Here is a 253,614-nt window from a genome sequence, read left to right on the forward strand (position 1 = left end):
AAATCGGTGTGTAACTTTGCAAAAACAATGTCGGACTCTGTAGTTTTCTCTGGGCCCCTCCCCAATCAGACCGGGAGTGACATGTTTAGCAGCATGTTCTCCTTGAATTGTTGGCTGTCTGAGTGGTGTCCAAAAAATGAGGTGGGCTTCATAGATAATTGGCAAAGCTTCTGGGGAAAACCTGGTCTTGTTAGGAGAGACGGCATCCATCCCACTTTGGATGGAGCAGCTCTCATTTCTAGAAATCTGGCCAATTTTCTTAAATCCTCCAAACCGTGACTATCGAGGGTTGGGACCAGGAAGCAGAGTTGTAGTCTTACACACCTCTCTGCAGCTTCTCTCCCCTTGCCATCCCCTCATTACCCCATCCCCGTAGAGACGGTGCCTGCTCCCAGACTACCAATAACCAGCAAAAATCTATTTAAGCATAAAAATTCAAAAGAAAAAATAATATAGCACCTTCAACTGCACCACAGACTAAAACAGTTAAATGTGGTCTATTAAACATTAGGTCTCTCTCTTCTAAGTCCCTGTTGGTAAATGATATAATAATTGATCAACATATTGATTTATTCTGCCTTACAGAAACCTGGTTACAGCAGGATGAATATGTTAGTTTAAATGAGTCAACACCCCCGAGTCACACTAACTGTCAGAATGCTCGTAGCACGGGCCGGGGCGGAGGATTAGCAGCAATCTTCCATTCCAGCTTATTAATTAATCAAAAACCCAGACAGAGCTTTAATTCATTTGAAAGCTTGACTCTTAGTCTTGTCCATCCAAATTGGAAGTCCCAAAACCAGTTTTATTTGTTATTATCTATCGTCCACCTGGTCGTTACTGTGAGTTTCTCTGTGAATTTTCAGACCTTTTGTCTGACTTAGTGCTTAGCTCAGATAAGATAATTATAGTGGGCGATTTTAACATCCACACAGATGCTGAGAATGACAGCCTCAACACTGCATTTAATCTATTATTAGACTCTATTGGCTTTGCTCAAAAAGTAAATGAGTCCACCCACCACTTTAATCATATCTTAGATCTTGTTCTGACTTATGGTATGGAAATAGAAGACTTAACAGTATTCCCTGAAAACTCCCTTCTGTCTGATCATTTCTTAATAACATTTACATTTACTCTGATGGACTACCCAGCAGTGGGGAATAAGTTTCATTACACTAGAAGTCTTACAGAAAGCGCTGTAACTAGGTTTAAGGATATGATTCCTTCTTTATGTTCTCTAATGCCATATACCAACACAGTGCAGAGTAGCTACCTAAACTCTGTAAGTGAGATAGAGTATCTCGTCAATAGTTTTACATCCTCATTGAAGACAACTTTGGATGCTGTAGCTCCTCTGAAAAAGAGAGCTTTAAATCAGAAGTGCCTGACACCGTGGTATAACTCACAAACTCGTAGCTTAAAGCAGATAACCCGTAAGTTGGAGAGGAAATGGCGTCTCACTAATTTAGAAGATCTTCACTTAGCCTGGAAAAAGAGTCTGTTGCTCAATAAAAAAGCCCTCCGTAAAGCTAGGACATCTTTCTACTCATCACTAATTGAAGAAAATAAGAACAACCCCAGGTTTCTTTTCAGCACTGTAGCCAGGCTGACAAAGAGTCAGAGCTCTATTGAGCTGAGTATTCCATTAACTTTAACTAGTAATGACTTCATGACTTTCTTTGCTAACAAAATTTTAACTATTAGAGAAAAAATTACTCATAACCATCCCAAAGACGTATCGTTATCTTTGGCTGCTTTCAGTGATGCCGGTATTTGGTTAGACTCTTTCTCTCCGATTGTTCTGAGTTATTTTCATTAGTTACTTCATCCTAACAATCAACATGTTTATTAGACCCCATTCCTACCAGGCTGCTCAAGGAAGCCCTACCATTATTTAATGCTTCGATCTTAAATATGATCAATCTATCTTTGTTAGCTGGCTATGTACCACAGGCTTTTAAGGTGGCAGTAATTAAACCATTACTTAAAAAGCCATCACTTGACCCAGCTATCTTAGCTAATTATAGGCCAATCTCCAACCTTCCTTTTCTCTCAAAAATTCTTGAAAGGGTAGTTGTAAAACAGCTAACTGATCATCTGCAGAGGAATGGTCTTTTTGAAGAGTTTCAGTCAGGTTTTAGAATTCATCATAGTACAGAAACAGCATTAGTGAAGGTTACAAATGATCTTCTTATGGCCTCGGACAGTGGACTCATCTCTGTGCTTGTTCTGTTAGACCTCAGTGCTGCTTTTGATACTGTTGACCATAAAATTTTATTACAGAGATTAGAGCATGCCATAGGTATTAAAGGCACTGCGCTGCAGTGGTTTGAATCATATTTGTCTAATAGATTACAATTTGTTCATGTAAATGGGGAATCTTCTTCACAGACTAAGGTTAATTATGGAGTTCCACAAGGTTCTGTGCTAGGACCAATTTTATTCACTTTATACATGCTTCCCTTAGGCAGTATTATTAGACGGTATTGCTTAAATTTTCATTGTTACGCAGATGATACCCAGCTTTATCTATCCATGAAGCCAGAGGACACACACCAATTAGCTAAACTGCAGGATTGTCTTACAGACATAAAGACATGGATGACCTCTAATTTCCTGCTTTTAAACTCAGATAAAACTGAAGTTATTGTACTTGGCCCCACAAATCTTAGAAACATGGTGTCTAACCAGATCCTTACTCTGGATGGCATTACCCTGACCTCTAGTAATACTGTGAGAAATCTTGGAGTCATTTTTGATCAGGATATGTCATTCAAAGCGCATATTAAACAAATATGTAGGACTGCTTTTTTGCATTTACGCAATATCTCTAAAATCAGAGAGGTCTTGTCTCAGAGTGATGCTGAAAAACTAATTCATGCATTTATTTCCTCTAGGCTGGACTATTGTAATTCATTATTATCAGGTTGTCCTAAAAGTTCCCTAAAAAGCCTTCAGTTAATTCAAAATGCTGCAGCTAGAGTACTGACGGGGACTAGAAGGAGAGAGCATATCTCACCCATATTGGCCCCTCTTCATTGGCTTCCTGTTAATTCTAGAATAGAATTTAAAATTCTTCTTCTTACTTATAAGGTTTTGAATAATCAGGTCCCATCTTATCTTAGGGACCTCGTAGTACCATATCACCCCAATAGAGCGCTTCGCTCTCAGACTGCAGGCTTACTTGTAGTTCCTAGGGTTTGTAAGAGTAGAATGGGAGGCAGAGCCTTCAGCTTTCAGGCTCCTCTCCTGTGGAACCAGCTCCCAATTCAGATCAGGGAGACAGACACCCTCTCTACTTTTAAGATTAGGCTTAAAACTTTCCTTTTTGCTAAAGCTTATAGTTAGGGCTGGATCAGGTGACCCTGAACCATCCCTTAGTTATGCTGCTATAGACGTAGACTGCTGGGGGGTTCCCATGATGCATTGTTTCTTTCTCTTTTCGCTCTGTATGCACCACTCTGCATTTAATCATTAGTGATTGATCTCTGCTCTCTTCCACAGCATGTCTTTTTCCTGGTTCTCTCCCTCAGCCCCAACCAGTCCCAGCAGAAGACTGCCCCTCCCTGAGCCTGGTTCTGCTGGAGGTTTCTTCCTGTTAAAAGGGAGTTTTTCCTTCCCACTGTAGCCAAGTGCTTGCTCACAGGGGGTCGTTTTGACCATTGGGGTTTTACATAATTATTGTATGGCCTTGCCTTACAATATAAAGTGCCTTGGGGCAACTGTTTGTTGTGATTTGGCGCTATATAAAAAAACTGATTGATTGATTGATAATAATAATAAAAAATGTGGAAAAAAACAGCTGGGGCACAACTTAATGCATGCTCAAACTGGTGGTCTTACAGCTGTTTCTTTATTTGATGTCATCTTTTCTTGCCACATTCTCTTAAAAATGAATAAAAATTAGTTCAGTCTTTCACTCTGCATGCGCACACATGCACACTCCCTGATGTATTCAGTGTCCATCGTAAATTTGTATGTTCTCTCTCTCTCAGTCTCTCTCTTTACAACCGCTGGACGACTAACACACATTACAACAAACAGTAGGACAGTCCAGAGACGTGACAGATACGTGACACAACACAAACGAAGTATATGGAAAAGAAGCTTAAGTAAGTAAGCAGAAATGTTCTTGGTGGAATGAATGGCTGTTAACAATCATTACAGCATACCAAAGCAGAGACTAACCTGGAACCAGATGGCGTTGACTATCTTGCTGAGGACGAACAGAGGGAGGACCCAGAGAGCACTGAAGACAGACGTCAGGATGAACTCTAACCAGGACCACACAGTGCCATGGAGGGAGGGGTCACCTGTAACGAAAAAACAAAAAACAAAAAAGACTTTCTCACCAAAACCAAATCAGTCTATTTCAAGAGACATGACAGACACTAGCAGGTGTGTACATACCGATGATTTTTGCTGTAAGACTCTGCAGCAGTGGGATAAACCCCCGATAGAAGAGAAACAGACTGAGCTGAGGAAAAAAACAAAACATTTAAACTTACACCGTAAGACGTATAATATAAAGCCTTTAAAACAAGTTTAATTGGAAAATAAGCATGACAAGATGTTTGAAATATCAATGACATTTTGACATAAAAAAAAATTATTTAAGTATTACATGATAATACAGAATCTACAGTTGTCCTGGTACATAAGTATTAAGAGAGTGACAGAATTTTTGAGAATCTTTTCTCTTCACTTTTCAGTGACAATTTTTGAATCTTGCTGTCACAATGGAGGTTTAAAATGTGACTGAAATGCAAACATTATGCTTTGATTCAAAGGCTTTGACAAAAATATCAGGTTAACCTTTAAGGCAGGGGTCACCAACCCTGCTCCTGGAGGGCACCTGACCTGCATGTTTTCTAACTCTCCCTGTTCAACTCCCAGGAAATTAACTAGCAGGTGTGCTCAGCCAATCAAGAGCTGGAAAACATCACTTTTAAAAAATCAGGTGTGACTTGAGTAAGTACACATGGAAAACATGCAGGGCAGGGATTCTCCAGGAACAGGGTTGATGAATTACAGCAATTTACATACAGTGCTTCAATTTACAGAGACCAAATGTAACTGGACAAACTAATGTACTGTATTTTAGAGGGTATACAGTAAGTCACTTTTTTCCTTTTTCCTTTTTTTTTTTTTTTTACTAGTTTGAGAGGTCCGGTGTCTCAGACTGAATGGTCCGCCCTACTTACACTGCACATGCGTCATTTCAGACCTCAGCAGTTCGCCTGAGACAGTCTCTTCACCCAAAGCGATCAAATGGAATAATGTGATTATTAACCATCAAATGACAAGGTAAAGCCTCTTAAATCATTCTAAAGTCAGTTTTAAGCAGAAACAAAGCAATACTCTGTGATGTTTGTAATGACCAACATGCAGTGAATGCATTAGCTAGCATCTTGTGCTGCTGTGGGGCTCTGATCACTTCCTCTGTCTTTTATGATGAAATAATGCTGAATTTATGTGGAAATGATTGTTGTAGAAAAGCTTTGGCACCATCTTTTAGAGCATTATCCCTCAGTACTGTAAAGATCCATCAGGTTAGCAGCATCTGGTTAGATAAATAGAGACTAACTGTAGCTGAGGCTCGACGTGCCCTTCAAAGACACTGAACTCTTAAACTGCTCAACCTTGGAGCACATTCCACCCTTTGATCCCACACAAAAGTGGATGGGATTAAAAATGCAGAAGAAGCGTTATGAATGCCACACATGTAGCTCACATGTTGGTACTTAGACGTTGCTATGCAATAATGGTTGGTGACAATGCATGAATAATAATAACAATAAATAAGAATTTAGCATTTGAACAGTGTTGTAAATATGTTACCCAGAACACTCCTCCATTCCAGGCACAGCACTGACAAATCCTGGTGGCTACTTTGGGTTCACTGAAAGAGACCCAAAGAAAAAGAAAAATCTCAAAAGGGGCATTTTTGCCTCAGCATCAGTTCAACATTTCTCTAATGAAGCCAGATTCAGACAGATTAATAAATGCTTTTAACATGTCTGTACTTGATTTAGAGGATGAGTTTAGTGTAGCCATTTCTACAGTGTAGCTGAGGGTGAAAAACTTTCACATTTGTTACTGCAGAACATGAACTAGATCACCAGGAAGCATTTAGCCATGTACATTAATAATAAAAAAAAAACAAATCAGAAGATTAAGGAATACTTATGAAGTTAAATCATCAGAGGAACAGACAGACTAATATACACTGTGCTGAATGACTGAAATTGATATGATGATCCAAACATTCTAAAAACACCCCCAAAAGAACAAACAAAAACTGTTATTTTTCCAGGCATACTTGTCAGGTTTGCGCTCCTCACTCTGTGCCCTCCTCTGTGCCAGAGCTCCTCCTGCACGTCTCCTCCGCTGATCTTCCCTTTTCTGCCGGATTCGAGCATCCAGCTTGGAGATTGTGCCAATCCCCAAAATTGAGTCCTTGATTCCCTAAAGAGCCAGAGAACAAAACCCAAAAACACAGCACAGACTTTACACTGGTTTCTAACTTACATAAGGATTTGAAACTCCAACAATATTTTATGTTTTTTTTTTTTTGTATTTCACATTAGTACAATCTTTACATTTGAACACCATCTTCAATAAAACTCATAAATCAAATGATATACACGAGTGCCATCAAGTGTAAATTTGCTCAGTTCATCTCAATTAAAGATTTATATATATATATATATATATATATATATATATATATATATATATATATATATATATATATATATATATATATATATATATATATATATATAAGTTTTCTCTGGGCCCCTCCCCAATCGGACCGGGAGTGACATGTTTAGCCGCATGTTCTCCTTGAATTGCTGGCTGTCTGAGTGGTGTCCAAAAAATGAGGTGGGCTTCATAGATAATTGGCAAAGCTTCTGGGGAAAACCTGGTCTTGTTAGGAGAGACGGCATCCATCCCACTTTGGATGGAGCAGCTCTCATTTCTAGAAATCTGGCCAATTTTCTTAAATCCTCCAAACCGTGACTATCCAGGGTTGGGACCAGGAAGCAGAGTTGTAGTCTTACACACCTCTCTGCAGCTTCTCTCCCCCTGCCATCCCCTCATTACCCCATCCCCGTAGAGACGGTGCCTGCTCCCAGACCACCAATAACCAGCAAAAATCTATTTAAGCATAAAAATTCAAAAAGAAAACATAATATAGCACCTTCAACTGCACCACAGACTAAAACAGTTAAATGTGGTCTATTAAACATTAGGTCTCTCTCTTCTAAGTCCCTGTTGGTAAATGATATAATAATTGATCAACATATTGATTTATTCTGCCTTACAGAAACCTGGTTACAGCAGGATGAATATGTTAGTTTAAATGAGTCAACACCCCCGAGTCACACTAACTGTCAGAATGCTCGTAGCACGGGCCGGGGCGGAGGATTAGCAGCATTCTTCCATTCCAGCTTATTAATTAATCAAAAACCCAGACAGAGCTTTAATTCATTTGAAAGCTTGACTCTTAGTCTTGTCCATCCAAATTGGAAGTCCCAAAAACCAGTTTTATTTGTTATTGTCTATCGTCCACCTGGTCGTTACTGTGAGTTTCTCTGTGAATTTTCAGACCTTTTGTCTGACTTAGTGCTTAGCTCAGATAAGATAATTATAGTGGGCGATTTTAACATCCACACAGATGCTGAGAATGACAGCCTCAACACTGCATTTAATCTATTATTAGACTCTATTGGCTTTGCTCAAAAAGTAAATGAGTCCACCCACCACTTTAATCATATCTTAGATCTTGTTCTGACTTATGGTATGGAAATAGAAGACTTAACAGTATTCCCTTCTGTCTGATCATTTCTTAATAACATTTACATTTACGCTGATGGACTACCCAGCAGTGGGGAATAAGTTTCATTACACTAGAAGTCTTTCAGAAAGCGCTGTAACTAGGTTTAAGGATATGATTCCTTCTTTATGTTCTCTAATGCCATATACCAACACAGTGCAGAGTAGCTACCTAAACTCTGTAAGTGAGATAGAGTATCTCGTCAATAGTTTTACATCCTCATTGAAGACAACTTTGGATGCTGTAGCTCCTCTGAAAAAGAGAGCTTTAAATCAGAAGTGCCTGACTCCGTGGTATAACTCACAAACTCGTAGCTTAAAGCAGATAACCCGTAAGTTGGAGAGGAAATGGCGTCTCACTAATTTAGAAGATCTTCACTTAGCCTGGAAAAAGAGTCTGTTGCTCTATAAAAAAGCCCTCCGTAAAGCTAGGACATCTTACTACTCATCACTAATTGAAGAAAATAAGAACAACCCCAGGTTTCTTTTCAGCACTGTAGCCAGGCTGACAAAGAGTCAGAGCTCTATTGAGCTGAGTATTCCATTAACTTTAACTAGTAATGACTTCATGACTTTCTTTGCTAACAAAATTTTAACTATTAGAGAAAAATTACTCATAACCATCCCAAAGACGTATCGTTGTCTTTGGCTGCTTTCAGTGATGCCGGTGTTTGGTTGGACTCTTTCTCTCCGATTGTTCTGTCTGAGTTGTTTTCATTAGTTACTTCATCCAAACCATCAACATGTTTATTAGACCCCATTCCTACCAGGCTGCTCAAGGAAGCCCTACCATTATTTAATGCTTCGATCTTAAATATGATTAATCTATCTTTGTTAGTTGGCTATGTACCACAGGCTTTTAAGGTGGCAGTAATTAAACCATTACTTAAAAAGCCATCACTTGACCCAGCTATCTTAGCTAATTATAGGCCAATCTCCAACCTTCCTTTTCTCTCAAAAATTCTTGAAAGGGTAGTTGTAAAACAGCTAACTGATCATTTGCAGAGGAATGGTCTATTTGAAGAGTTTCAGTCAGGTTTTAGAATTCATCATAGTACAGAAACAGCATTAGTGAAGGTTACAAATGATCTTCTTATGGCCTCGGGCAGTGGACTCATCTCTGTGCTTGTTCTGTTAGACCTCAGTGCTGCTTTTGATACTGTTGACCATAAAATTTTATTAGAGATTAGAGCATGCCATAGGTATTAAAGGCACTGCGCTGCGGTGGTTTGAATCATATTTGTCTAATAGATTACAATATGTTCATGTAAATGGGGAATCTTCTTCACAGACTAAAGTTAATTATGGAGTTCCACAAGGTTCTGTGCTAGGACCAATTTTATTCACTTTATACATGCTTCCCTTAGGCAGTATTATTAGACGGTATTGCTTAAATTTTCATTGTTACGCAGATGATACCCAGCTTTATTTATCCATGAAGCCAGAGGACACACACCAATTAGCTAAACTGCAGGATTGTCTTACAGACATAAAGACATGGATGACGTCTAATTTCCTGCTTTTAAACTCAGATAAAACTGAAGTTATTGTACTTGGCCCCACAAATCTTAGAAACATGGTGTCTAACCAGATCCTTACTCTGGATGGCATTACCATGACCTCTAGTAATACTGTGAGAAATCTTGGAGTCATTTTCGATCAGGATATGTCATTCAAAGCGCATATTAAACAAATATGTAGGACTGCTTTTTTGCATTTACGCAATATCTCTAAAATCAGAAAGGTCTTGTCTCAGAGTGATGCTGAAAAACTAATTCATGCATTTATTTCCTCTAGGCTGGACTACTGTAATTCATTATTATCAGGTTGTCCTAAAAGTTCCCTAAAAAGCCTTCAGTTAATTCAAAATGCTGCAGCTAGAGTACTAACGGGGACTAGAAGGAGAGAGCATATCTCACCCATATTGGCCTCTCTTCATTGGCTTCCTGTTAATTCTAGAATAGAATTTAAAATTCTTCTTCTTACTTATAAGGTTTTGAATAATCAGGTCCCATCTTATCTTAGGGACCTCGTAGTACCATATCACCCCAATAGAGCGCTTCGCTCTCAGACTGCAGGCTTACTTGTAGTTCCTAGGGTTTGTAAGAGTAGAATGGGAGGCAGAGCCTTCAGCTTTCAGGCTCCTCTCCTGTGGAACCAGCTCCCAATTCAGATCAGGGAGACAGACACCCTCTCTACTTTTAAGATTAGGCTTAAAACTTTCCTTTTTGCTAAAGCTTATAGTTAGGGCTGGATCAGGTGACCCTGCACCACTCTGCATTTAATCATTAGTGATCGATCTCTGCTCCCCTCCACAGCATGTCTTTTTCCTGGTTCTCTCCCTCAGCCCCAACCAGTCCTAGCAGAAGACTGCCCCTCCCTGAGCCTGGTTCTGCTGGAGGTTTCTTCCTGTTAAAAGGGAGTTTTTCCTTCCCACTGTAGCCAAGTGCTTGCTCACAGGGGGTCGTTTTGACCGTTGGGGTTTTACATAATTATTGTATGGCCTTGCCTTGCAGTGTGGCGCGCCTTGGGGCAGCTGTTTGTTGTGATTTGGCGCTATATAAAGAATTGATTGATTGATTGATTTATTTATTTATTAAAGACGAGCATCATTTGTGAAAATGTTTTTGAGTGCAGTGGCCACTTGTTTTTAAAAAGTACTGAGCAACTGCTTTTGGTTCTTTACAATGTAAACTGGTATCCATTTTCTAATTCCAAACATACAACATCCTCTTTCCTCTCACCATAAACTGATTTTATTTTGATTTGTATTGCAGCCAACTATGAGGGGATTTTGCATAATTTTCTGCCATTTCATAGATTATGTTTGAGGCTATTTGGAGATGAAATTGCAACCGTCCACAACAATGATATAAAATAAACACAGGAAATTTACTCAAAGCACAAAAACTATTTGAGTTCCAGCTTAAAGTTTTTAAACTTTATCAAGATGAGTTTCATGTGTCCAGCCATCAAATCTCACAAGGACATCTGCTGCTATTTATTAGTTATAATCAAGTCTTTGAACCAGTTCATGGTACAAAACGAAAGCCAGAAACGTTTTGTATTTTGCTAGGAACAAAAATTAAACCAGAAACTTTGTTTTTTACATTCCAGAACAGAACAGCTTATTGTTTTGTTTCTTTTATAATGGTAACCGGTTAATACCACAATTTTTTTTCATCGTTGAAAAGATTTCCGTTTACAATGATACACTGTGGACGTGAGACTCCATTAATGCTTCACTCCCCAACAGCTGTGGTAAAGCACCATGTCAGCTTGCAAACTCCCAATAAACTCAACAGAAGAAGACGACCAGGTGAGATTAACTTCTGCCTGCCATTTATTTTGGCCAGACAAAGCAGTGCCATCTAGTGTTTCACTCTGAGAAATGCACCTGGAGCAGACAAATGCTGAGGGACTTCTTTAAAAATGTAGTATTTCTTCAGTAATTTCCACAATAAGAAATTAAAATATTTCCCAGACATCGTCTTCCAAAACAAGAATGTCTTATTGTCAGGCTGTGATGATGAATCCAACTAAAATGACGTTTTAGTTGGACTGGATGGTTTTTAGGTAGTAGCTATTCATGCATAGCCGTATTAATAACATTCATACGTAGCACAGCCTTGTTATGGTTAAGGTTCTGGGTTATGGTTAGGGGTTATAGTTGTCTAAGGACTATAGCTTTTGCTGCTGAGCCAATCAATGAGCAGCAGTGGGTTTGCGCAGGCTTCTCTGTGAGGCTAAATGCAACACAGCGCAGTGTTTTTTAGAAATACAAGAAAGACACTGCTTCACATTAAATACACAATTAGGATATTTCAGGTGATCAGCACGGACCCTCTTTGTCCTAAAAGGCTTTATTTTACTCAATTCTGTTTTGAAAAGTTCAAGCTTCTGCTGCCTGCTACAGTATGCTCTATTGTCTTCTCCATTTTCTGTGGGAGCGTTAGAGCGCCACATACAGGTCTAGCATATACAATGTTTTCAGTGTCCCACAGTTGACATGGAATGTTATTAACTGCTTCAGGAGCAATATTTTTTTGCTCTAACAGGTTCAGGAATATCAAGTTTTGGGTGGAACCCAAAACCGGAAACGTTACAATACAGTTTCTGTTCAGAATGAACCAGTTGGGAAAAAAGTATGGTTCAAAACCCTGGTTATAATAAGGCAAGTGAAAGTATTACCCACTTGTTGTGTGTAGGCGGTAATAATTAATTACATAAAAAAATAAATAAATTAAAGTTTAATAATATTAGAATTATGAAAGTAATTTTAAAAACAATTTATACTACAAAGCAGAATCATAAAAAGTCAAGTTACACAATTATCTGTTCTAATTTTAAAAAATACACAAAATGTTAAGGTGTCTGCTTGAGCACATGTTTTCTGACCGTCGCAACATTGCGGAGGAAGGTCCTGACGCTGTCTGTCATCTCTGGACCTGCTGCAGATCCATCAACTGCAGAAGGAGAGGGGGTTGGTGACCTTGTGGTCAGCTGTCATGGCAGGGAGGGACTCACCCAAAAAACTGCATCAAGTCAAAAACAGTAAATGCATGTTCCATTATTACTATTATCTTGGGCATCTCAATTTTAAGGGGCATATGTTAAGGACAAACGGAATAAAATCTAATACATTTTGATGCACTAGAGCAAGTGAAAAGGGCATTTAATATGTAATATCGCATAGATCTACCTGCCCTGCTGCATGGTTAGTAGATTCTGGATGGATGATGGGAAATGGGAGCAGATGTGGTTGCCATTGAAAACTGAAATAACAGCCAAACCTCAATACATTTTTACAAAAAAGACGTAGATCACCAGGAAGCATTTAGCCACGTACATTAATAATAATAATAATAATAATAACTAATCAGAAGATTAAAGAATACTTATGAAATTAAACCATCTCTGTAATCAGAGGAACACACAGACAATTAAACACTGTGCTGAATGACTGAAATTGATATGATGCTCCAAACATTTTAAACACCCCCTAAAGAACAAACAAAAACTGTTATTTTTCCAGGCATATTTAGTCATGAGAGAGAAAAAAAGAAAAGAAAAGAAAAAAAAGTACAAAATCATAGAAATCAACCTCGCCTAAACTGTCATAGCATAAACCGGATATTCACACTCATCGCACAAAAGCAAAAGTCCCAATGCCTTTGTATGCAGTGGTACAATATTTCCGTGATAGAAAGACCAGCCGATTATTTTGTTCAAACTGGCCAGTAATTATCAACAAAATGCTGCCTGTTGCCTGCGCTGTAATATGCCGTTAACTTTCACACATACCCTGGGTGTGACAAACCAAACCGCTTTAGATCAGAGCCCTCTGCTTGGCTGTGAACCTTCCCAGTCATGTGCACCTGCTAAATTACTAAGATCGCAAAAGGCTGTGATTTGTCTTTTACATTTACACTGCTTCCTCTCCTGTCATAATTTATTTTGCAGTGCACCCTTTGCTTATATTTCGATCATGAATCAAATAGGTTTGGCAGAAATGTCCGCAAATATGACCAACTTCACAACATGGAAACGCCACTGCATGGCCATGGAGTTACGGAGCTGGAGAAGCATAAATAAATAATAAATAAAGGCTTTAGGATTTTTAGGTACCATTCCACAGCTGACTTACAAAAGAGTGACTCAACTAAATGTAATCCTTTTTAATGCACGACGTCCAACACTTATTTAAGGCAGGCATTTATTTTTCAGACAAAATATTGACCCAGTCATTCAATGAGACAGGTTCCGATTCAAGGTCAGGTTTTAATCAACGATATACGTAACCCTAAATTGTTGCTGGTTATTCCCCGTAGATCGTTCAGCGCCTCCTGGCTGTAACTAATATGTTACATACATATAGGCTTACAGATTTTGCATGTAAGATTTGTCCATTTTATACATACAACAGATTCAGATTATAACAGACAAAATTTGCTGGTCCACCTGAATCCATTATATGCAAGTTTTACTGTATTCCAAAAAGGCATAGTTTAGACCATCTATGAATGAATGTTATGGAGTTACGGGGTAAAAACAGCAAAAATGGTGACAAAGGTAAATTTCAGTTTGGACAGGTAACATAAGTTGAAGTTGCTCCACTTTTTTCTTAAAAAGTGGCACAAATTATTGGTTATCTGGATTTAAAAAGGAATAGTTTGGACCATCATGCTTAGCTATCCTGTTACAGGGTAACGTATCTTAGAATCCAATGGATAGTGATTTTGTCTGACCTTGTGGCAGACATTCAACGCATAATGGACATAATTCACCATATCGAGTGTGTTTCCTGTTTGGTATGTAGTAACACACCCAAATGTGTGAAGCACATACCAAGGTGTCACCACTATTGGTTAGAGTGGGTTCTTTGTTCTGCAGGTGTTAACATGCCGAGGTATCCATACTGATGTTTCCTGTTTCACCCGCTGAGTGGGTAATTGCCAATGTGTATTCCTACTATGCAGATAACAAGCTGTCCTGATATTGATGCATCCCCTCTCGGCCCCTGCATGGGTGATTAGCAATGTTTACTACTGCTATGCATATGACAAGCTGTCTTGGCCCCCTGTGGTGCTTTTCCTGTCAGAACTCCTGTAAAGCCCCTTTCACACCGGGGGTGCTCCTGGTTGCTCCAAGTTGCGCTGTGCGTCATTATGACGACGCTGCATGGAAGCAACTCAGTGCCGAGACGATGCAGCTCGGCGCCACAACAGCACGAGGGGCACAAAGGAGGAAGCAAGTCGGGTGCCGAAAAATCAAACCTATTTAATTTTTTGCTCGATGCAGAAAGGAAGTGGTTCCAGCACAAGTCGGGGCAAAGAGGCGTAACTCGGAGCAAAGAGGCGTTACCCGGCGTAACTCAAAGCCAATTTATGATTCCTGTTGTGTTCCTCTGTTCCCTCAGTATAAATCACGCAGGATTGTTTTTATACCGTGTACTTAATGCAGTAAAAACTACACGCTGAAAAAAAAAAAAAAAGACCACTGAAAAAAATGCAGACTGACTGCCAGAAATATCCCGTAAAAAGTCCGGACATCTCTAGTCCACTCATGGACGATGTGCGCACATGTGAACAATTAAAAGAAAAAAAAAAAAAAAGGTCTGACTGCAGGCATTAGTTCCTTGTTCTCTGCTCACATCACAATTAAAAAAAGGATAAAAAAGGACATAAGTCCTGAGACAGGACATGTCAACATCAAGTACAACTCCAGACATCTCCACATTTGCTTGACGGTTCATTCGCGCACGCATCTCGCGGTCAAAGGAGGAAAGAAAAGAAAAAAAAAATTGTCTACATGCAGTTAGTTCCTTTCTCTCCTCAGACTCTCTCATCTAGTGCAACCAATAATTTGCATCACTTTTCACCAAAACTGGAGCAACTTTAACTCTTGACTCCTGTACAAACTGAAATTTGCCAGCATTTTAGTCATGATCTTAACTCCATAACATTCACTCATAAAACAGTCCAAAATATACAGTCACTTGCCCAGTTCTGGATCACTTTTTTAAAGTCCCGCTATACGGAGCCATAATGCAACTGAATGTCCTTTATTGTGTATTGTTGTATTGGGTATTTGGATGTTATCTAGCTGAAAAAGTCAGGATGGGGTAGCCATTCTACTTAAAGTGTGAAGCCACATTATGTGCTGTGCAAATATTTGCCAGAAATGGATCACTTTGTCTGGTTCTGGATCACACCACTCTGTGTCACTTTGGGGGCATTCCTGGCATCCGGCTGGAGCCCTTCTAATGCAGAATGATACACACTGTGGCCGAGAATGTGTTTTGAACAGAAAATGATATAAATGATACTTATTAAAAAATAAGAATTTACTTAGTTTCGAAAGGCACTGTTATACATTTTTACGAGCAAAAAAATGACGTGTTTTTAAATAATAAATAAATGAAGATAAAATAAAATCTGTGGTAATAAACATTCTTGGATTTTGACATCTCCCCCTAATCTTTTAACTCAATGAAGTGGGCCAGGATGGCACAAGATGCCCCAACTTGCACCTTATATTGTTAGAGATGGAGAGCAAAGGAGGGTTTTAAATGTGTGGAAGTGATATTTCTCCAGAATTAAAAAGTAAAAGCCCCCACATTCATGCACATTTGTGATGCTGAGATGAGCCCCAAAGTACACATGACACACAACTACAGACACGAGGCTGCTGCTTCAGTGATCAACAACCGGCAAATTTTCGCGTCGGAGATAAATGCGTGCACAAGGATGGTTGGATCCGGTCGAGCTTGTGGTCATTTGTAGACAAAACAGTCTTTCCATTGGTACCAAGTATTAGCTTATTCGCGCTGATTACGAGAAACGGCGGCACAAATACTACAGCAGTGATCCGGAACTGGGCAAGTGACTGTACCTTTTCAGAATCTTTATTATCAGACAAATAATCTAGTATACATTTCAACATTATTGTCACATTTTAAAGGTCATAGTATACTGAGGCTGGAATGGAATTTCCAGTACTTTCCGCAATGGAAATGTGTTTTTCACTTTCTTGTTATCAGTGTTTTTAATGTACATTATATCTATCTTGTGCATTATTTTCCTCAATAAACTCAATCAATCAATGTCATTTAGTTCCCTGAACTGGTAGTGATTAGGTCAAATTTGTCTACTGGCTCACAGACTGTAAGAATGTAGCTCAAGTACATGATTTTTTTTTTTTTATCCTCTCCGTCTCAACGTACGTGTGGTTTTGAAGTTACATGAGTTGAAATGTGCTCGATTGCTAGTTTATTCCATTTTTAAAGCCTAGATCTTGTGTAGCTACTTGTAGTCTGATTAATCTTGACATCATTAGTCATTTTTCATCCAAGACACATTCTTCCAGTATTATTTTTCTGTTAAATAAGTGTTTATATTTTATATACAAGACGTAAATTATTTTCAGTCAAGAACAATGCCTGTAGGAGCTCTGAGATTGTCCTTACGAAAAATTCCTACCGCTAAACAGATTTCACCTCGTCTTTCATCTCCGACTTTACAGCTGACAGTTTGCCAGCGGCCTTAATTTGGCCTCTTTTCCCCAACATAACTGTCCTCACAGCTTGATAAGTGAACATTATGTCTTCAATAATACGCCGTCATAAAAATCTGACTGGTTTAGTCTGACGCTAGCTTCTGCTGTCTGTGTTGCTAGCAAACTCAACTTAACTTCACTGTTGTTCTTCTCGAATACAGCTAAAGTCAAAAGAAGTAGAGAGAGCGAGTCTCCGTGTCCGACTTACCTCATGTGCTAGGCCCGGGGTTTTATTACTTTCTTCAAGGCTTTCTTTTCCACTGTTTTGGCGACAGCAGACGACACCAACACAACAAGGCCTCTGAAAAGACAAGCTGCAACTGCTAGGAATCATGGGAAGTGTAGTCCACCACTTGGAAAGTCTTTTTGGAGTAGGACTTTTTTGGGTTGATTTGCACCTAATTTTGGATTTTGATATTTACTGTTGCTCAGATAATCCTCCATAACCTAAATTAAGGACATGCCCAAGTGCTTGAGGAAAAACACTGGCATTGTAACTGTCAGAGAGACATTTTACTGAGATTTATCACAACTTTTTAATTTAATCTTTTTTTTTAACCCCATTGAGATCAAGATCTCTTTTACAAGGGAGACCTGAACAATTACAGTTTCCAATTCACCTAACCTGCATGTCTTTAGATGTGGGAGGAAGCCGGAGCACCCAAAAGGAACCCGCACAAACACAGAACATGCAAACTCCACAGGCAGGAATCGATCCCATGACCTTCTTGGTGTGAGGCAACAGTTCTAACCACTAAGCAACCGTGCTGCCCAGTTACTACAACTTAATGTGCACTATTTTATTCCTTGAAATAATCATTGGTGCATTATCTGTTTGATCCACATGTACAATATACACTATCTGTGCAAAATGCAGTGCTGGAATACAAGTGTGCAATAACTGCTGTTCACAATCCCCATTAACCTGGCACAATGTAATATATTACTTTTTCCCCCAGGTGCACCGGGTAGCCTTTTTCAATCAATCAATCAACTTTTTTCTTATATAGCGCCAAATCACAACAAACAGTTGCCCCAAGGCGCTCCATATTGCAAGGCAAGGCCATACAATAACCATGAAAAACCCCAACGGTCAAAACGACCCCCTATGAGCAAGCACTTGGCCACAGTGGGAAGGAAAAACTCCCTTTTAACAGGAAGAAACCTCCAGCAGAACCAGGCTCAGGGAGGGGCAGTCTTCTGCTGAGACTGGTTGGGGCTGAGGGAAAGAACCAGGAAAAAGACATGCCGAGAAGGGGGGCAGAGATCGATCACTAATGATTAAATGCAGAGTGATGCATACGGAGCAAAAAAAGAAAGAAACAGTGCATCATGGGAACCCCCCCACAGTCTACGTCTAAAGCAACATAACCAAGGGATGGTCCAGGGTCACCCGATCCAGCCCTAACTATAAGCCTTAGCGAAAAGGAAAGTTTTAAGCCTAATCTTAAAAGTAGAGAGGGTATCTGTCTCCCTGATCTGAATTGGGAGCTGGTTCCACAGGAGAGGAGCCTGAAAGCTGAAGGCTCTGCCTCCCATTCTACTCTTACAAACCCTAGGAACTACAAGTAAGCCTGCAGTCTGAGAGCGAAGCGCTCTAATGGGGTAATATGGTACTACGAGGTCCCTAAGATAAGATGGGACCTGATTATTCAAAACCTTATAAGTAAGAAGAAGAATTTTAAATTCTATTCTAGAATTAACAGGAAGCCAATGAAGAGAGGCCAATATGGGTGAGATATGCTCTCTCCTGCTAGTCCCCGTCAGTACTCTAGCTGCAGCATTCTGAACCAACTGAAGGCTTTTTAGGGAACTTTTAGGACAACCTGATAATAATGAATTACAATAGTCCAGCCTAGAGGAAATAAATGCATGAATTAGTTTTTCAGCATCACTCTGAGACAAGACCTTTCTGATTTTAGAGATATTGCGTAAATGCAAAAAGGCAGTCCTACATATTTGTTTAATATGCGCTTTGAATGACATATCCTGATCAAAAATAACTCCAAGACTGTTTTTATAAAACTGACTCCTTGGATTGGATTTCCATCTAATATATGTAGTCCCAACTAAATTAAATTACATTATCTTGCATGGAAGTGTTTATTTGATTAATTGGAAATCAGGCAGATAATTGAATCAAGTTCATCCAATGAACCATTTTTTGAGTGCTCATACACAGAAGAAAATACTCATTGCATGAACTCAATTCAAATATGAGCAGGATTTCCATCTAATAAATAAATGTATTACCCAACTAAATTAAATGATCTTGCATGGATGTGCCTTGAGTTGGGGCTACATATTATTAGATGGAAACCCTGCTCATAACTGAATGGAGTTGTTTTTTTAGTGTACTTTTATACCTTTATTTTCTTGAGAGCTCTGTACATGAATTCCAATGTACCCAAACCTTGCATGCAAGTACAAATGGCAAATAAAGTCTATTTATTTAATCTCAGTGTTTATTTTATGTTTTGGCAATGATTTCATCAATGTTTGAATTCAGTCAATAAAATGTGTTAAAATATGTGTTAATAGTTTAAAAAGATAAATGATATAAAATAGGATTAAAGTACAATATGTTTTAAAAAAATATGCTTTGGTTAAAAAAAAAAATCTAGTGTCAACTGCTAGTTAATTTTATTTTATGCAGAAAGAGTTACATTGTGTGTTTGTGGACTTAGAAAAAGCTTATGATCGGGTGCCAAGAGAAGAGCTGTGATATTGTATGAGGAAGTCTGGAGTGGCACAGAAGTATGTTAGGGTAGTGAGGACATGTACAAGAATAGTGTGACAGCGGTGAGATACGCAGTCGGAATGACAGACTCATTCAAGGTGGAGGTGGGATTACACCAAGGATCAGCTCTGAGTCCTTTCTTGTTTGCAGTGGTGATGGACAGGTTGATGGATGAGATCAGACAGGAGTCCCCATGGACTATAATGTTTGCAGATGACATTGTGATCTGTAGTGAGAGTAGAGAGCAAGTTGAGTCTAGTTTGGAGAGGTGGAGATATGCTTTTGAGAGAAGGGGAATAAAAGTCTTTAGAAGACTGAGTCCATGTGTGTGAATGAGAGGGAGCCCAGTGGAATAGTGCAGTTACAAGGAGTAGAAGTGGTGAAAGTAGAGTTTAAATATTTGAGGTCAGCTGTTCAAAGTAATGGAGAGTGTGGTAGAGAGGTGAAGAAGAGAGTGCAGTCATGGTGGAGTGGGTGGAGAAAGGTGGCAGGAGTGATTTGTGACCGAAGAATATCAGCAAGAGTGAAGGGGAAAGTTTACAAGACAGTAGTGAGACCAGCTATGTTGTACGGTTTAGAGACAGTGGCACTAACAAAAAGACAGGAGTGGAGCTGGAGGTGGCAGAGCTGAAGATGTTGAGATCGTCTTTAGTAGTGATGAGAATGGACAAGATTAGGAATAAACATATCAGAGGGACAGCTCAGGTGGGACGGTTTGGAGACAAAGTCAGAGAGGCGAGATTGAGATGGTTTGGACATGTGCAGAGGAGGGAACCAGGGTATATAGGGAGAAGGATGCTGAGGATGGAGCCACCAGGCAGGAGGAGAAGAGGAAGACCAAAGAGGAGGTTCATGGATGTGCTGAGAGAGGACATGCAGGTGGTTGGTGTGACAGAGGAAGATACAGAGGACAGGGTGAGATGGAAACGATTGATCTGCTGTGGCGACCCCTAACGGGAACAGCCGAAAGACAAAGAAGGAAGGACAAATTACCAGTTTTGGTGAAGGGCACATGTTTCATCATGGGTCAGGAGAGCTGGCTGCAGAGTGAAGGCATACAGCACAAATCTAAAATTTCTGTATGGCCCAAGAGGTGCACACGCCAATTTGTTTTGCTATATAACTGTGTTGTGAATCACATTTGACCAAATGCTTATTATGGAATTTTTACATGTTTGTTGTTGTGTGAACATCCATAGACCTGATAACCAGATGCATGATATAATTTAATTTGAATTTAAGTCTTTAAAATGACTATTTGAAGTTTTATTTTGTAGTTTTCAGTGTCTGTCGAACAGAAGTTGCAAATATACAGCGAAAAGACATCTGTATGATGTAGTATTATTTCATCAGACCAGTGTAGCTATAGACATGATTTACAAGAAAATGGCTGATAAAAATTCATATATATATATATATAGAGAGAGAGAGAGAGAGAGAGAGAGAGAGAGAGAGAGAGAGAGAGAGAGAGAGAGAGAGAGAAACTCAGTGAAAATAAAGAATGCTATTTTCCAAATTTTGTTGACACTGAATTGACTGTAAAAATATGATTATCCACATGCATCATGAAATATCTGTGATAAAAAAAAAAAAAACACTTGTTAAATACTTTTTTTTTTTCAAAAATGTAATGCTTTGGAAGGTTGCAATTTTTAAATATAGTCCTTGCAGTTGATATTGTAAGCACTTCTACTAGCAATGTGCAGTCACAGTAATGTTAATTGCTTAAAAAAGTGTATATTTAACTTGTGCAGCACAGGGTGTCTGCCGATTACATATCTTCCCTTCAGGCAGATGCTCTGGCTCACTTCAATAGCAAACTCGACCTGTGTGGTTTGAAGGATTGCCTTCTAATGTTTGGAGGAACAATCCAAAAGACTGGCGTAATTAATTTGGAACCACCTACAGTATGTATACTTGACAAACTCCAGGTAATAATCTTTGCCAAAGAATACAATTTACATGCATTTTTTAACATTTCTAAATTTAATTACAAAGTCAGACCTAAATATCACAAGATGAGCAGAAGCTAATATGTTTGTTTTAACCCTGCTTTTGAAATATTTAACTCAAAACTTCATAATGAATTTATAGAATTTCACATTACATTATCTGTGACCCAGTGTTTTTGTTTTACTGGAGATGTCATGTGACACTACAAAGGTTTAGCTAACTACAAGCTTTTTCCTATCAGGATGGATTTCAACTGTGCTACACATGAAACCAGTGTCTTCAGTGCAGATGTGGTCCCATCCTTCTGGATCACAGAGTGCCCACATCATCCTTGGGCGGCTATGAGATACTGGCAACAGAATTGCTGCTCACCATGATGGCAAAGCTGGGTGTTTTTGAATGGCCCACGCATCCCATAAGTACATCTATTATCTGAATGGAATATTAGGTAAACATATGTTGATTCTCACAATGTGCATTTTCCCTGTGACATCAGATGGACTTTAAACACTAAGTGAACATAAAAGCATTTCAATTGAACCCACAAGCCTTAATCTCATGAAACCTAAAATACAGTAATTAATCTGTGTGTCATGTAAATACAGCTGGTAGTATTTTGGAACACTAGATTATTTTAATTTAGCCTCGTCATTCATCACCTGGCTATATAATGTGGTAAAATTAGCATACAGTGATGTCAAGTCTTTCAGAGATTCCTGCTTGGACATCGGAGGCCTCTTGTACAAGACAGATGGTTGTACATGTTGGTGGTACACGAAAGCCAGCTTGCAGGTGTTCTGGCAGTAGAGCCAGGTACAACTGATAATGATGGGAAAGCAAAGGCAAAGCTACAGAAATGCATTTTGCACAGAAATGCACTCTCCTTCCTTCTGGGAGAAGGTACAGAGTTCCTCGGAGTAGACTGAATAGATTTAAAAATTCATTCGTCCCCATGTCTATTAAATTGTTAAACAATAATGTTTAAAATTGGAATTATGCAATATTTATGGTGTTTCTCCTGACTCCTGTCATGTTAATTTGTTATGGATGTGGTTGTGTTTTTATCTGTATTGTTTGTTTTCTCTTTTCTTGTAAGGCACCTAGCATGAGTCCAAGACAAATTTCCCTGAGGGGACAATAAAGTGTATCGTATCGTATTTCCTGGAGGTCGTCTGCGAACAATGAAACCCACAGGGCAGGATGAATTTCTAGCATCCTTAGCCGGGGATGGTACTAGTGGGTCCAGTTTGCCAAGAGCAGTGTCTTTAGGTGAGCCCTGTTTAAAAAAACAAAAAAAAAACAAAGGCTTGGCTGGATGATGAATGTGTTAACTCTTAAGGACATGGTAGATTATTAGCAATACCTTTATATAAATTTCCCCAATATTTTGCCAGTTACACTTTCATATTTTCTCATTTTTTTTTGGCATGTTTCTTGGTATCAAAGAGCATTTATCAGTTTACAAAATTTTTGTTACGGTACTACAGCTGTGAAGTTTGTTGTAAAGAATCCAGCTCCTCAAAGCTCCTTTATTTTCTCCATGAAATATTAAACTGATTAAAATAAATAAATAATCACAGATCAGTTTTGTGCAGGAATGCAGCAGGCTGCAGTCAGACTCACCCGTCTGGGTTGAATGAATTACCTCGTCAGTTGTGTTTCTGTCAATTATGAATCCTGCACCCTCAGATTGTTAAAATCGGCAATGACAGAAGAAATGGAATGTTGCTGCACTGAAATGGGGAGCAGATAAAGAAACAACAACCAGGAAGGAGTATGCAGAAGGAATTATTTCCAGTAGACACCAATTTGAGGGTGAAGTCAGCTTGACCATCTGTCGGGGTGGGGACAAATTTCCTAGCTGTGACACCTTATGGCATCATCACTTACGAGTGCCACAATGTTTTCCTTCCTCCAAAGTGCAGTGAGATACAGATTAAAATACCCCCCCCCCCCCCCCCCAAAATATATTGAAATATTTATGGTAGTCCACAGAACTGGTTGCATTTGTATCCATTACATTTGGCCCAAGATTTGCTCAGTGTTTGATGCAAAAATACTAGACTACAAATTCCCCAAAAGATTGCTTACAGTGTTTATTGCAAATCTGCTGCAAAAAGCAAATTGTTAGTCTAATCTAACAAAAGGCATTCAAAGGTAAGATTTTATAATACAAATGTTACTTTTAAACTTGGATTTTATTAATAAAAGATTGCACATTCAAGAAACAGATACATTTCTGACTCTTAGAATTAGTTACTTTTAAAATAAAATGTTGAGTAGTTCCAGTCCTTGCCTTTTCAGACATGCCTTCACACTGGGTTCTTGCCTGACAGGTCTTGCACCAGTGCTCGGTTTTTCCTGTAAACATAAGCGTTGGCATCCTCATCTAGTTTCACCAGCTCGCTCAGCGAAGATACACACGGATCGTGATCAAGCAGCATTTTAGGCAGGTGAAAGGATTTGCCCTCGATGCGGCAGGAACGGCGCACCGGAGTCAGAAACTTCACATCTTTGATGTTGCTCTTTCGTCGAGACGTACTTGTACTGGCTTCTTCTTCAATGGCCTTTTTGACACTAAAAATAGATAATTAAAATCTTCATGCAGGTTTTTAGAGCCCCTTTTACATAAGCACTCAACATGCATAAAGCTGAACATTAATGTGGCCGTTATCCTCACAAGACCATCATAACCACCCCCTAAGGACAGCAGGGGGCGCTCTGAGCCATAACATTGCTGCTAAATATAATTCCTATCCGTTTGGTTTTTCTAAATGTCTCTGAAACATTTTATGGAGAACTCATGAGCAGAAAATCCTGACTGAATAGGTTTTCTATGACATCTGAACAGAGTACTTTGAATATTCCAGATAGTCCTGATTTGTTCAAGTATTTGAAAGTGGCAAATGAGGCAGAACCCCAAGAACTAGGCAAAAATTAAATAAAATTAAGAAGCTTGCAAAAGAAGCTAAAATGTCTCGCCTTTGCAGGTACGGAGTCGTCTTTACGCTGTATTTTACCACTGAAGCCCCTTCCATCTCTAGCATGTTGGCAACATCTTCATGATCCTTTTCCACATTCTGTTCTTTTTCTTCTTCAGTCACGTCCTCCACATCTGATTGCTTTGTACAATTCTCAGGTGTTTCAGTCCTCACTTCTTTGTCACCATTTGATTTGCCATCTTTATGAAAGAAAGAAAAGTTGGCTCATTTATTTTGAAGAATGTTTAAGAAACAGTGATCAAAAATAGGATTGTAAAGTTACATTTACGTGGAAAGTCACGCTGCTTAACAAAGACATCTCTTTATGACACCTGTCATTTGACTTTACTGTGAAAGGGAAGGTGTGCGGAGTAGTTAAAGCAGGAAACAGAATGCTGCATTACTCAGTACATGAGCACTAGTGCCTTGCCCGTGCGGATCCACGGACTCTAGATTGGGTAGAGAGTTTATAAAATAAGTAGATATCTTTCAAGGGTGATAAGAAATTCTGCAAAGTTTCTATAATGAGTTGGAATGTGCGAGTCCAGAATGTTTTTAGAACCTTAGATCTCAATTTTTAGAAGAATCAACCCTTTTACTTCCTGTTAATTACAAAATTTTTAATGTTCATTTACTGTCTTAATTTATAAATTGTTTAGGTTCTTGTTATCACACACACACACACACTATTATTTTTGGGAAGATGGTCAGATTTGTGAGTGTCCATAACAAAATACACAGTGGTAACACGCAGGGCTGTCATGATTAGGAATTTCTGGAGACAACTGTCAGACACACAATTGTGATTGACGAATACATTGTCTATTTTTTTTCCCCCTTCTTCATATTCTGCTATCATAGTACAAGGCTACACAACTCTGGAAGAATGTTTGGCTTCTGTGAGTGGAGAAACGGAATAGTGCAACATTTTTATTTTTATCTTCATTTTACATACAGTCCCAACTTTTTCTGATTTGTGGTTTGTTGCATTTCTGAAATTGTTTCTCCTCATCAGTCATGCTTTGTGCTTAAACACTACATTAAGCTCAAGATTGAACAAATAAATACCTTTGGAAAATAACAGCTGTTAAAGTTCAGACTTCTCACCTACTTTTTGTGATCTGTGCATCTGAACATCACCACAGCTTCTCCACATTAATTCATATATTCTAATTTTTTAAAATATGTTTTTAAAAGATATTTGACCATTTATTTTATCTCATGATCTCATAAATTCAGTATACGACGCACACATGGTATGAACAGGACGGTAACGGCAGAATCACACCGGGAGAGAAAGTGCAGAGAGAAGTAAAGGCAGCTCCACGTTTTGTTGTTTTTTTTTTTTTGTTTGTTTTTTTACATGTTCACTCAGGTTAAAATCCTCTCTGCTCCACATTCACTGTGCACTGATGGTTCAGCAGCGTGTCGTGCCTCCATTCAGGAATCTCCCTCCCCCACCCCTCCCTCGCAGCCTACTGACTCCGCGCGCACACATACAGGCACACACACCAACAGCTCAAGTAAACTCTGCATTTAGAAGACGGCCACTGTTTTAATCGGCCGTCTTATCCAACCGGCAGGACAGATCGCTTCTCAGCCTCCATGTTATTGTCTTAAGACGAGAGTGAAAGAGAGCGAGCGAGATTGCAGCACAATGACGTCAGATTCTGAGTCGTTTTATGCTTTGTGGATAAAATAATCAATTCACGGTAATCGCGAATATGAAAAATAGTCACGATTGCCGAATATTGTGTGACAGCCCTAGTAACACATGCAGAATGTGGTTTGGCATTGTCTTGCTGAAATAAGCAGGGACGTCCCTGAAAAAGACGTTGCTTGGATGGCAGCATGTGTTGCTCCAAAACCTGGATGTACCTTTCAGCATTGGTGCCATCACAGATGTGCAAGTTGCCCATGCCATGTGCACTAACACACCCCATACCATTGGTAACAATCTGGATGGTCTTTTCCCTCTTTTGTCCGGAGGATGATTTCCAAAAACAATTTGAAACGTCTGTTTCAAATGAGCTCGGGGCCAGAGAAGGCGGCGGCGTTTCTGGATGTTGTTAATGTATGGCTTTTGCTTTGCATGGTAAAGTTTTAACTTGCACTTGTAGATGTAGTGACAAACTGTGCTAACTGACAATGGCTTTCTGAAGTGTTCCTGAGCCCACGCGGCAAGATCCTTTACACAATGCCGCCTGAGGGATCAAAGGTCACAGGCATTCACTGTTGGTTTTCAGCCTTGCCCTTTACGTGTAGAAAGTTCGAGATTCTCTGAATTTTCTGATTATATTATGGACTGCAAGGTGATGGAATCCCTAAATTACTTGCAACTGAACACTGAGAAACATTGTTCTTAAAGCATTGGACTTTGCTCCTTTTATACCCAATCATGACACTCACCTGTTTCCAATTAACCTGTTCACCTGTGGAATGTTCCAAACAGGTGTTCTTTGAGAATTCATCAACTTTCCTAGTCTTATTGCCCCCGTCCCAGCTTTTTTTTTTTTTGAAACGTGTTGCAGGCATCCATTTCAAAATGAGCAAATATTTACTCATAAGTTTATCAGTTTGAACATTAAATATCTTGTCTTTGTGGTGTATTCAACTGAATATAGGTTGCAGAGGATTTGTGAATCATTGTATTGTTTTTATTTACATTTCACACAATGTCCCAACTTCACTGGAAATGGGCTTGCACTTCTATTTTGTCATTTGATTTTTAAGAGGACCACAATGGAAATAAGAGTTTTCACTTTGTCATCCATGTATTATTAACACATTTACAATTAGATTATGCACATACTAAATAAAAGCACTCACGCTTTTAATGTAAAGATGATTTACTGCCCCCATGCTAGAATGGCATGTTAGTCCAGAATGTAGTTAGCAATGTTGGTGAATGTAGCAGGAGGAGTATTCTGTCTTTCCCCTGATAGCCATTTGGTTCATCCAATCCTCGCTAGGGGCGCACTTTAAAAGGAGTAGTACCTTAGTGGGTGGGCCCCTTCCTGGTTTGGTATGGCATTGGGCAGGCATTCTTAGCCACTCCACTTTCACCACCTGGGTGTTTGCCTCACTCCCGGTGCAGGTATGTAGCAGTGCTGTGCTGCGTATCAACCTTATTGTTTTGGTGCTTGTTGTTAATGATTTAATTCTGCAGCACGTCGTCGTGCAGCGAGTGGCCAGCCTCCTCCTGTGTGCTATCTGGGTACGCGCCTCATTTTCTGCAGTTCAGGTACGTTGCTGTAGTCGCACTGCCTGCAAGACAGCTAAAAGAGGCTATAGCTCATTATTATATTTGTAAATTTGCAGCAGACAGGAAATCTGTGCTATCGTGTTGTGGGGAAATGTAATCTGCAGGTCGTTACGGCGGCGTCAGCAACTGTGGCGCTCCTCCCCCCTCTCCCTTCCTGTGACCAAGTGGTTTTCTTATTGGTATGTAGCGTAATGTGTTAGCAATGCACATGTTTTTTTTTTGTAATTTAATAATTTGTAATGTCATGGCAGATTCCTGGGGTGGACGGCGGCTCGGGATTGGCCGCATAGGACCGCTGCTGCTTTGCCGTATTTGGTTTTAGTGTGTGTTCTCTAACCGTGCTAACGTTAGCATACCTTCGGGTGGCTAACTCAGACACCCGCAATATATAACCAGGTCTCTTTGTGCAGTAGCCCTGGCGGGTGATCGGGCCAGAGTTTATTAATTTTATCTTTTCTCTTTTAACTGTGCGTTTTCTTTTAATATTAGCTGATGTTTTTCTTGTGCCTAGTTGTTTGTGGTTAATTTTAAATATTTTTTTGTAAGCCATGTTTCATTTGAGGGATAGTCTTGATTTTATTATTTGTTTTTCAGTTGTTGGGCGACGGTGGTGGTGGTGTAGGGGCCCAGGGTGTTGGATCCCTTGATTTTGGTGTGTTGTGCTTCACCCACCCTGCCGGATTGGACTTTCACAGCGCGATTGTGGTGTGTGTGTCACGTGTGACTGGGGTGCTTATCTTTTTCTTTAGGGACCATCACTGCTGGTGCTTCCTTCTCACCGGTAAGCCCTCGTGGTTGGTCAATTCCTCAATGTTTTGCGAGCATGTGTTATGTTTAACCACAATATAATTTATCCATTTTTAGATATTTGGAAATAAAACTGTAAATTATTGTAATTGGGGTCACGTCTTTGTCTTTCTTATCCTAGTTTGAGAATCTCTTTTTTTGTTGGGGACCTGTAGGGGTCACCACAATCATATCCATAGTTTTTCCAAAAATATCAGTCCTATCAGCGTTCCGTTTTGGCGGTGTTCATCCTTGACCTAAAATACATAAGCATACCAAACAATAAATGTCAGCTATCCCCAGTTTCTCTGTGATTTAAGTTACACACATGCATGCACAGCTTTTTGTCTTTCTGCATTATGCCACAAGCAGGTGCTTCTAATTTTAGACAGACTGAAAGAAGACAAATGCAATACACTTCTCACTTGCGGTACCAGCAACAAAACTAAACCAATAACACGAACAATACCGTTAAACTAGCATGAACCACAATAACATTTGAAACCCCAAACTCCCATGACGCATTTCTGCACATCAATTGTTTACTGGTTAGCCAAAACGGCTAATTTCTCCAAAAATATTTGTCCTATCAACTTTCTGTTTTCACAGCATTCATCCTTGACCAAAAATACATAGGCATACCAAACAACAGAAGTGAGCTCTCCCCGGTTTCCGCATGATCAAAGCCACACACACACACCACTTCTGCATGTTGAATTGGCACAGGTTTTACGCCGGATGCCCTTCCTGACGCAACTCCACATTACATGGAGAAATGCGGCAGGGGTGGGATTTGAACCCGGAGCCTTCTGAACTGAAACCAAGCACATTAACCACTTGGCCACCACCCCTGCAGCTATAGGATATAGCTAGTGCACATTATTTCAACAGTAGATGTCAGTATTCTGTTAACACTTCAAGGAATGAAGCAATTGACTGGGAGCCTTGCTAAAGCCTTTACACTTCAATAAGACTTCATCTCACATCACCATTTGGTTTATTGTTAAATTTACAAGAAAAATGTTCTTGCCAAATTCCATCTTCAGAGCCAAGATATAACTACATGCCAACATTAGCAGTTTCATAAGGAGGCAACTGTATGCATGTTTTGCTTTTAGGAGTGTCCCAAAGAAAAGCCAAACATGAAGTTGTGAGATGTAAAAAAATAAGTACATCTGGATAGACAAGCTACATATTAATGCAAGAAATTTTATTTATTTTTTTGCAGTGACAATGTCACTTTATAAGGACCCTGCATATTACATCACATCTTTAAAAGCTGCTCTAATTCCACTAAATACTTGCCTTCCTCACATCTGGAGGGCGGTACCATGGCTTCCAAGGCATCACACAGGTTCACAACAATCTGTCAATAACAAGCTGGAGATCATTAGGGGGTGCATTTTCAAATGCTTCCTGGAGACGCACAAAATAAAATGTTAACTTACATCATCCACTGTGTCAGACAGATCCTCATCTGAGTTTTCCAGCAGTTCTAGGGTAGTGTTCATAATCATTGGAGTTGTACCATGTACCATCACATTTGCTGGTTTAATATCTGAACAGTGATCAGAGGAGTTTGGTTTGGGTGCTTCCACTCTGGGTTCTGCTTCAGATGCATTTGCAGCAGGCTTGGGCTGGGATTTAAGGCACACTACAGCTTTCTCAGCAACTTTGGCTTTTGGGGGACCTGCCACCACCGTTGCTGGCCTTTTTAGAGTCTTCCCCTTGGAAGCAAGCCACTCAGCCAGTTTTGCTCTAGGGAAGGGACATAAAAACCATTTCAAAATAAATAAAATTTCTATTCAAAATGTTTCATTCATGTCCATTTGTAGAATAAAACAAAGTTACCTTCTCTCCCCGGCAGTCTCCATTGTGACCCTGTACTGGCTGATGGTGCTTGAGACAGGAGGCTTGATGACCTCCTTGTTTGTACCTTTAACCTTTGCCTTGGTGTTATTAATCCCACTTTGCTTGGTGGGAACAACAATTGTGTTTCTGGAGGCAGTTCCAGAAAGCGTTGAAGGTACAGTTCTTGTAGGAGCCCGAGCAGAGTAGGATCCAGTATTTTGGTGTCTGGTAACCGGTACTTTTGACAGCCGAGCTGCTCCTTCAACAGCAGTCTTTGACACCACTGGTACAGATTTCAAAATGCCACATTTTGGCATGTCAGCAACTGATTTGGATCTTGTTTTTGTCAATTTTTCAACTCTCTGGACTTGGGTTTTGGGCATTGAAGGTGCTGTGGTTGGTTTTGGAGCCACACCTTCCAGTGTGGCACTTGACTTCCAAATGGATCCAATCTTTGACTGGACAATTTTGCCTTTGTACAAACCTAGAGCAGATTTTGTTGCCAACATAGCAACTGGTGGCCTTGGTGCTTCTGCAACTAGTCTTCTGTTTTTCACAGCCTGTTCTGTGAGCAAGGTCTGACCATGTCTTTTTTGTACATCAGCTGTGACATCTTTTCCATTTTTCTCCATGGTCTTTACCTTTTTGTGAGCCTCCATAGATGTTCCTTTTACATCAACTTGGCTGGCCTTCACTTTAGAACTAATGGCAGGTTCAACATTCTCTTTGTTTACCTAAGAGATTAAATAGAGTCAAACCTTCAAAAGCAGAAATCTACACAAGAAATGTCCACCACCCCCAAGAAGTTCATTAACAGACTTACCTTCTTTCTGCCAGACTTGTGTTTTGCAACTACAACACCATCCATTTCGTAGCGTCAATCAGCAGATATTGATGGAAACTTCTGCTAAGCAACCAAGACAAATGTAATATTTTAGTTTGTTCATTGTGATCTAACAGGAAGCCAATGAAGAGAGGCCAATATGGGAGAGATATGCTCTCTCCTTCTAACGGGGACTAGAAGGAGAGAGCATATCTCTCCCATATTGGCCTCTCTTCATTGGCTTCCTGTTAATTCTAGAATAGAAAAAATTCTTCTTCTTACTTATAAGGTTTTGAATAATCAGGTCCCATCTTATCTTAGGGACCTCATAGTACCATATCACCCCAATAGAGCGCTTTGCTCTCAGACTGCAGGCTTACTTGTAGTTCCTAGGGTTTGTAAGAGTAGAATGGGAGGCAGAGCCTTCAGCTTTCAGGCTCCTCTCCTGTGGAACCAGCTCCCAATTTGGATCAGGGAGACAGACACCCTCTCTACTTTTAAGATTAGGCTTAAAACTTTCCTTTTTGCTAAAGCTTATAGTTAGGGCTGGATCAGGTGACCCTGAACCATCCCTTAGTTATGCTGCTATAGACTTAGACTGCTGGAGGGTTCCCATGATGCACTGAGTGTTTCTTTCTCTTTTTGCTCTGTATGCACCACTCTGCATTTAATCATTAGTGATTGATCTCTGCTCCCCTCCACAGCATGTCTTTTTCCTGGTTCTCTCCCTCAGCCCCAACCAGTCCCAGCAGAAGACTGCCCCTCCCTGAGCCTGGTTCTGCTGGAGGTTTCTTCCTGTTAAAAGGGAGTTTTTCCTTCCCACTGTCACTGTCGCCAAGTGCTTGCTCACAGGGGGTCGTTTTGACCGTTGGGGTTTTTACGTAATTATTGTATGGCCTTGCCTTACAATATAAAGCGCCTTGGGGCAACTGTTTGTTGGGAGTTGGCGCTATATAAATAAAATTGATTGATTGATCTTACACGGAGCTGAAATATTGCATTCATTTGCATGTCAAAGTTGAAGACCAAGTCCATTTCAGAGCAGAACTGAAGCGCATGCACACCCACACACACACTTAGGGTGTGCTTCTTCCTCTGCCTCTGATTAAGACAGTGTCCTGGGCTCCACAATAGCACTGGTCCGATGGCCCGGCGGCCTTTTTTTTTTACATGTTCCGGGCCTCCACGGGCCAGTGAAGTTCATATTTCACTGGTCCGTATGGGCCAGTAAGAATTAAAATCGCTTTGGGCAGACTTATTAGTCTAATGTCGCGTTCACACCGGGCGCGATCAGATGCTACAAATTCGCGGGGGTCGCTTGGTAACGGACGCGCCTCCTTCACCCGGTGTGTCGCTCTGCTTTTGCTGCGAAAATTCGCCCCGGTGCGTCATCAAATAGGAGGAGCTTCCATTCAGCTCGCCGGCTCCGGTTGTCAGTCAAGTTAACATGACGGACCTTGATCACACGGAGCGAGTTGTTGTGGAAAGCTGACAAACGTCATGAGACGTTCCCAATTCAGGCAGTATCATTATTTGCTGCAGGAGCTGCGTCTGGATGATGGCTGCTTTCAGCGGTCCTTCTGTCTCTGCAGGACCCAACTTGAGGACCAACTGTCCCGTTCACGCGCGCACATGTAAACAATTAAAAAAAAAAGAAACTCCGCTCCCGCTGCTGTGGGGCTGCTGCTCCTCCAAAAACTCTTGTCATAGTTGTGAAATAAAGGACAAAAGAGACATACGTCCTGCTCACAGGCTGCTACCAGAGACAGGACATGTTGCACCACTTCGCAATGTTGGGAACATTGCCGAAGTGCAGACAAACTTCGTCTGCAGGCGCATCTTCTGATGTGGCGCAAATTTCGCTTCAACATCGACGCGTCATTTTCACTTAAGCAAGATCGAGCGCAGTGAATATTATGAATTTCTTGAAACCTCCTGCCCCTGGGCAGAAACCAGGAAAGCAAAGGAAAGAACAGCTATCACCCTCAAAACAAGCACAGAAGAGGAAGGCTGCTGATGCTGAATATGAGAAGAAAAGGGTGAGGAAAACTTGGCAAACTTCCTGGAAGAGGCCATAGCTGGAGCGTGATGAGGAGAGTGAGGTTGTCTTCTGTGGAACTTGTAGGGCCATGCCAGAATATGCTAACAAGTAAGTATAAATATACCAAGTCCTGGTAGACAATGTGGTATGATTTCATACGCCAGTTTAAAAGTCTAATCAGTATGCCCTTGTGGAAACCCCACGGTGACAACATTAGCAAGGGAACATGGTTTATGAAATTTAACATATTAATTTTGTAAATGATCAAGAAATAAATTTTTGTATTAATGGCTGAGTGTTGAAAAAATTCCTATCAGTTACCTACCGACATTTTTTTCAAAGTTTACTCTAAGGTTTTTATCATGTAGTATAAGAATTTTGTGTTTGTTTTCAAGTGTTTTTACATTAAGGAAACCCAATTCTAATGTCTGAGTGTTGATTTAAAAAATTCTTATCAGTTACCCCCGGTTCGGCACAGGCGTGAAAGTATGGGCCAGTGATATTTTCATCCGGGCCAGTAACTTTCAGATTCTACTGGCCCTGTGGGCCAGTGCATAAATTGCCTTATTGTCAAGCCCTGGTGTCTCTACATATGGACCTTCATCTCTGAAGGAGGTTGGTGAAACAAAGGCTTTCATATTCCTCAGCAAGACCTCTCGAGAGCCCCTGCAGTTAATGAAGCTGTCATAGTGACACCTCCTCTTATGTCTAAATTGACATGTTTGCTCACAACAGTGTATGGTGCACCCAGAAAGTATTGACAGCACTTAACTTTTTAAAACTAGAAATCACATGTGCGTAAGTGTTATTTTCCCCGGCTCTATCTGTAACACTGCCCCGAACAATGGACAAATAGTTTTTATGAAGCATTTGGCCCAGTCACACAGAACTTAACGAAGGGCAACGACGCCCTAACAAAACTAGAAATCTGGACTTTCGCTGACTTTGTTTAACGAGAGGTGTGGAAAAAGTGAAGTGCTGTGAATATTTTCCAGGTGCACCGTAAGTGCACTTGATTCCAGAGCAGAAGGTTTCCAGTTCAAGGCCACCCTGCCCATTCTTCACAGAGTTGCATCAAGAAGGGCATCCAACCTAAAACCTGGGCCAAATCAATGCAACCCAGAGTGGAGAAAAAAGGAAGAAGCCTGAGGAACTTGTACTGTATGGATCTTGCACCCCATCTCAAATGTTATTAGCCTGGCCATCTAAATGTCAAGCAGATTTAGAAGGGGGCAGATTTGCAGATGCATTTCTGGGAGTTTTAACATAATCACAGTGCAAATGAACAGTTTCTTTTGCTCTCCAGAAGAAAAACTAAAATACAAATCATTACCCAATGTACAGTTTATTACTGTGGATAAATAAAGTGAATTTGTCATTCATATTGACATTGTAATTTTTGTGCTATGAGCTGGATTTTTTTTTTTTTATTAATTTAGTTTTGAGGATCACAGCAGAGGTGTTTTTGCTTTATTGTGTAACACTGAGAAACTTGCATTGCACATTTTTGTACACTTACTGGTAAAGAAATCAAACGCAGCACTCCCTACACAGTTTACACAAGCAGAATTCCCTGTAAAATAAAATTAAATCCTTTTTCATCAACTTTCATAACAAGCAACACCACAACCCTGCAATTAGCAACAAAGCTTCATAAGTCGCCTAAACACAAATGGCCTCTTCACATGTTCCTGCCTGAACAAGTCCAGACATGTGACACTGTCCCAACATTGTTATTTAAATTAATTAATTTAAATGCCACTTATCCTCTTCCGGGACAGAAGACCACGCAACTATATAGAAATGAATTTAAGTCGTGTCATTGTATATTTCATGTCATTTTAGTTAAGGTGTAGTAAATTGCATTGCATGCTGGCATCATTCATTTTTATAGAGCAATTTGTGACATTCATGAGTCCAGAGTTCTCAAGTTGAGATATGCTCAAGAAGTTTTTTCTGCCGAATCGTCTCTTACAGGTCATAGCGGTGAAATGTTTCAGAATATCATGCATTAACATGAGAGTGGGACAACACCAAATGCACAAGACCTGACAGGACCGCTTTTTAGCGCGAGTCTCACTCCAAATGAGTGAGACTTGAGAGCTCTGAGTCTCAAGTGAATGATGATTAAAAGGGTGATAGCTCTGGTCCGTTTGGATTATAATCAAAATGCACCCTAGCTAGCCGCTACTACGTAGCAAGTGTCATGTTTGCGAACCTGATCTGAGTAGCACATGAACTGTGAAATGAAGGGCACCAGTGATTGTTAATTAAAGCGCATGTTGTCCATTCAGCTGCTCCTGTTTTGCTCGGGGTTGCCACAGTGGATACAGCCAGAACTTCACTGCGTTAGTATTTGGCACAAGTTTGACCCTTCCTGACAACTCCAGTTTTACCTGGAATAAAACACACAGCCGCTAGTGTTCCAAAGAGGTCTCCCATCCAAGTACTAACCAGATCCCACACTGCTGCTTAGCTTCTGAGATCTGGCAGGATCAGGCTGACACAGAGCAGACCAGCTGCTAATTAAAGCACACATATGCACGCTTTAACTTTTATGTATGCTGATCCGTACGGATTGTAATTAAAGTGCACCCTAGCCAGCTGCTACTACGTAATAAGTAAAGTGTGATGTTTGCCATCTGACCCGAGTACCACGTGAACTGCAAAAATAAGGGCTCCAGTGAGTGGGTCGGGTTCCCAGTGACCTCCCCCTTGGTGCCCCCAGTCACCACAATTTCTAGACGGCCCGCTCCACTTTCTAGGACGACCCGCTCCACTTCTCAGTTGAAAGAATCACTTATTTAATGATACAAATGTAGAAGGAACAACACTTACTAACCGACATGACTGAGTGAACATGACATTGTGCGCTGCAGATGACGTTTTTATATAATTCATTAACAACATTTGTGTATATATAAGAAAACGGTGAATTTTGCTAAGGGAATGACAATAAGTTATCTGATGAATAAGAATGAAAAACAAGTGAAACGCTTGATTACAGTCCAAAATAAGCGTAACGGTCAAAAACTATATCGTAACGGGCCGTAACGCAAGTTTGCGCTACCTAGAACCATGACAATGACAAAAACTTTATTTCTCTTATAGTATAATGTGTCTCTAGTATTTGAAACTCGCTCCCCTTCCCAGGATGACTCGCTCCAATATCTAGGATGACCCACTCCACTTTGCGAGTGGAGCGGGTCATCCAGAAAACCGGAGTGAGTCGGCCAGCGCGGGTCGACCAGACACCTTCACCACAGTAAGTTTGGTGTTGATTAATTACTGTGGCTGGCATAGAAGGAAAACACAGACACACACACACACGGTCAACTTCATATATATTAGATATACAAAAAAATAACTAAAGCCTGGTTCATACGGCAGGATATTAAAATTGTCTGTAGGTTTCCAAAACCTGAGAGACCACACACACGTGGAGATCTTGACAGGTTTGGTTGTACAGTGTGTGGTGTTCAGCCACACGGTGAAGTCAACACACCACACACGAACAGTCCCAGGTCAAACAGGAAATCTCGCAAAATCTCTCGAGATTAAACGCGACTTCAGAGAAAAACGGAGATAGTTTGACTATTTACGGAGGGGGGGAAAAAAAGACAATTTTCAGCCATTGATTTCGTTTAAGATTTGAACATTTCCAATGTCAAAAGTTTACTGACGTTATTTTTTTTTTTTGGGGGGGGGGGGGGGGCAAAAACTATTACTGATGTTAATTTTGCGGACCTATAAGGGGCAGGAGACGGAATGCCTGATTGGCTGAGCATAGCCACGTGACAACCTCCGTGCAGTCTTCGTTACAAATGGTTAGAAAGCAGAAAAAAACATCTTAGCTTGACTTATTTATTCTTTTAAAATAAACATGCGTTTAAAAGTAACATAGCATAGCAGCCACAATGACGAGATGTTAATTTGTCGAACGTTTCAGTCTGATCCCGTGCAGCCTCCTTATAGTAATTCTGCTGTAATGATCTTGTATCATATATATAAAATTTATAAATGTTTACTTACTCTGTTGCAATGGTTTATTTGAGCTGAAAAAGACCGAAACGAGCCGTCCTCCTCACCGCAGCGAAGAGTACTGAGGAACAACGGTTCGGTAAATTCAACTTGGCGCTTCCACAGCTGCGTGCTGCGTTTTCATAGGTCGCGGAAGTACCGCGAGAATTCAATTTCACCAATGGCATTTCTGCAAACTGGGAACGTGATTTTACAACAAGCTCGTGTTTTTTTCCTCCCAGTTTTCCTGTTTGAATCTTTGAACTCAAATAAAATTCCAGTTATACCGGCCGCACTCAAAGCTACACGCCCAAAGCAATGCTTCAACGTCTGCAGGAAATTCATCAGTCTAAACATGTTTGTAACAGTTTAACCGTTTAAGTTATTGACAGTTCAGTTTTCTTTTTTATGAAGGTCAAATTAATCTCATGGATCACCTCTCCATTCTTGTAACTTATTTCCAGGATATGCATTTTAAAAAATACATTATTATTATCAATCTGATCCCCATCTATAGTCAAACACGTACAAGGTCATATAGTTATTTTTAAAAATAATTTAACCAGGTTAGTCCCAGGTTGAGATTGAGATCTCTTTTGCAAGGGAGACTTGGACAATTATAAAGTTTCCTATTCACATAAACCTGCATGTCATTAAATGTGGGAGGAAATCAGAGGACACCAACAGGGAGAACATGCAAACGTCACAGGTGGGAATCAAACCCATGACCTTCTTACTGTGAGGCAACAGTGCTAACCACAAAGCCACCATTCTATTCGTTTTTACAGGCCATCAGGTGTTTTAAAAACTGCCATTTGGCCTTGCACAGCAAAAATATAGATATGTTAGTCCATCCCACTCAGCTTGTCATCATCAATAACCCATCAATTTGTACTCCTCAAATTTGTAAGGGCATATAAGGATGAAAAATGACTGAAATCTGGTGAACATTGATACACCGCATAAACAAATAAACAAAAAAATGTCTGCTACATGATAGAGGTTCTGCATTCATAAACACAAGACAGCAACCACAAGGAGAAATATGACATCCACTATGCATGTTGCCAAATACAGGAGGACTTTAAAAAATATATATTTTTAAGATACCTATGATCTAATTAGCCCCCAAAATTTAAACACCTTGGCATTTGGGTAACACATGACTTTAAGGAGCTTTATAAGGCTAACTATTTTCCTCTGTTGGCAAATCTCAAACATACCAGTTGGGAAACTCCTCTCTTTCTCTTGGGGGTAGAATTAATTCAATTAAAATGACAATATTACCTAAATGTTTGTATTTGTTTCAGAGTTTGACAATATTTTGGACAACATCATTCTTTTCTAATTTGATTAGCCAGCTGTCCACTTTCATTTGGAACGAAAACACCCCTGAATTGGCAAAAAGATGTTACAGCTGCCCCATAGCCTGGGTGGCACGTCACTGGCTAACTTCATGTTTTATTACTGGGCAGACAATATTAGAGCCTTACCATATTGGTTAAAAACAGACAAGGGTGAGGGGGAGGTGATGGTCTAGTGGGTAAGCATTGGGCTTGAGACCAGAGACTCCTCGGTTCAAATCCCAGCCTGAGTGGAAAATCACTAAGAGCCCTTGGGCAAGGTCCTTAATCCCCTAGTTGCTCCTGGTGTGTAGTGAGTACTTTGTATGGCAGCACCCTCACATCGGGGTGAATGTGAGGCATTATTTGTAAAGCTCTTTGTTGAGCGTCTGATGCAGATGGAAAAGCGCCATATAAATGCAGTCCATTGTGTTTGTCTTTATTTAGATGCCTGTTCAACTGAAAAAAAAACAAAAACAATAATCATTTCAGTATTTGTGATCCAGTTTAGAAGGGGTGGGGTGGGAGGGTTATTTTAAGTTTGTGTTATCTGGTTTTTTTGTGTGTGTGTGTGTGAGAGAGAGAGAGAGAGAGAGAGAAAAAAGAAAAAACAAGTGTAGCGGGATAAAAGTCCCGGGTCCCAATTGAAAAGACGTTCGCGCTAGCTTGGCTAACGGGGAGTTCCCCTTTGGCTGACCTGGTAGAGGAATGGTCTTTTGGTGCGAGCCGCGTGGGTTCGATCCCCCACCGTCGACCCGGCCACGTAGGTCCTGCTGCTTCAATCTGGCGTCATGAACAGGATGTTGATCACAGAGTATGCTAACATGCACCTGTGACTTCGGGACGAAGTCAAAAATGGTGGGGAGATGTGTAGCGGGATGAAAGTCCCGGGTCCCAATTGATAAGACGTTCCCACTAGCTTGGCTAACGGGGAGTTCCCCTTTGGCTGACCTGGTAGAGGAACAGTCTTTTGTGCGAGCCGCGTGGGTTCGATCCCCACTGTCGTCCCGGCCACAAAGGTCCTGCTGCTTCACAAGAAAAAGAGTTTGATAAAAGAAAAAAGAGATACCAATTGTGACCGCAGGACCTTCGTGGCCGGGACGGCAGTGGGATTGAACCCGGACAGCTCGCACTAAAGACCATTCCTCTACCAGGTCAGCCAAAGGGGAATTCCCTGTTAGCCAAGCTAGCAGGAATGTCTTTTGAATCAGGACCCGGGACCTTCATCCCACTACATATCCCCCCACCATTTTTGACTTCGTCCCGAAGTCACAGGTGCATTTAAGTATGTTCTGTGACTACCCACATCCTGTTTGTGACGCCAGATTGTGACCGCAGGACCTTCATGGCCGGGACGGCGGTAGGATCGAACCAGGACGGCTTGCACTAAAGACCATTCCTTTACCAGGTCCGCCAAAGGGGAATTTCCCGTTAGCCAAGCTAGCAGGAACGTCTTTTGAATCAGGACCCGGACCTTCATCCCGCTACACTATGATCTGTGCTTTTATGTACAAATATTCACACTAATAAATGAGTTATTATTTTGAAACATTGTTCTGGAGTTTGTTAGATTCTTTTTATCGCGGTGAGACCTCCAAAAAGAATTGGACAGGAAACGGACTTCAAAGTTTAGATGTTGTATTGAAAAGAGTTGTTGCACCGGTACAGAGTTATCTCAGCGATGGGGTCTTGACCTGGCTGCATGCAAACACCAGGAACAAAGAACACAGACTTTCTTTGTTCTCTAACTTTTATAACCAGCCTAAGCCGCCCCCATATGGGTGGTCCTGAAGCTGGCTTGAATCAGTGTCTATGTGAGCTGGCTGCAGGATGGTGAAAGTGGGCGGTGTCTTCGCGGTGTGTTCATGGTTGTTATGTAAAAATCTTATAAGAGGTCTGTTAGAAAAGTATCCGACCTTTTTATTTTTTCAAAAACCATATGGATTTGAATCACGTGTGATTGCATCAGCCAAGCTTGAACCTTCGTGTGCATGCGTGAGTTTTTTCACGCCTGTCGGTTGCGTCATTCGCCTGTGAGCAGGCTTTGTGTGAGCAGTGGTCCACCCCTCTTGTCGGATTTTTATTGCGAATAAATGTCTGAACGATTTGGAGCTTTGCTGCATCAATTTTTTTTCCAGAAACTGTGAGAGACCTCCAGGTGGACACCATTCGGAAAATTCTGTTGGCTTTCAGGGATGATTTTATGGGGATTACACAGATTAAGGAGTGCTCCAGCCGGTTTAAAGACCGCCCACATCTGCTGAAAGCGCGCCGCTGATGGCTGATGCTGATGCAATCACACGTGATTCAAATCCATATGGTTTTTGCAAAAAATAAAAAGGTCGGATACTTTTCTAACAGACCTTGTAGTGTGTTTATGTATGTAGTGTAGTTTCACGCAATAAAACAGTGTTCCATCATGCTGATTCTTTTTCCAAATAGACATGAATGCTTTGGTTTTATCAATTAAACATATATAAAAAGATCAGATGGTTTTATCAATTAGACAGCTGTAAAAGGATCTGATAGTTTTGCCAAATAGAAGGACATGTTGTGTGTCAGCCATTTTGTGTTATGCATCATGGAACACTCTTACAACTCCCCCCGCTGACGTGACCTTAGTCACATGACTAAAGAAGAAGAAAAAAAATAAATGAATAAAAATGAGGTGCAAAAACAAAAAACTAAAACAAAGCAAATAAAAAAAGAAGAAAAAGAAAAAAGTTACAATCAAAATACGAAAATAACAAAAACTCCCAAAGGTACATGAGACCGTAGCTAGTACAATTTTATAATTAGTTTGATTTCATTTTATTCTTCATTTATGTAGCATCAAATCACAACTAAAAAAAGGTAAGGTCTAACCTTACCTACCCCAAGAGCAAGCCAGGAGAGGTGGCGACAATGGCAAGGAAAACTCCCTCTGACGATTTGAATGAAAGAACGACAAACTTCAAGTTTTGGTGATTTGAGGAAGAAACCTTGAGCAGACCAGACTCAAGGGTGACCCTCTGCTTGGGCCATGCTACAGCTAACAATGTGTGGCTATACGGTGGAAATAAACATTAAATAGAGTCAGAAAGATAGGATAGAATATAATTAAACATTTCTGAGGAGTCCATGAGCACAGTGGAACCATGTGATAGCTTTAGCAACAATGTGAGATCAGTTAATGTAGACCCTAATTGTAGACCCTATTCTGTCTATATCAGGTGGGAGGCGATGTCTCCACAGTATACAGTCCAATAGCACCAGGGTCCAATTCTTCAGGAGAATCTGTTTCAGCTTCACCTGGAGACTCAAAACAGAGCTTTAATTTCGTACATTTGACATGGGGGTGGTTTAAGGGAATCTTGTTCGCTATAGCGGCATCAATAAAATTGAGACCCAGGACATTATTTCAGTATTTGTATAAAAATAAGATGGATTTATTATTGAGTCCAATTCCGAAATAATAAAATATAAGAGTATGACCTCCATTTCAAATAATTATGGTGCCATCACCGTGAGCAGTATTATTGCAAAAATGATCATTATTCTAGTCAAAGAGAAACAAGTCTTGATAATTTGTGACCTGCAGTTTGGTTTTAAAGCATGTGTCTCCATTATTCAGTGTACCTTCATCATAAATTAGGTCATAAGCTATTATGGCTACAAGAAAACTCATGTTTTTGTGAACATGCTTGATGCAACTAAAACTTTTGATAAATTGAATTACGGCAAACTATTTTTAAAATTATTAGCCAGAAATATTTTTGTCATCCACTGAGAATGGTTCGAATTAAACTTCAACATTTTCACTTTTTTTTTTTTTTTTTTACCAAATTGCATTATTTGTATCTATATCCCACAGCTTTAAGGACATATTTGATGATCACAAAACTATTGCCCTATCTCAGGCATTAGTTTTATTATATTTTTGGTCATCATTTCAAAATGTGGTCTCTGTTATTCTTCAACCCCATTATGTGCACTATGGAGGCTATTTAAATATGGTCATTAAATGTAAATCAGATGTCCCCCACACTGATTCAATAATTTTAAATATAAAAATAACATAAAATCTCCCTTTTTTTATCCTAAATCCTGAAATGTGCTTATGTGTGAAAGCACTCTTGGGATTCTTCATCAAATATAGTGTAGTTGAAGTATTGTAATCAAAATCAATGATCTTATTTATGATAGCTCTCAACATTTTAGATAGTAGTCAACAAACATTACTCTCAAATTCAGTGTACAGGATTCTTTTAGCATTATATTTAGAATTATATTTCATTATGCAGCCATCACTGTAAAAAAAATTCCCTTGTTTTTCAGAAAATTCTGGAGAATTCTGTAAAAATTACGGTAAATGTGTAAATTATTTTACATAAAATATGTAAATTTTACAGAGTAAACCTGTTGTAATTTTATTGTCTATTTAGAAGATAAATCTCTGCAAAACGGCCACCTCATGTTTTATTTTCCTCTAAATGTAGTTTAAACAGACACATCACCTCTTGTTTCAAACCCTTAATTATCAGTATTTTACTCTATTCGTGAAAATTCTCATCTGTAAAATCAAACCGATTTGTACAGTTTTTGGTATTACCGTTTTTCTGTTTTTAAACTACAGTCATTTGTAAATTCTACAATGGTATGTGATTATTTTGACATATTTGTACTGTTAATTTCACAGTACAGTTTAGTTCCGCATTTTACACATTATTGCTGTAAAGTAAACACCACTCCATTGTTTTACATTTAACAATTTCTTTATGTTGTGGATTCACCATTAATTTCACAGACTTTTTAACAGTGTAGGAAGGACAATATAAATTGTAAAGTGAACTGAGTTTTATTAACCTAAAGTAAAAACAACTTCAACAGCATATCGACAACACTGTTACTATCCTACTAACTTACTAACCTCGAAGATCTCGAAGCTGGACTGCTCTTTCACTCAGGTCTTTGATTGCTTTCTTTTGCCTTACCTCTGCATTCTTTTTCCATTTCTCATGTTCACTTTGCAGGTATCTCTCCCTTCTTTCAGGATCAGGTAACAATTAATTAAAACAAAAACATCACCAGCAGAAGAGTACAAATAGATGTTCTGGTTGATATCAAAATGTATTGACTTTTATATTTTTATTTGGTATTTTCAAAGTATACTTTCACTGAGGTCATGAAGGACATGACAAAATGGGTGGTGTCAAGTGAAAAAATGTTTTTATTTCTCATAAAAAATAAAAATTTTGTTAATGTTTTTACAATGTTTTAAAGAGGACATATTTCAACGTTTATATCAAGCTGTTTAAATATAAATTTCGGTGACCCAATAGATGAAATACACCTCAAGAGATGAGAGGGATTCAAATTGTGCCATTTTCGTGGAATGACTCATTTCTCCTATTGTTACTTAGCTTATTTTTTTATGTCCACCAATCAGGTACAAGTAAAATTCACTATGTTCTTTCTCCCATTCCATTCTCTGTACACATTGATGACCTTTTAATTAACTTTAAAGAAAGTGGTATCAGATATTGATAAAATTATGTCGACTGTTTATGCTGATGATTTCACCCTGCTAGCTCCTACCAAAATGGGGTCTCATTTAATCTCATTTAAATATCTGGAAATTATGTCTCAAAATTTGACCTTACATTTAAAAGCCAAAAGAGTATATTTATTTAAGTGATGTTTCTGATGGCTAACACCTTGGACTCGTCTGGCTTCACACCCTTCGAGGTGACAACATGTCCCATGTATCTGACTGAGTCCACCTTGTATTGAATTTTCTCTTTGTTGAATTTGATGTTGTTTCTCTGTGCAGTGTCCATGACTTTCTGCAGAATGGCATCATGCTCTTCCTCAGACGCAGTGGCAATGATCATGTCGTCTGCAATTATATGCACTCCTTCAATGTTGCCGAATGTCTCAGTTTTTTTGTTGGAAAACCTCGCTGGCGGACTTAATGCCAAAAGGAAGTCTCTTAAAGTGAAACCTGCCCCACGGTGTGCTGAATGTGCAGAGCATTGAGGAGGGCTTGTCCAGTCTCACTTGCCAGTATCCATCCTTTTCATCTAAGATGGAGAAGATGGTTTTCCCTGACAGCCTGTGGAGTACTTCTTCTGGGGTAGGTATTGAGAAGTGCTGTCTCTTGATCGCCTCATTCAGGTCACGAGGGTCCAAGCACACCCTGAGCGACCCGTTTTCCTTCTCTGTTATGACAAGGCTAGTTACCCATTCTGTGGGCTCTGTCACAGGTGCGATGACATCTCTTTCAACGAGTTCTTCCAGGTTTTCAGCCTGTCCATGACAGCGATGGGGATTTTCCTGCAGCTGTGCACAACCGGGGGTCACATGTGGGTCTGTGTGAATGTGATGCACCCCAGGAAACTGTCCCAGACCACTGAAGACAGAGGGGTAGGCGTCCACTAACTCCTCTTTTGTGGCTGGTGCCTTGACTGCGATGGTCTCCATTCTTTTCACCAGCTTCAGCTGTTCACATGCGTCTCTGCCTAATATTGGAGTGGAGGAGTGCTTGGTGATGACGAACTGAAGATCTGACTTCGTCCTGGCCACATCACAGGTAAGACTCATGGTGCCTTCTGGCTTCAGACGTGTTCCTCCATAAGCCACAAGACCTATGCGGGTGGGCTGCAGCTGATGAGGACCCGGAATCTTCTGCAGAATGCTCAGAGGGAGCACATTCGTGTCTGCCCCAGTGTCCAATTTAAACTTGACCTCTGTGTTTTGTATTTTGGCTGCTGTGTACCACGCATTATCCTGCTGACTGTTTTTGGGTCCAGCACAGGACATAGTCCCTATGAACAGAGATTCGACGTCAAGATCATGCACGTCTCGGGCAGTGGCTCCTCTACCTTGTGTTGATGCGCACATCTTCGCGAAGTGGTTCCTCTTGTTGCAGTTGTGGCATATGACGCCAAACGCTGGACATTGACAAGGTTTATGCGCCCCGCCGCACTTTCTGCATGTGTTTACGTTTGCTGCTTGTGCCTTTGTTTTTTCTTGTGATCTCGGCTTTCTTTTCATGCCTGCTCTCCCCTTCTCCAAGCTAGCTGACACCTTGTGAAGAGCCTCCACTGATGCCTCTGGCTGAGCTGATCGCATGGCACACTTCTGTGATTTAGCGACTTCTGCTGCTCTGCAGATATTGACTGTTTTATCTAAAGTCAAGTCCGTTTCTCTCAATAGTCGCTCTTTCACCCGAACATCAGGCACAGTAAACACAAGCTTATCTCTTATCATGTCATTCTCAGTCATTCCAAACTCACAGTTTTTTTCTGGTGAAGTTCCGTCACAAACTGGTCAACGTTGACTCCTTCTGGCATGGGTAGTGAATTTTTAATCATCTTATAAGATTCCAGTTACCCCAAAGGAATACGCTGTTGTTATGGATGCAATCCCCCAAGGTGTGTTGATGCTGTTTAAGGGAGGGGTGTTATCTTCTGCGACGCCCCCTGATTTGCCTATTTTTGAATTATCTCTGGGCAAAATATGTTTTTCTTCCAGCCTGTCAATGAGAAACAAAAAAATTAGATCTTTATTCCAGAAAAAACATTGCTACTATTCCTTATGTTATTCATTATTGGAAGTGGTTTGTGCCTGATATTAACTGGACTACTGTATGGACTTTATCTCATAAATACTTGATTACAAACAAAGTTGGAGATGTGTGCTTCAAACTTTTCCACAGATGCTACCCTGCAAAAAAGTCTCTTCACAAGGACATGGACTGCAGCTGCTCTTTTTGTTCTCAGGCCAATGAAACTGTCATCCATCTCTTTTGGACATGCCCTCTAAGTGCTGCATTTTGGAAAGATGTCATTCACTTTATACAGTCTAATATTCTTGGTAGCTTCTGTCTAATGTACTCTGATGTGCTCTTTGGTTTCTATAATGTATGTAATTCTAGCAAATATAATTAAGAAATTTATGAGATAAAATTCTTTCTTTTTAAATTTCATATTCATAAATGTAAATTTTCAGGAAAAAAGCCCATGTTCAAACTGTACTTGCTTGAATTACAACATTACAAAGTCTCAATTCAGTCTTCGTCAAACCCCAAAGCTATGAAGACTCTTGATACTCTGAAATATTTTAAGTGCTGACAGGTTATCTTTTTGATATTTATTTATGTTTTTCTTTATTCGTTGACCCCTGGCATACCTTTGTACTTTGTGTGTTTATCGTTAATCTTTAAAAAAAATGCAGTGTTGCACAACTTCTCAATCGTAAAAAAGTTACAAATGTAAAGAAAGTGTGAAGTGAAAACGAACTATTTGGTTGAACACAGAAAAACGTTGCCACCTCCATAAGGAACTTGAACTTTTTATTTTTCTTGTATATCTCTTTGCCCTTGTGTTTTGTTCGTTTGTTATTGCATTTGTTGAAATAAAGTTTTGTTAAAAAAAAAAATAACACTGGACAGATCATTGGGCAGCATTTCTGAAGCAAATCGGCCGCCATATTACCACTCACATGTACCGCTCCTGAAGGAGATCCTGTCAGAGCAGGAGGAGCTCAGCTCCATCATGCAGGTCCACCAGCTTTTAGAGTCACTGATGAAGAACCAGTGTGAGGAGATCTGATCTAAACATGGACATGTGGTTGTGTCTTCTCAGTCCACTCTGGAGGCCACCACAGAGGACTGGGGGATCCAGGTCCATCAGATGGACATCAGGACCTCAAGCTGCCTCCAACAGATGCACAAAACTGTGACAGACAAGGTGAAGAGTTCAAGACCTGTCAAATGTCACAACATTCCTGCATCTTTGTGTTCCATAAAGAAACAGGAATCTCTGAGTTCATTCTTCAGTTCTTAATCCGAGTCCTTTCATCCACGTCCATGTTGTCTGAGCAGTGATCCCTCACCCTCTGTCCTCATCACTCATCTTTCTGTCCTTCAGGTGGCGGCCACAGAGGGACACCTGAATGCATCACTGATAATGAAGGACGTGGCTGTGATTTGAGAGAGTCCATCAGTGCCTGTAGATCAGGGGTGGCCAAGTTCGGTCCTCGAGAGCCACATTCCTAACACTCTTAGTTGTCTTCCTGCTCCAACACACCTGAATCCAATGAAAGAGTTGTTAGCAGATTTTAATGAGCCTTTCATTGGATTCAGGTGTGTTGGAGCAGGAAGACAACTAAGAGTGTTAGGAATGTGGCTCTCGAGGACCGAACTTGGTCACCCCTCCTGTAGATCCTCCACAATGTCACCACAGCAACAACACACCACACCACAAACGACGGACCATCACATGAAACAATAGAGATCATATCATAGCGGTGTTTTGCTGTATCTGTTAATTTTGGCTCTCTGTTGGGACTGTTTACACAGAGACTGCTACCTGCTGCTTTGGACTTTGAACTAATAGTCTTTTTCAAGACTTTTTTACTTTTTTACCTTTTTATTTTTTTTTTTTTTTTACTTTTTTACTTGACTCTACTGGTGGTCGGCTCTCACTGCGGTATTGTATCACTTCTTGTTCCGGAGCACAGCGGTGTTTTTCTGTATCTGTTAGCTGTTTGATCTGCGCAGTTAGATTGATCTAGTTATCTAGATTACGATTTGTTTCCCAGTGTAATCTTTACGTGCCTTAACTAAAGCACTCCTTCTGCTGAATCACCTCTAAATTATTTACACATTATTCGCTTTGCGTGTTTTTAGGAATCCGCTAGCTTAGCGTAGCTACTAGCTCTTAGCCGATTTAGCATGGCGGCTTCTCCTGTCTCTCCCGCACTTTTCTGCTCTGGGTGTGAAATGTTTAGTTATTCCTCGGCCTCCTTTAGCAGTAATGGTACTTGTAATAAGTGTAGCTTATTCGTAGCTTTGGAGGCCAGGCTGGGCGAATTGGAGACTCGGCTCCGCACCGTGGAAAATTCTACAGCTAGCAAGGCCCCTGTAGTCGGTGCGGACCAAGGTAGCTTAGCCGCCGTTAGTTCCCCCCTGGCAGATCCCGAGCAGCCGGGAAAGCAGGCCGACTGGGTGACTGTGAGGAGGAAGCGTAGCCCTAAACAGAAGCCCCGTGTACACCGCCAACCCGTTCACATCTTTAACCGTTTTTCCCCACTCGACGATACACCCGCCGAGGATCAAACTCTGGTTATTGGCGACTCTGTTTTGAGAAATGTGAAGTTAGCGACACCAGCAACCATAGTCAATTGTCTTCCGGGGGCCAGAGCAGGCGACATTGAAGGAAATTTGAAACTGCTGGCTAAGGCTAAGCGTAAATTTGGTAAGATTGTAATTCACGTCGGCAGTAATGACACCCGGTTACGCCAATCGGAGGTCACTAAAATTAACATTGAATCGGTGTGTAACTTTGCAAAAACAATGTCGGACTCTGTAGTTTTCTCTGGGCCCCTCCCCAATCAGACCGGGAGTGACATGTTTAGCCGCATGTTCTCCTTGAATTGCTGGCTGTCTGAGTGGTGTCCAAAAAATGAGGTGGGCTTCATAGATAATTGGCAAAGCTTCTGGGGAAAACCTGGTCTTGTTAGGAGAGACGGCAGCCATCCCACTTTGGATGGAGCAGCTCTCATTTCTAGAAATCTGGCCAATTTTCTTAAATCCTCCAAACCGTGACTATCCAGGGTTGGGACCAGGAAGCAGAGTTGTAGTCTTACACACCTCTCTGCAGCTTCTCTCCCCCTGCCATCCCCTCATTACCCCATCCCCGTAGAGACGGTGCCTGCTCCCAGACTACCAATAACCAGCAAAAATCTATTTAAGCATAAAAATTCAAAAAGAAAAAATAATATAGCACCTTCAACTGCACCACAGACTAAAACAGTTAAATGTGGTCTATTAAACATTAGGTCTCTCTCTTCTAAGTCCCTGTTGGTAAATGATATAATAATTGATCAACATATTGATTTATTCTGCCTAACAGAAACCTGGTTACAGCAGGATGAATATGTTAGTTTAAATGAGTCAACACCCCCGAATCACACTAACTGTCAGAATGCTCGTAGCACGGGCCGGGGTGGAGGATTAGCAGCAATCTTCCATTCCAGCTTATTAATTAATCCAAAACCCAGACAGAGCTTTAATTCATTTGAAAGCTTGTCTCTTAGTCTTGTCCATCCAAATTGGAAGTCCCAAAAACCAGTTTTATTTGTTATTATCTATCGTCCACCTGGTCGTTACTGTGAGTTTCTCTGTGAATTTTCAGACCTTTTGTCTGACTTAGTGCTTAGCTCAGATAAGATAATTATAGTGGGCGATTTTAACATCCACACAGATGCTGAGAATGACAGCCTCAACACTGCATTTAATCTATTATTAGACTCTATTGGCTTTGCTCAAAAGTAAATGAGTCCACCCACCACTTTAATCATATCTTAGATCTTGTTCTGACTTATGGTATGGAAATAGAAGACTTAACAGTATTCCCTGATAACTCCCTTCTGTCTGATCATTTCTTAATAACATTTACATTTACTCTGATGGACTACCCAGCAGTGGGGAATAAGTTTCATTACACTAGAAGTCTTTCAGAAAGCGCTGTAACTAGGTTTAAGGATATGATTCCTTCTTTATGTTCTCTAATGCCATATACCAACACAGTGCAGAGTAGCTACCTAAACTCTGTAAGGGAGATAGAGTATCTCGTCAATAGTTTTACATCCTCATTGAAGACAACTTTGGATGCTGTAGCTCCTCTGAAAAAGAGAGCTTTAAATCAGAAGTGTCTGACTCCGTGGTATAACTCACAAACTCGTAGCTTAAAGCAGATAACCCGTAAGTTGGAGAGGAAATGGCGTCTCACTAATTTAGAAGATCTTCACTTAGCCTGGAAAAAGAGTCTGTTGCTCTATAAAAAAGCCCTTCGTAAAGCTAGGACATCTTTCTACTCATCACTAATTGAAGAAAATAAGAACAACCCCAGGTTTCTTTTCAGCACTGTAGCCAGGCTGACAAAGAGTCAGAGCTCTATTGAGCTGAGTATTCCATTAACTTTAACTAGTAATGACTTCATGACTTTCTTTGCTAACAAAATTTTAACTATTAGAGAAAAAATTACTCATAACCATCCCAAAGACGTATCGTTATCTTTGGCTGCTTTCAGTGATGCCGGTATTTGGTTAGACTCCTTCTCTCCGATTGTTCTGTCTGAGTTATTCTCATTAGTTACTTCATCCAAACCATCAACATGTTTATTAGACCCCATTCCTACCAGGCTGCTCAAGGAAGCCCTACCATTATTTAATGCTTCGATCTTAAATATGATCAATCTATCTTTGTTAGTTGGCTATGTACCACAGGCTTTTAAGGTGGCAGTAATTAAACCATTACTTAAAAAGCCATCACTTGACCCAGCTATCTTAGCTAATTATAGGCCAATCTCCAACCTTCCTTTTCTCTCAAAAATTCTTGAAAGGGTAGTTGTAAAACAGCTAACTGATCATCTGCAGAGGAATGGTCTATTTGAAGAGTTTCAGTCAGGTTTTAGAATTCATCATAGTACAGAAACAGCATTAGTGAAGGTTACAAATGATCTTCTTATGGCCTCGGACAGTGGACTCATCTCTGTGCTTGTTCTGTTGGATCTCAGTGCTGCTTTTGATACTGTTGACCATAAAATTTTATTACAGAGATTAGAGCATGCCATAGGTATTAAAGGCACTGCGCTGCGGTGGTTTGAATCATATTTGTCTAATAGATTACAATTTGTTCATGTAAATGGGGAATCTTCTTCACAGACTAAAGTTAATTATGGAGTTCCACAAGGTTCTGTGCTAGGACCAATTTTATTCACTTTATACATGCTTCCCTTAGGCAGTATTATTAGACGGTATTGCTTAAATTTTCATTGTTACGCAGATGATACCCAGCTTTATCTATCCATGAAGCCAGAGGACACACACCAATTAGCTAAACTGCAGGATTGTCTTACAGACATAAAGACATGGATGACCTCTAATTTCCTGCTTTTAAACTCAGATAAAACTGAAGTTATTGTACTTGGCCCCACAAATCTTAGAAACATGGTGTCTAACCAGATCCTTACTCTGGATGGCATTACCCTGACCTCTAGTAATACTGTGAGAAATCTTGGAGTCATTTTTGATCAGGATATGTCATTCAAAGTGCATATTAAACAAATATGTAGGACTGCTTTTTTGCATTTACGCAATATCTCTAAAATCAGAAGGGTCTTGTCTCAGAGTGATGCTGAAAAACTAATTCATGCATTTATTTCCTCTAGGCTGGACTATTGTAATTCATTATTATCAGGTTGTCCTAAAAGTTCCCTAAAAAGCCTTCAGTTAATTCAAAATGCTGCAGCTAGAGTACTGACGGGGACTAGAAGGAGAGAGCATATCTCACCCATATTGGCCTCTCTTCATTGGCTTCCTGTTAATTCTAGAATAGAATTTAAAATTCTTCTTCTTACTTATAAGGTTTTGAATAATCAGGTCCCATCTTATCTTAGGGACCTCGTAGTACCATATTACCCCAATAGAGCGCTTCGCTCTCAGACTGCAGGCTTACTTGTAGTTCCTAGGGTTTGTAAGAGTAGAATGGGAGGCAGAGCCTTCAGCTTTCAGGCTCCTCTCCTGTGGAACCAGCTCCCAATTCAGATCAGGGAGACAGACACCCTCTCTACTTTTAAGATTAGGCTTAAAACTTTCCTTTTTGCTAAAGCTTATAGTTAGGGCTGGATCAGGTGACCCTGAACCATCCCTTAGTTATGCTGCTATAGACGTAGACTGCTGGGGGGTTCCCATGATGCACTGTTTCTTTTTCTTTTTGCTCTGTATGCACCACTCTGCATTTAATCATTAGTGATCGATCTCTGCTCCCCTCCACAGCATGTCTTTTTCCTGGTTCTCTCCCTCAGCCCCAACCAGTCCCAGCAGAAGACTGCCCCTCCCTGAGCCTGGTTCTGCTGGAGGTTTCTTCCTGTTAAAAGGGAGTTTTTCCTTCCCACTGTAGCCAAGTGCTTGCTCACAGGGGGTCGTTTTGACCGTTGGGGTTTTACATAATTATTGTATGGCCTTGCCTTACAATATAAAGCGCCTTGGGGCAACTGTTTGTTGTGATTTGGCGCTATATAAAAAAAATTTGATTGATTGATTGATTGATATCAGCAGTCATTTTACTTTGCTGCTGCACCAGTCACAGCTTCATGGCAGAGATACACTCTGAAAAAGAAACTGAAGAAGCTTTTAACTCCTTCAGAGTTTTTATGATTTGTTGGGGAGGACAGAGCACGGAGTGACGGGAAGTGTGCAGGACGGCCAGATGAAGCCTTGAAGCTTTCCATCCACTTGGTCCAAAAAAAAAAAAAAAAGAAAAAAAAAAAGTTTATTTCTTGAGGCTTCATATGCACATACACCCCCCCCCCGTGGTCAAAACCTTCACTGTCATTCCAGCTGTTGGTGATGACCTCTTGTCTGTCTCACAGCAGCGTCAGCATGAGAAAAATCACTGCCAAGAACAGAAATAAAAAGACCTTCATTTGATTTTGTGTGGTTCATTCATTCATCTAATCTGTTTTTGATTCATGTGTGGTTCATGGTTATAAAGGTCTGTCCTTGTCAAAGAAACTCATCAGTATGATGTCAGTCAATGTTTAAATAAATCCAATAGGACATGAGATGTTTCTGTTTAAACTGCTGCAGTGTTTTGTCCTCATGTCTCTGCAGACGATGGACAATTACAATGAAACAATCAAGATTAAATAATATCAGAGGCTGAGAGGTTGTTTGATGTTTGACAGATTTCCTGGAAACCAGGATTTTTATTTATCCCGACTGAATTAAGTCATGACACTGGACAAGTTACCATGGAGACACATTCTGTGCAGCCAGTCTGATCCAGACCAGGAGGAGAGCTCACAGGTCACATTCTGTCCAGAAAGCATCTCAAAAAATTAGAATTTCATGAAAAACTTCAATATTTCTTGTCTGTTATTTCAGAAAGTCAAACTTTTTTATATTATGGACTCATTACATATAAACTAAGATGTTCAAGCATTTTGTAAATGTAATTTGGATGTAGACACTGGGAGTGGAGGTGACCGGAGCGCCAGAGGCTGGAGTTCAGGGGTGACCGAAGCGCTAGAGAGTGAAGCGCTAGAGACCGGAGTTCAGAGGTGACTGAAGCACTGGAGGCCGGAGTTCAGAGGTGACCGAAGCACTGGAGGCCGGAGTTCACAGGTGGCCGAAGCGCTGGAGGCCGGAGTTCAGAGGTGACCGAAGCGCTGGAGGCCGGAGTTCAGAGGTGACCGAAGCGCTGGAGGCCGGAGTTCAGAGGTGGCCGAAGCACTGGAGGCCGGAGTTCAGAGGTGACCGAAGCACTGGAGGCCGGAGTTCACAGGTGGCCGAAGCGCTGGAGGCCGGAGTTCAGAGGTGACCGAAGTGCTGGAGGCCGGAGTTCAGAGGTGACCGAAGCGCTGGAGGCCGGAGTTCAGAGGTGGCCGAAGCGCTGGAGGCCGGAGTTCGGAGGTGACCGAAGCACTGGAGGTCAGAGTTCAGAGGTAACCGAAGCACTGGAGGTTCACAGGTGGCCGAAGCGCTGGAGGCCGGAGTTCAGAGGTGACCAAAGCACTGGAGGTCAGAGTTCGAAGTGACCGAAGCGCTGGAGGTCAGAGTTCAGAGGTGACCGAAGCACTGGAGGCCGGAGTTCACAGGTGGCCGAAGCGCTGGAGGCCGGAGTTCAGAGGTGACCGAAGCGCTGGAGGCCGGAGTTCAGAGGTGACCGAAGCGCTGGAGGCCGGAGTTCAGAGGTGGCCGAAGCGCTGGAGGCCGGAGTTCGGAGGTGACCGAAGCACTGGAGGTCAGAGTTCAGAGGTGACCGAAGCACTGGAGGTTCACAGGTGGCCGAAGCGCTGGAGGCCGGAGTTCAGAGGTGACCAAAGCACTGGAGGTCAGAGTTCGAAGTGACCGAAGCGCTGGAGGTCAGAGTTCAGAGGTGACCGAAGCACTGGAGGCCGGAGTTCACAGGTGGCCGAAGCGCTGGAGGCCGGAGTTCAGAGGTGACCGAAGCGCTGGAGGCCGGAGTTCAGAGGTGACCAAAGCGCTGGAGGCCGGAGTTCAGAGGTGGCCGAAGCGCTGGAGGCCGGAGTTCGGAGGTGACCGAAGCACTGGAGGTCAGAGTTCGGAGGTGACCGAAGCACTGGAGGTCAGAGTTCAGAGGTGACCGAAGCACTGGAGGTTCACAGGTGGCCGAAGCGCTGGAGGCCGGAGTTCAGAGGTGACCAAAGCACTGGAGGTCAGAGTTCGAAGTGACCGAAGCGCTGGAGGTCAGAGTTCAGAGGTGACCGAAGCACTGGAGGCCGGAGTTCAGAGGTGACCGAAGCACTGGAGGCCGGAGTTCACAGGTGGCCGAAGGGCTGGAGGCCGGAGTTCAGAGGTGACCAAAGCACTGGAGGTCAGAGTTCGGAGGTGACCGAAGCGATGGAGGTCAGAGTTCAGAGGTGACCGAAGCACTGGAGGCCGGAGTTCAGAGGTGACCGAAGCACTGGAGGCTGGAGTTCACAGGTGGCCGAAGCGCTGGAGGCCGGAGTTCAGAGGTGGCCGAAGCGCTGGAGGCCGGAGTTCAGAGGTGACCGAAGCACTGGAGGCTGGAGTTCAGAGGTGCCGAAGCACTGGAGGCCGGAGTTCAGAGGTGACTGAAGCGATGGTGGTCGGAGTTCAGAGGTGACCGAAGGGCTTGAGGCCGGAGTTCAGAGGTGACCGAAGCGCTTGAGGCTGGAGTTCAGAGGTGCCGAAGCACTGGAGGCCGGAGTTCAGAGGTGACCGAAGCGCTTGAGGCTGGAGTTCAGAGGTGCCGAAGCACTGGAGGCCGGAGTTCAGAGGTGACTGAAGCGATGGTGGTCGAAGTTCAGAGGTGACCGAAGCGCTATAGACTGAAGCCTTAGAGACCGGAATTCAGAGGTGGCCGAAGTGCTGGAGGCTGGAGTTCAGAGGTGGCCGAAGCGCTGGAGGCTGGAGTTCAGAGGTGGCCGAAGCGCTGGAGGCTGGAGTTCAGAGGTGGCCGAAGCGCTGGAGGCCAGAGTTCAGAGGTGACCGAAGCGCTTGAGGCTGGAGTTCAGAGGTGCCGAAGCACTGGAGGCCGGAGTTCAGAGGTGACCGAAGCGCTTGAGGCTGGAGTTCAGAGGTGCCGAAGCACTGGAGGCCGGAGTTCAGAGGTGACTGAAGCGATGGTGGTCGGAGTTCAGAGGTGACCGAAGCGCTGGATGCTGGAGTTCAGAGGTGACCGAAGCACTGGAGGGGGGAGTTCAGAGGTGACTGAAGCGCTAGAGACCGGAGTTCAGAGGTGACTGAAGCACTAGAGACCGGAGTTCAGAGGTGCCTGAAGCGCTAGAGAGTGAAGCACTAGAGACCGGAGTTCAGAGGTGACCGAAGTGCTGCAGGCCGGAGTTCAGAGGTGACCGAAGCGCTGGAGGCTGGAGTTCAGAGGTGACCGAAGCACTGGAGGCTGGAGTTCAGAGGTGACCGAAACACTGGAGAGTGAAGCGCTAGAGACCGGAGTTCAGAGGTTACCGAAGCGCTGCAGGCCGGAGTTCAGAGGTGACTGAAGCACTGGAGGCTGAAGTTCAGAGGTGAACGAAGCACTGGAGGCTGGAGTTCAGAGGTGACCAAAGCGCTGCAGGCCAGAGTTCAGAGGTGACCAAAGCGCTGCAGGCCGGAGTTCAGAGGTGACCAAAGCACTGGAGGTCGGAGTTCGGAGGTGACCGAAGTGCTGGAGGTCAGAGTTCAGAGGTGACCGAAGCACTGGAGGCCGGAGTTCAGAGGTGACCGAAGCACTGGAGACCGGAGTTCAGAGGTGACCGAAGCACTGGAGGCCGGAGTTCAGAGGTGACCGAAGCACTGGAGGCCGGAGTTCAGAGGTGACCGAAGCGCTGGAGGCTGGAGTTCAGAGGTGCCGAAGCACTGGAGGCCGGAGTTCAGAGGTGACTGAAGCGATGGTGGTCGGAGTTCAGAGGTGACCGAAGCGCTTGAGGCTCGAGTTCAGAGGTGACCGAAGCACTGGAGGCCGGAGTTCAGAGGTGCCGAAGCACTGGAGGCCGGAGTTCAGAGGTGACTGAAGCGATGGTGGTCGGAGTTCAGAAGTGACCGAAGCGCTACAGACTGAAGCCTTAGAGACCGGAATTCAGAGGTGGCCGAAGCGCTGGAGGCTGGAGTTCAGAGGTGACTGAAGCGCTAGAGACCGGAGTTCAGAGGTGACTGAGGCGCTAGAGACCGGAGTTCAGAGGTGGCCGAAGCGCTGGAGGCTGGAGTTCAGAGGTGCCGAAGCACTGGAGACCGGAGTTCAGAGGTGACCGAAGCGCTTGAGGTTGGAGTTCAGAGGTGCCGAAGCACTGGAGGCCGGAGTTCAGAGGTGACTGAAGCGATGGTGGTCGGAGTTCAGAAGTGACCGAAGCGCTACAGACTGAAGCCTTAGAGACCGGAATTCAGAGGTGGCCGAAGCGCTGGAGGCTGGAGTTCAGAGGTGACTGAAGCGCTAGAGACCGGAGTTCAGAGGTGACTGAGGCGCTAGAGACCGGAGTTCAGAGGTGGCCGAAGCGCTGGAGGCTGGAGTTCAGAGGTGACCGAAGCGCTAGAGACCAAAGCATTGGAGGCCGGAGTTCAGAGGTGACCGAAGCGCTGGAGGCTGGAGTTCAGAGGTGACCGAAGCACTGGAGGCTGGAGTTCAGAGGTGACCGAAACACTGGAGAGTGAAGCGCTAGAGACCGGAGTTCAGAGGTTACCGAAGCGCTGCAGGCCGGAGTTCACAGGTGACTGAAGCACTGGAGGCCGGAGTTCAGAGGTGAACGAAGCACTGGAGACCGGAGTTCAGAGGTTACCGAAGCGCTGCAGGCCGGAGTTCACAGGTGACTGAAGCACTGGAGGCTGGAGTTCAGAGGTGACCGAAGCGCTAGAGAGTGAAGCGCTAGAGACCGGAGTTCAGAGGTGACTGAAGCACTGGAGGCCGGAGTTCAGAGGTGACCGAAGCACTGGAGGCCGGAGTTCACAGGTGGCCGAAGCGCTGGAGGCCGGAGTTCAGAGGTGACCGAAGCGCTGGAGGCCGGAGTTCAGAGGTGACCGAAGCGCTGGAGGCCGGAGTTCAGAGGTGGCCGAAGCACTGGAGGCCGGAGTTCAGAGGTGACCGAAGCACTGGAGGCCGGAGTTCACAGGTGGCCGAAGCGCTGGAGGCCGGAGTTCAGAGGTGACCGAAGCACTGGAGGCCGGAGTTCAGAGGTGACCGAAGCACTGGAGGCCGGAGTTCACAGGTGGCCGAAGCGCTGGAGGCCGGAGTTCAGAGGTGACCGAAGCGCTGGAGGCCGGAGTTCAGAGGTGACCGAAGCGATGGAGGCCGGAGTTCAGAGGTGGCCGAAGCGCTGGAGGCCGGAGTTCGGAGGTGACCGAAGCACTGGAGGTCAGAGTTCAGAGGTGACCGAAGCACTGGAGGTTCACAGGTGGCCGAAGCGCTGGAGGCCGGAGTTCAGAGGTGACCAAAGCACTGGAGGTCAGAGTTCGAAGTGACCGAAGCGCTGGAGGTCAGAGTTCAGAGGTGACCGAAGCACTGGAGGCCGGAGTTCACAGGTGGCCGAAGCGCTGGAGGCCGGAGTTCAGAGGTGACCGAAGCGCTGGAGGCCGGAGTTCAGAGGTGACCGAAGCGCTGGAGGCCGGAGTTCAGAGGTGGCCGAAGCGCTGGAGGCCGGAGTTCGGAGGTGACCGAAGCACTGGAGGTCAGAGTTCAGAGGTGACCGAAGCACTGGAGGTTCACAGGTGGCCGAAGCGCTGGAGGCCGGAGTTCAGAGGTGACCAAAGCACTGGAGGTCAGAGTTCGAAGTGACCGAAGCGCTGGAGGTCAGAGTTCAGAGGTGACCGAAGCACTGGAGGCCGGAGTTCACAGGTGGCCGAAGCGCTGGAGGCCGGAGTTCAGAGGTGACCGAAGCGCTGGAGGCCGGAGTTCAGAGGTGACCAAAGCGCTGGAGGCCGGAGTTCAGAGGTGGCCGAAGCGCTGGAGGCCGGAGTTCGGAGGTGACCGTAGCACTGGAGGTCAGAGTTCAGAGGTGACCGAAGCACTGGAGGTTCACAGGTGGCCGAAGCGCTGGAGGCCGGAGTTCAGAGGTGACCAAAGCACTGGAGGTCAGAGTTCGAAGTGACCGAAGCGCTGGAGGTCAGAGTTCAGAGGTGACCGAAGCACTGGAGGCCGGAGTTCAGAGGTGACCGAAGCACTGGAGGCCGGAGTTCACAGGTGGCCGAAGGGCTGGAGGCCGGAGTTCAGAGGTGACCAAAGCACTGGAGGTCAGAGTTCGGAGGTGACCGAAGCGATGGAGGTCAGAGTTCAGAGGTGACCGAAGCACTGGAGGCCGGAGTTCAGAGGTGACCGAAGCACTGGAGGCCGGAGTTCACAGGTGACCGAAGCGCTGGAGGCCGGAGTTCAGAGGTGGCCGAAGCGCTGGAGGCCGGAGTTCAGAGGTGACCGAAGCACTGGAGGCTGGAGTTCAGAGGTGCCGAAGCACTGGAGGCCGGAGTTCAGAGGTGACTGAAGCGATGGTGGTCGGAGTTCAGAGGTGACCGAAGGGCTTGAGGCCGGAGTTCAGAGGTGACCGAAGCGCTTGAGGCTGGAGTTCAGAGGTGCCGAAGCACTGGAGGCCGGAGTTCAGAGGTGACCGAAGCGCTTGAGGCTGGAGTTCAGAGGTGCCGAAGCACTGGAGGCCGGAGTTCAGAGGTGACTGAAGCGATGGTGGTCGAAGTTCAGAGGTGACCGAAGCGCTATAGACTGAAGCCTTAGAGACCGGAATTCAGAGGTGGCCGAAGTGCTGGAGGCTGGAGTTCAGAGGTGGCCGAAGCGCTGGAGGCTGGAGTTCAGAGGTGGCCGAAGGGCTGGAGGCTGGAGTTCAGAGGTGGCCGAAGCGCTGGAGGCCAGAGTTCAGAGGTGACCGAAGCGCTTGAGGCTGGAGTTCAGAGGTGCCGAAGCACTGGAGGCCGGAGTTCAGAGGTGACCGAAGCGCTTGAGGCTGGAGTTCAGAGGTGCCGAAGCACTGGAGGCCGGAGTTCAGAGGTGACTGAAGCGATGGTGGTCGGAGTTCAGAGGTGACCGAAGCGCTGGATGCTGGAGTTCAGAGGTGACCGAAGCACTGGAGGGGGGAGTTCAGAGGTGACTGAAGCGCTAGAGACCGGAGTTCAGAGGTGACTGAAGCACTAGAGACCGGAGTTCAGAGGTGCCTGAAGCGCTAGAGAGTGAAGCACTAGAGACCGGAGTTCAGAGGTGACCGAAGTGCTGCAGGCCAGAGTTCAGAGGTGACCGAAGCGCTGGAGGCTGGAGTTCAGAGGTGACCGAAGCACTGGAGGCTGGAGTTCAGAGGTGACCGAAACACTGGAGAGTGAAGCGCTAGAGACCGGAGTTCAGAGGTTACCGAAGCGCTGCAGGCCGGAGTTCAGAGGTGACTGAAGCACTGGAGGCCGGAGTTCAGAGGTGAACGAAGCACTGGAGGCTGGAGTTCAGAGGTGACCAAAGCGCTGCAGGCCAGAGTTCAGAGGTGACCAAAGCGCTGCAGGCCGGAGTTCAGAGGTGACCAAAGCACTGGAGGTCGGAGTTCGGAGGTGACCGAAGTGCTGGAGGTCAGAGTTCAGAGGTGACCGAAGCACTGGAGGCCGGAGTTCAGAGGTGACCGAAGCACTGGAGACCGGAGTTCAGAGGTGACCGAAGCACTGGAGGCCGGAGTTCAGAGGTGACCGAAGCACTGGAGGCCGGAGTTCAGAGGTGACCGAAGCGCTGGAGGCTGGAGTTCAGAGGTGCCGAAGCACTGGAGGCCGGAGTTCAGAGGTGACTGAAGCGATGGTGGTCGGAGTTCAGAGGTGACCGAAGCGCTTGAGGCTCGAGTTCAGAGGTGACCGAAGCACTGGAGGCCGGAGTTCAGAGGTGACCGAAGCGCTTGAGGCTGGAGTTCAGAGGTGCCGAAGCACTGGAGGCCGGAGTTCAGAGGTGACTGAAGCGATGGTGGTCGGAGTTCAGAAGTGACCGAAGCGCTACAGACTGAAGCCTTAGAGACCGGAATTCAGAGGTGGCCGAAGCGCTGGAGGCTGGAGTTCAGAGGTGACTGAAGCGCTAGAGACCGGAGTTCAGAGGTGACTGAGGCGCTAGAGACCGGAGTTCAGAGGTGGCCGAAGCGCTGGAGGCTGGAGTTCAGAGGTGACCGAAGCGCTAGAGACCAAAGCATTGGAGGCCGGAGTTCAGAGGTGACCGAAGCGCTGGAGGCTGGAGTTCAGAGGTGACCGAAGCACTGGAGGCTGGAGTTCAGAGGTGACCGAAACACTGGAGAGTGAAGCGCTAGAGACCGGAGTTCAGAGGTTACCGAAGCGCTGCAGGCCGGAGTTCACAGGTGACTGAAGCACTGGAGGCCGGAGTTCAGAGGTGAACGAAGCACTGGAGGCTGGAGTTCAGAGGTGACCAAAGCACTGCAGGCCGGAGTTCAGAGGTGACCAAAGCACTGGAGGTCAGAGTTCGGAGGTGACCAAAGTGCTGGAGTCAGAGTTCAGAGGTGACCGAAGCACTGAGGCCGGAGTTCAGAGGTGGACCGAAGCACTGGGACCGGAGTTCAGAGGTGACCGAAGCGCTGGAGGACGGAGTTCAGAGGTGGCCGAAGCGCTGGAGGCCGGAGTCAGAGGTGACCGAAGCACTGGAGGCCGGAGTTCAGAGGTGACCGAAGCGCTGGGGTTGGAGTTCAGAGGTGCCGAAGCACTGGAGGCCGGAGTTCCGAGGGTGACTGAAGCGATGGTGGTCGGAGTTCAGAGGTGACCGAAGCGCTACAGACTGAAGCCTTAGAGACCGGAATTCAGAGGTGGCCGAAGCGCTGGAGGCTGGAGTTCAGAGGTGGCCGACAGCGATGGAGGCCGTGAAGTTCAGAGGTGACCGAAGTGCTGGATGCTGGAGTTCAGAGGTGACCGAAGCACTGGAGGGTGGGAGTTCAGAGGTGACTGAAGCGCTAGAGAACCGGGATTCAGAGGTGACTGAGGCGCTAGAGACCGGAGTTCAGAGGTGGCTGAAGCGCTGGAGGCTGGAGTTCAGAGGTGACTGAAGCGCTAGAGACCAAAGCACTGGAGGCCGGAGTTCAGAGGTGACCGAAGCGCTGGAGGCCTGAGTTCAGAGGTGACTGAAGCGCTAGAGACCAAAGCACTGGAGGCCGGAGTTCAGAGGTGACCGAAGCGCAGGAGGCTGGAGTTCAGAGGTGACCTAAGCACTGGAGGCTGGAGTTCAGAGGTGACTGAAGCACTAGAGACTGAAGCGCTACAGACTGAAGCGCGAGAGGCCGGAGTTCAGAGGTGACCGAAGCGCTGGAGGCTGGAGTTCAGAGGTGACCGAAGCACTAGAGGCCGGAGTTCAGAGGTGACCGAAGCGCTGGAGGCTGGAGTGATGGAGTCTCTGTGACTTCAGATTGAGTGCTGTGTTGGTGAATGGAGTGAGTGTGGAATCAGAGGACGTGTCCATCTTTGGTGAAGGTTGGTTTGAATTGTGGCCTCAAACTCAGAGTGAACAGATGATATATATATACAGTCGTATTCAGAATAATAGTAGTGCTATGTGAACTAAAAGATTAATCCAGGTTTTGAGTATATTTCTTATTGTTACATGGGAAACAAGGTACCAGTAGATTCTCACAAATCCAACAAGACCAAGCATTCATGATATGCACACTCTCTAAAGATGTGCAGGTTTGGTGAATTGGAAACTTTAAAATTGACTTCAGGTGTGAGTGTGTTTGTTTGTCTATGTGGCCCTGTGATCGGTGTCCCGTCCAGGGTGCACCCTTCATCACACCCTGTGACTGCCGGGATAGACTCCAGCCCCCTGTGGCCCTTAACTGGACTAAGCAGGAATAATGAATGAATGAATATTTGGAACATTAGGTTTGTTTCTCCATTTGTCATTGAAATGTTTTTTTTTTTCTTTAGCTGGTGTGAAGCTGTGTCAGTGATCAGAGCTCAGTGGGCCTCCATTCACTGCAGGGTGACTTCCAGGGGAGCCAGGATCTCTTTGATTCCACATGGGCTCCTCTGGTTCACAAACATCATTTTGTGGGTCTCTAAAAATACTGACAAAATGATATTTTGACATCCATTTATAGTTTTCTGTTTTGAGGTGAACAAACCCCAAACTGCATGAAGGCAAACATTATGAACACTATTTTACACATCCGAAAGACATAATCCTCAGTGTGCACGGTCAGAAAATCAGCATGATATTTTTGTTGCAAATAAATTTCCTCTGATCAGTTTTGTTACTTGTTACAAACTAAATTGTGAAGATTTAATTTTATTTGCTACACAGTCTCACACAGACTGTGTTCATGAGAGACTTTTAGCTCCTATTTCAGTCCCAGACAGAGACAAATCACATGGTAAGTGTGTGTTGGACCAGAGCTTCGACAGGGGGCGCCACACTACCTGTGATGGATAACTGATGAAGTGCTGGTAAAATGCTGCCCTCTTGAGGCGATTTATTATCATGAGCAATACCCTTTTCAAGAACTGTTTTGTTTGTGATTCTTCCCAAATGAGGATCTTTTGGCCAAAAGTCCATCAACTGAAACTACAATGTTAAATACAGTATGTTGAATATACAGGTGTGTTCTTTTTGGCTGGACCAGTATTTGTACAGATACAGAGAACCATTGATGAACTCTGAAGCTGAGATATTGTGAATGCTGGCATTATCCCTAAAATCAGCACTGGACATAAAGTGTCACATTTGAAGGGTAATAACCTCCAGAAAGTGGGCGTGTCAGGAATTCTGGACAAAAACGGAATTTCTAGATATCAAGGTCTGAATCCTTCATGCCAGATGGGATCAAGCTCATTAAGGGGAGAGGCAACACTAGATTTACCTCCAGGCCAGCTCTGAGAATGACCAGAAACCCTTTCTAGACTCAACGGGTCCAAGGACCCCACGGCCACAAATGAGGGAGTGAGTTCATTGCAAAGCTCAAAGGCCAAAGGAGTGATTTTGTCCGCAGACGTCCAGATGTGGGATTAATTTCCAAAAGGATCCAGCACACGGCAGCAGAGCAACCCAGTAAGCCACCTTTAGTTACACTATAACAACCCATTTTCAGAGCTTCAAACTCCCTTTATGAAAAAGAGAAAAGGGAAGATGCAAGGAAGAAGGTGCAACAATTCCCACATTGTTTCCAGAAGATGCCCCGGATCTTGTTTACAAGAGAGTTGGAACAGCTTCGGGCCTTGTTGAAGAGCTTTGCAATAGCGACTACAGAAACCCAAATAGAAGTGATTAAAGTGTGAGAGGAATTCCATCATAAATAACAGCTAAGATTTATTTAAATAACAGTCACTATACAACGGCTGAGTGGAGCCTTGTCATTTGATTGGTGGTTTGCATGTCACGTGAGATGAATTATTGTACCATTGCCGTTGTGTTTCATTGACCGTGCAATAGTACAGATTGTTATGGAAACAGTCTGATAGCAGACTAGCGTCGCATCTATCAAGTTTAGTTGACAGACGTCTGGACGCAAGTACTGGACTCAACAACACAGCTGTGGTTTTTAAGATCTCTTACTGAATGAATCAGTGGGGTCTGGTACACAGCAAGGCAGTCCAAAATCAGCAAACAAATCAGAATCATCAGGCGGTAAGGTGTGGTCAAACAAACAGGCAGGTGGTTAAAACACAACATGGAAGCAGGACTAGAAACCACAGGTACAGAGCTGGAAACGAAGGCACAAGGTGCAACAAACTATTGCAACCAGAGAACCATATATACACACTGGCGATGAGTGACAAATTAGGAACAGGTGTGTGGAAAACTCCAGAACAGGATGTGGCCCAGACAGTGTGCACCGCCCACCACCAGGCACTAAGAGAGACGGACAAGAGAGATAGGGAAAGACAAAGCCCAAGCAAGAAAAACCCAGCAAGAGAAATAGCACACAGACAAAACCAATACAATCTAACCAAAAACAGAATCAGACAGAAAACCTAACACAAAAGTCCAGATCATGACAGCAGCCATATAATATATATATATACAAGCATACACACACATATCCACACACACTGTTCTGAGCATAAAAATGTGTTTGCTGCAAACACACTGTTTCTCTCTCTGTGAGGTCTTATGTGTCCTCTGATGACTTACTGGCACCACTTGTAGGTTTCCTGCTTTGAGTCTCACTGTGTCACACTGTCAGATGAAGTTGGACCATCCGGTGTCCTCTAACGTCACTCTTTGCTTTGCACCGTTTGGGAAGTCCACGCTGGTTTCCAGTGTTTTACTGTCTTTGAAAAAACTACGAGTATTATCAACTTACTGTTATCTGTTCTGACTGGGGTACCAGGATTTCAATTAGTGTTGATGTGAAACTGTTCTTCCTAACCCTCCTGCACTCCCCTCACCCCTACACCAGCCTCCCCCTCAACACACACACACAGCACACAAACGCTTATTGAGTGTTGTTCAAAGGAAAGGTGATGTAACACAGTGGTAAACATACCACTGTCCCAGCTTTTTTGAAGCATGTTGCAGGCATCCATTTCAAAATGAACAAATATTTGCACAAAAACAACAAAGTTTATCAGTTTGAACATTAAATATCTTCTTTGTGGTGTATTCAGTTCAATAAAGGTTGAAGAGGATTTTCAAATCATTGTATTATTTACATTTTACACAACGTCCCAACTTCATTGGAATTGGGGTTGTAGTAACATTTTAGTATAGAGCATCATATTAGCAGTAAATCTCAATTAAACAAGAATAAATAAATAAATAAATAAAATTATATTAACGCATAAACGGGTGATTCTTTAACTACGGGCACTATTGGCCTTGTAAATGTAATTTCCACCACACCATTGCCTTACAATATAAAGCACCTTGGGGCAACTGTTTGTTGTGATTTGGTGCTATATACATGTGCTCTGATGTCACTGTTTATCTCCATAGAAACTACCCAAACAATCTTTCATACAAACTGTTTAAAGGGACATTACAGTGTTGTGGTGGAAATTACAGCAATAGTGTGGGACAACTACATTTTGTTTTAAAAAAATCACAACAGTTGTATGACATTGAATACCCCAATTATGTTTTGATTATTTTACTGATATTTTATTCAGAGATATTTTAAAACATTAGAAAAAAAAACATTTCTTTACCATTCATTTTTATCATTGAAGATCAAAAGTCTGGGTGTGGGACAAGCACAAAACGGCAATATTTGCATATAATGATGCTGAAAAAAGGTGAAAAAGTCATCATAGACTACTAGAACAAATTTCTTAACACACTTTCATTGTAAAGATAACTATAAAAGTGTGAAATTTCCCCTTTTTTCTGTTTTTCATACAACATGATCAAAGGACATAATAAGTGCCCGTAGTCTAAGAATGACCCAATAGTAAAAAAAATTATATGATTTTCTTACCGCATCTCTTACAGGATTTTGACAGATATAAGTTACTGGAAATGTAGAAACAGCTCAATTCAACTTATAAACAAAGTGCAGCAACATGCAATTAAAAATAGAGGAAATTAATAGAGGAAATCACAAATTATGTTCACAACAGAAAACTTGCTCTGGGTGTACTCATTGATTTAAGCAAAGCTTTGACACTATTGATCATAATATATTATTAGGTAAAATGGAAAGGTATGGTATTAGAGGATTGGGCTGAGCTAGCTGAGGAGCTACAGGAAACAGGACGTATAAATGGGTGAGCACAATCAATCAATCAATCAATCAATTTTATTTATATAGCGCCAAATCACAACAAACAGTTGCCCCAAGGCGCTTTATATTGTAAGGCAAGGCCATACAATAATTACGGAAAAACCCCAATGGTCAAAACGACCCCCTGTGAGCAAGCACTTGGCGACAGTGGGAAGGAAAAACTCCCTTTTAACAGGAAGAAACCTCCAGCAGAACCAGGCTCAGGGAGGGGCAGTCTTCTGCTGGGACTGGTTGGGGCTGAGGGAGAGAACCAGGAAAAAGACATGCTGTGGAAGAGAGCAGAGATCAATCACTAATGATTAAATGCAGAGTGGTGCATACACAGCAAAAAGAGAAAGAAACACTCAGTGCATCATGGGAACCCCCCAGCAGTCTAAGTCTATAGCAGCATAACTAAGGGATGGTTCAGGGTCACCTGATCCAGCCCTAACTATAAGCTTTAGCAAAAAGGAAAGTTTTAAGCCTAATCTTAAAAGTAGAGAGGGTGTCTGTCTCCCTGATCTGAATTGGGAGCTGGTTCCACAGGAGAGGAGCCTGAAAGCTGAAGGCTCTGCCTCCCATTCTACTCTTAAAAACCCTAGGAACTACAAGTAAGCCTGCAGTCTGAGAGCGAAGCGCTCTATTGGGGTGATATGGTACTATGAGGTCCCTAAGATAAGATGGGACCTGATTATTCAAAACCTTATAAGTAAGAAGAAGAATTTTAAATTCTATTCTAGAATTAACAGGAAGCCAATGAAGAGAGGCCAATATGGTGAGATATACTCTCTCCTTCTAGTCCCTGTCAGTACTCTAGCTGCAGCATTTTGAATTAACTGAAGGCTTTTCAGGGAACTTTTAGGACAACCTGATAATAATGAATTACAATAGTCCAGCCTAGAGGAAATAAATGCATGAATTAGTTTTCAGCATCACTCTGAGACAAGACCTTTCTAATTTTAGAGATATTGCGTAAATGCAAAAAAGCAGTCCTACATATTTAATATGCGCATTGAATGACATATCCTGATCAAAAATGACTCCAAGATTTCTCACAGTATTACTAGAGGTCAGGGTAATGCCATCCAGAGTAAGGATCTGGTTAGACACCATGTTTCTAAGATTTGTGGGGCCAAGTACAATAACTTCAGTTTTATCTGAGTTTAAAAGCAGGAAATTAGAGGTCATCCATGTCTTTATGTCTGTAAGACAATCCCGCAGTTTAGCTAATTGGTGTGTGTCCTCTGGCTTCATGGATAGATAAAGCTGGGTATCATCTGCGTAACAATGAAAATTTAAGCAATGCCGTCTAATAATACTGCCTAAGGGAAGCATGTATAAAGTGAATAAAATTGGTCCTAGCACAGAACCTTGTGGAACTCCATAATTAACCTTAGTCTGTGAAGAAGATTCCCCATTTACATGAACAAATTGTAATCTATTAGATAAATATGATTCAAACCACCGCAGCGCAGTGCCTTTAATACCTATGGCATGCTCTAATCTCTGTAATAACATTTTATGGTCAACAGTATCAAAAGCAGCACTGAGGTCTAACAGAACAAGCACAGAGATGAGTCCACTGTCTGAGGCCATAAGAAGATCATTTGTAACCTTCACTAATGCTGTTTCTGTACTATGATGAATTCTAACCCTGACTGAAACTCTTCAAATAGACCATTCCTCTGCAGATGATCAGTTAGCTGTTTTACAACTACCCTTTCAAGAATTTTTGAGAGAAAAGGAAGGTTGGAGATTGGCCTATAATTAGCTAAGATAGCTGGGTCAAGTAATGGTTTAATTACTGCCACCTTAAAAGCCTGTGGTACATAGCCAACTAATAAAGATAGATTGATCATATTTAAGATCGAAGCATTAAATAATGGTAGGGCTTCCTTGAGCAGCCTGGTAGGAATGGGGTCTAATAGACATGTTGATGGTTTGGATGAAGTTGAAGTAACTAATGAAAATAACTCAGACAGAACAATCTGAGAGAAAGAGTCTAACCAAATACCGGCATCACTGAAAGCAGCCGAAGATAACGATACGTCTTTGGGATGGTTATGAGTAATTTTTTCTCTAATAGTTAAAATTTTATTAGCAAAGAAAGTCATGAAGTCATTACTAGTTAAAGTTAAAGGAATACTCGGCTCAATAGAGCTCTGACTCTTTGTCAGCCTGGCTACAGTGCTGAAAAGAAACCTGGGGTTGTTCTTATTTTCTTCAATTAGTGATGAGTAGTAAGATGTCCTAGCTTTACGGAGGGCTTTTTATAGAGCAACAGACTCTTTTTCCAGGCTAAGTGAAGATCTTCTAAATTAGTGAGACGCCATTTCCTCTCCAGCTTACGGGTTATCTGCTTTAAGCTGCGAGTTTGTGAGTTATACCACAGAGTCAGGCACTTCTGATTTAAAGCTCTCTTTTTCAGAGGAGCACAAATCACACTATATGGATATCATTTGTGGCGTCAATACTAAGACCTAAGTTGTTTTGTTTATTTTATACATAAATCATATATGTAATGTTTCAAAGTTATTGAGATTTGTATTGTTTGCAGATGATACAAATATTTTTTTTGTTGTTGTTCTTGGGGGAGTTTGCAGCAGATTTTGGAGCTGATTGTGACAGAAATGAATGAAATAAAATTATGATTCAACAAAAATAAATTATCATTGACTGTAGAGAAAACAAAGATGTTGTTTAGAAGAAATTCCACAAATGTTCAAGTAGGCCTGATTATAAACAATACACACGCAGAAAGAGTAGACCAAAATAAATTTCTTGGAGTGATCATAGACAGCAAAATCAGTTGGAAACCTCATGCTTATTTATTTTATTTAACCAGGTTAGTCCCATTGAGATCAAGATCTCTTTTGCAAAGGAGACCTGAACAATTATAAAGTTTCCATTTCACCTAACCCGCATGTCTTTAAATGTGGGAGGAAGCCGGAGCACCTGGAGGAAACCCATGTAAACACAGGGAGAACATGCATACTCCCAACCTGGGTGAGACTGGGCTGCAACTCCACACAGAAAGGCCACAGATGGGAATCAAACCCATGACCTTTTTGCTGTGAGGCAACAGTGCTAACCACTAAGCCAGTGTGCTGCCCGACACAAATTTTTGCAAATTTATTAAAAATAAGTAATCACATGTAAGCATCTTGTTGATGCACCTTTTGGCAGCAATTACAGCCTCAAGTCTTCTTGAATATGATGCCACAAGCTTGGTGCACCTATCTTTGGGCAGTTTTGTCCATTCCTCTCTGCAGCACCCCTCAAGCTCCATCAGGTTGGATGGGGAGTGTCGGTGCACAGGCATTTTCAGATCTCTTGAGAGATGTTCAATCAGATTCAGGTCTGGGTTCTGGCTGTGCCACTCAAGGACATTCACAGAGTTGTCCTGAAGCTTTGATATCTTGGCTGTGTGCTTAGGGTCATTGTCCTACTGAAAGATGAACCGTCACCCCAGTTTGAGGTCTAGAGCACTCTGGACCAGGTTTTCATCCAGGATGTCACCATGCTTCACTGTAGGGATGGTGCCTGGTTTCCTCCAAACATGATGCCTGTAATTCACGCCAAAGAGTTCAATCTTTCTTTCATCAGAGAATTTTTTTTCTCATGATCTGAGAGTCCTTCAGGTGCCTTTTGGCAAACTCCAGGTGGGCTGTCATGTGGCTTTTACTAAGAAGTGGCTTCTGTCTGGCCACTCTATCACACAGGTCTGATTGGTGGATTGTTGCAGAGACGGTTGTCCTTCTGGAAGGTTCTTCTCTCTCCACAGAGGAATGCTGGAGCTCTGATAAGAGTGGCCATCGGGTTCTTGGTCACCTCGTCGACACCTGATCGCTCAGTTTAGATGGGCAGCCAGCTCTAGGACGAGTCCTGGTGGATCCGAACTTCTTTCATTTACAGATGATGGAGGCCACTGTGCTCACTGGGATCTTCTAGACATAAACCTTACATGTAGACAGGTGTGTGTCTTTCCAAATCATAACCATTCAACTGAATTTACCCCAGGTGGACTCCAATTAAGATGTAGAAACATCTCAAGGATGATCAGTGGAAACAGGATGCACCTCAGCTGTTTTGGACTCCATGGCAAAGGCTGTGAAATTTAATATCCTGCCTCCTTGCGATGGACTGGCAGCCTGTACCCTGCCTCTTACCCAATGACCACAAGTGCGTTGCTCTCAGTCGTGGCAATGCTTAAGTGGTGAGGAAGATGGTCTCTTCTAGAAATGCCCGTGCGTGAGTTTGTTTAAAGTAGGAATGTCTTAGAACACTGACAAACACACGGTTCTTGACGGATCCTTAGCCTGGTCTGATGGCTGGGAAATCTCAGACAATCGGGGTTTGAGGACCTGCTGCAGCGTTCATAGCATTGCGTTACAAACCATCACTTCCTCTGCCTGATCTGCTGTTCAGGACTTCCTTGTTTCACCAGAGCCCCATTAACTGTCTTATGTTCAGCGTACCTGTAGGGCCTTCATGGTTTCTGTTGCGCAGAAGTGTCCAAAGACATTCCAGAAAGAGCCAAGAGGGTGGCAGGTTTTCTTTACAACCACTGACTCCAGCAGGTGATTTTCACTGATTCATTTTGAGCAGATGGGATGAGTACATCAGTAGGATGAGTAGTCAGAATAATAACGCTAACAGCCAATTTAACCCTGCATTCTACTCCCCTACGTTACCAGGTATGACTCCAGAATAATTATTTTAGGGGTGCTCAAGCATCCCTCAAGTTTATTTAAACTCACGCACATGGACACAAATGTGGCAACTGAATTAGACCATTAGACCATTGCCCTCATCGATGGCGTGAAGTTAACATGTCCCAGTTTGGCTGAGTAGTTTCAAAGACAGGTCACATTCCCGCGCAGACAAGCTTAAAAAACTGATTTTCATCAACATTACTTCATATTCAAAGCAAACAGTACAACAGGGTGACCAGATGTCCCACTTTGTGCCCCAAACTGAGATGGTTTCCAGCGTTGTCTCAGTTTGGAGCACAAAGTGGGACATCTGGTCACCCTACAGTACAACATGATACAGAGAAGACGTTGTTCCATAACAAAAAAACAACTGTTTCAGTGACAGAATTGGTTTAAAGCCACTTGAAACAGAAATAAAGGTGATTGATGACACAGACTCCAGAAGAAGGCGGTGAAATGCAGCTCGTTGACAACAACGCGTCTATAAGGGTGGTTAGGACGAGCGATCACTGAGCACAAACTAAAAGACATTTATATACTCCTGTGTCTCGTGTCTCTTGTGCACACTGGGCCTCTCGTGTGCACAGCGTTCAAAGGTTCCTGTAAACATAGCTTACCTCCACTTCACGGCATCATTCCAGCCTGTTCTCCTCACGCAATCGGAACAACAAATTCAAACCAATCACAATTCTCCAATTAGCTCTTAGATGGAGGCCGATGAAGCAGTTAAGAGGAAATAACACAATGGCTGACGTCAGTATGGAGGAGCTGCTGTGAAGACGACTCCATGAAGCAAAGAAGCCCAAAGACACACACACACACACACACACACACACACACACACACACACACACACACACACACACACACACACACACACACACACACACACACACACACACAGCCAAGATTTCAAACCTCGAGTTTCTCAAGTGGAGCGTAAAGTTTTTACGAGATGTTTTGGTACAGTATTGAGAGCACAGTGATTCAAACGTCAGGATGTAAAGATGAAGCGGTTTAAGACGAAGCTTTGAGGACATGAGCATCCTTCAAATTCAAGAGGCAGCTTCATCTTCACGCAGGTCTTCTAGCTCCCCTTCTCTGGGTCCATCTCCTGTGCTGCTCTTTCTGAAAGAAAAAAAAAAAAACATCAGAGAGGACAATGTCAGAAGCTTCAGGTCTTTGTCAATAGCACAGTCAGAGCCACGGAGGGAGCCAGAGGGGGGATTTCGGGTTTGAAGCCCTCCTGAAAAGTTCTACATGCAAACAAATTCACTGCTTGCATCAGAGAAGTAGTCACTGTTTGGAGAAGCTCAAAACATAAAGGGGTTCCAAAATGAGTCAGTGTTTTGAAATCAATCAATTTTATTTATATAGCGCCAAATCACAACAAACAGTTGCCCCAAGGCGCTTTATATTGTAAGGCAAGGCCATACAATAATTACGTAAAAACCCCAACAGTCAAAACGACCCCCTGTGAGCAAGCACTTGGCAACAGTGGGAAGGAAAAACTCCCTTTTAACAGGAAGAAACCTCCAGCAGAACCAGGCTCAGGGAGGGGCAGTCTTCTGCTGGGACTGGTTGGGGCTGAGGGAGAGAACCAGGAAAAAGACATGCTGTGGAGGGGAACAGAGATCGATCACTAATGATTAAATGCAGAGTGGTGCATACAGAGCAAAAAGAGAAAGAAACACTCAGTGCATCATGGGAACCCCCCAGCAGTCTACGTCTATAGCAGCATAACTAAGGGATGGTTCAGGGTCACCTGATCCAGCCCTAACTATAAGCTTTAGCAAAAAGGAAAGTTTTAAGCCTAATCTTAAAAGTAGAGAGGGTGTCTGTCTCCCTGATCTGAATTAGGAGCTGGTTCCACAGGAGAGGAGCCTGAAAGCTGAAGGCTCTGCCTCCCATTCTACTCTTACAAACCCTAGGAACTACAAGTAAGCCTGCAGTCTGAGAGCGAAGCGCTCTATTGGGGTGATATGGTACTATGAGGTCCCTAAGATAAGATGGGACCTGATTATTCAAAACCTTATAAGTAAGAAGAAGAATTTTAAATTCTATTCTAGAATTAACAGGAAGCCAATGAAGAGAGGCCAATATGGGTGAGATATGCCAAATGAAACAATTACATCAGACAATGATCCACTGTTTCAAAATGCTGAAACACTAAAAGAAAAATCATTTGCTATTTTGAAAGCATCAAAAATGCAAAGTGGGCCAATTAGGTGATAAAAATAATTGTTTCAAAAATGATTGATGTGCCCCGCCTCTCGCCCTATGACTGCTGGGATAGGCTCCACCCCCTGACCCCACCCCTGTGACCCTTAACTGGAATAAGTGGGTACAGAACATGGATGACTGATATGCCGCAAATTCTATATACTCCTTTAGAAAAAGATTGAGTTTGTCGACAACCTCAAAATACTAAATGATTCCTTTTGACTGAAATAGCAAATCAAACAACTGTTTCATAAAGTGATCACATTTTTTAAATGATCGAAACACTCAAAATAATTTACCATTTCAAAATGCTCAAAACACTAACATTTTGACAGAGGGGGAAATTATTCAGTTTTAAATGCCTCAAAATGCAAAAAGAAGCAATCACAGCAGTCAGTGTTTGACAGACTGATTCACTGTTTTAAAATGATGAAAAAATTAAATGAAACAATTTCTTCAGTAACTCCATACATCAAAACACTATGACAATTGTTTCAGGAAACTGAAAGTGTTTCACACACTGTGATGGCAAACCTTGAGTGAAATTAACCAACTGTTTCAGAAAATATTTCACTGTTTCGAACAGTTCAGAATCCTCAATTTAACTTTTACTTCAGGAAACAGACAATTTTGAAATGAGAAAAAAACAACTGTAAATAATAGAACTGTTTCAGGAACGTCTTCATTCACTGACAAATGCTTCAAAACTAAATGAAACAATTTCTTCAGAAACTGAATTTGCCCTCAAAGGGAGGAAGAATAAAAACAAGAGCAACTGAATGAATCAAATACTTCAGAAAAGCCAAAAATGCTCCAAACACTATGATGGTGACACATGGAGGACAGGAGGACCTCCCCACCCCAAAATGATGCTACAGCTCTTCTTCACTTTATGGTTTATGTTCTTTCAATTTTGCCACTTAATGAATGTTAATGACACACGTGTTAAATTACAGCAGCCAGAAAAAGGCAAAGGAGGCACAGGTGAGAGCTGGAGGGTAAAAAGCTGCCTCATTATTTCTCAGGAGGAGGTGGAGCAAAAGATGAAGGCGGACACAGAGGCTGGGAGGTGTCAGACAGACAGCGTGGCCAAAACATGCACAAAACTTTACCTTAGTGATGGGTGAAGCTTTAAAGACGGCCGAACGGGCCACGAGTCCCTGCAGCAAAGTGAAAGAGAAGATGGGGAAAAAAACAAAACAAATGACAGGTGAGAGGACAGCAGGCATCTGCAAGAGGTCAAAGGTCGCTCTGTGCCATCCTACACACGTTGGCGCTGCAGCACATGTAACAGGTTGAAGTCACTGCCCAATAGGAAAATAATGACAATTTGTAATGACAAAATGAGCAGATGTAGATTAAAATAATAATAATAATAATAATGATAATGCAGAGGAATGTCCTGGGAATAATTATTTAGCTGTTTAATTTAAATTTTTAATAGCACCCCCCCCCACACACACACACACACACACACTTTCACTCAATTACAAATGTAAAAACACCTCAACTACTTGAAAATATGCTCCCTCTAGTGGTCGTTTCACTCAGTTAATCTTCCATTACATTTGGAATACAGGATTTTTGATGAATTAAATTAAAAGTTAACTGGCCAAAAGTTTAATAGATTAAAAAAAAGAGATAATATGTAGTTCTGATATACAATTTTTCCCCCACAATGTGACCTTAAAAAGGCAAACAGTCTACCTACAGATGAACACCTAAAACTGAATTTATACTTATGGCCAAGAAGGTAACAGTTTTGAAAATAAAACGTTTTAAATGTCAGAGAGAGAGAGAGAGAGAGAAAGAGCAAGAGAGAAAGAGAGAGAGAGAGAGAGAGAGCAAGAGAGAAAGAGAGAGAGAGAGAGAGAGAGAGAGAGAGAGAGAGAGAGAGAGAGAGAGAGAGAGAGAGCTTGTTCTGAACCACATGCTGGAAAATGGTGACATCATAAAGGGTGTGAGCGTTGCACCACAGTTACTCTGCCCTCTGAATTTATTTGCACAGCATCAATTTCATATGTACAATAAATTTATTAAAACATTCAAACTTCCAAGTTGCTCTTTATTCACCAGAACAGAACTTGCAGAATGCACGTGAAACTCGAACCTTATTATGATGGTGTGAAGGTCAATTATCACATATTTGTGTTATACCCAGCAGGGGGCAGTATTGTTTCAAACTCGCTGTGAGCCCTCTGACACTAGGAAAGCCTGGTGTGGAGTGTCGGAGGGGAAACTTAGGCCCACGTCCACAACAAACTGTTTACTAAAACCCGGATTGTGAGTGTGCGTCACATCCAGCACTGCAGCTGGACGCCATCACAAAGCCCGCTGGGATGATAACACATGTTCCCCTCCCGGGGACGTCCAGTGTAACACTAAAGAAGGAAAAAAAGTGTCACTGGCTGCAAATTTTTAAATTACATAACAGGATCAAATGGCCAATTTCCCCGGTGAAGCTTTCAGAATATCCAAGGACAGTTTGAGGCTTTTTGGCAGATCTGTTTCACACAGTCTGTGTGAATCCTTAACCCTTGAAGGCTGAAGGCACCGCACAAAGAACACTTTATAAAAGCTGTAAAGCTCCACTGCAAAGAATGAAAGAATGAATTATGGTGCTATGGCAACACAAAGCAGCAGCTGCTGCTGCCGGTTAACCTGATATCACAGACAGACAACACAGGTGTGAAGCAGCGCCAGAATCTCAATCAAAGGCCGGCTGTGTGTGAGGCTTTAATTTAGCTCCTTTTCTTCTTGGGTGAGACTTTAAAACGTGTCAGTGGATCAACTGCATGCTCACATGAGGAGGCTGCCAGGTGCAGACATGGAGCGCTCCTCTCTCCTGCTCGAGCACTCAAACGGGTTACTGAAGGAGCGCTTCCTCAGCATCGCCTTCACCAAGATCTGAAAATTCACAAACAAACAAGAAGGGACGTGACAGTTTTACTCACTCAAATAAATGTGGCGCTGCATATAAAAAAAAATGCACTAAAAGTGTAACTATACAGTCGATTATGACTATGGTCATATTACTAATTGACTAAATGACCCGAATCCATTTGTTTCAACACAAACCACAATGATGCATTTACTTTTTTAAACTTGCACTTTATGCCATTATTTTCAGTGCGTTATTAAAAGACAAGAAATAAAGTAATGTAAATGTGTGTTTTCAGTTTTTTTTTTTTTTTTTTTACAGTTTTTACTTTCAATTTCACATTGCACTAGTTGCTTTAACCACCCTCGTTCTGGTGGTTTTGTCTTCCTTGTGAAGATGGAAGAGTGGCTGGAGTCAAATCTTATCAGAAAGAGGTTGGTGAAAAAGAACTGGAGCAGTCGGGGAGATGTTGAAAGATGTAGCGTAAGGTGAAAAGTGTCATGATTTGGTCTGTGGGGTAGTCTTGTGTTGTATATTTTCTCTCTGTTGTTATTTTTGTGCTTGGGCTTTGGTGGAGGGCCCTCTCTGTTGTGATTTGGTGCTATATAAATGGAAATAAATTGAAATAGTCAAAATAGTTGTTTATTATAGTTTGCTGTGTGTTTTGAATAAATGTGTGTGAAGATTATTTTCCACTTTTTTTCTTTTCTTATTTCTGATTGTAAACCTTTATTACACTTTTAAAACACCACTATAGCATACATATTCTGAAAGGACAGGTTGTCCTGAAAAAGAGACATACTACTTAATTGTGGGATGCAGGGTGAGCTTTTAACAGCAATAATAAAACATTTATGCCAGACGAGTGAACTGTCCAAAAATGGCCTCGGACCCCAGAGGGTTAATGAACATACCCAAAGAAGACTGTTTTTGTGAGGTAAGACACCAGGTTGGAACAAAATGAGGATCTCTACTGTGAGCATAAATAAAGGAAAACTTTACTTAGGTGCCTTCATATGTATCAGTTATTGTTTTTTATAGTAAATGTGTGAATATAAAACCTTAACTGGTCTGCATGAGGTTCTGCTGTGTTGGTAATGTTTTCATGTTGAAATTCACTTTCATAATCCTAAAAAATTAAGCAATATTCCATACAAATAGTGCTTATTTAAAATCATAACTACAAGATGAGTGGGTGCGTGCCCATCTGTATTGTGAAGTAAATATTTCAGTTAGACAAAATCAGACTATTTCGTACCACCGCAGACAGGCTGGGAACAAACTTGACTGAGTTCTGGATGTCCTCCTCAGTCACCTCCACCACAGAGCAGTGCTCCTCCTCCAGAGGTAAGGGGTTGGTGCCTCCTCGGGTCACCCACTGGTCCATCTAAAATAAATCAATAAAATAAGAAGGAAAAAAAAGGTGAGAATCTAATGATCTTTCAAAACCAACATTGGTGTCAAAGTTGATTCAACAGCAAACTGTTGTGAAAGTGTAGGAACACGGACCCACAACAGGGGGCGCAAATGAACGGACAATGGCGAAGGTAAATAAGTTTTACTGTTGTGAAACGAGCACAACCAATACAACAATCAACAATTTGGGATTAAGCCGAATTCTGCTGGTGTCGTGTGGGCAGGCTCGAAGGTAGGAGACGTCCGTCCGAGTCGAACCGGAACCACCCAGATCTCCTCTGCCACCGAACCCTGGAAATACTGGAACCGCCAAGTCCCGAAGTCCCAGGTGGCCACTGCCTCCGCTCGTCGGATCCGGTACTGCTGGCAAGAGAGAGCAACAAACACACAGGTGTGGATGCGGCTGCACCCAGTAACACGGAGAGGGAAGAAGCCGCCTCCACCTCTCGTCACGTTAAAACAGGAAGGTGAGTACTTATCCAAGCAATTGGCTTTCGGTAGTCAGCTGTCCTGAAAGGTTTAACACGTATTATCAAATATACAGAATATGCTGCAGAGTAGTTTACCTCTATCTCAAGGCGATATCTCGGCACTGAGGTGGAGACGCCGTCACCTCGGTGCTGAGTAGAACAGCTGTGTCTGGTGATGGGTGACAGCTGTCACCCAGGCTACTCCCATGATGCGGCAGCGCCCTCTGGTGCCTGGAGCCCGCACTCCAGGCAGGGCGCCCTCTGTTGGTGGTGGGCCAGCAGTACCTCCTCTTCAGCGGCCCACACAACAGCAAACAAAAGCTGCCGAAATTTACACACTTCAAAATCCAACCAAACTGAGCACCATCAGCATGCAGATAAAAAAAACTGTGTTCTTAAAGGGGTGCTGTGTGCACATTTCAATTCAGTCTGTCTTTTGTAGTTCCACATAATGGAAGTTGCTTGACAAACATCCCAAACTCCCACAATTCTTTGACTAAGTAAAAATCCTCCTGCTAGAACAGCTTGCTTAAGTCCACATCCGGATTCTGGCTTGCTTTGGGAACCGCACCCATGTGATCCCTTGGAGGAAGGCTCTTACTGAGGCCAGAGCAGGAGTGTCAAGCACCAACTCTTTTGTGTTTAGATCAAAGATGAATCATTTAAAATCAATTAAGGTTGTGCTTGTTTTGTTTATTTAAATGCAAAGTCATATTTGCTTGTTGGAAAAGTAGATAAATGATCCCTTTAACCAGGGACAACCTGCTAGTGCTTTTTTATGTGTGCTCTCTCACCAGTCCACTTTGTACAGGACTCGGCATCTGCACCTGTTAGAGTATGCAGAGCTGCTGGTTCATAACCTGCGAGGCGTTTAGTTTTTCTGATGTTTGACATGCTGCATCAGTGATGAAGTGAAACTTCTGGTAGCTCTGAAAAAAAGGTTCTTTATGTTTTTCGTGCATGTGGCTTTATGCATGTTCACTGTTTAGATTTGATTAAATATCACTTGTTCATTGACTCTGCAAACCCTAATGTTGCTGAGGGAACTGAAATGGTTTGAGCTGTCCCAGCCTTTAACAATCTGGCTAAAGAGCCTTTCACACCGCGCACACGGCTCGTGGTCAGTTTGTACCTCCAAGCGTTTTTTTTCCCCCAAGAGTGTCTGCATGCACAGAAAGCCCAGAGGCGGCGGAGTTTCCTACGGCACTGTGTTTGTTTTCTGGAGGTTGAACAAATCTGAAAATCGCCATGTTTATGAAAACTCCTGTGTTCTCAAATGAACTAAATAAAAAGCGACACACTCACTCTGCAAGTCATAACCACAAGATTGCCAAAAAAAAAGCAGAACAATGAGTGACGGACATCACCCTGCTGGGAGGAGCTTTTTCAACCACTGTTTGACAGAGCAGAGCCAAGGCCGCCGGCCAGAGAGCCAAAACAGCCGGCAGCGGGCCAGAGGGCTGAGGCAGCCGGCCAGAGAACCGAGGCAGCCGGCCAGAGAACCGAGGCAGCCGGCCAGAGAACCGAGGCAGCCGGCCAGAGAACCGAGGCAGCCGGCCAGAGAACCGAGGCAGCCGGCCAGAGAACCGAGGCAGTCGGCCAGAGAACCGAGGCAGCCGGCCAGAGAACCGAGGCAGTCGGCCAGAGAACCGAGGCAGCCGGCCAGAGAGTCTAGGCAGCCGGCCAGAGAACCGAGGCAGCCGGCCAGAGAGTCTAGGCAGCCGGCCAGAGAACCGAGGCAGCCGGCCAGAGAACCGAGGCAGTCGGCCAGAGAACCGAGGCAGCCGGCCAGAGAGTCTAGGCAGCCGGCCAGAGAACCGAGGCAGCCGGCCAGAGAGTCTAGGCAGCCGGCCAGAGAACCGAGGCAGCCGGCCAGAGAGTCTAGACAGCCGGCCAGAGAACCGAGGCAGCCGGACAGAGAACCGAGGCAGCCGGCCAGAAAGTCTAGGCAGCTGGCCAGAGAACCGAGGCAGCTGGCCAGAGAGTCTAGGCAGCCGGCCAGAGAACCGAGGCAGCTGGCCAGAGAGCCGAGGCAGCCGGACGTAGAGCCGAAACAGCCGGCAGCTGGCCAGAGAGCCAAGGCAGCTGGCCAGAGAGCCGAGGCAGCCGGACGTAGAGCCGAAACAGCCGGCAGCTGGCCAGAGAGCCAAGGCAGGCGGCCAGAGGGCTGAGGCAGCCAGCCAGAGGGCCAAGGCAGCCAGCCAGAGAATTGAGGCAGCCAGCCAGAGAGCCGCGGCAGCCAGCCAGAGAGCCGCGGCAGCCATCCAGAGGGGCGAGGCAGCCAGCCAGAGAGCCGAGGCAGCCGGCAGCTGGCCAGAGAGATAAGGCAGCCGGCTAGAGGGATGAGGCAGCCAGCCAGAGAGCCGAGGCAGCCGGCAGCTGGCCAGAGAGACAAGGCAGCCGGCCAGAGGGATGAGGCAGCCAGCCAGAGAGCCGAGGCAGCCAGCCAGAGAATCGAGGCAGCTGGCCAGAGAGCCAAAACAGCAAACAGCTGGCCAGCGAGCCAAGGCAGTTGGCCAGAGGGCTAACGCAGCCAGCCAGAGAACCAAGGCAGCCAGCCAGAGGGGCAAGGCAGCCGGACAGAGGGCCGAGGCAGCCAGCAAGAGAGCCGAGGCAGCTGGCAGCTGGCCAGAGAGCCAAGGCAGCCAGCCAGAGGAGCGAGGCAGCCGAACAGAGGGCCGAGGCAGCCAGCCAGAGAGCCGAGGCAGCCGGCAGCTGGCCAGAGAGCCATGGCAGCCGGCTAGAGGGATGAGGCAGCCAGCCAGAGGGATGAGGCAGCCAGCCAGAGAATCGAGGCAGCTGGCCAGAGAGCCAAAACAGCCGACAGCAGGCCAGCGAGCCAAGGCAGTTGGCCAGAGGGCTAACGCAGCCAGCCAGAGAACCGAGGCGGCTGAACAGAGAACCGAGGCGGTCGGCCAGAGAGCCGGCCCTTAACAAGTATAAATTCAGCACAAAATGCTCATAATTTAGGTTGTCAATTTGCGTAATTTTTAATGCCATTGGCTTTAACAAGCATCAATGACAACAAACCAACCAAAATAAATAAGTAAATAAAAAATTAAGACTATACAAATTTAAAATCATACAGGTATAATATTATTCATCAAAAATGCTAAAATCACATGTACATAAGTATTCACACCCTTTGCTCAATATTTTGTTGATGCACCTTTGGCAGCAATTACAGCCACAAGTCTTCTTGAATATGATGTCACAGGCTTGGTGCACCTATCTTTGGGCAGTTTTGTCCATTCCAAATTGCAGCACCTTTGAAGCTCCATCAGGTTGGATGGGGAGCGTTGGTGCACAGCCATTTTCAGATCTCTCCAGAGATGTTCAATCGGATTCAGTTCTGGGCTCTGGCTGGACCACTCAAGGACATTCACAGAGTTGTCCTGAAGCAACTCCTTTGATATCTTGGCTGTGTTCCTAGGGTCACTGTCCTGCTGAAAGATGAACCTTCGCTCAGTCTGAGGTCAAGAGCGCTCTGGAGCAGGTTTTCATCCAGGATGTCTTTGAACATTGCTGCATTCATCTTTCCCTCAATCCTGACTAGTCTCCCAGTTCCTGCTGCTGACAAACATCCGCACAGCATGACTTCCCCACCACCATGCTTCACTGTAGGGATGGTGCCTGATTTTCTCCAAACACAACACCTGGAATTCATACCAGAGAGTTCAATCTTTGTCTCATCAGGCCAGAGAATTTTGATTCTCATGGTCTGAGAGTCCTTCAGGTGCCCTTTGGGAAACTCTAGGCAGGCTGCCATGTGCCTTTTACTAAGGAGTGGCTTCTGTCTGGACACTCTACCATACAGGCCTGATTGGTGGATTGCTGCAGAGATGGTTGTCCTTCTGGAAGGTTCTCCTCTCTCCACAGAGGAATGCTGGAGCGCTGACAGAGTGATCATGGGGTTCTTGGTCATCTCCCTGACTAAGGCCCTTCTCCCCCGATCACTCAGTTCAGTCGGGCAGCCAGCTCTAGGAAGAATCCTGGTGGATCTGAACTTCTTCCATTTACGGATGATGAAGGCTACTGTGCTCATTGGGACCTTCAAAGCAGCAGAAATATTTCTGTACCCTTTCCCAGATTTGTGCCTCAAGACAATCCTGTCTAAGAGGTCAACAGACAATTCCTTTGACTTCATGCTTGGTTTGTGCTCTGACATGCACTGTCTACTGTGGGACCTTATATGTAGACAGGTGTGTGCTTTTCCAAATCATGTCCAATCAACTGATTTTACCTCAGGTGGATTCCAAATAAGCTGTAGAAACATCTCAAGGATGATCAATGGAAACAGGATGCACCTGAGCTCAATTTTGAGCTTCATGGCAAAGGCTGTGAATACTTATGTACATGGGATTTCTTAAAGTTTTTATTTTTAATAATTTTGCAAAAATCTCAAAAAAGCTTTCTCACATTGCCATTATGGGGTACTGTGTATAGAATTTTGAGGGGAAAAAAAGACAATTTCATCCATTTTGGAATAAGGTTGTAACATCAGCAGCTAGAGTACTAATGGGGACTAGAAGGAGAGAGCATATCTCACCCATATTGGCCTCTCTTTATTGGCTTCCTGTTAATTCTAGAATAGAATTTAAAATTCTTCTTCTTACTTATATCTATCTATCTATCTATCGATATATATATATATATATATGTGTGTGTGTAGGTTTGGCTGAGCTGGTCAGGAAAGAGATGTTTTGATGCCACTGAGCGTTTGTGTGCATGGACACGTGCCTGACAGACTAATTATCTCTTATTTCACAAACACAATGTTGAGTGAGAAAATGACTCAGTGACGCATGATAAGATCGTGTCACAGCAACACAGCTTGGAGTCGGGAATGTCATCACTCCATTGTCACTCTGGAACCTCCAAGTCCCCCCAAGTCAAACTCAGTTTGATCCCAGTTCTCCACAGGTTTAGACACTGCGCATCTCACAAAATACACTGATGTCCTCACGTACAGGCGGGAAAAGTCAGTTCACATTTGTTTTGTCATCTACCTTAATCTCAGGAATTGTGATCCTCGTGTCTGGATTCTTGTCCAACATCCGCAAGATCAGAGTTCGCAGCACCTCACTGATTGCTGGTCTGCAGAAAACACAAGATCATTACAAAAAAGTACACAAAGTGATCACAAAGTACTTCTCTAGATTCCATTGTATTGCTGTTGGAACACAGATGGAGATTCCTTCAAAATGTGCTGAAAACTCAAAGTTCTGCTACATCTTAGAATGTGCAAAATCTCTCAGCAGCTGCAGTGAAAGTAATGTGTTCTTAATGACCGCTGGGTTTGAATCTGTTCCTTCACTGGTGCTCCGCTCGCTGCAGCTGACGGTTGGTGATTGGCGTCGTGGACAGACGACACCATCAGGTGTCCAGGACGGTGGCTTTTAATGAACGGGTTTGTGACAGAGACAGAGGCTTTTCAGACGACTGAGCGAAGATTCTTAACTACATGACACCCTGTCCAAACACATCCCCTCACAGTGCCGTCACATTTACTGTGTTGTTACTTCTTCATTTTACAGCCTCATGTCTTGCCGCCTCCGTCGCACTTCATCTTGTCACCTGCCTGCTGTTTCCACTCTGCAAAGAAGTTTATTTCTTCAAGCTTTTATGTGAAGACCGCCAGCTGAGGCAGATGAGTCTGCTTTTCCAGATGACTGAGGGACAGAGGTGTCCATTTTTGTCATCACCAACCGTCAAAGGTCAGAGGTCATGCGACATCATGCTCAAGAAGAAAAAAATACGAAGAAGATATTTCGAGATACACTCCAAAAACTGGCATTACAATTTCAAAGCCAAGAGTTTCAGAATTGATTGTAACACTTGAAGTGTTATTTTAACACCCAGAGTTAATCCTTGCAGCATGTTGGAGTTATTTCTCATATCAGTGTTGAGTCAAGTCTCTACAAGTCTTATTTTTTAGTTCCCTGGTGTTTTTAATGGTGGTGCAGTGACAGCGCTGGTACCTTATAACCAGAAGGTTGTGACTTCAATTCCACAATCTTTGTTTGTGATGCTTTCATAGTCAATGCTCACGCAATTACCATGTTAAATTACTCTTTATTGCGTTGAAAACTACACTGTTGGGAGTGTAACATTTGAACTCTGACAGAGTGTTGAATGTTTAACTCTTTAGATAGTGTTAGTTTAACACTGAAAAGTATGAAACTGTCAGGGTTCATTTAACACTGCTCTTTTTGCTGCGTGGTGTTAATAAGATGAGAAGAACTGATAAAATTTTTAAGGCAGACAAGTTTTCTGGAACAAGAATCAGCCTGACTGTATGACATCACAAAGCAAAGCTTTGATCCAGATTTAAACCTGCTCCTCCATCAGGTGGTAGATTTGGTTTGGTGTGCCTGAGTGCACAATCTGGTTAACTGAGAGCAGCAGAGTTTAAGTGATTACCTGAAACAGAGGGAAGAATGGAAGGATGGACTTACGAGTCTGGGAATTCCACAGGTTTGGTCCTTATCTTATTGTGCAAAGCCAATATGTAGTCGTCAATGAATGGACACTGCAAGTTCAGGAGAGTGAGAAAGGAGAACACACCCACACCCACACCCACACCCACACCCACACACACACACACACACACACACACACACACACACACACACACACACACACACACATCTATTCATTATAGTGTCAGCAGTAAATCCAAGAGGAACATTTACTAGTGTTTGAGAACAAAGAATTTAAGAACAACCACCTCACAAACAGTGATCAAGCAATTTGCTTGAATCTGACCATTTTTTTCAGTAATGATAAAACATGTAACGTGTTAATCTTTCAAAATCAGTAATCAGATTAAAGATACTTCTCCAAGTCACTGTGCGTTATTATTATTTTTGTATTGCTGCTCGATCACAGTATTGAAACCTGTGTCACTGGCCAGTTGGCAGGGGGAGGTCGGCATTTGGTTGAACTGCCCACTTTGCCCACTTTCAGTGAGCTGCGAGCATTTCATTTGCGGGTTGTGCTGCAGCTTCAAGTTGAAAAAACAGTTGTCATCTGTCAAAGAGCGGTAATGGCAGCACACCTGCACCGAGCTTTACAAAGTCATTTTTACGCTTTGTTAAAATTTTGTTCAACCTCTGTGCCGCTCTTAGACTGTCCTCGCTACAAACAGCTGAAGACCCGCGATGCTTAACAACAAATTACTAATGCTTTTTATTGTCCCACCCAAATGCACCTATACTGAGGATGACATGATGTAAAAAACACTGATAAAACTTTCTTACCTGTCAATATGGTCGTGTTTCCTGCATAAATATACTTTATCTATGCTTCTTTCTCAGACAACAAACCAGGGGTGAATCCAGGCAGAAATGGGGCGTAGGGGGAAGATGCCCCCCCCAACACCCCTAGATTAAAGGTCTGCTTTTGAAGACATTTTTTCATACTACTAATACTACTTACGATAATAATAATTCTAATAATTTCAACACCGGCAATGGAAGTGTGAGTGATGTTTATATTTGTTTACTTAGCAAGCCTCGTTAATACTTGAAGCGCATTTGTTTATTTTCTATTTATGCACTTTACATTGCGCTCTGTGTAATATAAAAAAAAACTGTCAAAATGCATGTTTTAATACTGTTCATGCCTCTAATAAAAATATTTGAAACAAACAATATTTATAAACAATGCAGGTTATAAATTGTAGGTTTTACCGTTACAATGCTGTCAGCAGTTAATTTTTTACAAAAAGTATTTATGTTCATTGAAGTCAAGAAAGGATGACTATAAAGTGAGTATTTTTCAAAAAACAGGTTATTTTCATGTTGAGGTGGCAGAGGAGTGTTGTCGGCAGCTGCTGAAGGTTACTCATAAAGTAACTAGTAATCTAACTTAGTTACTTTAAAACTGAGTAATCAGTAAAGTAACTGAGTTATTTTTTTTTAAGACGTAATCAGTAATTGGATTACTTTTTCAAAGTAACTGTGGCAACACTGCTCACAAAACAATCTTTTCATATTTGATTAATTTGAGCCCCAAAGGCCTGGCTCAAGGAGCAGGACATGGGTTCCCTAATCTGGGTGAGGTGACTCTTACGTTTCATGTGTACAGTGGTCCCTCATTTATCGCGGGAGTTATGTTCTAAAAATAACCCGCAATAGGCAAAATCTGCGAAGTAGTCAGCATTATTTTTTGCAATTATTATAGATGTTTTAAGGCTGTAAAACCCCTCACTACACACTTTATACACTTTTCACAAACAGGCATTAACATTTTCTCACTTTCTTCTCCTGTGTAAACACTCTCAAAGTTCAAACCTTACAACCCCTGGCAAAAATTATGGAATCACCGGCCTCGGAGGATGTTCATTCAGTTGTTTAATTTTGTAGAAAAAAAGCAGATCACAGGCATGACACAAAACTAAAGTCATTTCAAATGGCAACTTTCTGGCTTTAAGAAACACTATAAGAAATCAGGAAAAAAAATTGTGGCAGTCAGTAACGGTTACTTTTTTAGACCAAGCAGAGGAAAAAAATATGGAATCACTCAATTCTGAGGAAAAAATTATGGAATCATGAAAAACAAAAGAACAATCCAACACATCACTAGTATTTTGTTGCACCACCTCTGGCTTTTATAACAGCTTGCAGTCTCTGAGGCATGGACTTAATGAGTGACAAACAGTACTCTTCATCAATCTGGCTCCAACTTTCTCTGATTGCTGTTGCCAGATCAGCTTTGCAGGTTGGAGCCTTGTCATGGACCATTTTCTTCAACTTCCACCAAAGATTTTCAATTGGATTAAGATCTGGACTATTTGCAGGCCATGACATTGACCCTATGTGTCTTTTTGCAAGGAATGTTTTCACAGTTTTTGCTCTATGGCAAGATGCATTATCATCTTGAAAAATGATTTCATCATCCCCAAACATCCTTTCAATTGATGGGATAAGAAAAGTGTCCAAAATATCAAAGTAAACTTGTGCATTTATTGATGATGTAATGACAGCCATCTCCCCAGTGCCTTTACCTGACATGCAGCCCCATATCATCAATGACTGTGGAAATTTACATGTTCTCTTCAGGCAGTCATCTTTATAAATGTCATTGGAACGGCACCAAACAAAAGTTCCAGCATCATCACCTTGCCCAATGCAGATTCAAGATTCATCACTGAATATGACTTTCATCCAGTCATCCACAGTCCACGATTGCTTTTCCTTAGCCCATTGTAACCTTGTTTTTTTCTGTTTAGGTGTTAATGATGGCTTTCGTTTAGCTTTTCTCTATATAAATCCCATTTCCTTTAGGCGGTTTCTTACAGTTCGGTCACAGACATTGACTCCAGTTTCCTCCCATTCCTTCCTCATTTGTTTTGTTGTACATTTTTGATTTTTGAGACATATTGCTTTAAGTTTTCTGTCTTGACGCTTTGATATCTTCCTTGGTCTACCAGTATGTTTGCCTTTAACAACCTTCCCATGTTGTTTGTATTTGGTCCAGAGTTTAGACACAGCTGACTGTGAACAACCAACAAATTCTGCAACATTGCGTGATGATTTACCCTCTTTAAAGAGTTTGATAATCTTCTCCTTTGTTTCGATTGACATCTCTCGTGCTGGAGCCATGATTCATGTCAGTCCACTTGGTGCAACAGCTCTCCAAGGTGTGATCACTCCTTTTTAGATGCAGACTAACGAGCAGATCTGATTTGATGCAGGTGTTAGTTTTGGGGATGACATTTACAGGGTGATTCCATAATTTTTTCCTCAGAATTGCGTGAGTCCATATTTTTTCCCTCTGCTTGGTCTAAAAAAGTAACCGTTACTGACTGCCACAATAATTTTTCCTGATTTCTTATAGTGTTTCTTAAAGCCAGAAAGTTGCCATTTGAAATGACTTTAGTTTTGTGTCATGTCTGTGATCTGCTTTTTTTCTACAAAATTAAACAACTGAATGAACATCCTCCGAGGCCGGTGATTCCATAATTATTGCCAGGGGTTGTAGTAGAAAAATAAGACCAACCTGTTTTCAGGCCCAAACATTTGTTTGAGAAATAAAAATAGAATGTTTTCCTATAAAAAAAATTATGATGGCTTTTAGAACGAACAAATTTAAGTTTAATGATCAACCTACGAGGTTGGACACATAAGAAATTATTAATAGTGACTGACCAGTATTTCACAGTTCCTCTGATCACGCCTCTTCGTTGTGGCGCCGCTCCGCTGTAGCGCCTTTTTCCACTAAGTGACACCTCGGTGCAGGTGTCTTTTTCTGAGTGAAGAACACAGTTATGGGTAGTTGTTGGTGCTCTTTTTTCTTTGGGCGAGAAGATTCTTATAAACAGACACGCAGAACGGTGCCGCGACCAGCCTGCTTGATGAGGATGCAGAACACAATGCGCTGTAAAAAAAAAAAAAAAAAAGCATGCAAAATTGGACTAAAAAAATCCACGAAACTGCGAGGCTGTGAAAGGTGAACCGCGTTATAGCGAGGGACCACTGTATCTCATAAAGTGTCTTTGTGACTCACCCTTTGTCCTTCTCCTCACCTGGGACTGATCTGCAAAGGGTGACCCTACCAGGACCTAATAATCCAAACAACACACCTCCCAGGATCACTGAAGTACACAAACCCCTCCACCATGATAAGGTGGCAAGGAAAGGTAAGTGTTTAGCAACTAGGATGAGGATCAGCACCTCCAAATCTGAGCTCATGGTCCTTTGTCGGAAAACGTTGGATTGCCCCCTCTGGATCAGGGAGAGGTACTCCCCCAAGTGGAGGAATTCAAGCATCTCAGCGTGAGATTGACAAACGGTGTCTGTTGTTTTGTGGATGTTGTTTATTGGACCGTTGTGGTGAAGAAGAGCTGAGCCAGACAGTGAAACTACTATTATTATTCATTTACACTCCTATTCTCACCTAGCAACTCTGAGTCCTTTCTTGTTTGCAGTGGTGATGGACAGGTTGACAGATGAGATCAGACAGGAGTCTCCATGGATTGTGATGTTTGCAGATGACATTGTGATCTGTAGTGAGAGTAGAGAGCAAGTTGAGTCTAGTCTGGAGAAGTGGAGATATGCTTTGGAGAGAAGGGGAATGAAAGTCAGTAGAAGCAAGACTGAGTACATGTGTGTGAATGAGAGGGAGCCCAGTGGAATAGTGCAGTTACAAGGAGTAGAAGTGGTGAAAGTAGATGAGTTTAAATATTTGGGGTCAACTGTTCAAAGTAATGGAGAGTGTGGTAGAGAGGTGAAGAAGAGAGTGCAGGCAGGGTGGAGTGGGTGGAGAAAGGTGGCAGGAGGGATTTGTGACCGAAGAATATCAGCAAGAGTGAAGAAGAAAGTTTACAAAACAGTAGTGAGACCAGCTATGTTGTATGGTTTAGAGACAGTGGCACTAACAAAAAGACAGGAGGCAGAGCTGGAGGTGGCAGAGCTGAAGATGTTAAGATTCTCTTTGGGAATGACGAGAATGGACAAGATTAGGATTGAACATATCACAGGGACAGCTCAGGTGGGACGGTTTGGAGACAAAGTCAGAGAGGTGAGATTGAGGTGCAGAGGGACCCAGGGTATATAGGGAGAAGGATACGGAGGATCGAGTCACCAGGCAAGAGGAGAGGGAGGCTGAAGACTAGGTTTATGGATGTGCTGAGGGAGGACATGTAGGTGGTTGGTGTGACAGAGGACAGGGTGAGATGGAAATGATTGATCTGCTGTGGCACCCCCTAATGGGAGCAGCCGAAAGAAGAAGAAGAATCCTCACCTAGCATTATGAACTTTGGGTAATGACGGAAAGAACAAAGTGAAGTGACGGAAATGAGATTCCTCCATTGGTTATCTGTGCTTTCACTCTGGGACAAGGTGAGAAACTGGCTTATCTGGGAAGGACTCAGAGTAGAACTGCTAATTCTTCACACTGAAAGGAGCCAGCTGAGGTGGTTCATGCATCTGGTGACGATGCCCCCTGGTTGTCTCCTTTGGTAGGTCTTTCAGACACGTCCAACTACGAGGAGGCCCTGAGGCAGAAGCAGGAAACGTTGGAGGGTTTATATTTCCCTGCTGGCTTGGGAACACCTTGGGATCCCCCAGAAAAAGTTGGTGGGGTTGGACGAAGGTGTGGGGAATTTGGGGATGAGCTGCTTGGATGAATACCCCATATGCATCTGTTGAACACTGCCACCTGCAGGATGGTTGGAGGATGTTGGATGGATGATGGAAATTAGGAGCAGGTGTGGTTGAAGTTACATGCAACTTGAAATGAGCTTGAAATAAAGATGAATGGTGTTTTGTTTTACTGCCCACACAACTGCACATTAAATTATTCCATTCTTGGCTCCACTGCAAACGTTTGGCAGGACCCAGAGATTGAGAGTCGCTCTTGCTTCACAGCTGCTGTGTCAAACCTAAAACAGCCGAGTGGAGTTCCTGCTGAAGTCAGAGTGCTGCTAACGGGAAGCTATGAAGTGCGTACTCATTGCCTCTCCGCTGCTACCTACACTAAGATTAGTGAGGCAGCTATGAATGGATGAGAGAGGAGGAAAACGTGTGGACTTGCCTTTCCAAACATGAAGCAGTAGAGTGTCACTCCCATGGCCCACACATCCAGTGCCTTCAAGAAAGAAGCAAAAAACCAAAGACAAACAAATGTTACATAACCTGGTCAGGTTAAGACGAGCAAACCGTCAATGCAGACTCCCGGCAGTTAATTACGAGCCATTTTTAAGGTCAACTTCAGGGGGACTCCTAAAGTCCTTGCAGGTGGATTTCTGTGATCAGATCGAGTCTCGGCAGGCAGTCGCATCAGCTAACCATCAGTCTTTTTGTCTTCCGCCTCATCTCTGTCCCTGTATGAATAGCACACTGCCAGCTCTCCCAGAACACCCACTTATATGCAGTGATGGATATGAAAAGATAAAACTAGTCCTCTATAGTAGCGCAATTTGTCTCAAAGCCACAGACATTTTTCAAATGTGTTATCAGACGAGATGTTGCATCACTAATTTTTTTACTACTCAGATCTACCTGCCAAATTAAAGGAAGGATTTTAGATGACATATAGGAAGACCGTGGCTCAGGCAGCACAGCCTGGTGTCTATTCATCCAAGTGTTGGTGGTTTCATCCTGCCACCTGTTCCTGAAGACAGAGAGACTGAATGCCGCATCGCTCTGTTGTGCAGAAAAAAACACTTCGCATTGAAGCTCCATCCACTGTGACATAAAAGTGACTTTGGATGAATGTAGTTGCTATAATGTGTAATATGTATGTACTGTAACAATATATATGAACATCAAAACTAACAGGCCAGAGGAAGGTTTTTGTGTTGTGGGAATCAACCACATGACCTCAGGCTCTGTCTTCCACCCGGGGCACAACAACGCACCATGCAGTGCAAGTGTTATCACTACTGCTTGGTTTTCACATTCAACACTCATGTCCTCACAACACAAGATCACATGCATTCCTGCTGGTTTGTTGGTCTAAAAAACGAGGTGTGGTCAGGTGCAGTTATGGTACGTTAGTATTTCTGACACCAGCCGAAGATCTGTAATCAGGATTATATATACATTTTAGACAGGGAGAGACACAGAGACAGAAATTGTGATGAATTAATAAATTGGTCAAGTTATATACATGCAATTGAGATTTTTTTGTTTTTTATTTTAATTTTGTGGCTTTTTGCCCCAGTTTGCCCCAGACGCTCAAGGTCGCCACAGCAGATCTGCATGGGGACTTGGCCAGATGCACTTCCTGATACAACTCCAGTTCTACATGGAGAAACATGCGTACAGGCCCTGGTGTTCCTAAGCAGTCTCCCGGTCAAGTATTAACCAGGACCTACTCGCGCTGAATTCTGAGCACTGATGGGATCAGGCCTACACAGGGTGGAATGGCTGCATGTACCTGGCAAATGTGATACATCTTAAAAAAAACAAAAACAAAAACCAAAAAATTCATTTATTGTATCTCCCCTCAATGATGTCAGACCAAAATTATTTGCAACTGTGTACACCTTCATTGAAATCCATAAAGCACTTGTCGAGGAATTGTGCTTTGGAAGTCAACAGCATTTGATGTAATCATAATTGAGCAGCGCAGTCTCGTTTGAGAGCAGGCACTAAAGGGTTAAAATATGACGCAAATGACGTAATAATCCAGCCTGGTCTAATGGCAAGTTGTGATTCAGCAGCACGAAATATACATTAATCTATTGGTTCGTGATATTGTGATAAAAAGTGCCTCATTTTCGTCACAGCAGCACAAATTCATTCGAATTCATTCCATGATGGCTGCACGAAATTCACGAAAAGTGAAGCAGGGGGGTCAGGGTGGTTATGGTTAGGGTGGGGGAAAGAGTAAGATTAGGTTATGGTTAAGGTTAGGGTCGGTGGTAGGAGTAGGGTTAGGAATAGCAAGTTAAAAAACCCTGTCATGAAAATTTGATTCATTTTGTCACCGGAGCACGAAAAAAAAACGTGAGACTGGGATGAATAATCCTACATCCGGGGACAGGATGTAGGATTATTCCCTCTCTGAATTCCCTCTCTGAATCCCTCTCTGAATTTTTGGGCAAATTATACGTCAAAGTAAAAATGCAAAGAAAAAGGGACAATGTGGTGGAAAGTGGACCCGGAGCTCAAACATGTCGAGGCGGTTGTGCAGGCAAAACAACACAGGTACTCTGGCTAGGTGTGTAGGCTAGCACTTACCGACATGACCTCTCCCATTTGCCTTGTCTCCCCTTCTCCACTGGGAACCGAAAAAACCATGCACTTTTTGCGACTGTTACAGTGATTGCAGCCAAAAATAAAACAGTACACCATTTATCCATGTGAAGCTATGCCGTTTTAATATTGCGCAATAATAAATAATCCCGCAATATCATGCAAGGGTTCAAACGAGACTGTGCTGCCCTATTTGCTTAATTAAACACAGATGAATTCACACAAATAAAACACAAATAAATTCCAATTATCTCCACTTGACTATATTGGATCAGAATCTTTTTCTCTTCATGCACATCTTCACATGGTGTGCTACAACTGTGTCAAGTTTCACTGAAATTCACAACATTCAAGAACATATGAACAATGTAATTCCGATATACCATATTGTCCAGACTACTAGTCATCTTTTTTATTTTTTTTTAATAAACTCTTAGTTTCATGGTTCTGTGACTTATATTTCTAAGCAATTCATATTTGTAAAAGTAAAATAAAATACTGCATTGTCATCTATTACAACAAGTTGCCAGTCTACACGTGACAAACTGCTCTTGTATACTGATCTTTAGTCCAGGGCAGAAGCTGGCAGTAATGCATCATTACGCTGGATGACAACCACCATAAAAGAAGATATGAAAGAAGAGGACATGCTGCTCATAGAGAAAAAAATTAAATAAATCATGCTCTCAAACTGGAAGATCATGCTCGTGACTAAGAAGAAGAAATAACCTTCATACTACTGAGAACTCCACTTGTCTGGACTTTGTGGGACAGCTAGAGTAGTAACGAGGAGGGCAGCTATACTCAGGTAAGGCTAACTGTCATGTTTTAAAGATGTGTAATAATTTATAAAACTTAATTTACATATGGTGAGGAAAAGGTGCACACATTTAGCTCTAAACAGATGTTTTCATCTGTTCATTGGTGACAAGAAACCATTTACTCTCAAGTTCTTTGTGCCTCATACAATAACATTAATTAGCCTGTCAGCTTGTGCTCAACAACGCAGTGTATGCATTATAAATGAATAATGTGCCTATTAAATTGATTTTATTTCTTGTTGCATGAAGCAGAGGCACCACATTTCAAAAATAAATCTGATTATAGACTGATGTGACTTGTGTTTTTTTTCCTCTTACTGACAAATTCTTGGACAGATGTGACTAATACTCTGGTGCTGCGTATCACTGACAAAATATGGCGGGGCAGAGATCTGTTATTACTAGATAAGGATTCTCAATTATTTCTTCATAAATTTGATTTCACATTTTACATAACCTATTAGATGCATTCACTTTCAAAATAATGGGTTAACTTATGTAGAGACAGTTGGATCATTTCATCATTACATAGGAGTTCCTGGTTATTCAATTAGACCAGTGAACGAAAAAAAAAAAAATATAATCTCACAGATACTGCGATGTGTTTTCATGAAGTGTGAACTCACTTTTCCACTGAAGCTCTTGCGGTTGTCTGAAAGAGCTTCTGGTGCCATGAAGGCCGGGGTGCCGGCCGTGCTGGACAGTAACGCATCGTTACCCTCAAACTGGTTACTGACGCCAAAGTCGGCGATCTTCACATGGCCATCATCACCCAGCAAGAGGTTCGAGGGCTTGATGTCACGGTGGACGATCTTCTGGTAATGCACTGAGGAAAATAATAATGAAGAACAAAGCTACAGGGGCTATAAATCCATTTTCAGCTTTTTATTATAGTGATACTGAAGAGAGACCAGAACCAGAGAAAGACAAGGAGAGACATGTAGTAAAGGCTCGCACCAGTTGGAATTCTAACCTGGGAATGCCGCAACCCGCATGTAGTACATGACTTACATCCCCCACCCGGAGTATTCCTGAGTGATCTTATAGGTTAAAAACTCAAGGTCAAAGCCAAAGACACCGTATTTTCCTGTCTATAAAGTTGCACCTTTGTTCTTTAATTTCAGCTCTTTAATTTGAGATTTTCTGCATTTTTTTGTGTTGGACTGTTATTACTATGACGTATTATTTTATTATTGGAGTTCATTTTGTTTAGTGCTTGACTCCCCCGCCACCACCACCACCACCACACACACACACACACACAAACAAAAAAACTACCTGACTGACTCACACCAGTCCAGCTATATTAAGCCCACCATACACTGTGCCATTTTCGACAATCAGACAACAACCCTGTTTACATACACATAAAAATCCAGTTTCTATCTGACTATTGGCTGTTGTCTGATTGTTACGTGGTCATGTTAACAACAAAATCCAAAATTTTTATTCGATAACAACCGTTATCTCATTATTGTCAGGATCTAGAACAGGGGTGGCCAAGTTCGGTCCTCGAGAGCTACATTCCTGAGACTCTTAGTTGTCTCCCTGCTCCAACACACCTGAATCCAATGAAAGACTCGTTAGCAGACTTTTAATGAGTAAACATGACAGAGGTGATGTTAATTTTGATAACTTGTCTGGAATTAGTTTGTTTCAAAACTGCCTTGTTGTTCCATGTCTCCTGTGACACAGCTGCAAGACTGTATGGCTGTGAAAATAAATTATCTTTTTTTCTCCCCTTTTCCCTTTCTGGTCACCTTGTCTCTTTTACTGAGAGAAGGCTGATCTTAGACAGAAGCGCTGGCTTGTTGTTGTTTGTGATTGCCTTCCAGTACACTGGCATCTATTGATGCCAGTGTACTGGAGTCAATACTAAAAGTTATCGGCTTAGCTTTTAGCTGTAATTTTTTTAGGGGTTCATCTGTTTAGCTTTATAAAAGCTAACTTTTCAGTTAGCAGATTAATGATCATCAAAGCTAACTTTTTGGATAGCTGTGCCCAGCACTGCTAGTAGATACAGCCATCATCTGCACCAGTATTGAAATCGGAGTGAAATTTTCAAGCTGTTCAAAAATTTGTGCATGGTAACACTCGAGTGTTTGTAATCTAAACAGTTTCAATCATGTTTGAATCTTTTTAAAGGGGGTACGGTTTTAAAGTGAGTACAGCTTGAAACGTGTTTGATTGTGCACCATCGGGAAAATTTGAAGCAGAAGTAGCGTTTGTTGTGGTTCTGGCTGAGGGTGCAGCCAGGAGCAGCTCCTTACTTTCATTTTTGGGTGGGTTAGCAGGTCTGCACTTTATAAGCCAGCAAGTTGCCAGGTCTCCACTTTATGGTTGAGTTACACTCTGACACATAGAGCAAAAGGTTTAGTTATGGATTTAAATGTTTTGTCCGTTTGGTCAATTCATCAGTGTCCCGTGGAGCTGGGAACACGAATGGACATAAGACGTTGTTGTATTTCCACTGAGATCTGCAGTATGAGTATGAGTATTTTCCCAGTTTGCAGACAAATATGTTACATTTGAGCAGAGTTTGGTGCTCTGAAGGAATGACATCATGTTTCCTCACTCAAACTCTGCTGCATCTCCTCACTGAGACAGAAAAAGAGAGTGGGAGACACAGAGAGAGTGTGCTATTTGTGTTTTCAAGACATGGAGGTGTGTTTACTGTGTTGGTCCTTTCTCATCTTGTGGTGTATTTTTGACTAATCAGAACGCCAGAATGAACAGACAGCTATAGGAAAAATAAAAGTCATGAAGAGGACAAAACAGCAAACAAACGTGCAAGTAGTGGAAAAGCACTCCGTCCTCCTCATCACTGCTCACAGTTTGGAACTCGCACAAAACTTTCTGGTTGACATTAGCTGACAAGGAACCTATTTTGCAGATGGAAAAGGGACTTTTGTTGGACACAAGCAAACATGAATGGAATCAGTTTCTCATACATTTCCTTGATCAGTAAACAGTGTGATTGCCACTTTATAAGCCAGCCTGTTAGGAAGCTGAAGTAAGCAGCTTCATGCAGTTTTTGCACTTTTTTTGGATTGTGGGAGATCGTAATAGAACAGCGCCTTGTGGAATAGGGGTGGAAGCTGGAGAACGTGGAGGGAACCCACACAAACACAAGGAGAACATGCAAACTTCAAACAGAAAGGACCAGCTGGGACGAGAACTCTGGACATTCTCGCTATGAGGCAAGAACGCAAACCACTGTGTCGCCACAATTTAATTCATTTCTATAGGTTGCATACATCAAATTTGGAATCTTACCTCAGATAAATAAATCAACATCACCATTTTGTGACTTGCACTGAACCTACAAGATTGCTCAAATCTCGCAATGTATACTGGGTTTTAGTTAGTAGCCCTATGTACCTATTTGCAAATACAGGCAGCTTTATTAAAAACAAAACAAAGGAAAAAGAAGCAACGGTTTGAAGGTCAACTATGACAAATCACCAAAAATCAGCCTCTTACAAAGGTAAATGAAAATAATTAACTCTTGGATGTGTATCTAGACTAACTTCATTCTACCTCAGAGTTAATATTTCATTCATTTAGTTTAGTAAAAATCAGTTGATTAGACTTTGAGTAATCACTGGTTTGACCTTGATGACTGATGTGAATGCTGACCTACGATTAGCAGTTAAGCACATCTTGAAGTCGTAGCACTTAATGGCCGTCTGTAGTAGAACCTCTGAACTCTGTGCTGATTAGGTAAGCGATGTCCTCTCGTCTGAAGAGCCATCACCACCACACATGAAACACTCAACTTATTAAAGGCTGTGCATATTTTAAAAAGTAAGTACTCTGGAATGAGAAGTGTTAAGGTGCCCTGACACTTGCATGACTTTGATCTGCGCACTTGCACGCACATCGTCGTGGAGATCCCAGTCGCTGTGTTCCCAGCTGGATGGCGTGCTTTGTTCCACTGGCTGCCACACATTGTGCGCTGGATGCTGCGTATATAAAATAATTATTTTGTAGCGGATTAATCATTTTCTGTCCAGGCTAGCTGTTGAAAATGCCTCTAATCGCTTCCAGAATCACAGAGGACCGCTCCAGTTGCTGCTTTTCTCACTTGCTGAATGAGGTGGTGAAAGCATTTGGAGCCATCTAAAAAGGTCATTTTTTGACATGTTTACATTGTCATGGCTTGGTAAAACAGTTGCATGTCCTTTACTTCTTGTGTGCAGCTGTAAAAGTATGTTTGTGATAGATTTATCTCTTTTTAATAGTTCAGATGAGCTGCGTTCTAATCAATCAATCAATCAATTTTTTTTATATAGCGCCAAATCACAACAAACAGTTGCCCCAAGGCGCTTCATATTGAAAGGCAAAGCCATACAATAATTACAGAAAAACCCCAACTGTCAAAACGACCCCCTGTGAGCAAGCACTTGGCGACAGTGGGAAGGAAAAACTCCCTTTTAACAGGAAGAAACCTCCAGCAGAACCAGGCTCAGGGAGGGGCAGTCTTCTGCTGGGACTGGTTGGGGCTGAGGGAGAGAACCAGGAAAAAGACATGCTGTGGAAGAGAGCAGAGATCAATCACTAATGATTAAATGCAGAGTGGTGCATACAGAGCAAAAAGAGAAAGAAACACTCAGTGCATCATGGGAACCACCCAGCAGTCTAAGTCTATAGCAGCATAACTAAGGGATGGTTCAGGGTCACCTGATCCAGCCCTAACTATAAGCTTTAGCAAAAAGGAAAGTTTTAAGCCTAATCTTAAAAGTAGAGAGGGTGTCTGTCTCCCTGATCCGAATTGGGAGCTGGTTCCAGAGGAGAGGAGCCTGAAAGCTGAAGGCTCTGCCTCCCATTCTACTCTTACAAACCCTAGGAACTACAAGTAAGCCTGCAGTCTGAGAGCGAAGCGCTCTATTGGGGTGATATGGTACTATGAGGTCCCTAAGATAAGATGGGACCTGATTATTCAAAACCTTATAAGTAAGAAGAAGAATTTTAAATTCTATTCTAGAATTAACAGGAAGCCAATGAAGAGAGGCCAATATGCGTGAGATATGCTCTCTCCTTCTAGTCCCCGTTAGAACTCTAGCTGCAGCATTTTGAATTAACTGAAGTCTTTTCAGGGAACTTTTAGGACAACCTGATAATAATGAATTACAATAGTCCAGCCTAGAGGAAATAAATGCATGAATTAGTTTTTCAGCATCACTCTGAGACAAGACCTTTCTAATTTTAGAGATATTGCGCAAATGCAAAAAAGCAGTCCTACATATTTGTTTAATATGCGCATTGAATGACATATCCTGATCAAAAATGACTCCAAGATTTCTCACAGTATTACTAGAGGTCAGGGTAATGCCATCCAGAGTAAGGATCTGGTTAGACACCATGTTTCTAAGATTTGTGGGGCCAAGTACAATAACTTCAGTTTTATCTGACTTTAAAAGCAGGAAATTAGAGGTCATCCATGTCTTTATGTCTGTAAGACAATCCTGCAGTTTAGCTAATTGGTGTGTGTCCTCTGGCTTCATGGATAGATAAAGCTGAGTATGATCTGCGTAACAATGAAAATTTAAGCAATGCTGTCTAATAATACTGCCTAAGGGAAGCATGTATAAAGTGAATAAAATTGGTCCTAGCACAGAACCTTGTGGAACTCCATAATTAACCTTAGTCTGTGAAGAAGATTCCCCCTTTACATGAACAAATTGTAATCTATTAGATAAATATGATTCAAACCACCGCAGCGCAGTGCCTTTAATACCTATGGCATGCTCTAATCTCTGTAATAAAATTTTATGGTCAACAGTATCAAAAGCAGCACTGAGGTCTAACAGAACAAGCACAGAGATGAGTCCACTGTCTGAGGCCATAAGAAGATCATTTGTAACCTTCACTAATGCTGTTTCTGTACTATGATGAATTCTAAACCCTGACTGAAACTCTTCAAATAGACCATTCCTCTGCAGATGATCAGTTAGCTGTTTTACAACTACCCTTTCAAGAATTTTTGAGAGAAAAAGAAGGTTGGAGATTGGCCTATAATTAGCTAAGATAGCTGGGTCAAGTGATGGCTTTTTAAGTAATGGTTTAATTACTGCCACCTTAAAAGCCTGTGGTACATAGCCAACTAATAAAGATAGATTCATCATATTTAAGATCGAAGCATTAATTAATGGTAGGGCTTCCTTGAGCAGCCTGGTAGGAATGGGGTCTAATAGACATGTTGATGGTTTGGAGGAAGTAACTAATGAAAATAACTCAGACGGAACAATCGGAGAGAAAGAGTCTAACCAAATACCGGCATCACTGAAAGCAGCCGAAGAGAACAATATGTCTTTGGGATGGTTATGAGTAATTTTTTCTCTAATAGTTAAAATTTTATTAGCAAAGAAAGTCATGAAGTCATTACTAGTTAAAATTAAAGGAATACTCGGCTCAATAGAGCTCTGACTCTTTATCAGCCTGGCTACAGTGCTGAAAAGAAACCTGGGGTTGTTCTTATTTTTTTTCAATTAGTGATGAGTAGTAAGATGTCCTAGCTTTACGGAGGGCTTTTTTTACTCTTTTTCCAGGCTAAGTGAAGATCTTCTAAATTAGTGAGACGCCATTTCCTCTCCAACGTATGGGTTATCTGCTTTAAGCTGCAAGTTATAACCATGCGTCATTCACACTGCCATCCAGTACATATTATTACTGTTACTATGCTTTTTACTGATTCAGGTTGACAACCATGTGATATAACCGGGGACAAAATGCATAGGACACTGCCATCTACTGGCACCCTGTTATATCACATGGTTATCGAATCACAACTTAACAGACTTTTTGGTTTTGCAAATGCCTTTTTTTTTTACGAATGAAAAAAATGACATATTATACAAATGCACATTTATCTGTAAACACCAACACACACGTTACATTAATTTGTGTTGGTTTTTACATAAAATGAATGAGTCAACCAATCGGTGTGAGCGGAGGCTCAGTTTACCCATAATCCCTTTGGGTATCTGTGCGTGTTAATGTTCAAAACTTCAGAATTAGTGCATTATTTTTAAATGAACAGATATGTGTTATATTTTCACTTTGTTCAAATAACAGAGTTTACATTAATGTAGTTATTCTATCCAGATTAATTTGATTCATAAATCAAAACCATAAGTCAAACCTGCTTTCCTCTTCAAGACATCTGCCTCACGACTGGACCACTGTATGTTGTCAAGGTAAATGGCGTTTCCCTACAGCAGTGGGCAGGGCGCACAAACACAGAAGCACTGACTCATTGGCTGTGTCTGGGTTCGTGATCGTCTTTGATTGTATCAGAAACGTTGGCAGTGTTTAAACTCAAAATTGGCTTGTTAGTAGCTGAGAGTGTACCGGAGACAACAGTGAAAGTTATCGGTTAGCTGTAACTTCCGATACATTTTCTGGTAGTTTATCTGTTTAGCTTCATAAAAGATGACTTTTCAGTTAGCTGATTAGTGGTTATCAAAGCTAACTTTTTGGTTAGTTGTGTCCACCTCTGGAGAATTTACAGACTACATGAAAGAGCAGGTACAGTACATGTTTAAAGTTCATGCTGCATTTGGTAGAAACTCATGTTTTCTGACCTACAACTCACAAAATATACATTGACTAAAGTTATGATAAAATGCGAGTTTCTCCAATGACCCATTTTGTAACTAACGTTAGTGTCAACACTTCATGCAGCAGCCCCGAGTGGGGGTGGTCTTACCTGTCCAGCAGATATCCAGCAAAACAGTCGTGTGAAATTCCTCCTTTTTTAATTGTGTGGTGGCACTTATTGTTTCTTTTTTAAAAGCTGTATCCTGCCCCGTAGTAATATAATTTTACACTATTTTCTTTTGGCACTTTCAATGTTGTTTCTTCTGCCCCATGATGTTAACACTAGCACATGATGCATAGAAGTGCCGTTTGACGGTCAGAAAAGCCCACCCCAGGTCATCCATGACATTGCCACAGAATATGTGTCACAATGTCTTGTCATTGTATTTTAACCCACTTTTGTCAAAATTCTCAACAGTTTCCTGAAAACATGAATTATTATTATTATTCAACCTTGAGGCAGCTGAAGGGACACGTGAATAATTATCACATGGTGGTTTCTATGCATCTGTGTGGCTTGACTGTTTTAAGGTGTGCCTCAAAGCTCCGAGGGAGGAGGTACTGATCTGTAATCATTAAACTGAACTGTGAACTGGATCTACTACAGCAAACAGTTTGAGAAAAACACTTTTGCCCGACACCGATGAGGTGTACAGCAGACAGGTCCCTGAGGGAGCGGAAACAGGCGGTCAAGAATGCCAAATGTTGTACTCTATGAGAGAAGCGTCTTTAGAAATGGGTTTTTCAATCACCTTCCTAGTCACTAAGTAGACTCTCAAAGCAATCTGAAGCTCCATAGGTGGGGGTGGTGCATCAGAGAATTAATCAGTAAACAAAACACTTCACAAAGTTTCAAGGCTATAAAAGTGCACACAGACCAAAAACACTCTCTCGCTGCACAATAAATGTCTACTTCTACATCACCTGGGCCACAATGGTGCTTCAGGTACTTACAGTACTCAATTCCCAGGATGATGTCTCTGAAGTACAACCTCGCCTGCTCTTCTGACAACGGTGTGTCTGTGGGCACTTCCATCACCGGGCTGCAAGGCAAAACACAGACACACACACACACACACACACACACACACACACACACACACACACACACACACACACACACACACACACACACACACACACACACACACACACACACACACACACACACACACACACACATCTATTCATTAGGCACAAAGATGAGCAGAGGATATCCAGTTTATCAACAAATGTGTGAGAATGGTGCCATGGTGCCAATGGTGCATCACCAGAGTGGTGCCAAATGGCACTTATTCCTTTAAATCCCAAGGTGGTGCCAAATGGCAGCTGTGAACAGCCCAGCTTGTCACTAGTGTTATGTAAATGAGGCCGTTACACTCTACTCAGCGGGGGTTAGGGAGAAGGACAGGATGCCAAAGTGCTTAAGCCGCGGTCCCACCGAATAATGAAGGATGAAGAAGGAGCCACGCACCCTGTTTTTTTGTTTCATGAGCTATCGTGGCAGTATAGTGGCTCAGAGTGGCTCTTAGAGGCATTATCTTCAGTTAACAAGGCTCCTCTCTGAGCGTGGCGCTAATTTCAAGATGTTCAAAATTTAGCTACAACAGCGTGGCGCAGTTTGTGTTCGAGTTACTGCGACGGCTTAGAGGCATTTGCGTGGTGCTTACGAGTCTGCAAAAAGTCTATTATCCATGCGCCTGGCACCTTCGCAGGACCTGAGAGACTATTTTTGGAACAGCTCTCCTCTTGCGCACACAATTCCACCTGCTCTGTGCGCTGGACTCTATATAAAATAATTATTTTGTAGTGGATTAATCATTTTCTGCCAAACCTTGGATGCTGAAAACACCTCTTCAGCGGACTGTTTCATCTGGACACTTTTTTCCTCTCTTTCCTGCTCCATGTGGAATGTATTTTGACCAGCTTAAGGTAATTATTTTTAATGTTTTTTATAGCTTGATAAAACAGTTCCTTGCTGTAAAAGTATGTCTGTATGTTGATGTCTGTTGTATGTAAAAGTATGTTGATTTAATATCTTGTTAATGGATCACATGAGCTTTGCTGTGTGTGCGCACTGAGGCAGTGACTCATCATCACGCTTCAAACGAGCATTTAGGCAGAACGCCAGCTCACAAAAGAGTGATATTTCAGTCAATATTGGACAAACACAAAGTTAAAATTTGGGTGACTGCGTGAAAGTGGATGTGTGTTTAAAGCCATGGAAGATAATAACTCCAGTGGAGCAGCTAAAAGCAGGAGCTGTGCGGCAACACAGGTGGAGAGCGCGCACAAGACCGATTTTGAAGACATAACACAAAGTTAAAAGTTGTATCATGATAACTTGTAAGCTGCGGAAGAAATAAAAAAAAATATATATATTTTTTTGAAAATGATCCACAGGTGTATATAATAAAACGGCCACCTCATTCTGTATGCAGAACGGCACCGCGCGCAAAAGAGCGCTTTTGTAGAAATAAACAGTCGAACACAAATTTAAAAGTGGAATCACGTTGTAAAAATGATTGTGTTTAAAGCCAAGGAAAAAATAAAGCCAGCAAGCCACGGATGGAAAGGAAGCCACTTAGAAAGAGCACAGAGGCGGCTGTCCATGAAAGCAAAAGAGCGATTTTGCAGAAATAAACGGACAAACATAAAGTTTTGTGTGTTTAAAGCACAGAAGATAAGCCAGAGAGCCGCGGAGCCAGCGAGGAGCACAGAGGCAGCGCTCCAGGAACCCGTGCTTCGGGTCTAGCTGGTCTGGTGCATTACAGGTGGACAGCAGCCTGGCGCACAGCGCACAACTATGGAACTGTGCTGGAGTGTCTATTTTTGGACTGCGTTAAAAAAAAAAAAAGAAGGGACATCTTTAAATGCTGCTGTGAATCTGTGAATTGAAAACCCACACTTTGAAGGGACCAGGTGTGGGAGGACTGGAGGTTTGGACCAAACTCATGCCTAAACGTGCGCCAACATGGCGTTATCATGGCGCTATCATGGCGCTATAATGGCACTATGTGGATTAGTGTGGCTGATGCGAGCCATTCGAGGCTGTAATGACAGGTCGGTCGTGGCTCACTAGAGGCTGCTACGCGGCACATGCGGGGTACAGAGAGGCACATAGTGGCACCTTCATAGTGGATACGTGATAGATCAAAACGTGGGTCATTCTTCGAATAATCACCCCACACCCATGCGTGGCTCCTTCTTCAGCCTTCATTATTCGGTGGGACCGAGGCTTTACTTACTGACTTATGGTTTCCTTAATTATCCCTCTACAGTGCATCACATCATTAAAACAATTCAAGGAACCTCAAGGCATTTCAGTGCATAAAGAGAAAGAGCGCAAACTGAAGCTGAACACACTATTCAACAGACTGCACTGCATCAAGAACAGCCATTCATCAATAGCTGATATAACCAAATGGGCAAAAAATTACTTTGGAAAACCTTTATCAAACACTACAATTCAGAGTTACATTGACAAATACCACTTAAAACTCTACAAAGTGGTAAATAATTTAGTGTCCCAACTTTTTTTGGAATGTGTTGCAAGTCTGAAATGCAGGAATTGCATATTAATGCATATTAAATTAAATTAATCTACCACACAAAACATGAAAACTCTTTGGTTCATACTGTCTGCAATGAAACAAAAGTGACAGTAAATGCTAGAATCATTGCGGAGGTGTATGTTAATGTGCATTTTCCATGCATGTCCCAATGATTTTGATTTGAGGTTGTTCAGTGTGAACCTGCCCGTTGGCGCGATGTTTTGTGGTGCGCTCATACAAGCTGTTTCAATGGGAGTTGCCCTGAGGTCTACACTCAACAAAAATATAAACGCAACACTTTTGGTTTTGCTCCCATTTTGTATGAGATGAACTCAAAGATCTAAAACTTTTTCCACATACACAATATCACCATTTCCCTCAAATATTGTTCACAAACCAGTCTAAATCTGTGATAGTGAGCACTTCTCCTTTGCTGAGATAATCCATCCCACCTCACAGGTGTGCCATATCAAGATGCTGATTAGACACCATGATTAGTGCACAGGTGTGCCTTAGACTGCCCACAATAAAAGGCCACTCTGAAAGGTGCAGTTTTGTTTTATTGGGGGGGGGATACCAGTCAGTATCTGGTGTGACCACCATTTGCCTCATGCAGTGCAACACATCTCCTTCGCATAGAGTTGATCAGGTTGTCAATTGTGGCCTGTGGAATGTTGGTCCACTCCTCTTCAATGGCTGTGCGAAGTTGCTGGATATTGGCAGGAACTGGTACACGCTGTCGTATACGCCGGTCCAGAGCATCCCAAACATGCTCAATGGGTGACATGTCTGGTGAGTATGCCGGCCATGCAACAACTGGGACATTTTCAGCTTCCAAGAATTGTGTACAGATCCTTGCAACATGGGGCCGTGCATTATCCTGCTGCAACATGAGGTGATGTTCTTGGATGTATGGCACAACAATGGGCCTCAGGATCTCGTCACGGTATCTCTGTGTATTCAAAATGCCATTAATAAAATGCACCTGTGTTCTTCGTCCATAACAGACGCCTGCCCACACCATAACCCCACCGCCACCATGGGCCACTCGATCCACAACATTGACATCAGAAAACCGCTCACCCACACGACACCACACATGCTGTCTGCCATCTGCCCTGAACAGTGTGAACCGGGATTCATCCGTGAAGAGAACACCTCTCCAACGTGCCAAATGTGAGCATTTGCCCACTCAAGTCGGTTACGGCGACGAACTGGAGTCAGGTCGAGACCCCGATGAGGACGACGAGCATGCAGATGAGCTTCCCTGAGATGGTTTCTGACAGTTTGTGCAGAAATTCTTTGGTTATGCAAACCGATTGTTTCAGCAGCTGTCCGAGTGGCTGGTCTCAGACGATCTTGGAGGTGAACATGCTGGATGTGGAGGTCCTGGGCTGGTGTGGTTTCACGTGGTCTGCGGTTATGTGGCTGGTTGGATGTACTGCCAAATTCTCTGAAACGCCTTTGGAGACGGCTTATGGTAGAGAAATGAACATTCAATACATGAGCAACAGCTCTGGTTGACATTCCTGCTGTCAGCATGCCAATTGCACGCTCCCTCAAATCTTGCGACATCTGTGGCATTGTGCTGTGTGATAAAACTGCACCTTTCAGAGTGGCCTTTTATTGTGGGGAGTCTAAGGCACAGCTGTGCACTAATCATGGTGTCTAATCAGTGTCTTGATATGGCACACCTGTGAGGTGGGATGGATTATCTCAGCAAAGGAGAAGTGCTCACTATCACAGATTTAGACTGGTTTGTGAACAATATTTGAGGGAAATGGTGATATTGTGTATGTGGAAAAAGTTTTAGATCTTTGAGTTCATCTCATACAAAATGGGAGCAAAACCAAAAGTGTTGCGTTTATATTTTTGTTGAGTGTACATATTCACACTATGTGTGAAGGGGTCCTAAAATGCAACCTAACATTAAAGAGCATCCATCTGCAGTCTGTGCACATCAAACACAGCAGAACCAAAGCTCTGTTGATTCCAATGAGTGTAAGATCCTACAGGACATAAATAAAAAAAGGAGCTTCTTCATGTTCCATCAATATATCAATACATACTGTCAGTGAGATGAGTTTCTAGAATAACTTTTCACAGGATTCTAAAATTCACCTGTATCCTCATGTTGAAAGACAGGAGGAGACTTCACTCACTTGAGTGTTCATATAAAGCAAATAAAAACCACCAGCCAAAAAACAAAAAACAACAAAAAAAAAAAAAACGAAAAAAAAAAAACTGGCACACTACCAACAATGTGCACTCTACGGGTCAGATTTCAGTTTGTTGTTTGAGAAAGAAGAAAAAAGATCCTTCACAGCCTCTCTGTCCCAAGAGGAACAGCCCTTGCTTCATTTTCAACTGTTGCTTTGTATATTTAGACGGGTGAGATGAGTTATTCTGTCTTATTGTTGGCTGTAATAAGCAGCACTCAGTTTACACACTGCTGCACTGAGAAAGGTTACACAAACACAGAATGCAAGCTACAGATCTGTGAGTACGCTCACAAAACGACACCCTGTTTGCATGTATTATGTGTCAATGATAGTAAATGCCCCCGTCAAACATAGCAAGAATGTGTAGGAACCACGCCCAACACAGCAAATATTGCCATAATCTGACACAGCAAGGAGGGAAAGAGCATCCAGAGTACCTCATCCACATCTACACGATGGCATCCAAAACGCATGTACGAGACAGGCAGACAACAGGTAGACAACTCGTAGACAACAGGTAGATGACACAGACTGCTGTCAGATGCCCATAAAAGGCGCTGCAGACTGCCCGATGTCCCAACGTCTAGATGGTAAACAAGGGACTGGAGCACTGTGTTCCTTACATGCACGTGCTGTTGTATGGCTGGGGGGGCCTGGCTGCCTTTTTGTTTCTGTCTTTTGTTTTTCCTTCCAGGTGGCTTGCATTTGGGACTGAGTGGCTGTGTAGCTGAGTTTATCAGGACCTCACCCTGATCACCTGAGGCTGATCACCTGCGGCTCGTCAGGACTCACAGCTGTGGTGCATCTACAATGGATTGGAACATGGTGGCATTTAAGACTGGAGTACACAGTGTGTATTTGCCAGAGACTCGACCTTGTGACCAGACGGGTGAGATCGTCGTCTCAAGAGCCGTCTCATCATCAGTGGATGCAGAGAACGTCCAGGTTTGATGCATGGTCTGTGAAAGAGAAGGGGGTGAGGTCTCACGCTCGTCAGCACACTTCCTGAGGTACGTTAGATTTTGTGACTAACATTTATACAGTCAGTATATGTGGTGTCCCTCACACCTTGTTATATTGAGCTGTTATGTTAGTCCTTTTTAATCAGCTTCCACTGCAGTGAGTTTGTGAACAGGATGTTCCATGCCTGCAGGGTGGGAAGCTGATTAGTAATTAAGCCAGGAAGTGTTTGCTGTTTGTACACCTTTGAGCGTTCTCTCTGTGTGTTGAGTGTGGACTCACAAGATGATTTCTTCATTCACAGACTCGGTTTGTCGCGGCCACCTGGGGGGTGTCGGCAGGGTCCTTGGGTCCGAACTGGTTCTGGCTCCGGACCGTTAGCGCTGCTGGGAGCGCACCGTTTACCACCTCGCCAGACCGCGCACTTATTTGTTTGTATATTTATCACATCACTGTTATGTTTATTAAACTCTGTTATCCTTTGTACCGTGCTCTGCTTATTTTAGACTGGGTCCTTCAAACGCTGGTCGGTTCTCCGGGCTGCGTCCGACACATAACACGTGCGTGTGTGTGCAGGTCATACCAGTAGGCATACCGTGCCAGATTAATCTCGAGGTTCTCCCCTATGCGCTCAAATTGTTTTGGATCCAGCTTTGCAGCCATCGAAATATGTAAATTGTGCTGAGATGGTCCTCAGATTGCACATGGACTGCCATCGGATAGGTGTCACATCTCGACGCCCCCTGGAGGGTTTTGAACATGTGCATCACACTTGGGGCCGCCGGCCGATTCTGATCAGCTCAGAACTTTCTGGAAGTGAAATCTGACACTTTTCGGATGTGCACCGATTCGTCATTCTGATGCCATTCTGCATGATTCTGGCTATGCGTGATGGGGGTATAAATCTTTGGTGGTTAAACACCTGAATTCACAAATCGTTCCATCTCTATAATGAAGAAGCCAACAGGTCTGTTTTTGTAAATGACTAATATGTTTGTAGATCAAAGACACGTTTTAGAGTGGGCTTCTTCTTTGGCCCTTTGTATTTCACACATTTCAATTTGTTTATGCCATTTCAAGTACAAAAAGTACAAAAACTACAAAAAAATTCTAAAATTATCATCCAACCCAAGCAAATCTCTACAACTTGATATAAAAACCGAGATGATGGGGTCTATACGAGGTCTGTTAGAAAAGTATCAGACCTTTTATTTTTTGCAATAACCTTATGGATTTGAATCATGTGCGCTTGCATCAGCCAAGCTTGAACCTTCATGCGCATGCTTGAGTTTTTTCACGCCTGTCGGTTGCGTCATTCGCCTGTGAGCACGCTTTGTGGGAGGAGTGGTCCAGCCCCCTCGGCGGATTTTCATTGTCAGGAAAATGGCCGAGCGACTGCCGCTTTGCTGCATCAAAATTTTTTCAGAAACTGTGAGAGACAGCCAGGTGGAAACCATTCGGAAACTTCAGATGGCTTTCGGTGAAGATCTTATGGGTGTCATTTTTATTGCCATTTTTTTTCAGACAAGTCAGGGGATGGATACATGAACATTTCCAAGTCACTGAATATGTCTTGGACTTTATATACATCAGTTATGAAGAAATACAAACAGTACAACACTCTGTGGTAAATCTGCATGGAGTAGACAGTTCTCAAAAACTGAGTGATTGTGCAAGATGGAGAAGAGTGAGGAAAACCACCAAGACACACAGAAGAATGTACAGGCTTCTGTGGCTGTGATTGGAGAAATTGTGCACAGTGTCTGTTTTTCATTTTGTATCACCAGTTATACAGCTTCATAATGAAGTGGCACAGAGGAGGATTTTCTTAAAAAGAAGACCTGAAAGTTTAGCTACAAACTGCCAGAAGGCACATTTCAGATGCAAGCTCACATTTGATGTTTTGGTAAAAGAAAACCCGATATAAAGTTGTAGAGATCTGGTTTGAGTTTAAAACCCTCCGGAGTCTTGGGTATTTTTTAATTTTTTTTGCTTTTTTTTGACTACTTTTTGTTTTACCTTCATAATTTACCTTAAAAAAACTGTTTATTTGGCTGTTTATTTTTGTCAGCACAACCTCACCTGTGTGACAGTTTTTCTTTCATTGTGACATACTGCATTAAAACAGTGACCCTAAACCCCAAACCTAAAATTTGAATCAGAAAAAAGTTTTTTACTGTGAAAACCAGAAATATGTTTAACAAACCATTTTTATAAATCAAATATAAATGGTAAATTTAAAAAATATATGTATATATTAGTTACCTTAGATATGGAGAGCCTCTATACAAATATATCACATGACGGGGGACTAGATGCCTTAGGTTTTTATCTTCAAGATCGTATAGAACTCCCACCTAGTCACTTTATCATTGAGTTGGCCTCTATGGTATTGAAGTTAAATTACTCCTCATTTAAAGGGGAATTCTATTTAAAACTAAAAGGGACCTCTATGAGCTCTACTTTTGCTCCGGATTACGCCAACCTAAATGTGGGTTTTTTTTAACAGAAGTTTGTTTTTAACCCAGATATAAACCCTTTTAGTCAAAAAATCCTTAAATGGTATCGTTTTCTGGATGATGTTTTTGTTTGTTTCAAGGAACAAGTGAAGAACTGTTTGCATTTGGTACATATCTGAATAGTTGTAACTCTGATTTAAAATTTACTCTAGAATATGATCAATCACGTGTATCTTTTTTAGATATGTGGATTACACTAGGTAATGGGAGTCTGACTACCACCTTATACAAGAAAGACACTGACCGTAATACTCTTCTCTTAGCCACCAGCGCCCACCCTAGCGTTTTAAAGAATGGCCTACCTAAAAGCCAGTTTTATAGATTAAGAAGACTCTGCCACTCTGACAATGACTTCATTGAGAAGGCAGTAGAAATGAAACAGCGGTTTTTAGAATGGGGTTATACAGCTCAGTGTGTGGATATGGCATATCAGAATGCCCTTTCTAAGTCCAGAGTTGATCTTCTGAAAAAAAGTATAAAAAAAGAACAGTTTTCAGTCTCTGTTATTACCACCTATACTCCCCAGGCCCACATTATCAAAAAAACTATTAAGAAACACTGGCACATTCTAACCACAGATCCAGCCCTGTCTGAACTTTTTCAGGACCCTCCTCTCTTTGTTCACAAAAGAGGACCAAACCTTCGTAATAAATTGATTAGAGCTAACACCGTACCCCCTCCAAAACAAACACTGTTAACTCCTATCAAAGAAGGGAATTATCCCTGTGGAAATTGTGCTCATTGTAATAATTCAGTGAAAACAAATACCTTTAAGCATCCTAGAACCGGTAAAAGTTTTGGAATCAGGGGGATAATCACATGCAATACGAAAAATGTTATCTATATGTTAACATGTCCATGTGATAAAATACAAGTAACCCTACATAGAGTGGGTGATGTTGACAGGAAACTATGCCAACGAGAACTCTTTTGGATATATACATTGGATGCACTACAACCATCAAGTTTAAACGAGGATTTTGACATGAGTGTGTTTATATAATTCTGAAGTACTGATTTAATTTTGAACTGTTTGTGCTTTGTTTTATGATGGTCGATGCCTGATGTTTACACAGCATGGACTTGTTCTTTTTTCTTCTTTTGTTTGTTTCATGTTTTTCACTACATTTCCCATGATGCTCTACTGACTCAGAGTGCTTCACCATTGATTACAGGTGCCACTAATTAATAGTATTAACTCCAGGCCTGTTTGTAACATGCACTCTGCCTGATGAAGGTCTTATAGACCGAAAGCTTGCAGCTTCAGTAAAGCTATTTGAACAGACCTGAAGTGTGCAGATTTTTTTCTTTTTTCTTTTTACTTGAAAGTTTCTACTGAATCTTGCACTTTTTCAACAGATGAGCGGTGACTCTTCACTATTTTAAAAAATATATGTAAAAATGTAGCATAAACAAAGTTATATCGTACAACAATTCATATTAAAATGCAGGAAAGCTTCAGGTGTTTTTATGGTTGTTATTTCTGTGTCACTCAGAAACACAATTTCTGTCCAATGCACATCAGAAGCCCCAATACTACAACCCCTGGCAAAAATTATGGAATCACCGGCCTCGGAGGATGTTCATTCAGTTGTTTAATTTTGTAGAAAAAAAGCAGATCACAGACATGACACAAAACTAAAGTCATTTCAAATGACAACTTTCTGGCTTTAAGAAACACTATAAGAAATCAGGAAAAAAAATTGTGGCAGTCAGTAACGGTTACTTTTTTAGACCAAGCAGAGGGGAAAAAATATGGAATCACTCAATTCTGAGGAAAAAATTATGGAATCATGAAAAACAAAATAACACTCCAACACATCACTAGTATTTTGTTGCACCACCTCTGGCTTTTATAACAGCTTGCAGTCTCTGAGGCATGGACTTAATGAGTGACAAATACTCTTCATCAATCTGGCTCCAACTTTCTCTGATTGCTGTTGCCAGATCAGCTTTGCAGGTTGGAGCCTTGTCATGGACCATTTTCTTCAATTTTCACGAAAAATCTTCAATTGGATTGAGATCCGGACTATTTGCAGGCCATGACATTGACCCTATGTGTCTTTTTGCATGGAATGTTTTCACAGTTTTTGCTCTATGACAAGATGCATTATCATCTTGAAAAATGATTTCATCATCCCCAAACATCCTTTCAATTGATGGGATAAGAAAAGTGTCCAAAATATCAACATAAACTTGTGCATTTATTGATGATGTAATGACAGCCATCTCCCCAGTGCCTTTACCTGACATGCAGCCCCATATCATCAATGACTGTGGAAATTTACATGTTCTCTTCAGGCAGTCATCTTTATAAATCTCATTGGAACGGCACCAAACAAACGTTCCAGCATCATCACCTTGCCCAATGCAGATTCGAGATTCATCACTGAATATGACTTTCATCCAGTCATCCACAGTCCACGACTGCTTTTCCTTAGCCCATTGTAACCTTGTTTTTTTCTGTTTAGGTGTTAATGATGGCTTTCGTTTAGCTTTTCTGTATGTAAATCCCATTTCCTTTAGGCGGTTTCTTACAGTTCGGTCACAGACGTTGACTCCAGTTTCCTTCCATTCGTTCCTCATTTGTTTTGTTGTGCATTTTCGATTTTTGAGACATATTGCTTTAAGTTTTCTGTCTTGACGCTTTGATATCTTCCTTGGTCTACCAGTATGTTTGCCTTTAACAACCTTCCCATGTTGTTTGTATTTGGTCCAGAGTTTAGACACAGCTGACTGTGAACAACCAACATCTTTTGCAACACTGCATGATGATTTTCCCTCTTTTAAGAGTTTGATAATCCTCTCCTTTGTTTCAATTGACATCTCTCGTGTTGGAGCCATGATTCATGTCAGTAAACTTGGTGCAACAGCTCTCCAAGGTGTGATCACTCCTTTTTAGATGCAGACTAACGAGCAGATCTGATTTGATGCAGGTGTTAGTTTTGGGGATGAAAATTTACAGGGTGATTCCATAATTTATTCCTCAGAATTGAGTGAGTCCATATTTTTTTCCCTCTGTTTGGTCTATAAAAGTAACCGTTACTGACTGCCACAGTTTTTTTTCCTGATTTCTTATAGTGTTTCTTAAAGCCAGAAAGTTGCCATTTGAAATGACTTTAGTTTTGTGTCATGTCTGTGATCTGCTTTTTTCTACAAAATTAAACTGATTGAACATCCTCCGAGGCCGGTGATTCCATAATTATTGCCAGGGGTTGTATTCCACCTCAATATCCATGTGTATTTTCCCTAAATCCTTGTTTTTGTAGCATTTTTATTGGTGTTGGTACAGACTGTCCTCACTGTATTAGTGGCCAAAAAAACAAACAAACAAACAAACAAAAAAAACAAGTCTTGACCTGAACTCCTGTGTTCTCCGCCCCTGGAGCCTGCTGACTGCTGGGGCAGTGTGTGTCTCCACCCTGCTGTGTTGCAGGACTCGGCACTGGAGCACAGAGCTGCATCGCCTGAGTCCTGGACAAGATGGTACGAGAAGTGTGCGGTCCGATCCACTGTGCTGATCTGTACGCACAGATCGGTGGATCCACCTGCTCTCATTTGTACAGAACAATAAAGTCCACTTCAACATCAGATTGATCACGCTCTGGTTCAGACTCTGATGATGCACTCTGTGCTTCAATTGTCTTCATGCAGTTCAAAAAAAGAAAGAGACTTGATGTGCTGTTCCAAGATGCCTGTGTCAGGGGCTGGGCCCGGTCAGGGCGCTAAGCCCCTGATTTTTCTCTTTTCATGGTTTCCCGTCTGCTGCAGCTTTGATTTATTACTATTTATTTTCATCATGATTTATTCTGTCATGTTTTTCTTGTCACTCTGTTCTTGTTACTATTCACTAGTCATATTATTTTCATCATATGGTTATTCTCGGTTCTGTTTTTGTTACTTTCATCATGTGTTTATTCTACATTCTAATTTTGCTTTGTCACTTTCCTTGTTACATTTATATTCTGATCATGTCTCAATTCCTTTCTATTAATCTGTGTTTTCATTGTTGATCATTTAGTTATCATTTGCTCATTTATGCTGTTCTCATTTCTGTTTGCACTTTGTCTGGTTTTGTTTCTTTTCTACTTATAGTTTATGTCTGCCTGTTCCAGTATTAGTTCTGTCATGGTGTTTAATTTCTTATTATTCTCTGAACAGTTTTATCTAGTTTATCTCCGGTCTGCTTTTCGGTCCTGATTAAGTCTCTCACCAGTTCATGTTTAGTCTAGTCTCTTGTTCATGTCTGTTTCCTGTTAATGGAAATATGATTCAGTTGTAGCTCAGTTTTGTTTTTTGCCTCTTGTTCCCACTTCACATCCTCCCACTTCACATCCTGCACCTGCTTTCATGTCCTTGTCTCACGCCCAGTTATTTATGTTCACTTCACATCCTGCACCTGCCATGTTTTTCTCACTTTAACTCTGTCTGCTTTGTCTTCTTTCACTCACGCTCTGTGCACCTGTTCACATATCTTTGTCTTTTCTTCACTCCACCTTGTGTTATCCTCCCTCACTGTCTTGCACTATGAAGAATCTTCGTTCACTAGCCACGCCCCCTTCTTGATTGTTACTCACGTGCACCTAGTTAACTTCTGTCTTATTTAATCTCCATGTTGTGGCTGGGGTGCCTGGCGTGCCTGGCTGCCTTTTGTTTCTGCCTTCTGTTTCTGTCTTGTTTTTCCTTCCAGGTGGTATGCGTTTAGGACTGAGTGGCTGTGTGGCTGAGTTATCAGGACCTCACCCTGATCACCTGAGGCTGATCATGTGCAGCTCGTCAGGACTCACAGCTGTGGTGCGTCTACACGGATTGGAGCATGGTGGCATTTAAGTCTGGAGTACACAGTGTGTATTTGCCAGAGACTCGACCTTGTGACCAGACGGGTGAGATCGTCGTCTTGAGAGCCATCTCATCATTATGGATGCAGAGAACGTCCAGGTTTGATGCCATGGTCTGTGAAAGAGGAGGGGGTGAGGTCTCACGCTCGTCAGCACACTTCCTGAGGTACGTTAGGTTTTGTGACTAACATTAGTACAGTCAGTAAATGTGGTGTCCCTCACACCTTATTATATTGAGCTGTTATGTTAGTCGTTTAATCAGCTTCCACTGCAGTTGAGTAGGTGAACAGGGTGTTCCATGCCTGCAGGGTGGGAAGCTGATTAGTAATTAAGCCAGGAAGTGTTTGCTGTTTATGTACACCTTTGAGTGGTCTCTCTGTGTGTGGAGTGTGGACTCACATGATGGTTCTTCTTTCACAGACTCGGTTTGTCGCGGCCACCTGGGGGGTGTCGGCGGGGTCCTTGGGTCCGAACTGTTTCTGGCTCCGGACCGTTAGTGCTGCTGGGAGCACACCGTCATCTCCACCTCGCAGACCACGCACTCATTTGTTGTATTTAGCACGTCACTGTTATGTCATTAAATTTTGTTATCCTTTGTACCGTGCTCTGCTTATTTCATACTGGGTCCTTCAAACGCTGGTCGGTTCTCCGTCCTGCGTCCGACACATAACACTCCACCCAGCCACCACACCCTTGCTTGTTTGTTGTCTTAGTACACTCACCAGCGCTTTGTCTAGTCCTGTTTTTGCTGTGTATCCAGATCCTGCTTTGTGTTTTTTGACTGCGCCTTTTGCCTTGCCCATGATGTCTGTCTGCTCGTGCCTTTGAACCCTGCTTGCCCATGACTGCGTTTTTGCCTGACCCTGTTTGTGCTTCTGCCTCGCTGACTGATCACCTGTGTACCGAACCTGAGCCCGAATTAAAGACCATGAGTACTTCTACATCCAGTAGTCCGAGAGTTTGCATTTTGGGTCCAAACACTTCGGGTGCCTGGCACCCGCCGGGCGTGACAGCCTGATTATTTTAGTGCACTAAATAAATAAAATAACTACACCACATACTGACCACACACGCTGAAACACTCCACCACACACAGTAAAAACACACTCCAAACACGGCAAATAACACACAACTTTCAAAACTGATCGCTTTCTGCTTTTTACACTGCACGAAACCACAATTTCCCTTCAGCCACCAAATTACATGGATTGGGGATCATTGTTTATTAGGTAATATATTTTACACCAGTGATAAAGAAAAATTGGTGTATTTTTTTTACTTGTTTGCTGTTGCAGACAGAGAGATGGAAGAAAAGCCCCGTGTGCAGGTTGAATTCCACATGTTCAACATTCAAACAGACACTCAGAGTGGAGGGGATTGTGTGCTACGTTTGCTTAATTAGGTCATGTGACATTTGACGCAGAGGCGCGTCAGTCGACTTCAGAGGGTTAAGGATGAAAATTTTAGAAATGTTTAATTTTTTGTAGTTTTTGTATTTTTTTTGTACTTGAAATGGCATAAACAAATTAAGATGCATGAAATACCAAGAGGACAAATACTTTTGAACTGAACTGTATTCAGGTGAAATTGTATGTAACTGTCACCTATACACTTATCTTGAACTTCACTTATTTTGATCCAGTTTGATTAAATACTGTGGGCTCCATAGCAAAATTCTGAGCTTAGTGTCAATTTTTCATAACTACTGCCCTGTCCCCAGTGTACATATTAGTAAGTTTTACGACTAGCTAGGGTTGGGATGACTAATGATTTCCATTAGTCGTTCCCAACCCTATTCACGACATGTCCTGATGAGGGTTAATCAGCATCTTGATATGCAATACATGCCCGGTGGATGGATTACTTTGGCAAAGGTGAAGTTCTCATAATATGTTGTTCTTGCAAAACGTGAATATCATTCATGAGATGCATTTTCTTTCAGTTTAAGTAGTTTACAGTTTTCAGTTTATGGATCAGTTACTTCAGGAAATCTTGATCGTGAACCCTATCGCTGCAAAAAAATCAAATCAAATCAAATCAATTTTATTTATATAGCGCCAAATCACAACAAACAGTTGCCCCAAAGGCGCTTTATATTGTAAGGCAAGGCCATACAATAATTACGGAAAAACCCCAACGGTCAAAATGACCCCCTGTGAGCAAGCACTTGGCAACAATGGGAAGGAAAAACTCTTAATCTTAACCTAATCTTAAAAGTAGAGAGGGTGTCTGTCTCCCTGATCCGAATTGGGAGCTGGTTCCAGAGGAGAGGAGCCTGAAAGCTGAAGGCTCTGCCTCCCATTCTACTCTTACAAACCCTAGGAACTACAAGTAAGCCTGCAGTCTGAGAGCGAAGCGCTCTATTGGGGTGATATGGTACTATGAGGTCCCTAAGATAAGATGGGACCTGATTATTCAAAACCTTATAAGTAAGAAGAAGAATTTTAAATTCTATTCTAGAATTAACAGGAAGCCAATGAAGAGAGGCCAATATGGGTGAGATATGCTCTCTCCTTCTAGTCCCCGTTAGTACTCTAGCTGCAGCATTTTGAATTAACTGAAGGCTTTTCAGGGAACTTTTAGGACAACCTGATAATAATGAATTACAATAGTCCAGCCTAGAGGAAATAAATGCATGAATTAGTTTTTCAGCATCACTCTGAGACAAGACCTTTCTAATTTTAGAGATATTGCGCAAATGCAAAAAAGCAGTCCTACATATTTGTTTAATATGCGCTTTGAATGACATATGCTGATCAAAAATGACTCCAAGATTTCTCACAGTATTACTAGAGGTCAGGGTAATGCCATCCAGAGTAAGGATCTGGTTAGACACCATGTTTCTAATATTTGTGGGGCCAAGTACAATAACTTCAGTTTTATCTGAATTTAAAAGCAGGAAATTAGAGGTCATCCATGTCTTTATGTCTGTAAGACAATCCTGCAGTTTAGCTAATTGGTGTGTGTCCTCTGGCTTCATGGATAGATAAAGCTGAGTATCATCTGTGTAACAATGAAAATTTAAGCAATGCCGTCTAATAATACTGCCTAAGGGAAGCATGTGTAAAGTGAATAAAATTGGTCCTAGCACAGAACCTTGTGGAACTCCATAATTAACCTTAGTCTGTGAAGAAGATTCCCCATTTACATGAACAAATTGTAATCTATTAGATAAATATGATTCAAACCACCGCAGCGCAGTGACTTTAATACCTATGGCATGCTCTAATCTCTGTAATAAAATTTTATGGTCAACAGTATCAAAAGCAGCACTGAGGTCTAACAGAACAAGCACAGAGATGAGTCCACTGTCTGAGGCCATAAGAAGATCATTTGTAATCTTCACTAATGCTGTTTCTGTACTATGATGAATTCTAAAACCTGACTGAAACTCTTCAAATAGACCATTCCTCTGCAGATGATCAGTTAGCTGTTTTACAACTACCCTTTCAAGAATTTTTGAGAGAAAAGAAAAAAAAAAACACTCGGTGAGGCGGGTGTAGTGACCCTGAGTAGGCTCTCGCTTCTGGTGTCAAGCACCCGGCCCCGCTGGGCATGACCCACTCTGGGGACAGTGGCAGGTGGGGAGTTTTACTGGGAAGTTACACTTGTCAAACGGTAATGCAGGTGTCCGAAGGCAAACTCAGGGAAGACAGAAACCTCCCGTGGAGCAGAAGGCCAAAAACTCACACTGCAGGTTTTCCTTGAAACCAGTCACCTCAGCAGATGGGTGGCTGATGAGCTTCTCCCCTGAACATAAACACCTGATTGTCAATGAAATCACCTGCTGAAGTGAATGGTACCAAGGAAAACCTGCAGTATCTCAGCCCTTCCTGACATGATTGCCCACCCTTGATACAGACTGTGAAAGTGTGGCCTCACGATCCTTCTGGCTTCTTGGTTTTTAAGCAGGAGGTGTCATAAAAGTTACCGCAGGGAGAACTGGCTTGTGGCAGCCAAGCGTTCATGGTGATGTCACTTTTTGATCCTTTGATGTTGACTCTTCCTATCGTCATAAAGCAGAATTCACCAAGTGTTGGATTGTTCATCCACAAATAGGGAACACGAAAAGTCTGGCTCCTAAGTCAAGCACATACACCAAATCCTGAAGAAATTCACGTTTTGCGAGATGTGTCTTCACGTTTCAGGAAATTCACATTTTGCAATTCACGGTTTGCAGATAATTCATGACTTCTAGCCGATTTATGTTTTGGGAATTAACAATTATAAGAAATTTCTCAACAAAATTTGAGGGAAATAATCCTTTTGTGTGCATAGAAGCAAAATGAGAGCTAAAACAAAACTGTAGCTTTTATATTTTTTGTGGCATATTCAACAGAATTTCTGTGAAAAATGAAAACATTTTCCACTTTTTAAAAAATATGAAAAAAAAAAAAATTAATTCCTTAGGATGTGAAACGTCTGCAGGACTGACTGGTGTGCTAATAATGGTGACTGTTTGAAGCTTGAGAAGGAACAAACCCATGATGTCAGGTTGAGGAACAGCATGAATAATCCTTTAAATAAAAAGACATGCGCTCTACTCACCCCTTGCACATTAGCTCGAACACTGCCAGAAAAAAGGAGAGAGAAAGAAATCAGAACCTTGTTCAGCTGTTAATTTGGATTTGAGGGCTGAGGAAACGCCTGAGCAGCCCATTAATATCTATTTATGTCAGGAGCCTCCAATGAGCTCGATGTGTCACGTTAAGTAGTTAAGGAGTTGGACGAGTCACACTGACTAACTGAGCGCTGACAGACAGGTTCTGCATACAGTAACGGTGGAGCCCTGAGGACACGTGGAACGGCAGATGATCCACATTATGAATAAGTTATAAGATCATGTGCTGGTGACATATGTGGCGAGAGCGTCAGGCTGAGAGCAAAAAGCAAAACCAGACAGTATATGAGAGAAGAAGAGTCTATAGTCTGCATACCCATGTGAAGGTTGTCCTCTGCAGGATCATCCAGCACCTGCAACAGCAACATGATCATTCTCAACACAAACATTTACTTACAACAATGTAGGATAATACAACATGTGAATTATACTTTGAAAAATAATGGTAAATGTGAGACATCATTGTAAAGCACTTTGTGTCAGGTTTCGGCCATGTTTATGCTTCAGTCTTTGATTTTCTGTTAATCCTTTATTTTCTGTTTGGTATTTTGTAGTCTCTGGTTTTGTTTTCTGTTTAATATGTATTTTCTGTTTATCATACCTTAGTCATGTCTTTCTGTTTATTATACTTAGTCATGTGGTTTATTTAGTTGTAGTTCCTGTCCAGCTACTGTTTTCCCACTTTTGCCACTTGTGAGTTCCACTCTTGTTTAGTTTTAAAATTTATTTTCACGTTGATCTTTTTCAGTTCTTACATTTGGTTTCTGGTTAATTCCTTGTTCGAGTATGTTGGGTCTTCTTTATTTTTTCTTCTTTATTAGGTCTTGAGTTTTGTTTGTCTTTGCTGTTGATGTTTTATTTTGATCAATGTGATTTTATATTTATCTTTTGTCAGGTCCTGTTCGCTTTGTGTTTGTCTCACTGCACAATCTTGCACCTGCTTCTCTCATCTTTGTTTCATCTGGCCACACCTCCTTCCTGAATGTTCTCCACACCTGTGTCTAGTTCCTCTAATTACCACCTCCCTTATTTAAGCAGCTTCCGTTCACCACTTCCCCGCCAGATTGTCGTACTCTTTGTCGTGGTCCCAGCCTTGCTTTGTCCTTTTTTGACTGCCTGCCTGTGTTTTGTGGCCCTGCTTGTTTTTGATCTTGCTTCTGTCTTTGCCCTCGAGCTTCGCCTCACCGTGTACCAGGACTGTGTTTGTTTTTGACCTTGCCTCAGTCTCAGCCTCTGAAATCCGCCACACCGTGCTCCTGAACCCTGTCTGTCTTTGAACCACGCCTCCGCACCACGTCTGTCTGTACCTCTGCCATGCTGTTTCATTGTGTATTGAATCCTGCGCCAATATACCAGCTAAAGTCTTTTTTAATAACTGGACACCTTTGTCTGTGGGACTGCATTTACTTCCTACTACCTTCTGTGCCACGCCACCTCGAATCATGATCCTTTGAGCATCTGCTTGTCTTTCTTCCCCACCTGTTCCAAACCACAGCACACAGATCCAGGAAGCAACTATTTTACATTATTCGTAACAGTATTTGCACCACAACTACACACCTCAAATAGAACAACAGTTGGAATTTGCTAACCAATTAAAAAATATAACGCAATGCTAAAATACCCTCGGCCGTATGAGCATTGTCTTCTTCATCATTTGCAGTTGTTTAATTATTTATTATGATCTTATTTGTCTTACACAGAACTAGCCCCTCTATCAATCAGTCAATCACTCATAAACAAATTGCACAGCGTCTGCAGGAGGGCGTACGTCACCCTGCTCAGAGTGCCGCTCTCATTGGACCGACATCTCTGCTGTTTTGGCATTGTGGGATAGCTCACGCCCACAGAGTGAGCTCGCCGGACTACTTTTGCCACCCTGCTTAGCGTGCCGCTCTCCTTGGAGCGACAACACACAGAATGTGTCTCCTCCCCCCAGATTGATCTCTTTCAGTGCAGCTTGTTGTTCTGACTTTAACATGAAGTTAACACCCAAGTCTTTCACCGCCAACTGTAAATGGTCATCAAAACACACTGTCAATGTTTACAATGTGCTTGAACAATAACAGGTGAAGTTGCTCATAAAGTTTCTTAAATATTTATTACAGCCACTCTTAAAACTTCAGTTATCTTCATAATTTTATTACTCGTAAATTTTAGAATAGATTTAGATGAGATATACTCATTATCTCACAGGAAAATATCACAATTATCTGGGAACTACTTTTTGAGTAGGAATTCACAGAGGCACATCAGCCGCGTGCGCGTACTAACACAGAATATCCAGAAACTGGACAGTTGTTCGACCATAACCATTTAGCTTGCCATAAGCTAAGCTAGTGACGCTCGTGAAGAGTGTGGGTGTACGTGTATGTGTACATGAGCTCTTGACAAGACCCAAAGTTAGCTTTGAGTTAGCAGACGTTAGCATGCATGCTAACTAATTTCTTGTACATCACTCTAGAGGTGTTATCAGGTTACAAACAGCATTTTCAGTTTTAGAAGTGTTTTTCTCACTAGCTTTTACATAATATATGAGAAAGAGGTTATAATTACACACACATGAAATGGAGTTTGCAGCTAGCTACCAGCCTGTGATGTCACCATGCTAACCTCTGCTAAATGTCTTGAAACTCACTTCAGAGGTGTTATTAGGTTCCAAAAACAGCGTTTTCAGTTTTACATAATATATGAGAAAGTTGTTATATTTAGCCAAAAGCGAAGCAAAGTTAGCAGCTAGCGACACCAGGAACTGACATCACCACGCTAACGTCTGTGAGATCATAGGATAAAAATAGGAACAGAATGTGACTTTTTAACTTCTTAAAGTAGGTCAAAGTTAGCCATCTTTGAACTTGTCCAGGGTCTTGTCCCAAGAATGTTCCCTGTGAATTTGAAGACTGTGGCAGTAACAGGACTGGACTTATGCTGAGCACGGACGGACGGACGCGAAGTCTTTGCAATACCCGATGGCCATATTTGATGGCCTCGGGTAAAAATCAGTATTTTTGAAGAAGTTGTGAAAAAGATTTGAAAGTAATCTCAGATGGGCTGCGAGAAAGAGACATAATATATATATATATATATTTATTTATATGTAGCACAAGTAGAAAGTTAACATTTAAGAGGGATTCTCACAAAGAAAGTATACATGCTTGAAAATTACAGTCTTGTTCAAAATAAAAGCAAGTTTAAAAAATGAGTAAAGCTCAAAATCCTTTAAAATACCTTCTATTTTCATTCATGCAAATGCACTGGGAACAATACAATTCCAAATTAAAGCATGAAGAAAAACTTATCAAATTTGTTACTTTACACAAAGTGAAGAAAAATGTATTATATGGCTGTGACGCTACGCACGCTCTGATTGGCTATTGAGTATTTTCCCATATTGGACGGGTTACTATGACAATCGGTCGGCAACGCATATTTTCTTTACAAACCAGGAAGCAAAAAAGATGATTAGAAAAACGAAGTCGGGCATTAACAAACTCTGCAAATATTTAAAGAGCATCGGACAAAACACACAGATTGAAAGCTTATCAGCTAACGACCGGACCATCTTCCTGTCCCAGTGAGATCAGATTTTAAGGTTCTGCTACTAACCTATAAAATTGTTCATAGACGGGCACCTCCCTACCTAGATGACCTAATTAAACACTACGTACCGGCCCGGGCTCTGTGGAATGATCTCCCTGCATCAATAAAACAGTTAGATTCTGTGGAGATGTTCAAGTCCAGATGCACTTATTTTCCCTTTCATATGGCTAGCATACTGGCACAGTATAGTTCTACTAAGCGCCTTGAGGCAACTTTGTTGTGATTTGGCACTATATAAATGAAAATAAATTGAAACTGAAATTAAATCTTTGTGCTGGCGGTTGACAATTCAACGGAAGACAGACAACTAGTTGGGACAGCAGAGAGTTACCGGGGCAGAGAGAATAGAACATTCAACATCTTCAGGGTGCCGACCAGGACGCTGGATGTATTACTGGGTAAACAGTGTAAATACAGCGCGGACAGATCTCTCCTCGTGGACATACGAGGTCTAGTAGAAAAGTATCCGACATTATTATTTTTTCAAAAACCATATGGATTTGAATCACGTGTGATTGCGTCAGACAAGCTTGAACCCTCGTGCGCATGCGTGAGTTTTTCCACGCCTGTCGGTTGCGTCCCTCCAATGCATGTGGCGTGCCGGGGGTGGGGCACACTTGCATAAAATGCAATATGCAATATGTATATACAGATCTGATCACATGGGGCTGGACAGCCAGGTCTGAACGCGCACAGCACGGTGCCTGTCAACTGATCACAGCACACTGACACAGAAATCACCACCAGGACAGTTATATAAATAATTACAACAATAACTACATACACAATTACATAACAAATAATGAAAATGAAAGACCACATAACACAGAGTGACACGTTAGTCTGGGTGCTGAATGGACAAGGGGGCGTGTCTGCCCATAGAGGTTGCTGTTGTGATCTGTGCTCCTGGATGTCCCAGCTGAAGAACACATACGGTGTTTGAAGGACATGAACTTAGAACATTCCTCCATGAGACGTGTGTCTCTGCCTGCTGTCCTCACATGGAAATACATAAAACATCTTTCGCCTTTGCGTCGGGCTACAGCGGCCGCACACAGCACACCTCGCCTATGTCTTTGTTGATTTCAGGGATTTTTCTGCACCTTTCACATACCAGCGATGGTAGCGTAGTGGTAAAGTTTCTGGCTGGTACTCAGAGCTTTTGTAAATTGCAGGTTCGAATCCCGTGGGTGGCATGTATTTTTCTTTTTCTTTTTACAGCAGCTGCGCTATGTGGTTACACATGCTCCAGCTGTTCACACTGCGTTCCCGCTGTGACGGTTTTGTGCACGCTTGTGCACAACACGTTGCATGCACAAAACTGTTGCAGCAGTTCATTCATGCCTGCCCGCTGGCTCGATGTTTTCATGGTTTGCTCATACGATACCCTGATTTGTACTTATTTATGCTATGTCTGAAAGGGTCCTAAGACAGTAAAGCCTGGTGGACAAGCATCATGATAGGGAGATGTTTCTCATATTATGGTGTTGTGTCTATTTATCATGTACCAGGTCTCATGAATCAGTTTGAATACATCAAAATACTTGAAGAGGTCATGCTGCCTCACGCCGAAGAGGAAATGTCCTTGAAATGGGTGTTTCAACAGGACAATGACCCCAAACACACGAGCAGGTGAGCAGCATCTTGGTTCCAGACCATCACGATTAACATTATGGAGTGGCCAGCCCAATCCTGTGACCTTAATCCAATAGAAAACTTGTGGGGTGACGTAAAAAATGCTGTTTCTGAAGTAAAACCAAGAAATCCAGAGGAATTGTGGAATGTCGTCCTATGGTCCTGGGCTGGAGTACCTGGTCAAGTTAGTCAACTTCATGAAACACAGATGTGAAGCAGTTCTCAGAAACAGTGGTTCTAAATATTAGTTCAGTCATTCACAGGAAAGGTAAATCTTCAAGCAATTTTCAGTTTATACAGTAAATGTTTGAGCTTGTAAAGAAAAATGCAGACACTGCTGCTTTTTTGAACCACCTAATATTTCTTTTTCTTCACTTTCTGTGAAGTAATAACAAATTTGACAAATTTTTTTTCATGCTTGATTTGGAATAGAATGTAGTGTTCCCAATGCATTTGTGTGTATGGAAATAAATTATAATAAATTAACTATTATATATAATTATAAGGATTTTGAACTTTACTCACTTTTCAACAGATGCACTTTTAATAAAACTGTATGATCTCTGTAACCATGGAGCCAGTAATAATGCCCCCCCCACCCCCACATGCTGTGACAAATGACCACATCACTTCCATCAGTTTTAATCAGTTCCATTCAGCGTGGGCTTTTAATGGCTCTAAATGAGAGCACAGTCTTTTCATAATTAGATGGACTGGACTGCAGTCTCACAGGAATAATTTGGCTGCCAGTGATGAAAGTGATCCTGACCCCAGAGAGGCCCGCGGAAATGGATGAATACAGAGAGATGGGGGAGCAGGTTTGCCTGTTATTCACAAAAATGGCATTATGAAACAGTATGAGGGCGGACAAAGATGCGAAGCGGTGAACGTGTGCGACTCTACTGCTGGTGTACAAGAACACAAAAACGTCACTTGCGGTACGTCCGGAAAGTATTCACAGCGCTTCACTTTTTCCACATTTTGTTATGTTACAGCCTTATTAAAAAATACAGTAAATTCATTTTTTTTCCCTTAAGATTCTACTCACAACACTCCATAATGACAACATTTCAATTTCAATTTATTGAAATTTATTATTTATTATGCAAATAAAATAGCATGAAAAGTACAACCCTAATTCCAATAAAGTTGGGACATTGTGTGAAATTTAAATAAAAACAGAATACAATGATTTGCAAATCCTCTTCAACCTATACCGTGAGTTCCCCTCCAGCAGATCCCGAGCAGCCGGGAAAGCAGGCCGACTGGGTGACTGTGAGGAGGAAGCGTAGTCCTAAACAGAAGCCCCGTGTACACCGCCAACCCGTTCACATCTCTAACCGTTTTTCCCCACTCGGCGACACACCCGCCGAGGAACAAACTCTGGTTATTGGCGACTCTGTTTTGAGAAATGTGAAGTTAGCGACACCAGCAACCATAGTCAATTGTCTTCCGGGGGCCAAAGCAGGCGACACTGAAGGAAATTTGAAACTGCTGGCTAAGGATAAGCGTAAATTTGGTAAGATTGTAATTCACGTCGGCAGTAATGACACCCGGTTACGCCAATCGGAGGTCACTAAAATTAATATTGAATTGTGTGTAACTTTGCAAAAACAATGTCGGACTCTGTAGTTTTCTCTGGGCCCCTCCCCAATCGGACCGGGAGTGACATGTTTAGCCACATGTTCTCCCTGAATTGCTGGCTGTCTGAGTGGTGTCCAAAAAATGAGGTGGGCTTCATAGATAATTGGCAAAGCTTCTGGAGAAAACCTGGTCTTGTTAGGAGATATGGCATCCATCCCACTTTGGATGGAGCAGTTCTCATTTCTAGAAATCTGTCCAATTTTCTTAAATCCTCCAAACCGTGACTATCCAGGGTTGGGACCAGGAAGCAGAGTTGTAGTCTTACATGCCTCTCTGCAGCTTCTCTCCCCCTGTCATCCCCTCATTACCCCATCCCCGTAGAGACGGTGCCTGCTCCCAGACCACCAATAACCAGCAAAAATCTATTTAAGCATAAAAATTCAAAAAGAAAAAATAATATAGCACCTTCAACTGTACCACAGACTAAAACAGTTAAATATGGTCTATTAAGCATTAGATTTCTCTCTTCTAAGTCCCTGTTAGTAAATGATATAATAATTGATCAACATATTGATTTATTCTGCCTTACAGAAACCTGGTTACAGCAGGATGAATATGTTAGTTTAAATGAGTCAACACCCCCGAGTCACACTAACTGCCAGAATGCTCGTAGCACGGGCCGAGGGGGAGGATTAGCAGCAATCTTCCACTCCAGCTTATTAATTAATCAAAAACCCAGACAGAGCTTTAATTCATTTGAAAGCTTGACTCTTAGTCTTGTCCATCCAAATTGGAAGTCCCAAAAACCAGTTTTATTTGTTATTATCTATCATCCACCTGGTCGTTACTGTGAGTTTCTCTGTGAATTTTCGGACCTTTTGTTTGACTTAGTGCTTAGCTCAGATAAGATAATTATAGTGGGCGATTTTAACATCCACACAGATGCTGAGAATGACAGCCTCAACACTGCATTTAATCTATTGTTAGACTCGATTGGCTTTGCTCAAAATGTAAATGAGTTCACCCACCACTTTAATCATACCTTAGATCTTGTTCTGAATTATGGTATGGAAATTGAAGACTTAACAGTATTCCCTGAAAACCCCCTTCTGTCTGTTCATTTCTTAATAACATTTACATTTACTCTGATGGACTACCCAGCAGTGGGGAATAAGTTTCATTACAGTAGAAGTCTTTCAGAAAGCGCTGTAACTAGGTTTAAGGATATGATTCCTTCTTTATGTTCTCTAATGCCATATACCAACACAGGGCAGAGTAGCTACCTAAACTCTGTGAGTGAGATAGATTATCTCGTCAATAGTTTTATATCCTCATTGAGGACAACTTTGGATGCTGTAGCTCCTCTGAAAAAGAGAGCCTTAAATCACAAGCGCCTGACTCCGTGGTATAACTCACAAACTCGCAGCTTAAAGCAGATAACCCGTAAGTTGGAGAGGAAATGGCGTCTCACTAATTTAGAAGATCTTCACTTAGCCTGGAAAAAGAGTCTCTAAAAAAAGAGCTCTATAAAAAAGCCCTCCGTAAAGCTAGGACATCTTACTACTCATCACTAAATGAAGAAAATAAGAACAACCCCAGGTTTCTTTTCAGCACTGTAGCCAGGCTGACAAAGAGTCAGAGCTCTATTGAGCCGAGTATTCCTTTAACTTTAACTAGTAATGACTTCATGACTTTCTTTGCTAATAAAATTTTAACTATTAGAGAAAAAAATTACTCATAACCATCCCAAAGACATATCGTTCTCTTCGGCTGCTTTCAGTGATGCCGGTATTTGGTTAGACTCTTTCTCTCCGATTGTTCTGTCTGAGTTATTTTCATTAGTTACTTCCTCCAAACCATCAACATGTCTATTAGACCCCATTCCTACCAGGCTGCTCAAGGAAGCCCTACCATTAATTAATGCTTCGATCTTAAATATGATCAATCTATCTTTATTAGTTGGCTATGTACCACAGGCTTTTAAGGTGGCAGTAATTAAACCATTACTTAAAAAGCCATCACTTGACCCAGCTATCTTAGCTAATTATAGGCCAATCTCCAACCTTCCTTTTCTCTTAAAAATTCTTGAAAGGGTAGTTGTAAAACAGCTAACTGATCATCTGCAGAGAAATGGTCTATTTGAAGAGTTTCAGTCAGGGTTTAGAATTCATCATAGTACAGAAACAGCATTAGTGAAGGTTACAAATGATCTTCTTATGGCCTCAGACAGTGGACTCATCTCTGTGCTTGTTCTGTTAGACCTCAGTGCTGCTTTGATACTGTTGACCATAAAATTTTATTACAGAGATTAGAGCATGCCATAGGTATTAAAGGCACTGCGCTGCAGTGGTTTGAATCATATTTATCTAATAGATTACAATTTGTTCATGTAAATGGGGAATCTTCTTCACAGACTAAGGTTAATTATGGAGTTCCACAAGGTTCTGTGCTAGGACCAATTTTATTCACTTTATACATGCTTCCCTTAGGCAGTATTATTAGACAGCATTGCTTAAATTTTCATTGTTACGCAGATGATACCCAGCTTTATCTATCCATGACGCCAGAGGACACACACCAATTAGTTAAACTGCAGGAATGTCTTACAGACATAAAGACATGGATGACCTCTAATTTCCTGCTTTTAAACTCAGATAAAACTGAAGTTATTGTACTTGGCCCCACAAATCTTACAAACATGGTGTCTAACCAGATCCTTACTCTGGATGGCATTACCCTGACCTCTAGTAATACTGTGAGAAATCTTGGAGTCATTTTTGATCAGGATATGTCATTCAATGCGTATATTAAACAAATATGCAGGACTGCTTTTTTGCATTTGCGCAATATCTCTAAAATTAGAAAGGTCTTGTCTCAGAGTGATGCTGAAAAACTAATTCATGCATTTATTTCCTCTAGGCTGGACTACTGTAATTCATTATTATCAGGTTGTCCTAAAAGTTCCCTGAAAAGCCTTTAGTTAATTCAAAATGCTGCAGCTAGAGTACTGACAGGGACTAGAAGGAGAGAGCATATCTCACCTATATTGGCCTCTCTTCATTGGCTTCCTGTTAATTCTAGAATAGAATTTAAAATTCTTCTTCTTACTTATAAGGTTTTGAATAATCAGGTCCCATCTTATCTTAGGGACCTCATAGTACCATATCACCCCAATAGAGCGCTTCGCTCTCAGACTGCAGGGTTACTTGTAGTTCCAAGGGTTTGTAAGAGTAGAATGGGAGGCAGAGCCTTCAGCTTTCAGGCTCCTCTCCTCTGGAACCAGCTCCCACTTCAGATCAGGGAGACAGACACCCTCTCTACTTTTAAGATTAGGCTTAAAACTTTCCTTTTTGCTAAAGCTTATAGTTAGGGCTGGATCCGGTGACCCTGAACCATCCCTTAGTTATGCTGCTATAGACTTAGACTGCTGGGGGGTTCCCATGATGCACTGAGTGTTTCTTTCTCTTTTTGCTCTGTATGCACCACTCTGCATTTAATCATTAGTGATTGATCTTTGCTCTCTTCCACAGCATGTCTTTTTCCTGATTCTCTCCCCTCAGACCCAACCAGTCCCAGCAGAAGACTGCCCCTCCCTGAGCCTGGTTCTGCTGGAGGTTTCTTCCTGTTAAAAGGGAGTTTTTCCTTCCCACTGTCACCAAGTGGTTGCTCACAGGGGGTCGTTTTGACCGTTGGGGTTTTTCCGTAATTATTGTATGGCTTTGCCTTACAATATAAAGCGCCTTGGGGCAACGTTTTGTTGTGATTTGGCGCTATATAAATAAAATTGATTTGATTTGATTTATATTCAACTGAATACACCACAAAGACAAGATATTTAATGTTCAAACTGATAAACTTTATTGTTTTTGTGCAAATATTTGCTCATTTTGAAATGGATGCCTGCAACACATTTCAAAAAAGATGGGAAAGGGGGCAACAAAAGACTGGGAAAGCTGATGAATGCTCAAAGAACACCTGTTTGGAAAATTCCACAGGTGAACGGGTTAATTGGAAACAGGTGAGTGTCATGATTGGGTATAAAAGGAGCTCCTGAAAAGGCTCAGCTGTTCACAAGCAAAGATGGGGTGAGGATCACCACTTTGTGAACAACTGCCTGAAAAAAATAGTGTAACAGTTTAAGAACAATGTTTCTCAATGTTCAATTGCAAGGAATTTAGGGAGTCCATCATCTACAGTCCATAATATAATTAAAAGATTCAAAGAATCTGGAGAACTTTCTACATGTAAGCTGCAAGGCTGAAAACCAACATTGAATGCTCGTAACCTTCGATCCCTCAAGCTGCACTGCGTTACAAACTGACATGATTGTGTAAATGATCTTACCATGTGGGCTCAGGAACACTTTAGAAAACCATTGTCAGTTAACACAGTTCGTCGCTACATCTACAAGTGCAAGTTAAAACTCTACCATGCAAAGTGAAAGCCAAACATCAACAACATCCAGAAACGCCGCCGCCTTCTCTGGGCTCAAGCTCATTTGAAATGGACAGACGCAAAGTGGAAAAGTGTGATGTGGTCTGATGAGTCCACATTTCAAACTGTTTTTGGAAAGACCATCCAGATTGTTACCAGCACAAAGTTCAAAAGGCAGCGCCTGTGATAGTATGGGGGTGTGTTAGTGCCCATGGCATGCATAACTTACACATCTGTGATGGCACCATCAATGCTGAAAGGTACATCCAGGTTTTGGAGCAACACATGCTGCCATCCAAGCAACGTCTTTTTCAGGGACGTCCCTGCTTATTTCAGCAAGACAATGCCAAGCCACATTCTGCACGTATTACAACAGAGTGGCTTCGTAGTAAAAGAGTGCGGGTCCTAGACTGGCCTGCCGGCAGTCCAGACCTGTCGCCCAGTGAAAATGTGTGGCACATTATGAAGCGCAAAATACGACAACGGAGACCCCGGACTGTTGAACAACTTAAGTTGTACATGAAGCAAGAATGGGAAAGAATTCCACCTACAAAGCTTCAGCAATTAGTGTCCATAGTTCCCAAACGCTTATTAAGTGTTGTTAGAAGGAAAGGTGATGTAACACAGTGGTAAACACACCACTGTCCCAGCTTTTTTGAAACATGTTGTTGTGTGGGCCGCCAGAAGAGGTACTGCTGGCCCACCACCAAAGGGCGCCCTGCCTGAAGTGCGGGCTTCAGGCACGAGAGGGCGCTGCCGCCACGGACACAGCCGGGAGTGACAGCTGTCACTCATTAATTCCTGACAGCTGTCACACATTCTTCATCATCACACTCCATAAAGACCAGACGTCATCTCCACCTCGTTGCCGAGATATCGTACTTCATTGTAGGTAATATCCTCAGCCTTTTTGTGTTTATCTGTAATCTGTACATTGTGAGTGTTTGCAGGCGTACCGGTCCCTTGTTTTGTGGAAGCTGAGTGAGTGCAGGACGGCACTCTTTTTCTCTGAGGGATCACTGCAAACACATCAGCATATTGAGTGAGAGGTGGAGGTGGCATTCCCACCGTTGTTGTTACTGGGTGTACACACACCCACACTTGACTGTCTTTGTTCTCGCCAGCAGTACCAGATCCGACAGTCGGGGACGGTGATCACCTGGGAATTCGGGACTTGGCGGCTCCAGTATTCTCTGGGTTCGGTGGCGGAGGAAATCGTGTGGTTCCGGTTCATCTCAGGACAGACGTCTTCTATCCTCGAGCCTGCCCACACGTCACCTTTGTGATTTGACTGTAATTATATTCTGAGATTGTCTGTATATTCATTGTGCACGTTTCACAACATTAAATTGTTACTTTTTGGCTCACCTATTGGCCATTCATTTGCGCCCCCTGTTGTGGGTCCGTGTCACTACACTTTCACAACAGGATATCTCGGCCAGCGTCATGGACTCCGAGGGGTGTCACCCGGTTGTTGAACGACCAATGGGAGAGCAGGGAGTGCAGGCGTCTGCAGGAGACGTGATTGGTGAGCTGCAGCACATTCTCACCCGCCTTTACGGCTCGGTTGGATCAAATGACCGAGCAAAACATCCTCCTGAACCGCAGGGTGGAGGCTCTCTCTGCACAGGTGGCGGCGAGCGCTCAGGGCGCTGCTGCAGCTCGTCCTCCTGCCGACCCTGTGCAGGATATAAATGTTCCAGTGGTGGTTCAACAACCCCTCCCACCATCCCATGAAGCATACATAAGCCCTCCTGAGCCGTACGGAGGTTGTGTGGAGACGTGCGCGGACTTTCTTATGCAGTGTTCGCTCGTCTTCGCACAACGTCCCGTCATGTACGCGTTAGATGCTAGTAAAATAGCTTATGTGATTGTTCTGCTTCGGGGTAAAGCACGCGCCTGGGCTACGGCGCTCTGGGAACAGAACTCACGGTTATTATCAGCATACACTGGGTTTGTAGGGGAGTTCAGAACAGTGTTTGATCACCCTAACAGAGGAGAGACCGCTTCAACAGTGCTGCTGTCAATGAGACAGGGACGCGAGAGCGCAGCCGCTTATGCAGTCAACTTCCGCATCGCGGCTGCGAGGTCCGGCTGGAATAACGTTGCGCTCCGCGCCGCCTTCTTAAACGGACTGTCGTTGGTTCTGAAGGAGCAGCTGGTAGCTAAGGAGGAACCATGGGATTTAGATGGGCTTATCGATCTCGTTATACGGTTAGACAATCGGTTGGAGGAACGCCGTCGGGAGCGAGGCGAAGGACGTGACCGGATACGCGCCGCCCCTCTCCCTTCCGGGTTCGAAAAGGGGCCGCCCTCCCCACGCTCCACAGCCACAGCGCTCCGTGGGGCAACAGCTCCCCCTGCTGACATTGTTAGAGAAACGCACAGGGCCAAAATGAGGAGGCTGATCCGCGGGGAGTGTTTTCTCTGCAGTTCAAATGAGCACACACAGAGAGACTGCCCCAAACGGCCAAAACAACAACACTAGCCCTTAGAGACTGGGCTAAGGGGGGGTCAAAACATTCAAGTGAGACACACACAGATTGCCACACGACTCCCAGTCACAATCCTGAGCGGGGATTTAACCCTTCAAGCCCCAGCACTGGTGGACACGGGGTCAGAAGGGAGTCTGCTAGACAGCAGATGGGCAAGGGAGGTAGGGCTCCCTCTGGTGGCGCTTCCTTCGCCAGTGCAGGTGCGGGCACTAGATGGCACCCTCCTCCCTTTAATCACACACAAGACACAACCAGTAACTCTGGTGGTGTCTGGAAACCATCGGGAGGAGATTGAGTTTTTTGTAACTCCTTCTACCTCCCGCGTGATTTTGGGCTTCCCATGGATGTTGAAGCACAATCCCCGGATTGATTGGCCGTCTGGGGTGGTGGTTCAGTGGAGCGAAACCTGCCATCGGGTGTGTTTAGGATCCTCGGTTCCCCCCGGTTTACAGGCTAAGGAGGAGGTCAAAGTCCCTCCCAATCTGACGGCAGTGCCGGTTGAGTACCACGATCTTGCTGACGTCTTCAGCAAGGATCTGGCACTCACCCTTCCCCCGCACCGTCCGTACGATTGTGCCATTGATTTGGTTCCAGGCGCTGAGTTTCCGTCCAGCAGGCTGTACAACCTCTCACGACCTGAGCGCGAATCTATGGAGACCTACATCCGGGACTCATTAGCTGCCGGGCTGATCCGGAACTCCACCTCCCCGATGGGGGGCAGGTTTCTTTTTTGTGGGCAAGAAAGATGGCGGACTCCGTCCATGCATTGATTACAGGGGGCTGAATGAGATTACGGTTCGCAACCGATACCCGTTGCCATTGTTGGATTCCGTGTTCACCCCCCTGCATGGAGCCAAAATCTTTACTAAGCTGGATCTTAGAAATGCGTATCACCTGGTTCGGATCCGGAAGGGAGATGAATGGAAGACGGCATTTAACACCCTGTTAGGTCACTTTGAGTACCTGGTCATGCCGTTCGGCCTCACCAACGCCCCCGCGACGTTCCAAGCCTTGGTTAACGACGTCTTGCGGGACTTCCTGCACCGATTCGTCTTCGTATATCTGGACGATATTCTCATTATTTCTCCGGATCCTGAGACCCATGTCCAGCATGTACATCAGGTCCTGCAGCAGTTATTAGAGAACCGACTGTTTGTGAAGGGCGAGAAGTGCGAGTTTCACCGCACGTCTTTGTCCTTCCTGGGGTTTATCATCTCCTCTAACTCCGTCGCCCCTGATCCGGCCAAGGTTGCGGCGGTGAGAGATTGGCCCCAACCAACAAGCCGTAGGAAGCTGCAACAGTTCCTCGGCTTTGCTAATTTCTATAGGAGGTTCATTAAGGGCTACAGTCAGGTAGTTAGCCCCCTGACAGCCCTGACCTCTCCAAAAGTCCCCTTCACCTGGTCGGATCGGTGCGAAGCCGCGTTCAAGGAGTTGAAACAACGGTTCTCTACTGCGCCAGTTTTGGTGCAGCCCGACCCTAGCCGCCAGTTCGTGGTTGAAGTGGACGCCTCTGACTCAGGGATAGGAGCCGTGCTATCCCAGAGCGGAGAGACCGATAAGGTTCTTCACCCGTGTGCCTACTTTTTCTCGCAGGTTGACCCCAGCTGAACGGAACTATGACGTCGGCAATCGAGAACTCCTTGCGGTGAAGAGGCTCTTGAGGATGGAGACACCTGTGGAGGGGAGCGTCTGTGCCGTTCACGGTTTTCACTGACCATCGGAACCTGGAGTATATCAGGACTGCCAAGCGGCTGAACCCCAGGCAAGCCCGCTGGTCACTGTTCTTCGGGACGTTTGACTTCCGGATCACCTATCGCCCCGGGACCAAGAACCAGAGATTGGAGTCCTTGTCCCGGGTACACGAAGACGAAGTCAAAAACGGTGCTGTCGGATCCACCGTGCCCATCATCCCGGAGTCCACTATCGTGGCCACCCTCACTTGGGACGTGGAGAAGACCGTCCGGGAGGCCCTGGCACGGAGCCCGGACCCCGGAACCGGTCCGAAGAAACCGTTTGTACGTCCCACCAGAGCCCAGAGCTGCAGTCTTGGACTTCTGTCACGGTTCCAAGCTATCTAGATTACGATTTGTTTCCCAGTGTATCTTTACGTGCCTTAACTAAAGCACTCCTTCTGCTGATCACCTCTAAATTATTTACACATTATTCACTTTGCGTGTTTTTAGGAATCCGCTAGCTTAGCGTAGCTACTAGCTCTTAGCCGATTTAGCATGGCGGCTTCTCCTGTCTCTCTCCCGCACTTTTCTGCTCTGGGTGTGAAATGTTTAGTTATTCCTCGGCCTCCTTTAGCAGTAACGGTACTTGTAATAAGTGTAGCTTATTCGTAGCTTTGGAGGCCAGGCTGGGCGAATTGGAGACTCGGCTCCGCACCGTGGAAAATTCTACAGTTAGCCAGGCACCTGTAGTGGTGCGGACCAAGGTAGCTTAGCCGCCGTTAGTTCCCCCTGGGCAGATCCCGAGCAGCCGGGAAAGCAGGCTGACTGGGTGACTGTGAGGAGGAAGCGTAGCCCTAAACAGAAGCCCCGGTACACCGCCAACCCGTTCACATCTCTAACCGTTTTTCCCCACTCGACGACACACCCGCCGAGGATCAAACTCTGGTTATTGGCGACTCTGTTTTGAGAAATGTGAAGTTAGCGACACCAGCAACCATAGTCAATTGTCTTCCGGGGGGCCAGAGCAGGCGACATGAAGGAAATTTGAAACTGCTGGCTAAGGCTAAGCGTAAATTTGTGTAAGATTGTAATTCACGTCGGCAGTAATGACACCCGGTTACGCCAATCGGAGGTCACTAAATTAACATTAAATCGGTGTGTAACTTTGCAAAAACAATGTCGGACTCTGTAGTTTTCTCTGGGCCCCTCCCCAATCGGACCGGGAGTGACATGTTTAGCAGCATGTTCTCCTTGAATTGCTGGCTGTCTGAGTGGTGTCCAAAAAAATGAGGTGGGCTTCATAGATAATTGGCAAAGCTTCTGGGGAAAACCTGGTCTTGTTAGGAGAGACGGCATCCATCCCACTTTGGATGGAGCAGCTCTCATTTCTAGAATCTGGCCAATTTCTTAAATCCTCCAAACCGTGACTATGCCAGGGTTGGGACCAGGAAGCAGAGTTGTAGTCTTACACACCTCTCTGCAGCTTCTCCCCCTGCCATCCCCTCATTACCCCATCCCCGTAGAGACGGTGCCTGCTCCCAGACTACCAATACCAGCAAAAATCTATTTAAGCATAAAAATTCAAAAAGAAAAAAATAATATAGCACCTTCAACTGCACCACAGACTAAAACAGTTAAATGTGGTCTATTAAACATTAGGTCTGTCTCTTCTAAGTCCCTGTGGTAAATGATATAATAATTGATCAACATATTGATTTATTCTGCCTAACAGAAACCTGGTTACAGCAGGATGAATATGTTAGTTTAATGAGTCAACACCCCGAGTCACACTAACTGTCAGAATGCTCGTAGCACGGGCCGGGGCGGAGGATTAGCAGCAATCTTCCATTCCAGCTTATTAATTAATCAAAAACCCAGACAGAGCTTTAATTCATTTGAAAGCTTGTCTCTTAGTCTTGTCCATCCAAATTGGAAGTCCCAAAAACCAGTTTATTTGTTATTATCTATCGTCCACCTGGTCGTTACTGTGAGTTTCTCTGTGAATTTTCAGACCTTTTGTCTGACTTAGTGCTTAGCTCAGATAAGATAATTATAGTGGGCGATTTTAACATCCACACAGATGCTGAGAATGACAGCCTCAACACTGCATTTAATCTATTATTAGACTCTATTGGCTTTGCTCAAAAAGTAAATGAGTCCACCCACCACTTTAATCATATCTTAGATCTTGTTCTGACTTATGGTATGGAAATAGAAGACTTAACAGTATTCCTTGAAAACTCCCTTCTGTCTGATCATTTCTTAATAACATTTACATTTACTCTGATGGACTACCCAGCAGTAGGGAATAAGTTTCATTACACTAGAAGTCTTTCAGAAAGCGCTGTAACTAGGTTTAAGGATATGATTCCTTCTTTATGTTCTCTAATGCCATATAACAACACAGTGCAGAGTAGCTACCTAAACTCTGTAAGGGAGATAGAGTATCTCGTCAATAGTTTTACATCCTCATTGAAGACAACTTTGGATGCTGTAGCTCCTCTGAAAAAGAGAGCTTTAAATCAGAAGTGTCTGAACTCCGTGGTATAACTCACAAACTCGTAGCTTAAAGCAGATAACCCGTAAGTTGGAGAGGAAATGGCGTCTCACTAATTTAGAAGATCTTCACTTAGCCTGGAAAAGAGTCTGTTGCTCTATAAAAAAGCCCTCCGTAAAGCTAGGACATCTTTCTACTCAACCCCAGGTTTCTTTTCAGCACTGTAGCCAGGCTGACAAAGAGTCAGAGCTCTATTGAGCTGAGTATTCCATTAACTTTAACTAGTAATGACTTCATGACTTTCTTTGCTAACAAAATTTTAACTATTAGAGAAAAAATTACTCATAACCATCCCAAAGACGTATCGTTATCTTTGGCTGCTTTCAGTGATGCCGGTATTTGGTTAGACTCTTTCTCTCCGATTGTTCTGTCTGAGTTATTTTCATTAGTTACTTCATCCAAACCATCAACATGTTTATTAGACCCCATTCCTACCAGGCTGCTCAAGGAAGCCCTACCATTATTAATGCTTCGATCTTAAATATGATCAATCTATCTTTGTTAGTTGGCTATGTACCACAGGCTTTTAAGGTGGCAGTAATTAAACCATTACTTAAAAAGCCATCACTTGACCCAGCTATCTTAGCTAATTATAGGCCAATCTCCAACCTTCCTTTTCTCTCAAAAATTCTTGAAAGGGTAGTTGTAAAACAGCTAACTGATCATCTGCAGAGGAATGGTCTATTTGAAGAGTTTCAGTCAGGTTTTAGAATTCATCATAGTACAGAAACAGCATTAGTGAAGGTTACAAATGATCTTCTTATGGCCTCGGACAGTGGACTCATCTCTGTGCTTGTTCTGTTAGACCTCAGTGCTGCTTTTGATACTGTTGACCATAAAATGTTATTACAGAGATTAGAGCATGCCATAGGTATTAAAGGCACTGCGCTGCGGTGGTTTGAATCATATTTGTCTAATAGATTACAATTTGTTCATGTAATTGGGAATCTTCTTCACAGACTAAAGTTAATTATGGAGTTCCACAAGGTTCTGTGCTAGGACCAATTTTATTCACTTTATATATGCTTCCCTTAGGCAGTATTATTAGACGGCATTGCTTAAATTTTCATTGTTACGCAGATGATACCCAGCTTTATCTATCCATGAAGCCAGAGGACACACACCAATTAGCTAAACTGCAGGATTGTCTTACAACATAAAGACATGGATGACCTCTAATTTCCTGCTTTTAAACTCAGATAAAACTGAAGTTATTGTACTTGGCCCCACAAATCTTAGAAACATGGTGCCTAACCAGATCCTTACTCTGGATGGCATTACCCTGACCTCTAGTAATACTGTGAGAAATCTTGGAGTCATTTTTGATCAGGATATGTCATTCAAAGCGCATATTAAACAAATATGTAGGACTGCTTTTTTTGCATTTATGCAATATCTCTAAAATTAGAAAGGTCTTGTCTCAGAGTGATGCTGAAAAACTAATTCATGCATTTATTTCCTCTAGGCTGGACTATTGTAATTCATTATTATCAGGTTGTCCTAAAAGTTCCCTAAAAAGCCTTCAGTTAATTCAAAATGCTGCAGCTAGATTACTGACGGGGACTGGAAGGAGAGAGCATATCTCACCCATATTGGCCTCTCTTCATTGGCTTCCTGTTAATTCTAGAATAGAATTTAAAATTCTTCTTCTTACTTATAAGGTTTTGAATAATCAGGTCCCATCTTATCTTAGGGACCTCGTAGTACCATATCACCCCAATAGACCGCTTCGCTCTCAGACTGCAGGCTTACTTGTAGTTCCTAGGGTTTGTAAGAGTAGAATGGGAGGCAGAGCCTTCAGCTTTCAGACTCCTCTCCTGTGGAACCAGCTCCCAATTCAGATCAGGGAGACACACACCCTCTCTACTTTTAAGATTAGGCTTAAAACTTTCCTTTTTGCTAAAGCTTATAGTTAGGGCTGGATCAGGTGACCCGAACCATCCCTTAGTTATGCTGCTATAGACGTAGACTGCTGGGGGGTTCCCATGATGCACTGTTTCTTTCTCTTTTTGCTCTGTATGCACCACTCTGCATTTAATCATTAGTGATTGATCTCTGCTCCCCTCCACAGCATGTCTTTTTCCTGGTTCTCTCCTCAGCCCCAACCAGTCCCAGCAGAAGACTGCCCCTCCCTGAGCCTGGTTCTGCTGGAGGTTTCTTCCCTGTTAAAAGGGAGTTTTTCCTTCCCACTGTAGCAAGTGCTTGCTCACAGGGGTCGTTTTGACCGTTGGGGTTTTACATAATTATTGTATGGCCTTGCCTTACAATATAAAGCGCCTTGGGGCAACTGTTTGTTGTGATTTGGCGCTATATAAAAAAATTGATTGATTGATTGAATCCTGTCATCCAGGGGTGCGAAGGACCGTGGCAGTTGTCCGGCAGCGCTTCTGGTGGGCGTCTATGGAGGCCGACGTCCGGGAGTATATCCAGGCCTGCACCACCTGTGCCAGGGGCAAGGCAGACCATAAAAAGTCCCAAGGACTTCTTCAGCCGTTACCCGTGCCTCATCGCCCCTGGTCCCACATCGGCCTGGATTTCGTCACGGGCCTCCTGCCGTCCCAGGGCAACACCACCATCTTCACGATAGTGGACCGATTCTCCAAGGCGGCCCACTTCGTGGCCCTCCCGAAGCTCCCAACAGCCCAGGAGACAGCAGACCTCCTGGTCCACCACGTCGTCCGTCTGCATGGGATACCCACCGACATCGTCTCAGATCGTGGTCCCCAGTTCTCCTCACACGTCTGGAGGAGCTTCTGCAGGGAACTGGGGGCCACCGTGAGCCTCTCGTCCGGGTACCATCCACAGACGAACGGACAGGTAGAGCGGGCCAACCAAGAACTGGAACAGACCCTCCGCTGCGTAACATCCGCGCACCTGACGGCCTGGAGTAACCATCTGGCCTGGATCGAGTATGCGCATAACAGCCAGGTGTCTTCTGCCACTGGCCTCTCCCATTTGAGGTGTGTTTGGGTACCAGCCCCCATTATTTCCCGTGGTGGAGGGAGAGGTCGGTGTGCCCTCGGTCCGGGCCCACCTTCGGAGGTGCCGTCGGGTGTGGCGCACCGCCCGTTCTGCCTTGTTGAAGGCCCGGACGAGGGCCAAGACCCATGCAGACCGCCGGCGGTCCCCGGCCCCTGCATACCAGCCCGGGCAGGAGGTGTGGTTGTCGACAAAGGACATCCCTCTACAAGTACAGTCACCAAAACTGATGGACAGGTTCATTGGACCCTTCAAAATCCTCAGGGTCCTCAGCCCTGCCGCAGTGAAGCTCCAGCTCCCGGCTTCACTGCGGATCCACCCGGTGTTCCATGTTTCCAGGATCAAGCCTCACCACACCTCACCCCTCTGTGCTCCCGGTCCGGCGCCGCCTCCTGCCCGGATCATTGACGGGGAGCCGGCTTGGACTGTGCGCCGGCTCCTGGACGTCCGTCGAATGGGCCGGGGGTTCCAATATCTGGTGGACTGGGAAGGGTATGGACCCGAAGAACGCTCCTGGGTGAAGAGGAGCTTCATCCTGGATCCGGCCCTCCTGGCCGACTTCTACCGCCGACACCCCGACAAGCCTGGTCGGGCGCCAGGAGGCGCCCGTTGAGGGGGGGTTCCTGTTGTGTGGGCCGCCAGAAGAGGTACTGCTGGCCCACCACCAAAGGGCGCCCTGCCTGAAGTGCGGGCTTCAGGCACGAGAGGGCGCTGCCGCCACGGACACAGCCGGGAGTGACAGCTGTCACTCATTAATTCCTGACAGCTGTCACACATTCTTCATCAGCACACTCCATAAAGACCAGACGTCATCTCCACCTCGTTGCCGAGATATCGTACTTCATTGTAGGTAATATCCTCAGCCTTTTTGTGTTTATCTGTAATCTGTACATTGTGAGTGTTTGCAGGCGTACCGGTCCCTTGTTTTGTGGAAGCTGAGTGAGTGCAGGACGGCACTCTTTTTCTCTGAGGGATCACTGCAAACACATCAGCATATTGAGTGAGAGGTGGAGGTGGCATTCCCACCCGTTGTTGTTACGTGGTGTACACACACCCACACTTGACTGTCTTTGTTCTCGCCAGCAGACCAGATCCGACAGTCGGGGACGGTGATCACCTGGAATTCGGGACTTGGCGGCTCCAGTATTCTCTGGGTTCGGTGGCGAAGGAAATCGTGTGGTTCCGGTTCATCTCAGGACAGACGTCTTCTATCCTCGAGCCTGCCCACACGTCACCTTTGTGATTTGACTGTAATTATATTCTGAGATTGTCTGTATATTCGTTGTGCACGTTTCACAACATTAAATTGTTACTTTTTGGCTCATCTATTGGCCGTTCATTTGCGCCCCCTGTTGTGGGTCTGTGTCACTACACTTTCACAACACGTTGCAGGCATCCATTTCAAAATGAGCAAATATTTGCACAAAAACAATAAAGTTTATCAGTTTGAACATTAAATATCTTGTCTTTGTGATGTATTCAATTGAATATAAGTTGAAGAGGATTTTAAAATCATTGTATTCTGTTTTTATTTACATTTTACACAACGTCCCAACTTCATTGGAAATAGGGTTATGCAGCTCTACACCGAGTTTAAGCAACTCGAGACCAGGTTTTTGCTCCCCTTTGCCGCAGTATGCTGTGGCAGACTCAAAAAATTAAACGTTTAATTTTTTTTCAGCGTAGAGCACTGGACGCAGAAAGTGCGCAGTTTTTAAGCAAGTCTATGCAACACTCTGCTGCTGTATGCAAATCTACACAACACTGCACTACTGTACACCAAGCGTCCACAATTCTGCACAACCCTCCGTCAAATCTGCGCAATTTTCCAGCTTACGCGATACACATCACAACGCAACTGTATGCAAGTCCTGTGTGAAAGGGGTTTAATGTGTACATTTTTAATTCTGGTAGATTCATTCAGCAAAATTGAAAGTTGAAAGGTTTCCTGATGTGAAACAAGAAATACAGTTGCATGTAAAAGTTGGGCACCCCTGTTGATTTCATGATTTTCCTTTATAAATCATTGGTTGTTGGGATCAGCAATTTCAGTTAAATATATCATATAGCAGACACACACAGTGATATTTGAGAAGTGAAATGAAATTTATAGGATTTACAGAAAGTGTGCAATAATTCTTTAAACAAAATTAGGCAGGTGCATAAATTTGGGCACCCCAACAGAAAAAAATACATCAATATTTAGTAGATCCTCCTTTTGCAGAAATAACAGCCTCTAAATGCTTCCTTCCAATGAGAGTCTGGATTCTGGTTGATTCTTCTTTACAAAACATCTCAGGTTTGTTGGTTTTCGAGCATGAACAGCCCGCTTAAAATCACACCACAATTTTCAATAATATTCAGGTCTGGGACCTGAGATGGCCATTTCAGAACATTGTACTTGTTCTTCTGCATGACTGGCTTAGTAGATTTTGAGCAGTGTTTAGGGTCGTTGTCTTGTTGAAAGATCCAGCTCCGGTGCAACTTCAACTTTTTCACTCATGAACACTGTTCTCAAGAATCTGCTGATACTGACTGAAATCCATGTGACCCTCAGCTTTAACAAGATTCCCAGTACCTGCACTGGCCACACAGCCCCACAGCATGATTGAACCGTCTCCAAATTTTACTGTAGGCAGCAAGTGTTTTTCTTGGAATGCTCTGTTCTTTTTCAGCCATGCATACCGCCCCTTGTTATGTCCAAATAACTCAGTTTTAGTTTCATCAGTCCACAGTACCTTATTCCAAAATGAAGCTGGCTTGATCAAATGTGCTTTAGCATACCTCAAGTGACGCTGTTTGAGGTGTGTACACAAAAAAGACTTCCTCTGCATTACAGCATCATACAGCATCTCCGTGTGCAAAGTGCGCTGTATAGTTGAACGATCCACAGAGACACTATCTGCAGCAAGATCATGTTGTAGGTCTTTGGAGCAGGTTTGTGGGTTGACTATGACTGTTCTCACCATCCTTCACTTCAGCTTATTTGAGCTATTTCGTGGCCTGACACTTCGGACCTTAACTAGTACTGTGCCTGTGGTCTTCCATTTCCTCACTATGTTCCTCACAGTGGAAACTGACAGCTGAAATTTCTGAGATAGCTTTTGTATCCTTCTTCGAAACTATGATGTTGAACAATCTTTGCTTTCAGGTCATTTGAGAGTTGTTTAGCGGCTCCCATGTTGCCACTTATTAGAATAGATGCAAAGAGGGGAAACATTTGCAAATGGCCACCTTAAATACCCTTTCTCGTGATTGGATTCACCTGTGTAAGGAGGTCAAGGGTCAATGAGCTTACAAAACTAATTTTGTGTTCCAATAATTAGTGGTAAATGTATTCAATAAAATGACATGGGTGCCCAAATTTATGCACCTGCCCAATTTTGTTTAAATAATTATTGCACACTTTCTGTAAATACTAGAAACTTCACTTCTCAAATATCAATGTGTTCGTCTGGTAAATGATATATTTAACAGAAATTTCGGATCCAGAGAACCAATGATTTATAAAGGAAAATCATGAAAATTATCAGGGGTGCCCAAACCTTTACATACAACTGTATATTTCTTAAAATATGAAGAAATATGACACAGTGCTAAGCTATTTTCTTTGATTATTCGATAGTTAAAAAATTTTAATAAAAAAATTTGAATATAAAAAGGTATTTAAAGCAGACGCTTTTCTTGTAGTTACGGCAGTAACAATTGAAAAATGTGTAGCTTTATTTGGTTAAAAACAAAAAATAGGTCGAACAATTTAAAAAATAAAACGTTCAGCTCGACAGTGATTGATTGAACGTCCTGCAGCTAACACCTAATGTATGCTGATAAACTTCAGCAGAGCACTAACATCACATATAATTGTTAAATTACTCACTCACCTCAGACAAATTTGCAGAAACTTGTTGCTCAAACTCATTAATCTTTTGGTTATGACTCGCAGACTGAGAGTTAAACTCTCGCCTGTATGCGAGAGGCTGACGTTTCATCTCTTGAACACTAGATGGCACTCCTGCTCTGAATACATGAAACACTTTCAGGATGGTCACTGGTGCTTTTCATTTACAAAAACTCAACACAAAACGACCAAAAAAAATTAATAAACATACTTAATTTACTCATACTTGAAGTCAGTCTGGGTAAATCGTCTCATCCTGGCTGGTTTTGTCTTTTTGCTCCAGTTAAAAAAAAAATCCTTGCATTATTAAATGTTTGATTCAGGATGTGACAGAGTGTCCACCTTCCCCCAGTGCATCCGCTGAAATAAATAAACAACGGCTTTGCAAATATCAGCAACAGAACAGGCGTCTCACAAACTTACATGAACAGCAGTGACAATCAGTCCCCTCAACTCAGAATGCTCCCCGCCCCCAATCCCAACAGCAAACCGGTTCACACACACAGACAGCCACTTCATAGAAGAGTTTTCCTGGATCGAAAAACTCAGCGGGTGTTATCGCGATTTGTCAGTGGAGTCTAAATTTTTACCGTCTGCCAAAATTATACCATGTACCGATTAAACTGGCTATACCGTGCAGCGCGACTCATAACTTTTAATGTCCACAACAAAGTAAACCATTAGGAGAATCACTGCACAGTCACCAAAAAATACTTTTTCATTTTTTTTTGGAGCTTATTGGCAAATAAAATAACCAGGAAATGTTCACCACGCGCTCCCCCTCGAACTGCCAACTTATCGTGGTGGGGGAGTTTGCGTATCCGGATGATCCTAGGAGCCATGTTGTCGGGGGCTCCGTGCCCCTGGCAGGGTCTTCCATGGCAAACAGGTCCTAGGTGATGGGTTAGAATAAGGGCAGTTCAGAAGCGCCCATGACCAATACAAAATCAAGGACGGAGATGTCGCCTGGTATGGCGGAGCTGGGGCCCCACCCTGAAGCCAGGCCTGGGGTTGGGGCTCGCGCGCGAGCCCTGGTGGTCAGGCCTTAGCCCGCGGGGCCCGGCAGGGCTCTGCCCGAAAGAGCAATGTGGGCCCGCCCTCCTGTGGGTTCACCACCTGCAGAGGGGGCCATGGGGGTCGGGTGCAGAGAGGACTGGGTGGCAGTCGAGAGCAGGTAGCCCGGCGGTCCGGTCCGCGCTCGCAGCCTTTGGCTGTTGGGATGTGGAACGTCACCTTCCTGGGGGGGAAGGAGCCTGAGCTTGTGCGGGAGGTTGAGAGGTAACAACTAGAGATAGTCCACGCACGGCTTGGGCTCTGGTACACAACTCCTGGAGTGGGGATGGACGCTCGACTTTTCTGGCATTGCTCACGGGGAGAGGTGGCAAGCTGGGGTAGCATTGCTTATTGCTCCCCAGTTCAGTCGCCATGTGTTGGAGTTCACCCCGATGAATGAGAGGGTCGTGTCCCTACACCTTCGGGTTGGGGACAGGTCTCTCACTGTTGTCTCGGCCTATGGGCCGAGCGGTAGTGCAGAGTACCCAACCTTCTTGGAGCTCCTGGGAGGGGTACTAGATAGTGCTCCGGCTGGGGACTACATTGTTCTCCTGGGGGACGTCAACGCCCGTGTGGGTGGCGATAGTGAGACCTGGAGGGGGTGATTGGGAAGCATGGCCTCCCCGATCTGACCCAAAGTGGTGTTTAGTTGTTGGACCTCTGTGCTAGCCACTGTTTGTCCATCACGAACACCATGTTCGAGCACAAGGGTGTCCATAAGTGCATGTGGCACCAGGACACCCTGAGCCGGAGGTCGATGATCGACTTTGTAGTTGTATCATCTGACCTTCGGCCATGTGTCACGGACACTCAAGTAAAGAGAGGGGCTGAGCTGTCGACCGATCCTCACCTAGTGGTGAGTTGGATCCGCTGGGAGGGGAGGAAGCCGGTCAGACCTGGCAGGCCCAAATGTATCATGAGGGTCTGCTGGGAACGACTGGCGGAACCCTCTGTCAGCGAGGTCTTCGACTCCTACCTCTGGGAGAGCTTCTCCCAGATCCCGGGGGAGGTTGCTGACATGGAGCCCGAGTGGACCATGTTCTCCACCTCCATTGTCGATGCAGATGCCCATAGATGTGGTCGCAAGGTCTCTGGTGCCTATCACGGCGGCAAACCCCAAACCCGGTGGTGGACGCCGGAAGTAAGGAATGCCGTCAAGCTGAAGAAGGAGTCCTACTTGTCTTTGTTGGTAAGTGGGAACCCGGAGGCAGCTGACAGGTACCGGCAGGCCAAGCGTGCTGCAGCCTCAGTGGTCGCAGAGGCAAAAACTCAGGTCTGAGAGGAGTTCAAGGAGGCCATGGAGGACTATCGGTCAGCCTCGAAAAAATTCTGGCAAACTGTCCAACGCCTCAGGAGGCGGAAGCAGCTCTCTGCCAGCCTTGTATATAGTGTGGGTGGGGAGCTGTTGACCCTGACTGGGGATGTTGTCGGGCGGTGGAAGGAATACTTCGAGGAGCTCCTCAATCCCATCGTCACGTCTTCCGAAGAGGAAGAAGATACTGGGGACTCAGAGGCAGACTCGTCCATCAACTAGACCAAAGTCACTGAGGTGGTCAGAAAGCTCCTTGGTGGCAAGGCTCCTGGGGTGGATGAAATCCATCCTGAGTACCTTAAGTCTCTGTATGTTGTGGGACTGTCCTGGTTGACACATCTCTGCAACATCGCGTGGCGGTCGGGGACAGTGCCTCTGGATTGGCAGACCAGGGTGGCGGTCCCTCTGTTTAAGAAGGGGGACCAGAGGGTGTGTTCCAACTACAGCGGGATCACACTCCTCAGCCTTCCTGGTAAGGTCTATTCCAGAGTACTGGAGAGGAGAATTCAACCGATAGTCAAACTTTGGATCCAGGAGGAGCAGTGTGGTTTTCGTCCTGGTCGCGGCACACTGGACAAGCTCTACACCCTCCATCTGGTGATCTAGGGTTCATGGGAGTTCGCCCAACTAGTCCACATGTGCTTTGTGGATATGGAGAAGGCATTTGACTGTGTCCCTCGAGGCGCCCTGTGGAGGGTGCTCCGGGAGTACAGGGTCATTTGCTAAGGGCTATCCCGTCCTTGTACAACCACAACAGGAGCATGGTTCGCATTGCCGGTAGTAAGTCAAACCTGTTTCCAGTGCACGTTGGCCTCCGACAGGGCTGCCCTTTGTCACCGGTTCTGTTCATCACCTTTATGGACAGAATTTCTAGGCACAGCCAGGGTGTAGAAGGAGTCCGTTTTGGGAACAACAGAATCTCATCTCTGCTGTTTGCAGATGATATGGTCCTGTTGGCTTCGTCAAACCAGGACCTTCAGCGTGCACTGGGGTGCAGCTGAGTGTCAAGTGTCCGAGATGAGGATCAGCACCTCCAAATCCGAGGCCATGGTTCTCGACCGGAAAAAAGTGCCTTGTCCTCTTCAGGTTGGTGGGGTGTCCTTGCCTCAAGTGGAGGAGTTTAAGTATCTTGGAGTCTTGTTCACGAGTGAGGGATGGATGGAGCGTGAGATCGATAGACGGATTGGTGCAGCATCTGCAGTGATGCGGTCGCTGTATTAGACAGTCATGATGAAGCGAGAGCTGAGCAGGGGGGCAAAGCTCTTGATTTACCGATCGATCTATGTTCCGACCCTAACCTATGGTCATGAGATTTGGCTCATGGCCGAAAGAACAAGATCGCAAGTACAAGCAGCCGAGATGAGTTTCCTGCGCAGGGTGGCTGGGCGCTCCCTTCGAGATAGGGTGAGGAGCTCGGTCACTCAGGATGAGCTCGGAGTCGAGCGGCTGCTCCTCCAAGTCGAAAGGAGCCAGCTGAGGTGGCTCGGGCATCTTCTCCGCATGTCCCCTGGACGCCTCAATAGAGAGGTGTTCCAGGCACGTCCCATCGGGAGGAGGCCCCGGGGAAGACTGAGGACACGCTGGAGGGACTACGTCTCTCAGCTGGCTTGGGAACGCCTCGGGGTTCCCCCAGAGGAGCTGGGGGAGGTGTGTGCGGATCGGGAGGTCTGGGCGGCTTGGCTTGAGCTGCTGCCCCCGCGACCCGACCTCGGATAAGCGGAAGAAAATGGATGGATGGATGGATGGATGTTCACCACGTGAGTAAAAACCTGGATTTCTGGTAAATTCCTAGAAAACTTTCATCAATGCTGACTAAGGCACTTGTCCCCTGATCACTCAGTTCAGAGGGCTGGCCACCTCTAGGAAGAGTCCTGGTGGATCTGAACTTCTTCCATTAAACAGATGATGAGGTCCACTGTGCTCATTGGAACCTTCAAAGCAGCAGAAATATTGCGGTACCCTTCTCCTGATTTGTGCCTCGCGGCAATCCTGTCTCAGAGGTCTATAGATGATTCCTTTGACTTCATGCTTGGTTTGTGCTCTGACATGTACTGTCAACTGTGGGACCTTATATGTAGACAGGTGTGTGCTTTTCCAAATCATGTCCAGTCAACTGAATTTATCTCAGGTGGACTCAAATTAAACTGCAGAAACATCTCAAGGATCATCAGTGGAAACAGGATGCACCTGAGCTCAAATCTGAGCTTCATGGCAAAGGCCGTGAATACATGTGATTTCTTAGTTTTTTTATTTTTTAATAAAATTGCAAAAATCTAAAAAAAAAAGAAACTTTTTTCCACATTGTCATTATGGAGAATTGTGTGTAGAATTTTGAGGGGGAAAATGAATTTAATCCATCTTGGAATAAGACTGTAACATAAAATGTGGAAAAAGTGAAGTGCTGTGAATACTTTCTGGATGCGCTGTATATTCGAAAGATATGATTCTATATTTCTGGCAAAGTCGAGCAGCCTCAGCATCAAGCTGGTTTTTCCGACGGACTGATTCCCTGAGCTGACATCTCGACCATGGCTGCAGTGGCCTCGCCATCTGCCTGAGTTTGGAAAAACACTGATGTTATTGTGGGGGAGTACTGAATTATATCTTTAAATCAGCTCTCACTCCATCATAAACAATCAAACAACAAAAAAGTCACACAAAAACAACAAAAAGAATAAAAAAGGGCAAATCCTTGACTAACTTTCAGACTGAAGCTGAGAGACAACAAACAATGAGAAGTTATAATGAGAGAGAACAGAAAACACACAGTGTTATGTATCATGTAGAACCACTGCCACCTCCCCCTCCAAAAATTGACATGCACACACGCACACACTTACCTCTATCAGTCTAACAATGTTCACATGATCAAGTTTTTTAAGAATGGCGATCTCCTGGTAAACCCTCTCCAGTGGTCCTAAGATCTTTGGCTGACCTCCCTGAGCGGCCTTTGGGCCTCTTGGGGGTGGGCGACCTGTAAACCAGCACACAAAGCTTTACTAGACCATGGTAAATTATGACCATGAAGAAAATTATCATCAAAAACTGTATGAGCATGTACTTTATTTATACAACCCCAGTTCCAATGAAGTTGGGACGTTGTGTTAAATGTAAATATAAACAGAATACAATGATTTGAAAATCCTCTTCAACCTATATTCAATTGAATACACCACAAAGACAAGATATTTAATAAAAAAGAAGAAATAACTGGTGCAGCACAGAAATAAGTGCAAAAAGTCTTTAATAAGGTGCTGAAAAAAAATGTTCAAAGGGACTGACGTTTCGATGTGAGAGTCACATCTTCCTCAGAGTCCTGCACAAACAGAGATGGTACAGCATGAATACTAATAAGAAGCACGTTCTTTCAAAAGGGCATAACCATCACTCAAAGGGCACAACACTCACTCAATTAGTAATCAATTCATGATTAGAAACACACTGTCCCAAAACACACATGACTAAACCCAAACAACCAAACAAGATATTTAATGTTCAGACTGATAAACTTTATTGTTTTTGTGCAAATATTTGCTCATTTTGAAACGGATGCCTGCAACACGTTTCAAAAAAGCTGGGACAGTGGTATGTTTCCCACTGTGTTACATCACCTTTCCTTCTAACAACACTCAATAAGCGTTTGGGAACTGAGGACACTAATTGTTGAAGCTTTGTAGGTGGAATTCTTTCCCATTCTTGCTTGATGTACGACTTCAGTTGTTCAACAGTCTGGGGTCTCCGTTGTCATATTTTGCGCTTCATAATGCGCCACACATTTTCAATGAGCGACAGGTCTGGACTGCAGGCAGGCCAGTCTAGTACCCGCACTCTTTTACTACGAAGCCACGCTGTTGTAACACGTGCAGAATGTGGCTTGGCATTGTCTTGCTGAAATAAGTAGGGACGTCCCTGAAAAAGACATTGCTTGGATGGCAGCATGTGTTGCTCCAAAACCTGGATGTACCTTTCAGCATCGATGGTGCCATCACAGATGTGAAAGTTGCCCATGGCATGGGCACGAACACGCCCCCATGCCATCACAGATGCTGGCTTTTGAACTTTGCACTGGTAACAATCTGGATGGTCTTTTTCCTCTTTTGTCTGGAGGACACGATGTCTATAATTTCCAAATTTGAAATGTGGACTCATCAGACCACAGCACACTTTTCCACTTTGTGCCCACGCGGTAAGATCCTTTACACAATGATGTCAGTTTTTTTCCTGAGGGATCAAAGGTCACATGTAGAAAGTTCTCCAGATTCTCTGACTCTTCTGATTATATTATGGACTGTAGATGATGGAATCACTAAATTCCTTGCAATTGAACATTGAGAAACATTGTTCTTAAACTGTTGGACTATTTTTTCATGCAGTTGTTCACAAAGTGGTGATCCTCACTCCATCTTTGCTTGTGAACGGCTGAGCCTTTTGCGGATGCTTCTTTTATACCCAATCATGACACTCACCTGTTTCCAATTAACCTGTTCACCCGTGGAATGTTCCAAACAGGTGCTCTTTGAGCATTCATCAACTTTCCCAGTCTTTTGTTACCACTGTCCCAGCTTTTTTGAAATGTGTTGCAGGCATCCATTTCAAAATGAGCAAATATTTGCACAAAAACAAAAAGGTTTATCAGTTTGAACATTAAATAGCTTGTCTTTGTGCTGTATTCAGTTGAATATAGCTTGAAAGGATTTGCAAATCATTGCATTTTATATAACAGCTGAGTGGATCCTTGTGATTTGATTGGTGCTTTGTATGTCACACGACATAGATTAATTCATCCCATTTGTGTTGCATTGCATTTAGAGTGCGGCTCGGTTCCATTTAGAGTGCAAATTTGGTTCCATACGTTTGGTACCATTGCACTCTCACGTGCACACGCACATGCACGGCATCGCGCACACACACACAAGTGATCACGCATACACAAGTGCGCACGAGTATGCGTGCACGTGCATGTACGCGCACGCACACACAAAACCAATCCACTGTGCTGCCTGTTAGCAGGAAGAGAAAGAAAACCTGGACTCATTTCTGACGTGACTTTTTTTTTCGCTGCACTGAAGAGGTACAGCTGGACCGAGCCGGCTGCGTAGGCGTGCGCGCGCACGGGACAGTGACATCATGGTTTGATTGAGTTAAGTGACACTGCTACACACACACACACACACACACACACACACACACACACACACACACAAACACAAAATCCACTCCCTGTAAGCCATCTGGATGCATCAAGAGCTGCTAACATGAAACACTGATGTGATTTTTGGCTGAACTGAGGAACTACACAAAATCTTTTTTTTTTTTTTTAATGGAAGTCAGAAGTCAGTGCACAGCATCACTGGACTACACGTCACAGTGGAACACCAAAATGTAAGTCCCTTTTCTGTTGTTTATAAATTAATAAAATATCAAATGACAATTATCTATTTTAGCCGTTATATAAAACAAATAATGAATGTTTATGAGTTCAATGGTACGAATATTTCATGAGGTGAAAGCTGGATGGTTGAATGGTATGTTGAACTCATAAACATTCATTATTTGTATACTATTTTTATTTACATTTCACACAACGTCCTGATTTGGATGACACGTGACAATGGCAAAAGAGTCATTTTAAAACTGACAATGAAGCTACTGCAATCAAACACATGATTTTCTGGAATTCTGCGCATCGCGGTGGAGCTGCATGGCGCAAAGCAACGCCGTGATGAAGCCTCACAGGACATGTTCGGGCATGTCCAGCTCATGCACAAGTTCTCGGATAGTCACACGACTGAAAAGCCACCGAAAGCCGTCTGAAAGCCATCTGAAAGCCGTCCTGTGAGACCAACACGGAGGTGCTTTTGTCCGCGCCATGAGTGGCTCCGTGGCACATCCCTCCGCTTCTCTTTCCATGACAAAAACTCCTGTAACAGTGGAATGTGCCGAAAAGTGGTGATGTCCACGTCTTCTGCCATTTCTGTGGAAGTCAGACGACGTCCCGGATCAACAAAGCCTTCACGTTGGAAATGATCTGGTTGTTTCAGCGGGGTGTCAGCCTGTCGATCGGTGCTCGGAGTGCGCTGTGCTCTCAGACGCTGTGGGTGGTCTTTAAACCGGCTGGAGCACTCCTTAATCTGTGTAATCCCCATAAAATCATCGCTGAAAGCCATCGAAATTTTCCGAATGGTGTCCACCTGGAGGTCTCTCACAGTTTCTGGAAAAATTTGATGCAGCAAAGCTCCAAATCGTTCAGACATTTATTCGCAATAAAAATCCGACGAGAGGGGTGGACCAGTGCTCACACAAAGCCTGCTCACAGGCGAATGACGCAACCGACAGGCGTGAAAAAACTCACGCATGCGCACGAAGGTTCAAGCTTGTCTGATGCAATCACACGTGATTCAAATCCATATGGTTTTTACAAAAAATAAAAAGGTCGGATACTTTTCTAACTGACCTCGTATATCCATCAGCTGTGAGTGAGATTGTCTCTTGAACGATTCCTGGATGGGATCGTAGACGTAGAGAAGACTGAACAGGCCCAGTTTTCTCGTGCACCGTTTTTGACAGCTGCTGCATGTGGCTGCTATGGGAAGCTTCTGGCAATCACAACAATAGTTGGGTGATTCAGCTTGGGACTCCGACGAGGGCGGTCGCATCTCCTCCACTCTCCCTTATCTCTGCTCTCTGCTTTAACCTTCAAGTCCCTACTTCACCAGACTGTTGTTGTCGTTCATTCAGCTGATCCCATCATTGTTCTGGGTCGCCACAGCGGATACAGCCAGATCCGCATTGGTAATTGGCACAGGTTTTATGCCGGATGCCCTTCCTGACGCAACTCCAGTTTTACCTGGGGAAACACACACAGCCGCTGGTGTTCCAAAGAGGTCTCCCATCCAAGTACTAACCATGTCCTACTCTGCTTAGCTTCTGAGATCTGACGGCATCAGGCTGACACAAAGCAGACCGGCTGCTCCTACTTCACTGTGAATTCCTCAAATTATATTGGATACTGGATCTATTGGACTATTACTGGATTAACCATGGAATTGATCAGCTGGTCTCTGAACGCTATTGACACCATTTTTTCTACAAGATCAGGACAGAGGGATCCTACCTGCCCAAATGGATCGTATCCTGCGGGCTATGTTCTCGACTCCTGGGGGTCGTGGCGTGTTGCATACTTTGCGCCATTCTCTGTGGAGGACATCGAGGATTTATTCATATTTGGTCTTATGGTAGCAGGGCTGGTACTTTTTGTCTTATGTGCTGCCCTGATCTACCGGAAAATTGGCAAGACAGCGGTATCAAGAACCACGGCCCCTCGCTTGTCCGTCATGATTAACGAGCTGGGCAACGCAATGCATTCTCAGACTGCGATGACTCTTGAACTCAGACGCAAATTGGATGACATCTTGGAGCAGATGCGTGCCTTGCAGATGAAGATGAAGATTTCAGAGGCCGGGGAATATTCTTAATTCATAACTGGGAATATTCTTAATTCAAAATTGGGATTTGGTTGTTCAAGTGAAGCTGTAAAAAGTGTTTTTCACTGCTCAAACCACAACACGGCAGGCTTATCAGCCTGAAGGACAAACTGCCCTGCTGTTTTCCTCAAGAGGAATGTCTTCAGCCTTGGTGAACATTTGGCTGTTTTCTTTTCTCAACTCACAAAGAAAATAAACTGTTTCACAGGACTGAAGCATGCTCCACTCCCTCTCCCCACCCCCTCCTACACCCCATCACACACACTCCCTAAGGCTTCTGCTCACGTCATCCCTTCCCTTCTGCGGGGGTGGAGCGGTTTTAGCTACAGCTGGTCCCCCCACCCCCAACAAGCTGACGGTGGCGCAACTCAGGGTTGCTGCGTGGCCTTCACCCACTTACCTCAATTCGGATAATGGACTTCTTCAAATTTAGTGCACATAAACAATGTCAAATGTGTATGTGCTGTCTTTAATTCTGATGTGTGCCATTATTACGGTAAACAAGTAATAATTGTGGACTAATTGCTGTCTGAGGTAACTGGAGTGTAAATATAATTTCTCCACTGTGAGATCAATAAAGTATATCTCATCTCATTTGGCGCTATATAAATGAAATAAATTGAAATTGGATCTTCCTCCCTGTCTTTCCTCTTTCTCCTCTGTGTTGTTTGTCAGTATGTTTTTAAAAACTTCCAATCCTGTGTGGATTATTGCCCACCAGCTGGTTTGGTCCCACCAGCTTGTTCTTCCCAGGTCCTCCAGTTGATGGAGCAGCTTTTGAGCTTGTGCGTCAGGAAGTCCTCGTAGCATTTTTTTTTACAGTCCTCCTTAGCCCAGCTGGGAGTAGAAGATCTGCTTGAGAAGTTGGCCATCCTAATGACGTGGCCAACCCACTGAAGTTCTTGATGATGACATACTCTATGCTCTGGAGCTTGGCTTCAGCCAAGAGGCTGATGTTGGTACGGTAGTCTTCCCACCTCATGCAGAGGATACTCTTCCTCAAGGGTCTTCAGGTGGTAGCAGTAGGTGGTCACGGTCTCAGATCCATACAGCAGAGTTGGTAAATGGTAAAATGGACTGCATTTATATTGCGCTTTTCCATCTTCATCAGACGATCAAAGCGCTTTACAAATAGTCCCTCACATTCTCCCCGATGTGAGAGAGCTGCCGTACAAGGTACTCACTACACACCGGGAGCAAATAGGGGATTAAGGACCTTAGTTATTTTCCGGTCAGGCTGGAATTTGAACCGAGGATCCTCTGGTCTCAAGTCCAACGCTTAACCACTGGACCATCACCTCCCCAATTTTGGCATGACAACAACTGTGTTGACAAGGTTTTTCATCTCATGCCAAAGGTCCCTTGTTCAAAACATGGGTTCAAAGCCAACAAAGGCAGTTCCTCCACACTTGAGTTGATGACATATGGCTGCCCAGTTATGGAAAGTGGGTGACATTTTCTCAGAACTGTCCATACAGTTTCACAGCAGGAAGCTTTGGATTGACCATGTAGGGTGGAGGCTAATACAGGACCTGTGTCTTCTTCAGGTTGATGTGAAGACCAGTTTTGGTGTTGGCTTCATCAAAGTTTTCAAGGATATTCTTCAGACCCTTTAACATAAAGGAAGACACACTGCTGTTGTTGGCTTACTGGAAGTTGGGTAAAGTCGCTGTGATTGTCTTCTTGGCTCTCAGTCGGCTCAGACTGAAGAGTTTTCCATCTGTTCTGTACACTATGTCAGTTAGTGGTGACATCTTGTCCTTGATCGGGGGGAGGATCATTGCCACAAAGACAATGATGGGGACTGTGAAATAAAACCCTAAACATAATCCATTTACAGGTTTATCATAGTCACTCAGTTTTCCTGAGACAGAACTCAAATATGTTTGTCAAATCACAGCTCATAATTGAGACACTTGGCCACAAACGGACACCTTAATCATTATGGATAATTAGCTCATGCTTCTCATCTTTGTAGCCTGGTTTTCAGCCAAACTAGTTTTATCTGTATTTGTATCATACTTCTTTGTTTGTTTGTGAGCACGATTACTCAGAAACTTTCAGACCAGTTTTCATAAACGGTGGTGAAAATGTTAGAAATAGACAGCATCATTTTTCTACAATTCCACAATCTATATTTTTTTATGAAGATTGTAAGAGTCAAAGATGCCTGAAGTTGCACTCTTATTTGAGATGTTCTTGTTGACTCGGACAGAACAGAATAAAAAATGAGAAAAGACTCACGTGGAAAACCGCACTGCTTCATCAACTTCTTCTTGGACACCAGTTTCATAGCCTAAGAAAGGAGATAGTAAAGGTGTAAACGACTGTTATTTACAGTCAAAACAAGGCTAAATTAAAATTCTTTAAACACAAATTATTAAAGTATTACTTTCCTTTTTTCAATATTTAATGGCTTTAGTGAAACAAACAAAATTCCAGATATATAAATAAAATTCACTGTTGGATTCTGGATGATTCTGTATGTAGACTGATATTAGAACAAAACACACTCACATGCACACTGAAGGATTTCAGACCTTTCAGATGCTCTATAAATCCCATCAAGTAATTACAAAAACACAGTAAACATCTCAACATTTGGATGCTCAGGGAATATTTAATAAAAGACATCAGTGCTGCTTCAGTTACAACCCTCAGCCAGCGGCGTTATAACGTGCATCAAAGCGAGAAACATTAAAGGCTTTGCCATGGATTTGTTATCTGTGTTATTTGTCCTTGTAACGCCCCAGTGGGGGGAAAAATAGAGCAACAGAGAAAAGAAGTCTGAATCCGCTGTGGCAAACAGAATCAACTTCCAAAGTTTGTCAAGGACAGCTGAGAGAAAATAACACCAACGCTACATCTGATTAGAAAGAAGCTGACTTTTGCAGTATGTTGAAACTGCAACTCACGATTATTGTCTTGATTAATCAGTTAATAGTTTGGTCCATAAAATGTCAGGAAATGGTGAAAAATGACAATCAGTGTTTTCCAAAGCCCAGGATCATGTCCTCAAATATCTTGTTTTGTCCACAATATTCCATTTATTGCAGGAGTGGTGGCCAAGTGGTTAGTGCGCGTGGTTTCAGTGCGTCATGTGTCATTTCAGCAGCAATTCACAGATTATCGCACTCGTTTTCTGCTTCAAACTGCACTCCAGTCATCACCTATCTCAGCGACAGATATCTGAAGCATTATTTCATAATAAAAGACGAGGGAGCAATCAGAGCGCCACAGCAGCACGTCTGAGTCTGACTCTCTCAGTCTGACTCTACACTCAAAGCAATCAGGGAATAATGTGATTTTTAACCATCATATAACAAAGTAAAACCTCTTATATGATTCTAAAGTCAGGTTTAAGCAGAAACAAGACAAAGTATTCACAGTGCTTCACTTTTTCAACATTATTGTTGGGAAGGTGTCGTAGCACGGACCCACAACAGGGGGCGCAAATGAACGGACAATGAATAAGCCAAAAAGTAACAATTTAATGTTGTGATAATACACAACTAAATTCACAGAAATCTGCACAGTCAATTGACACCAGGTGACGTGTGGGCAGGCTCGAAGATAGAAGACCCCCGACGAGAGAGAAGCCGCGTCCCACACGGCTTCCACCACCAACGGTCTGAAGAACACCGGAGCCGCCAAGTCCCGAGTCCCCAGGTGGCCTCTTTCTTCGGCTGTCGACCCTGGTACTGCTGGCAGAAAGCAGAGATAAGATGAATGAGTGTGAGTCCGCACACTCAGTAATCCACAGTCCATACACAGTTAGGAGGGAGCACCTCCACCTCCAATCACACACTCCTGCAGCTCCTGGTTAACCACTTATCTGGGTTGGGGTGTGAGGCGAAGCCGTCGCTGTCACACCAAATGCCAATCCCCCAGACAAGGCAACAATCCAGGAAAACGGCTGCAACAGAAGTTCAGGTTATTACACACAAAGTGTCAGTCAGCAGAGAAATTACCTCTTCAGTAGTTGCGATTTCTCGGCGAGGAGGTGGAGTTGCAGTCCGGCTTTTATGGTGGTGATGATGATGAACGAGTGACAGCTGGTGCAGAGGATGAATGACAGCTGTCACTTCTTCTGGGTCTGGCGCCCTCTCGTGCTTGGAGCCCGCACTCCAAGCAGGGCGCCCTCTGGTGGTGGTGGGCCAGCAGTACCTCCTCTTCAGCGGCCCACATAACAATTATGTTATGTTACAGCCTTATTCCAAAATTGATTAAATTCATTTTTTCCTCAACGTTCTACACACAACACCCCATAATGACAATGTGAAACAAGTTATTTTGAGATTTTTGCAAATTTATTAAAAATAAAAAACTGTTCAACCTCATGCAAGCATTCACAGCCTTTACCATGAAGCTCAAATTTGGGCTTAGGTGCACCCTGTTTCCACTGATCATCACTGAGATGTTTTTGAGCGGAAAAATGAATTTACTACATTCTGAAATAAGGCTGTAACATAATATAATGTTGTACTTTCTGGATGCGCTGTACATTTAATTGTACAGGGTGGGCAAATAAAATGCTACCACTTTTTAAATTCGTAGGCAATTACAACAACCCACAGACCACTGAGGCCCTGAAGACCAACATCCGTCAGGAAATTCGGAGAATCCCTCTTGAGATGTGTGGCAATGTCATCACAAACGTCACTGCTCTCTTTTTTTGCTGTCTGAGGTAACTGGAGTGTAAACATAATTTCTCCACTGTGAGATCAATAGTGGGCGGTCTTTAAACCTGCTGGAGCACTCCTTAATCTGTATAATCCCCATAAAATCGTCCCTGAAAGCCATATTAATTTTCTGAACGGTGTCCACCTGGAGGTCTCTCACAGTTTCTGGAAAAAAATTGATGCAGCAAAGCTCCAAATCGTTCAGACATTTATTTGCAATAAAAATCTGATGAGAGGGGTGGACCACTGCTCACACAAAGCCTGCTCACAGGCGAATGATGCAACCAACAGGCGTGAAAAAACTCACGCATGCACACGAAGATTCAAGCTTGGCTGATGCAATCACACGTGATTCAAATCCATATGGTTTTTGAAAAAAATAAAAAGGTCCGATACTTTTCTAACAGACCTCGTATATACACACAAGGTCTGTTAGAAAAGTATCCAACCTTTTTATTTTTTTGAAAAACCTGATGGATTTGAATCATGTGTGCTTGCATGAGCCAACCTTGAACCTTCGTGCACATCCGTAAATTTTTTCGCACCTGTTGATTGCGTCATTTGCTTGTAAGCAGCCTTTGTGTGAGGATGGGTGGAGTCTCTCATCGTTTTTCTTTGCAAGGAAAATGGCAGAACGACTGGAGCAGCGCGACTGCATCAAATTTTGCCAGAAACTGGGCGACAGCCAGGTGGAAACCATTCGGATTATTCAGACGGCTTTCGGTGATGATGCTATGGGCATCACACAGATTAAGGAGCGGTACATGGCCAAGTGGTTAATGCGCTTGGTTTCAGTTCAGAAGGTTCCGGGTTCAAATCCCACCCCTGCCACATTTCTCCATGTAATGTGGAGTTGCGTCAGGAAGGGCATCCGGCGTAAAACTTGTGCCAATTCAACATGCAGATCCACCTTGGATTTGCTGTGGCGACCCCAAGTGCAAACAAGAGAGCAGCCGAAGGGACTTACTTACAACCGGTTTAAAGACGTCTGCACAATGGTGGAGAGCGAGCCATGCTCCAGTCAGCCATCAACATGCTGAAATGACCAGATCATTCCAAAGTGAACGCTGTGGTGATGCGGGACCGTCGTGTGACTATCCGAGAAATCTCGGAAGAGGTGGACATCAGCACTTTTTCGGCACATTCCACTGTGACAGAAGATTTGGCCATGAAAAGAGTTGCAGTGAAATTCATGCCGATGGCTTTGGCACGAAGCTGATGGCGGAGCAAAAGCGCCACCGTGTTGAAGTCTCACAGGACATGCTGTGACATGCCCACCTCTTCCACCATTCGGAAGATTCAGACGGCTTTCGGTGGCTTTTCAGTCATAAGACTATCCGGGAAATTGTGGAAAACCTACGTACGTTTTCTCCTCTCCAATCAACTTTTTAATCAAACTATGCTGTTCTTCTGAACAATGTCTTGAACATCCCATTTTCCTCAGGCTTTCAAAGAGAAAAGCATGTTCAACAGGTGCTGGTTTCATCCTTAAATAGGGGACACCTGATTCACACCTGTTTGTTCCACAAAATTGACAAACTCAGTGACTGAATGTCACACTACTATTATTGTGAACACCCCCTTTTCTACTTGTTTTTTTTACTAATAGCCCAATTTCATAGCCTTAAGAGTGTGCATATCATGAATGCTTGGTCTTGTTGGATTTGTGAGAATCTACTGAATCTACTGGTACCTTGTTTTCCATGTAACAATAAGAAATATACTCAAAACCTGGATTAATCTTTTTAGTCACATAGCACTACTATTATTCTGAACACTACTGTATGTGTGGGGATGGACCAGTTGTCTGTCTGGGTGGTTGTCATCCAGGACCCAAGCCAGCTCTGTAGTGTGGTGGATGCAATGGTGCCCTGCATGCACCCAGACCTGACCTGATCCTACTGCAGTTTTACATTGTAATGAAAAATTTGATTGGCCAAACTGGTTCTGGTTTCATGTGGCTTTTGTTCATGTGTCTCATCTCTGAAGGTCAGCGATCGCTAAAAGCCATTCACTCACTCATCTTCAACCGTTTACTCCAATTGAGGTTGGAGGTCATCCCAGCAGTCACGGGGCGTGAGGCGGGGTTCACCATGGGCAGGACGTCAGTCTGTCACAGGGCCACATATAGTCAAACAAACACATTCACACCTACGGACAATTTAAAGTGTCCAATCCACCTCACCTGCATGTCTTTGGATGTGGGTGGAAGCACCCGGGGGGAACCCATGCAAACATGGGGAGAACATGAAAACACCACACAGAAAGGCCACAGGTGGGAAACGATCCCATGACCTTCTTACTGCGAGGCAACAGTGCTAACCACTAAGCCACCCCTGCTGCCCTGCTACAAGCCAATGAACACAAATTTGAAATAAGTTAAAATATTACACTGTTCTTTGTCTGAACATAAACTCCTTTTGTTTATGTTCAGCAGCAGCCCACTTAGATTCTGCCATGACAGGCTTTTATTTATTCCTGAACTCCCACTGGCTCCAGCTGCATCTTAAACCCATCCAGAGTTGGCAGTTTAAATCTACATGACTCATCTGAACACTTTCCCAGTTGCTACAGCAGAGAGCCGTTTATTTATATCTGAACACAGACGAGAGCACGCTCTGAGGTTCCACAGCTTCTAGAGCAGGGTGAGCCATCCAGGTTCTTCAGGCAGCCGATCACCTCGGTAGGTGGGTTTACTGATCATCAGGGAAACCACATGCTGAGGTGACAGGTAGCAACGACCCCTGTTTCCAAAGAACTGATCAGCTTGATGGGAACACCAAAACTCATTTTAACGCCAGACGTTTGCATCTCCTAAACTGACCTCTGAGCACCTAATACAGCAATTTAAAGCTGCTTCAAGTCTTTGGTGTGCAGCAGGGCTGGACGATTGTTTGATTTCAAAGTCTCTTTCAAGGTAACACATTTAGTTTGAGTGGCTGAATCTCACAGGGAGGCAGTAAAGGTGGAAGACAACTACATCAGCGGGGAGACACTGTTGTCCAGATAACACAGAGCTTGATGAAACAGGGAGGAAAAAGCTGCATGGAAGACAGATCCCAGGTCAGTTATTCATCCGAAAAGAAAACTACTTCCAGGGAAGCAACGTCTTCCAAACTTACATAATGTTTGTCATCGTCCTCATTGTAGGCAAGTTTGACCACACCATAAGAGCCCTGCAACACAGAAACACACACCTGCCTTCAGAATGTGGACCCACACAATCACAGCATACTGCACAAATCACAGTTTTGCAAAACACACAGCGGCTGAATGATTTGAAGACGGCACCATTTTCATTCAAAAACATTTTTTCGCTGGCTCCTCCCACATGTTGTGGCCCGGCATGTGTTTGACTCTTTTATGATAAGTATAAAGTTATTGGCTTTAAAAAGTGTTTAAACACTCATCTTTGATATACAGTTATATTATTCTGGCTTTGACATACAGATTGTGCAATGTTGCTTCTGCATATGTGACAGAGAAAACTTCCACAAATGAGAATGAATGGAAAGTATATTTGGACAAACAAGCAAAGATTTAAGATGGCCATACACAACCCAGTGCCAGGAACCTGACTTGTAGATGCATCAACAAGATGCAGAAGCGTACTGCAGAAGAATCACAGCGTTATGGTGTACACCTCTTTCTGTACAGGAGGACAACAGGACAGACGCCAAAGGTTGGTACAGTCTGTGCCTCATGCAGAGTGACAGGAAATTACATATTACTGTATATTTGTACCATACTCACGCATCTGAGGGCACCCCAGGGCCAAGCATCCGCCCACCCCCTTTTTTGAAGGAAGTTAAACACCCACTGATATTTTTTTTTATTAAACATTATTGAACAACCACCTGAAATAAATTAATTCTGTCACCTGCAGCATAAGGTTAAAAGCAAAAAATTACGAGATTTCACAGTTTTCTCCCTTTCCATGTCTGACTTGTGATGACGTCATCCGTTTGTCCAGTGCTCTTATTGTGAAAGACTCTTGTACAAGAAACAGTAAGTGTTCTGTGACAATGTGGCTTGCGTTGTACGTTGTAAGTCCAAGTCATATGGTGAAGGAGCTACTGTCACTTTGTGTTTGTTTTTGTCTGACCAAAGTCCTTTTTTCCATCCAGTAAAATGAGTTCCATGCAGGCTGATGTCCCCAAAGTTTGTCAGAATGTTTTATGTGTGTTCAAAACACAGGTCAGAATGCTTAGGTCTGACTTGGCTTGCATTTCCACCACCAGCAGAACCCTTTTGTTTGACAGGCAGAGCACGGAGATGTTGACATGTACAATATATCTTCAAGTCATTTCACATACATCTGTTGCACTTATTATAAAAAAAAAAAAAAGATTGATTTCTTTAATACTAACACTTTCTGTAATTGTGTACAGTTGTATGTTGGTTGACTGGATCAGAAATTTCAGTTAAATATATTATATAGCAGACGAACACACTGATATATGAGAAGTGAAATGAATTTTCTAGTATTTACAGAAAGTGTGCAATAATTATTTAAACAAAATTAGGCAGGTGCATAAATTTGGACACCCTTGTCATTTTATTGATTTAAATACATTTAGCACTAATTACTGGAACACAGAATTGGTTTGATAAGCTCAGTATGCCTCATGTTTCAACGTTGCGTACGGCGACCCAAACTGTTTATTTTTTATATCAATGATTTTGTGAATGTATCCAATGTGCTTGGCAGCATTTTATTTGCTGATGATACAACGCTGTTTTACTCTGGATCAGATATACAGGAAGTAGCACAAGTGATAAATACAGAGTTGGAAAAAGTTAAACATTGGTTTGATATAAACAGATTGTCACTAAATATTAATAAGACAAATTTCATATTGTTTAATGATAGAGCGAAAGAAAATAATGTGTCATTACAAATAGATGGAATGGATATACAAAGGGTAAAAGAAATGAAATTTTTAGGAGTCATGATTGATGAAGATCTTACATGGAAGTCACACATAAATTACATAAAAGGAAAAATAGCGAAAGCCATTGCTGTTTTGCATAAAGTAAAATATTCATTAAATAGTTATGGTTTATTAACATTGTACAATTCATTGATTGTCCCATATTTAGAAATCTGGGGATCAACATATACAACCTATATACAACCTTTATTTATTTTGCAGAAAAGAGCTTTAAAAGTGATTAGTAACAGTGGTTTTAGAGATCCATCTAATCCATTGTTTATTAAGTATAGGGTACTTAAATTTCATGATTTAGTTGATTTGAAAATATTACAAACGATGTACCAAGTTAATAAAAATACTTTACCAACAAACATTCAAAATATGTTTGAAAAAAGAGTAAGTAGTTATAAATTGAAAGGAATAGAAGTCTTTAAAAAAACAAGATTTAGAACCAAAGTAAAGGAAAGGAGTATTGCAGTAAATGGTGTCAAATTATGGAACAATCTTAATAAAGAAATTAAAGAATTAAGGTCGCTTAAATTATTTAAAAAACATATTAAATTAGATGTATTAAGTAAGTATGAAACTATGAAGTAAGTCAGTGGGCTGCAAGAAAGTAAAAAAAAAAAAAAGTAAACTGTTAATAATGTTTGGAGTGTCTTAAGTTTAAATGTAACCTGTCAGTGATGTAATCTATTAATTTCTGGTCATAATTATGAAATGGGTCAGTGGTATGTGACAAGTTAAAGAAATGCAATCTGTTAAATAATGTTGACTATGATGCTGTATATTGAAAGATTGTATTGTTAAAAGGGGCAGAAATCATAAGACTTGTTCTTCTTTCTGCTCCTTTTCATTCTGGTATTGTGGTGCTTTTGTTTTTTTGCTTTTCTGTTTTTCTTTTAAATGAATGAAATAAATATTAAAAAGAAAAAAAGAAAGAAAGATATTTGAGCGTATATGGGGTGTACGCCAAAACGGCTGGGCTACTTGGCATTTATCAATGTGGTCGTTGGCGTACGCTGCGCTGAAAATATACACCAGGTCGAGAGGTGGCGTAAAATATACACCAAAATGAACCAGCGCTGGAATCCACATAAAAATGAAAATGATCAACATGATAAACAGTGCCATTATACAAATCAATGCATATGTTAGATAAATAACACTTTCCGTGGCCACAGCGCTGACCGCAAAGAAAGCGCTGCTCGCCTTTTTCTCCAGACTTCGAGCCTGGAGCCAGAGCACCGCTGAGCTTAACTTTATGTGGTGTGATCGTTTTAGACAATGGAATTGATAATTACAACTGTAGTGTTGTCATTCCCTTCGCCCGTGCTGCAATCAGGTTTTGTTTTCTCCATTCGTTTGTTACAATAAAATAAATAAAGAAATACATTTTAAAAATAAAGAAATCTGAAAAATTAGGCGTGTCTTATTAATTGAGCGAGCAAATATCCACGTCAGGAATTATTGACATGTGAAAAGAGAATACAGTGGTCCCTCGCTATAACGCGGCACCTTTCGCGGCCTCGCAGTTTCGCGGATTTCTTTAGTCCAATTTTGCATGCTTTTTTTACAGTGCATTGTGTTCTGCGTGTCTGTTTATAAGAATCTTCTCGCCCAGAAGAAAAAAGCGCGCCAACAACTACTCTTAACTGTGTTCTACACTCAGAAAGAGACACCTGCAGCCAGGTGTGAGTGGAAAAAGGCGCGACAGTGGCGCAACGCCAGGACTAAGAGGCGCGATCAGAGGAACTGTGAAATACTGCTCAGTCACTATTAATAATTTCTTATGTGTCCAACCTCGTAGGTTGATCGTTAAAATTAAATTTGTTAGTTCTAAAAGCCATCATAATTATTTATAGGAAAACGTTCTATTTTTATTTCTCAAACAAATGTTTGGGCGTGAAAACAGTTTGGTCTTATTTTTCTACTAAGGTTTGAACTTTGAGAGTGTTTACACACGAGAGATGAAGTGAGAAAATGTTCATGCCTGATTGAGAAAAGTGTATAAAGTGGTTTTACAGGGTTTTTACAGCTTTAAAACGTCTATAATAATTGTAAAAAAAATAACGCTGACTACATGGCGGACTTCGCTTTTTGCGGACTATTTTTAGAACGTACTCCCGCGATAAACGAGGGACCACTGTAACACTTTTTGGATTATACTACAAAATAATTAATACGACAGCCGCTTTTGACGCTCTATTGGCACGCGTGGTGATTGGTGAAGTTCTTTTTCTTTGCCGTCTTCCTGACTTCCATGTCATAAAATGAGGGTGTGTCTGAAGCGGAGTCTGAATATTTATGGGAGTGTTTATTATAATTACGATTGTTTTCACCCGCCGCATTTATCAAGGTCACATCAGGCGTATTCCAGAAATGGGCAGGTGCACACTGCTTGATACATGTCACGGCAACTTTGGTGTACTTCAAATTTACACCGTAAATTTATGCCACAAGTGTGCAACTTTGATACATGAGGCCCAATGACCCTTGACCTCCTTACACAGGTGAATCCAATCACGAGAAAGGGTATTTAAGGTGGCCATTTGTAAATGTTTCCCCTCTTTGCATCTCTTCTAATGAGTGGCAACATGGGAGCCTCTAAACAACTCTCAAATGACCTGAAAACAAAGAGTGTTCAACATCATGGTTTAGGGGAAGGATACAAAAACTATCTCAGAGATTTCAGCTGTCAGTTTCCACTGTGAGGAGCATAGTGAGGAAATGGAAGACCACAGGCACAGTACTAGTTAAGGCCGAAGTGGCAGGCCAAGAAAAATCTCAGATAAGCTGAAGCGAATGATGGTGAGAACAGTCATAGTCAACCCACAGACCTGCTCCAAAGACCTACAACATGATCTTGCTGCAGATAGTGTCTCTGTGCATCATTCAACTATACAGATGCTGTACGATGCTGTAATGCAGAGGAAGCCTTTTCTGCGTACATGCCACAAACAGAGGCACTTGAGGTATGCTGAAGCACATTTGAACAAGTCAGCTTCATTTTGGAATAAGGGGCTGTGGACTGATGAAACTAAAAATCAGTTACTTGGACATAACAAGGGGCGGTATACATGGCAGAAAAAGAACAAAGCATTCCCAGAAAAACACTTGCTACCTACAGTAAAATTTGGAGTTGGTTCCATCATGCTGTGGGGCTGTGTGGCCAGTGCAGGTACTGGGAATCTTGTTAAAGTTGAGGGTCACATGGATTCCAGTCAGTATCAGCAGATTCTTGAGAACAATGTTCATGAATCAGTGACAAAGCTGAAGTTGCGCCAAGGCTGGATCTTTCAACAAGACAAAGACCCTAAACACTGCTCAAAAATCTACTAAGGCATTCATGCAGAGAACAAGTACAACGTTCTGGAATGGTCATCTCAGTCCCCAGACCTGAATATTATTGAAAATCTGTGGTGTGATTTTAAGCGGGCTGTCCATGCTCGGAAACCAGCAAACCTGAGATGGTTTGTAATGAATGGTCCAAAATACCTTCAACCAGAACCCAGACTCTCATTGGAAGCTATAGGAAGCATTTAGAGGCTGTTATTTCTCTAAAAGGAGGCTCTACTACAGTGAGGAAGTATTTGAACACCCTGCAGTTTTGCAAGTTCTCCCACTCAGAAATCATGGAGGCGTCTGAAATTTTCATCTTAGGTGCATGTCCACTGTGAGAGACATAATCTAAAAAAAAAAAAAAAATCCGTAAATCACAATGTATGGTTTTTTAATAATTTATTTGCAGTGATGCCGGTAACGCGTTAGTAACGCGTTACTCTAATCTGACCAATTTTTTTAGTAACGATTAATCGAAGGCGTTAATCTTTCCAAATCAGTAATCAGATTAAAGTTACTTCTCCAAGTCACTGTGCGTTACTATTATTTTTGCATTATGGGTCGATAGCAGCATTAAACTTGGTCTGTGGGCAGGGGGTCGAGTTCAACTGAACTGCCCGCTTTAAGCGAACTGTGAGCAACAGCTACGACTCGTCCTCACCAGCACACCTGCACTGAGCTTTACAAAGACATTTTGATGCTTTTTTTTCTGCGAGCCGCTCCGTATCTGCTCGCTAAAAACAGCTGATCCTCCGCGACACGTCAACAACTAACACTATTTTCCACTCAAATGCACCTAAACTCTCTTTCTGAGGACCACATGATGTGAAAACACAATAAAACTTTCTTACCTGTAAATCTGGTCATGTTTTCTGCATAAATAAATGTTATCCATTCTTTGTGCTCAAACGCCAAAGCAGGGTCGAATCCAGATGGAATGGGGGCGTGGGGCAAGGATGTGCCCCCCCACAACACCCCTAGATTAAAGGTCCAGTTTTGAAGCCTTTTTTTACTACAACTACTAATACTACTTAAAATAATAATAATTTCGACAAGTAAAATGTTTAGAGAGAATTTAAATGTTAGAAAAATGTTAGAATTAATATAATAGTTACATTTATAAACAATGTAGGTTAGAAATTGCAAGTTTTACTGTTACAGTGCTGTCAACAGTTAAATATGAGGTCAAGAAAGAGGTCTTTATTTTACTTTTTATAAAACAAGTATTTATTTTCATTGAAGCCAAGAAAGGGTGACTATAAAGTGAGTTTTGGCAAAACAAGTATCATTGTCATGGCAGAGGGTTGCTGTCGGCAGCTGGGGAAAGTAACTAAAAAGTAACTAGTAATCTAACTTAGTTACTTTTCCAATTGAGTAATCAGTAAAGTAACTAAGTTACTTTTTCAAGGAGTAATCAGTAATCAGTAATTGGATTACTTTTTCAAAGTAACTGTGGCAACACTGTTTATTTGTATGTTACTGCTGCAAATTTTGAACACCTGTGAAAATCAATGTTAATATTTGGTACAGTCGCCTGCCTAATTTTGTTTAAAGAATTATTGCACACTTTCTGTAAATCCTAAAAACTTCATTTCACTTCTCAAATATCACTGTGTTTGTCTGCTATATGAAATATTTAACCAAAATTGCTGATCCAGACAACCAATGATTTATAAAGGAAAATCATGAAAATTATCAGGGGTGCCCAAACTTTTACATACAACTGTATTTAACAAACCATTGTTTAATGTTTCTGTACTCTGGCAAAATAATTTCATTCAGGATAAAATTAATCTTTGACTTTATCTTTTGTTGTAGCACAAAGTGCCGGCGTTTTCTCGATCAGGCTGAGAAGTGCACCAGGAGCAGACAAACACAGAAGGACTTCTTTTAAAACACTATGTTTCTTCAGCCATGACAAGGAACTAAAGTATTGTCAGACGTCATTTTCCAAAATAAAGACGCTTTATGTGGATACGTTTTTATCAGACTGTGATGATGAATCCAACTAAAACGACGTAACAGGTAAGATTTAGACTTTATGTTTACTCAGTGTGTGAATGGTTTTAATATTTGAAACAGTCTGAACTGTTCACATGAGGACTGCAGCTTTTAGTTGCTGAGCCAATCAATGGACAGCATCAATTGATGTATTTCGACTTATGAGTAACTTCCAAGTAAGGTGTGTCAACAATCACATAACTTATATACAACTTATGGCCCGAGTATGTGGGACGTATTAGTGATACGCTAGTATGCACTGAAAATATTGTTCATGCCCAATATTGGGCAAGCACGAACTTGCCATATTATGACGTATATCAGCGTGCTTCAACGTGCTCTTAAATTATGCAAAACCTACCCACAGGTTATTAGACGTACCCTATGGTATTCACCTTAGTTTTCCTACGTTGGCATACACAGGCTATATTGTCAAGGTGTGACAGGTCGTCTAATATTGAAAACTAATCATGCATGTCACATCACCTTTTTTTTGTTTGCTGTGCAAGACATCATCAGCTCACAACACATTTAATAAATGACAAAATGATAGAAAAAAACAGACACAGACAGGTGGTTTATTCTTTATTTGTGAGAAAATCAGATATTTTATTGAAATGGGAAATCCAACAAACATAATATTTGGTTGAGATTGTGCAAACATCCAGCCCGACTTCAAGCAGAATTTCACGTGGAATGCCCAGGGCGCTCAGACGTGTGAATACGGTATATACACACACACACATATACACACACATTATATATACAATATATATATATACACTCAACAAAAATATAAACGCAACACTTTTGGTTTTGCTCCCATTTTGTATGAGATGAACTCAAAGATCTAAAACTTTTTCCACATACACAATATTACCATTTCTCTCAAATATTGTTCACAAACCAGTCTAAATCTGTGATAGTGAGCACTTCTCCTTTGCTGAGATAATCCATCTCACCTCACAGGTGTGCCATATCAAGATGCTGATTAGACACCATGATTAGTGCACAGGTGTGCCTTAGACTGCCCACAATAAAAGGCCACTCTGAAAGGTGCAGTTTTATCACACAGCACAATGCCACAGATGTCGCAAGATTTGAGGGAACGTGCAATTGGCATGCTGACAGCAGGAATGTCAACCAGAGCTGTTGCTCGTGTATTGAATGTTCATTTCTCTACCATAAGCCGTCTCCAAAGTCGTTTCAGAGAATTTGGCAGTACATCCAACCAGCCTCACAACCGCAGACCACGTGTAACCACACCAGCCCAGGACCTCCACATCCAGCATGTTCACCTCCAAGATCGTCTGAGACCAGCCACTCGGACAGCTGCTGGAACAATCGCTTTGCATAACCAAAGAATTTTTGCACAAACTGTCAGAAACCGTCTCAGGGAAGCTCATCTGCATGCTCGTCGTCCTCATCGGGGTCTCGACCTGACTCCAGTTCGGCGTCGTAACCGACTTGAGTGGGCAAATGCTCACATTCGCTGGCGTTCGGCACGTTGGAGAGGTGTTCTCTTCACGGATGATGCGAAGGAGATGTGTTGCACTGCATGAGGCAAATGGTGGTCACACCAGATACTGACTGGTATCCCCCCCAATAAAACAAAACTGCACCTTTCAGAGTGGCCTTTTATTGTGGGCAGTCTAAGGCACACCTGTGCACTAATCATGGTGTCTAATCAGCATCTTGATATGGCACACCTGTGAGGTGGGATGGATTATCTCAGCAAAGGAGAAGTGCTCACTATCACAGATTTAGACTGGTTTGTGAACAATATTTGAGGGAAATGGTGATATTGTGTATGTGGAAAAAGTTTTAGATCTTTGAGTTCATCTCATACAAAATGGGAGCAAAACCAAAAGTGTTGCGTTTATATATACAACCCCTGGCAAAAATTATGGAATCACCGACCTCGGAGGATGTTCATTCAGTTGTTTAATTTTGTAGAAAAAAAGCAGATCACAGACATGACACAAAACTAAAGTCATTTCAAATGGCAACTTTCTGGCTTTAAGAAACACTATAAGAAATCAAGAAAAATAATTGCGACAGTCAGTAATGGTTACTTTTTTAGACAAAACAGAGGGAAAAAAATATGGACTCACTCAATTCTGAGGAAAGAATTATGGAATCATGAAAAACAAAAGAACCCTCCAACACATCACTAGTATTTTGTTGCACCACCTCTGGCTTTTATCATGCAGTCTCTGAGGCATGGACTTAATGAGTGACAAACAGTACTCTTCATCAATCTGGCTCCAACTTTCTCTGATTGCTGTTGCCAGATCAGCTTTGCAGGTTGGAGCCTTGTCATGGACCATTTTCTTCAATTTTCACCAAAGATTTTCAATTGGATTAAGATCTGGACTACTTTGCAGGCCATGACATTGACCCTATGTGTCTTTTTTGCAAGGAATGTTTTCATAGTTTTTGCTCTATGGCAAGATGCATTATCATCTTGAAAAAATTATTTCATCATCCCCAAACATCCTTTCAATTGATGGGATAAGAAAAGTGTCCAAAATATCAACGTAAACTTGTGCATTTATTGATGATGTAATGACAGCCATCTCCCCAGTGCCTTTACCTGACATGCAGCCCCATATCATCAATGACTGTGGAAATTTACATGTTCTCTTCAGGCAGTCATCTTTATAAATCTTATTGGAACGGCACCAAACAAAAGTTCCAGCATCATCACCTTGCCCAATGCAGATTCGAGATTCATCACTGAATATGACTTTCATCCAGTCATCCACAGTCCACGATTGCTTTTCCTTAGCCCACTGTAACCTTGTTTTTTTCTGTTTAGGTGTTAATGATGGCTTTCGTTTAGCTTTTCTGTATGTAAATCCCATTTCCTTTAGGCAGTTTCTTACAGTTCGGTCACAGATGTTGACTCCAGTTTCCTCCCATTCATTCCTCATTTGTTTTGTTGTGCATTTTCGATTTTTGAGACATATTGCTTTAGGTTTTCTGTCTTGACACTTTGATGTCTTCCTTGGTCTACCAGTATGTTTGCCTTTAACAACCTTCCCATGTTGTTTGTATTTGGTCCAGAGTTTAGACACAGCTGACTGTGAACAACCAACATCTTTTGCAACATTGCGTGATGATTTACTCTCTTTTAAGAGTTTTATAATCCTCTCCTTTGTTTCAACTGACATCTCTCGTGTTGGAGCCATGATTCATGTCAGTCCACTTGGTGCAACAGCTCTCCAAGGTGTGATCACTCCTTTTTAGAGGCCGGTGATTCCATAATTATTGCCATGGGTTGTATAAGAAGTGCCCTTTCACGCATAACAGGAGTGAAGCCGACTAGCGCATGAAGAAGGAACTGCATGCCATTCGTGAAAAATCGGAGCTGCCTCCAACACCTCGTACAGCTGTCGCTACAACTAGTTGCACACACCAGCGGCCGAAAGAAGTGTGCCCTGTGAGAGCCTATTCAATCCCTCTTGTGGCAGGTGTCAGCCAAATTCCAGGTGATACACACGAACATCCAAAACCACTCACTGGAGATTTAGGAAATGTGTGGCCATTCGTGCTGAAAATAGCATGAAAATAGCATGAAAATAGTAAACAGATGACTTTCGAGCTGGATGTGAAATTTGTGTAAGTGCCTCCACGAGTGTGGTGTTGCAAAGCAATACACATGTGGGCGTGCCAGTATGTCAGCTCCCCCTTCAACACATGTGCCGTGCGTGTATATTGCACGTATGTTGCACCGCTCCCCCCCCCACAACACATGAGGCGTGCGTGTGTTTCGCGCACCCCCACCCCCCACCCCCATCCGCAACACATGTGGCGTGCTGAGGGGTGGGAGTGCACTTGCATAAACTGCTGATATGCATGTACAGATGGGGAGTGGCCAGCCACGTCAGAGCGCACAAGGCACAGCGAGCCGCCTCCCAGTTGATCACCAACCAGAGACTCACTGACAGCTGCAAATGACAGCTCAGTGCACACGACATGTCACATTAAAAACACAGAGAACCTAGCCAGGACAGGTGGTGGCCAAGTGATTAATGCGCTTGGTTTCAGTTCAGAAGGCTCCGGGTTCAAATCCCACTCCTGCCACATTTCTCCATGTTATGTGGAGTTGGCGTAAAAACCTGTGCCAATTCAACATGCAGATCCATCTTGGATTTGCTGTGGCATCCCCGAGTGCAAACAAGGGAGCAGCCGAAGGGACTTACTTACTACAATAACTAAATACGCAATTAGATAAGCAGAGAGGGAGCGTGGCCGCTGACAGCAGCAGCTGTTGAGATCTCTAGTTCTCGACATCCCAGCTGGGGAACATGTACCGTGTTTTGATGGACATGGCCTTACATTTGTTTTATGGTGTGTGGTTTTATTTATTTTTTTGTTTGTTTCTCCATAGCAGAGGCGCGATGTGGTGCAACACATTCCAGCTGTTTTTTTGTTTTTCCTCCACAACAGCGGCACAATGTGGTGCAACACATGCCAGCTGCTAGCACTGTGTTTGTGCATGCGCATGAACGTGCACAAAACCGTTGCCGGTGTGTTGTGCACGCCTGTGTGACCGTGCGTGCCTCACGACAGCAGGTGGAATTTTTCGTGGTTCTCCAGTTCATGTTTAGTTTGCAGATTTTCTTCCGCTTTCTGCGTCTTTCGTGTTATGCATGAAGGGTCCATTAAGACCGTCTCGCCAACTGCATCACATCTGACTTATAAAACATGGACTAAAACTTGGACACAGGATGTCTGAATGCCTTCTGTCTTCTTTAAAAATTTTATAAGGTCTTTCGTACCGATACTTACAGCTCTGCCTCTGATACTGCACATGTGGTGTTTCTGAGTTGCTTTTTCATCCTTCTGTACAAAGTCCCTCTTCATAACAGTGACAGCAGACAGCTGCTGAGGCGACTCTTATTACCATGTGACCTGCCGTTACCTTCACCAAAGAGAACTTTCTACAAATCTGTTGTCTTACTCCATCTCACAGACCGAGGACCCAGAGAAATGAATGCCACTGCAGAGATCAGTGAATGTCTTTACAAGTTCAACATTTTCACCTCATACAGGCACACCTCTGATGGCCGAGTCCTGGACGTCATGAAAAACCTGGATTGTAAGGGACCTTGACACTTGTACAAATTTAATCCCTGCACTGGCATGCAGTTCTTCGTGCCAATGTATCCTGATTTGTCCCACTTCATGCCACGCTTTGTCCCACTTGATGCCACGCTATATAAAATAATTTCGTAGCCAATGACACATTTGCTCTCAAAACTTTGCTGATGATAGAGAAATTATCTACAGATGCAGGTTGTCTAGTGCACATTGTGTGGTGGGGAACGCATTTGGAATCTTTTCTGATAGGATTGGTAAAACAGTTGCATTTTCATTCTTTCTTGTGAGTTAGATAATGTATCTGCAAAGTTATGTTTATTATAGATGTAACATCTCATCATAATGTAATTTCAGGTTCAGATGCCACACGTGCAATGACACGCATTGATGCGCAGTGTTTTCGAATAGGTTGCGCAATGTTCACGACTGGTTCAATGTGAGGATCAAATTTGTGCAAGTGTCAAGGTGCCTTTAGTCTTCATCCAGGACAATTGCAAACCCAGACAAACTGACTCCTGACTCAACTACTGCGGTGTTGCAATCACAGAATCTATTGATCACAGCATCCTCCACAAAGTCAAGGTCAGCTAATTTTTCTTGCCAACGTAAGCAATGTAAGCTGGTTTCCACAAACCTACCCGACACCCAGTCCATGTTTGGAATAGAAATGATTAAATTTTTGGGCAAGTCAACATAAATGGTTTGAAACTATAATAACTACTGTCACCACTTTGTCTGAGTCCAAGAAAACCAAAACATGGCTACAGTGTAGAAACGTTGAAAATGCAGTTTGCTGCCATAAGTACATCTCGTTTATTTTTAACATGCTTTTCCCAGTTTTGTCCACACTGATCTCCTGTACTGCTGTTTCTTCACTCGCCTTTGAATCATCGATCGATCTGTTCTCTGCTGACATCTCAAGTCTCATTATGTCCGACTCCTCCAAGTCAAAAGGTCAGCAAGCTCTAACTGTTTATTACTGTTGCTGCTTTTTGTTGATCTGATTTGAGAGCCACTGTTGTCAGGGGTCTTTGTCATCTCAGGAACTTTTATAACCCTGATGCATTTTTATGTGTGTGTCATTTCTTGTTGTTCACCTCACGTTTATGGCTGCATTTTGTTTTGTAGTTTGTTTCTGCAGAAACAGCAATTGGATCTATTATGTAATTTATGCTCTAAATGATTAAATCAGTCTTGTTATACAGCAGCCATTAGGTTAGGTATGGAATCAAAATCAAGCTCTGGTGTTCTGAGCACTAACCTGTTTCCTTCAGATGTGGTCTTTGCAAATGATTTGAATCCTTTTTATAACCGATATAATGTCCTAATTTTAATCACATTTGTGTGTCCTTCAGAATGATGAGCCCAGCAACATTAACTTACCCATTGATAGAGGTGTGGTCCTTAAGCACCTTAAAAGTGTTAAGGAAAGGACACCTTCAGGGCTGATTGGTATTGGGGGAAGGGTACTAAAAAACAGTGCAGAGCAATTGGCTGATATATTCTGCCACATCTTTTCTTGTTCAATGGAACTCATAGAGTACCCTCCCTTGGAAATCCTCAACAATTGTTCCATACCAAAAAATAAGTCAACTAAAGAAACGAACGATTACAGGCGTATAGCACTAACATCTCTTGTTATGAAGACTTTGAGAAAATTGTTAAAGAGGAGCTTTAAGACAAACACAGGGAGTGTTAGACCCCTCCAGTTGCATACAGATCTGAAGGGGCGTGGATGATGCGATCTCCACTTTACTCAATCTGGCTTGCAGCATCTTGAAGGTGCAAATACCTTATTCGGATGTTGTTTATTGATTTCTCCTCCGCTTTTACCTGCCTACAACCACATGTATTGGGCAGAGCGATTTAAGAGACATGAATATTGATGTTGGCCTAATCTTATGGATTATTGACTTTTTAACAAACAGATCGCAGAGAGTCCGAGTTAATGAAACTTCTCTCCGATGCTGTTGTATCATCCACGTGGAGTCCCTCAGGGCTGCATTTTATCCCTTTGTTGTTTGTTTTTTATACTATCTCTGTCAAAGCCAACAGGATAATCATCACATCTAAAATATGCGATGATTCAGTTAGCCTGTCCCTTCTGCACGGTGGATGACTCCACAGACCATAGTTTTGGTCTTGCTGGACTTTTTAGAGTGGTGCACATTCATCTTTTCTACATATAAATGTGGGATAAAACCAAAGAAATGCCACATGATTTCAGGAAAACACCACCTGTTCTGAAGCATATGTCCATTGATGGGAAGCCCCTAGATATTGTTGAGATTCTAAGTATCTGGGCACCCAAATTGACAATAAATTATCTTTTGAATTGCAGGTTAATGCAGTGTGCAGTAAGGCTCATCAGAGAATGCACTTTCTGCGAAAACGTAGGAATTATAATGTAGATGGTGTCTTCATGAAAATGTTCTACAGTTGCTTTGTGGAGTCTGTGTTAACCTTTTCCTTCCTGTGTTGGCTTAACCTACTGAACCTTAAGAATCGCAATCGTCTTTGTAATACTGTCAAGGAATGTGGTAAAATTGTGGGAACTCAGTGCACGGACATCATGGACCTTTTTAAAACAAGGGTTGTGTCAAAAGCCAGGAAAATTATGGCCGATTCTACACACCCTCTGCACCCACAATTTAAGTTTCTGCCCTCAGGCAGACGCCTGGTAATGCCCAGATGCAGAACCAACAGACTAAAAAACTCTTTTCTTCCCACAGCCATTGCTCTCCTAAATAACACCTAAGGACTCACTGTTGCACTTAAGTCTATACTGAATCGCACCTTATTTCTGGGCTCTTGTTTTATATATTTATTCTGCTGTGTTTTTATGTTTTTTATGAATTTGTATGATGTGGTTTTATGAATGTAAAGTAATTTTTACTGCTGCCTGCACCTGAATTGCCCGCATGGGGACTAAATAAATGATCAAATCAAATCAAATCATGCAAAGGGCTCTGCATAGCAAGGAGATGTTTAAATAAATAAAACAAACCAACAAAACTAACCCCTGACATCTGTAAGAAATTCTATTTCTCTGCATGTTCCTTTAAATGGAAAGGAGCTGCTGTTTGCCACGCCCCCATAAATGAGGAAGAACAGTGGCAATGTCATGGGTGGACAGGTCACCACAACCAGTGTGGACATGTCCCACAGAGCATGCAGTCACGTAAACTATGTCCAAAACTGAACCACTTGAGGACTATCAATCAGGGTAATATCCAGAGTCAGAGCATTGTGGACCTTCAGGGCTGTTGCTGTGAATTTCCAACCATATTTCACTGTAAATGATAGTTTCCCCACCAAATTGGTAAATTATGATCACTTTAAAGCATTTCAGCAATTAAAATGTCTTGCAGTCAGCATCTTGCACTTAGGTCATACTGTTTCTTAAATCAGGTCGTCTACAAGTAAAAGAGAGAGAAACATGCTTCTGGCAATCAACATTAAATGTTAATTAAATCACCTGCATTACTAAAATGATAACTTCAAAAAAATTTAGCAGCCATCTGAATGTAAAAACAACAAGACTACAAGGTAAAATAAATGCCTGCATATATTAAAAAAAAAAATCCAGATCACAATCATTATTAACATCAAAATTTACTACGTTTATCCATTCGATTATAGTCATAATTCTCCCACGTTCCATCAAGACTTTTTGATAATCTTTGGATAAATGAAAAAAAACCAAAACATTAAGTAAATGCCCCATCAACCTATGTAAAAAACAGTACCCCCCCCCACCCAAAAAAAAAACAGTCAACATCTGGATCTCAATCAACATAAACATTTTGAATGCAGTATTAGACATTACAGTATTAAACTTGTAACATCTACAAATAGCACAACATGTTTATTTGATCCTACACCAGCAAAACTGTTTAAGGACCTGTGGCCCACTCTTGGGCCGACTGTGCTGGAAATGATTAATCTCTCATTAACCTCTGGATCTGTTCCTGAATGTTTCAAATCTGCAGTGATTAAACCATTACTTAAGAAACCTAATCTTGACTCTAGTGTATTGAAAAACTATCGGCCGATATCAAACCTATATTTTTCTCTAAAATTCTGGAAAAAGTGGTGTCACAGCAGCTCGTAGACTATCTTACTGAGAATAATCTCTTTGAGTCACTGCAGTCTGCTTTTTGAAAATATCATTCCACAGAGACGACTCTCACTAAAGTGGTGAATGATCTTCTGCTTACAATGGATTCGGACACCACTATGGTTCTGTTGCTGTTAGATCTCAGTGCTGCATTTGATACAGTGGATCATCATATTCTACTCAACAGGCTGGAGAATCATTTTGGGATTACTGGGAGTGCCCTTGAGTGGTTGACATCATACTTGACCAGTTGCTCTCACTGTGTTTTGTACAACAACACTACCTCTAACCTTAGTGACATGACATTCGGGGTTCCACAGGGGTCCGTCTTAGGTCTACAGCTTTGCATAGCACCCCTTAAGCACATATTGTGGTGTTTTGGGATTATCTTTCATTGCTATGCTGATAACTGCTGGCAATCTCATCCACATAAAATCCTTGCAAGATTGCCTCACATTAGTGAAAAGCTGGATGTCTAGCAATTTCCTACTTTTTAACTTTGACAAGACTGAAATGATGGTTCTTGGTCCAGTTTAGGGCTGCAGCTATCGACTATTTTAGTAATCAAGTATTCTATCGATTATTCTGATGATTGAGTATTCGGATAAAAAAATAATTTAATTTCATTAATTTACTTAAGCTTAATTTAACAGTTATACCTGACAGAGAAGATAAGTCAGTTTAACCAAACAATTCAACTCCTCTTAAAATAAACATTTTTATTGGCAGACCTTGGTGGCATAACAACTGGTAGCTGCTTTTTTAAAGAAAGAAAAGGAGTCCATTTAAGTGGCATTGGCATATTCTGGATTGATAAAAAAAAAACTTAAAACATATTGCCATATTAGGCCTGAATAGGCCACAAAAAGTTTCTGTTGGAAGTATTTTAGACATAGGATGAGCAGGTTAGGTGAACTGGAAACTTTATCATTGTCCAGGTCTCCCTTGTAAAAGGGATCTTGATCTCAATGGGACTAACCTGGTTAAATAAAGATTAAATTAAAGTGGGAGGGGGAAGTGTTGGCTTTTAAATACTTAAGACACTGGACTTGAAAGGATTTAGTGCTGCCATAATGAACGGATGCAGAAGGTGGCAGCAATGCAACAATAAGGATGCCGGCTGCCATTAAACGCCACAGGAGAAGAGAGGGTACGTTTGGTTTATGTCACAAGAGCGCGTTTTGAGGTCGGAGCACATTTCTACATTCACAAAATGCCTCAAGAAACCACAAAAATGCATAAAAGTACTTACTTTACTCATATTTGTTGTCAGTCTGGCTAAATTGTCGGACCCTGTGACCCACTGATTGGGCAGCTACTCTCATTTCCACAGCAGAGCGAGGGTGTGTTTGTTTAATATCATGGGAGCATGTCTCTGCATTCACAAAATGCCTCACGAAACACAAAAAGTGCATAAAAGTACTTTACTCATTTGTTATCAGTCTGGGTCAATAGTTGGACTAATCTCGTTTCTTCAGCGGAGCGTTCGTGAGACAAAAATAAACGTATTTTCACCATGGCAAGTGGTCAGAGCTATCTCCGACCACCAACTAGCTACAACACAATGTGAACTCAATAATGAATAATTTATAGATTCTTAAGGATACCCATTCCTACTAGTAATCACTGATCTAAATTAAATACTTTTGTGAACTTGACATTAACTTGACTTGTTGTGTCCGCTTGGCAGGCTCGATGCATATACAGTGGATGTTTTCAGCTCAGGTGTTGTAGCATGGAAGAAGTGCTGTTATGGAAAGCTAATTCTGTTTTGCAGTACATGCATTGTCCTGTGTTTTCCTTTCGCTTTAATTGATAATGGTTCCACACTTTCAACAGTTTATGATGGTTTCTCTGAGTTATTCTGTGCTCCTGCCGTTCACCGTTTTCGTCTCCATCCATCTACATTTTGCATTCCATGCTTCGCATGCGCTGTGCATGTATCGCACACATAGTAGTGAATTAAACGAAGTCTCGAGGCAGAGAATTTTGCCTCAAAGCATTTTAGTAATCAAATTACTCAAATTATTCAAGGAATCATTTCAGCACTAGTCCAGTGAGACATCGGCATCAATTTGACCAGCTAATACTTAGCCTAGGCTTGTGTGTCATACATCACACTGACAAAGTGAGGAACCTTGGGGTAATTTTTGATCCTACGTTGTCCTTTGACCTCCACATTAGAAATATTACTAGGACTGCTTTCTTCCACCTGCAAAATATAGAGAAGATTCGTCCCATCCTGTCTATGGCTGATGCTGAGACCCTGATTCATGCATTTGTTTCTTCTAGACTGGACTACTGCAATATTCTAATTTCTGGTTTACCACAGTCCAGCATTAGGGGTCTCCAATTGGTTCAAAATGGTGCTGCCAAACATTTGACAGGAAGCAGAAAGTTTGACCACATTACACCCATTTTGGCGTCTCTTATAAATGGTAAATGGACTGCGTTTATATCGCGCTTTTCAATCTACATCAGATGCTCAAAGCGCTTTACAAATAATGCCTCACATTCAACTGAATGGCAGGGTGCTGCCATACAAGGTGCTCATTACACACTGGTAGCAATAGGGGATTAAAGACCTTGCCCAAGGGCCCTTAGTTATTTTCCAGTCAGGCTGGACTTTGAACCGAGGATCTTCTGGTCTCAAGCCAAACGCCTTAACCACTAGACCATCACCTCCCCTCTCTTCACTGGCTCCCTGTCCCACTGAGCTCAGAGTTTAAGGTTCTGTTACTAACCTATAAAATTATTCACGGACTGGCACCTCCCTACCTTGCTGACCTAATTAAACCCTACATACCAGACCAGGGTCTGCGTTCTCAGGGCACAGGACTACTTCATGTCCCGAGGGTGAATAAAAAGTCTGTGGGTCACAGAGCTTTCTCTTATCGTGTGCCTGTTCTGTGGAATGATCTCCCTGTGTCAATAAAACAGTCAGATTCTGTGGAGACTTTCAAGTCCAGACTTAAGACACTTATTTTCCCTTTCGTATGGCTAGCATACTGCCATAGTATGTTACTATGCTTTTTACTCTTTTAATTTATTTTATTAGCAAACGGAGCATGCCACGGCCTCAACTTTATCTAAAGTCTGGGTCTTTTAGTGAAGCTTAGGACTAGTGGCCGGCGATCACCTTTCTTTTGTTTTTCTTGTTGCTTAATGCTGACAAATTATACTGTATTTGTCGTCTTTCTACTGCCTGTGTTTTTTTCTCTTTCTGTTTGAGGTGCAGCTCTATCCAAAGATGGAAGTGGTTGTCTTCTTCTACACAGCATGGACTCCCAAAATTTCCTGTATATTTATATTTTCAACTGTGTCGGTAGCATGGCCCAAGCAGAGGGTCACCCCTTTGAGTCTGGTCTGCTTGAGGTTTGTTACTCAAATCATTAGAGGGAGTTTTTCCTTACCACTGTCCCCTTAGGGGAGGTGATGGTCTAGTGGTTAAGCGTTGGGCTTGAGACCAGAGAATCCTTGGTTCAAATCCCAGCCTGACCAGAAAATCACTAAGGGCCCTTGGGCAAGGTCCTTAATCCCCTAGTTGCTCCCGGGGTGTAGTGGGCGCCTTGCATGGCAGCAGCCTGCCATCGGGGTGAATGTGAGGCATTGATGTGGAAAGCGCATTGAGCGTCTGATGCACATGGAAAAGCATTATATAATGGCAGTCCACTTCCCCTTTGTGTTTGCTCTGGGGGTTGGTAAGGTTAGACCTTAACTTGTGTGAAGTGCCGTGAGGCAGCTTTATTGTGATTTGGCATTGTATCAATGAAAAAAATTGAATTAAATTGAAATTGAAATATTAGATAACCACTGTAATGACCTCTGGGAAACACAGTTACTGCTTCTAAACAACATCAGTAGTTCAGTTACTCTGGCATCAATACTGGCCCCAACCTGGTATTTTTTAGTGACGGCGCTGGATGTGGACTTCTTCTGATCATCTGAATGTATTTAACAAACAAGTTTAAGACTTTTCTTTTGAATCTCATCAAACCTGGCAGCTGGCACTGGACCTTACTCTGGATGGCATACCCTGACCTCTAGTAATACTGTGAGAAATCTTGGAGTCATTTTGATCAGGATATGTCATTCACAGCGCAGATTAAACAAATATGTAGGACTGCTTTTTTGCATTTACGCAATATCTCTAAAATTAGAAAGGTCTTGTCTCAGAGTGATGCTGAAAAACTAATCATGCATTTTTTTCTCTAGGCTGGACTATGTAATTCATTATTATCAGGTTGTCCTAAAGTTCCCTAAAAAGCTTCAGTTAATTCAAAATGCTGCAGCTAGAGTACTAACGGGGACTAGAAGGAGAGAGCATATCTCACCCATATGGCCTCTCTTCAATGCTTCCTGTTAACTCTAGAATAGAATTTAAAAATTCTTCTTCTTACTTATAAGGTTTTGAATAATCAGGTCCCATCTTATCTTAGGGACCTCGTAGTACCATATCACCCCATAGAAGCACTTCGCTCTATTGGGTGTAGCCCATTGTAGCCAAGTGCTACCACTGTAGCCAAGTGCTTGCTCACAGGGGTCGTTTGACCGTTGGGGTTTTACATAATTATTGTATGGCCTTGCCTTGCAGTATAAGCGCCTTGGGGCAACTGTTTGTTGTGATTTGGCGCTTATTAAAAAAAAATTGATTGAATTGATTGACCTACAGATGGGAAGAATCATATTTATATGCAGATGAGTCCAGTTATTTTATTGGTGAATTTCATCACTTAAAGCTCTTCACTTAGGACTCCGACGAGGGCGGTTGCATCTTCCTCCACTCTCCCTTATCTCTGCTCTATGCTTTAACCTTCATGTCCCTACTTCACCAGACTGTGAATTCCTCAAATTATAATTGGATACTGGATCTATTGGACTACTATTGGATTAACCATGGAATTGATCAGCTGGTCTCTGAACGCTATTTGACACCATTTTTTCTACAAGAAGGTCAGGACCGAGGGCTCCTACCGCCCAGATGGAACGTATCCTGCGGGCTATGTTCTCGACTCCTGGGTGTTGTGGCATGTGGCATGGTTTGCAACCATTCTCTGTGGAGGACGTCGAGGATTTATTCATATTTGGTCTTATGGTAGCAGGGCTGGTACTTTTCTGGCTTATGTGCTTCCCTGATCTACCGGAAAATTGGCAAGAACGGCGGCCCTCAAGAACCAGGCCCCTTGCTTGTTCGTCATGAATTGAATGAGCTGGGCAAGGCAGTGCATTCTCAGACTGCGATGACTCGAACTCAGACGTAATTGGATGACATCTTGGAGCAGAGGCATGCCTTGCAGATGAAGATGAAGATTTGGAGGCCGGGAAATATTCTTAATTCAAATTGGGATTTGGTTGTTCAAGTGAAGCTGTAAAAAGTGTTTTTCACTGCCTCAAACCACAACACGGCAGGCTTATCAGCCTGAAGGACAAATTGCCCTGCTGTTTTTCTCCAGAGAATGTCTTCGGCCTTGGTGCAACATTTGGCCGTTTTCTTATCTCAACTCATAGACATAAACTGTTTCACAGGACTGAAGCATGCTCCACTCAATTTCCCCACCCCCTCCTACGCCCCATCACACACACCCCACTTCGCTTTTCTCACGTCATCCTTCCCTCTGCGGGGGCAGCGTGGTTTTAGCTGCAGCTGGTCCCCGTTCCCTCCCCAAGCTGAACGGTGGCGGCGACTCAGGGTTGCTGTGTGGCCTTCACCCACTTGCCTCAATTTGGATACGGACTTCTTCAACTTAGTGCACATAACAATGTCAGATGTGTATGTGCTGTCCTTTAATTCTGATGGTGTGCCATTATTACGGTAAACACGTAATAATTGAGGATTAATTGCTGTCTGAGGTAACTGGAGTGTAACAGAATTTCTCCATTGTGAGATTAATAAAGTATATCTCATCTCAAGTAACTTTTTCTTCCAAGTTTGCAGTTTTTTTAAACATGGGTGTGGGATCTCTTTGCTCTGAACACATGTGATCATCATTTTTTATTTTTCAAACCAAAGCACCCCAGTACCTCACCTTTCCAATTTCACGTCTTCAGCTTGTACTGGTTTCAGCTGGACGCAGTCCTGAAAGTGAGAACAAACACACCAGGAAATTACCTCCACGACATAAACACTCTCACACGCCATCATCAACAATGTTATCAAGAGAAGACAAACGGTGCTGTTTTAGGTACGGGGGGGTTGATTTCACTCGTGTGTGGACTGTTATGTTGCCAGACATTAATTTCTGAGACGTGTACGAAGCAGTCAGTAGTTTCTGTTTACCCATTAGAGTGCTTCAGCATAAATGGCTGATTTGCAGCTCCATAGCAACTGCTGCTGCAGAATGGAGTCAGCCAGGGCAGCGGAGAGCAGACCACAGCAGCAGGACGGGTGTGGGAGAGGGGGGAGAGCAGTAAAGAAGGCTTCACGGGGCCGAGGTCGCCGGTGCGCACGCAGCAAAGTCAATGAGCAGCAGCCGAGACAGTGCGACAGGTGCAGGAGATGGAGCTGGTTTTGGAGGAAACTGATCCCTGAAGACAGTCGGGGGCAGCGACAGTTTACGTGAGGCAGACAGAGTCCGAGACTTAACGCTGGGATAGTGTCTGCAGCCAGAGCCACAGACGGAACAGAAACAGACCGCTTTTCCACCGAAAGACAAGAACGCACTTCACACCTGGCACTGTCGTTTACATAATGTGATATGCTCGTGCACGTACTGAAACAGCACAGGGGGTGGAGGGCGTAAAAAAAAAAGGGCAATGAAGGACAAAGGGAAAAGCAAATGAAGAGGAGTCAAAGAAAAGAAGAATAGGAGGGATTATGGGAGGCTACAGATTGAGAGGACGTCCGCTGGGTTCACCATGCTCACTGGGCGGCGCACTGCAGCTAATACACTGTCAGACCGGATGGATAAAAAGCCTCAAACACGCATTCAATTATGCATACGTACACGCGGGAGTCAAAGGATTTACTGAACGCAGTCGATCTTTAGCAAGTGTCGTCACAGTCGCGGTGTGTGAAAACGCTCCACCACTGCTCTCTACATTCTCGTTTTTCACAGACTGCTCTGGCGCTGCAGCGTGCTGCGCGAAACGCTCCTTGTTCCTCGCATTCCCATCAATACATTACAAACTACAGCAGCCTTCAGAGTGCATACGTACCTCAGCCGAGCTGCACCATTCACCAGGAAATGTTCAACAAAAGAGGAGTGGTTGGTGCGTTTCTGACAGTAAATCTGCATTCCACACTGGCAGCGTGCAGTCAAGTTTCAGTCTGTTCCACTTGCTACAGCTGCAACAATCAGTCAATAAAGTCCAAGATGGATAAAGACTGAAAGCTTGTTTTCTGCTCATCTTTCTCATTGCAGTGCAGTACGCGTGTGCCACAAGTGACGTGCATTTTGTTGGGGAACCACAGGAACCACCAGGACCCTACAATGAGCAACAAAACAGGAGTCTCTGGTCCTGGAACTGCACGATTAATGGCATCATGATTGTACTCACGATGTCAGCCTGTGTGATTACAAAGACTATATGATCGTGAAGCTCAATGCTCAGAATCAGAATAGCCTTTATTCTCTAAGTATCTTCAAAGAATACAAGGAATTTGACTTCGGTTTGAACTGTACTCTCTCTGTACAAGGATGTATAAATATACACTAAACACTAATAATTCACAAACCGAGGCCCAACTGTTCCAGCGCCTTATCACCATCCCGGATGAGACAATGATGGTGGTGTCATCTGCAAACGTCAGGAGTTTGAATAGAGGGATTTCCTGAGGTGAGTTGTTTGTATAGAGAGAGAAGAGCATGGGTGAGAGCACACACCCCTGAGGGGCGCCAGTGCTAACTGTCCTGTGCGCTGAATGTGATGCAGCCCATGTTTGTGTGTGCCTGCATACAGTTGTATGCAAAGGTTTGGGTACCCCGATAATTTTCATGGTTTTCCTTATAAATCATGGTTGTCTGGATCAGAAATTTCAGTTAAATATATCATATAGCAGACAAACACGTGATATTTGAGAAGTGAAATGAAGTTCTAGTATTTACAGAAAGAGTGCAATAATTATTTAAACAAAATTGGTAGGTGCATAAATTTCGGGCACCCTTGTCATTTTATTGATTTGAATATATTTAGTACTAATTATTGGAAACAAAATTGTTTGGTAAGCTCACTGACCCTTGACCTCCTTGCACAGGTGAATCCAATCATGAGAAAGGGTATTAAGGTGGCCATTTGCAAATGTTTCCCTTCTTTTGCATCTCTTCTAATGAGTGGCAACATGTGAGCCTCTAAACTCTCAAATAACCTGAAAACAGCATGGTTTAGGGGAAGATACAAAAAGCTATTGCAGAGATTTCAGCTGTCACTTTCCACTGTGAGGAACATAGTGAGGAAATGGAAGACCACAGGCACAGTACTAGTTAAGGCCGAAGTGGCAGGCCAAAAAAAATCTAAGATAAGGTGCAGCGAAAGATGGTGAGAACATCATAGTCAACCCACAGACCTGCTCCAAAGACCTACACATGATCTTGCTGCAGATAGTGTCTCTGTGGATTGTTCAACTATACAGTGCCACTTTGCACAAGGAGATGCTGTATGATGCTGTAATGCAGAAGAAGACCCTTTTCTGCGTACACGCCACAAACAGAGTCCTTGAGGTATTCTAAAGCACATTTGGACAAGCCAGCTTCGGAAGCTATTCATCTCTTGGAATAAGGGTGCGTGGCCTGATGAAACTCCTGTTGACGAATGAGTCAAATTTTCGTGACGGAAGCTTTATTTAACTCACTATTTCTAACCCTACTCCCACCCCAACACTACCCTTAACCATAACCTAATCTTACTCCTCCCCCCCACCCTAACCATAACCCCACCCCCCCCCCCCCCCCCCGCTTCACTTCTAATTTCGTGCAGCCATCACGGAATGAATTAGAATGAGTTCATGCTGCTGTGACGAAAATGAGGCGCTTTTTCCATCAACAATATCACGAACCAATAGATTAATGTATATGCGTGCTGCGGAATCAGACTGCCGGAGTTTGGTTGTTTGAAATGTCCATGCTAAAACTTCCCCAAAGTCACAAAAGTCTTTGTCTGCGCTCACAGGAATTGTCCAATAGAAACATAATTTAGGCCAGACACTGCTCATTTAGACGTCTGGTAAATGTGTGACAAATTACCCAAATGCTTTAATTTTACCTCAGACTACTAGAATTGCCCCACTTAAGTCTAACGATTAAAACGCTACCCCATATAAATAAATTTATAGTATTACTGACCGTATGTTATGCAATATAGTATGTTACAACTAGGGATGGGTATCGAGAACCGGTTCCTTTGGGGTACGTTAAGAAATGATTCGATCCACCAACATCATAAGCTTTGTGCTTAATGATTCTGTTATCGGTCCTTCAGAGTGGCTGTTGTTTTGGGAAATTAGTCAGGAAAATTATAATTTCTCTACACTGATTACAGACCCTGCAGCGGGTCCGTAATCAACTTTTCTGCAGCGCCGCTTTGCTTTGAACCTTGAACCAATCGAAGCAGTGGTTCGCATACTGAAACAGTGCTTCGATCTATTGCTTCGTTTAGTCTTTCTTTCGTTCTTTCACTTAATTTTCTCCCGCTAAAACCCTACAAAGCATATGTCTGTGAGTATTATTTACCTTTTCTATGTTAAACTGACCTGTTATGGTCTTCTGAAACAGTTGATAGATGTATTTTTATAACTTAAAAATGGGAGCGATGCTAACGCGTTAGCATGTCTATGGCATTTTCAATGTTAAAAGTAGCATTAAGCAGTTGCAGCTGTCATCACGTTCGGGTTGTAATATTTTTAAATGTAGTTTTGTTTTATATATTAATAATCTAATGATTATTATATACATATATACTTATTATATACAATTTTAGAGAAGAGACAAAAAGAACCTGAATAGAACACAACAGAAAATATAAAACCAACAAGAACATACATAAATAATAAATACATACAGAAATAAATTAGTGTTTCCTGTGAACACCTAGTGACTCTTACACCTCCACTTCATCTTTGTCTTATTTAAGTTTAATGACTGTCTCAGTCAAACCATATTTTCAATTTGTTAATTTCTTCAGTTATTTCCTCCAGAACTATCTGCCAAACTAGAAAACTGCTGCATCCTAGTAAGAGCAGAATACTACTGGATGAATTGATAAGGAAGTTTTTTTTTTTCCTCACTAAATGGATGCTGCACTCACGCAGTTTATCACCTGGAATAGTCTCAGATTGCATTTCAGAGCTTCTAGAATTCAACATTTCGTGCGGGTGGTGTTGGGGGGTAATTTTGGGTTTCAGCTTTTTTGTTTTTCACCACTTTCATCCCTGAATATGTCAATCGTGAGTCACTTTTGTGCGGATTAAAGTTACTAACTGGGACTCCTGTCTTGTTGTGAGAAAGAAACGAGAATCATCCTCCGTTCTGTTCACACAGCTCCAAACGCTGCATGGCTCTCTGACAGTCAGTTAGAACGATAGTATCCAGTCAGAATTAATAACTACAAAGCGAAACACCATTTTGTTTATTTTTATTTATGTCCACAGATCAAGGATACAGTGAGCAATTTCACATTTATTTACTTTAAAGTGGATATGACACCTAAAAAATTAGCTTAACCTGATATAAATATCAAAATATACATACAGTATAGTAAGTTGAAAGTGGTTTTAATTATTATCACTGAGAAATAAAGTTTGTACAGTTTCTCAAAGTGTGTTTCTTGGAAAGCGCGCTGGCAGCGTTCCATCAGCGTTCACGTGATGCCGTGACATCACAGCGGTAGAGTCCGTCTTGTCTGTTAGATTAACAACAGGAACAGATAGACCTCAGCATGGACAGTGACGAGATCAAGAACTTTTCTGACTCCTCTTCAAGTGTGGATTATTTCTGACTCAGATCCTGAGGATGTCGCAGCAGTGATTAGACCCTGCAGATTGGAGCCGTATCTTTCGGATGAACATTCAAACAGGAGCATTCTGGCAGCGAAAATAATGCCAACGGTGTTTATGGTGGAGCCGAAGCAGAGGCAAGAGACGTGCCAATTCCGATGGATTTTGAAAGGCTGCAGAATATGGAATGGTAAGGGAGGCTTTGATTTTTGTTGCTGCTGTTTATAACACTCTAATTACTGTATAGCATTTTCAATTTGAGCATCTGTTTACTGCCTTTGTTATTGTTCCGGAGCCGTGACAGTGTAGCTATTACTTGTGGACCATCATCATTACCTTCGGGTTTTTGCTTTTTTCGAGTGCCTGGCATTGCATTCATCCGTGTATAGTTACGTTATTTTCACGAAAGAATCACCGAAAACAACACTGAACATGCCGCCGTCGCGTTTACATGCCGCCGTGTTTACATGCCGCCGTCGCGTTTACATGCCGCCGGCGTGTTTACATGCCGCCGTGTTTACATGCTGTCGTGTTTACATGCCGCCGTTGTGTTTACATGCCACCGCCGTGTTTACATGCCACCAGCGTGTTTACATGCCGCTGTGTTTCCATGCCGCCGTCGTGTTTACATGCCGCCGCCGTGTTTCCATGCCGCCGCTGTGTTTACATGCCGCCGCCGCGTTGCCGCTGTCGTGTTTACATGCCGCCGCCGTGTTTCCATGCCGCCGCCGTGTTTCCATGCCGCCGCTGTGTTTACATGCCGCCGCCGCGTTGCCGCTGTCGTGTTTACATGCCGCCGCCGTGTTTCCATGCCGCCGCTGTGTTTACATGCCGCCGCCGCGTTGCCGCTGTCGTGTTTACATGCCGCCGTCGTGTTTACATGCCGCCGCCGTATTTCCATGCCGCCGCTGTGTTTACATGCCGCTGCCGCGTTGCCGCTGTCGTGTTTACATGCCGCCGTCGTGTTTCCATGCCGCCGCTGTGTTTACATGCCGCCGCCGCGTTGCCGCTGTCGTGTTTACATGCCGCCGCCGTGTTGCCCGCCGTTGTGTTTACATGCCACCGTGTTTACATGCCGCCGCCGTGTTGCCGCTGTCGTGTTTACATGCCGCCGCCGTGTTGCCCGCCGGTTGTGTTTACATGCTGCCGCCGTGTTGCCGCTGTTGTGTTTACATGCTGCCGCCGTGTTTACATGCCGCCGCAGTGTTTCCATGCCGCCGCTGTGTTTACATGCCGCCGCCGCCGCGTTGCCGCTGTCGTGTTTACATGCAGCCGCCGTGTTGCCGCCGTTGTGTTTACATGCCACCGTGTTTACATGCCGCCGCCGTGTTGCCGCTGTCGTGTTTACATGCCGCCGCCGTGTTGCCGCCGTTGTGTTTACATGCCGCCGCCGTGTTGCCGCCGTTGTGTTTACATGCCGCCGCCGTGTTGCCGCTGTCGTGTTTACATGCTGCCGCCGTGTTTACATGCCGCCGCAGTGTTGCCGCCGTCGTGTTTACATGCCGTCGCCGTGTTTACATGCCGCCGCCGTGTTTACTACGTAAGTTCCTTGACCATTTCAAGATTATTGTGAACATATTATTTGGGGTTGACATTTTATGTGTTCCTGTGAGCAGTGAGAACATGGAGACGGTAGAGGAAAGTGTCTGCTGTCGGGAGCAAATGCGTGTGTGCGAGCGGAGCGAGCGGCAGCCGGACATTTCGTGCGACACACAACACCGCGGCTTTTGATCAATCTGCCTGGACTGAAAAGGCTAAAAACCATTCGCCTTGTGTTTGTGAAATATGCTGCGACACACTGGTCAGGCATATCGACAAACAAGTCCCTGAGAGCTGTGTTTAATCAAAGTTTTCTGCCGCTAAAAAAAGTGTAAACAACAGCCGCGCAGGCGCGCGAGCCGATACAGTCTACACGTAGCGACGTATTTTAGGCTTGGTGCACAGCAGGAAGCTGGTCACGGGGCGTGCACATTTTTCAGTGGCAGGACATTCAAATGTTATATATAACAGGAGAATTGCGTCCATTTTCCCCAAAATGCTTAGGTTGACCGAATTATATAACCTTTGTTCATGTAATAAGACTATGTTGTCTTTAAGTGTCATATCCACTTTAAGACTCAATGAAATGCATAGAAAACCTGTAAAGCCTACTTTTAGTACAAAATTCACAAAAAGGTATCAATAAGGGAATCGATAAGGAATCGGATCGATAAGCAGAATCGATAATGGCATCGATATCAATAAAATCTTATCAATACCCATCCCTAGTTACAACACACTTCACAATGCTTTGTAATGAGTAAAATATAATTACAAGACCATACATTTAAGCAGCCTTTGAGACTGATACACCTGGGAAGAGCTTAAGGAGTCATGAGGTCCCTGGAAAGAGGAGCTTAGCGAGAATGATATCTTTGCAGGAAAACAAAGGTGCAAGGCTTTCAGGTCCTGATGCCTCCTGTCTTAATATATGGACGCTAACCACTGACCTAAGGAGACAAGATGTCTGTGGTACCAAATCTCTTCAGGAGATCTTTCAGTCTGGTGAAAATGACTTTGTGCATTGTGAAGGAGTGTCAACTAAGGGCCCTGTCCCACTGGGGGGATTAATTGTGCATGAATTGAGTATACAGAGTACAGGCGTTCATTGTCGTCCGCAACAAAAATGACAAATGTCCCAGTATGAATTACGGATATATTTGTTGTGTGTTGGGGGGTTTGGCTGGACATTTTGGTGTTTTCTTTTCTTTGCTCTCCAGGTGGTATGCAAACTGTTTTTTTCTGTGGAGAAGGTGCTGGTGGAAGAGTCCTTCACCTTCATCAGAACTATTGGCTGCACCTGCGGAGAATGTTCACGTGCAGGCCTAACGACTTGCAGCACCTGTGGATGATGCTCACGTGCAAACTTAAAGACTTTCAGCTGAAGCAGATAATGAGATGGCGTTCTGCATTTAAGCCATGAGTGATTCGAGCAGAATTGCCGGGAACTCGACCTTGTGACGTTCGTTTGTGAGACGCTGAGGACCGCGCCAGGGTTTGACACATCGTGCCTGTGAAGGAGGACGGGTGAGGGACACATGCTGTCAGCACACATCAGAGGTGATGATTGTCTGAAAAAGTGTTAACAGTAATTTGGTATTTGTTACGCAGTATATTTGAACATTGATGAGAATTGTGCAGTTTGCTCCTCACTGTCGTGGCGTACGGATTGATGTTGTGAGAAGCTGCTCATTTACATAAAGTTTAAATTCAGACCTGAATGTGTTGCTGATAGTGTGTGCCTTTGAAGGATATTTATTGTAGCTCTGTGTCCAGAAGCGCCGGGCTTTGATCCATTGGGCGCTGGAGAGCGCGCCGTCCTTCACCTCGCCAGACAACCGAACATTTATGTTGTACACAAATTATTGCACAGGAGGGAAATAAATTTGTTTGTTTTTTTGGGAACCGTTTTCTGGTTATTTAGCGCTGGGCCCTTGTCAGATGCTGGTTTGGTTCTCTGACCCGCGTCAGCACATAACAGTAGTTCCCGGCCATTTCAAAATGGACCCAGCGGCAGAAGCGGTTCCATTTGCAGAAAGAGTTCAAGAACACTTGGAGAAGATATGGGAGCAATTACAGCATCTCGCAAATCAAATTAAACAAACAGATGCCCGCATTACGGAGCTTGCAGCGCAAGCCGTTCCGCTTCCTGCTGCTCCAGCTGCGGCACCATCGATACTGGTGCAGATAACTCTGTCACCCAGAGATTCGGCTTCCGAACCAATTATTTGTCATCCGGAGCCTTATGCGGGAAACGTTGAAGCCTGTGCTCCGTTTTTGATGCAATGTTTTCTGGTTTTTGCTCAGCGACCGGCTTCCTTCTCTTCTGATGGTAGCCGTGTCTCATATGTGACAAATTTGCTCCGAGGTGACGCCTTAGCTTGGGTCACTGCGTTGTGGAGCAATAACTCTCCATTGTTAGGATCCTTTAAGGATTTCTCCCGGGAGTTCCGATTGGTTTTTGATCATCCGGTGAAAACGAATACCGTTGCCCAATGGTTGCTGAATCTCAGGCAGGGGAGGCGGAGTGCGGCGGATTATTCCGTGGATTTTCGAATTTTTTCTGCTCAGTCCGGTTGGAATGCTGCAGCTTTGAGAGGAGTGTTTGTGGATGGTTTGAACGATTCATTAAAAGACGAGCTAGCAGTCCGTGACAAACCAAAAGCTTTAGATGAGCTAATATCTTTGGCTATTCGTCTAGATGTTCAGATAAAGGAGCGTGGATGCGAGAGAGAGCGGACATCAGAGCGGGTCTTTTCATCTCGGGGCTTTCCCCGACACAGATCAGGGCTGCCTCTTCTTTGCCCCACTGAGACTCCTCCGATGGGACCTCTGGCTCCTCTTGCAGATGAGCCCATGCAGCTCGGATGAGCTGAAGCCGCCATATTGCCCCGGTCACATAAGCGTCAAGAAAGATAATGATGACGTATCTCCAGGTGTTTTTAGACAGGCATAATAATGCACAAAAAAAAAAGAAGAAAAAAAAAGGGGGGTAGACCTTTGGTTATTTAGTTCTTTGGTCTGTTTTTGTTTTTATTTAGGGGTTATAAATTGTTTAGGGACTTAGAGGCGGTTCTGGTGGAGTGAACGACTGGCAGTTCGGAGCTCGGCTGGACTCAGGTAATCGTATGTTTTCATTATTTGGACTTAGGTAATTTCTGTTTGAGGATTGGGTCGTTTTGTTTTGTTGTTTTTATTTCCCTGTTTCCCTAACCCCAACCTCACATGGTCTAAGACCGTTTGTCTTTTGGGTTGTGGGGTGGTGCAGGTTGGTTACGCTGAGCGTTTCTCAGAAAACCTCTGCACCTGGGGGGGGGGGGGGTTGTCAGGGGCGTTTTTTGGGTTGGTTGATGCCCGGTTCCACTCCAGCCCCGGTGGGCCTTTGACCGTTCGTCATTAGTGTTACCAGGGTGTGGTGCAGCGGGAACGTACCTCAGTTGGAGTGGTGGGCCGATCTGTGCCGTTCGCCATTTCGGTAGTTCCACCCCTCCCGATGGGCTGGTGGTATGGTCGGGTTGGGGCACCGGACGTATTTCCGGTTTTCCGCTGCGCTTAGGGGATGGGACTGGGTTCGTTTTTCCTGTTTCCTTCCCCAGCTTGGTAGTTTTGTGCCGTTCGCCAAAATTGAGCTGACGATAGGCTCTGGGAGTGATCTGGGGTCTTTTGGGGTGCTGGGGGGGGTAACAAGGTTTGCCGGTTGTTTTATTTGCCCCGGGGTGGTTTAATGAAGTCCGCCGGGGGTTGGATTTTTGTGTTTTGTGTTTCCTTCCAGGTTCCACCTCCAGGGTTGATGGGACGATCCTCTGGGGGGGACTTGATTGTGGGGCCGACTAGCCAAGTGTGGCCGGGTCTGGGGTTCCTGGGTTGTGGGGAGGGTGCCTCCTGGGGTTGATGGTACGGTCCTCTGGGCGGCGCTGTTGCTCCATGTATACCTGGGGACCTCTGTGGGATTCCGGATTTGGTTGTTTCTCCTGGAACTGGCGGTAAAGGTCTTCTGGGGGGTGTTGGGCTCTGCACGTCGTTCTGGGGGGGTTGTCTGTTATTTTTCTTTGTGAATTTATGTTTGTATTGTGTTGTTGGGGCTATGTTGGATTATTGGATTTGGGAGTTTTTCTTTCTTCCCGGGTTGGATGGGACGGTCCCCTGGGGAGGGTTTGGGTGGGTTTTGTGTTTTTCTTGTATGTTGGGTTGTATATGGGACTCTTTTGGGGTTTTGTTGATGCCAGCCGGCCTTCCAGCCGCGGTGTCCTGCTGTCTGCTGTGGACTTTAGGAGCGTTACGCCGTCTGCTTCTTGTCGTGGACCCCGCAGGGGGGTGCTGTTCTCGGGCCTGGTCTGTTCGGTCACCGGGAGGCTTCCCGTTGATGGAGGGGTACTGTTGTGTGTTGGGGGGTTTGGCTGGACATTTTGGTGTTTTCTTTTCTTTGCTCTCCAGGTGGTATGCAAACTGTTTTTTTCTGTGGAGAAGGTGCTGACGGAAGAGTCCTTCACCTTCATCAGAACTATTGGCTGCACCTGCGGAGGATGTTCACGTGCAGGCCTAACGACTTGCAGCACCTGTGGATGATGCTCACGTGCAAACTTAAAGACTTTCAGCTGAAGCAGATAATGAGATGGCGTTCTGCATTTAAGCCATGAGTGATTCGAGCAGAATTGCCGGGAACTCGATCTTGTGACGTTCGTTTGTGAGACGCTGAGGACCGCGCCAGGGTTTGACACATCGTGCCTGTGAAGGAGGACGGGTGAGGGACACATGCTGCCAGCACACATCAGAGGTGATGATTGTCTGAATAAGTGTTAACAGTAATTTGGTATTTTGTTACGCAGTATATTTGAACACTGATGAGAATTGTGCAGTTTGCTCCTCACTGTCGTGGCGTACGGATTGATGATCCTCCACCTGTTGTGAGAAGCTGCTCATTTACATAAAGTTTAAATTCAGACCTGAATGTGTTGCTGATAGTGTGTGCCTTTGAAGGATATTTATTGTAGCTCTGTTGACTTACCTCACCTTTTCCATCCTTCACAGAGTCAGTTTGTCGTATCCACCTGGGGGGTGTTCGGCAGTGAATCTGAGTCCAGACGCGCCGAGCTTTGATCCATTTGGGCGCTGGAGAGCGCGCCGTCCTTCACCTCGCCAGACAACCGAACATTTATGTTGTACACAAATTATTGCACAGGAGGGAAATAAATTTGTTTTGTTTTTTGGAACCGTTTTCTGGTTATTTAGCGCTGGGCCCTTGTCAGATGCTGGTTCGGTTCTCTGACCCGCATCAGCACATAACAATATTAATAATATATAGCAAATATATGATGACCAATCACGGTTATATAACACATGTAGTGAGGAAACTGATCCGACACTTTGAGATTATCACGGCAGTATTACGGGTGTATTATGAATGCATCCCGCACACGATGCGCGTGCACGGCATCTGCATTGCGGTCATAAAAGAAGCGCACTCGCTCCTTTCGGCATCACTATTCACACCAACAATACAGGCTCTGGAGCATTTGCTGGACTTGGACAAGTTGATCAGAGAGTCAATGTTCATTTTGTCATGGAAGGGTTAACTGTTCATGAGTTTGGGGAGCGGGAGGGGGCAAGCAGCTCGGGTGTGAGATGGTGTTTTTTTTTTTTTTGAGTGAGTTATGGCTAAACACCAACTTTTCATTTTGTTGGTGTTAAATAGAAGTCCTGGATTGCAGCAGCTACGTCTTTGTGGATCTACACAGCCGGACCGGCACTGGTTGGTAGGTATGTCGCATTCTGCCACACTTTGGGTTTACGTGACGTGTTTGTTATGCATTCACAGACTGTCCGCAAATTAGCTGCAAAGCAGATGTAATAAAAGCGCTTTATTTGTGGCCAGTTTGTATGCATTCGCTACAACATATTTTAGTTTGTGATGTGGACATGATGGGCACGCAATATATCTGTTTTACACACTGTCCCGGTCCACTGTCAAGCCGCAAATCCCCGTCAGTTGCGAATATCAGCGGTTAACAGCAGATATACAGCACATAGAGTGAGTATGTATTGTGTATGAATTGAGTATATATGGAGTATGTAAGGCGGATGTCATCCGCATTCAGATTTTTGAACAGCTCAAAAATCCTGGCTGCGGACATGCGTGCCTCTGCGGATGATCACGGGTGTGTTCGGACGACGGACGACTCATACAGGCATGTTACACGGATATTGCGGATGTTTGGCAAATATGGGCCAATTTTGTGTGCAATCCATACGCAAATCCTTCTAAACGCCAGTGGGACAGGGCCCTAAGACATTTTAGTCATGTGGCACATTCCTTTCTGCATTATCCAGCATGCAGGCACCTCAGTGTTGAGGACTCCAGCATATGGAAAAGGCCACAGTCACACGCACACATTATCGAGCTCTGACTTATGAATGGTTATGTTTTGAGGTCAGGGATGGACCAGTTGTCTTCCTGTGTGATTCTCATCCAGGACTCATAACAGCTCTTTAGGGCCCTTTCACACATAATGCGAAGTTCGGACGAAGTGCACACTTAGTGCACATGATGCAGGAATCGTGTGCAAACCGTGTGAAGTTGTCCCTGCCTCTAACGCCTCGTACACCTGTTGCTACAACAATTTGCACACACAAAAAAAGAGGGGAAAAACTGGTTAATTTTGCTAGTTATGCGGAACCAATAGAACATTTTACATATTCTATTCTATGTTCCCACCCGTTGCGTATGTTGATTTTGCTTTGCCTCCACTTCTCAGATCCACGCAGCTGATCAGCAGCACCTGCCAACTGATGCCCAGCTGGGAGTATAAAAGTCCAGCGTGCCACTTGTTTGAGATCGTCTGGGTTCTTCACTGCAGTGGTTTTTTGTGTGTTTTTGTTAACCTTTTGTTATACTTTTTTGTTTTGTTTTAGTTATGTAAAATAAAGTGTTATAATTTTCTGAACATTTCCCACTCACTCATTTTCTTTTGTATTTTGCCAGTTGTGTTGCCAGTGACATAGACAGTGGCACGTAACAGATTTGGGGGCTCGTCCGGAACTACCGCCAGGTTGGACCAGATTGGGGGCTGGTTTCTGTGGTGATGTAGAACATTTCTCTGTCTGTGTGTGTGTGGGAGGTTGCATGTGCGCTCTGCTCCCGTTGAGTGTGTTTGTGCTTTTGTGGCTTTGTTTTTGTTGTGAATCCCAGTCTAGATTAGGGGGTGTCCAGCTTGGTGGATTTGTTCACCACTCCATCGGGCACCCGTTTTTTGTTTTAATTTGTTATTTTTGGGGCGAATCCTGGGCGGTGTGTAGTCACCGGCAGGGGCTTCACAGTGGCTTTGAGCACCGCAAGCTCCAGAAGATAGACTAGGTTTTTTCTGGGGGTTCTGGGATTGTTTTAGAATTGTGGTGGCCACTGAGTAGCTATAGTGTTCTGTTTTTATCTTCTGTGGCCCCGTGTGAGTGGAGTGCAGGTGCACGTGATTGGGTGATTTCGTGGGTATGCTCACAGCGCTTTGTGAGTCAGCTGTGTGGAATCGGCTGTGAGTGGGATCAGCTGTGTTGTGATTAGCTGTGGTTGGAGACGGTTTCGTGGTCTGGTGAGTGATGGCTACGTTTAGCTTAGAGGAGTTTGTGGCTAAACCGTCGCTTTCTGTGTTTAATTCCTGTAGAAAGAGTGATTTGTTTGAAATCTCTTGGCATTATGATGTTCCCGTCTCCTCTGGTTTGCGCATGAGTGAGGTGAGGGAAGCTGTGCTGCCTGTGTTGGTTAGCAGAGGCGTTTTTGTCTTGCCAGAGTCTGATGATTCCATGGGTGTTGACGTGGACGTGCGCAGGGCGCGTCTTAAAAATGAAAGGGAGGAAAAGGAGCGAGAGTTTCAGCTCTGACGTGAATTAGAGTTAAAGCACATCGAGGTAGAAGCTGCCACCACTAGAGAAGTGGAGTTGAGAAAGTTGGAAGCAGAGTCAGTTTTTAAAATGTGGCAGTTGGAGCTGCAGGTCTAGGGTATGGCTACGGAACCTCCCACAATCAGTCCGCATGATGCATTTGATGTCACTAAAAACATTCAGTTTGTCCCAGTTGTCCGCGACGGTGAAGTGGAGTCATATTTTGGGGCTTTTGACCGCCTTGCAGTTGCGTTACACTGGCCACAGGATGTGTGGGCTATTTTACTTCAATGCAAACTGAGTGGAAAAGCATTAGACGCGTGTGCATCATTGTCTGTTTCAGATAGCCTAAATTATGATAAACTGAAGGGCACTATTCTTCGTGCATGCCAGTTGGTACCAGAGGCATACCAACAGCGTTTTAGGGGGCTAAGGAAACCTTTTACTCAAAGTTTTGTGGATTTTGCCCGTGAAAAGAGCTTGTTATTTGACAGGTGGTGTTCCGCCAGTAAGGTGACTACGTATACCTTATTGCGTGAGTTGCTTTTCAATCAATCAATTCAATCAATTTTATTTATATAGCGCCAAATCACAACAAACAGTTGCCCCAAGGCACTTTATATTGTAAGGCAAGGCCATACAATAATTACGTAAAAACCCCAACGGTCAAAACGACCCCCTGTGAGCAAGCACTTGGCGACAGTGGGAAGGAAAAACTCCCTTTTAACAGGAAGAAACCTCCAGCAGAACCAGGCTCAGGGAGGGGCAGTCTTCTGCTGGGACTGGTTGGGGCTGAGGGAGAGAACCAGGAAAAAGACATGCTGTGGAGGGGAGCAGAGATCAATCACTAATGATTAAATGCAGAGTGGTGCATACAGAGCAAAAAGAGAAAGAAACACTCAGTGCATCATGGGAACCCCCCAGCAGTCTAAGTCTATAGCAGCATAACTAAGGGATGGTTCAGGGTCACCTGATCCAGCCCTAACTATAAGCTTTAGCAAAAAGGAAAGTTTTAAGCCTAATCTTAAAAGTAGAGAGGGTGTCTGTCTCCCTGATCTGAATTGGGAGCTGGTTCCACAGGAGAGGAGCCTGAAAGCTGAAGGCTCTGCCTCCCATTCTACTCTTACAAACCCTAGGAACTACAAGTAAGCCTGCAGTCTGAGAGCGAAGCGCTCTATTGGGGTGATATGGTACTATGAGGTCCCTAAGATAAGATGGGACCTAATTATTCAAAACCTTATAAGTAAGGAGAAGAATTTTTAATTCTATTCTAGAATTAACAGGAAGCCAATGAAGAGAGGCCAATATGGGTGAGATATGCTCTCTCCTTCTAGTCCCCGTTAGTACTCTAGCTGCAGCATTTTGAATTAACTGAAGGCTTTTCAGGGAACTTTTAGGACAACCTGATAATAATGAATTACAATAGTCCAGCCTAGAGGAAATAAATGCATGAATTAGTTTTTCAGCATCACTCTGAGACAAGACCTTTCTAATTTTAGAGATATTGCGTAAATGCAAAAAAGCAGTCCTACATATTTGTTTAATATGCGCTTTGAATGACATATCCTGATCAAAAATGACTCCAAGATTTCTCACAGTATTACTAGAGGTCAGGGTAATGCCATCCAGAGTAAGGATCTGGTTAGACACCATGTTTCTAAGATTTGTGGGGCCAAGTACAATAACTTCAGTTTTATCTGAGTTTAAAAGCAGGAAATTAGAGGTCATCCATGTCTTTATGTCTGTAAGACAATCTTGCAGTTTAGCTAATTGGTGTGTGTCCTCTGGCTTCATGGATAGATAAAGCTGGGTATCATCTGCGTAACAATGAAAATTTAAGCAATGCCGTCTAATAATACTGCCTAAGGCAGGGGTGGGCAATCATGTGCCATAAAGGGCCGAAGCACTGCAGGTTTTCCTTGCTACCAATCACCTCAGCAGGTGATTTCATTAATGTTCCGGTGTTTCAGCAGGTGATTTCATTGACAACCAGGTGGTTATGTTCAAGGGAGAAGCTCATCAGCAACCCACCTGCTGATGTGATTGGTTGCAAGGAAAGCCTGCAGTGTCTCGGCCCACGTTGCCCACCCCTGGCCTAAGGGAAGCATGTATAAAGTGAATAAAATTGGTCCTAGCACAGAACCTTGTGGAACTCCATAATTAACCTTAGTCTGTGAAGAAGATTCCCCATTTACATGAACAAATTGTAATCTATTAGATAAATATGATTCAAACCACCGCAGCGCAGTGCCTTTAATACCTATGGCATGCTCTAATCTCTGTAATAAAATTTTATGGTCAACAGTATCAAAAGCAGCACTGAGGTCTAACAGAACAAGCACAGAGATGAGTCCACTGTCTGAGGCCATAAGAAGATAATTTGTAACCTTCACTAATGCTGTTTCTGTACTATGATGAATTCTAAAACCTGACTGAAACTCTTCAAATAGACCATTGATCTGCAGATGAACAGTTACCTGTTTTACAACTACCCTTTCAAGAATTTTTGAGAGAAAAGGAAGGTTTTTGAATGAAGACTTTAAAAACTCTCTGCCTGAGCGTATTATTATCTATCTAAATCAACAGAAAGTAACTACGCTCCAGCAGGCTGCGGTCTTAGCAGATGAGTTTGCGCTTACACACAAAGCAACTTTTACACGCGACCCTGTTCTTAAACCAACTGACAAGCCCTTACAGTCTAATTTCCCGGCCAGTGTCAAACCTGAGAAGCAAAAGCAATGTTTTTATTGTCATAAAATTGGTCACCTTGTGGCTGAATGTGATGTCTTAAAAAGGAAACAACCTGTGCCAAAACCTAAAGGTGTGGGTTTAATCAAAACTGTGCCTCGGGCCGTAATTAGGACCATATGCGCGCCAGTTGTTACTCCTGTGTTTTAAGCCTTTTATTTTTGAGGCGTTTGTTTCGGTACCAGGAGAAGCGAAGCGCCCTGTTAAAGTCCTGCGGGACACGGGTGGGTCTCAGTCCCTTATCTTCTCCGGTGTGTTACCCCTCGGCTTACACACTGACTGTTACTCAAGCACTGTAGTCAAGGGCATTGGTTTAACTTATGTCCCGGCTCCACTACATAGCATCTACCTTGAGTCTAAGTTGGCTAGTGGTGTATTTTCAGTGGCTGCTTGTGACCAATTTCCCATTGATGGAGTAGAGTTTATCATGGGAAATGATGTTGCAGGTGGGAAAATCTATCCTGCCCCTGAAGTTGTTAGTCGGCCTATCCCAGGCTCTGAAAAGGATGAGTTGGCCACAAAACACCCTGGCATGTTTCCAGTGTGTGTTTTGACCCGAGCACAGGCAAAGAAAACACAGGAAGGTGATGTGGACTTATGTGACTCTGTGCTTGCCCCTGTTTTGCATGGGGATTGTGCGCCACCTTCTGGCCGAGATGAGGACTCAAAGATTAATGTTGACGTTGGGGAGTTCCGGACAGGCTCGCTTATGTCTCCTCCACTAACACATGAAGCTCTTATTGAAGCCCAAAAAGCTGATTCTACCTTAATGAAGTGTTTTTCTGTTTTAGAGAGTCCAACTGACAACAGCTATTATTTTCTTCACCAGGAAGTGTTGATGTGTAAGTGGGTTCCTTGGTCAGGTACTAACGCTGATTCCAGCGGTTGGTGTGTAGTATTCCAAATTGTGGTTCCTACATGTTACCGACCTCATGTGCTATCTTTAGCCCATGAACATTGGTGGTCTGGTCACCTTGGTGTGACTAAAACTTATAATCGTGTCCTACAGCATTTCTTCTGGCCAGGTCTGAAAACTGATGTGGTTCGTTTCTGTAAATCTTGTAGTACCTGCCAGATTGTGGGTAAACCAAACCAGGTGGTACCGCTGGCGCCACCTCGCCCTGTGCCTGCTGTTGGTGAGCCTTTTGTGCATGTAATTGTTGACTGTGTTGGCCCCTTACCGAAAACTAAGTCTGGTAACCAATTTTTGTTGACAATAATGTGTGTTACCACCCATTTTCCTGAGGCTATTCCTCTGCGAAGAATTACTGCTCCTTCCATTATAAAAACACTTACTAAGTTTTTTACCACCTTTGGTCTCCCCAAAATTGTTCAGACTGACCACGGAACAAATTTCTTGTCTTGAGCATTTAGGGAGACATTACAGTCATTTGGTGTAACCCACTCTGTGTCTAGTGCCTACCATCCAGAGTCACAAGGTGTATTGGAAAGATGGCACCAGACTCGTAAGTCTATGTTGAGCAAGTTTTGTTTTCAGACTGGCAAAGATTGGGATGAGGGTATTCCCTTTATGTTATTTGCTATTAGGGATGCCACTCAAGAATCCACTGGCTTCAGCCCAGCCGAGCTTGTGTTCGGTCAAAACCTTCGTGGCCCTTTAAAAATGCTCAAGGAACAATGTCCGGGACAATACCAAAGGGGGATGTGTCGGAGTTTGTCTCCCGGACCAAAGAACAGTTGCAGCGGGCTGCTAAACTGGCTAAGGAAGCTCTTTCTTCTTCTCAGGCTGACATGAAGGAGCGTTTTGATAAAAAGGCTGTGGTCCAACATTTTCAGCCTGGTGATAAAGTGTTGGTGCTGCTTCCCACGTTTGGTTCCGCTCTCTCAGCTCATTTTGCTGGTCCTTATGTTATTGACAAAAAGGTATCAGACACCAACTATCTTGTTCTTACTCCAGAGAGAAGGAGAAAAACCCGTCTATGTCATGTAAATATGTTACAGCCTTTTCATGTGTGGGATGAGAAGCCAGTGCAGTCCTTATTGGCCCTGTATCACGTTTCTCCTGTTTTCAAATGTGCCACTCAAGGGGGATTTGGAAGAGCCTACTGTTGCCTAGCAATGTGGTCGGTTGTCCAACTCTGAGTTTATGTCTAGTATAGGTGTCAACCTGTCATATCTCAGTGGGGATCAGTTTGGGGATATCTTGGCTCTGTTACAGTCCTACCCGTCTCTATTTGGTGACACTCTCTCTCGTATTACTGTACTTGAGCATGACATAGATGTTGGTTCCAGTACTCCTATCAAACAGCATGCATATCGCTGCCCTCTGACAAAATGTGAAGCTATGAAGAAGGAGGTCCAATATCTTTTTGACAATGGCCTTGCAAAACCCAGTTGTAGCCCTTGGAGTTCCCCTTGCCTTCTTGCTCCAAAGTCTGATGGGACTCCACGTTTTTGTACAGATTTCAGGAAAGTTAATGCAATCACGGTACCAGACTCTTTTCCCCTGCCACGTATGGAGGACTGTATAGACAGTATTGGTCCTGCAGTGCACATCACGATGACAGATCTGTTAAAAGGCTACTGGCAAGTTCCGCTTACAGCTAGATCATCAGAGATCTCTGCCTTTGTGATGCCTGATCATTTCTTGCAGTATACTGTAATGGCGTTTGGTATGAGAAATGCGTTGTTGAGCGTTTGTCCCAAGCTAATTTGACTAACCTGGCCAAATGTGATTCCGGCAGGGCTACGGTGTCCTATCTTGGGAAAATAGTTGGTCATGGACAGGTACGGCCTGTAAATGCGAAAGTTGAGGGTGTACTTTCCTATACAGCTCCTACTACTCGCCAAGAGTTGCACCAGTTTCTAGGCCTAGTTGGCTGTTACCGGTGTTTTTGTAAGAATTTTTCTGTGCCAGTTGCCCCTCTCACTGCTCTTTGTAGCTCATCCGTACCATTTATTTGGACAGCCGAATGTGAAAAGGCTTAACTAGCAGCTAAGTCACACCTGTGTAGTGCCCCGGTTCTTTTAGCCCCAGACTACTCTAAACCCTTTAGTTTGGAAGTTGATGCTCGTGCCATTGGTGCTGGTGCTGTGCTTTTGCAGGAGGATGAGGCTGGAGTCCCCATCCAGTCTCATACTTTTCTACCAAATTTAAAAAGCACCAGCTCCATTATTCAACAACTGAAAAGGAGACATTGGCCATGCTCTTAGCCCTTCAGCATTTCAGTGTGTATGTTAGCTCTACTAACATTCCAGTTTCTGTGTCAACAGACCACAACCCTCTTGTTTTCTTAGCCCAGACGTACAACCACAACAAACGGCTGATGCGGTGGGCCCTCCTGGCTCAGAACTACAACCTGTGCATCATTCACAAGAAGGGGAAAGATAACATCGTAGCTGATGCCCTACTGCGAGACTAAGGACTGCCATCACCACTTTGTTGTGAATGGTGGTGGGCATTTATATCCTTTTGACATGGCTGAGTCCTTAAGATGGGGTGTTATTGTAATTTTTATTTTGGAGAGAGTGTAGGCTCGGCTTTTATGGGGGGAGGTGTTGCGTATGTTGATTGTGCCTTGCCTCCACTTCTCAGATTCACACAGCTGATCAGCGGCACCTGCCAGCTGATGCCCAGCTGGGGGTATAAAAGTCCAGCGTGCCACTTGTTTGAGATCGTCTGGGTTCTTCGCTGCAGTGTTTTGTTTTTTTGTGTGTGTTTTTGTTAAACTTTGTTATACTTTTTTTTGTTTTGTTTTAGTTATGTAAAATAAAGTGTTATAATTTTCTGAGCATTTCCCACGCACTCATTTTCTTTTGTATTTTGCCGGTTGCGTTGCCAGTGACCTCGACAGTGGCACGTAACACCACCCCTGAAAAGATGCCCACTTTGGTAAACAAACAGATGCCAATAAACCAGTCAATGAGTGACTCAGACTTGGTGACTAACAGAATCAATGAAAATGGATCTTTTGTTTGTTAAACCATTTGAAACCAGTGTTACTTGCTGCCTGCTTTTTATACCTGCTGCACATAAAAAAACAGCAACCATAACTGATGTTTCTGCAGGCAACAAATGTTACTCTCACGAATTTGTCAAAGTAGGGACCCGGTGAAAGCAGGAAAATACAGATGGCGCGAGTGCTTTTTATGGTTCACTGCAAGAGCCGTGACAACATTTCCAGACAGGAAGAGACACGCTCACAGGTCCACAAGCCTGTAATATTCACAGGGATTTCACATCCTGCCACCAGTCATGAATTTTTAACGTTCACCCTGAGCAGGAAAAAGTCCAAAGAAAAATAAGATTCCAGTCGCCTGTGCAAACACAATAAACTCTTTTTCTTGCAGCTACATAACAACCTCAGAAACAAATAAAAAAAGTATGGATGGCACAGAAATTGAAAATAAATAAAATAATGCAGTGATCTTTACTTTGACTTCTATTTCATTGCAAACCATATCAATCAACCAAAGATATTTAATGCTTTGTGTGATTCATTTAATTTGTTAGGCCTAATATACATTCCTTAATGCATTTCAGGGCTGCAACACATTTCAAAAACAACTGACACTGACCAGGGTTCTAGCTGGGATAAAATTTTAGCGTAGTGGTAATGTCGAGGGTGTTGTGAAAGTGTAGTGACACGGACCCACAACAGGGGGCGCAAATGAACGGTCAATAGATGAGCCAAAAGGTAACAATTTAATGTTGTGAAACGTGCACAACGAACATACAGACAATCTCAGAATATAATTACAGTCAAATTACAAAGGTGACGTGTGGGCAGGCTCGAGGATAGAAGACGTCTGTCCTGAGAAGAGCCGGAACCACACGATTTCCGCCCCCACAGAACCTGGTGAATACTGGAGCCGCCAAGTCCCGAATTCCCAGGTGATCACCGTCCCCGACTGTCGGATCTGGTACTGCTGGCGAAGAACAAAGACAGTCAAGTGTGGGTGTGTGTACACCCAGTAACAATGCCACCTCCACCTCTCACTCAATATGTTGCAGCGGTCTCAGATGAAAAGGAGCGCCGTCTTGCACAGCCTCCGCAAAAACGACCGGTTCTCCTGCAAACACTCACAATAACAGATTTATAAATCTCACAAAAAGGCTGAGAGTATTACCTCCAATGAAGTATGATATCTCGGCGATGAGGTGGAGATGACGTCTGGTCTTTATGGAGTGCGATGATGAAGAATGAGTGACAGCTGTCACTCCCGGCTGTGTCCTTGGCGGCAGCGCCCTCTCGTGCCTGAAGCCCGCACTTCAGGCAGGGCGCCCTTTGGTGGTGGGCCAGCAGTACATCCTCTTCTGGCGGCCCACACAACAGGACCCCCCCCTCAACGGGCGCCTCCTGGCGCCCGACCAGGCTTGTCCGGGTGTCTGCGGTAGAAATCCGCCAGGAGGGCCGGGTCCAGGATGAAGCTCCTCTTCACCCAGGAGCGTTCTTCGGGTCCATACCCTTCCCAGTCCACCAAGTACTGGAACCCCCGGCCCATTTGACGGACGTCCAGGAGCCGGCGCACTGTCCAAGCCGGCTCCCCGTCAATGATCCGGGCAGGAGGCGGCGCCAGACCGGGAGCACAGAGGGGTGAGGTGTGGTGAGGCTTGAGTCTGGACACATGAAAAACCGGGTGGATCCGCAGTGAAGCTGGGAGTCGGAGCTTCACTGCGGCAGGACTGAGGATTTTGAGGATCTTGAAAGGTCCAATGTACCGGTCCTTCAACTTGGGGGAGTCCACTTGGAGGGGGATGTCCTTCGTGGACAGCCACACCTCCTGCCCGGGCTGGTAAGCAGGGGCCGGGGATCGCCGGCGGTCTGCATGGGTCTTCGCCCTCGTCCGGGCCTTCAACAAGGCAGAACGGGCGGAGCGCCACACCCGACGGCACTTCCGCAGGTGGGCCTGGACCGAGGGCACACCGACCTCTCCCTCCACCGCGGGGAACAACGGGGGATGATACCCCAAACACACCTCAAATGGGGAGAGGCCGGTGGCGGAAGACACCTGGCTGTTATGCGCATACTCGATCCAGGCCAGATGGTTACTCCAGGCCGTCGGGTGCGCGGATGTGACGCAGCGGAGGGTCTGTTCCAGGTCCTGGTTGGCACGCTCTGCCTGTCCGTTTGTCTGTGGATGGTACCCGGACGAGAGGCTCACGGTGGCCCCCAGTTCCCTGCAGAAGCTCCTCCAGATGTGTGAGGAGAACTGGGGACCACGATCTGAGACGATGTCGGTGGGTATCCCATGCAGACGGACGACGTGGTGGACCAGGAGGTCTGCTGTCTCCTGGGCTGTTGGGAGCTTCGGGAGGGCCACGAAGTGGGCCGCCTTGGAGAATCGGTCCACTATTGTGAAGATGGTGGTGTTGCCCTGGGACGGCGGGAGGCCCGTGACGAAATCCAGGCCGATGTGGGACCAGGGGCGATGAGGCACAGGAAGCGGTTGGAGTAGTCCTTGGGCCTTCCTGTGGTCAGCCTTGCCCCTGGCACAGGTGGTGCAGGCCTGGATATACTCCCGGACGTCGGCCTCCATAGACGCCCACCAGAAGCGCTGCCGGACAACTGCCACGGTCCTTCGCACCCCTGGATGAAAGGAGAGCTTGGAACCGTGACAGAAGTCCAAGACTGCAGCTCTGGCCTCTGGTGGGATGTATAAACGGTTCTTCGGACCTGTACCTGGGTCCGGGCTCCGTGCCAGGGCCTCCCGGACGATCTTCTCCACGTCCCAGGTGAGGGTGGCCACGATAGTGGACTCCGGCAGGATGGGCTCCGGTGGATCCAACAGTGCAGTTTTGACCTCCTCTTCGTGTACCCGGGACAAGGCATCCGACCTCTGGTTCTTGGTCCCGGGGCGATAGGTGATCCGGAAGTCAAAACGCCCGAAGAACAGTGACCAGCGGGCTTGCCTGGGGTTCAGCCGCTTGGCGGTCCTGATATACTCCAGGTTCCGATGGTCAGTGAAAACCGTGAACGGCACAGACGCTCCCTCCAACAGGTGTCTCCACTCCTCAAGAGCCTCTTTCACCGCAAGGAGTTCTCGATTGCCGACGTCATAGTTCCGTTCAGCCGGGGTCAACCTGCGTGAAAAGTAGGCACACGGGTGAAGAACCTTATCGGTCTCTCTGCTCTGGGACAGCACGGCTCCTATCCCTGAGTCAGAGGCGTCCACTTCAACCACAAACTGGCGGCTAGGGTCGGGCTGCACCAAAACTGGCGCAGTAGAGAACCGTCGTTTCAACTCCTTGAACGCGGCTTCGCACCGATCCGACCAGGTGAAGGGGACTTTTGGAGAGGTCAGGGCTGTCAGGGGGCTAACTACCTGACTGTAGCCCTTAATGAACCTCCTATAGAAATTAGCGAAGCTGAGGAACTGTTGCAGCTTCCTACGGCTTGTTGGTTGGGGCCAATCTCTCACCGCCGCAACCTTGGCCGGATCAGGGGCGACGGAGTTAGAGGAGATGATAAACCCCAGGAAGGACAAAGACGTGCGGTGAAACTCGCACTTCTCGCCCTTCACAAACAGTCGGTTCTCTAATAACCGCTGCAGGACCTGACGTACATGCTGGACATGGGTCTCAGGATCCAGAGAAAAGATGAGAATATCGTCCAGATATACGAAGACGAATCAGTGCAGGAAGTCCCGCAAGACGTCGTTAACCAAGGCTTGGAACGTCGCGGGGGCGTTGGTGAGGCCGAACGGCATGACCAGGTACTCAAAGTGACCTAACGGGGTGTTAAATGCCGTCTTCCATTCGTCTCCCTTCCGGATCCGAACCAGGTGATACGCATTTCTAAGATCCAGCTTAGTAAAGATTTTGGCTCCATGCAGGGGGGTGAACACGGAATCCAACAATGGCAACGGGTATCGATTGCGAACCGTAATCTCATTCAGCCCCCTGTAATCAATGCATGGACGGAGTCCGCCATCTTTCTTGCCCACAAAAAAGAAACCTGCCCCCATCGGGGAGGTGGAGTTCCGGATCAGCCCGGCAGCTAATGAGTCCCGGATGTAGGTCTCCATTGATTCGCGCTCAGGTCGTGAGAGGTTGTACAGCCTGCTGGACGGGAACTCAGCGCCTGGAACCAAATCGATGGCACAATCGTACGGACGGTGCGGGGGAAGGGTGAGTGCCAGATCCTTGCTGAAGACGTCAGCAAGATCGTGGTACTCAACCGGCACTGCCGTCAGATTGGGAGGGACTTTGACCTCCTCCTTAGCCTGTAAACCGGGAGGAACCGAGGATCCTAAACACACCCGATGGCAGGTTTCGCTCCACTGAACCACCACCCCAGACGGCCAATCAATCCGGGGATTGTGCTTCAACATCCATGGGAAGCCCAAAATCACGCGGGAGGTAGAAGGAGTTACAAAAAACTCAATCTCCTCCCGATGGTTTCCAGACACCACCAGAGTTACTGGTTGTGTCTTGTGTGTGAGTAAAGGGAGGAGGGTGCCATCTAGTGCCCGAACCTGTAATGGCGAAGGAAGCGCCACCAGAGGGAGCGCTACCTCCCTTGCCCATCTGCTGTCTAGCAGATTCCCTTCTGACCCCGTGTCCACCAGTGCTGGGGCTTGAAGGGTTAAATCCCCGCTCAGGATTGTGACTGGGAGTCGTGTGGCAATCTGTGTGTGTCTCAATTGAATGTTTTGACCCCCCCTTAGCCCAGTCTCTAAGGGTGAGTGTTGTCGTTTTGGCCGTTTGGGGCAGTTTTTCTGTATGTGCTCCTTTGAGCTGCAGAGAAAACACTCCCCGCGGATCAGCCTCCTCATTTTGGCCCTGTGCGTTTCCCTAACAACGTCAGCAGGGGGAGCTGTTACCCCACGGAGCGCTGTGGTTGTGGAGCGTGGGGAGGGCGGCGCCTTTTGGAACCCGGAAGGGAGAGGGGCGGCGCGTATCTGGTCACGTCCTTCGCCTCGCTCCCGACGGCGTTCCTCCAACCGATTGTCTAACCGTATAACGAGATCGATAAGCCCATCTAAATCCCACGGTTCCTCCTTAGCTACCAGCTGCTCCTTCAGAACCAACGACAGTCCGTTTATGAAGGCGGCGCGGAGCGCAACGTTATTCCAGCCGGACCTCGCAGCCGCGATGCGGAAGTTGACTGCATAAGCGGCTGCGCTCTCGCGTCCCTCTCTCATTGACAGCAGCATGGTTGAAGCGGTCTCTCCTCTGTTAGGGTGATCAAACACTGTTCTGAACTCCCCCACAAACCCAGTGTGTGCTGATAACAACCGTGAGTTCTGTTCCCAGAGCGCCGTAGCCCAGGCGCGTGCTTTACCCCGAAGCAGAGCAATCACATAAGCTATTTTACTAGCATCTGACGCGTACATGACGGGACGTTGTGCGAAGATGAGCGAACATTGCATGAGAAAGTCCGCGCACGTCTCCACACAACCTCCGTACGGCTCAGGAGGGCTTATGTATGCTTCAGGGGATGGTGGGAGGGGTTGTTGAACCACCACTGGAACGTTCATATTCTGCACAGGGTCGGCAGGAGGACGAGCTGCAGCAGCGCCCTGAGCGTTCGCGCCATCTGTGCGGAGAGAGCCTCCACCCTGCGGTTCAGGAGGATGTTTTGCTCGGTCATTTGGTCCAACTGAGCCGTAAAGGCGGTGAGAATGTGCTGTAGCTCACCAATCATGCCTCCTGCAGACGCCTGCGCTCCCTGCTCTCCCATTGGTCGTTCAACAGCCGGGTGACGCCCCTCGGAGTCCATGACGCTGGCCGAGATATCCTGTTGTGAAAGTGTAGTGACACGGACCCACAACAGGGGGCGCAAATGAACGGTCAATAGATGAGCCAAAAGGTAACAATTTAATGTTGTGAAACGTGCACAACGAACATACAGACAATCTCAGAATATAATTACAGTCAAATTACAAAGGTGACGTGTGGGCAGGCTCGAGGATAGAAGACGTCTGTCCTGAGAAGAGCCGGAACCACACGATTTCCGCCCCCACAGAACCTGGTGAATACTGGAGCCGCCAAGTCCCGAATTCCCAGGTGATCACCGTCCCCGACTGTCGGATCTGGTACTGCTGGCGAAGAACAAAGACAGTCAAGTGTGGGTGTGTGTACACCCAGTAACAACAGCGGTGGGAATGCCACCTCCACCTCTCACTCAATATGTTGCAGCGGTCTCAGATGAAAAGGAGCGCCGTCTTGCACAGCCTCCGCAAAAACGACCGGTTCTCCTGCAAACACCCACAATAACAGATTTATAAATCTCACAAAAAGGCTGAGAGTATTACCTCCAATGAAGTATGATATCTCGGCGATGAGGTGGAGATGACGTCTGGTCTTTATGGAGTGCGATGATGAAGAATGTGTGACAGCTGTCAGGAATTAATGAGTGACAGCTGTCACTCCCGGCTGTGTCCGTGGCGGCAGCGCCCTCTCGTGCCTGAAGCCCGCACTTCAGGCAGGGCGCCCTTTGGTGGTGGGCCAGCAGTACATCCTCTTCTGGCGGCCCACACAACAGAGGGAGCGAAGCGACCGGGGGGTGGGGGTGGTTATGGTGCAGAAGGGGGGAAGCTTTTGAAAATTTAAGCTAAAAATTGGCCATTCAAGGGGTACCCAAAGGGGAAAAACCAGGTACGACAGCCCAAGTCCCTTCATCATGTCCAGAAGGCTGGGGATGTTTGTTGAGTGGGCAATCTCATTGTGGGTTTGCCAGTACATGACCTTCAGTGAGGCAGTCGGAGTCCGTGGACATTGTTAAGACTTAAAACCTATTTTTATTCTCTTTCTTATGAGTAGTTTTTATTTTGTTATGTTTTATTCTTTTAATTTTGTTTTAATTAGGTATTTGAATATTTTTATTTTTATTTGTTTATTTAAATTTTTTTATGTTGAACTGTTCTGTGTGAGGCACCTTGAGATGGCTTTTGTTGTAATTTGGCGCATTATAAGCTGATTAAATTGAAATTGAACAACATTTTATTGAGTCTTAAAGTAAATAAATAAGAAAATTGGTTATTGGATCCTTAAACTCTGGACATAATAAACTACATGGTGGATCCTTGATCTCTGGACATAAACAGAGATAAAATCTGTTAGTTTTTGTCAAAAGCATTTCCTTTCAGACATTATTATTGGCATGAATGTCTTTCCATACCTATGAGCTGAGCTCTTACAGCTGTGCTGCAGGTCAAGTTTATAAAGAATGCAAGATGTCTCATTTTGGGAGGAAAAAATGTTTTAGTCGATTGTAGTTTATTGTCTGTATTGCAACGTTTGTAAGAGGTGTCATTTTATTTAAACTGGCAATTCGTTTTGAAGTTATTAATTCCGAGCGGACTCTGTCTCAGCAGAGAGCCGCGTTTGAAGCTGTGCCAACGTAACAGAGGACGATTCTCGTTTCTCGACTGCAACAAGACAAGAGTCCCAGTTAGTAACTTTAATCCACACAAAAGTGACTCATGATATTTTAAAGGGGATAGAGAATCAAAATCATCTTTTTCATGTTTTTGGTGTTAGTTCAGAGTCTCCCCGCTGTGGGGAAAACACACGAAGTGCCAGCAAGTTTCAGAACCTCTATTTCAAGTATTTCTCCTTTTTTGAATTGCCCCTAGAAAACAGGCCAATCCGTTTTTGAGAGAAAACGTACGTCACTTTTTCACCAATAGCCCCCCCACACACACCCACACCCACCCCCTTTCACACACGCCCCTTCAAAATTAATTATTCATAAGGTTGTGCCCACCCATTCGTAACACTCGAAGAGGAGCAATGGTGAGCTACAGGTGTGCCTTCCCAGGCTGTTTTAGCGGACTACGATCTTCCCACGGAAAGCAATGTACGCGATCACTGGCTTTTATTCATTTTTAACCGCATCCCCAGTACATACAACCGCCGACTATATCTTTGCTCTGTGCATTTCACGGAGGACTGTTTCACAAACCTTGCACGATTTTGAGCTGGCTTCAGTCGGAATTTAATGCTCAGTAGAGGGTCAGTTCCGACTCTGCGACAAAATCAACCCCAGCAATCAGTACAGCCTGTAAGTATCACATTTTCTTTTGTTTTAAATTTGTGTTGCGCCATATTCCTGTTGTAAGAATTGCACGTTAGAATGGCACGTTAGCTCTGGTTTGTTCCTCTAAAGGGAATGAGCAGCTAGGGATGTGTATCGTGAACCGGTTCCTTTTGGGTATCGTTAAGAAATGACTCGATCCACCGACATCAATAAACTTTGTGCTTAACGATTCTGTTATCAGTCCTTCAGAGTGGCCGTTGTTTTGGGGGGTGTTTGTCAGGAAAGTGATAATTTCTGTATTGATTACAGACCCTGCAGCGGGTCCGTAAACAACTTTTCTGCAGCGCAGCTTTGCTTTGAACCTTGAACCAATCGAAGCAGTGCTTCGCAGATTGAAGCATGCTTCGATTATTCTTTCTTTCTTTCGCTTAATTTTCTCCTGCTAAAACCGTAAAGAACATACATCTGTGAGTATTATTTACCTTTTCTATGTTAAACCGACCTGTTATGTTCTTCTGAAACAGTTGATAGATGTATTTTATAACTTAAAAACAGGAGCGATGCTAACGCGTTAGCATGTCTATGGCATTTTCAATGTTAAAAGTTAGCATTTAGCAATTGCAGCCGTCATCACGTTCGGGTGCATTTGTTTTCAAATTGTAATATTTCTTAAATTTATTTTTGTTTATATATTAAGAATCTAATTATTATATACAATTTTATAGAAAGAGGCAAAAAAACCTGAATAGAAACACAACAGAAAATATAAAAGCAATGAAAATAAACAATGCTTTCTTTTCAGTGAAAGCAAGGGCAGCCAATCAAACAATGGCAACCGATCAGCGCCACCTACTTGCATTTCATAATGAGGTTGCCAAATAAGCTCCGAAACGACGCCATTAAAGGCAATCGAGGCATTCTAAACCCAGCATAGTAACATAGCTGTTTCAGAGAGCCTTTTAGGAAGGTTCTGAGCCATTACAGACCCAACCAATTTTTTTTGGGCTACATATGACATCACAGAACAAGGATTAATGCCCCATTCAACCTCTCTCTATCACCTTTAATGGCTTTCAGAGGGGTTAAGAAGCGGACTTACCGCTTCTGAAGAGCAGCGAATCAAAGAGCCACGAGCCATTGAATCGAAGCATTGCTTCGATTCACGCTTCAAACTGTAGTCGCGCTGCAGAAACGGTTGATTACAGACACTGTACTGCAAATCATAACGGTCCAAAATAAGCGTAACGGTCTAAAATTATAGTGTAACGGGCCGTAACACAAGTTTGCGCTAGCTAGAACCCTGCTGAGGCTGTTTAGAGATAGTAATAAGGTCAAAAATATTTCACTAATGATGCCATTTCAAACCAGTGATACCAAAAGTGATTGTAATAATTGTGATTTGATACAAAAGCAGTATCCACAAAGGCAGGGTTCTCACCAGCATTATAGCAGCGTAACGGCCCATTACACTGCTGCATGAATAAAATTACATTGCGGTTTGGCCGTTACACTGTTTCCAAGGGTGTGCAGTGGAAAAATGATAATTGCTGAACATTTCTGATTAAAAAAGAAGATTCTTTAGAAATCTTTGATGTTTGCCTGTAAATTAAAACCATAACTTATCTGTTGTTGTTTTAGGTGAAATTATTTCTTGATTAACATTATAGTGAACCTTGGACATTTATTTTTAGACATAACAGCATGAAAAGTAATGTGTACATTTTTAAGTCTGGTAGATTCATTCATTCATATCTGCATTTCAACCAGGAAAAAAGACACCGTAAATACATATAAATATTTATTATAAACACAACAAGAGATGATGTAACAATGTCTGCAGTGTGTTTGTTCATTAGGATTTCTCATGATTAAATCATTTTTAATTTAGTCATTTCAACATTAAATTATGTCTTTATTGACTATGCAACTGCTATTAGTGTTGTAATCAGGACAGAGTAATTACTAAAATATGAATTTCACTATTCTAGTGATTGTGAATGTTTTAAAATTATGCACAATAGGGGCAGGGCTTCTTCTACCTGTGCAAATATCTTTTTGACTGAACTTTGACTTCATGGACATGTTTAATGATTCATTCATTTAATGTTAAATAAGGAAAATGTTTTTTTAATAATAAAATTGTTGCTGTTTAAAGAGCCTTTGTTTTATTTAGAAGCGTAGCAGCAGGTATGAGTTTGCAGAGATGACAGGTGAGCTGGACACTCAGGAAATTTAACCAGATGAACGTCTCATCTGCAGCTTCAACTTCAAATTGGTGGAGTTTTTGAAGACAATTTTCTCACATTTTGAAGCGCAGAGATGTTCTCATCCTTCATCTGGACTTCAGATTTTGGTATATTTAGACAAAGAAGGTCCTTTATATGCCCATAATGCAAAAGCTTTTGGGGGGGGCAAAACCTAAGCATCCCCCGAACCCCGGTTTTTTAAGGTGATTTTTTTTTTTTTTTTTTATAGCGCCAAATCACAACAAACAGTTGCCCCAAGGCGCTTTATATTGTAAGGCAAGGCCATACAATAATTATGTAAAACCCCAACGGTCAAAACGACCCCCTGTGAGCAAGCACTTGGCTACAGTGGGAAGGAAAAAACTCCCTTTTAACAGGAAGAAACCTCCAGCAGAACCAGGCTCAGGGAGGGGCAGTCTTCTGCTGGGACTGGTTGGGGCTGAGGGAGAGAACCAGGAAAAAGACATGCTGTGGAGGGGAGCAGAGATCAATCACTAATGATTAAATGCAGAGTGGTGCATACAGAGCAAAAAGAGAAAGAAACAGTGCATCATGGGAACCCCCCAGCAGTCTACGTCTATAGCAGCATAACTAAGGGATGGTTCAGGGTCACCTGATCCAGCCCTAACTATAAGCTTTAGCAAAAAGGAAAGTTTTAAGCCTAATCTTAAAAGTAGAGAGGGTGTCTGTCTCCCTGATCTGAATTGGGAGCTGGTTCCACAGGAGACGAGCCTGAAAGCTGAAGGCTCTGCCTCCCATTCTACTCTTACAAACCCTAGGAACTACAAGTAAGCCTGCAGTCTGAGAGCGAAGCGCTCTATTGGGGTGATATGGTACTACGAGGTCCCTAAGATAAGATGGGACCTGATTATTCAAAACCTTATAAGTAAGAAGAAGAATTTTAAATTCTATTCTAGAATTAACAGGAAGCCAATGAAGAGAGGCCAATATGGGTGAGATATGCTCTCTCCTTCTAGTCCCCGTTAGTACTCTAGCTGCAGCATTTTGAATTAACTGAAGGCTTTTTAGGGAACTTTTAGGACAACCTGATAATAATGAATTACAATAGTCCAGCCTAGAGGAAATAAATGCATGAATTAGTTTTTCAGCATCACTCTGAGACAAGACCTTTCTAATTTTAGAGATATTGCGTAAATGCAAAAAAGCAGTCCTACATATTTGTTTAATATGTGCTTTGAATGACATATCCTGATCAAAAATGACTCCAAGATTTCTCACAGTATTACTAGAGGTCAGGGCAATGCCATCCAGAGTAAGGATCTGGTTAGACACCATGATTCTAAGATTTGTGGGGCCAAGTACAATAACTTCAGTTTTATATGAGTTTAAAAGCAGGAAATTGGTGTGTGTCCTCTGGCTTCATGGATAGATAAAGCTGGGTATCATCTGCGTAACAATGAAAATTTAAGCAATACCGTCTAATAATACTGCCTAAGGGAAGCATGTATAAAGTGAATAAAATTGGTCCTAGCACAGAACCTTGTGGAACTCCATAATTAACTTTAGTCTGTGAAGAAGATTCCCCATTTACATGAACAAATTGTAATCTATTAGACAAATATGATTCAAACCACCGCAGCGCAGTGCCTTTAATACCTATGGCATGCTCTAATCTCTGTAATAAAATTTTATGGTCAACAGTATCAAAAGCAGCACTGAGGTCTAACAGAACAAGCACAGAGATGAGTCCACTGTCTGAGGCCATAAGAAGATCATTTGTAACCTTCACTAATGCTGTTTCTGTACTATGATGAATTCTAAAACCTGACTGAAACTCTTCAAATAGACCATTCCTCTGCAGATGATCAGTTAGCTGTTTTACCACTACCCTTTCAAGAATTTTTGAGAGAAAAGGAAGGTTGGAGATTGGCCTATAATTAGCTAAGATAGCTGGGTCAAGTGATGGCTTTTTAAGTAATGGTTTAATTACTGCCACCTTAAAAGCCTGTGGTACATAGCCAACTAACAAAGATAGATTGATCATATTTAAGATCGAAGCATTAAATAATGGTAGGGCTTCCTTGAGCAGCCTGGTAGGAATGGGGTCTAATAAGCATGTTGATGGTTTGGATGAAGTAACTAATGAAAATAACTCAGACAGAACAATCGGAGAGAAAGAGTCTAACCAAATACCGGCATCACTGAAAGCAGCCAAAGATAACGATACGTCTTTGGGATGGTTATGAGTAATTTTTTCTCTAATAGTTAAAATTTTGTTAAAAAGAAAGTCATGAAGTCATTACTAGTTAAAGTTAATGGAATACTCAGCTCAATAGAGCTCTGACTCTTTGTCAGCCTGGCTACAGTGCTCAAAAGAAACCTGGGGTTGTTCTTATTTTCTTCAATTAGTGATGAGTAGACAGATATCCTAGCTTTACGGAGGGCTTTTTTATAGAGCAACAGACTCTTTTTCCAGGCTAAGTGAAGATCTTCTAAATTAGTGAGACGCCATTTCCTCTCCAACTTACGGGTTATCTGCTTTAAGCTACGAGTTTGTGAGTTATACCACGGAGTCAGGCACTTCTGATTTAAAGCTCTCTTTTTCAGAGGAGCTACAGCATCCAAAGTTGTCTTCAATGAGGATGTAAAACTACTGACGAGATACTCTATCTCACTTACAGAGTTTAGGTAGCTACTCTGCACTGTGTTGGTATATGGCATTAGAGAACATAAAGAAGGAATCATATCCTTAAACCTAGTTACAGCGCTTTCTGAAAGACTTCTAGTGTAATGAAACTTATTCCCCACTGCTGGGTAGTCCATCAGAGTAAATGTAAATGTTATTAAGAAATGATCAGACAGAAGGGAGTTTTCAGGGAATACTGTTAAGTCTTCTATTTCCATACCATAAGTCAGAACAAGATCTAAGATATGATTAAAGTGGTGGGTGGACTCATTTACATTTTGAGAGTCTAATAATAGATTAAATGCAGTGTTGAGGCTGTCATTCTCAGCATCTGTGTGGATGTTAAAATCGCCCACTATAATTATCTTATCTGAGCTAAGCACTAAGTCAGACAAAAGGTCTGAAAATTCACAGAGAAACTCACAGTAACGACCAGGTGGACGATAGATAATAACAAATAAAACTGGTTTTTGGGACTTCCAATTTGGATGGACAAGACTAAGAGTCAAGCTTTCAAATGAAATAAAGCTCTGTCTGGGTTTTTGATTAATTAATAAGCTGGAATGGAAGATTGCTGCTAATCCTCCGCCTCAGCCCGTGCTACGAGCATTCTGGCAGTTAGTGTGACTTGGGGGTGTTGACTCATTTAAACTAACATATTCATCCTGCTGTAACCAGGTTTCTGTAAGGCAGAATAAATAAATATGTTGATCAATTATTATATCATTTACCAACAGGGACTTAGAAGAGAGAGACCTAATGTTTAATAGAGCACATTTAACTGTTTTAGTCTGTGGTGCAGTTGAAGGTGCTATATTATTTTTTCTTTTTGAATTTTTATGCTTAAATAGATTTTTGCTGGTTATTGGTGGTCTGGGAGCAGGCACCGTCTCTACGGGGATGGGGTAATGAGGGGATGGCAGGGGGAGAGAAGCTGCAGAGAGGTGTGTAAGACTACAACTCTGCTTCCTGGTCCCAACCCTGGATAGTCACGGTTTGGAGGATTTAAGAAAATTGGCCAGATTTCTAGAAATGAGAGCTGCTCCATCCAAAGTGGGATGGATGCCGTCTCTCCTAACAAGACCAGGTTTTCCCCAGAAGCTTTGCCAATTATCTATGAAGCCCACCTCATTTTTTGGACACCACTCAGACAGCCAGCAATTCAAGGAGAACATGCGGCTAAACATGTCACTCCCGGTCCATCCATTACGCTGAGAAAAAATCCGGAGTCTTTGAGACATAGAGATGAGCAAAGGATCTCCAGTTGGTCAACAAATGCATGATGAAATTACTGAAACATTTAAATATAACACAATGCTAACATACCCTCGGCTGTATGAGCATTGTGTTCTTTATAATTTGCAGTTGTTTAATTAATTATTAAGATCCTACTGTCTTATGTACAATTTGTACAGGTTCAATAACGGCCCTCTATCAATCAACCAATCAAATAAAAACGATATTTACGTTTTAACGACGTCTGCAAGAGGCCTTGCATGTGCGTGTAGATGAGCTTTTGAACAGACCAGAAGTTGTGCAAATCAAGGAATATTTGTAGATCACCCTCTGTGCATTTGCAGCTATTAATGAGACAACTTTAACTCCATAGGAAGTTAGGTTTGAATTAGCAGAAGTTAGCGTGCATGCTAACATGCTAAAAACACCACAGTCAGCACGCCGCAGGACTACAAGCCAACAGTGCAACAAATACGCCACTTTCAGTCTTGTATCACCAAAAATATGCCGTAACAAACGCCACTTTCTGTTATTACGGCGCTTTTCGCCGTAATTACAGACTTCATTTTTGTTTATATCGTCTAATTTCTCTTTTTTTCATACGTTTATCTGCTTGTTGATTTTAGGCATTTTATGCACCTGTTATAGGTCAGCGATGGTAGCGCAGTGGTAAAGTTTCCATCTGTTAATCATAACTTTTGTAAACTGCAGGTTCGAATCCTGCGGGTGGCATGTATTTTTTGTTTCTCCACAGCAGCGCGTGATGTGGTTCCACGCGTTCCAGTTGGTTTTAATTTTTTTTTTTCGACAGCAGTTGCTCGATGTGGTTCCACATGCTCAAGCTGCTCGCACTGTACTCCCGCTGCAATGGTTTTGTGCATGCATGTTCGCTCATTCAGGCTGTTTCCCCATGATTCAACCTGATTCATGCTATGTGTGAAGGGGTCCTAATATAAACACATAAATGAAGTGATTTCAGACAGGCCTGCCACTGACGTCACAGTGCAGCTCTACTCTGATTAAATCAGAATCAGAATCGCCTTTATTGTCATTGTAATTTGCATTACAACGAAATTTGAGTGCAACTCCAAAAATGTGCTTTCCGTGGTGCAAGTAATTTTTAGCTAGTATAAAAGATATTGAAATTTAACTGTAAATTATTTAGAGTATATATACAACTAATATAAACATAAGGTAAAATAAAATAAAATGTGGACAAATTATTTAGAGTATATATACAACTAATATAAACATAAGGTAAAATAAAATAAAATGTGGACCAAGTAAAATGTAAAACGAGAATTATACACAACTGTGGAATCACATTGCACAGGAAAATTGCACATGGTTTACAGATATTGCACAAGAAACTTGAAAGGTGCAGATTAGACTGATTTGTTATTGTTCAGTGCAGTGATCGCTCTGTTTGTCCTAGTTTTGATGGACCTATACCGTCGGCAGGAGGGTAGTTGGTCAAACAGGTGGTTGCTGGGGTGGGATGTGTCTTTGCTGATGCTGGCAGCTCTGCTGAGGTAACGAGAGCTGGCAATGTCTTCCAGGCTGGACAGAGAGCAACCAGTGATCCCCTGGGCCGTTTTGATCATCCTCTGCAGCGCTCTCCTGTCTGCTGCTGAGCACCCCCCATACCACGCTGTGATGCATAACATCAGGATGCTCTCAATGGTGGCTCTGTAGAACAACACCAGCAGCTTCTCATCCAGATTGTTTCTCCTGAGCACCCTCAGGAAGTGGAGTCGCTGCTGGGCTTTCTTCACCACCACTGTGGTGTTGGCAGTCCAGGAGAGGCTGTCAGAGAGCTGCACTCCCAGGAACCTGATGGAGCTGACCCTTTCCACACAGTCCCCTTGGATGTAGAGCGAGGCTGGGTCAGCCCTGTTTTTCCTGAAGTCCAGGATTATTTATTTTGTTTTTGTGGTGTTCAGCGGCAGGTTGTTAGCTGAACACCACGCTGTCAGTCGATTGACCTCGTCTCTGTAGTCGGTCTCATCCCCCCCTGAGATGAGCCCAATCACAGTGGTGTCATCCACAAACTTTATGATGGTGTTTGTGGGATGGGTCGGAGAGCAGTCGTGCGTGTAAAGGGTGAACAGGAGGGGGCTCAGTACACAGCCATCAGGGGAACTGGTGCTGAGTGTGATGGTGGAGGAAAGGTGGGGGCCAAGTTTCACGGACTGTGGGCGTTTGTGAGGAAGTCCTTGATCCTCTGGCAGATGGGGTGGAGATGCCCAGATGTGTCAATTTCTGGACCAGGATCTCTGGGATGATGTGGTTGAAGGCTGAGCTGAACAACATCCAGGAAGAGCATCCTCACATAGCTCCCCTGGTGCTCCATGTGGCTCAACACGGTGTGGAGAGCTGTGGTGATAGCGTCCTCTGTGGAGCGGTTTGCCCTGTAGGCAAACTGGTGGGGGTCCAGAGTGGGAGGCAGACGGGCTCTGATGTGCTGAGAGACCAGTCTTTCAAAGCACTTCATGACCACAGGCCTAAGTGCAACAGGCCAGTAGTCATTTATGCTCTCCACTGCTGACTTCTTTGGGACTGGAATGATGGCCTACGACAGGGACAGGTTAAAGATGCAGGTGAAAACTCCAGCCAGTTGCATGCTTTGAGTACCTCTCCAGGTAAACCATCGGGGCCGGCTGCCGTCCTGGAGTTCACCGCCTTCAGCACACGTCTCACTTCGTGTTCCTGAAGTGTTAGTGTGCTAGTGCTGGAGAGTGGTGGGTGTGGAGTTGCTGCTGCTCTGTCTGCTTCGAAGCGGGCAAAGAAGCGGTTCAGCTCCTCTGCCAGCGAGGCGTCAGACCTAGCATTTCCTTGGTTGCTGCTTCAGTAGTTGGTTATATGATTTATTTCCTGCCACATCCTTCTGGGGTCATTCACAGCGAAGTGGTCCTCTATCTTTTCCTTGTAGGCAGGCTTGGCCTCTCTGATGCCTCTTTTCAGATCGGACCTGGCCGTGCTGTACAGGGCCCTCTCCCCTGATTTGAAGGCGGTGTTGCGGCTTTTTAATAGGGACTGGACTGCGCTGTTCATCCAGGGCTTCTGGTCTGGAAAAACCTTGACCCTTTTGTTGACGGTGACAGTGTCAAAACAGTTCTTAATATAAGACAGTATGGTGTTGGTGTACTCCTGCAGGTTGTGGCTGGAAAATAAATCCCATGCAGTTCGAGAGAAGCAGTCCTGTAGCTGTGAGAGCGCTCCCTCAGGCCAGGTTTGGATTGTCTTTCATTGTGGCTTTGTTCGCCTCAGGAGGGGGATGTAGGTGGGGGTGAGGGACAGGCAGAGATGGTCAGATCCAGCGAGATGAGGGAGGGGAGTGACTTTGTACGCATGTTTTATGTTTGAGTAGACATGGTCCAAAGTGTTTTCCCCTCTGGTGGCACATTTCACGTACTAGACGAACTTAGGGAGCACAGTCTTTAAACACGTTTGGCTGAAGTCACCAGCAACCATACAAACGCCATCCGGGTGGGCCAGCTGCTGTTTATTTACACAGGCGAGCAAGAGGTTAAGGGCCGTGCTAAAATTAGCATCAGGTCGGATGTAAACAGCAAACACAACGACTACCGTGAACTCCCTTGGGAGATAAAAAGGTCTGCATGAGACCGCCAGCACCTCTAAATCAGGAGAACAGTGAGAGTCAATGACCCTGCTGCTACAGCACCACTCACGGCTCACATAAACACAGAGCCCTCCACCTCTGCACTTACCCGAATCACTGGTTCTGTCCTGCCGGTGTAACGTGCAGCCTGCTAGCTCGACTGCAGCGTTGGGGATCAGCGGGTGAAGCCACGTCTCTGTGATGAAAATAACGCTGCAGTTCCGCACAAAGCTGTTTGTGGCCATTCGTAGCTCCAATTCGGTCATTTTGTGGGTGATGGATCTGGCGTTTGAGAGGAAGAGGCTCGGTAATGCTGGCCTGTGAGGTTGTTTACATAACCTAGCATCGGAGCCGGACCAACATCCTCGCTTCTGCTTCCTGTCTCTACGCCGCCTACACTGCCTGCTGGGTAGGCTGGTAATCCACGGAGAGCCCGGTGTTCTCGCTATGTCCTCCGGGATGTTGTGGTACTGGTGGAATTCGCTCGTAACCAACAGTTTGTACCTCAGACCGAGGTCGATAAGGTTCTGGCGGCTGAAGCTGTGGGTTGCTTTACAAAACTCGAAGAATATATGCGCAAAGAGTAAGAAAAACAAGCACCAAATTGGAGAGCTAAAAGCCACTGCATCCGTGCACGCCGTCATCTTGCTCTTGCTCTGGCTGTGGCTGTCACCCCAGCCACTCACAAAAAAAAAAGTAACAGAATGAAACAGAATGTGATTATTTTAACCTCTCAAAATACCTCTTAAATAGGTCAAAGTTAGCCATCTTTGAACTTGTCCAACGTCTGTGTCCCAAGAATGTTCCCTGTGAATTTGAAGACTGACAGTAATGGGACTGGACATACGTATGCTGAGCACAGACAGAAAGACGGATGGACGGATGCAAGTCCTCGCAATATCCAATGGTCATATTTGATGTACCGGGCAAAGCTGTATGGACATGCTCAGTAACAGAGATATGAAATGAAGTTCAGCACTGACACTCACCGATTCGAGGAAAGTGGGTACCGTATTTCTGTTTTTAAAAGCCCGACCATTTATTTTTTATTCAAACGGTGCTCAAACAGACCCGGCACCTAAACAAGGCAGGGTGTAATTCAATCAGAATCAGAATCAAATTTATTGTCAAGTTCTCACATACAAGGAATTTGAAAATTTGAAAAGAAAAGGAAAAAACACAAATGCACTTAAACCTTTACTGTGCAGAAGTCTTATGATAACATTGTCCAGAGGTAGTATTGACTTCTCTGGGCTGTGAGGCGTCTGGGTTTCAGTGCAGAAGGTTCCCAGTTCAAACCCCACCCTGCCACAGTCTCCATGTATCTGGTGTAAAACTGTTGTATCAACATGCAGATCCGCTGACAAGTCGGTATTCGAGACCCTGTTTTGGAAGAAATGGACACCACGTGCTTAGGACCAAAGATGAAAAGAACGTGCCACACTCTTACAGCAACAAGTCCAAAAGCCAGGGTCTGTCATGGTATGGGGTTATGTCAGTGCGCTTGGCAATGGTAACGCATGCTTCTATGACTTTAGCATTAACGCATTGAGATTTTAGAGCACAGGTGTCAAACTAATTCCAGAGAGGGCCAAGAGGGTGTAGGTTTTCTTTCTAACTCCCAACTCCACCAGGTAATTTCACTGATTAATATCACTTTGAGAAGATTGAATGAGTTCATCAGTGAAATCACCTCCTGGAGTTGGTGGTTAAGGGCCCGGTCCCACTGGCGTTTAGGAGGATTTGTGTATGGATTGCGCACAAAATTGACTCATAATCGCGTAACATCCACAATATGCGTGAAACATGCTTGTATGAGTCGGCCGACATCCGCACACGTCCGCAATTATCCGCAGAGGCACGTTTTTCCGTTGCCAGGATTTTTGAGCTGCACAAAATTTTGCTTGCAGATGACATCCGCCTTACATAGTCAATACATAATCTATGCACTCTATATTCTCCGTCATCTGCGGATTTGCGGCTTGGCAACGGACTGGCACAGTGTGTAAAACGGATATTTTGCGGCGCCCATCATTTCCACATCACAAACTAAAATAAGTTGTAGTGACTACATACAGATTGGCCACGAATAAAGCGTTTTTATTACGTCTGTGCTGGATGCTGTGTATATAAAATAATTATTTCATGGTGGATTAATCATTTTATTCTGCAAATTGGCTGTTGACAACAGCTTTAATCACCTCTTGAATCAAAGCTGCAGCTGGAGCCGTTTGCACGAGCGTGCATTTTGAGCCATCTAAAAAGGTAATTATTTGACTTGTTTACATTGTCAAGGCTTGATAAAACAGTTGCGTGTTTTTTCCTTCTTGTGTGCAGCTGTTACACTATTTATTCCTGTGTTTATAACAGATTTAACTTGTTGTTACAATCGTTCAGACGAGCTGCGCTCTGATGCGATCTGCTGACGTCACCACTCGCCCTGTTCACTGCTTGTTTACTCCAATCAACTTGTCCAAGTCCAGCAAATGCTCCAGAGACTGTATTGTTGGTGTGAATAGTGATGCTGAAAGGAGCGAGTGCGCTTCATTTATGACCACAATGCAGATGCCGTCCGCGTGTAACACGTGCGCAATGCATTCATAATACACCAGTAATGCTATTGTGATAATCTCAATGTGTCGGATCAGTTTCCTCACTACATGCGTTATACAACCGTGATTGTTCATCATATATACATTATTAATATATCCATAATTCATACTGGGACATTTGTCATTTTTGGCCATTTTTGGTGCAGGCGACAACGAACGCCCGAACTTTGTATACGTAATAGACCCCGGCAAGGCTTTGTGTCTCTGTGACGTCTCGTCTGCACGACATCTTGTGCTTGCAGTTTTCCCATCATGCTTTAGTTGTCCTGCTTCTCTTTTACAGCCAAATTTGTTGTAATCAAGATTAAAAAAAAATAATTCCATTTTGTTGTCGTGTGCACAGTGTAGACATTTGGCCTGTTTGTGTCTCACTCCCTGCCCTGATGCCACCTGACACACTACAGCCATGCATGTCAGCAAATCCGCAGAAGACCACAAATATTCACTTTTCTAAAATGTTGATGTTTCTGCAATGCTCCTCGATGCCAATTCTGCTTGCAAATGAGTACCCTAATTAGTATATTTGTGCATATTATCCTATCTAGGTCACTGTAATACACATCCATTATGAATATAACTGAGGTTTTCAATATTAAATTCAGATGTCCACAAAATCCACAATCCAGATCAGATCCAGATAAAACTTTGCAGGCGATAGTGAATGCCAGTCTGCGCCTTACTTTTAAATATGAGAGTGTTTGGGGAACATTTGATTAAGATATAATGTAAAATATACATTAAATAGGGTTTTCAATGTTAAATTTAAATGGCCACAAAACCTGTAATCTGGATCAAACTTTGTCAGTCGATAAAGGATATTCATATAACGCCTGAGTGATTCCTTTCATTTGATTGGTACTTTGTATGTCACATGACATGGATTATTTGTCCCGTTTGTGTTGCATTGCATTTAGAGTGCAATTTGGTTCCATATGTTTGGTACCATTGCACTTTGCACACACACACACACACACACACATGCGTGTGCGTGCACACACAAAACAAATCCACTGTGCTGTCTGGAGGCTGTTAACAGAAGTTAGAATGAAAAACTGGACTAATTTCTGACGTGTTTTTTTTCGCTACACTGAGGATGTACACAGTCTTTTTTCTTTTTTTTGTAGTACACGCGCGCACAAGCACCGACCCGGCTGTGTGACAATGACACAAGCGAGACGACGATTTGATTAAGCTAACTGACTGCTAATTTTTGTAACACACACACACACAAAAAAAAAATCCACTCCGCTGTAAGGCGTCTGTATGCATGAAGAGCTGTTCACATGAAAAGCTGACATGATTTTTGGCTGGACTGAGAAACTACATGAAGTCTTTTTTTAATGGAAGTCTGAAGTCAGTGCACAGCATCACTGGACTACATGTCACAATTTGGACTTCAGCAGCAGTGGAACACCAAAATGTAAGTCCCTTTTCTGTTGTTTATAAATTAATTAAATATCAAATGACAAGGTTCTATTTTAGCCGTTATATAAAACAAATAATGAATGTTTTTACATTCTTTCAATGGAACAAATATTTAATTCGGTGAAAGCTGGAGTTGTGTTGTGTGGGCCGCTAAAGAGGAGGTACTGCTGGCCCACCACCAGAGGGCGCCCTGCCTGAAGTGCGGGCTTCAGGCACGAGAGGGTGCAGCCGCCTCACGGGAGCAGCCGGGAGTGACAGCTGTCTCTCATCACCACCTGACAGCTGTCACTCATCATCACCTCATCATCATCCCCATAAAAGCCGGGCAGCAACTCCACCTCCCTGCCGAGATATCTTCAAACCAAGAAGGTAAACTCTCAGCCGTTTGACTGTGCCGTACGAACGTGATCTTTTTCTGAGTATTTGCAGGAGATCCTGGTGACTGCTTTCAGCTGGTGCTGACTTTTGTGGTTCGTGTAGGAGTGACGTTCTTCACCCCTCACGCCAAAACAGATAAGTAGCTCTCAGGCTCTGCACTACTGTGTTACTGTGTTGGAGGTGGAGGTGTTTTTTCCCACCTGGAGAAAAACTGCTGGTTTGCTGACTGTTTGCTGGGTGTGTGCTCACACCCACCCTTGATTGTTTCTGCTTCCTGCCAGCAGTACCAGATCCGACAGCCGGAGACGGTGACCACCTGGGGACTCGGGACTTGGCGGCTCCAGTATTCTCCGGGTTCGGTGGCGGTGGAAATCGTGTGGGTTCCGGCTCCTCTCTGGACAGACGTCTTCTATCCTCGAGCCTACCCACACGTCACCTTTGTAGATTGACTATATACAAAATTCTGTACCTGTCTGTATTTCGTTGTGCACATTCACAACAGTAAAGTGTTCTATTTTCGGCTCATTCATTGTCCATTCATTTACGCCCCCTGTGGTGGGTCCGTGTCATTACACTTTCCCAACAGGATATCTCGGCCAACGTCATGGATCCCGAGGGACGTCAACCATCTGTTGGACAACCAATGGAAGAGCAGGGTGCACAGGCGTCTGCAGGAGGCGTGAATGGTGAGTTGCAGCAAATCCTCACCACCTTTACTGCTCGGTTGGATTTGATGACCGAGCAGAATGTCATCCTCAACCGCAGGATGGAGGCTCTCACCGCACAGGTGGAAGCGCACGCTCAGGGCGCTGCTGCAGCTCCTCCTCCTGCTGACCCAGTGCCGAATATAGATGTTCCACTGGTCATTCAACGACCCCCCCCCCACCATCCCCTGAAGCATACATAAGCCCTCCTGAGCCGTACGGAGGTTGTGTGGAGACGTGCGCTGACTTCTTGATGCAGTGTTCACTCGTCTTTGCACAGCGTCCCGTGATGTACACGTCAGACTCTAGTAGGGTGGCTTATGTGATTAATTTGCTTCGAGGTGAGGCACGCACTTGGGCTACGGCGCTTTGGGAGCAGAATTCACGGCTCCTTACCTCTTATACTGGGTTTGTGAGGGAGTTCAGAATGGTGTTTGATCACCCTAACAGAGGCGAGACCGCTTCGACCGTGCTGCTGTCTATGAGACAAAGGCGTCGGAGCGCAGCTGAATATGCAGTCGACGTCCGCATCGCGGCTGCGAGGTCCGGCTGGAATACGACTGCGCTCCGCGCCGCCTTCATAAACGGACTGTCGTCGGTCCTGAAGGAGCACCTGGTGGCTAAGGATGAGCCGCGGGATTTGGACGGGCTTATTGATCTAGTTATATGATTAGACAATCGGTTAGAAGAACGCCATCAGGAGCGAGACGAAGGACGTGGCCGGGCATGCGCTGTCCCTCTCCCTTCCGGGTCCGAAAAGGTTCCGCCCTCCACACGCTCCATAGCCTCGGCGCTCCATGTGGCAACAGCTCCCCTTGCTGATGATGCTGTGGACACGAGCAGGGCCAAATTAAGATCATCTAACAGACAGAGGAGACTGGTCTGCGGGGAGTGCTTTTTCTGCGGCTCAAGTGAGCATCTGCAGAGAGACTGCACCAAGAAGTTAAACACAAACGCTTAAAGACTAGGTAAAGGGTGGGCCAAGACATTCACGTGGGACATACACGTATTTCTACACGTCTCCCACTTACGATCCTGAGAGGGGATTTAACCTTTCAAGCCCCAGCACTGGTGGACATGGGGTCAGAACGGAATCTGCTGGACAGCAGATGGGCTAGGGAGGTAGGGCTCCCTCTGGTGGCGCTTCCTTTGCCACTGAAGGTGAGGGCGCTAGATGGCACCCTTCTCCCTTTAATCACACACAAGACACAACCAGTAACTCTGGTGGTGTCTGGGAATCATCGGGAGGAGACTGAGTTTTTGTTACTCATTCTACCTCCCGCGTGATTTTGGGCTTCCCGTGGATGGTAAAACACAATCCCCGGATTGATTGGCCATCTGGGGTTGTGGCTCAGTGGAGCGAAACCTGCCACCGGGAGTGTTTAGGATCCTCGGTTCCCCACGGTTTAATTGCTAATGAGGAGGTTAAAGTCCCTCCCAATCTGATGGTGGTGCCGATCGAGTACCACGATCTTGCTGACGTTTTCAGCAAAGATCTGGCGCTCACCCTTCCCCCGCACCGTCCGTACGATTGTGCCATTGATTTGATCCCGGGCGTTGATCCCGTCCAGCAGGCTGTACAACCTCTCACGTCCTGAGCGCAAATCAATGGAGACCTACATCCGGGACTCGTTAGCTGCCGGGCTGATCTGGAACTCCACCTCCCTGATGGGTGCTGGTTTCTTTTTTGTGGGCAAGAAAGACGGCGGACTCCGTCCGTGCATCGATTACAGAGGGCTGAACGAGATTACGGTTCGCAACCGATACCCTTTGCCCCTGTTGGATTCGGTGTTCACGCCCCTGCATGGAGCCCAAATTTTCACCAAACTAGATCTTAGGAATGCGTATCACCTGGTTCGGATCCGGAAAGGAGACGAGTGGAAGACGGCATTTAACACCCCATTAGGTCACTTTGAGTACCTGGTCATGCCGTTCGGCCTCACTAACGCCCCCGCGACGTTCCAAGCTTTGGTAAATGACGTCTTGCGGGACTTCCTGCACCGATTTGTCTTCGTATATCTGGACGATATACTCATCTTTTCCCCAGATCCTGAGACCCATGTCCAGCATGTACGTCAGGTCCTGCAGCGGTTGTTGGAGACCCAGCTGTTTGTGAAGGGTGAGAAGTGTGAGTTCCACCGCACTGCTTTGTCCTTCCTGGGGTTCATCATCTCCTCCAACTCCGTCGCCCCTGATCCGGCCAAGGTTGTGGCGGTGAGAGATTGGCCCCAACCCACAAGCCGTAGGAAACTGCAACAGTTCCTCGGTTTTGCAAATTTCTACAGGAGGTTCATTAAGGGCTACAGTCAGGTTAGTAGTCCCCTGACAGCCCTGACCTCCCCAAAGGTCCCCTTCACCTGGTCGGATCGGTGCGAAGCCGCGTTTAGGGAGTTGAAACGTCGGTTTTCTACTGCACCAGTTCTGGTGCAGCCCGATCCTTGCCGCCAGTTTGTGGTTGAAGTGGATGCCTCTGACACAGGGATAGGAGCCATGCTGTCCCAGAGCGGGGAGTCCGATAAGGTTCTTCACCCTTGTGCCTATTTTTCTCGCACGTTGACCCCGGCTGAACTATGACGTGGGCAATCAAGAACTTCTTGCGGTGAAAGAGGCTCTTGAGGAGTGGAGACACCTGCTGGAGGGAGCTTCGGAGCCATTCACGGTTTTCACAGACCACCGGAACCTGGAGTATATCAGGACCGCCAGGCGGCTGAACCCCAGGCAAGCCCGCTGGTCACTGTTCTTCGGACGTTTTGACTTCCGGATCACCTATCGCCCCGGGACCAAGAACCAGAGATCGGATGCCTTGTCATGGTTCTAAGCTCACCTGCCACCCAGGGGTGCGAAGAACCGTGGCAGTGGTCTGGCAGCGCTTCTGGTGGGCGTCTATGGAAGCCGACGTCCGGGAATATATCTGTACCATCTGTGCCAGGGGCAAGGCGGACCACTCTAAGACTCAAGGACTCCTTCAACCGCTTCCGGTGCCTCGTCGCCCCTGGTCCCACATCGGCCTGGATTTTGTCCATTTTCAGCTCATTCACTGTGGTGGGTCCGTGTCATTACACTTTCCCAACAGTACGTTCCAGCTTTCACCTCAAGAAATATTTGTACCATTGAACTAATAAACATTCATTATTTATATACCATCAAACATAATGCTCTCAAATATGAAAGACAAACCGTATTTTTTGACAGAGCTATGAATTTTTGAAAATTTGTTCAATGTTAAAAAATAGAGATTTTTCCAATTTTCCATTTTTTTCCTGATTTTGATCTTTGACCTATCACCTTGAAAATTGAGTCAGTTCTTGTCTATCAGGATATGAAACCACTGTAAGAATTACATAATGACATATGAAAAATTGTGGGTTACAAGCTGCTCACAAACAGATAGAGGTCAAAATATAAGCTCCGCCCAACTTCGTTGGTGGATGTAATAAAGGTGGAGGTAATAAAATTGCTTGCTCATTAATATGCAAAGATACACAAAGAACTATAAAAGCTATCCAGCTTATCAGCTCTCTAAGGAGTACCTATGGTAGAAGTGTGAAGTGTCCAACATGTATTGTTAAGGTGGACAATAGAGTTTTAATCATCCACAAAGCACCAACAAGTAATGTGCATTAATAAAAGCTCATTAATATGCAAATATATTGCATACACACCAACCAACCCTTCAATATAACCAGGCCACTGACTCCTTCGGGAGCAGTGATGCCGGTAGCGTGTTCCTAAGGCCCCCTTCACACACAGTACGAATAAGTACAAATCAGGGCGAATCACGGCGGAACAGCTCATATGAGCAAACCACGAAAACATAGAGCTCAAGGGCAGGCGTGAACGATGCCGCTACAACGGTTTAGTGCACGCAGGAACACAGTGTGAGCATCTGTGTGATGTGTAACCACATCGCATCCATTTCAAAATGAGCAAATATTTGCACAAAAACAATAAAGTTTATCAGTTTGAACATTAAATATCTTGTCTTTGTGGTGTATTCAATTGAATATAAGTTGAAGAGGATTTGCAAATCATTGTATTCTGTTTTATTTATATTTTACACAACATCCCAACTTCACTGGAATTGGGGCTGTAAAATGTTTAGAGGGAATTTAAATGTTAGAAAAATGTTAGAATGAGTTTTACAGTGCCGTCAACAGTTAAATTTGAGGTCAAGAAAGATGTTTTTATTTTTTTTTTTTATAAAACAAGTATTTATGTTCACTGAAGTCAAGAAAGGGTGACTGAAGTCAGTATTGGCAAAACGGGTTATCATTTTCATCTTGAGGTGGCGGGGGTGGTGGTGGTGGAGGGGTTGTCAGCAGCTGCTGAAAGTAACCAATAAAGTAACTACTAATCTAACTTAGTTACATTTGAAAGTGAGTAATCAGCAAAGTAACTAAGTTACTTTTAAAAGGAGTAATCAGTAATTGGATTACTCTTTCAAAGTAACTGTGGCGACACCGTTGGGGAGTACCCGTCCCTCCCAAAAACAGTAAAATCAAAACTGACTTTTATACAGTAGTTTAAATTTTTGTGGTCCACACATTGGCCGCGAGTAAAGCTGAACTGTGACTTGCGCGTGCGTGAGTTAATGATGTTCAACTGTATCACTGCTGCATTCACAAGAACGTCCACTGTTCAAACCAAAGCAGTTAATTATTTTTTTATGTAAAAGAATAATTGCAATTTTTGTCAGTTTATCAGGTATTAACCTGTCAAATAGAGAGAGGGAAAAAAAAGGCCAGTGCATCTCGACTGTAGCTTGTCTTCCACAGTAGACGTCTTTAACCCACAGCTTCCGATGCAGCATTAAAACATACATGTACTGTAAAATCTAACACACAACCGCTTTGGCGAATGAGAATTCCTCACCTGAGCATCTGATATGGAAACACGTTTGGACTCCACAGTCGGCCTGCGAGCCACTCGAGGGGACGTGTGTGTGTCGCCTCCTGCAGAGCCTGAGGACAGGTAGGTGCCTCTCTCCTGAAGAGACAGCTTTCTCCCGGACAGATGAGGTCGCACAGGATGCACCTTCTTGGCCTGAGCCTCCTCATGCTGAGCCCCACTGTTCCTCACGCCGTTAGCAGCTGACTCTCTCGCTGTTATGGCAGCCATCATGTCTGTAAGACTGCTGGTCTGCTCGTCCGCCTCAGAGTCCAGCCTCACACAGTTGGGGTCGCTGCTCATAGCCATGGCAGGTGGAGAGGTGGGAGCGGCGCAGGAACAGGTGGAGGTGAGAGTAATGCAGAGTGACCACCAGCATCAACGTGACCCAGGCCAGCCTGACGACCTGGTGCTCAGGGTCTCCCTAGAGCCTGAAAGAGGGGGGTGGGGAGGAAAAACACAATCTATGAAGTCAAGAAAACACAAAGTATACCTTGTGACTTTAACAGATGCTGTGCCCCTCAATCATCAAACCCCTCGTGAAAAACATCAGTTTGGAATAACAGCATTTAAATAACTCCAGCTGCTATGACGACTCACTTGTCTGCTTTCTGATCATGCAATCTGAATCAATGGAATTGAGATCAAGGGGCGGATCCTGAAATAATCAGCAATCTTGATAACACAGAAGCAAAGAATCAGGATCAAAGGTCAAAGGCAGGCTTAGGATCAAAGGAATCAGGAACAATGAGCCAGCCCTTCATCTTGATCGGCAATAAAATTTAACAAGAGCAATCTGAGATTTCTGACGTCCACCAAGGGTTGACGAGGACTCAGAATAAAAGATATGTGATTCACATCGTAACCCGGACTTTACTTGGATCCTGATTCCACAACACAACAACGACGTAATCCTTAAAAATTTACAAAGTGAAACTCTGAGCCAGAATCCGGATCCAGATCACCTCCAATATTTAATGGAGTCTTTCAAGGCCTAACACCAATGTGTGGTGACAATCTGTTGAAAATCCATTCAGTAGTTTTGACATAATCCTCAAAAGCAAATCGTACAAACTGAAATGCTGATCCAGAACGTGGATTCAGATCACCTCCAAAATTCAGTGGCATCTTTCAAAGCTTAATATCTATCTGTGGTGCAAATTCAGCCCAGTCTCACATTTTTTTTTCGTGCTCCCATGACGAAATGAGTCAAATTTTCATGATGGACCTTTTTTTAACTTACTATTCCTAAAATCTTGATCCAGTATCTGGATCAGGATCACCTCCAAAACATAATGGAATCTTCCATGACCGAATATCTATCTGTGGTGAAAACTTCATCACACAAACAGCATTTATCAATTATGAACGGCAGCTAGAATAAATCTATGTAATTTAGAAGGACCTTGGAACACATTTGTCAGTATTCTTCCAATAACTGCTCTACATTATTATACGTTATTATTTCTCTGACTATTATTTGGACATTTAGATTATAGCCAAAAGTATTGGTAGTGGTCAAAAACATATAATTTATTTATCAACTCATATTTCATAAATGCTGTGACTCAAGAGACTTCCCAAAAATTAATAAATGTATACTTTAAGTACAATTAGATTGAAAATTTTGGCTAGAGTAGATTTATCCTTGGGGATTGCGCTAATTTGTTATAAATAGGTGGAGTAACAGGAAGACACAGGTCGGGAATGAGAGGAACAGTAGTACCCAGTAAACCCCAACCTTAACCATCTGTATGTCGGATAATTATATTGTGTATCTATATTTTTTATTTGCAAGCTGTTTTTCTTTTTTACTTTCACTTTTGATACTCTGTGTGCTTCTTACCCTGTGTGCTGCTATACAAGGCTGCTGGAACCTCAAATTCCCAGAGGGAGTCTTCCCAAGGGATCAATAAAGTTCTATCTACTCTAATCTAATGTAATATAATGTAAATATTAGTCAAAAGCTGAAAATGATTTTTTAATGCATAACTTTATCATTGCCACCCAGTTTTAAACTGCTATTCAAATGCTTTTTATATTCATTTTATTGCATGCCTTTGGTTCAAGATACAGTAGTGTTCAGAATAATAGTAGTGCTATGTGACGAAAAAGATTAATCCAGGTTTTGAGTATATTTCTTATTATTAAACAAGGTACCAGTAGATTCAGTAGATTCTCACAAATCCAACAAGACCAAGCATTCATGATATGCACACTCTTAAGGCAATGAAATTGGGCTATTAGTAAAAAAAAAAGTAGAAAGGGGGTGTTCACAATAATAGTAGTGTGACATTCAGTCAGTGAGTTCATCAATTTTGTGGAACAATCAGGTGTCCCCTATTTAAGGATGACATTGTTCAGAAGAACAGCGTAGTTTGATTAAAAAATTGATTGGAGAGGGGAAAACTTATATGCAGGCGCAAAAAATTATAGGCTGTTCATCTACAATGATCTCCAATGCTTTAAAATGGAAAAAAAAAAACAGAGATGCGTGGAAGAAAACAGAAAACAACCATCAAAATGGATAGAAGAATAACCAGAATGGAAAAGGCTCACCCATTGATCAGCTCCAGGATGATCAAAGACAGTCTGGAGTTACCTGTAAGTGCTGTGACAGTTAGAAGACGCCTGTGGGAAGCTAATTTATTTGCAAGAATCCCCCGCAAAGTCCCTCTGTTAAATAAAAGACATGTGCAGAAGAGGTTACAATTTGCCAAAGAACACATCAACTGGCCTAAAGGGAAATGGAGGAATATTTTGTGGACTGATGAGAGTAAAATTGTTCTTTTTGGGTCCAAGGGCCGCCCGCAGACAGTTTGTGAGACGACCCCCAAACTCTGAATTCAAGCCACAGTTCACAGTGAAGACAGTGAAGCATGGTGGTGCAAGCATCATGATATGGGCATGTTTCTCCTACTATGGTGTTGGGCCTATATATCACATACCAGGTATCATGGATCAGTTTGGATATGTCAAAATACTTGAAGAGGTCATGTTGCCTTATGCTGAAGAGGACATGCCCTTGAAATGGGTGTTTCAACAAGACAATGACCCCAAGCACACTAGTAAACCAGCAAAATCTTGGTTCCAAACCAACAAAATTAATGTCTCGCAGATGTGAAGAAATCATGAAAAACTGTGGTTATACAACTAAATAATAGTTTAGTGATTCACAGGATTGATAAAAAAGCAGTTTGAACATAATAGTTTTCATTTTTGTGTAGGTTCTCAGTTGTCCAGGTCGTTTCCATAGTAGAGAAGCTTGAATCTTCGACTGGACTGGGTTGCTTGACGCGAGGACGTTTCACTTCAAATCGCAGAAGCTTCCTCAGCTACAATTCTAGCTATGGTACTCATACTCTGACTTCTGTCTTGACTCTTGTAGAGAAGAATTCATTCATTAATTCATTCTTCTCTACAAGAGTCAAGACAGAAGTCAGACTACCAGAGCTAGAATTGTAGCTGAGGAAGCTTCTGCGATTTGAAGCGAAACATCCTCACGTCAAGCAACCCAGTCCAGTCGAAGATTCAAGCTTCTCTAATAATAGTTTTGAGTTTGTAGCATCAACAGCAGATGCTACTATTATTGTGAACACCCCCTTTTCTACTTTTTTTTACTAATGGCCCAATTTCATAGCCTTAAGAGTGTGCATATCATGAATGCTTGGTCTTGTTGGATTTGTGAGAATCTACTGAATCTACTGGTACCTTGTTTCCCATGTAACAAACCTGGATTAATCTTTTTAGTCACATAGCACTACTATTATTCTGAACACTACTGTAGTCTTACTTCATAACCACCTACAACACAACCAGCCTCATTAATCTGGTAGTTGGTTTGATGGGTAAAGTTACAGCCGACAAGTTCTTAAATCAAAATAAATGAGTCGCAGAGCAAACCTGTTTAAATTCTGCAGATCTAATTACACTTCTTTAGATGAGGGTCCCTGCATTTCTATCAAATAGAAATAAATAAATAAAAACCCTGTGGATGGAGCATACACTGAAACCCCAGGAGGTAAAATGACTGTACTTACAGCAAACAATCCATTTTTTTTTCATTGTGCTTCTTCTCCTCTCATGTCAAATGGAAATTTTGTCAATGACAGATTTCCACTGATGAGGAATATGAAAACCTCAGCATGCTTTCCTTTGTAAAACGAGTTCAGCCATTCGAGGAAAAAAGCAGAAACATCAGTCTAAGCCAACTGCAAGACAAAAAATAATGGGGAGTGACTTGTATTTCTTTCAAATGTGTCTGGATTAAAATATTTGCTATGAAAAGCAAGAATGGAGCCAGGGACAGTCAGTTCTCCAAGTGTCAAATGAGACGCGTTCAGTAAATGGGACATCTATTCCTGAAGTGTGTCGGGAAGGTACATCTTCATATTTCACAATAAAACTCTGCTCCACTTCGTGCAGGTGACTCAAAGGTATTCATGCACTTGTGTGTTTGAGCAGAGAAATGACTTGATGGCTGTGCATCAGGGAGACAAAGTTCTCTTGGACAACATCAGACGTGTTAAAGCAACCACAGCCTCCGAGTGCTGCGCTCACCTTTTAATATCACGGATCACAAATGCTGAAAAGGAAGCACACAAGAGAGCTCGAAATGAACTCAATACTGTGTTTTAACAGGCCAAAATTGTTAAAACTGTTCCTGCATTTTTACAGAATCCCGACGCGTTCATGGAGTCATATATTTTATTTTCTCTGTTTTTTCAAGATAAATTAACTGCAACGTTACCAAGAGAAAACTGCTTTTTGTTTTTGAGATACAGAGAATTTATTTCAATATCACAAGAGAAACAGCTGTCTTGTAGAGAATATATGAAACCACGACCCCTTAGAGCTTCCGTACATTTTATAATTACTTGAGTAAAGTTTGCTGGTGATATTATTGTCATGGTTCATGTCTCGGATTTAAAGTGTTGAGTCTTGGGAATCAGATATTCTGTTATAATTAGGGAATAACCTGTTGTGTTTGATGATTTGCGGACGTTCATGCTGCTTATACAGTTGCAAATTGAGCTTTACGACGTGTTAGCGGAGCCGGTAAAACAGATATTTGCGACCATAATCCAGCATGAACGTCGACAAATCATCAGATACAACTGTGTCCATCCTTTGCACGGTTCATTTTTCTATAAGTAATACGGTCGGCGAGGCTTATCGGCGAGGCAGTGTCGCTCCAACAGCGGACAGGGTGCAGAAACATTAATTCTGTGTCAGAATCCACATCGATATCATACATTTCAATTTTCTCTCGCTCTGAGCTGATACCGCCGTTACTGACATTTGTGTAGCAGCGCGCCATCAGGGCGCAAACTAATACATCCAAATGTAAAACGGTTGAATATTTTGCCACCCTACACCCAATATTACAGTCTGAAATCTCACACGACTAACCAATCAGATTTGCGGAAAAAATGTAATCGGATTAGAATTATTATTTACATCTTGTGATCTGTAGTATTTCTCGAAGATGTATTCCTCATGCACTCTAAACTCTCCTCAATGGTGATCATTCTTTGTGCTCTTGTCAGTGTTAGGCTCTTTTCATGCTTTTATTCTGACATCCGCTTCATGTGTTAATTGTTTCAGGTTGCCATGTAATCCCTATGGAAGCCATGCAACGCGACGCGATGGACGTGAGTGAAGCAATTTTGAGTGATTGGTGCGTTTGTGGCGCAACATCGCGTCGCGTTGCCCTCCTCCCCAAGTTGAAAAATCTGAACTTTTTCATCTTGTTGTGCTGCGATGACCAATCAGGGACTGAATACAGTATGTAGTGACGTGGAGATGTCTGTAGTTTATATGTGGACATGTCCTGTTTCTGGTAGCCAACCTGTGAGCAGGACGCATGTCCCTTTTGTCCTTTATTTCACAATTATGACAGAGTTTTTGGGGGAAGAGCGAGTAGCAGCCCTGCAGCAGCGGCAGCAGACAGTTTCTCTTTTTCTTACGTGCGCGCGCAAGCGAATCGTCCGTGAAGATTATTTTATTTATTAACTACACAGATGTATAATAAAACAAATGTTGACTGGTTTCTAAACACAATTATGACAGAGAGCGAGCAGCAGCACCGCAGCAGTGGCAGCGGACAGATTTTTTTTAAAACTGTTTACATGTGCGTGCGTGAATGGGACAGGAGGTCCTCAAACTGGGTCCTGCAGAGGCGGAAGGACCGCTGAAAGCGTCTGTCATCCAGACGCAGCTCCTGCAGCAAATAATGGAACTCCCCGTGAGGATGTTGTGAACCCAGGGATGGCGCCGCTGCCGACGTTTGTCAGCTTTCCACAACAAATAGAGCACAGCAACTTGCTCCGTGTGATCAAGGTCCGGCATGTTGACTTGACTGACAACCGGAGCCAGCGAGCGGAATGGAAGCTCCTCCTATTTGCACTGGGGTGAATTTTCACAGTGAAAGCAGAGCAACACACTGGGCGAAGGTGGCAGTCAAATGGAAATTTTGCACAGAATTTGTGGCATTGCGTCGCGGCTGGTGTGAACGCGGCGGCTTTATGATTCACAGTTGTTGTACACTCTTGATCAACAACACTTGAACAGTAATGCAATATTACAAAACACTGCTTCTGCTTATATATAGTGTAATCTATTCTACTGTATATGTTGTTATTCCGCACAGGACTCAACTTCCATATTTTGGTAATTGTTTTCTTTATACCTAATTTTTGCACATTTGCACTGTTGTTTTGTGACTGTCCCTGTGCTGCTGTAACATCATAAATTTCCCCATCGTGGGACTATTAAAGGATTATCGTATGACACCCAGGTGTGTCCTTAGCCAGATCTCCATTGTCCCTCTCCACGCAGCTATAAACAAGGAGTGTTGTAGACTCTTATCTCCTTCATACTGTAGAATTCGGGGATAAACACCGGCACCAATGGGCCTCAGGGCCTACATCAGATTTACTTCTTCTCTTTGACTGTTAAGCCCTGGTCCCACCAAATAATGAACAGTGAATAATGAGCCACGCAGCATGTTTTTTTGTTTTTTTTGGTACAAGAGGAGGTATTCAACAATCGCGGGAGAAGAGTGGCTCTTGAGAAGCTCTTAGAGGTAGAATATTTGGATAATGAGGCTCATCTCTGAGTGTGGTGCTAATTTCAAGAAGTTCAAAATTTAGCAAAAACAGCATGGGGCAGTTTGTGTATGAGGTACTACAAGGACAAACAAGGATTTTAGAGGAGTGTATGTGGTGAGGACGGGGCTGCTAAAAGCCCATTATCCGAGCACCTGGCAGCTACGAGGATCAGAGAGGCTATTTTAGAGTGGCTCAGCCCTCTTGCACACTACAATCCCACCTGCTTTGTGCGCCGGACGCTGTATATAAAATTATTTTGTAGTGGATTAATCATTTTCTGTCAGAGCTTCGATGTTGAAAACACCTCTAATCACTTCTGGAATCACAGTGAACCATTTCATCTGGACCCTATTTGTCCCTCTCTCTCCTGCTCCATGAGGAACGTATTTTGGTATTTTGGAACAGCTTTAAAGGTAATTAATTATTTTTATTGTAATAGATTGGTAAAACAGTTGCATGTTCATTCCTTCTTTATAAGCTGCTGTAAAAGTATGTCTATGATAGATTTAACATCTTGTTAATGGATCAGATGAGGCGTGCTCTGCGCACACTGATGCAATGAGTCTCACTCAAGAGGAGCATTTACGCAAAATGGCAGCTCGCAAAAGAGTGATTTTGCAGTCAATAATGGATGAACACAAAGTTAAAAGCTGGATCACCGTGTCAAATGTGTGTTTAAAGCCGCGGAAGAAATAAAGCCAGCAAGAAGGAGGGCAGAGGCGACTGTCCAGGAACGCAGAACGCGTGCGCAAAAGAGCGATTCTGTAGTCATAATGGATGAACAAAAAGTTCAAAGTTGGATCACGGTGTCCAAATGGCACAGGAGAAATAAAGCCAACGAAAAGGAGTGCAGAGCGTGTCCGAACAAAAGAGTGATTTCACAGACATTAACGGACGAACACAAAGTTAAAAATTGGATCACAGTGTCAAAATGCCACAGAAGAAACAAAGCCAGCAAGAGGAAGCGCTAAGGCGACTGTCCAAGAACCCATGGTTTGGTTCTAGCTGTTCTGGTGCATTTAATGACTCTGGAACACAGGTGAACAGCGGCCTGGCGCACAGATGCACACACCGGCCAGATTGTACTCAAGCGTCTATTTCTGGACTGCGTTTAAAAAAATGTCACATCTTGAATGGATGCTGTGAATTGAAAACCGACACATTAAAGGAATCAAGTGTGGGAGGGCTGGAGGTTTGGAGGTTTAACCCTAACCCTAACCCATGCCTAAAGGTGCACCAATGTCGCGTTAACATGGCACTACATGGATCATATGTGGCTTGACGTGCACCATATGCGGCGGCACAAGCCATTCAAGGCTGGATGGGGCTCAAATGACAGGTCAGTCATGGCTCACTAGGCTGATACCTGGCACATACGAGGTGCTTAGAGGCACAAGGAGGCTTCTTCGTAGTGGATACGTAATAGATTAAATTAAATATCATTCTTCAAATAATCGCTGACACACCCATGTGTGGCTCATTATTCATGGTTTATTATTTGGCAGGACTGAGGCTTAACAGTTTACTTAAAAACAAATGTTCAAGAAGCAATTATCAAAAGGTGCGGGTTCTGCTTTTCGAGGCTTGACTGCTTTGAGGCTTGAGGTTTTATTGGTGTGGCTGTAAAAGGCTCAGGTGCAAAAAAAAATAAAAAACAACCCAGAGCGAAAAATATAAAAAAACAAAAGTCAAACCTGTAAAACTGCTATTTTTACATTCAACAAACCTTGAGCTGTATACAAAAAAAAAAAGGTCTGCAACACTGACTATGAATTATTATCATGTTCAGATGTTTGTTTTTAATGTGATTAGGCAAAATATAATGCAAGGCAGAATACAATCCAGATGTGGAGACCGCAGACCCTCAAATCAGTTATTTTGCATTTCAAGGGATATTCCACTGTTTTAATTTTGATTAAGATGAAGTGTCTTGTTCAAGGACACAGACAGGTAGCCTGGAACACACACCTAGAATCAAAACCCGGTCTATATATTTGTATTCCAAATCCTAGCCGACAGAGCCACTTTCTCTATTCAAGTGTTTTATGACACAAGCTTAAAAATACAACCTAAAATACTTTTGTGTCACTTATGCTAAAACATGAAGATTATTTATGAGTCTGTAATAACAAAGTGTCATACGATGCAACATTGTACATCCTTATTAAATGGCGATTAAAAAAAAAATTCTTAAAATTCAGGATTTCTGGGTTTCAAATGTACTGTAATTTATATCAGATGGTAAATTCAACAGGAATTTGTTCTTTGGTTCTATACCGGTATGAGGAAACAGACAGGAATGTACTGTGATTTTAACTGTACTATGACCTTTGAACTGTGATTGTTACCAAACCGGGAGGAAGGTGTACCTTTACACCCCAAGTAAACAGTGACGTTAAATTTAAAAATGTTCTTTAATTGACAAGCAAGTGGGCTTTTGGGTATGAACAAACCCCCTTGTACACTGATTTTTGTTTTTTTGTATTTTTTATAAATCATTATCTCTCCCATTGGTTTCCATGTTGTTTGTACTTTGGGGGCTGACCCCTGCTCTTGCACTCAAACAGTTTAAAACAGAAAGATGTTGGGTGGGACACACCCATTTGTTAGTGTCACGGTTTGAGTTTTGCTTGGTGTTCTGGGTTGTTTGTTCTTTTGTGCTGTTAGTTATTTTTTGCATTTCTTTGGGTATGATTGGCTTCTTCTCTTGCTGGGTGTTTCTCGCTCTCTCTTTCTCTGGCCACGCCCTGTTCTGGTGCTTTCTTTGCACACCTGTCCCTGATTTGCTGATTACCACCTGCAGTTATTTTAGCTCACTGGGTGTGTTAGTCTCTCGCCAGTTTGTCGTGCCTTGTGCCTTGTGCCTTCAGTCCAGCTCTGTTTTTGCGTTCCATAGTTCTGCCTGCCTCTTTGTGTGTACCTGACCTCCAGCCTGTCGCTTCTTGTACTGCTGCTTTTCCTGGACTGCCTTCTCGTGTACTGATCTCCGCTGTCTTCTACAGTAAAACCATCTAAAAACCAGAGCTGTTTGCTTGAGTCATGCACTTGTGTTCCGCAGTTCCTGACCATTCAGCCTGATAGATGTTTTGCCTGAAATCAGTATTTCACCTCTCTTTACTTGAAGAACATTTCTGTTGAGCTATTTCAGTTTTCTTTATGTATTTTTTTTACAAAGTCCAGATCTGTGCAAAAAAAAAAAAAGTCTTGGTTTGCACCACTTTGCCCAGTGTGGGAACATCATCATGCATACATGATTATCATTAATGAGGGAAATGGAGAAGTAAGTCAACAAACTGAAGAGGAAGGCGAGCTGCTCAGTCAGACCACAGACACAGCTGGTCTGTTGGAACAAAATGCTTCAGTAAAAACCTCAATATAAAAATTCACATAAGTCACAATTAAATCAAATGTCACAGCTGTCCTCCAGAGTCACTAACTGCGTCAGAAGACAAAGCCTCCATTCCCCCGTGACACACGCGGACGTCGTCATTTACATGTCAGTTATTCAAACTGTACAAAAAGCCGTTTAAATTCTAACAATGAGAGGAAATGCACCGCTCATCTCCTGAGTCACTGGAGGGGAACAAAAAGAAGCTATCATATTTTGTTGACTCTTCTCACAGACGGTGATGATCTGTCTCTCAAGACAGACTCAGCGGCGCCATTCAGTCAGAGCAGCTCGCATTTTTCGTACTTACCAAACTGGGTATAAAACACATTTTCAATTTCATCACCTACACTGGGCCAAGTGGTTAGTGCACTCGCTTTCAAAACAGAGGGTTCCCAGTTGAAGACCACCTGTGCCCAGTCTCCATGTGCCAAAATCAACATGCAGAACCATGTCAGATCTGCTGTAGCAACACGTGACAAAAGGGGAGAACCCGAAAGAACTTCATACTTTAGCAGAGTTCCTTTTGCTTGCATATTTTTTCCATTTGTGAAAATCATACGCACCCACAAGTCCAATGTGTCATAATTGAAAATACCACAAATAACCAATTTCTGAAATTGCCCAACTGTCTCTTGAACCCCTCAGTCAATAAAACTCACAACCAACAATTCATGAACATGTTACCTAAACAGATCCTTGTCATTTGATTGGCACATTGTATGCCACGTGGCATTATTGGGTCTACTGGATAGAAAAATTGCCCATTGTATGATTTACATAATTTTTCATGGAATCTGGTCCCAAAATGTGTCCACACTAGGACACTACCCAACATATCTGGACTCTGCCTCAATGTGATCTATTTAGGTCATATAAAACAAAAATAATGAATGCTTTCCATTCCTGCAATAGAAAGATTTGCAAGCGCTGACAGATGGAACGTTCCATCTGTCAGCGCTTGCAAATATTCTTTCTACTGCACTCATGAACATTCATTTTTAACCTTACTGTAACTTGAGTGAGTAATCAAAGTCAAAGCTAAAAATTGAGGAACACGTCAGTCATTAAATGGCATTAGCTCAAGTGACTCACAAACAACAACAGAAACATCACATACTGAATGATAAGCTAAAAATAAACAGTTAATGTTAGTCAGTCAACTAAAGTCTTGTTGCCAAGCAGAACTACAGTGGGGTAAAAAAGTATTTAGTCAGTCCCTGTTTGTGCAAGTTCTCCTACTTAGAAAGTTGAGAGAGGTCTGTAATATTCATCATAGGTACACTTCAACTGTGACAGACAAATGAGGAAAAAAATCCAGAAAATCACACTGTAGGATTTTTAAAGAATTTAATTGTAAACCATGGTGGAAAATAAGTATTTGGTCAATAATAAACAAGCAAGATTTCTGGCTCTCACAGACCTGTAACGTCTTTAAGAAGCTCTTCTGTCCTCCACCTGTTACCTGTATTAATGGCACCTGTTTGAACGCATTATCTGTATAAAAGACACCTGTCCACAGCCTCAAACAGTCAGACTCCAAACTCACCCATGGCCAAGACCGAGCTGTCGAAGGACACCAGGAAGAACATTGTAGATGTGCACCAGGCTGGGAAGAGTGAATCCACAATAGTCAAGCAGGTTGATGTGAATAAATCAACTGTGGGAGCAATTGTAAGAAAATGGAAGACACACAAGACCATTGATAATCTCCCTCGATCTGGGGCTCCACGCAAAATGTCATCTGTTTCAGCTGCTTTTAAACATGCTGTGGTTCGACCTCTTCTTAAAAAACCTCACCTGGACTCGTCAGTTTTATCTAATTTTAGACCTGTGTCTCATCTGCCATTTCTATCTAAGGTTTTAGAAAAGGTTGTCTTTTTACAGTTACAATCATTTCTAGAAGACAATCTCATCCTTGAAAAATTCCAATCTGGGTTTAGATCGCGACACAGCACTGAGTCAGCACTTTTAAAAGTTCATAATGACATCACTTTGTCGGTGGATGCAGGGAATCCTGCTGTGCTGGTTCTGTTGGACCTCACAGCAGCCTTTGATACTGTGGATCACACAGTACTTGTTTCCCGGTTGGAACATTTTATTGGCATTCATGGTACTGCACTTAAGTGGTTTAGATCATATTTGGGGACCTTTCCTCATCAACTGCTCCTCTGTGCTGTGGAGTGCCGCAGGGATCTGTCCTTGGGCTGATTCTATTTTCTTTGTACATTCTGCCATTGGGGTCAATTATAAGCCAGCACAACCTGTCCTTTCATTGTTATGCAGATGATCTGCAAATCTATCTGCCTGTGAGGACTAATGGGAGTGATGCTTTGTCATCATTATTTAATTGTATTCGTGATGTAAAGCAGTGGCTGTCCCAAAACTTCCTTTACCTGAATGATGGTAAAACTGAGATCATGGTGTTTGAGCGCACTGGCATACCAAATGTGGCAACACCAAATTTTGGTGCTTTGGCTAACTATGTAAAACCAACTGTGAAGAATTTGGGAGTGATATTTGACAGCTGTTTGAGGTTCGATCAACAGATAAATTCTGTTGTCAAAGCTAGTTTTTTCCAACTTCGCCTTTTGGCTAAAATAAAGCACTTCCGTAGACGTGATCTTGAGACGCCATTCATGCTTTCATCAGCTCCAGACTTGATTATTGTAATGCACTTTATTTGGGCATTAATCAGTCATCTCTTGCACGTCTCCAGTTGGTGCAGAATGCTGCTGCTCGTCTTTTGACAAACATTTTTAGATGTGAGCATATTACTCCTGTCCTGTACTCACTCCACTGGCTTCCAGTTCGTTTTAGAATTGATTTTAAAATTTTAATGTTTGTTTTTAAAGCTATTTATGGCCTTGCACCTCCCTACTTGTCTGAAATTTTAACTTTGTGCACCTACAGTAGGACATTAAGGGTGTCTGGCCAGCTTTACTTAGGTGTTCCAAGGTCAAGATTTTAACGTATGGGGTGATCATGCTTTCGCGGTAGCTGGCCCCAGACTGTGGAATGAGCTACCTCTTGAGTTACGTACTATTCCTGACCTAGCACTTTTTAAATCTAAGTTAAAGACTTATTTATTTAAACTGGCTTTTAACACTTAGTGGGGAGGTGACATGTTCTGTTATTTTTATGTTCTTTTTTATGTGTTGTTTGAAAATTTTATTTTATATGTGTTTTATTTTTGTAAATTTGTGTTTTTAATGTTAAGCACTTTGGACACCAGTCGGTGCTGTAAAGCGCTTTATAAATAAATGTTGATTGATTGATCCCGCGGAGTCAAAATGATCATGAGAATGGTGAACAAAAATCCCAGAACTACACAGAGGGACCTGATGAATGACCTGCAGAGAGCTGGGACCAAAGAAACAAAGGCTACACACTACACACAGAGGGACTCAAATCCTGCAGTGCCAGGCCTGTCCCCGTGCTTAAGCCAGTACATATCCAGGCCCGTCTGAAGTTTGCCAGAGAGCATATGGATGATCCAGAAGATCATGTGGTTTTTACCAAAATAGAACATTTTGGTAAAAACTCAACTCGCGTGTTTGGAGGAAAAAGAATGCTGAGTTGCATGGGGGTGGAAACATCATGCTTTGGGGCTGTTTTTCTGCAAAGGGGACAGGACGACTGATATGTGTTAAGGGAAGAATGAACGTGGCCATGTATTGTGAGATTTTAAGCGAAAACCAAAATTTCACATTGACGGCTAAACTTGTATATTCACCGCCTTACGTTAGTCAACAATTTTCACGGGAATAGCGGCCTCGTGATCACCGTTGCCTAGAAACGCCTCCAATGCACAGAAGTTTTGTTTACATCCTGAACTATCCAGCCTTTACTTTGTTAACTGGCTTTATTAACATTTATGGACATACACGAACTGCAGAACAATGTGCTAGCTTAGCAGTTCTTCTTCTACACTTCCCTCAAGCCTTTTTGTGCACACAATGCTGCTCAGCGTAACTGCGATGTCCGGTGGCTAATGTGAGAGTTGTCACAAACACATAACGACAGTCGTCTATTACAACCATCGCCAAAGGTGGAGGAAGATCTCCTTTTAGAGGAATACAAGTGACGTAGGGGGTGCTCTTAAGTGTTCTATCAAATGGTGGTACATGAGATCCACCGTTTTTGAGGTAATACACTGAAGTTTTGTCAACTAAAATAAGATTAGCCTCCTCTGTGCCAGGCAAGTTGGGCAAACCTTAGCAACAGCTAATGTCAAAAAATTAGTCAACTAAGTGAGTTCATTTGACTAAACAACATTAGACTGTTTTATGAAACTGGGCCCTGGATATTACATTTATAGCTGCTCGGTATTCTGTTATTACAGATATGCTATTATCACTGAAGAAGTCACGCTTTCTTGGTGGCTATTAAAAATAAATAAATGAAAACAAACTGCCAAATAAACCAATGAGAATGTAATGTGAATATGAAGTCTTTTCAGTGTTTTTAGCCCGTTTAGATGAGGAGAAGCCTCAGCAGAGTCAATTACAGTAAGAACAGAGCCGACTGTCAACAGCCAACAAATGAATCCATTTGGGTCCATTAGTCAACATCTGCCTGGCCACATCTCTCTTCATTTTGTTGTGTGCACACATCATTATTGTCCCCAGAGGACAAAATCAAAATAAAATACTATATTTACTGGCAAACTAATTCAAAGCACATTACGTTTCTGAAGAAAACCATTCATCAAGTGGCTGTTTGTCAGTATTGGTTCTGTCAGGTCTTCAGAGCAATCACTAGTGACTTCTGTCACAGATCCATAATAAGACTGCGGACCAACCTGTCGGTCCTGACTACCAACAAGCCCAGTGAGACCACCAGCCCCCCCACCTCCCCATTTCCCTGGTATCCATGGATCTGCAGCAGCCAGGTGATATGTGGGCAGCCTCTTGGCCTTTTCCAATTGCTGGGTGCTGGGATCCACAGCACTGAAGCACTTGCACACTGGATGAAAGTCTGGAATGTGCAGAAATGTTCAGTCATCTCAACAGTGATATTCATGTATCTGGGTCCTAGGCCTTTACGATCAAGAGACGTCTGGGAAGAGCAAGACTGAGGAGCGCATCGACCCAGTGTTTTCTGGACAGAAGCCTTTGGTACTGATACCTTTGCAGGTCCAAGTATTGAGGGTCCTGGTGTTTCTTGTATTGCTGTATGGGTAAGACACTTTTGAAGCAGGCAAGTGACCAAAAGTGCACTATAAGCTGAACTTTTTTCCTTTATAAAAAATTTTTTTGGACTGGTCCTGCAACTTGCTGCAAAAATACTGCACTGTCATCTACAGCCACAAAATGGCAACCTACACGACAAGCCGCACCTGTATAATGACTTGAATGAGGTACTGTCTGTCCCACCCTCCAGAGCAGAAGGTGGCAGCCCAACCTTTATCCATGGCTGAGTGCTGATGATGACCTTTTGAATAGTTCCATATAATGCCTCAAAATGATGCTTAGCCCTGAAATTCCTTGGAAAAATGTCAGCTACCTATTTTATAAACACTACACAATCTAGATCCCATGGATCCCCATGGGTGATGCGCTAATGAAATTAAATGCCTCATAGTTTTTAACTTTGATGTGATTTTACAGTGGGGAAAATAAGTATTTGACCCCGTCAGTTTTGCAGGTTTTCCCACCTACAAAGAATGTTGAGGTCTGCAATTTTTATCATAGGTTCACTTCAACTGTGAGAGACAGAATCTAAAAAAATCCATAAAATCACATTGTATGATTTTTAAATAATTAATTTGCATTTTAATGCATAAAATAAGTGCTTGACCCCCTACCAACCAGCAAGAATTCTGGCTCACACAGACCTGTTAATTTTTCTTTAAGAAGCCCTCTTATTCTGCACTCTTTACCTGTATTAACTGCACCTGTTTGAACTTGTTACCTGTATAAAAGACACCTGTTCACACACTCAATCACACTCCAACCTGTCCACCATAGCCAAGACCAAAGAGCTGTCTAAGGACACCAGGGACAAAATAAGGTTTCAAGATGGCGCCGTTGTATGTGGCCTGCCGTCGGCACTCGCTTCTTTTAGTGTCATTTTTATTGTTTTTACACTTTGTTGCATGGAATGTGTCACCGCTCCTGGTGTATGATCGCCAGACTCTTATCAGCGTTCGGGCTTCGCTGGAGAATTTCGCTGTTTCTGGCTCGGGCGGACGGCCAGGGACGCGGCTGCCCCGCCGCCTGTCTTAGCGTCCGTACCAGACTTTCTACGCCGGCCGCTTGGCGTGTTGCCTCGGCGTCTGCGTCGCAGAGGACGTGGGAAGAGAGGAGGAGTCCGTGTTCGGCTCAGAGTGTGCCTGGCTGTTTCCTGCAAACATGCTCCACGACAATTCATAGCCGGATTCTTCACACCATATGACGGCTACGACGTGCGGCGTTCTCTGACTTTTCGCTATCGGTGGCTCCGGCCGGTTGTCCGGGGTGCCGGGTCTCCACTTCCGCGTCGCCGTCCTGTGAGGAGCTGCAGTCGTGGCTGCGTGCAGGAGAACCTGCGCCCGCTCAGTCGTGTCTCGCAGCAGACTGACGTGCGCTCAGTCCGTGTGGCGCTCGTCAACACAAGGTCACTCACAAGTAAGACTTTCATTTTAAATGACTTTTTCTCCAGTCGTGATCTGGACTTTCTCCTGTTAACGGAGACCTGGTTGAAACCAGGTGAAAATAGCGCCTTTTCTGAGCTCCTCCCCCCCGGCTGCTCGTTTTTCAGCTCCCCGCGAGCATCAGGTCGAGGCGGTGGTGTGGCCACGGTTTTTAAAGACAGTTTTAAATGCCGATTTTTATCTTCTAATGTCTACTCCACTTTTGAACTTCAGTTGTTTGTGATGGAGTTCGACTGTCCTGTGCTCTGTGCTGTTGTTTATCGTCCACCAAAATTTAATAAGGATTTTATTCAGGAGTTTTCTGAGTTTCTGGCAGATTTTATCCCAAAATATGACAAATGTTTGGTCTGTGGTGATTTTAATATTCATATCTGTTGTCCTTCTAATCAGCTGGCTGATGATTTTAAAAGCCTCCTGAACTCTTTTGGTCTAACACAAGTTGTGGATGGACCAACACATAATCTTGGACACACCTTGGACCTGGTTATTTCTTTTGGGCTCTCAGTTTCACTTAAGGACATATCAGACGTTGCTATTTCAGATCACTTTCCTGTTATTTTTTAATTTATTGCTCCTCCATCTGCTAGTAAGCCACTTGTTCCTGTCTCTCGCCGCCGTTTGGTCACCTCCTCGACAGCAGGGGACTTTGCTGCTGCCTTCATGGACTCTCAGTTTTATGCCATGAATGGACTGGTTTCTCCATTACTCCCAGATAACATCCTCTCTTCTTTCCACTCTACATGCACAGTCATTTTGGACTCTGTTGCACCGATGCGCTGCAAATCCAGGAAATCAAAATCCGACCCCTGGTTAAATGCCACGACCCGTGCCCTCAGGCAACGCTGCAGACGGGCGGAGAGAAAATGGAAAAAGGACAAACTGCAGGTGTCTCTGGGTTTTCTGAGGGACAGTCTAACTGACTATCAGAAGGCTGTGAAGGAGGCAAAAGCACAATATCTGTCTCATATTATTTCGAGCAGTTGTCATCGTCCCAGAGTGTTATTTCAGACTATAAACTCAGTTGTAAATCCACACACCTCTGTTTTGATGGACGCTACAACCACAACCTGTGAGGAGTTTCTTCAGTTTTTTATTGATAAGGTTTCATCAGTCAGACAGAACGCTGATCAGAGCTGTAATGTTGAGTTGTCTGCTCCTCGTGCACATTCTGCTGTGCTCGAACAGTTTGAGCCCATTTCTTTTGCATCTCTCGCTGATGTTGTAAAACACATAAAATCTACAAGTTGTTCTTTTGATGTTGTTCCAGCTAAGGTGCTGAAGGAGGCTTTTAATACTGTTGGGGTGGGTCTCCTAACTTTTATCAATGCTTGCCTTAGATCAGGGTCTGTTCCAGCTGCTTTTAAACATGCTGTGGTTCGACCTCTTCTTAAAAAACCTCACCTGGACTCATCAGTTTTATCCAATTTTAGACCTGTCTCTCATCTGCCATTTCTATCTAAGGTTTTAGAAAAGGTTGTCTTTTTACAGTTACATTTTTAGAAGACAATCTCATCCTTGAAAAATTCCAGTCTGGGTTTAGATCGCGACACAGCACTGAGTCAGCACTTTTAAAAGTTCATAATGATATTACTCTGTCGGTGGATGCAGGGAATCCTGCTGTGCTGGTTCTGTTGGACCTCACAGCAGCCTTTGATACTGTGGATCACACAGTACTTGTTTCCTGGTTGGAACATTTTATTGGCATTCATGGTATTGCACTTGAGTGGTTTAGATCATATTTGGCTGAAAGGAGCTTTTCTGTCATGATTGGGGACCTTTCCTCATCAACTGCTCCTCTGTGCTGTGGAGTGCCGCAGGGATCTGTCTTTGGGCCGATTCTATTTTCTTTGTACATTCTGCCATTGGGGTCAATTATAACCCAGCACAATTTGTCCTTTCATTGTTATGCAGATGATCTGCAAATCTATCTGCCTGTGAGGACTAATGGGAGTGATGCTTTGTCATCATTATTTAATTGTATTCGTGATGTAAAGCAGTGGCTGTCCCGAAACTTCCTTTACCTGAATGAATAAATGTTGATTGATTGATTGATTGAAAACTGTAGACCTGCACAAGGCTGGGATGGACTACAGGACAACAGGCAAGCAGCTTGGTAGAAGACAACAACTGTTATGATTATTTATTAGAAAGTGGAAGAAACATAAGATGACTGTCAATCTCCCTCGGTCTGGGATTCCATGCAAGATCTCACTTTGTGGGGTAAGGATGATTCTGAAAAAGCTCAGAACTACACAGGAGGACCTGGTCAATGACCTGAAGAGAGCTGGGACCACAGTCACAAAGATTACATTAGTAACACATGATGCTGTCATGGTTTAAAATCCTGCAGGGCAGCAAGGTCCCCCTGCTCAAGCCAGCACATGCCCAGGCCCATTTGAAGTTCACCAGTGACCATCTGGATGATCCAGAGGAGGCATGGGAGAAGGTCATGTGTTCAGATGAGACCAGAATAGAGCTTTTTGGAATCAACTCCACTTACCATGTTTAGAGGATGAGAACAACCCCAAGAAAACCATCCCAACCGTGAAGCATGGGGGTGGAAACACCATACTCTGGGGGTGCTCTTCTGCAAAGGGGACAGGACGACTGCACCGTATTGAAGAGAGGATGGATGGGGTCGTGTATTGCGAGATTTTGGCAAACAACCTCCTTCCCTCAGTAAGAGCATTGAAGATGGGTCATGGCTGGGTCTTCCAGCATGACAATGACCCCAAACACACAGCCAGGGCAACTGAGGAGGGGCGCCGTAAGAAGCATTTCAAGGTGCTGGAGTGGCCTGGCCAGTCTCCAGACCTGAACTCAATAGAAAATCTTTGGAGGGAGCTGAAACTCCAAACC

General features: G+C 43.4%; 3 protein-coding genes across 5 annotated transcripts in view; all 3 read right to left on the minus strand.

The window, feature by feature from the left end:
• ei24 (EI24 autophagy associated transmembrane protein) overlaps window positions 1–17,226 on the minus strand; it is a 30,910-nt gene extending 13,684 nt beyond the window's left edge. The window contains exons 1-7 of one of the 2 annotated variants that reach the window (XM_034178979.1): window positions 17,111–17,212; window positions 12,548–12,620; window positions 12,244–12,380; window positions 6,326–6,471; window positions 5,845–5,905; window positions 4,414–4,480; window positions 4,192–4,316 (exon numbers count right to left, since the gene is read on the minus strand). In XM_034178979.1, coding sequence (XP_034034870.1) covers window positions 4,192–4,316; window positions 4,414–4,480; window positions 5,845–5,905; window positions 6,326–6,471; window positions 12,244–12,285 — 441 coding nt within the window. In that variant the 5' untranslated portion in view covers window positions 12,286–12,380; window positions 12,548–12,620; window positions 17,111–17,212. Of the gene's footprint in view, window positions 1–4,191; window positions 4,317–4,413; window positions 4,481–5,844; window positions 5,906–6,325; window positions 6,472–12,243; window positions 12,381–12,547; window positions 12,621–17,110 lie in introns of both variants that reach the window. The other variant, XM_034178978.1, reaches the window with a different exon arrangement.
• A 6,538-nt stretch (window positions 17,227–23,764) lies between these two features.
• si:ch211-266i6.3 (cytoskeleton-associated protein 2) lies at window positions 23,765–37,460 on the minus strand. 2 transcript variants are annotated; one of them, XM_034178980.1, is made up of 7 exons: window positions 37,375–37,460; window positions 31,302–31,382; window positions 30,479–31,212; window positions 30,076–30,385; window positions 29,933–29,993; window positions 24,578–24,776; window positions 23,765–24,172 (listed from the first exon to the last, which is right to left on the minus strand). In XM_034178980.1, the coding sequence occupies exons 2-7, from the start codon at window positions 31,344–31,346 to the stop codon at window positions 23,908–23,910; spliced, it is 1,614 nt and encodes a 537-aa protein (XP_034034871.1). In that variant the 5' UTR covers window positions 31,347–31,382; window positions 37,375–37,460; the 3' UTR covers window positions 23,765–23,907. The 2 variants fall into 2 exon arrangements, with proteins under 2 accessions (XP_034034871.1, XP_034034872.1); XM_034178981.1 differs by having other exon boundaries at window positions 31,302–31,385; window positions 37,375–37,427.
• A 34,595-nt stretch (window positions 37,461–72,055) lies between these two features.
• Window positions 72,056–233,952, minus strand: camkk1a (calcium/calmodulin-dependent protein kinase kinase 1, alpha a). The gene is given in 17 exon segments (XM_034178982.1): window positions 72,056–72,225; window positions 76,124–76,227; window positions 77,460–77,588; window positions 83,097–83,184; window positions 84,546–84,619; window positions 90,628–90,681; window positions 94,243–94,442; window positions 102,173–102,261; window positions 119,860–119,881; window positions 120,249–120,285; window positions 149,996–150,129; window positions 156,884–156,935; window positions 162,444–162,497; window positions 184,410–184,422; window positions 184,871–184,890; window positions 184,892–184,906; window positions 233,604–233,952. Coding segments are annotated over 17 exon segments (1,482 nt in total). The 5' UTR covers window positions 233,928–233,952; the 3' UTR covers window positions 72,056–72,152.
• Between the last annotated feature and the right edge of the window lie 19,662 nt (window positions 233,953–253,614).

Source organism: Thalassophryne amazonica, chromosome 9 (genome assembly GCF_902500255.1).
Source record: "Thalassophryne amazonica chromosome 9, fThaAma1.1, whole genome shotgun sequence".
NCBI lineage: Eukaryota > Metazoa > Chordata > Actinopteri > Batrachoidiformes > Batrachoididae > Thalassophryne > Thalassophryne amazonica.

What these genes read in the sequence shown, in the direction of transcription:
- si:ch211-266i6.3 (XM_034178980.1), bottom strand. Translation starts at nt 31,346, where the DNA reads ATGGATGGTGTTGTAGTTGCAAAACACAAGTCTGGCAGAAAGAAG. An exon ending in ACAAGTCTGGCAGAAAGAAG is followed by an intron (nt 31,213 to 31,301) that starts GTAAGTCTGTTA and finishes TTAATCTCTTAG; the next exon opens with GTAAACAAAGAGAATGTTGA. An exon ending in GCCCTCCAGATGTGAGGAAG is followed by an intron (nt 24,777 to 29,932) that starts GCAAGTATTTAG and finishes TCTTTCATAAAG; the next exon opens with ATGGCAAATCAAATGGTGAC.